This window comes from Amblyraja radiata, chromosome 2 (assembly GCF_010909765.2).
Source record: "Amblyraja radiata isolate CabotCenter1 chromosome 2, sAmbRad1.1.pri, whole genome shotgun sequence".
Classification (NCBI taxonomy): domain Eukaryota; kingdom Metazoa; phylum Chordata; class Chondrichthyes; order Rajiformes; family Rajidae; genus Amblyraja; species Amblyraja radiata.
The window spans coordinates 61,092,532-61,380,889 of NC_045957.1; the positions used below are offsets into that span (position 1 = coordinate 61,092,532).

Genomic DNA, 288,358 nt, shown 5'->3' on the forward strand with positions numbered 1-288,358 from the left:
CTTGGAGTTTGCCAAAAGACATATAATGGACTGTCAGACCATCAGAAAAAAGATTCTCTGGCTTAATGAAATCAAGATTCAACTCATTGGCCTGAAGGCCAAGCGTCATGTCTGGAGGAAACCAGGCACCGTTCATCACCTGGCCAATACCATACCTACGGCGAAGCATGGTGGTGGCAGCATTGTGCTGTGGGGATGTTTTTCAGTGGCAGTATCTGGGAGACTAGTAAGGATTGACGGAAAGATGAACGGAGCAAAGTACAGGGAGATCCTTGATGAAAACCTACTCCAGAGTGTTCTGGACCTCAGACTGGGGCGGAGGTTCACCTTCCAACAGGACATTGACCCTAAGCCCACAACCAAGACAATGCAGGAGTGGCTTTGTGACAAGTCTGTGAATGTCCTTTAGTGTTCCAGCCAGAACCCGGACTTGAACCCGATCCAACATCTCTGGAGGAACCTGAAAATAACTGCATCGACGCTCCCCATCCAATCTGAGAGGAATGCGGATGTGTGGGAGTGGGCGCCGTCTGTATATGGCTGCCTGCCCGCAGTCCGTCTCTACTTTTTTATTTTATTTTATTTTAAGTCCTGTTAAAAAATGTTAGTGGAGGTCTTTTATGTGGGGGGGGGGTGGGGGTGGGGAAGGGGGAAACTTTATCTCTTAGTCCCCTACCTGGTCGGAGAGGCAGCATTCCTCCAAGCTGCTTCTTCACCCCGTCCTCGCGGCCTACCATCGAGAATGGAGCGGCGTTTCCTGTCGGGACCGGCCGGGACTACAGCTTCGGCGGCGGTGGTGCAGCGCTGGGATACCAACAGGGAGCGGGCGATGCCTTACCGGGTCGCTGTGCGGTAAGCTCCGGAGCGCTGTGGCTGTCGATCCCAATGGGGCTGCGGGCGTCCGGCCGCGGGCGGCGTTGGATTTGGAGCGCCGCAGAGCCAGGGTTCGAGTTCGCTGGGGTCGGAGCTACAACCGGCGCGGCCTGAGGACTACGAGTGCCCCGGTCCCCAGGGAGGAGGCAGCCGCTCCAGACTTCTCCAAGCCGCTGAGGAATGTTTCACCCGACGCCGAAGTTCCATCTTCACGGCAAGAGGGCTCTGAAAATCATCGGACTGGCTGCAAGGCCACAAATGGGCCCCGACCTCAGGTGTCTCACAGAGGAAGAGGACTTAACTTTCTGGTGCCTTTCCCCACAGTGGAAAGTTTTGGTTCTGCTGTGGGGGGACGTTTGTGTTGAACTCTAAAATGTGTTGTGTCCATTTTATTCATTTAAAAAAAAAAAAAATTACCTTTTTCTATGGTTTGTAATGGAACTTATTATTTAATTTATGTAAAGCACTTTGCTGTTATGTTGTCTGTTTATGATGTCTTGTTTATTCTTCTGTACAGCACTTTGGTCAACATTGGTTGTTTTAAAGTGCTTAACAAATAAAGTTGGATTGGATTGGATTGGATCTGACAGAACTTGAGAGGATCTGCAGAGAAGATGGGAAAAATTACCCAAATACAGGTGTGCCAAGCTTGTAGCTTCATATCCAAGAAGACTTGAGGCTGTAATTGCTGCCATAGGTGCCTCAACAAAGTACTGAGTAAAGGGTCTGAATACTTATGTAAATGTGATATTTCAGTTATTTCTTTTTAATTACGTTGCAAAAAATTCTAAACACCTGTTTTCGCTTTTATGGGGTATTGTGTGCAGATTGATGATAAAAAAAAATGAAATTAATCCATTTTAGAATAAGGCTGTTACGTAACAAAATGTGGAAAAAGTGAAGGGGTCTGAATACTTTCTGAATGCACTGTACCACCTCATCTGTGAAACACGGTGTTATGGCTTGGGCATGTATGGCTGTTGAAGGTACTGCCTCACTTATCTTCATTGATGATACAACTGCTGATGGTGGTAGCATAATGAATATAAAGTGTATAGATACATCCGACTTGTTCAAGTTCAAGCAAATGCCTCAAAACACATTGGCCAGTGGTTCATTCTACAGCAAGACAATGATCCCAAACATACTGCTAAAGCAACAAAGGAGTTTTTCAAAGCTAAAAATTGGTCAAACCTTGAGTGGCCAAGTCAATTACCCGATCCGAACCCAATTGAGTATGCCTTTTATATGCTGAAGAGAAAACTGAAAGGGACTAGCCCCCAAAACAAGCATAAGTTAAAGATAGCTGCAATACAGGTCTGGCAGAGAAGACACCCAGCAACTGGTGATGTCCATGAATCACAGACTTCAAGCAGTCATTGCATGCAAAGGAAATGCAGCAAAATAATAAACATGACTACTTTTATTTACATGACATTGCTGTGTCCCAAACATTATGGAGTCCTGAAATGGGGGGACTATGTATAAACACTGCTGTAATTACAGCATGGTGAAACCAAAATTTATAAGAATGGCCTTTATTAAAATCTGACAATGTGCGCTTTAACCACGTGTGATTTTTTTCTATTACAAATCTCAAATTGGGGAGTACAGAGGCAAATAAATAAATGATGCGTCTTTCTCCCAAACATTACGGAGGGCACTGTAACTGTCCACCAATCACATATTTATATGGAATATATATGGATGGCATTTCCTTTCAGTGGAGCTTCCTGCAGGGCAGGCAGCGCATGTGTTGAAAGAAAGATTATTAATATTTCAGATCAAGGACTTGCAACGGAATGTGAGTTTCAAGATTATTTTTCACAATTCGAAATATGACAATAAAATAATTATTTTTATACAGAATAAATAATCATTCCATCGCATAAACAGTTACAAGGCACCGGTTTTATCCGAATGCTGGACCATTGATTATGAATTAGAATTGTCAAGCTTCTACGAGCTGGGAGGATGGCCCAGCCAGTGCATGCTGTTGCTGATTGGTGAGAGCGCGTTGCTGCCCTTCACTTGTACATTGGTGCTGCCGCTGTCAGTTCAGCTTCAGCACAAAGCTTCCGCTGGCTCTGTGATAGGCTGGTTCCGAAGGAGTTGCAGGAGGCAGAGGTCGTGAAGACAAGATTGAAGCATGGCGGCTCTAGTAAGGAGCTTAGTGAGCTTCCCACTTAAATACAATGGTTATGTTCGTCATCGTATTGGTAAGGAGTCCTCCTTATTGTGCTCAAATTAAACAACGAGGGTGCCGTGATAAGTCTGAAGGTTTTGCAAGAGACTAGTTGAGTAATGTTCCCTCCGGCAAGTTGGAAGGCAACGTAACCTAAAAGCAATACATATTTTGTTGCAGTTATGGATGTCAACAATCACACAAAATAACTCAATACAACACTGACTTTTCAGTCTAAATTAAAGAACCATTGGATATCCCTTAGTTGGATCATAGTTCGATATCCCTTACACTTGTTTCAGATGTATACATTGGTATGGACCAGTTGCTGTATTTTTTCAACTGTACTAATCCGACCTGAAAGTGTGTAATTTTATACAGTAGAAAGAGACATGTAGATAAATAACTCAAGCTCTCTTATATTTAATGTATCAGGGTTATTTTGGCATCTGTTTGCCCTTGATGGAATTGCATTATATGTTTGCCAAAAATAGACTCCAGCAGAAAAACGAATTCTTGTTAAACACTGCATTGTTTTGTAATGGATTTGTAGATCTTTTTTTATGACAATCTCAAAATATTTAGATTTTATCATTATTTCATTATGGAGTTATATGAATGCTGGTCATTCACCAAAATGACTGCTTGCAAATACCGTGGTGAAGGATGTGTGTGGCTGTGTTCTTGGCAAGCTTAGATTATTGTTGACTGGAGAATTGAAGGTCAAAATAAACACATTGGATAAATTGAATCTGGAGATGACAAATGCAAAGTGATGATAATTTCAGTCATTAAACATCTCAATCAGTGGAAGTATTGTGAGTGTGATTTAAGCAAACTGTGTGGGGTTTGAATGTCATATCAGGTTGAACTCCAAGTATCAATTGGTCCGCAGAAAAATGTTGGGTTTCTCTGGCGAGAGACATTGAAGTCATTTGTGTGTACTTTTATTGGTGCGCGCCTTCTACCTAGGGACCAGCTACTGTCAGAATTACCTACATTCCTTCACAGAATTCATGAAGGTCAATGCTGACATAAGATGGGGGTGACATTTTATGCTCTGCTATCAAATCCAATATATAGTGCAGATGTTTGCAGACTTCTCAGCTCCGAAGTTGAGAAATCTAACTGCTGAAGATAGACACAAAACGCTTGGTGGCAGGCAGCATCTCAGGAGAGAAGGAATGATCCAGGTGACCCACTGAAATCAGTGGAAATAAGAACTGCAGGATGACAATGAGTAGAACTTTTTAATATTATTTAGTTGTTACAAGTTAGTTTAAATGTACCTGTATTCAAGTATTTTGGGGATATTTAGCATTTTGATTGTATGATTTCAATTTTAAAATATTTTGAATGTCAAAATATTTGCAACAATTCAATTTCAGTGACAGCTTTAACAGCTGGTGAGCTGGGGTAGAGACCTAGCTGGTTGTCAAAGCCATTCTGAGAGTGCATATGGACTGGGAGAGGACCTGCAGCACACCAGAGCACGCCAATGTATTGGGATCTGGTGTCCCTGTCTCTTACACAGCACTGGAAGGAGCATCATAATCTGAGAGCAGGAGTCCAGTAATCCCAGGATCAACAGAATATCTGTAAGGGAAACACAATTGAATTTCATCAACCAACACTGAAGCTGGCTTTGCCATTGCACTAAATATCGTTAAGGATTATGTAGTATGTTAGGAAGTGGATGGGGCTGAAGGACAGATGTTGCAGGAAGGGGAGTCATTGGTGGACATTGGACATGTGGATTCAGATAAATCGCATAGGAAATACTGAAGAGTACATACACAGAGTTGGTTAAAGGTGAAGTGAAGGAGGGTTTTGTTTGCTTAACAGCATATAGCTCTGCAAAGGAACAGCAAACAAGGATAAGGTAGTGCAGGCATTGTCACCATGCGAATCAAATAGAGTCACCACTGTCAAGGCCACACTGCCGCGAGGCTTCACCACTGCCTCCGAGGCTTTACCGCTGTTGAGGCCCTACTGCCGTGTGACTTCACTGCTGCTGCTGCCGCCGCCACCACCGCCGCTTAACCATTGACGATACCCCACTGCCGGCGAGGCCCCAATGCCACCAATGTTTATCACTGCCATCGTGGCTCCATTGGGCCCAGGCAGGCTTTGCCACCTGGCTTTTCAGCAGCCTCCGGGGAGGACAGTGGGGGTGAGTCTGGCCTACCGGGCGGGTTCCGGTAGGCCTGGTTGTTCGGGGGGGGGGGGGGGGGGGTTTGGACTGTAGCAAAAGAAGAGTAATTGGAAATGGCAGCAGTTGCTTGAGACAGGCAAGATAAAGACCACAGGCACATGATGCGATTGGCCTCCAAGGATAATTTTCATCCATTAATCGGTAACACTCAAAAGTATGTAGATCACTTTAGACAAGTTCTTCAAATTTATTTGCAATATGATATCTTATAACAAAGTCAATAGACCGCAATGTACATCTTTAATGAGTTTGTTTGAGACATTAATGTATTGTAGCTATTATTTTTAACACTATAAAATCACGTGTTATTTAATGGAAAGCTCTTGAGGTTATGAATATCATTACATACATGCTAGTTGGTGCATGAAGAATAATATATATCATGTATTGGGCTTTACAGCTTGTTTGTTATCCAATGTTTTGTTTTAAAGAAATAAACCAGTTATCTGATACATTGTATTTATGACAAAGAACTAAAGTGCATAATTTAGTTTTGGCAGAGTTCAAAATTAAAGTGAACTCCAGCAGAACATCTATATTACTAAAAGTCTGATCTTGAACGCTTTTGGCCCACTGTGCTGCGATTTCCGAGAGAACACCACCACCTACGGCCATCATTTTTGGCCACCTCACTCAGAGCCCCCCTCCGCCTTCCGGGACCGGAGGATTTTTCCCATCGATGAAAAATCAGAGATATATTAATGTTTTTTTTAAATTTGCAATTCTCTCTGCTGCCCCCGCTGGTGGCAGGGGGAGGGACTATAAAACCTGGAAGTGTAGTCCCTCACTCAGTCTCTGCCAGACCCAGGAAGCGAGAGTATCACGGCTCTCTGAGCTGCGAATAACACTGAACGCACGTCTATTCCAGGGCTGCAGCCCAATTGTTTGCCTCACCTTTTTAACAAGTTTATTTTCACAAAATGAATTTTGGTTGTCAGGTGGCTGCAGCCCAATTGTTTGCCACGCCTTTTTAAAAAGTTTGTGTTCACAAAATGAATTTTGGTTGCCAGGTGGCTGCTGCCCAATTGTTTGCCTCGCCTTTTTAACAAGTTTGTGTTCACAAAATGAATTTTGGTTGTCAGGTGGCTGCAGCCCAATTGCTTGCATTGGCTTGGCTTTAATATCGTTGCAACAGTTTGATGCCAGCCCAAGAATCCATTCGGCCCACAATGTCTATACTAACCCACTGGAAACCAGTACCTTCGGCCCGCAACACCCATACTAGCGCAACAGACAGCCCCCCCACTGGCGAGCAATATTGGAATTGGTGGAGAGGTGGAATATTGCGTTGGTGACCAGCCCTCCCGTATGATGCTGGGACAAAACGGGTCCCACTTAGTCTAGTTGCATTATATATTTTATAACTTTAATACCGCTGCAATAAGGTAATCAGAAAAACATGCCACGCTCTTAAAGGTACAGGGGAAGGCATTGAATGTTTTGCATTTGGTTTTAAGCATCAGTTTGAAATAAATATTAATGTTACTGTTAAACTGAGTTATTTTGTCAATCTAAAGTCAACTTGACTCAAATGCTTGTAGCTGTTGAAATCGATTCTTTATTCAGCTGAGACTAGTCTCTGAACCTTCCAACACAGAGCTGATGCTCTGGGACGGGTCCAGAGAAGAGTAGCTTTGATACAAACTCATTGCTTTATATAGGTATTAGACATTTCAGATACAGAGGGAATGACAAACTGGTAACCAATCATCTGAGTCCTTCTGGTGATTTACAACAGCAGTCACATGATCCCCCCCATCTCTGGCCTCATTTTACAACCTGATTTAACTGTTTAGAATTATTTTATTTCAACACAGCAAAACCCCAGTAGGCTCAATTACCAAAGACCACTCCTCAAAATATAAGATACATATATAATACAATGATCACACAAGTCATACACACTTTCCATACCAAGAAGAAAGATATTTCTATAAATCTAAACACAGTTTAATGTTTACAGCCCTACTAAGACGCAATACATTTCATAACTGGTTTCACTACAATTTTACACCGTTTAAAATACTATTACCTATGTATTAAAACATTAATTATATGAGTTCGCTGAATTACACAGTTTGTAAGTTAAATTCAAACCCACACACCTCCCAACTCCAAGTATACATGGGTTGTAAATCTGTCAACAATTGATGATATGTGTTTTGTGTCAGGATACAGCTTAATTCTAATTTGCAGCCCCTTTTCCTGCTATCTGGAAGCTGGATTTCCAATCTCATCTGCAAGTCCTTTTACAAATATTACAGAACAAAGGTAGATTCACAGCTCAGACCATTACATCAGAATTACATCTGCTTCTTCGACTTTCTATAAACAGAAGGAAGGTCACAAATCCATCAATCTGATTATTTTCCTCTCCAAGCAACTACTCCCCTTCACACACATCCTATCCCTTATCTCATTATAATTTAACATAGCCAAAGCTAACTACAGAGTCTATTATAGTTCAGCCTTGAAGTCTGTCTCAAACTCAGCATAACCGGCCATAACTCTTCATCTTTATGTCACATCAGAGCTCAAAAATGTGCCATAGAGAAAGAGCAGATGACCTCTGGCCTTAGAAGAGGCCCTATTCAGTATTCCATTTTTCAACACAAAATCATATCAAATACAATTTCCTCCAGTGTTATAATTGCCTCAAAGCAATAAACTAAGCTATTGAATCACTCCGCAAAAACCCAGATTGGGTCATCAAACCAGCCGACAAGGGAGGTGCCGTGGTAGTCTGGCGCGTCGATCTCTACAAAGCTGAGGCCACGCGCCAACTCTCGGACACCTCCTCCTGCTTACCCTTGGACCATGACCCCACTGACGAGCACCAGGCCACCATTTCTAGCACCATCACCGACTTCATCAATTCCCACGCCCTGCCCGACCAAGCTTCCAACCTCATCGTTCCCCAGCCCCGCACAGCCCGTTTTTACCTTCTCCCCAAAATCCACAAACCCGGCTCTCCCGGCAGACCCATTGTCTCTGCGTGTTCGTGCCCCACCGAACTCATCTCCACATACCTTGACTACATCCTATCCCCCTTGGTCAAATCCCTTCCCACCTATGTTCTAGACACCTCAGACACTCTCCGCCGCCTCCACGCATTCCACTCTCTGGGCCCTCACCCCCTCATCTTCACCATGGATGTCCGGTCACTCTACACCTCCATCTCCCACCAGGATGGCCTCGGAGCCCTCCGGTTCTTCCTCGACCAGAGGAGCAACCTATACCCAGCCACTGACACTCTCCTCCGCTTAGCGGAGTTGGTCCTCACCCTCAACAACTTTACATTTGACTCCTCCCATTTCCTCCAAACACAAGGCGTAGCTATGGGCACACGCATGGGCCCCAGCTACGCCTGCCTCTTTGTCGGGTACGTTGAACAATCCTTGTTCAATATGTACCAGGGCCCCATCCCCGACCTCTATCTCCGTTACATTGACGACTGCTTTGGGGCCACCTCCTGCACCTACACACAACTGACTGACTTCATCCACTTCACCACCAACTTCCATCCGGCAGTCCAATACACCTGGACCATTTCCGACACTTCCCTACCATTCCTTGACCTCACCATCTCCATCGCAAGGGACAGACTCCTGACTGACATACATTACAAACCCACTGACTCACATGGCTATCTGGACTACACGTCTTCCCACCCTGCCCCCTGTAAAGACTCCATCCCCTACTCCCAATTCCTCCGCCTACGCCGCATCTGTTCCCAGGATGAGACATTCCATACTAGGGCATCGGAAATGTCCTCGTTCCTCAGGGAACGGGGATTCCCCTCCGCCACCATAGATGAAGCTCACACCAGCGTCTCATCCATACCCCGTAACACTGCTCTCTCTCCCCATTTCCGCACTCGCAACAAGGGCAGAGTCCCTCTGGTCCTCACCTTTCACCCCACCAGCCGGCAAATACAACACATAATCCTCCGCCATTTCCGCCACCTCCAACGTGACCCCAGCACTCGCCACATCTTCCCATCTCCCCCCATGCCTGCAAAGACCGCTCCCTCCGCAACTCCCTCGTCAATTCTTCCCTTCCCTCCCGTACCACCCCCTCCCCAGGCACTTTCCGTTGCAACCGCAAGAAATGCAACACCTGTCCCTTCACCTCCCCCCTCGACTCCATTCAAGGACCCAAGCAGTCGTTCCAGGTGCGACAAAGGTTCACCTGTATCTCCTCCAACCTCATCTACTGCATCCGCTGCTCTAGATGTCAGCTGATTTACATCGGTGAGACTAAGTGGAGGTTGGGCGATCGTTTCGCCGAACACCTCCGCTCAGTCCGCAATAACCTACCTGAACTCCCGGTGGCTCAGCACTTCAACTCCCCCTCCCATTCCCAATCCGACCTCTCTGTCCTGGGTCTCCTCCATTGCCAGAGTGAGCAACAGCGGAAATTGGAGGAACAGCACCTCATATTCCGTCTGGGGACCTTGCGTCCGGATGGCATTAACATTGAATTCTCCCTATTTTGCTAGCCCTTGCTGTCTCCTCCCCTTCCTTAACCCTCTAGCTGTCTCCTCCCACCCTCCCATCCGCCCGCCCTCGGGCTCCTCCTCCTCCACCTCCTCCCCTTTTCCTTTCTTCTCCCCCCCCCCCACCCCCCATCAGTCTGAAGAAGGGTTTCGGCCCGAAACGTCGCCTATTTCCTTCGCTCCATAGATGCTGCTGCACCCGCTGAGTTTCTCCAGCAATTTTGTGTACCTTCAATAAACTAAGCTATGCAGGTTCAGATTAGCGTTTCTATGTTTTGATTCATCTGTTCCCTGTATGTGTTTCCTTGTATTTTATTTCTTTAGGAGACATGTGTTTCTGAAAACCTTAAGCTTTTCTCTTGCAAATTACCTAGCTTATATAAAAGTCACTATCCGAGCGGTTCTATTATATAATATTTCCTCATTCTCTCTTCTGGTCATATCATGACCACTAATAGGATAATAACACAGCAGAAATTCATCAGCATTGGCTTATTAGTCATCGAAGTTTATTCCTAACCTCGAGATGCTTTATAGCCCCCAAAACCCGTACCACGTAGGTCGGCAGGCAGGCTTGTTGACACCAATGCTGTTCCCTACTCCTCTGCTGTGCTTTAAACCCTAGCCCTTATGGTGCTTAACTATTCTGAACTGAATAACATTCCTCCACATTATTAAGTCTATTACACTCCTCCTCCAGCATTTCCTTCTCTACCTGCTGGTTCACACGTTCTCTACTTTCATCGGACTCCAACATCGGAATGTCTTCTTCTAGGTGCTGCAATAAGATGTTCTCACCAGTTTCCAGATTACCCAAGGCTGTCATTAGTCTGCCGATAATACATTTAACAATAGCAATTCCCACGAACAAACACACGATCACTATTGCTGCATATATGGTCATGCTGATGATCCAATTATATAATCCCCCAAAACCCCAGTCTCCCCATCCAACACCCTCCTTCATTCCATCGAGCAGGGTAGTAATGTCTTCTTGATGTTTGGTGATATTACTAGTTCTATCCTGAACTCCCATCATACATTTTTCTTATACAATAGCACATGTCCCTCCCTCACGGGCCAACAAATAGTCTAAGGCATATTTATTCTGTAAAGAGAACAGACGCATTTCTGATAGTTGGGTTTTTATTGCTTCCAGGGCTCCTGTAGTGGCATTTCCCAAAATGGTTAGTCCACAAATCATATAGTTTTGATTTTTGGCAGCCAACCCTCCCCCTACACCTCCGAAAGTAAGCAGGCTTAGTACTCCCCATCCCGCAGCATCCCACCTAGTTGCTCCCATGGTAGTTGGGTTTCTCCAATTGGCACAGAATTCGGCGGATACTGCCCTGCGCAGAGTCATTTGGTTTTGTCGGGACCAACTCTGGGCAGGGAATGATGGTGGGGACAAGAGTACCGACGGCTACGTTCTTTGGAAAAGGAGGTTTTAGCACATTGGTCCCTTTGCCATTGAAAAAGAGGTAGTACCCTTCCTCAGTGTATAGGGACCCATGACAGTTCCTGCGTGTATTAATCAGTTCTCCACCCTTTGCCCAGTCCATCCAATTGCTCGAAATCCAATTGCTGTAACTTATGATAGGCAAGTGATAGATTCCTACAGTTAGATGGGTTCCATTGGCCCACTCACAAAGCAGTTGCAACCCTGCAGAGACTGGGACGCATTCTTTGGGAATGGTGCATTGGATGCCCTTAGATGTGCTGTTGCAACTAGGTTGTCGCGGGGTTCGTACTATGCACGTAATGTTGGAAGGGACGTCAACAACTATGCACCCGTATCCCTGGTAAGTGAAGCATCTTCCGTATTGTCTATTGTCGGTGTTAGGGGTAAAGTTACACGGCATTAGTGGTTCTACTCTGGTACTCGAAGAGTTGTGACAGCCTGGGTATGAATGCTTATTGTCACGAGGTAGTGGCAAACAGTTGGTGACAGTTTTGACTGGAACTGACTTTTCACCTTGACACCTTACTAACCGTTCAGTCCTCCCGCACTCTGGAGACACTGCAAATAGGCTACTAACTGATTTCATAGCAAGGTAGCACACAATTTGTCCTTCCCCAAATAGTTCATTATGGGCTTGTATAAACATGTTAGAGTCTGTTTCTTCCAATGCCCGTTTTTCCTGTGTTTCTTCTCATGTTCTTTCTCCTGTAAACAAGGGTAGACCTCTAATGCTTCTCTATAGCATAGTCCATCATACAAATGTTCCTTTGCCGAGTTGTCTTCCAAAGGATTTCGTCTGCAGAAAAAGTCAAATTTGCACTCCTGAAACCAACAGAGTAATTCCCACAGGTGTCGATTATCTAAGTCTACCTGCCGATCGGGCTGACGCAGTATCCCATTGCAATAGTCAATCTTGGTGACGTTCCAGGATCCAAAGGCATCTGGGCCATTGCACTGTACCACATCTCCTTTGCAGAGGTGAAAGTTTGTCCCAGGACACATCGTCAAATTTTTCCTTCATTTCCCTCCATCTGTGGTAGCATCAGGATGCATAGCAGGATGAATCGCCTCATTTTAATTCATATGGAATATGCAAAGGCTCACTAAAAGCTAATTTCTTACTTAATTAGCTTAAACAACTATTCACTCAATTTAAACGTCCTTCAGTCAGTCAGTCCAGTAATCAGTCGATATTCTTAACCATATAGCAAAATAAGGATTCAAAACTAAACTTATTAAGATTCAAAACTAAACTTATAAGGATACAACTCCCAAGCAAAGCAGAAATGTGTAAAAACTAAAAAACTCTGAGTTGAAAATAAAATTACTCTTCTCCCCCCTTTTGATTGGGCTCCCCAATCAATTTGCAGTGGTGCAGATGAACCCATGCAGCACGACCCTCGACCTTGGCAGCGGTCGGAGTGATGAGGATGACCTGGAAGGGACCATCCCAACGTGGGTCCAAGTGCTTACACGCCCACTTCCTGACCAGCACATAGCAACATGGCTCAATATTAGATGGAACTTTGAGCGCAGGCGCCTTGCCATATGCAGCCCTGACCTGTGAATGAGAAGTTCGCAAAGCACGGGTTAAAGTTAATACATAGGATGTAATTTCCTCAGTCGAGGAGGAGGAGCCATCTTGGGGAACGGCTGCTAACCAGCAGCCGTCCGTTTAATTCGCTTTTTAAAAAAAGTTTTGAGTAAGTCCTGTGTTTCGTCCGTTGGAGAAATTGACTTTTTAATGTGGGGGGTAGGGGGCAATTCTACTTCTAGGTCCCTGCCTGGTCGGTGAGGCAGCTTATTCTCCGGGCTGCCCGTCGACCCAGCCTCGTGGCCTACCAGCGGGCTTGGAGCGCCGTTTCCTGGCGGGGACCGCCCAGCACCTCGGCTTCGGTGGCGGCACAGCGCTGGAGCGCTTTCGTGGAGCGGAGCGGGCGATGCCTTGCCTGGGTAGCCGCGCTGGATCGACGCGCTGGAGCTCCGGTGAGCTGTGACCGCCGAGTTCAACACCTCCGGGCTGCGGGTCTGCGGAGCGGAGCGGGCGGTGCCGACTTTAACATCGTGATCCTGGGTGCTCCAAACCGGCGCGGCCTTGTCGGCTTCTGAAGCCGCGGTCTCCAGCCAGGAAGCGGCCGTTCCAGGTGGTCCAGCCACTGAGAGGACTCTCCCGACGCCGGTGAGAACGGCCAGGAACATCGGGCCTCCGTAGAGGCAATTGCGGTGGCCTCAATAGGCCTGACTTTGGGTGAACTGGGGATGGGGACTGGACATTGTGCCTTCCCTCACAGTGGTAATCCATTGTGGGGGGATGATTTTTTTGTCTGTAAGTAAACCTGTTAGTCTTTGTCCAAGATGGCTGTCGGAAGGGAGAGTGGACGCTGGCGCGCTTTAGCTGCCGCTGCTCTCTCTTCACACTGTGTTTTTGATTTTTTTGTTTTTGGACTGAATTCTGTTTTTAATTTGTGTCTCTGATGTCTTTATTATTTATTTTATTCTGATTATATGTTTTATTATTCTTGTTAATCTCTGTAAGGTGTCCTTGAGATTTCTGAAAGGCGCCCAAAAATAAAATTTATTATTATTATTATTATTATTATCTGGTGGAAAAGGACCGCTGCGGGGGCATGGTCTTTCCATGGCGTGCATAGGGGTCGACCATATATGATTTCCGCAGGCGTTATTCATGCCATACCAGAAGGAGTGGTCCGTATTCTGAAAAAGAGCTACAGGAAGCAGTTTTAACCATGTTGAGCCAGTCTATGACATTAATTTTGCTAATTTGGTTTTCAAAGTCTGATTTGACCATTCCACCAATCCGGCGGCCTGAGATCGATACGCACAATGGAGCTGTTGACGTATCTGTAATTTCTTTGTTTACAGCAGCAATAAAATGAGGACCATTATCTGAACTTAAACGTGCAGGAACACCGAATGATGTTCTGTATGATTTCGCGTGACAATATTTTTACAATGGTAGAGGCCTTATTGTCAGTGGTCCGATATGCTTCAATCCATTTACTGAAAACATCGACAATTACAAGAACATACTTATAACACTGGCATCTTTTCAACTCAATGTAGTCCATTTGCAAGGTCTCAAAGGGACCTGCTGGTAAAGGGCTCTTACCTGGTTCACAGGGCAAGCCCTTACCTGGATTATGCTGCTGGCAAATCAGACATCGGTGGCTGATACGCTGGGACAAGTCCAGAATTTTCGGATGCCACCAGGTCTCTAGAAGCATATCACTTACGGCCTTAGCCCCACAATGAGTTGCACATTCAATAACCCACAAATTCATATTGAAGTGTACACATTCAATAACCCACAACGCAAGCTTGTCAGACATGCAAGTCTGTCCGGCAGGCGTAACCCATAAGCTAGTGACAGGATTGTACACACAACCCTGGTCCTGCCACAGCTGTTTTACCTGTGTAGGAGCGTCCTCCTGTATTTGAAGCACTTCTTGGATGGTTGGCATTCCTTTTTTCAAGGGAGACTTATTTGTAGTAGAATTTTTAGTCTGCCTCATCATGTGGGGCACAACACTTTGGTAACTCCTAGAAGCTTTCTTAGCTGCCTCGTCGGCAAGGCAATTTCCTATGTCTATGGGACTTTGGCCTGTAGTATGGGCTCTAACTTTGATAACAGCATGCTGACTGGGTAACTGAATAGCCTGTAGCAAATTAGAAACCATACTACAGGCTCCTAGGGCTCGCGGGTTACATTATTTGATATGAACTGTACTAATTGTCTAGATATAAGTTTTTATTGCTGTTTGGTACAGTTATATTTGCACATTATATGTTGACAATTGTACAAAATATGTAATCGCAATTGTATGCGATTGTAATTTTGGAAGGACATTTAACTATAGTTGATTGAATATGTTGGAAAAGTTGGGGATGTGAATGCGTCACTTGGGAATGTGAATGAAGAAACAAACAAAGCAAGTTGAAAATGAGTTATTAAGTTAAATTAATTGAATTTGTCTCATGTGATAAACAAAATATCATCTCATGCCATCTGATTTGTATGACTTACAAAAAATAATACTATATAAGCAAAGCCATTATCAAACTTGTTTATATCATTATAGAATTATCTTGTATAATTTGAATGCAAACTGGGTAAATATGAACTGCATCACAATGCCATTATTAAAAAATCATTGGGCTAATAGTATCTTCCAGATCGATGGCCTCTAAAGCAACAGTGGGATTTGTTGGACTGGGTAACATGGGTAATCCAATGGCACAGAATCTCATAAAGCATGGCTACCCCATTATTGCTACTGATGTCTTCCCAGAATCGTGCAAAGCAATACAGGATTTAGGAGCACAGGTAAATTGCTTCTTAATTGTTTATTATGACAATTGGAAAGTGAATCACTTTAATCCTTTGTTTTCTGACTTGGTTCCACATGAAGAATCAATTGTTACCATTGCTGTTGTCGCAATCAGGCCAGGGTGCATTTCTGTAGGGGATACTAAGAGTTGTGCAGACAGATCTATGTGTTCCTCCTCTGTTCCCTAGCCTTATCTTAAAGGAATAAGTGCACATGCTGTTAATGCCAAAAGATTAGAAAGTAACATGAGATATTGAAGGGTATTCCTAAGAATTTAACATTCATTGTGGGTCAAATTTTAGAAATGGACTGGGATAATTGCTTCAGAGCAAGGTGAAGATTTACATGTGATTCCAGGGAGTATCTGACAGGGATTTGTATTGAATGTACTGCACAATGTGGAAAATGTTATATGTCACTTTGAATTTTGATACACTGTTTTAATCAAACAAGCGTGAGGTATATCACTTTGGGAGCTCAAATGTAAGAGAAAATTATAAATAGATGGAATAGCTATCCTAAATCTTTTTCGCAGAATGGAAATGTCAATACTAAAGGACGTAGCTTCAAGATTAGAGGGAAATGCTTCAATTAGATTTGTTGAGACTTTTTTCGCACAAGGAGTAATCGGTGCCAAAATGGGATTAGTCTAATTTGGCATTATTGCTGTCACAATCATCATGGCCCTATTCTGTACTGTTCTATGCTCTATTTTCCAAAAGAAAAAGAAAGAGGTAAGAAAGGCATGTGCTCTTATCAGATTTGGCATATTCCATAGAATATAAATTGAAACAACCTGTATTATCAAAACAAAACTGCAGATGCTTGAAATCTGAAATAAAACCAGAAAATGCTTGAAAGACTTGGTAGCCGGTCAGGTCAGATCTGTGGAAAGAGAAGCGGCTTTAATAAATATTTCAGGTTGAAGACTGGCTGTTTTCGTAATCATGCTGTTGAAAACTGTAAGGGAACATTATTATTTTTTACGTTAATATTTGAGACATTTTCTCTTTATCCACTTCCCTTGATTTCATGGATGCTAGACTTCTGTGCCCTGTTTCAGAAAAAGTACATATCAGTACTGCATCTTAGATAGGAAGGGTGACCTAACCTGATGTGACGACCATCACAGCAACGTGCTGTTTTGTAAAGAATCGTACATCATAGAGAGAACCTGTTCTTTGCGCTTGTAGTGGCTTTCAAAAAGAATTAATTCCTCTCATATCTGTTTCTCCGTCAACCCACCATAGCCAAGCAAACCTTTTCACACAGAAGGAATGGGTGATGTTTCGGGTCGAGACCCTTCTTCTGACGTCTGAAGAAGGGTCTTGACCCGAAACGTTATCCATTCCTTCTATCCAGAGATGCTGCCTGTCCCGCTGAGTTATTCCAGCATTTTGTCTACGGTGTTAACCAGCATCTGCAGTTCCTTCCTAAACCTTTTTACATCTAGTAGTTATACAATTCAGTTTTGAAACTTGCACTTGACTATACTTCACATATCCCTTCAGCCAATGTATTCCGGATCTGAATACAGTACTCAAAAGTATCCATCCTCATTTTAGTTTGATTCCTTGCAATTTTTTTAAGTCTTTTGATTGCTAGTCCTTCTTGCCAATAGAAACCTTTTTCTAACTACTGTAAAAATGCCTGCAACTTTAATAAAAGCTTTTCTTCCCTTTTCTTTTGGCATAGTTTGGCTTATTGAACATGTCACTTAGCCTTGTTCTTAGCAGCACATTGGCTGGATAAGGTAGCATAATCTGATTCTGACTGCTACATTAACAGATTTGGTCTTGCCTCTTTCAGAAATATTGCCTTTGTTCCATCCATCCCTTCTCCACCTTCTATGCTACTGAAAACAAACTGATTTCCTCTCTTTCTCAGTACTCACAATGGATCTTAGACCTGATATGTTAACTATTTCTCATTCCATGGATGCTGCCTGACCTGCTGAGTTTTTCCATTTTCTGATTTCATTTCAGATCTTTGGTATTTTTTGTGTTTTTTGATCTCCAATAACTTTATCTACTCTGAAGACAACCAAACTCCTTCTCTGTAAATGATAGCAATCCTGACATCTATTTTGAGACATCCTTCACAAAAGTGTGGTGCCTAGAAATGATCTCACTATTTCAATTGAGTTTATACTAATAATCTTGTAGACCTTAATTTTATACTCTTAGGCTTCTGCAAATAAAGCAAGGTCCCAAGTGCTTGTTGATAAAGTAATGGAGATGGTTGATGGTGTAGTCATTGTTGTTTATCAAATAGCTTCTAAAATTATTATTAAATCCCCCATAAAAGGTGGGATAAATCTCACAGTTAAAATAATTAAAAGACCAGTTAGCTTGGATTGGAAATTAAAGACTAATATGTGTATTTTAAAATTGTCACTACCTGACCTGCTATGCCCAGATGCATTATCGAATAATTTTTGTGCACTTTTATTTCATAGATCGTGGACTCTCCTGTTGAAGTGGCTGAACGAGTTGATCGAGTTATAACCATGTTACCATCAAGTCCAAATGTGATTGAAGTGTTTACTGGTGTCAATGGCATTTTGAAGTAGGTATTTGAATGTTAAAAATAATAAGGAAACTTGTTTATTTTTACATACCAAATTTTTGCAAATCATGTGCTTGGACATTCTGAGGGGAATGGTATAAAGCCAGTTGTTATTTGTTACAATAGTAATTATATAAGTTCAAAAAGATGGATGAAGTCCACAAGCTCGATGTAGGTTATTCGGAAGTTAAAATATAGGACCTCAAAGATTGTAATCTGAGCATGATCTACTAGTTCTGTGTTCGAGTAAGAGTAGTAAAAACAATTTTTTTGTCAGATAAATGTAGCCAGAGATATGGTTACAAATGAGATTCAAATTTTTTTTTGTATTTTTTTGTTTTTGTTTATTTTATTAGAAGTTAATACAATACAAAACAATACAGTGTCATACCGTAATCCATTCTATGTACAACCTCTAGTTTTATGTTATGAGTAAGCAAGACAAGAAAAAGAAAACAATAGAAAGAGTGGAAAAATAGATGGTAGAGAGTAGAAAAATGTGAAGTGTGTATATAAAAAATAAAAATAAAAAAATAAAATAAAAAAGAAAAGGTGGAAAGTAGAAATAGAAGAAAAGGCCCCTTAAAAGAGAAATTTTCAAATCTATATTCGGAGATGTAGATCTATCCACGTCATGAACTGAAATCAGCAATCCTTATGGTACCGCTGCATCACATGATTCCAAAAAGTCGATGAAAGGAGACCAACTCCTTAAGAATTGGTCATATTTATCTATTAGTCGGAGTCTCATTTCTTCAAGGCGTGCTATGTCCATCATATTCCTAATCCACATTTTAACAGTTGGTATGGTTGTATTTTTCCAAAATTTAAGTATCAATTTCTTTCCAATTATTAACCCATAATTTAAAAAAACATTTTGGTCTTTATTTAAATTGGTATCTTCTCCTATTATTCCAAATATAATCCATTCCATTTTGGGTTCTATTCTTGACTTGAAGAGCTTTGTAAATATATCAAATATATCACTCCAAAATTTATTCAACTTTGTACATCCTACAAATGAATGTGTTAAATTAGCGTTTTGAAACAAACATTTATCGCATCTGGGAGAGACGTTTGGATAAAATTTATTCAACCTCGTTTTTGAATAATATAGTCTATGTAATAATTTAAATTGAATTAAATTATGTCTTGTATTAATAGAACAGTTATGTGTATTCATCAAATACTTTTCCCATCTATCCTTCGAGATCTTTATCATTAGCTCATGTTCCCAATCTTCCCTTAGTGCTTCTGTTGAGGGTGATTCTCTATATAATATATTATTATAAAAGTATGATATTAATTTTTGTGAATCAGCCTTAATATTCATTGCTTCTTCTAAAGGGTCTAAAAATATAGTTTGAAATCTATGTATATATTTCTTCATAAAGTTACATACTTGTATATATTTAAAATATTGATTATCCTTCAATTTAAATTTTAATTTTAATTGTTGAAATGATAACAGTTTACCCAATTCATACATATCCCCTACTTTCCTAATCCCCAGTCTATCCCATTGTTGATATGTGTTGTCGATGAGAGAAGGTTTGAATGCGGGGTTGTTCAATAGTGGGGTTAGTACTGATAAATTATTTAATTTCAAGGATACTTTTATTTGTTTCCAAATTCTTATTATATTGTGAATAATTGGGTTCTTCTTATATATTATACTATTCAATTTTATCGGTGAGAGCAGGATCGTTCCTATATTGTGCGGATAGCACTCCTCTTTCTCCATTCTTATCCATTCCAACTGCTGAGTGGAACTATCCAGCCAGTACATTATGTTCTTAATATGCACTGCCCAGTAGTAATACATAAAGTTAGGTAATGATAAACCCCCAACTTCTTTAGATTTGCACAAATGCTTTCGTTGAAGTCTATGTGTTCTGTAATCCCATATAAAATTAGTGATAGTGGAATCTAGTTTTTTGAAAAAATATTTTGGAATATATATTGGGATCGCTTGAAACAAATATATTAATTGTGGTAAGAAAGTCATTTTTATAGCGTTAATTCTACCTATCAATGAGAGCGGAAGTGTTTTCCAAAATTTAATCATATCATTCAGTTTATTTAATAGTGGTATAAAATTGGCACTAAATAATGATTGAGATTCAAATTTCTAAGGCCAATTTCTAAGGCAAATTTCTAAACCAGCTCTGAGGAAATTTTGACCAGCACCAGCAGGACATGTTACACCAGGATTGATGTTCTACCAACCTTGTTCTTTTAGGGAGGGTTTAAACTGAAGTGACAGAGTGCTGGGGAGACATAGGAAAAGGAAAGAAAAATAGGGAAAAGAAAATGAAAAGTGGATATTAGAAAAATTAACGGCATAAAACAAATGGGGCAAAGTGCAAAATCATCCAACGATGTTAAGTAGACACGCCTAAAATCTTTGCATGTTTATAGCTTATGGATGAATTACTAGCACAAATTAGTGCAAATTAGTATAATATTGGAATTACAAACCATGGCTGTCATGAACTAAATATTGGAAGTGAACATTCAGGGGGAATTCAATATTTAGGAAGGACAAGTAAAGAGGAAAATGAAATAGGTTGGTATTTCTGGACAAAGAGGAGATTAACACAATAGTGAGAAAAGATATTGGCTCTGGTGTTGAATCAACATAGACAGAGCTAAGAAATATCAAAGGGCTGGAAATGCAAGTGGAACATAGACTGAGTCCAAATAATAGTGGTTATGTTGGAGATAGCAGGACATTAGAGGTATGTGTAATAAGGACATAACTCCATCCATGGTGTGGCGACAGCTCTTCCAAATACCACAAGAAATTGCAGAGATTTGTGGATGTAGCCCAGTCTATTACACAGACCAGCCCCTTTCCATCACTGTCTTGGAAAGCAGCTAACATAAGCAAGGATCATTTTCATCCCGGTCATTCCCTCTTCTGTCAGGCAGAAGATGCAAAAGCTTGAAAACAGATACCAACAGATCCAGGACCAGCTTCTTTCCCACTGCATTCAGACTATTGAATGATCCTTGCATAAACTTGGGTGTAGTCCCGATCTTCTAATATACACAGTTATTAGACAAGTTACAAAGTCCAAGGCAGACCTTGGACTTTGTAACTTTAATGCTGTAACACTATATTTTGCACTCTGGAATGTTTTTCTCTTTGCACAACGAGTTGTACTTGCATATGATTTGATCATACTCGAGTATCGTGATTTGACTGGATAGCACGCAAACAAAAACTGTTCACTCTATCTCGGTATACGTGTCAGTAATTAGCCAGTACCAATACCACCTATAATCATGGGTGACTTTAAGCTGTACAGAGATTGGGCTAACTTAATTCATAATAATAATAATATGGAGGAGAAATTCCTGAGTGCGTTCATACAGGTTTTTTGGATCAGCATATTGAGGATTCGACTGGAGAACAGGTCATACTAAAATGTGTTTTGTGTACTGACAAAGGTTAATTATCAAGTGATATCTTGCCAGATGCCTTGAGAAGGAGGGACCATGATATATTAGAATTCTTCTTTGAGATAAAATACGATATAGCTGACAATAGTCCTCATCTAATTAAAGGAAGCTATAAGGCCATTTGACTTGGATGGATTGGAAAATGTCATTTATGGGACAGTGGATTCACCATGGCAGACATTTAAGCAGTGCATGGATGTTCTTTTTGGTCTGGTGCAAAAAAACAGGAAGGTGGTTCACCTGTGGCCAGTTAAGTTCAATATTAGACCTAAGGATGAGAAATATAAATTGAGCCAAAAAGCAGCAAACCTAAGGACGAGGAATAATTTATATAGGTTTATTATTGTTATGTGCACAGAGGCACAGTGAAAATCTGCTTTGTATGCTATCCAGTCAGATCAGATAATACTGTATATAGATACAATCGTCAAACCTGTACTATAGGTAGGGACAAGGAGATACATAGTGCAGAATATCGTTCTCAGCATTGCAGCGCACCAGTGCCATAGACAAAGGCCAATGTCCGCAATGGGGTGGAGATGAATCTGACAGTACCTCAGCTTATGGTAGGACTGTTCAGAAGCCTAATAATGTAGGGGGAAAAGCTGTTCCTATATTTGGTGGTGCACATTTTTAAACCCCTGTACTTTATTTTGAACAGCATGACAGCATGATTTAGGCATTATCTATATTACTAAATCTCTGATCTTGACCGCTTTTGGCCCACTGTGCTGCGATTTCCGACAGAACGCCGCCACCTACGGCCGTCATTTTTGGCCACCTCGCTCAGAGCCCCCCTCCGCTTTACGGGTGCGGAGGATTTTTCCCATCTATGACAAATCAGAGAGATATTAATGTTTTTTTTTTAAATCACCATTCTCTCTGCTGCCCCTGCTGGAGGGAGTGGGAGGGACTATAAAACCAGGAAGTGGTGCGCCTCACTCAGTCTCTGCAAGATGGATAAAGCCAAGGGTCACGTCTCTCTTAGCTCTGAATAACACTGAACAAATGTCTACACAACTGTGAGTACCCTTAATGTGGTTTGAAAATGAAAATATGGTTTGTTTGAAGTAAAAAGGCACTGCCTGCAAATGGTTGTTTGGGTGCTTTCGCTTGAAGTTGAAAGGCACTACATACTGCAAATGGTAGCTTGGGAGCTTTGGTTTAAAGTTAAAAGGCACTACTTACTGCAAATGGAGGCTTGGGAGCTTTGGCTTGAAGTTGAAAGGCACTACTTACTGAAAATGGTGGCTTAGGTGTTTTGCTTGAAGTTGAAAGGCACTACTTACTGCAAATGGTGGCTTGTGTGTTTTGGCTTGAAGTTGAAAGGCACTGCAAATGGTGGCTTGGGTGCGTTGGCTTGCGGCTGAAAGGCACTACTTACTGCAAATGGTGGCTTGGGTGCGTTGGCTTGCGGCTGAAAGGCACTACTTACTGCTAATGGTGGCTTTGGTGTTTTGGCTTGAAGTTGAAAGACACTACTTACTGCAAATGGTGGCTTGGGTGCTTTGCTTGAAATTGAAAGGCACTACTTACTGCAAATGGTGGCTTGGGTGCTTTGGCTTGAAGTTGAAAGGCACTACTTACTGCAAATGGTAGCTTGGGTGCTTTGGCTTGAAGTTGAAAGACACTACTTACTGCAAATGGTGGCTTGGGTGCTTTGCTTGAAGTTGAAAGGCAATACTTACTGCAAATGGTGGCTTGGGTGCTTTGGCTTGAAGTTGATAGGCACTACTTACTGCAAATGATGGCTTGGTTGATTTGGCTTGAAGTTGAAAGGCACTTCTACTGCAAATGGTGGCTTGGGTGCTTTGGCTTGAAGTTGAAAGGCACTACTTACTGCAAATGGTGGCTTGGGTGCTTTGGCTTGAGGTTGAAAGGCACTACTTACTGCAAATGGTGGCTTGGGTGCTTTAGCTTGAAGTTGCACTACTTACTGCAAATGGTGGCTTGGGTGCTTTGGCTTGAAGTTGAAAGGCACTACTTACTGCTAATGGTGGCTTTGGTGCTTTGGCTTGAAGTTGAAAGACACTACACTGCAAATTGTGGCTTGGGTGCTTTGGCTTGAAGTTGAAAGGCACTACTTACTGCAAATGGTAGCTTGGGTGCTTGGGCTTGAAGTTGAAAGGCACTACTTACTGCAAATGGCGGCTTGGGTGCTTTGGCTTGAAGTTAAAAGGCACTACTGCAAATGCACTACTGCAAATGCACTTACTTCCTGTTTGCACTGTATATTGATTTTAGATAAAACGCTACCACTTACGGCTGTGATTTTTGGCCATCTTACTCAGTCCCCCCCTCCGCTGAGCAGGTGCAGAGAATTATTCCCATCAATGAAAAATAAAAGTGTTATTAGTGTTTACATTTTTTTGATAATCTCTCTCCTGTCAATCACACCCTGAAAGCCACACCTTTTCCGGTGTGAGGGGGAGGGGTTATAAAACCCAGAAGTGTGGGTGTGGCTCAGTCTCTGCATTATGGGGGAGGGAGAGGTCATGACTCTGTCTGAGCTGTGAATCAACTGAACACACTGAATGCCTACTGAACTGTGGGTTTGGTGTTTTGTGTGGTTTTATGGTGGTTTCACCCTGCATGAAATGGTATGAAGCTGCATTTGAATTTGGTGACCTTGCACCCTGCTTGAAGTGGAATGAAACTGCACTTGAATTTGGTGCCCTTGCATCCTGCTTGAAGTGGTATGAAACTGCACTGAATTTGGTGGCCTTGGATCCAGCTTGAAGTGGTATGAAACTGCACTTGAATTCGGTGGCCTTGCACCCGGCTCATAGTGGTAAGAAACTGCACTTGAATTTGGTGGCCTTGCACCCTGCTTGAAATGGAATTTCAAGGAATAGTCATGAGTCAACTGCCAGCCCACCAGCCGTGAGTAAGCTGCCAGCAGATCAGGCTTGAGGGACTGAGCTGCCACCCCAAGAACCCATACCAGCACTCCAGAAAGCCCCCCCACTGGCCACCAATATTGGAATTGTTGGAGAGGTGGAATATTGCGTTGGGGAACCAGCCTTCCCGTGTGAACATGGGACCAATTGGTCCCACTTAGTCCAGTAGAATAATACAGCACAGGACCTTGCCCATCGACCCACAATGTCTGTGCCAAGTTAAAGTAATCTCTGTCTGCACAGGATCCATTATCCCTCCATTTCCTGCATATCCATGTGTCTATCTAAAACCATCTTAAATTAAACCATATACCCACTTTAACACTCTTTTTGTATTGCCACTTTCAGGGAGCCATGACCCTCGACCCCAAGATTCCTTTTTTATCAATGCTGTTAGAGATTATTGCCATTAACTAACCCAGTTCAGAATCCAAACGACCAAGTAACCTTACATCCCATGCATTTTAATTTCAATTATTAAAGAAACACTAACGGGGCACTTGGATAAACATGACTTCATCGGACAGAACCAGCATGGTTTTGTGAAGGGGAAGTCCTGTTTAACGAATCTGCTCGAATTCTTTGAGGAAGTAACAACCCGGGTGGATAAAGGGGAACCGGTGGATGTGGTATACTTGGACTTCCAAAAGGCTTTTGACAAGGTGCCACATAAGAGACTATTGCTAAAAATAAAAAATTATGGGATTGGGGGTAATATATTAGCATGGGTAGAGGATTGGCTAACAAATAGGAAGCAGAGAGTGGGGATAAATGGTTCATACTCGGGATGGCAACCGGTAACTAGCGGGGTTCCGCAAGGGTCGGTGCTGGGACCCCAGTTGTTCACAATTTATATAAATGATTTGGAGGAGGGAACCAAGTGTAATATATCAAAATTTGCGGACGATACAAAAATGGGAGGAAAAGTAGGGGATGAGGAGGATAGGAAGAGTCTGCAAAAGGATATAGATAAGCTAGGTGAGTGGGCAACAACTTGGCAGATGAAATTTAATACTAATAAATGTGAAGTCATTCACTTTGGGAAAAAAAATGATAGGGCAAGTTATTTTCTAAATGAGGAGGAGCTGCGTTGTAATGCAACGCAAAGGGATCTAGGGGTATTAGTACATGAATCACTAAAAGTTAGTATGCAGGTGCAGCAAGCAATCAGGAAGGCCAATGGAGTTTTGGCCTTTATTGCTAGGGGGATTGAGTATAAAAACACGGAGGTCTTGCTGCAGCTGTACACAGTATTAGTGAGACCACATTTGGAATACTGTGTACAGTTCTGGGGTCCATACTTAAGAAAGGATGTACTAGCCCTGGAGGCAGTGCAGCGAAGGTTTACAAGATTAATTCCTGCAATGAGGGGATTGACATATGAGGAAAGGTTAAGTAGGCTGGAACTCTACTCTTTGGAGTTTAGAAGAATGAGAGGCGATCTCATTGAAACATATAAGATCGTGAGGGGCCTTGATCGGGTGGATGCACCGAGGATGTTCCCAATGATCGGGGAAACTAGAACTAGAGGACATAGTTGCAGAATAAGGGGGGGCTCTTTTAAAACTGAGATGAGGAAGAACTTCTTCACCCAGAGGGTGGTTAATTTATGGAATTCACTGCCCCAGGGAGCAGTGGAAGCAGAAACTTTAAATATATTTAAGACTAAAATAGATGGTTTTTTAGCTGCCAAGGGGATAAGGGGCTACGGGGAGAGGGCAGGGATATGGACCTAGGTATGGTTAGTATAGTAAGACCTGAGTGATCTCCTGGACAAGTGTCGATCGCCTGGATTGGGGTCGGAGAGGAATTTCCCGGATTTTTTTCCCGAATTGGACCTGGGTTTTTATCCGGTTTTTTGCCTCCCCCAGGAGATCACGAGGTTCTTGGGGTGGAGAGGGGTGATAGCGGTATAAAGGGGAGGGTAGTGTCTTGTGTTCTGTGTCTTGTGTCTACTGTTTGTGGGTAAGTGTGTCTGTTTAGTGTTCAGCCATGAGCGAATGGCGGTGCGGGCTCGACGGACCTGGTGGTCTACTCTCGCACCTACTTTCTATGTTTCTATGTTTCTATGTTTCTCCATCAGCTTACAATGAACAATTTTATCAAATGCCTTACTAAAATCAATGTAAACAACATCATTGTCACACCTCAAAAATCTCAATCAAGTTCTTAAAAGCTTACATGCTGCAATCAAAGCAATGCTGACTGTTCCGAAGCAGGAGTTTCCTGGACAGGACCTACAGTGAGGTAGTCACGCCGAGGATACGGGAAGAACGAAGGTGTGTGACTGAGAGAAAGGGTGGTAACCGTGGAGTGCAGGAGACCCAGGTGGCTGTGCCTAATGAAAACAGGTATGCCCTCTTGGGAACTGTCCGGGGAGACGATGTTTCCAGTCCATGGTATCAAAGTGTAGGTACCAGCATGGATAGCAGGTTGGCTGGATGGCAGAAGGCAAAGAGTAGGAATAAAGGGGGCTTTTTCTGGTTGGCTGCCAGTGACTAGCGGAGTTCCGCAGGGCTTGATGCAGGGGCCGCTCCTCACGTTGTATATTAATGATTTGGATTTGGAAGGCTTTGTGGTCAAGTTTGTGGATTATGTGAAAATAAGTGGAGGGGCAGGTAGTGTAGAGAAAGTATGGACTGCAGAAGGACTTGGACTGGTTGGGAGAGTGGGTAGAGAAGTGGCCGATGGAATATAGTGTAGCAAAGTGTGGAGTCATGCATTATGGTAGTTGGAATAAAGGCGTAGACCAGGGGCCTCCAAACTTTCTAGCATGAAGGCTACATTATGTATTTGGCACATATTTGCAGGCTGTATGAAAAAATAAAGAAAGAACTTAAGTAAAACAAATGGAAGAAATTCAAAACAAAACTTGTAGCCACTCACTCACTCACTCACTCACTCACCCACTCACTCACCCACACACTTACCCACTCACCCCTTCACCCACTCACCCCTTCACCCACTCACCCACCCACTCACCCACCCACTCACCCACCCACCCACTGACTCACCCACCCACCCACTCACTCACTCACCCACACATTCACCCAATCACACACTCACTCACTCACTCTCTCACTCTCTCACTCTCTCACTCACTCACTCACTCACTCACTCACTCACTCACCCATTCACTCACCCACACATTCACCCAATCACTTATTCACTAACTCACCCACTCACTCACAGGCCGCTGTCGCTGACCTTCACTGACTTCCCGGGGCCACCGATGCTACCTCCGCCGACCGTATTTCTACTCTAGCCCCCCACGGGCTTCCACCAGCAACTCCGCCGACCCTCGCCTCTCCTCTGGCAACAAGTGGGCCAGAGCCGTCACCTCATCAGAGTTCCAGGCTCAGCACCAGGCCCACAATCTCCATGATGCAGACAGCACGTGGTCTGACTCTGCTGGGTCCTAGTGTTCCTCCCCTCCTACAGGGAACCTCAGTAGTGATGGGTCTTCTTCCCCTTCCCCCTCTTTTAACCCAGTTACCCTGACCACACACCCGCTAGTTACAATTCCCCGCTGTTTTGGCTTTTTTATTTTACAGAGGTGCCGGAGAAGCACTGCACCCCTGGGTATTAGTCACATACAACTAATGGTAACCTGTCAGCAGCTGCATGCAAACCCTCAACTTGATAGCTTACGGCAAAATGACGTGTAAGTTCCTGCTAAATAGCCCGCCGTATGGAACGTGTTAAGAGCTTGCTGCGGGCCGGATAAATTCTCGTAGGCTAGGTTGGATATGGCCCGCGGGGCCATAGTTTGAAGACCCCTGGCGTGGACTATTCTAAATGGGGAGAGAATCCAGAAATCTGAACCACTTCATTTGGTTCATCCGTTGTACAATATTGCACAATATTTATGTTGTTTATTTTATACTACTTCAGATTGCAATAAATTCTGTGCACTATTTTTTGCCTTTGTTATGTTTACTGTGTCATGACCACGTACCCTTCAGTTTTATGTGAATAAGGAATTTCATTGTTCACAAAGCACTTCACGTGCTGCAGTAACTCAGCGTGTCAGGCAGCAGCTCTGGAGAACTTGGACAGATGACGTTTCATTGTACCTTTGGTGTATTTGACAATAAACCAATCCAATCATAGGATTTTTTTTCTCCTTGATGCCCATTAACACCATGTTTGGTTTTTTGACCCCATACTCGATCAAAAAAACTTTAATTTGGTTTCACTTAAGCAAACTCTTAATGTTCTCAATATACATAAACAAATGATAGCCGCTTGTATAATCTCCATGGTAGGAAGATAATGGCTTTAGTGCAACATGTGGCTCTATTTAATATTCCTTGTTGCTGTTGCAAATGGTGATTATTAGTTCAAGCAGCAATTGGGAAGGGAGACGGAAATGAAATGCAAAGGCTGGTATCCTGGGTACTGGGCACTTTATTATTTTTCAAGACTGCAGATCTCTGGTAATGTAGGAGAATTGGACTATGTTCATGCATTTTGCTTTGGTAAGTTAATCAATGATTGTTGTTTTTTTGGAATAGACCTTGAGTGACAACTAATTCTGGAATGAGAGAGAATCCAACTTTTATAATGGAGCATGTTCATTCCATCCCTCAGCAGCATATGCCCGGTGCCTTGGTTTGGGTTGATCTCTGCATTCTGCATCTAGTTTCATAGCCTACAGACAGAGTGAAGTCAGTGTATTTTGATGTGCTTGGATTTCACCAACGATTTTGACATATGAGATATTTTCCTTTAGCTGAGGCATAAACTATAAGAAATGCAATCACGCTAGAATTGTTAGGTCACAGCTTCAGTATTGTGTATAGTTCATGTCACTCTATTGATTGTGGTAGAGGGGATGCAAAGGAGATTTATGACTATGTTGCCAGTATTGGACAGTTTTATCCACAAGGAAAGATTGGGTGGCTTGCATTGTTTGCATCAGATCAGGTAGGTTGGGGAGCCTGATTTGAGGTTTATAAAATTGTGAGGACCTAAATAATAACAAACAGGAAGAATCTATTTCCCTTCTCTGATAGATAAAAAAAATACAAGGATATAAATTTATAATAATTGCAGAAGAATTGGAGAGAAAATTAGGATTTGTTTTTCATCTTGCGGTTGATGGGCTTCTGGAACTTGCCTAGAAGTACCGTGGAGGCAGAAACAATTAATTCTTTTTTTTAAATGATTTGCCAGATCAATGGGTCAAATGGCCACCAATGTTGCAAATTGTATGTCATTTTATTTATGATTTTTGTGGTAGCATTTTGACTGAAAAAATGTGCAAAATATTGCTTCGTTCCATCTTAAAAGCTTGGTGTAATTACTATTTTACTATTTTGACAGTAAGTAACTGTTTTAGCATTATACTGTACAACTACCTTTTTTGTTCATAACCCATTCTTCATTCAGAAAGAATGTGTAACGAAGATGTGGATCATTTGATAGCATTCATACATTTCAAAAAATGAGAGTACGATGTGAAGGGATTTGTATTTGATCACTGGGTCCAGACTGTAATCTTGTAAATCTTAAGTACTCAGTGTGAAAACAGACACAAATTAGCAATATTAACTGAATATGAATCAACAATGCAATTAAAAAAAAATAGTTTAGAGTATTAATTTTACAGCATATCAATTTTATTTGTAAGGGTTGATCTGATGTTTGGCATAATTTAATGAACTGTATTATTTGGGTTATATTACTGCCTGCTCTGATATTTCTTGAAACAGACATGTCAAGTTTTCTTAAAATCAGTAGACCGGGGATGGAGGAAGATTAAGCAGGGCCCGACTCCAAATTTCACTTCTTGACCTCACCAGAAAGTCTCAGATACCATATTCTCCACAGCTGATAAACCACATGATTTTCACAGGAAAGTTTTAGTAAATTCCTAAACCTAGTGATGCCATTGAAACTTTTTTGTTGCTTTCACTCAGTAAAATGGGATGAACGTTTTTTTAAATAATTTGTATGATTTGGCAATAATTGATTGTTTTAAAATGTCACGTGGAGTGCAGGATTTGTCTATGGAATCAATGGCCAAATATTTTAAAGGCTATGCTTCATCTTGAACTAATTTGGTATTTCTTCACAGGAAAGTCAAGAAGGGATCATTGCTCATAGATTCGAGCACTATTGACCCTGTAGTTTCTAAGGAAATAGCCAAAGCAGCAGAAAAGACTGGAGCGTTATTCATGGATGCGCCTGTATCAGGAGGTATGCTTGCTTAAGAAGTAAGACATTTTCATAAAAGAAATGCCTGCAAGAAAGCTGTCCATCATGGAGGTAGAGTGTGTTTAACTGTTCCTCCTCTTAACTGACTAGAGCAGAAATCAGTAAACAAAGTAAATTTCATGTGTGTGTATTTGGACAGAAAGTACATCCTTCTCCCAGCTCAATAAATTGGGATGAGTCACCTGATGAGCGAGATGAAATTTAATGACAGACAGGAATCTTTGCAGAAAGCATAACAATATTTCAGGGAAGAAGAGCGGCAGCTTGTAAATTCCCTTCACTCTTCAGGATTGTTGCAAGAGTTTTTTCCCCTCCAGGGCCCTGGATTCAATTCAGACCTTGTGCTACCATTGGGAGATTTGTACATTCTCCCTGTGACTGCAAGGGTCGCCCCTGGGTGCTCTGATTTCCTCTCTCATGCTAAAAGAGTGTTGATAGTTTAATTGTCCTGGTATGTATGGGTGGCAGGAAAATTGGGGCGAGATGATGATCCCGTGAAGGATAATTGGTTACAAGAAAAAAAGTGGGGAGATGGAATAAGTGGGGTTGCTCTGAGAGAGCATGGCCTTGAGTGGCCAAACAGCAGCATCTAGTTATTACTCTATGACTCCTATTTAAAGCATTCTTAACAATGACAGTAATGTAAGTTGAAGAAGAAATAGTGCTTGGGAGCTGGTCATCATGCAAGCGAACTGTTTAAGTACTTCATTGACCTAGAATTAGTGGGAAAGGCACTGGGAATAAGGGTCAATTATCGGGCAGACTGGGAATATATAGTGCAGGGTAAATTTTGTTTTTTAGTTTAGAGATACAGCACGGAAACAGACCCACGCTGACCAGCGATCCCCGCACACTAACTCTCCTATACATTATCCTATCCTAGGGACAATTTACAATTTTACCTATGTCAATTAACCTACAAACCTGTACGTCTTTGGAGTGTGGGAGGAAACCGGAGCACCCGAAGAAAACTCATGCAGGTCACTGGGAGAAAGTACAAACTTTGTACAGCCAGCACCTGTAGTCAGGATCGAACCCAGTCCTCTGGCACTGTAAGGAAGCAACTCTACCGTTGCCACCATACAAATTAATAGTTTAGAACAATTTGACCGAGTGAGATATTATGTTGCAGTTGCGTGATACAAACTGCATGCATATGCATCTGTTTTTGATATTTAATCTGCTTCTGCTTTACCATCACAAACAGATTCATAATGTCCAAAGATGTTCTGTTCTGTAATAAATATTGTATAAATGAAGGCTATAATATCAGACCCAATGATTTACAGTGACAGTGATTATATGGCTGTTGGATTTTTGTCAGAAAGCCATGATTGGAAATTTATTTTTATATTCCCATTCCCATGGATTATATTTTTAATCATAACTCCATTTTAATCCCCCAGGGATATTGATGCACCAGCATGTGCCAATTGGTGTTGGGTGTCAGGTATTTGGCGATGGAAGGACGGAATATAGCTTTGCATGAAAGTTGGGTTGGTGTGCAGAATCTGGGTACATGTTTGACTTCAAAGCAGTCATTTTTCAGTCCACCAGTAATAGGGGAGCAATGTGAAGGATTGTAAGCATTAGATGGTTTCTTGTGATTTAATGCCATTTTAGTCAGCAAACACTTTTAGATAAGCTGTAGATAGCAAGCACATTCAGGGTTGGGTGGTTTTCTTGTTGTGTTTGAGGCAGCAGAAGTTTGCAGCAGGGTGATGCCATCCGGTTAATAGGTTCCCGCCCATAAAGGGTGCACCTACGGGTTGGCGCCAAGCTGCAGCGCTGCTGCTGCGAAATGGGTGGTGAAATGCAGGTTTGGCTCTGTCATTTCTGGATACCTTGATGTGGAAGAATCTGGAATGGAGTATAGTTTAGAAGTTACCCAGTATTTAATGTTGTTGAATTCTCAAAGTAACCACATTTTCTGGAAGGTGTAAATGGACCTAGAGTATCTTAGGTGATTTTTATTTCCCAAAACCCTTGCAAGGCAAATCACTGAAAGATTTACGTTAACTTAGAGCTAATGGAAAGATATGAGCTTGTGCTTGGCCTGAAGAGTTTGATGGAGCTCTTTTATTAAAAACACTCTTTTTTGGGGGCTGGATGTGGGTGTCATTGGCAAGTTAAGCATTTATTGCCTGTCTCTAAATGTGCTTGAGCTAGTGGAATTGAAATGTTTGTGAACTGCTGATGGGTTAAGAGTTGCAGGATTTTGACCTCGTGACAATAATGATATATTTTCAAGTTTGGATGGTGCATGGTTGGAGAATCTGCAAGTGGTAGTGATCCCATATTTCTATGCCCTCGTCCATCTTGCTGCTAGTAATTGCAGTTTTACAGATGCCAGGGAAGTACTCTATGAGGAAATTGCAATGTATTTTGTAGACAGTACACACTTGAAAGTGGTGAGTGAAAGGGATGAGGTGGTAAAGAGGGCCTTTGGCATGTTTGCTTGCATTTTAAAGGGTATTGAGCACAAAAGTTAGGACATCATGATGCAACATGCACAATTCATTGGCGAGACCACACTTGGAGTACAGTGTGCAGTTTTGGTCACCCAGCTATATGAAGGATATCATTAATTTGGAAAGGGTGTGGAGGATATTCACCAGGATTTTACCTGGGTTTGCAGGCTTGAGTTATGGGGAGAGGTTCAATAGACCAGGATTTTTTTCTTTGGAGCGTAGGAAGCTAAGGGATGACTTAGTGAGGTGTCTAAGATCATGAGGGGGTTCACAGTCATCTTGTTATGGTAGAGGATTCTAAATCTACGGGGCATAGGCTGGGGTAAGAAGAGATAAATTTAAGGGGGATCTCAGGGGTAACTATTTTTCACTAAGAGGATGGTGTGTATCTGGAATGAGCTGCCAGAGGAAGCTATCTAAGCAGATACAATTACAACTTTCAAAACATATTTGGATACATATATGGATAGGAAGGGTTTAGAGGGATATAGTCCAAATGCAAGCAAATGTGACATGCCCAGAATGCCAATAGATAGAATTGGACATGCCCTTTTCCATGCGATATTGTTCTGACTATGACTGCTGCCATGAAGACCATTGGTGGAGAAGAATGAAGGTTTAGGCTGGTGATTTGAATATTGATCAAGTGGGCTGCTTTTTTCTTGCATGATTATGCAATGCTTGAATGTTATTGAAGTTGCACTCATCCAGGTATCATTCCTTCATTCTCCTCACGTGCCTTGTAAATGCTAAAAAGTTTTTAAGATGTCAGGTTGTACGCCATAAGACACAGGATACTCGGTCTCTGAGCTGATCTCGTGGCCTCCCTATTTATGTGGCTTGTCCAATTCTGTTCTGGTTGATGGTGGGGAACTTGGTGATGGCTGTGACATTGAATTTTGGGGTAGGTGTTTATGTCTCTCCTTATCTTGTTGAAAATGATAGTTTCCAAGCTTTTTGGATGGTGAGAATGTTACTGCTTATCTGTCAATGTCTGAATGTCATTCTGCATGCGATATGGGCTAATTTATTTGCTGAGGTGTTGGAAATGGAATTGGATATATGGCATTTGAAAAAAAAGTCTGCTCATTGAAAATGACTTGGTTGTTTGTAATGCTTGTCTTTAGAATAGGCCATTTATAGGACAAATTATTACTGATTCAATTATGGGATTGGGAGATAACAATGGAAATCAGTTGTGATTAACTATCTGTATGAAGAAGGGTCTCTACCCGAAACGTCACCCATTCCTCTTCTCCAGAGATGCTGCCTGTCCCGCTGATTTACTCCAGCATTTGTGACTACAATATACCACATTCTGGGATGTTTTTATTTTTGGCCATCCTTTCGCCATGGAAGGTGTTGACTCCTTTCTATGGTCTTGGATACCTGGTGGCATCTTATTCAAGTAAGAGAATGTAAATATTGATATTAGGCTGTTATACTATGAACCCATCATAACCTGAACCTTCAAAATAATTTCAGAGAGACTCCAGCATGAGTGGTCAGTGATTGAAGCAAATCTGGGATTTTTTCATTAATTTCCTTCCTATGGCATGTGGCCATAATACCTATGATAAGACCCATCACAACATCAGCTGACATAATCAACCCAATAGAGGTGGAGGACTCAGTGTTTATTCATTGATATTTACTTTGTGTAGTGCTTATCATTGTAAAGTTTTGTATCTGAAAATAATTTGTAACATTCAAAGCTAGAGAGAAAATCAGCATTTGGGATAGCAGCAGTTTTTGATGATCACCGGAATTTTGCTGCTAGCTGGCACAATTACTTGTTGAGGATCTGTATTGAAGTACCTCAGGTGGGAGAAACTATACATAATACTAGTTTTCAACATAATGTCCTGCAAAAAGAACAATATTTTGGAAGATAAATACAATGCATGATTCCATGGAGGGAAGTAAATACCCTCCCCTAATTAATCATGTTGGTATGTTAGATCTTTTACTTTCAGTTATCACATAGTGCATACAAATTAGACTTTATCGTGTATTGGGGAAGTCATCTGTCAATATAATGCATGACTAAAACCTACCTAATATATAATTGTTCAAAATTGCAAAGTATTGTCCTTCCCATGAAAACAGCATTTAACAAGGTGGCTTGCTGGCATAGTGGTAGAGCTACTGCCTTACAGTGCCAGAGAGATGAGGTGAGACCCGGGTCATAGATCCTGACCTCAAGTGCTGTCTGTACGGAGTTTGTACGTTCTTCCCATGACCTGTGAGGGTTTTCTCTGAGATCTTCGGTTTCCTCGCACACTACAAAGATGTACAGGTTTGTAGGTGAAATGGCTTAGTGTAAATGTAAACAATTATTTCTAATGTGTGTAGGGTAGTGTTAATGTGCGGGGATCGCTGGTCGGCACCTACTCGGTGGGCCGAATGGCCTGTTTCCGCCCTATATCTCTAAACTAAACTAAACTGTTTATTCATTGGATGTTTTCAAGAGAGATAGATCTATCTCTTAGGTCTAAAGGAATCAAAGGATATGGGGGAAAAGCAGGAACGGGTATTGATTTTGGCTGTACGTTAGTTGTATTTATATAGCACGTTTAAATCAACTCGTGTTGAAACCAAAGTGCTTTCCATAGAAGAAATAAAGAAATATGGCCATATTGAATGGCTCGAAGGGCCTAATGGCCTTGCTCCACCAATTTTCTATGTTTCTAAAATCCATCATTGTCTTAATTTTCCAATACTGCCCTCCATTATCAAACTGTACGGTGATTGAAGAATAATTATATATTATATATTATTAATTATATTAATAAGCCCTGTATACATGTCTTAGTAATTGACCAAATTGTTTTCTAAGAATAATTTAATTTCCGTCTCCACTCTTCTCTGCAGCTTGGGTCATAATTTATTGGCTATCAGTAGCCCGCTTGGATTTACACAGGAAGTTTTTCATGTTTTTGTGTCTCGGCTTTAAGTTACAGCTGCCCATTTCAAGTATCAAGAGTATTATGTTTAGTCAAATCTATTGTGGTCTTTTTCACATTTATTACATGATAAATTTTGATAAGCAATTCTACTCTTCTTCTGGTAGTCTGGATACCAAGACTACTTCAACCTCCTTGGACTTATCCTCGGCTGAACAGCTAACCCACAGCAAAGAAACAATTGAATCATTATCACATCAAGTAGTATATTTTTCCGCAAGCAGATCTGGGGATTAAATACAGATTTCAAAATGTAGGTCTGGGCTTCATTTTAATACATCTTTGACATGAAAGAATGGTATTCAAATCCACTGCATTGCCCCTTTGCCAGTTCTCCTGGCATTAATACAATTGTGTTTTATTAATGTAATAATAATATAATCTTCACCAGAAAGGTAAAGCCCTGGCAAGTGTTTTATCCCTGCAATAATGTTTCATTGGCACAACTGGACCCAATTATTTGCTACCGGGTGTTAACATTTATGCAGCTATTTTAATGTTTTCATGTTTTCACATCTTGTGTGATTTGATGTGTATGTTCCATACATTTTTTCCTGTGATAAATTTGTTTATTTTAAAGAAAACTAAAAATAACTGGAGTATCTTAACCAATTTGAAAGTTCATAGATATATCATTGTGGAAAGGAGCAAGTCACTCAAGACATTCTAGATCTCATGTTGGCCTCCATTTATGAAACTTTTGGCAATGTCACAAAGTATAACCTGCTTTATGTTACAATTTTTCATTGTTACTAGCCAGCTACATCTCTGTTTATGTTAACCAAGCATTGGGAGCCTTGTATGCTAATTCTGTTTTGTGTGGCAACACCAAGCTTTGTAGCAGCTAGTAATGGTTTCAAAAGGAAGGCTGGTAATGGCTTGTAAAGTTATTTATTTAAAATAATATATAAATTGGCTGCGTGATAAACTGGAATTAATTTTTTTGGCATAAGTAACTTATGGGCAGGAAGCAACTTATTTTGTCATATATAAGTAAGTTGAATTGGTTTTAAGTGGAGTTTAGGAAGTTCAAATGAAACCTATTTAATTCAGTGCTGAAATCAGTACATTCTAATTACCTTGTTTAATATGATAGGAGTTTGTGGACACACACAATCATATCAATCTGTCATTGATTTAAAGACATGTCTGGTATTGTACACATCAAATGCTGAAATTACTTTAGAGTCTTCTAACTTGAGTTAATGACAGTTTTACTCAACTCAGGACTTAGTGGAAAATGAAGCTCGGTTGTAAATTACCTCCCCAACACCATAAACTTTAGGATATGGGGATTGTGTGGTCCTTGATTTAGATTGTTTGTTTATCAGCTGGCGCCTGGTCTGGAGTTGAGATTTGTAGATGTAAATCTCTTGACAGAACTTGAAAACTCCTGCTGGCTGCTTTCTTTATGACTTGGGGTAAATTGATTTGAAAGTTCTGCTTTAATAATGATACATGTGTGTTCCTTTCCAAAGCATTTTACCAAAGTGCCCTCGTTTGGAGCATTTGAATTGTGACTCGTTGTTGACACTTGCGTCAAGAGGCAGCAATTATCATTGTGGCTGTGAATATCCCTTTTCACAATGATTTATCAGCCTATTAGATTTCATAACAGACAGGAATATTTTGCAGATTTTTCATGACCCTGACAACAAGTATTAAACTTTTACAGAAATTCAAACAATATTCAACAAAAAAATACACCAATGAAGCTTGGGTTGATCAAAAGTACTATGACTAATAATTACTCTTTTCATCCACTGTGCATCAAATGTATCATGTTTATAATAATTAAATATAATATAAAAATATTGCATTGGATTTTTAAAATATTTTTAATTATCAGTTTGATTCTAAATGATGATTATGAAAATAATTCAATTTGAAATGTTGAAGTAACTGGATGTAAGATGGTGAAATGAAATTATCGCTTCCACAGTACAATCATAACAGTGCGTTACCCACAAGAAAAAATCCATGGTTCATCCGTGGAATTCTCTGCCACAGAAGGCAGTGGAGGCCAATTCACTGGATGTTTTCAAGAGAGAGTTAGATTTAGCTTCTTTTTGCCTATGGAGTGTACAGCCTAAAGTTGGAGGACAACTTGTTCTATTTGATCTTATTTGATTGTGCACGCCGGGTTGATTGCATTAGTCGAAACAGGGCGGACCACGTGAAGGTTGCAATCTTCCACCTAAGATTTAGCTCTTCGGGCTAAAGGAATCAAAGGATATGGGGGAAAACCAGGAACGGGGTACTGATTTTAGATGATCAGCCATGTTCATATTGAATGGCTCGAAGGGCCGAATGGCCTACTACTGCACATATTTTTCTGTGTTTCTATGTTTCTTCCGAGAAGATGGTGATTTGTAATTTTTTTAAGCCACTGGATTGTTACGAATACCTTGGGTGCCACATTGGTGCTGCTAGTGGTGCCAGTTCCTCAGCGTTAGTGGCCCAGGTTCAACACTGACCTTGAGTGCTATCTGTCTCTACTTTATCTCTCTCTGACTGTCTGATGCATCCATAATAATCTTTATTACAAATGTAATATATTTTGATTTGGCAATGCAGCAGGAGGGGTATTGTATTTCCAAGTCAAGTTGTGTTTGGGGTTTTTAACCTGCTTTGAATGGATTCTGATCAAATGTTAGTTCTTCTTGGTAAGGCTGACTCTCTTTTGTAACAGAACTGCAGGAGAGAAAGCAAGAACAGTCCTACCCGAGTGTTGAGCTGATTTAGGCCTACTCATCAAGTGCATCAATATCAGATTTGTTTGTGAAAAAACTCATGACTTGTTAACAAAAGGGGAGAACTTCAATCTAGAATAAAATTCCAAGATTTTGATACAAAGGGTTTTGTTCATGCTACTCTTCTAAAGCCTCTCCAAAAGAGGGCAGGACGATTCATTCATATGTGAGATAATTATGCTATTGCTGAATTTTTAAATATTCTGTGCCTTGGACATTCTTCCAGGAGAATATAAATTGCAGGTAATAACCGAAGTTCTGCAGATTCTGGTCCCTCGTAATTTGTTTTTCCTGTATTTAATTTTCTTTTAAAATATGCAAATGAGGGCCTGCAATTGACTAGTCAATTTCATACTGCTCGCCATGACGTGCATTGAAATTGCCTGTCAAGTTTATTGAAGGCACACATTATGTGTCTGCTTTTTTTTGCTGCTGCTCATTTTGAAAATGAAACATATTAATTCCCCAGCATTAAAATCTATACAGCCTTTTGAACAGGGCTCTGTAAATGAGTTCTCAGTTTAGAGTAATCGAGCTCTACAACACAGAAACGGGCTCTTCAGCCCACCTTATCCATGCCAACCAAGTTTCTTCCGTTATCTACAGCATTGTTGCTCAGTCATGATGGGTATTTTGAAGGAAATGCAGATGCCAATAACTGCACAAACAACATTCATCCAAGTGTAAGGTGGTATTGCAGATTGGTTACGTTGTTAGTGTAGCTTTTCACATATCTGTGCTGATCTTCATAGCCCCCTAGAACTTGTAAATTGGATACAACAATTTACTATACCCTTTTGAATTAATTAATATTGCTGAACAATTCTTTTAAGTGGCATATACTGCTTTGTCTTGTTCAAGATAGTTCTTAAATTGTTAAATCAATTTGAAAGGCAAGACCCACATTAAAAGCAGTAAATGGATCGAAGTGCAGGGAGATCAAAGTTGTTCCCTGGAATGGTTAGTTGTAAAAGTCTGAAGGTTGTGCATCACAATAAACAGAGGGAGTTCTAAGGTTTTAAAGTTCTGGGAAAGGATGAGAGTATATCTTGATGTGTAGGAAAGTATCTTCACTGTCGTAAAATTGTTCAGTAAATTATTTGAATGCATTTTGTTTTTGTCTGAATGTGATGGATGTTCGGCAGCTTTGGCGGGAACAATATTTTGCAATTGTGTAAAGACTTTAAATAAGGCCATCAAAAAGGCCAAAAGGGACTGCTCCAAGCTGGAGGATGAGACGGATGTTCGGCAGCTGTGGCGGGGCCTGAATGCAATCACCTCCTACAAGGCGAAATCAGGAGGCAGCACACATGTCAGTGAAACTTCACTCCCTGACGAGCTCAATGCGTTTTACGCACGCTTTGCTAGGGAGAACACTGATGTGCATACTCGAGCCCCCATTCGCTGTGATGGTATTTCAGTCACGGTCATTGAGGTTGGCGTCAGAAAATCCTTCAGAGGGGTGTACCCTCGGAAAGCGCGTGGACCTGATGGCATACCCGGTCGTGTTCTAAAAACCTGTGCGGACCAACTGGCTTGAGATTTTACGGACATTTTCAACCTCACTTCTGAGGTTCCCACCTGCTTTAAAAGGGCATCAATTATACCGGTGCCCAAGCAGAGCAAGGTGACGTGCCTCAATGATTATCGACCAGTGGCACTAACGTCGGTGGTGATGAAGTGCTTTGAGAGGTTGATCATGGTGCAAATCAACTACTACCTCGACAAAAACCTGGACCCACTGCAGGTCGCTTACCACCACAACAAATCAATGGTGGATGCGATCTCACTGGCTCTCCACTCCGCTCTGGACCACTTGGACAACTAAAACTCATATGTCAGGCTGTTATTCCTTGACTACAACTCGGCATTTAACACAATCATCCCCTCCAAGCTGGTTACCAAACTCTCAGAACTGGGTCTCTGCGCATCCCTCTGCAATTGGATTCTCGACTTCCTCATTCACAGACCACAATCTGTTCGTATTGGTGGAAATGTGTCAGCCTCGATAACAATCAGCATGGGAGCACCTCAAGGCTGCGTGCTCAGCCGCCTGCTGTACTCACTCTATACTCATGACTGCGTAGCGGTTCATAGTGCGAACTCCATCATCCGGGGAGATGGCCAGCCCTGCCGGCAGTCTGTTCGTTTATTCACCTTTTTGTTATTTTTAGCGTCTGTTTAAAGTTTGTTTTTATGTTCTTCGGTTTGTTTTTATGTGAGGGGAGTAGGGGGGGGGGGGATCGGGGGAAACTTTTTTTTTTCAAGTTCTTACCTTCCCGGAGATGTGATCATTATTCGGATCACATTCTCCGGGCTCTACGGCCTACCATCGTTGGAGCTGGGAGCCGCCTCGGACTGTCGTGAGCCCCACCGCGGGGCGCGGACTTAACATCGGAGCGGATCCCTTGCCTGGGATCGCGACCACCGTGGACTTACCATCAAGGGCTTGCAGTCTCGGGAGCGGCCCCCGACCGAGGAAGAACAAAGGAAGAGACTTGAACTTTATTTAGCCTTCCATCACAGTGAGGAATGTGCAGGAGTCACTGTGGTGGATGTTCATGTTAAAATGTGTTTTTGAGTCTGTTGCTTTTAATTGTATGACTGACCTGGCCAGTGAAATTCCTCGTATGTTGCAAAACATACTTGGCGAGTAAAATCTGATTCTGATTCATCAAGTTCGCTGTCGCCACCATTGTTGTGGGACGTATCACTGATGTAGATGAGTCAGAGTATAGAAGTGAGCTCGACCGTTTGACCAAATGGTGCCCGCACAATAACCTGTCTCTCAACACCAGCAAAACAAAGAAACTGATTGTGGACTTTGGGAGGGGTAGGATGGGGACCCATAGTCCCGTTTATATCAACGGGTCGATGGTGGAGAGGGTCAAGAGCTTCAAATTCCTGGGCGTGCACATCTCTGAAGATCTCTGCTGGTCCGAGAACACGGATGCAATTATAAAGAAAGCACATCAGCGCCTCTACTTCCTGAGAAGATTTTCAGGAGAGTCGGTGTGTCAAGGAGGACTCTCTCGAACTTCTACAGGTGCACAGTAGAGAGCATGCTGACCGGTTGCATTGTGGCTTGGTTCGGCAACTTGAGCGCCCAGGAGCGGAAAAGACTGCAAAAAGTTGTAAACACTGCCCAGTCCATCATTGGCTCTGACCTCCCTACCATCGGGGGGATCTACCGCAGTCGCTGCCTCAAAAAGGCTGCCAGCATCATCAAGGACCCACACCATCCTGGCCACTCACTCATCTCCCCGCTGCCCTCAGGTAGAAGGTACAGGAGCCTGAAATCTGCAACATCCAGGTTCTGGAATAGCTACTTCCCCACAGCCATCAGGCTATTAAACTCAACTCATACAAACTCTGAACATTAATAGCCCATTGCACTTTATCTGTTTATTTATTTATGTGTGTGTGTATATATATATATATATATATATATATTCAATGGTATATGGACATACTGACCTGTATTTATGCTTACTATATTCTGTTGTGCTGAAGCAAAGCAAGAATTTAATTGTCCTATCTGGGACACATGACAATAAACTCTCTTGAATCTTGAATATGGGTTAACTTCTTAACCCTCATCTAACGCACCAGTAGATGGCATTATAGCCAAATCTGGGGAGCCTTTCAAAGAGGCACAATTGTAACCTGTATCTAGCTTTCGTTATTTAACTCTTATGGCAGGGAAAGAATTCAGTCCTGTGAACAAAATAAGTTGTGTAGTTGTGCCATTAATCAGGCAACAAATGTATTAATCTTCTTTCCGCCTGCAGACCTGAATTTATTACGTGTGCATGTTGTCAATTAATCATTTATTTTATTTTTTTATTTTAATTTTAATTAAAATCCCTGAGAAATTCTAATGAAATTGTGTTGCTCTTATATGAATCCCAAAGTGGGCCTAATCAGAAGTGGGTTTTGAAGAAAGGGTGAATGAAGAAGCATGTTTCATATTATATGGTGAAAATCTTTTTGCTATTTCCCTCATAATCTTGTGCACACACATGCATAAACAAATGTGAAAATGGTATGCCTTACAAAATTACTCCTGGAAATCCTTTCCGTTAATTGCTAATGTTATTTTGTTAAGGGTGTATTTGTTTCCAGTTATTAAGATCACAGTGTATTAACTGAATCAATGCAGCTCGGGGTTATTATAAATTGTTGTACATACTCCTTCAGCCTTGGAAGAAAATTGTTGGATTTTTATTGGTCTTTAGAAAATGTTGATCTGTCAGTTTCAATGCTGTTATTTGTATTTGCTTCTCTTCAAGTTGTTTACTTGTGATTGGTCTTGATGCCTTAGTTTTAGTTTTGTTTCCTGAGAGTCCATTTTCCTTTTGGTTGAGATGCTAAATCAATGTCCCGATTGTACGCTCAGGTGGTTGTTAAAGGTCTTGATGTTAACATTTCATTGTTAACTGTGCTGTAGAAGCACTTCATTGGTTGTAAAGATGTCCTGAGGTCATGGAAGGCGCCATATAAGTGCAAGTCTTTTACTTTCCTCGCAACAATGCTGTCTTTGTTGTTGTGGACTCTTGCTGTTTCTGGCTGACATGTACTTTGGCTTGTTGCCTTTCATTTTCACGCTCAGACTGATTAATTTACTTTTTCCTACCAGCTTTCAGATTTTCCTTTTGCTTATTATGTTAACATGTCATTTCAGATTTTTTTTCAGATCTGAGTTTTGTTCTTGATTCAGATGAATGACTCTTCCAATGCTCTCTTTTGTACTGTGCTTTGGGAAATCTGTCAATGCAGCCCTTCAACTGGTTCCACTGTTAATTAGATCTACTGTTAATTAGTGCCAGGGTCCAACATAATGCATTGGCTCCACGCATACCTTAATTAACCAGTCATAATCCAGTGCCTTTTTGTGTATCCATGATGTCTTTGCTTTACAGTAGGTGGATTGATTTACACTCTGCCAATTGTGGAAGAAGTGTGCAGGTACAATCAGATTCACCCAATGTTTAACATGATTGGTTTATGTGAGAGTGAAATATATTAACTGAAGTTCTCTCTCTGTTATCTCCCTGGTTTAGTTTGTAGGTATATTTCAAATCTCAGAAATAAGTTTAAAACATTATTTCATGTAACTCATAGGTGTGTGGTGTCATTGGTAGAAGATTTATGTAGAGCAATAATGTGAAGACAATATTTAGCTCTTGGGACTAAAGGAATCAAGGGATATGGGGAAAAAGCAGGAACGGGGTACTGATTTTAGATGATCAGCCATGATCATATTGAATGGCGGTGCTGGCTCAATGGGCCGAATGGCCTACTCCTGCACCTATTTTTCTATGTTTTTTATATCAACTAATAATGGCAACCGCTTGCCTTCCTGCCCGTGATGTTGTGCTTCAAGTAGTGGAAAACAGAAGGTGGCAACAGAAGCTCAGCAAATTTTTCGTATTTCAGTAAATCGTTCTTCAAAATATCAATCACTTCCCTTTTGATCGATTGTTGTGTATAGGCAGAAAGTGTATTCTGATCATGAGTACTTTCTGTATATATGTCTATTAAGAAAATTATTCTCCTCGTATTCACCTTTTATCTTTTCCCAAAACATTACATTTGTGACCACTGGTCCATGAACCAAAGCTACACCTCTGTCAAATCTCCTTTGACCTTTACTCCAAAGTGAACAACCCAAGTGTCCCCAGGGTAACCTGCAGCTAAAGCCCTTTACTTTGGAATGATTCTAATAAATATTTTCTGTATGTTCTCTATGCTCTTCATATTCTTGCCAAAGTGAGGTGACCAATAATCAATCCAGAACTCCAGTTGTGATCTAGGTTGTTTATCCAGGTTGAGTTTAGGCTTCTTTCCTTTGTGTTCACTTATAAACAGAAAAATATTTTAATTTGTGATGGTAGTTCCTAAAACATAAGTATTTATTAACTGGAAGTAGATAAAATGTTGCCCAGTTTGCATAAACCATGCTATGCTCGTATAAACATATGTACATTTTTATGGAACTTTATCCCTGAAATACAGTATTTTGTGAAAGAAGATCACTGTGATCTTCAGTAGGTTTTCAGAAGCTACTGCGGAGGCAGAGGAAACCAGTGATGGTCATAAATGCCAGAAACTGACAGCATTGGATATTGTCGGCAGCCTAGTATTCTAGCTGCAGGTGGTCTGAATGTTCACCCCCGCATATGAATGTTTTTCTCCCCCTGTAGCTTTACTTTGATGTTCTTTTATAGATCAACCTTCAACATTACGACATATCTTCAGTTTAGAACTAAATCTTGCTGCAATGCTTTTTTATGTGTAGGAGTATATAAATGATGCTTCTTCCATAGCTGCTTGACAATTGCAGTCAGTGACATAAAATCCACTCCGGCCTTCTGCAGTTTATTTAAAAATTGCATCTTAGACGATCTTGTGTGTTGCTGTTCGGCATTAATGTATGGAAAACACAACAGATCATGCTGCAAAGTGGCTGTACCATGATTATGTATTAACTAGTGTTAACTGGTTAAGGTTCATCTGGTATATGTGCGAAGCACTGATGAATTAATATACTAACACTGTTGGGATCAGCAAGTGTCTATATAATTAAGTCGTTGGCAGACCTGTGCTGCATTTGGAACACATGTTGACAAGTACGAGTATAACTATCAACAGTCAGGAATGTCCATGAGAAATGCAGGACTTTTTCTCTTGAGCTAAGCACAAGCGCTGGAGGAATTTAGCGGCTCAGGCAACATCTGTGGAGGGAATGGACAGATGACCTTTAGGGCTGGCACTCTTTAGACTGATGGTTTCTATTTTGAAAAATGAAAATGCTGATATCTGGTCCTTTTCCCACTCGCAGTTGGTAGTCATAAAAGATGGATATGACTATCCCAATTATTGTATATTATGAAAGGTGCAAGATAAATTTGAGATGACAGACACTTGTACTGTAAATTCCAGGTCATAGATGGCCTTCAGTGTTATAAAGCACACTTGTATTACGTGTATTTTGCATTGTAAAACATGGCCTGTCCAAACCAGTCCTGCTGCCCATTACTTCAGATGGGGTTTTTTTTTGTTATTTTCCGAGCAAAAATCTGCATCGCTCGGCAACAAATTTCTTATCATTTTCTCAAGCAAAGACCATTTCTGTTATGCTGGTTCTCCACCCGGTTTTGGCGTCTGCCATTACTCTCTTAATTCTAAACTATGCAAATCTGGACATATTTGAAACACATCATTAGATCTCTCTGACCAAAGCAGAGGCTATTGGATCTTCCTGTTCTCTGCAACAAAAAAAACTTACTCCTGAACTTTTTTGCAGAGGAAGATAATATCTGTCAAGTTTATCTTTATCCTTTCCTTACTCTAAATGGAAGCCTGTTCAGAATCCTTGCAAGACCCTATGACTGGTAACATTATAAATGTTTCACTGCCTTCTGTTCTGTCCCTTGTCTTTTCAAAATCGCTGTTTCGTCCTTGCTCCTCAAAACGCACACCCACGCTTTCTCGTTGTTCTTGCATACGTCATGATATAAAAATGATATCATTAAGGTCTTTAAATTACATGCTGACTTTTCCTACAACATTGTGACCAGCTATCCTTTTCAAAAATATTCTTCCTCCACCTACCTAAATGATTACAGCAAGATCATTTTTGTGACTATCCTCTTATGGCTTTAGAACCATTGCCACAAAAAAGCTCATCCCCTTGAACAAGTGGTTGTTCATCCTGGTAGATTCTGGTCCCTTCCAATAGAGGTAGAAAATAGCCACATGTAGCGACACCTGGTGGTGGCTTTGGTTAGTCAAATCCTCGGATTGGCTGCACCGATCACGTGGGCGCGGGGGGGCGAGTTTCACACGCTTTTTACCGAGTTGTATCAGCCTAGCATCACACTTGTGGAAGTAGCATCGTGTTTTTGGCTGTCTTACCGACTAGACTTAATTCGTTGTTTTACTGTTGCAAAATAAAGCAATTTAAATTCACTCACTGTCTCGACTCGCCAAACTGGTGACCCCGACGCTACCACTCTTATATTGGACGTCAAGAATGCAAGCCGCCGCCGTTCCCGACGCTCAGCAGAATGCCGTTGGCTTCAAGCTGCCCGTGTTCTTGGCTGAACAGCCACAGGTTTGGTTCGCCCATGTCGAAACGCAGTTTCATCTCCGCAACATCGTGGTCGACGACACCAAATACTTTCATGTCGTCAGCGTGCTCACACATGAGATGGCTTTGCGGCTGCTGCCGTTCCTCCAGGACCCACCGGTGCTCAGGAAATACGAAGGCCTCAAAGCCCTCCTACTTCGTACGTACGGGCTCAGCTGCAGAGATCGTGCTGCGTGCCTCTTACACATGGACGGGTTGGGCGACCGCAAGCCGTCGACGCTGATGGCTGAGATGCTCACCCTGATGCATGGCCACCCCCCGTGTCTGCTCTTCGAACAGGCATTCCTAGAGCAGATGCTTGATGACATCCGCCTCATGCTCACCGGTGCCTATTTCACTGACCCCATGCAGCTCGCCGAGAGGGCCGCCGAACTCTGGCTCGCAAAGCAGCAAGATGGTGGTTCCATCAACTGGGTCTCCGCGCAAGTGCACCAGTTACCTCGGCGGGATCGCGGCGACGCTCCGCCCACGGCTTACATCGCAGAGCCGCAGCCACGAGCTGGCGACTGGGGTAAGCGCAAATGGTGCTTGTACCATCTTTGTTGGGGTGCTGAAACTCAACGCTGCCGTCAACCCTGCTCGTTCCAGGGAAACGCCTCGGCCAATCGTCCGTAGAGGCGATCGCGATCGGCCCGAACAACCGCCTCTACGTCCGTGACCGTCACTCCGGCAGGCGTTTCCTTGGTGACTCCGGGGCTATTGTGAGCATCCTTCCGCCGACTGGACGTGACACCCATGCTGGTAAGCGGAGCCTTGTGCTCACGGCCATTAATCGTGGTACCATTCGGACCTACGGCATGCGGACCCTCTCACTGTCTTTCGACTCCCGCCTGTATGAGTGGACTTTCATCATTGCCGATGTCGCGCAATCACTTCTAGGTGCCGATTTCCTACGGGCTTTCTCTCTCCTAGTCGATGTGTGGGGTGGGCGCATGATTCCGGCGTCGGCCCTCGTCCCCGCGGCCCCCGCCTCCACCCAGCCCACAGCTCATCGCCGTCGCCGAGGTTGACAGCCCCTCTGCGCCCCTCCTCACTGATTTCCCCGAGCTCCTCACTCCCAGCTTCAGCATGGCGGCCCCCAAGCATGGGGTCTTCCATCACATCCCCACCGTGGGCCCACCTCTGCATGCCCGGGCACGCCATCTTCCACCAGACAAGCTGCGCATCGCCCGGGAGGAGTTCCAGCTCATGGTGGACTTGGGGATTGTCCGGCGCTCGGACAGCCGGTGGGCATCCCCGCTACACATGGTCCCCAAAGCATCTGGGGGGTGGAGACCATGTGGGGACTATAGGCGTCTGAACGGCATGACAACTGCGGACCGCTACCCGGTGCCCCACATCCAGGACTTTTCCGCCCACCTCGTGGGTGCCACCTACTTTTCAAAGGTCGACCTTGTCCGTGGCTATTACCAAATCCCAGTCCACACGACGTTCCCAAGACCGCGACCAAATGGCTGTGTTCAAATGGCTGCGTATGCCCTTTGGGTTGAAAAACGCAGCACAGGCGTTCCAGAGACTCATGGACAGGGTCGGGAGGAGTCTGCCTTTCGTCTTTATCTACCCCGACGACATCCTGGTCGCAAGCCGCACCCAGCACGAGCACATCGAACACCTGCGGACCCTCTTCCAGCACCTCCTCGACCACGGCCCCATTATCAACCCCGCCAAGTGCCAGTTCGGCCTCCGCTACATCTCCTTCCTGGGGCACAGTGTGACACCTCAAGGTGCCGCCCCTTTACCCTCGAAGGTGGAGGCCATTCGGCAGTTTCCCCGTCCGCACAGGGTAAAGGGGTTGCAGGAATTTGTCGGCATCGTTTCGTGCCGGCAGCGGCCAAAATCATGCGCCCCCTTTTCCAGTGCCTCCGCGGTAGCTCGAGTGGTCCTCCGAGGCGGAAGAGGCGTTTGAGGGTGCCAAAGCGGCCCAGGCCAACGCAACCATGTTGGTCCACCCGCAAGCCAAAGGCCTCAACGGCCGCACTGTGGATGCCTCTGACACGGCTGTTGGCGGCGTACTAGACCAGCTCATTGACGCCCGCTTGCAGCCGCTGGCGTTTTTCACCCATCACCTACGAGCCCCTGAGCCGAACTACAGCGCCTTCAACAGGGAGCTCCTGGCGTTGTACCTGGCCATCAGGCACTTCCGCCACTTTCTCAAGGGCTGCCCTTTCACTACCTTCACTGACCACAAACTCCTCACCTTTGCCTTGGATAAGGTGTCCGACCCGTGGTCTGCCCGCCGGCAGTGACACCTCGCTTGTATCTGCGAGTTCACCACGGAAGTGCAGCACGTTGCAGGCAAGCACAACACAGTTGCGGATGCTCTGTCCCGTCCCGACCATGGCATAGCGCGCGGATCCTGGGATGGCGGATTACCACACTGCTGTTTCTGGCCTCCGGTTGGCTGACATCCCGTGTGAATCCTCAGGCATGATGGTCCTCTGCGATGTCTCCATGGGTCGACCTCGCCCCATTGTCCTCATACGTTGGCACCGCCGGATCTTTGACTCCACACGGTCTGGTCCATACGGACGACCTCTGTGCTGGTGGCGGACAAATTTGTTTGGCACGGGCTCCGCAAGCAGGTGGCGGCCTGGGCCCATGCCTGCATTCCCTGTCTGACCTCCAAGTGGACTCTGCCCCGGCGTTGCTGGCGACCCTCCATGAACGGGTGATTGGGCTGGCTCCAGTGCCCACCTCGCAGCACAGGTTGATGGCGGTGCACGTTGGTCCAGCAAGATTGTATGTTTGTTTTACGCGTCTACGAGGGGCTGTTCCGGGTGTTGCACTCTGGAGTCGCCACTTTCACCTTGGACGTGGGGGGCCAGGAAGAGATTGTCTCCATCGCTCGACTCAAACCTGCTCATGTTGACGTTGACAGCCCGCTGGTGGTCGCGCAGCCCTGATGTAGAGGTCGTCCGCCGGCCGACCCAGCTGCACCTGTTGTGCCTGTTTCCCCAGACCCGGTTGTTCCCGTTTCTCCCCCCCCCCCCCCCGTTCCGGCCTCCTGGCCTTGTTCGGCCAGTCCCCTTTGTTACACACGCCCCGTCGCCTCTTACCACACATTCTGGTCGCTCTATCCTGGTCCCTGCTCGGTTCCGTACCTCGGGTTCTGGGGGGGGGGGGGGGGGGGGGGAGTCCTGTAGCGACACCTGGTGGTGGCTTTGGTTGGTCAAACCCTCAGATTGGCTGCACCGATCACGTTTGCGCGGGGGACGAGTTTTGCGGGCTCTTTACAGAGTTGTATCAGTCTAGCGCTACACTTGTGGAAGTTGCATCGTATTTTTGGATGTCTTGCCTACCAGAGTTAATTTGTTGTTTTACCGTTGCAAAATAAAGCAATTTAAATTCACTCACTGTCTCAACTCGCCAAACACATTTGAGGAAAAAAAATATGGATTCAGGAAATCTAATTCCTTTTTGTCATGGAAAACACAAATGTTAAGTTTCCAAATCTGTAACCAGCCTGTTGTACATTTGTTCAGGGATTAATGCTCTGTTAACAATGAACAGCCTTGAGGCATCTGGTGACTTTATCAGCAGCCATTTCATAGGCACCGTATATTACATTAGGTGATCAGCAAATCTGGAAAGCAGCTCCAAAAGCATGCTCATTTGATATCATTGTTTTAACTTTATTGCCAAAATATTTGGCAGTTTGACAGGGATTTATTACCATCAGCCTTCGCAATCCCCTTACATGATATTTCAAGTCCAGTGAATGAAGAAAAAATCCAACCTTTGATACATTTGCAGGTGAACAAAATAGTGTATTAAAGAACCGAAAGGACGTATTGCAAATTGATCCATTTTCTATTCATAAAGTGCTCTTTACTGAATCAACTTTTTTGCACTATAGGTGTAACATTTTTAGTCATAATTATTGAATTAAAAAATAATTGTCTCTTAATTCCCTTCGTGGTCTTGGTTTTCTCTTCTCTGGTGCCCTCCCCAATCTATGTCACTGGCATGAACTCTGGTCTTACGTAAATCATCCTACTTGTGAACTTTCTAGGCTTAAAACACAAGAATGTTCTCCCAACATATCAGCTTTTTTCAATCTCTTGAAGAGCATTCATATGTCATTGTTCAGAGTTTGATCATGTCACTCCCTCTACTTCAGGAATGCTCTACATAATAAAAGACACTATATAAATGCAAGTTATTTTTAAATTATATTTCTTAATAGAAACATAGAAAATAGGTGCAGGAGGAGGCCATTCGGCTCTTCGAGCCAGCACCGCCATTCATTGTGATCATGGCTGATTGTCCCCTATCAATAACCCGTGCCTGCCTTCTCCCCATATCCCTTGACTCCACTAGCCCCTAGAGCTCTATCTACCTCTCTCTTAAATCCATCCAGTGATTTGGTATCCATTGCCCTCTGTGGCAGGGAATTCCATAAATTCACAACTCTGGGAGAAATAGTTTTTTCTCACCTCAGTCTTAAATGACCTCCCCTTTATTCTAAGACTGTGGCCCCTGGTTCTGGACTCGCCCAACATAGGGAACATTTTTCCTGCATCTAGTCCAGTCCATTTATAATTTTATATGTTTCAGATTCAGATTCAACTTTAATTGTCATTGTCAGTGTACAGTACAAAGACATCAAAATGCAGTTAGCATCTCCCTGGAAGAGCGACATAGAATATGACAATAAATACATCTATTTACATGCATACAGTCATAGTGTTTTCCTGGTGGGACCGGGGGGGGGTGTGATTGGCAGTCACCGAGGTACGTTGTTGAGTAGTGTGACAGCCGCAGGGAAGAAGCTGTTCCTGGACCTGCTTGTCCGACAACGGAGAGACCTGTAGCGCCTCCCGGATGGTAGGAGGGTAAACAGTCTATGGTTGGGGTGAGAGCAATCCTTGGCGATGCTGAGCGCCCTTCGCAGACAACGCTTGCTTTGGACAGACTCAATGGAGGGGAGTGAGGAACCGGTGATGCGTTGGGCAATTTTCACCACCCTCTGCAGTGCTTTCCGGTCGGAGACAGAGCAGTTGCCATACCATACTGTGATACAGTTGGTAAGGATGCTCTCGATGGTGCAGCGGTGGAAGTTCACCAGAATCTGGGGAGACAGATGGACCTTCTTCAGCCTCCTCAGGAAGAAGAGACGCTGGTGAGCCTTCTTGACCAGAGTTGAGGGTTCCGCGAGAGGTCGCTAGGGTTCGCTAAGGGGTCTAATCCGCCCCAAGGGGTGATTTCCTCAAAGCTAGAGCGGGCTGCAGCTGTCCCCGGTGCTGAGGCAGCTGGGCTCCTCCTCAGCCGCTGCTCGTGCGTGACCCTCCTTATATGGCGTGAGAGGCCGTGGCTGCGCACTGCCAGCATTGTGACGACTCCTTGACCGACACCCGACCCGACCAATCGAACCGCAAATGCCGCTCGTGGGGGGGGGTTTCGAACGCGGCGAGAGCCAGACAAACAGGCTGGCCGCCATCCCGCGTGACTGACACCAGGCTGGCCCAATAGGAAAAGGGACTGCCCTCTGGGCAGTCAGCAGTGGCCAATGAGGAGGGCGGGTCGGGCGCTAAGTGGGGTTAGGTTGCACGGTGCAGAGCGGCTGGGTGCTGGGTTCGAAAATGCTGTGATGGAATAAAATCAACATTGCAGGTTGTGCAGTGGATACTTTTCCCTTTACACTGTGTGGAGCAGCATGGCGGAGGAGAGAGCTCAGCCGATCGCAAAGCGTCTCTGTTCTAGGCCCTTCCTAGTCTCATAATTGTCCCAGTAACCCGCACTTACCGAGAGAGGCCACAAACCGGAGTCTCTCTTGGATGCCAGCGCTAAAATGGTGGCGGAGAAGTAGACCTAACGATATAACAATTTGTTTTGTTAGCTCTACATTTGTGTCTGCTAATGTTTGATTTCAAATGGTTTATTAATGGAAAGTGTGTGGCTCCCAAAACAATCTTAGCCAAAATAGCATTGTTTTTTCTCTCTCTCATCACAACTTTCTTGTAGCCTACGACTGTAAGTTAATACTAATCATAAAAGTAATGCTTGCGAGGCAATCTTCTTCATAACAAAAGGAAACTCGTCAAGTGAAACACTTTGGAGTTACAGCAAAGACTGAGACACATGAGAGCAGGTTGAAAAAATGAAGGCAAGGAGCATGCTCACGGACACAACTGATCCGGCCCGCATGAAGTCGCATTTTGCCCAATCAGGCCCGTGACCTAAAATGAGTTTGACACCCCTGAACTAGACCAAGTGTGGACCCGTTGGGTCCCCCTCCCCCAAGGCAATATTCCCCCAGTAGCACTCACCTATACACAACGATATTAAAATGGTGATCCAGGCCCGCCAATACTCCCCCAACTGCACAGGCGCAGCTTACGGGTCCCCGTTGTGACGCTAGAGATCGTCGTTGTGACGCGAGTCAAAATGGCGATCTCAAAATGTCAGCGGGCCCAGCAACCCCCAACCCAAGGGTTCTCTGAGACATGAAAATTATTTCAAGGGTTCCGCAAGGGCAAAAAGGTTGTGAAACGCTGGAACTCAAATACTCTGTATGTACATGGAACCTTCTTCTCATGGTATAATCTTGCCTTTTCTTGCATGTTGCAGACATTCCTGCTCAGCTGAGATTGCATATTTGGGTAATCCATCTTTTCATCGTTTCAATCCCTGTATTTATTTATAATGCAGCAAATGCTTAGGCCAGATGTTTAAACTTATTCACCACTGGATGTTTTTCATTCATTCTAAATTATCCACTTATCTCTCCCTCCCTCCCCCCACCAAAATAAATCGTGAAAATATTTAATGTAGAAACAAAGAAATGATTCCCTGTGATTTTACAATGCTGGTGCTGCAATCTTTGGATATTGAAAGGTTTGGAAGTATGGGTATCAAGCAAAACACAAACTGCTGGAGGAACTCAGCGTGTCAGAAAGCCTCTGTGGAAACAGAGAGATGGTTGATGTTGTGGGCCTAGACCCTCTTTCAGGATCATAGGTGTAGCAATCATCCCATAATTGATGGGATTTATGTCGAGGACATTTGGTGTCCACGCACAGCAATTATATTTAGCTTGATGAGGCTTTAATCAAGGTGCATACATTTCTTAACAAATCAGTCATTTAATGAAAACACTAATCTAAATGCACACAAAAATGCTGGAGAAACTCAGCGGGTGCAGCAGCATCTATGGAGTGAAGGAAATAGGCGACGTTTCGGGCCAAAACCCTTCTTCAGACTGATGGGGGGCGGGGGGCAGAAGGAAGGAAAAAGGGAGGAGGAGGAGCCCGAGGGTGGGGGGATGGGAGGAGACAGCTCGAGGGTTAAGGAAGGGGAGGAGACAGCAAGGGCTAGCAAAACTGGGAGAATTCAACGTTCATGCCATCCGGACGCAAGCAACCCAGGCGGAATATGAGGTGCTGTTCCTCCAATTTCCAGTGTTGCTCACTCTGGCAATGGAGGAGACCCAGGACAGAGAGGTCGGATTGGGAATGGGAGGGGGAGTTGAAGTGCTGAGCCACCGGGAGTTCAGGTAGGTTATTGCGGACTGAGAGGAGGTGTTCGGTGAAACGATCGCCCAACCTCCGCTTAGTCTCCCCGATGTAAATCAGCTGACATCTAGAGCAGCGGATGCAGTAGATGAGGTTGGAGGAGATACAGGTGAACCTTTGTCGCACCTGGAACGACTGCTTGGGTCCTTGAATGGAGTCGAGGGGAGAGGTGAAGGGACAGGTGTTGCATTTCTTGCTGTTGCAACAGAAAGTGCCCGGGGAGGGGGTGGTACGGGAAGAATTGACAAGGGAGTTGCGGAGGGAGCGGTCTTTGCGGAAGGCAGACATGGGGGGAGATGGGAAGATGTGGCGAGTGGTTTCTAAATGTTATGTATCTCAGAAGTTGTCATCCATTTATCATCATTACAATTGCCAATTCTGACTTCTTTACTGCAGTTTTGTCGATGAAGAACAGAGGCTCCTGGAGGAGCAGTTGAGATCAGACAGCAACCTCCTAACTTATGCTGCTGCTCGCCTTTTAACTGGAACTCGAAAGAGGGAGCACATAACACCAGTTCTGGCCTCCATCCACTGGCTCCCGGTGCTCTCTCGAGTTCATTTTAAAATTCTGTTATTTGTTTTTAAATCTCTGAATGGGCTCGCCCCGCCTTACCTCTCTGAGCTGCTCCTGCCCGGTCCCTCAGGTCAGCTGATCAGCTGCTCCTGGAGGTACCGAGGTCTAAGCGGAAGCTCAGAGGGGATAGAGCCTTCTCTGTTGCTGCTCCGGCACTCTGGAACGCTCTGCCGTTGCGCGTCAGACAGGCCCCCTCACTGTCCATCTTCAAATCCAGTATTAAAACACATTTATACTCCCTGGCTTTTGACCATGCATGAGACTTTGCTCCTGCTTGTAGTGTTTTTAATATTTCTTTATTTTGAATATCTTTACTTACTCCATCTTTTAACTGTTATTATTGGTGTGTATTAACTTTTTTGTCAATGATTAGTGATGTACAGCACTTTGTTGCAACTATGTTTGTTTTTAAAGTGCTCTATAAATAAAATTATTATTATTATTATTATTATTATTATTATTATTATTATGCACTTAATGCTCCATTGTGTTAAGGGCTGAATTCACTTTTGACTGATGATGGCTTCACCTTTTATTCTTATTGTGAAATCCTACCTCTATCCTACCCCTACCTCTAAATCCTTACCTCTGAATCCTACCTCTAAATCCTTACCCTCGACAAGAACAAGGGCGAGAGAAGCGACTGCAACAACTACAGAGGCATCTCCCTCCTCAACAATGTCGGCAAGGTCTGCTCGGGTTATTTTGATCCACCTGCAGAAGCTGGCAGAACGTGTCTTCCCAGAGTCACAGTGCAGTTTCCGAGCTGGAAGGTCAACAATGGACATGGTCTTTTCCCTTCGCCAGCACCAGGAGAAGAGCAGAGAACAGCGGATGCCCCAGTATGTTGCTTTCATTGACCTCACCAAAGCGTTCGACTTCGTCAGCAGAGATGGCCTATTTAAGGCTCTGCCAAAGACCGGCTGCCCACCAAAACTGCAGAGCATGATAGAATCCTTCCACATCAACACGAAGGGGTCAGTGCAGTTCAATGGCAGCTTCTCGTAGCCGTTCGACATGCGCAGTGGCGTCAAACAAGGCTGCGTCCTCACTCCCATACTCTTTGGGATTTTCTTTGCTCTGCTCCTGAAACATGCCTTCGGCACTGCAACAGAGGGGAATCTACCTGCGTACTAGATCAGATGGCAGGCTCTTCAACCTCACCTGCCTCAGAGCAAAGACAAAAGTACGTGAAGCTCTCATCAGAGACATGTAGTTTGCCGATGACGCTGCAGTTGTGTCCCACACCCAGCAGGAACTACAGTCACTGATGAACCGCTTTTATCGGGCATGCAAGGACTTCGGGCTGACCATCAGCCTGAAGAAGATGAACATCCTGGGGCAGGATACAGAGGAGCCGCCTGACATCACCATCCACGACTACGGACTTGATGTCGTCCATCAGTTCACGTACCTCGGCTCCACCATCACCGACAACCTCTCCTTGGACACATAGATTGACAAGAGGATCGGGAAAGCAGCTACAACTCTCGCTCGCCTCACAACTCGAGTGTGGACCAACCCAAAGCTGACAGTGAAGACAGCAGTCTACAACGCCTGTGTCAACAGCACGCTGCTGTACGGCAATGAGACATGGACTTCATATGCCAGGGAGGAGAGAAGACTCAACACCTTCCACCTAGAAGCATCCGCCGTATCCTGGGCATATCCTGGCAAGACAGACTGTCCAACGCCGAGATCCTGTCTCGCTCTGGCCTTCCCAGTGTGTACACTCTATTCAGGCAGCGCAGACTGCGGTGGCTGGGCCATGTCCACCACATGGAGGATGGTCGTATTCTAAAAGACATCCTCTATGGAGAGCTGACATCTGGGAGAAGAACCATCGGCCACCCCTAGCTACATTACAAGGATGTCTGCAAGAGAGATATGAAGGCGCTTGACATCGATGTGGAGTCCTGGGAGAGCGTTGCAGCTGACCACACGAGGTGGAGAGGTACCCGGAACCAACATCTCAAAATGGTGGAAGAGAAACTGATGAACACAGCAGCAGACAAGCAGGCACGCAGAAAGGAGCGCAGCAACTTCAACAAACCAGAGACCACACACGAATGTGACCTTTGCGACAGAGACTGTCACTCCCGCATTGGTCTCTTCAGCCACAAGCGACGCTGCTCTAGCCGAGGTTTGGAGCAAGCAGTCAACAACTAGGATGCATCACCCATGGTCAGTCATAACCGAGGGGGCCTACTACTACTACCTAATGCATAATCCGGTAGGCGGCGCGACTCTCGTCAGCAGCGGCCTCTGCAGTCCGTCTGCGTTTTTATTATTTTATGTCTATGTTTTTATGTAGTTTTTGTTATTTTTTGTTGGGGTATGTGTGTGGGGGGGTGGGGGTGGTGTGGGGGGGAGGGGGTAACTTTTAAATCTCTCCCTGCACGGGAGACCCGACCTTTTCTTTGTCGGGTCTCCGTTGTCGTTGGGGCTGCCACGAGGAGCGGCCTCCAACAGGAAGATCGGGGGCTGTGGTGCCGACTACTCACCTCACCGTCGCGGAGCTGGCCGAGTCCAGGGCGGGTGGAGCTGTGGTGGACGCTGCTGCGACCCGACCCCCGGAGATTCGGTGGCTGCAACTGCGGGTTTGGCGGACGGCGGCACCGGGAGCCCGCGGGTCCCTGGAGGGAGTCCGCTTTTCGGGGCTCCCGCAACGGCGACTTCTCCCGCCCGAGTTGCGGGGTTGAAGAGCTCCTGGAGCGGGCCCTTACAGCACCGCCCCGCGCGGCTTGGAATGGCTGCGGGCTGCGAGTGCACGCCGTGGGCTCTAACATCTAGAACCCGGTGTGCGGCCTTGCATTACCCGGCGTGGCTTTAATGGCCACGGGACAATTCGCCATCGCCCGCCGGGGGCTTTGACTTTGACTCTGACATCTGGGGGGGGGGGGGGGGGGTGTGCAGTGGAGAGAAAAGTTTTTTTGGCCTTCCATCACAGCAATGTGATGGATGTTTATGTAAATTATGTTGTGTCTTGGGTCTATTTGTTTGTAATGTATGGCTGCAGAAACGGCATTTCGTTTGGACCTCAAGGGGTCCAAATGACAATAAATTGAATTGTATTGTATTGTATAAAGAACTAGAGAAAAATGTGTACCAAATACCAAATTATTAAAATGAAAGATATCAATGTCGTAAATAAAGTTTGAGAGGATTTGGGATGAGGATGAGGAAGAGGATGGGAGAAAGGATGGAGTGGGTGGAAAACCAACAGACCCCAAATGGCCAATATTCCTTACTTTGAAGCAATAATGCTTAGCAGTGGAGTGTTGAGTGGTATTGCTGGAATCAATGCACAAGAGACTGCAGATGCTGAAATCTGGTGCAATAAACAACCTGTCAGAATAACTCTGTGGTTATTCAGCATCTGTGGAGGGTTGAGGTTGTTGCATTACAGATTGAAACCTTGCATCAGGACTTTAATTTAATTTAATTTCACATTTATTGTCACATGCACCAATTAATACAGTGATATTTGAGTTACCATACAGCCATACAAATAAAAATAACACAATACATGATAAAGTTTAACATTAACATCCACCACAGCAGAATCAACTTTTCCCACTGTGATGGAAGGCAATAAAGTTCAGTCATCTTCCTCATTGTTCACCCGTGGTCGGGGCTTTTTAACCCTCTGCAATCGCAGCTACGGACGGCCCGATGTACAGGCCCTCTCGCCGGGATGATCGAAACTCCAGTGTGGAACGGATCGAAACACACTCGTGGCTTGGAGTTTCCGAATCGGCTGCTTCCTACCGGAGACAGCGGCTTCCGAAGTCCACAACCTGAGCTGTGCGGAGCTCCAACACTGGCGACTCCCAGCAAAAGATCCCAGGCCTCCGCGATGTTAAAGTGAACGTCGTGCCCACAGCTAGAAGCTCTGCAAACCACAGCTCCACGGTGTTAAAGTCAGCAGGCCCAACACTCCGGAGCTCCAACACCGGCGATCCCCGGCAAGGCATCGTCCGGCTCTGCGATGTTAATTCAGTGCTGCGCCGCTGCTGAAGCTCTGGGCCGTCTCCGGTAGGAGAATTGGTTGGGCACGAAGATGTGATACAGAGAAATCTCCTGGACGCACCTCCGTCCGGGTAAGTGACTGAGAAACGGTTTCCTCCTATTCCCCCCCTTCACCCCCCATATAAGTTATACTAAGAAACATTAAAAATATACAATTAGACACACGAAAAATAACAAAAAAGGTGAAAGGACTAACAGCTGCTGGCGAGGCAGCCATTGCTGGCACCACCCGGTGATCTCTTTTTTGTTATTTTGTTACTTAGGGAAGGTCACCATTTAAAGAGGAGAGGAGGTATGACGAGAAAGGGCACAGTCAGTGATTGGTGGACCAAGGATGGATGAAGGATGACTGGCAGATGGAGACAGGAAGGGGAGGGGGAGAGATTCATTGTGAGACAGAGGCAGGTGAATGATAAGTAAGACAAGTACAGACAAAAGGCAGATGCAGCCATGGGGCTTGGGTTTAGGGAAGGATGAATGATATATCAGCTAGGAAGGTGATAAGCGGGAACACAAAGGCTACTAATGTTGAATTCTTAAGGATCAGTAAGAAAGATGATAATGTGAAACATTTGGGGAGAGGTGAAGGGTAGTTGAAACCAGCAACTGATGGGGAGCCAATGGTCAAAATATGCGATGTCAAACAGAAAAAGCTGGAGTAACTCAGTGGGTCAGACAGCATCTCTGGAGAACGGGATTAGGTGACGTTTCGGGTCGAGATAGCAGGCGTATTTATAAATATGATTAAATATATTGACGATCATTGTGGTTTTGGAATGTTTGGTCAGAGGTCAGGGATTTTTGTCTTTGGCACAGTAATGAGATATATTAAGGTTCTCGGGAGAATAAAGGATAGAGACTCATCCATTAATTAATACTGATGAAACGTGGTACTTTAGCTTCAGAGGATTCAAATTAAATGACAGTATTATAACTGTGCAAGTTTGACCTGGTGAAGAAACAGTGATGACTCATGTCAGGAGATTATTCTTATTTGATTATCACATTGAGTTGAGCAAAAAAAAAATTGCTGGTAAAACTGATCGAGTTAAGCATCATCTGTGGAAGGAAATGGACAGATGATGTTTGGCGTTGGGACTTTTGTTTCATTGTGATGAAGTAGAGGGGAGAAATATAAGAGGGAACAGGGTGGGGTGAATGCTAGTAAGTGATAGACTGATCCCAGTGAAGAGGGATTGATTGGCAGATTGGGTTAAGTAATGGAGTTGTATTAATGTAAGAAATTGTTCAATGTTGTGTATTTATACAGTATTGGAATGCAGATACATTTTATAATTTGAATCTGATTTTGTGATAATTTGAAATTTAAAAGTAACAGAAAGTGTAAATAAGCAAATGATCTTTACTAATAATATGAACATATCAATCCTTGTGAACTCTTAAATTCTGGATGTTATGAATGGTTTGCAGATTGATGATGAAACAATATTGATAAAAAGTGTGTAAATATTGATACTAAATAGATATCCTGCCCATTGATATTTTTTAGTTATTACCATAATAAATGATCTTCCTACACCCTGTAGAATTCATTTGATTCAACAAATGTATAACAAGCATTTCTATTTATAGTATTTTTCAAGAATTTTACCTTTTCTCTCAAGAGTAAAGTTAGATCACTTCAGCTTATACACTGCTTTTCTCTTTAAGTGCATTGTGTTAAATTGTACCATGTTTTCTCTTGTTTTCCGTTACTCATATTTTAATAATTTACAAGATAAAAGAAAATATTTTTGCATACATTTCTGTATGTGAAATCGCTTTTAACCCAAGGGCAGCTAGCACCTGTTTTGCATAAATTTATGTTCAGGAATCATTGACAGAATCTATCAAGTGATCATTATTTTACGCTCATTAGCCAATGAGAAACGCTCTATATATTCTGTTTATTCACTTTAAACATATGTTTCTCATGTTATTAATAGATATATTGCCTGGTTGGAATATTTGAATGTTGTAGGCACCTTTAACAGTTAAAATACTGCATATGGAAGTCCCTGCAGTCATATCATACTGTACCAAGAGAATTACTAACCAGGAGTAAATGAGGTAGTTTTGATGAGAAAAAATGTGAATTGCTTGCCTGTTTAAGATTAGTTTGAAGAGTAGTTAGCTGGCTGTAATAGGGCACACTTGAGTAACTGCATTTGTATAACAAGCCCAGCTGAAGAGATCTGACAGGCGTAGAGATTTGTCTGCCGAGGATCTCCAGATGGACATGACCACACAGCAGCTGGGTGGCACGTTTCTCAGCATGGTTAGCAATGCCCAGAGTGTCAGCTGTTCCCTATGACCGCAGAACCTTAGTAGACCAGCTGGTGTTTGTTGACAGGCAGCAGCCCTGGTAGACTTTCTCTTCAAACTGGCTGTCAGTGAGCAAAGCCAGGAGGGATGACCAGCGCAGCATAACGAGTCACTGCTGAGAGTCATTAGGAGCGCTTTGAAACTTGCTTTTGCCAAAAACTGAAAATTTAAACCAGAAGGGTGCATTTCTTAATAATTTTGTCATTTTTTAAAAGGAAAAATGAATAATTTCTCTTTACTGTTGAGCATCTTGCAGCATCATTCAGTAAAAGTAATGGCTTTGTTTCGTACATGTTGCAACAGTTGTGGCCCCTCAGAGAAAAGTGGGGAGAAAATTGTTGAGGAAGCCTGCCTATTCGCACACTATTAGCCATTCTACTAATGGACCAATTAATGATCCAGGTCAATTTTCGATATGCAGAAAATAATATTTCTTGACAGGGGCTTCATTGACTTTGCAATAAGCTGTTCCATAGTTTACCAAGAAACTGATTGTTTCACTGAACCACAAAACCTATTTTTTCAAAAACAATAAAGCTACTTCTTTTTTAGATTTTGAATTTGAACCCTTTGCTACCTCAGCTGAGAATCATTTTAAGAATGAAGAATCTATGGCAATAAACTGCTTCTCTTATCTTGATCTTTTATACTGCTGATGAAGTGAGGCTGTCTTTTGTGAGAACAGATCCAATTCCTGAATTTTCATTTGCTAGTCTTCGTAGACCTGAAGTCACCTGAGCAGGACACTGAGAGCCTATTTCACTGATTTAGTCCAGTGCCGATATCCCAACAATGACTAAACTGTAGGTGGTCTAATGTGGAGGTACTGCCCATAAAATGCATCTTATACGGTTTGCGGTAGAACTTTCCCTACAATCAAAGCCATTGGTGAATTTAACAGTTTGAAATTGTCTCTTACCAATAAACGAAGCAATAAAATAGCATTTTAATTTATTTAAACACACATTTGGAATTAAATTATCTTCCAAAAAAAAAATATCTTGTTTCCCCTTACTACTTTCACGCAGGCCTGGAAACCACATTGAAGTCAATAGGTTTTATGTCCCAGCATGTCTTGCCAAGTTGTTGGTTTTCTTTGGGAGTTTAATGGAAGATATGGCCCCTTTTAATTGTTCAGTAAGTCTCAGACTCAGTGAATACAAATGTCTGAAAGTGTCTTGAGTTTGAGTAGCTGAATGGAACTACTTGGTACAATGGAGATGCAAGAAGTTGCAGATGCTGGAATCTTGGAGCAAAACACAAAATGCTGGAGCACGGTGGTGCAGCGGTAGAGATGCTGCCTTGCAGCGTCAGAGACCCTGGTTCGATCCCAACCATGGGTACTGTCTGTACGGAGTTTGTACGCTTTCCCCTTGAGTCCTTTCTCTGAGGACTCCGGTTTCCTCCGACACTCCAAAGACGTACAGGTTTGTAGGATAAAAATTGTAAATTGTCCCCAGGGATTGTAAGATAGTGCCAATGTAAAGGGCCAGTGTATAGTGCTAGTGTATCACTGGCTGGCACGGATTTGATGGGCCGAATGGCCTGTTTCTGCACTGTATCTCTAAACGAAACTCAACAGGTCAGGCAGCATCTGTGGAGTGGATGGGTACGCAACAACTCTACATTCTGATGCAATAGGGGGCAGGAAACGAATAGAGTAGTAGAGGTGGGTGAAAGCCAGGCAAGTGATACAGGTGAGAGGATGATTCGGACATGGGAGGTATAAGTGAAAGATGAAGCCCAGCTAAGCCTGTCTTTTTAGGAACACCAAATGCAGTAGACGAGATGAACCTCTGTCTCACCTGGAAGTGTTTTTGAGATCCCTAGATGGAATTGACACCTACCCCTTAGCTGTGACCCTATTGGACAAACACCAGTCCACTATCTTCGAACTGTCATTGATCCCCTCCCCCAACCCCAATCCAGCAAAGCTCGTTTCTATCTTCCTCCTAAAATCCACAAGCATGATTGCCTTGGTCGACCCATTGTTTCTGCCAGCTCCTCCCCCACCAACATCCTTTTGAAGGACCTTAATTCTGTCTTGTCCCCCCTTGTCCAGTCCTATTTGCCCTACATCCCATTTGCCCAACAAGGCACCTTGGACATTTCATCACTTTAACTTTCAAATTCTCGGCACCAATCACCTTGTCTTTATCATTGATGTCCAGTCGCTTTACACTTTCATTCCCCAACAGGAAGGTCTCCAATTTGTTCTTGACCAGAGACACAATCGGTTCCCTCAAGTTGCTTACTCCTCCGCCTGGAGCAAATTTCATCAACTACTGCTAACTTCCATTCTTTTCTCAAATGTACTCGGACCATCTCTTGACTCGTCTCATCCCTTTCTCGATCTCTCGGTCTCCATCATGGAGGATAGACTACGTACTGACCTCCACTACAAACCCGTTGATTCATACAGTTAAATTGAATACACCTCTTTCTACCCTCCTTCTTGCAAGAATACCATCGCTTACTCTCAATTTCACTGTCTCCACTGCATCTGCTCCCGAAATTAGACTTTGCATTCGAGGACATCTAAGTTTTCTTCTTTCTTCAGTAAAAGTGGTTTCCTCCATGCTGTTGTAGATGGAGTCCTCACCCATCTCCTCTGTGTCCCGCAGTTCTATTCTCGGTACCCCTACCTCCAAGAGTTCACCTGATTCTTGTCTTTCGCTTGATCAGCCTCCACATCCAAAACATCATTCTGCAAATTTTATTTCCCCCGCCACCTTCAACATGATCCCACCTGTCACATACTCTTATCGTTTTCCTTGAGTCCACTCCCTCCACAACTACTTGGTTAGCTCATCCCTTCCAACACAATCTTTCCCCCCAGGTACTCCACTACAGTTGCTTATCATTTTAACTCCCATACCCATACCGACCTTTCTGTCAAATAAGCAGAAACTAAATGAAGCATGGTTAATCGCTTGACAGGTTAAGTGGCGAATAAGATAGATCTGATGTTGCACTTACTTGATCAAACCTTATAAAAATGAAGAACTAAATGCAATTTGTGAAAATATTCCATGAAAGGAAAATTTACTTTATTCATATGGTGTTTGCATCACCAGCACTGCCAGTCTTCGTGCCCAAATCCTAGTTGTCTATTCCTGATTACCTTGAATTAATGTGTAGGAAGGAACTCCAGATGCTGGTTTAAACCGGAGATAGACACAAAAAGCTGGAGTAACTCAGCGGGTCAGGCAGCATCACTGGAGAAAAGGAATGCGTGATGTTTTAAGTCGAGTCCCTCCTTCAGTATGAGTTACTTCAGCTTTTTGCGTGTAGTGTACCTTGAATTCATGTATAGTTTTAGACATACAGAGTGTAAACAGGCCCTTTGATCCATTGAGTCTGCGCTGCTGAACGATCACTTGTACACTAATTATATCCTACACACTAGGGACAATTTACAGAAGCCAATTAACCTACAACCCGCACGTCTTTGGGATGTGGGAGGAAACCGAAGCGCCCGGAGAAAACCCACGCAGTTACAGGGCGAACATGCAGACTCTGTGCAGACAGCACCCGTAGTCAGGATCGTTGTGAGGCAGCAACTCTACCACTGTGCCGCCATAATGTCTTGCTGGGCTGTTTCAGAAGGCATTAATACACATTGCAGCTCATGGACGATTATAGATCCATAGCTGTGAGGTTTTGTTAAGGTTTTGCTGTAAACCTAGAAGCTTGTATGGGCCAATATAAAGAATACACAATTTTTGCCTGGAGAATCGGTGAACTGGAATGAAAAGAAAATGCTGAAAATACTCGGCAGATAAAGTAGCATCTGTGGAAAGAGATTTCAGATCTGGGACCCTTCATCAGAACATTTTCTGGTTTTATTCCAGTTTACTTATAAAACAAGTATGGTTTGGTTAGCATTTGAATTAATCCATTAATCTTAGTATGTTTGTGCAAGATTCTGTGGTATTTAAAAATGTCTTTCTGCCCTCCAATTGCGTCCACACCTTATCTATACTATTACTAAAACTCTCATCTTGACCACGTCTGCGTTGGAATTAGATTTGCACAAAAAATGATCCCCCATAGCGCTACGATTTTTCGCCACCTTACTCACCATTCTCCTCTGCTGCAAGTCAAATAAGGTTTTTCCGGTCGGTGAAATATTACAAAAGTTATGAAGGTTTAAAAATCGTAACAACCGCCCCTTACAGAACCCGCTGTCAATAACGCCGCGCGGAGAATAAAAAGCTGAAGGGCCGCAGTGTGTTGAGCAGCTCGCGCAGAGTGTGTTGAGCAGCCAGCGCAGAGTGTGTTGAGCAGCCTGCGGACTGCTTCTGTGGCGACCAGCACGACCATCCGGATGCTGCTGAGTTGAACCGGAAGCCTCTGCTGCGTGAGGCCGAAAGCTGAAGGTGCGGGGTGAGCACAGTGCAAGCTGCGTCTGCTGCGACCACCCCCACACCCCCTCCCTTGAGTGGTGGAATATTGCTTTTGGGGGAACAGGTTGTGTTGGGGGAACAGGTGAGTGGTGGAATGGTGCATTGGGGAATGGGTTGCGTTGGGAGGACCAGGCCTCCCGTGTGACTGGGACACAATGGGTCCCACAGTCTAGTCACCTATAAGACTCTTTGTTTTGCAATGAAATAAAGACATGTTTCACCAATAATATTTTGTATCCCAGGTTAATCTTAATCAGTAAGATTATGCATGATTTAAAAGTTGCATATTTTAAAAAGAATAGCAAATAGTATTCAGTGATCAAAAAGTGTACTGTCAACGTACATTTTTGGTTGTTATGCCACCCAGCAACTTCAACATGTTTTTGACTGGGGTGGGATTTTAATCTACAGATTATTTTAAGGCTCCCATGAATATTGAATAGTTGTGTCATGCTTACCTCTACTATAATTCAGTCAGGAGGGAACTGCAGATGCTGGTTTACTCTGAAGATAAACAAAATATGCTGGAGTAACTCATCGGGACAGGCAGCATCTCTGGAGAGAAGGAATGGGTTATGTTCCGGGTCAAGACCCTTCTTCAGACCAAATGTCACCTATTCCTTCTCTCCAGAGATGCTGCTTGTTCCGCTGAATAAGTCCAGCATTTTTTGTTTACGATAGTTAAGGTGATTTTGCTTTTGAGTTTCTTTTTTTTTTTAATGCATGTTTTCCAAGTTTTTGCATTTATAATTATAAAATACAGAATGAACTTGCATTATTCTAGTGCTGTTTCCAGGTGAAGTAAGCCTTTATCTGCCCTCTGCCATAGCATTTCTGTTAATTTATATCTACTTTGCCTTAAGTCTTACCTAATAGCCAATGTTGAATCATGGATTTGCAATTCGTTTGCCTTTTTACACACGGTATTCCAAGTTTGCTCTATCTTCAGAATGATCTTTAAAAGTATATGTATCACTTATAAGATAGCAGACTGCAAAAAGATGACTTCTTGAATTGAATTTGAATTGAATTGAATTGAATGCCTTTATTGTCATTCAGACCTTACGGTCTGAACGAAATTTCGTGCCTGCAGTCATACATACAATCATACAATAATAACAACAATAAACACAAATTAACATCACCACAGTGAGTCCTCCAAACACCTCCTCACTGTGGTGGAGGCAAAAATCTTAGGACTGCAGTCTCTTCCCTCCTCTTCTCCCTCTGCGCTGAGGCGATACCCCACCGGGCGATGGTACAAACAGTCCCTCGGCTCACCGAACCCCGCAAACGGGCCGGCTCAAACACCGCGGCCCGGGGTGGTCGAAGCTGCCGCCCTCCAGTCCAACGGACGCAGCCGCTGGCCCGCGGCTCAACCCCGGACTCAGATCATAGCCGCCAGAACGCCGTCCCAGCCACCGGAGCACCGTTCCAGCCCCGAGCCGGATCGCCCTCACGTGAGTGCCGTTCCTCCCTCGGGCTGGGCCACTCCGACGGGAGCGCCATTCCTCCCTCGGGCTGGGCCACTCCGACGGAAGTTCCGTTCCTCCCTCGGGCTGGGCCACTCCGACGGGAGCGCCGTTCCACCCTCGGGCTGGGCCACTCCGACGGGAGCGCCGTTCCACCCTCGGGCTGGGCCGCCCTCACGGGAGCGAGCCCAGTGCAAGTCCTGACTGGCTCTGCCTCCGGAGTCTCGAGGCCGCCAGCTCCGCCATCAGGCCTCAGCGCAGACGGAGGCAGAGAAGGGGGATACGATAAAAAAGTCGTATTCCCCCGAAGAGAGAGACAGCAAGCCCCGTTTCAACCACCCCCCCCCCCCCCCCCCCACATAAACACAACCTAAAAAACAAAAACTAACTAGACAAAACGAAAAAAAACAACATAAAAAAGTAAAGACAAACGGACTGCAGGCGATCCGCAGCCGTTTACCAGCGCCGCCACTACCTAAGTTTGAACCTATGCATAATTGGAAGACATTTAGGTAAAAATAAATCAGTAAACTATGGTGACAATTATTAGCTCTCAAAACATACAAGGGAGTGTTATGTAGAATAAAGAGCAAAATTTGTCATTAAAGTGGCACAGTTGAAAATTTAGTTTAAATTGAGTACATCGGTGATCTATATTTGTCACACAATATCAAGTGTAACATTTTACGTTGAAGCATTTTTGATGATTATGTTTTTAGGGGTACAATTTTTGTAATGGTAAAGGTTGAATAGTCATTGACTCCTATATAGAAATGGGAGCATTTGGATTAATCTTTTAGTGGTAGGATAGATTATTGTAGGTGATTGGATACAGATTGGAATATTAATATCAATGGAATATTGCAACTGAAATGTAATATATTGGGGATTTTATATTGCCATTTTAACCCAGCAGCAAATTTTATAAAGTACAGTATATTCTTAGTTAAGAAGGAAAAAGAAGAATTAGGAATTGTAGCCCACTAGAGGTCATTGTTCAGTTGTAGCCAGTTAATGAACCAGAAACATCTGAGAGGGCAATAAATTACACTGTGGATTTTTCTAATTATAAATTCATGCTTAATCATTCAATGACAAGTAGATTGTGGCAGCACGTCTATGTATTTTGCATACACAGTTATGCTAATGTGCTATTATATTTCAGTAGATGTTGGTTCTTCATCATTAGAGCAGTTCATTAAAGAAAGCTCTTTGCCAAATCATAATTGCTGATTATGGGTAATAATTAACTTTTCTTCCCCTCTTGATTCTGTCTGTTTAGTCAAAAAGACCCAGTTAAGCTTTTCCACGATTTTCTTAACTTCTGAGTTTCTGTTATCAAGCTCCTCTTGATGTCCTCCTCAGCATACCATTCTGATAGTTATCAGAATTCAAACCCAGGCTAATTAAAAGTCCTGCTGACAGATATTCTGATATGACATTGACTAGTTTCTGATGGTCATTATGAGCAAATAATGAACCAAGCCCTCAATTGCAGCAGCTGCCAGCTCTGAGCTATGTTGCATCTAAACTAGTAAAGGCCACTCAGTAATAATGAATATTTTCAGTGACTAGTACCCCACTTCCAACAAGAGAAACAAAAAACAAAACAAAATTATACCAACCCTATTATATTCTCCAGAGAGGCATTTTTCGGTAAAGCATTCAGCATTGGAGTCCATTGACTTAAATTTCAAAAACGTTCTTTCACTACTACACGGTGCATTTAATGAAAGTGGCCAAGATTTAATTTCTACCCTTGTGTATTTCAAACATTATTAATGAAATTCAGCATTAATAGCATTAACTCTGATGTATTTAAGAATTAAATGGGTTTTTAATATTTTCATGACAATATAATGCTTAAATTGCCTTTTGGATTCTGTGTTAATGCTTAAATGCTAAAATGCTTAAAGATTCACAGCTCGAGAAAGTGGTAGCAAAGGTGTAAAAGAAATGAGGAAATCTTTGAATAATGTATGTCATGATTATTTGTGTTGATTTTAAAATGTTGATCCCAGCTCCAAAACCTTTTCCAGCCCTAATACTTTTCTGAGATGTACCCAGTCTAATATTAATCTCCTGACCATCAACAATTTTAATTTCCTCACCTCTGTCACATATTCTCCGTTTTAAGTTCTGCTCCATTGACCAAGCTGTTAGTCAAACGCCATACTATCTCCATTGGAGATAATACTTAAGTGAAATGTTTAGACTTTTTAATGTGGTAACTAGACCAAGTACAGACCAGACACGTTGGGTTTGCTCCCCCAACGCAAGATTCCACCACTCACCCATTCCCCCAACGCAAGCTGTTCCCCCAACGCAATATTGCACCACTCACTTGTACGGCCGCACTTTGGGGCCTTATAGAGCCTCAGCATTACATCCCTGTTTTTGTATACAAACCATCTTGAAATAAATGCCAGCATTGTTTGCTTTCTTTACTACCGATTGGAAGGATGGAATTCCTTCCATTCTCTCCACAAATTCTGCTTGACCAACGGAGTTGCTGCAGCACTTTGTTTTTTGCTCACAATCCATTTGTCCATAGCCTCATAGCCCCATATATCTATATGGACAAAGATTTGTGAGAAATCTTTGTCTCAATGAGAAATTAACAAATTATAAAATGCTATTTCTATAAAAGAGCAATTACATACCCTTACTATAGAATTTACACTGTGGCAGATCTTTGTAGAATGAAAAAAAGTAACATGAATATTTTTTCTGTGGCAAAGTTTGTCACTTGATCTGTCGCCTTTATTTGTTTCTTGTTTTGCATACACAAGGCTGGGTGCTTAATCATGAAATGGACCAAACAATCAATGAAACATAATGATTGATACAATTATTTTTTTGTTCTCAGGGGTTTACAGCCTATAAATTGCTTTTGAAGTGGACTTAATGTTTTGCAAATGCAACAACCAACTAGGTTGCAACATTCCACAGATGTATGACCGATACTTGAAAATTAAACTGTTCACGTTTGGAGTTATTGAATCAGGATGTTGCTCCTTCTCCTCCTTTCTAAATTTGAAGGCATTCCACAAAAGCCAGTGCAATAAAAGTTTAGTTATTCAGTACTTTGCAAGTTCTAGTAATAGTCATGCTGGAGTGTAATAAAAAGAAAAGAACTACAGACAGACACAAAATGCTACAGTGGGTCAGGCAGCATCTCTGAAGAAAATTGATAGCCAACATTTCGGATCAGGTCCCTTCTTCAGACCGCTGGTGGGCGAGTTTAGGGGGGGAACTGAAAACAAAAAATCCCATAAAAGTTGGGATTGAAAACAGATGACCACAGGCAGGGAAGTTCCCTAATGGGCTGATTGTTGGCTAGGAACAGTGCGATCCCAAGAGGGATACATCATTGCTGGTTAACGCTCTTTTAGTGGAGGAAGTGGGGGAACAGAGTGTAAGTATTTGTGAAAGTTACCTAAAATTAGAGAATTTAACATTCATACCGCTACTTGCTTGGGTACTTTGTAAACTACCCAAGCAAAATATGAGGTGCTGCTCCTCCAATTTGCGGTGGGACTCACTCTGGCCATGGAGAAGGCCCAGGACAGAAAGGTTGGATTCAGAATGGGAGGGGATGTTGAAATGTTGAGCCACCGGGAGATCAGGTTGGTTAATGCGAACTGTGTGGAGGTGTTGGGCGCAGCGATCGCTAAGCCTGCTCTTGGTCTCACTGATGTAGAGCAGTTGACACCTAGAGCAGCGGATGCAATAGATGAGGATGGAGGAGGTGCAGGTGAACCTCTGCCTCACCTGGAAAGACTGCTTGGGTCCTTGGATGGAGTCGAGGGGGGAGGTAAAGACAGCATAGGTTTGTGCACGGGAAATCGGATCTCATGAATTTGAGCTCTTTGAAGAAGTGACAACGAAGATAAATGAGGGCAGATCAGTAGACACAATCTAGGTGGACCTTAGCAAAGGCTTTTGACAAGGTAGTGCATTGTAGGCTCATCTCAAAGGTTGCATCACATGGGATCTGAGGCAAGCTAGCCAATTGGATCCAAATTTGAAGGTGGGAATAGACGATGGTGGTAAAGATGGAGGCCTGTAATAAGTTGTGTATCACAGGGAGTGGTGTTCACTGTTGTTTATTATTGATATATTGTATATAATTCCATGAAGGTGACGACACAGGTGGTAGAGTGGTGAAGGAGGAGTTTGGCATACTTGCCTTCATCGGTCAGGGCATTGAGTACAGAAGTTGAACAATTGTGTTGCAGTTGTAGAAGATTTTGGTTGTCACATTTGGAGTTCTATGTACAGATCTGATTGCTCTGTAATAGGATAGACATCAATAAACTGGAAAGGGTACAAAAAATATCTACGGGGATGTTACCTGGAGGTTTGAGTTGCAAGGAGAGGCTGGAGCGTAGAAGGCTGAAGGGTGTCCTTATAGAGCTTAATAGAACTATGATGAGCTTAGATAAGGTGAATAGCCACAGTATATTGTCCAGGATCAGAGTGTCGGAGCGCATAGCAGTGCGTGGTTTAAAGTGAGAGGAGAAAGGTTTAAAATGGACCCGATGGGGCAACCTTTTCCATACAGAGGGAGTGACATGGAATGAGCTGCTAGAGAATGTGATAGAGGTGGGCACAATTACAACAATTAAAAGTCACTTGATCAAATACATGGCCAGAAACATTTTTGAGGGGATATGGGCCAAATGCAGGCAAGTGCGACAGGTGTGTTGGGCATCTTAGTCAGTGTGGATATGTGGATATGCTGGGTCGAAGAGCCTATTTACGTGCTGTTGACTCAGATTCTGCCTATCATTCTGAAATCAGTCCACCACCACTCGTGGTTCAAAACTTTTTAATTTCCAGTCTATCCTAGTTCTTATCCAGAAGAGCCATAAAACTTTGAGAGTTACAGTCACCTGCTCTGAAATGTTTTTCCACTGGCGCTCTTTCACTTCCCAAAACACTACAAAAGATCAGGTTCATTGCCCCTCCTTCCTCAGTCGGACATTTATATACTGGCTCAAAAGGAATATAAAAAATCTATGAAACAACCTTCTTAAAAATAATATGTGCAGCTGGTCAATCAGCATTTGGAAAGACAAAATACTGATTTGAAGTGGTTATCATCTCTGTAGTATTCACGTTCAGAACTCCAAACCTGAGTTTTTGTAGATGGTAACTGGCATTCTTCTGAATTTTTGGAATAAGGGATTTCTTTGGTCTAAATGGCCAGATTTCGCAATTTTTCTTCCCTTATTTACCTGGAAAGTCTATTATCTGAGGTCAGCTAAATGTGAGGGGACTTCTCCATGCTTAATAGACTCAAGGACTTTTGAAGGTTTCCTCAAAGATTCTAAGCCATTCTAACTCTATGTGATGATGCTCCCAGAAGAGTTTAACCAAACAATCTAAAAAAGGCTTCCGACCTACTATGTCATATATCCATGTTCTCCAGAGATGCTGGCTCACCCGCTGAGTTACTCCAGCACTCTGTGTCTTGTCATGTAAACCGGCATTTGCAATTTCTTGTGTCTGCATCCCTGTTCGGACTGGGTTTGAGCTAGGTCATATCACTCCAACAATCTCCTTGATTTTTCTGGCAGCAACATTGATTGCATCTTGCTTCCAAAAAGTTTTGTATTGGGTTGGAGCTAATCTGTGGGACATTTGGAAAGTCTTCAACCTTTGCCCCATTACAGAAGGTTTAAAGCTGTAGCATCATATTGTGTACAATTGTATTTTTCTTGCTGCATCACCTGCTGTCCTTGAGTGGGGCTTAATAGAATGATTTGATTGGATAGCATGCAGACACAGATATTCACTGCATCTTGGAACACGGCAATAATAAACCAATGGCAATACATCGTTTTAAAAAAAGACAGTGCTGGAGCAACACAGTGGGTCCGGCAGCATCTCTGGAGAGCATGGATAGGTGACGTTTCGGGTTGGGATCCTTCTTCACATTCCTTCTATCAGCAATATATCACGTTGTGGTACAGATTAGACGCTTGCATTAACTATGCTGAGACTGAGCTCCAAATTATTATTGACATATGCATCATTGTGTCTGAAAATATGTATCTTGCACTACTGCCACTACAGAACATTATCCCTCAACAATGGAGAATCTAAAAATGGTGAAAAGATCCAGATTTAGGAACCATCTCTCATCAAAGGCAAGCATTGTTTCCTGTGTTAAAGTGTTGTCTTTAATTTTTTTGATAGGTGATTGAAATTTGAAATCTCAAATTTAGCACTAAGCTTGTGGTCAACTGGAATGCCTTCTGCGTTCTTCGGAGGTTAGGGTTATATACAGTAGGTACTTCCATTCACTGGATGGTTTCATCAGTGCCATCTCAAAACACTTCAAAATCTATTTAGAGGACAACCAATCTTCCTTCCCCCAGGCTAACATCCTCAAAGTGAAGTTATAATGCCCTCCAGCCAGCCTCAGAGGATGGGTTGCATTATCCAATGCCAGACTCCTGAAACTTTTTTCCAAACTCCATTATTGCAACTTCTTACCAGAACAACAGAGGAATGATTCCAGGGATATTTTAAAAGCCATTTGGAAGAGTTGTAATTTTTCGCAGATGTGAGGGAAGCACTACTCTGTCACCACTCAAATTGGAGAAATCAGATCATCGGATTCAAGGGTAGCTTCTTTCCCGCTGTTATCAAACTCTTGAACCTATGGGTATTGCAGATCCCCTAAATAAAACCTCGATGTGGCCCTTGCACACGTTCTTTTATCTGCACTTTCTCTAGCTGAAACACAATATTCTGCATGGCTTGATTGTAATTGTGCACATAAGATTTACTTGGGTAACACACAAAAAATAAGGTTTTTAACTGCTAGGACGCAAAATGCTGGGGTAACTCATCAAGTCAGGCAGCATCTTTGGAGAACATGGATAGGTGATGTTTCGGGTTGAGACTCTTCCTCAGCCTGATATCTTTGGACACGTGACACTAATAAATCAATACCAAAAAGATACATGAAGCTATTGTAAACATCGTGTCTCTTTGCTCAAAGCTCACAGTGGTCTTGCAAAAATAGTCAAATGAGCATACCACCTCTGATGTTTATCCCCATTGACCAGTTTCATTAAGCATCTCCTGCCCAACCTATGGCATGGTCTTCAGATGTCACATTGGCCTCTGCCACCTTTGGTCTGGTATGGGAGCAAGTTGTTTGCAAATTTGAAAGATTGGCAATGAAAAATAGATATCAGCTCAGCTTCCTTGTTGCTCTTCAGCTGTTAACCCACGTAAAAATAATAGCTGCATTTACTGGTTGAAAACACTAAATTTCTTCATACACATTATTAATAGTTTTGAGTTTTGAAGGCAGCAGAGTAAATTGCAAGTTTTGTGATGTTAACGTCTCTTGGCGTGTTACTGACCAAGCAATGAATTCATAAAACTCTGGTTTGATCTTGCTGTAACTACAGGGACATCATAACTATTCCTTGATATTTGGGCTGGATTTAACATCTCGGTTATCTGCTGTACATTCACGCAAGATATAGATGCAGCATCACATGTGATGAATCTAATTGTATTCATGGAAAAGCAAATCCCCATTTCTTCTTCAAAGCATCCAGATTTTTCTTAGTGGTCTTGTCTTCACAACTGTTCAAAGACTGATCCGTTCTTTGTGCAAAGTACTTTCTTGACAACTGCTTTAAATCTGCCTTTTGTTATTTTGGACATTCTGCATGATCTAAAACCGTTTATTGTATAAACAGTTTACAATCCTATCTCTCAGTCCTTTAAAAAAAAATAATCGGCTTTGATTGGCTTCTTCAGGTTTCTACAAAGCTGTTTTTGTTTGTTTTGTTGATTGATTTTGTGTTGTAATTGGATATCAAGTGTAAAGTTTGTTAATACCCTCAGATTCAAATTAACCTAAACTACTTTGATGACTTTATAGATTTTGTGTTCATTATCTATTTTGTTTTCTATCAATGACTGGAGGCATATTTTTTAAGATTAAAGGCAGTTTAAAGGAGTGAGGCAAGATTTTATTATACAGAGTGATGGGTGCCTGGAATGCACTGCCATGGATGGTGGTAGAGGCACGTACCATAGTGGTATACAAGAGGCTTTCAGATAGGCACATGTATATGCTAGGAATGGAGGGGTATGAATTATGTGTAGTCAGATGAGATTAGTTTATCTTGATATTATGTTCAGCTTAGACATTTTGTGCCGACAGGCCTGTTCCTGTGCTGTACTTTTCTAAGTTCTACACATGCAATTATTTCTACTGTTCAAATTGAACATTGTTTACTTACTATAGCAGCACCATGTAACATACGGCAAACCAACCCTTCGACAGCAAAACAGGCCCTTCACTGGAATGTTTGACATTGAGATATGCGGGGATACTAAATCCACATGTCTAAAATTTTGGTGAGAAGGTTTAAAAGGAAATAGTAAAGGTGGACAGATATATAGCGATGAAGAGATTTGAGACGGAACAGATTTTGAGGCCTTGGCCATTGAAGTTAATATTGAATTCACATAACATTTAGAAAGATCAAGGGGTGAGGTTTGTAGATTTACTGACATTTTAGAGGATTGTAGGGTGAAGGAGGTTATCGAGGTGGGGAGGGACAAAGTATAGATGCTGCTTAATTAGGAATCGGTGTGGAGCAACAAGTGCAAATGATAGTTGAATGGGATATTGCAAATGTGAGCATAACAGCAAATTTAAAGATAACTTCCAATAAATGTAAGATAGAATGAGGGAGACCAGCTAAGGTTTTGGAGTTGGAAAACTAGGGATATCAAAAAAGAGTGAGGGTTTCAGTAGCAGATGACCAGATGTGAGATTCAATGGGACGATGTAACAGAAAAGGAAGTAGCAATTGATAGGGTAAGGTTGGTGATTAGGGAGCACAGTTTGTTATGAAGGGCATTGGAAAAGGCTAAGGCCTTCCCAGTACATAATGAGAGGAATTATTTTGCTTGTGGTAATGCCAAATGTTAGGCAAGCAGTATGGCAGTTTGGTGATGGCTCATGGGTGGTAGCAGCATTCTAGAAGAATACTGTGCTTTCCATGTCCTTGTTGAGGGACAGCAGGTAAATGCGGAATGTGATGAGGCAAAGGGTAAATCCTTGTTGTACCCGAAAGATTAAGGTACAGGTTTTGAAGAGAAGCCATTGCACTTGACTCTTGTCCCACGCAGCTGCACATCAGTAGGGGCTTTAGAGTACAGTGGTGTGTTGAACTGTAAAAATTACTGCAAACAGATAGAAATGAACAATTAGGGATATTGCCACATTTGGCCATGTTTATTATCATACACCAGGATGCACTGCAATTCCTTGTCCACATGAACCTCTCAGAGTAAACCATATACATGCTAATCAAATTTAAAATGAGATGTGCAGGGCAACGTTTTTACACAGTGGCTTGGAACATGCTGCCAGTGTTGGTGGTTGAGGCTGATACAATAGTGGTACTTTTGGATAGGCATATGGCGAAGGAATATAGGCTTTTGAATAGGCATATGGATATGCAAGGAATGGAGGGATATGGATTATATGCGGGTAGATGATGAGATAATCTTGACATCATGTTTGGCACAAACATCATGGTCCGAAGGGCCTGTTCTTGTACTTCACTGTTTTATGTTCTAATATTAAAGCGCAATATCAGAATAACAAAAAGAAATAGAGTTAATAGTAAGAGTATCTGGGAAAGGGCGCGGAAGAGGTAATTGATTCTGACAGTGGGGAAGAGGTTGTTCTTAAGTCTGGGCGTCTGGGCTTTCAAGCTCCTGTATCTTCTCCCAGAGGCTAGAAAAGAGAAAAGGCAATGGCCAGGGAGGAAAGCATCCTTGATGATACTTCCATCCTTCCTGATGCAATGCACCATGAAGGTGGAGTGGAAAGAAGGAAGTGACGAGCCTCTGGACTGCATTGTCTTAACCACTCTCTTCAGCTTCAATCGGTCAAGAGCAGCGGATTTGTTATACCAGGCTAAAACGCATCCCGTCAGAGTACATTCTATAGCACATCTGTAGAAGTTCAAAAACATCTTTGTTGACATGTCGAATCTTTTCAGACACCGAGTAAAGTAAATACACTGATGCACTTTCTTGATCATCGCATCAGTGTAAAGCGACCAGATTGGGTGGCTGGTGATTATGGATGTTTTGGAACTCAAAGCTGTTGGTTATTGCTAAATACTTCATCTCATCTTTGTTGTTGTTCCGGGTGATAACAGTGATACCATTGGCAAACTTAAAAGACCGAGTTGGCACCAAGCTTGGCCACACAGTCATGGGTGTACAGAGAATGAGCACACAATGCTGAAGGGCACCCAACTTCAGGGTTCAGACGGAGGAAATGTTATGACCAATTCTAACTGAATGAAGTGTGCCGGTCAGGAAGTCCACAAACCAGTTGTGCATAGAAACCCCAAGGCCAAGGGCTAGGAGATTAGGGATGGATTTCTTCATTATTATGGTGTTCAAGGCTGTGTTGTAATCAATGAACAGCATCCTGATCTTCTTTATTATCCAGCTGATCCACAGCTAAATATAGCGCAAGGGAGACGGCACCCTTCTTAAATCTATTTTTCCTGTACACAAAGGGAGAGGCTGACCACAGTGTGGTGAGCTGATTGCCGCACAATTTCAGAACCCATTCAGAAACTCTATCCAGGCCGGCCGCTTTCTGAGAGTTTATCCTTGTGACAGCAGATCAAACTTCTGCCACTGCAATGTAAGGGACAGGATGGTGGACATGCCTTGGCGGAACTTTGTTTCCCTGTTCAGAATGAGCATGAAAAGCATTGAGCTCATTGGTAGAGATGCATCGATGTCAGAGACCCCCCCCCCCCCCAAGTTGAGTTTGTAGCCTTTGATGGCATTCACACTCTGCCACAGTCACTTAGCATTTGGTTGATTGAGACTTTAGATAACTCTGGAATTCTTCCTTACATCCCCGATAGCCTTGCAGAGATCATTCTTGGCTGCTTGTACAGTCATCCTTCTTGGAAAACCTTGGATCCAGACTTCAGCAGAGAGAGAATTGCTCTATTCATCCAAGTTTTCTGGTTAGCATAGATCCTAATTTTCTATATCGGGATGTAGTTGTCAACACATTTCTTGATCAAACCGGTGATGACTAAGGTGTACTCATTCAGGCTGGATGAAGTACTCTTGAACATGTGACAGCAATTTTTTGAGTACTGCTGTAGTTATTGAACCTTGATTCGGGATGGGGTGAATTCTGACAAGGAAGTTCCAAGAAAAACTGCTATGAATTTGGGATCTTATCTGAACATAATCTGAACATTTCACCAAGCACAATAGGACTGTGAATGCTAAGGCTAGACAATGAGTCAAGTAATCAGATTTATTTGCACACATTTTATCTGTGTTATTTGTGCTTAAACGTTGCTTTGTGCGTTAGATTATGCTTGCAATCATTTTTGTTCATGCTATATATTAACAGCCTGGATGTCAATGTAGGAATAACGATTAGTGAGTTTGCTGATACCGCAAAAATTACCGAAATGTTACCTAAGGCAAGATGTAAATCAATTGGACGATTTGGCAGAGTGTTGAAAGGTAGAGTTGAATCCTAATATGTGTAAAGTGACACATTTTGGAAGTCAAATAGTCAAATAAAGACCATGTTCCCTGGAAATGGCAGCGCAGGTCATGAGATTAGATTAGTTTGTCATATAATTTGCAATGACATTCCTTGTCTAAAAGCATCTCGCAAAGCAAACAGTATGCATACAGTAATGATAAATACAACAATAAATTCGACAATGAGTGCAATTCAGATGAGGAGTGTGAAGAAGGATTGTGAAGAACGCAAGCCTTCATAAGTCGGGGCTGAATATAAGAATTGGGATATATGTTGCAACTTTCCAAAATGCTGGTAAGGCCACACTTCGAGTATTGTGTGCAGTTCTGGGTGCCACACTATAGAAAAGGATATAATTCTAATGAAGTGAGTGCAAAGGAGATTCAGGAGAATGTGACCTGGATTGGAGGTCTTCTGTTAGGGGGAATGATTGGGCAGACTGGGCTGTTTACCTGGTGTGAAGGAGACCGAAGGTGATCTGATGGAAGTATATGATTATGAGAGGCATTGGTAAGGTAAATAGGCAAAATCTTTTTAGGTTGCCAAATGACAGTTTAGGTGGTCATTTAAGACGGTTTGCATGACGCGTGTAATAATGTGCTCGGGCGAAGTGTGTAGTTACCAGTCGGAATGATGCTCAATAAAGCATTCACATATTTCAACTTCAAATAAAGTCACAAATTAAACATATTCACCAATCAATACATGATATATACCACAATGACATGCAGCAAAATTATAATCCAGTATCTCAACTCTTTTTACACGTTGCAATAAATGCAATTTCTATTATTTCTTTCCACCTCCAAACAAAAATGTGGTTGGATTATTCAGCGTATGATCAACCTCGGTGAGACCACGTGCAGGCTTGGCGATCGCTTCGCACAACACCTCCACTCAGTTCGCAACAACCAACCTGATCTCCCGGTGGCTCAGCACTTCAACTCCCCCTCCCATTCCGAATCTGACCTTTCTGTCCTGGGCCTCCTCCATGGCCAGAGTGAGGCCCACTGCAAATTGGAGGAACAGCACCTCATATTTCGCTTGGGTAGTTTACACCCCACCGGTATGAACATTGGCTTCTCCAATTTCAGGTAGTTCCTGCTTTCTCCTCCCCTTCCCAGCTCTCCCTCAGCCCACTGTCTCCGCCTCTTCCTTTCTTCTTCCCACCCCCCTCCCCCCTCACCCTCACATCAGTCTGAAGAAGGGTCTCGACCCAAAACGTCGCCTATTTCCTTCGCTCCATAGATGTTGCCTCACCAACTGAGTTTCTCCAGCATTTTTATCTACCCATTCACAAAAGTTCAGTTATCTCACTATCCTCACCCACTCCCTACACATTAGGGGCAATTTTAATTAGACAATTAACCTACAAAGTCAATGCGTCTTTGGGATGTGGGAGGAAACCCACACGCTTGCAGGGAGAATGCGCAAATTCAACACAGCCAAAGCCCAAAGACAGGATCAAACACAGATCTCTGGCTTGTGAGGCAGCAAGTCTACCAGCTGTGCCACTATATTTAGTTTTCCAACACACAAAAAATTATACGTTGATAACTTTTGGTTACTAAAAAAAGAAACTATCCATTTTCAGTCTTAATGTACTTAAAGATTTTGCACAGAGTCGAAGTGACGCTATGTCTCCCTTTACAGCTACTGTATGTTTTAATTCAGTTCAAGACTATGGGGCAGTACATTGGCTATAAAGTTGCTGCCTAAAGTGCCAGAGACCCAGAATTGATTCTGAATATGGGTGCTGTCTGTATGGAGTTTGCTCCTTTACCCTTTTATCGCATGGGTTTTCTCCGGGTCTTGTTTCCTTCCACATTCCAAAGGTGTGCACGAACCTTTTTCAGACCCAACCCAAAACGTAATATTTTCCTTTTGTCCAGAGATTCTGTCTGGCCTGTTGAGTTACTCCAGATTTTTGTGTCTATCTTCAGTTTAAACCAGCATCTGCAGTTCCTTCCTACACACACGGTACTAGATGATAGAACTTTATTAATCCCAGGTCCTTGGGGGAAAAAAGAGCTGCCTTCAATTTAGTTGCGTCAGGTTGGGTAACTATGGTAGGGTGAAGACTATTCCATGCTTTAATTGTGCGGGGGAAATTGATTGAGTGTAAGGGTATATGTAACACACACACACACACACACACACACACACACACGCACATTGTTGTGCTGCTGCAAGTAAGGATTTCATTGTTCTAACTGGGACGCAAGAGAATAGAACATTCTTGACTTACATCGCTAATGTGTGGGATAAAACTAGTGTACGGGTGATTGGTGGTCGGCGTGGACTCGTTGGGCCGAAGTGCCTGTTTCCACGCTGTATCTTTAAATTAAACTAAAAACACTACAACCAGAGGAAGTCTAAAGAAGGGTCTCTACCCGAAACGTCACCCAATTTCTTCTGTCCAGAGAAGCTGGCTGCTCCATGGAGTTCGCCCTGCACAATTAAAGCATGGAATAGTCTTCACCCTACCACAGTTACCCAACCTGACGCAACTAAATTTAAGGTAGCTCTTTTTTCCCCCAAGGACCCTTTTTTGCTTAAGGAGTCAAGTTTACTTGGGAGTCGAGAGAGTTTTATTGTCATGTGGCCCAGGTAGGTCAATGAAATTCTTGCTTGCTGCAGCACAACAGAATATGTAAACATAATACAGAACAGGAGATAAAAGTTCTGTGTGTTTATATACCATAGACCATATATATACACAATAAATTAACAGATAAACTGCAATAGGCTGTTATTGTTCAGAGTTTGGAGTTTGGTGGTGGACCCTCCACTTCCTCCAGTTTAAATTCCATTTAGAATAATTTTGGAGGACCAGGAAACCAAGAAGCAAGAGTTTCTCCAGGGAGTTACTCCAGCTCCAGGGAGTGATTCTGTGTTGGTTTTCAGTGGTCGCCGCGAGGCGGCAACCAAACTGCAATGGCGGCCAGATCTCCCACAATGCAAAGGGAGGGAGAAAGTGCCCGGCGCCGACCAGTTGCCGTGGCAGTGCGCATATGCAGTGCAGCACATGATGTCCTGGCCGTGGTTGTGCGCATGTGCAGGGGGAGGATGTGCTGGCTGTGGCAGTGCGTATGTGCAAGGCAGCCGGCCGTGCCGGCGGATAAGGAGCCGCAGAGAGCGGAGACCTGGACACGGATGGCGGGCGGAGATGGAGAGTGACAGAGAAAGAGAGATAGAGAGGGGAGGCTGCTCAGAGTTGAACGGCAGGTGCTTGCCAAGCCGGGCAAAATGACCCGACCTTTAGGTTGCCCAGCGGGACTTTAGGTGGCCATTGGCACCCGGGCAACCATTAATTTCAGGATTGTGCAAAAAAAATAATGAATTTGATTATCTTGAGAGTGGATGTTTCTGGATTGTGATAGTTCGGAATGTGGCCGCTGCCATGATTTATGCCCCGATATCGGCAGGCAAGACACAGCCGATATCGGGGCCTACATAACATATTTCGCATCATCAGATTAAAATGAAACCACACCAAAAAGCAAGATAAGATGTTAAATAAACAACATACCTTTTTCTTTGTCCTGCACTTACAATCCGTGATGCTGAAGGCGTTAGAAGTCGCGTTTAACTTCAATCCAGCTATGCAATCAACCAGCAACTTTACAAAAAACGGGAACGGGATCGCAGAACAAATTTTCTTCATCCGCTTGTAGTACGAGTAAATCGCTCTCCGACAACCAATAAAAACCTGCATTTTAATCATCTCAAAGTAGTATTCCTGTAATTGTGCATTGGGAAATTGATTTAATTACATTTTTAAATCATTCTTGTAGTTTTAGTGCAGTAAGTACGAGAGAGCTTTTGGGAGGGAGACTAATTAATTGGGTTCCAACCCTGAAACACATTCAATAATAAAAAATGATAATAGTTACAGCATACAAATAAATGCAGTGTAGTACTAATATAAAGTGACACTTGTGCAAAAGGGTAGACACTTTGCAGCTGATGAATCATACCAAAAATACTTCCTCACAAAATGTAGTAACAACATCGTGTGGAATAGGGTTACAGAATTCTGTATGCCTTGATCAGGGAATAAGCATGAAGATTTAAATCAACCACTAAATAAAGAGGTGTATTTTAAACTGATTTAGATTGACTAAGCCATTCACAGAGTTGTACATCTGTGCATTTGAAGCCTCTGGAGGACTGTCAAACACAGAAATGGGAATAACAACAGAAACTGGTTACAAATAAAACATGGCATGGTCTTAAACCAATTGTGCATGGTTATCTTTGGCAGAATAGAAGACTAATTGAACATGATAAAGTGTAAAGTTAATTAACGCACACAAGTTTCTTGATTACCTTCACAGGATTATATTGTTCTTTTGCTACCAGCTTTCCATCCCAGCTGTCTCCCTTTCAGAAAATGTCATTGGTAAACAATAGAGACACCATAACAAGTCATAAACTGCCCCAGTGACAGCAGCCCCTAGTGAAGCTACATCTGTAGAAAATGATTGTGTCTGATTACCTTTTGAAGACAGCAGCACACACATTGCATACTAAGTATGACTTTTGCATCGCCTTACTTTGCACCTGATGTATCTGTTCCCATTCTGTTTAAAATGCATTTCCCAAATACCCATTTCAATGCTATCAAATCGGTATTTGAAGGAAAATATTTTGACATGACTCTAATGTCTAGGAATTATGACCCCAATGACAATGTGTGCATCTGTCTAGCACTTGAGGAAAAAACAATGTATAAAATCCTTAAGAGCTTGTTCAAGATGCTTTATCTTCTTTAACCACAACAAAGACTTAAATAACACACGTAGGCAACACATAGTAAGCTTGAGGCTAACCAAGGCATGCTGCAATAAGAACAGTTTAAGTTGGAAAAGTGAAATGTTGGCATATGCTTTTGAAGAACTATATTACTGTGTGAGGTTTGAATGAAAAAGGAGAGGAGGACTGGACTATCTGTACTTGGAAATAAGCTGCAGTCGTATTTTTATTGGAAAGTTTTACTTGGATACAAATATTTTGTGACATTATTTGTCATCTGAATTATTTTTGCTCTTGTTAAATCATAGAAAATATGTGGATATTTTTCTGTTTAAAGATCTTTCATTTTTGATCTGCTGAGTGAATTGATGAATAGTGTATTTTTTAAGGACTTATTACTAAAGATTTATCAAGCAGTTTCCCAAATCACAATTTGGCTATATTAATGTATTATTCCTTCATCTAACATAAGTGTTTGTACAACTGAAAAACTGCAGCTGTCGAAAGATTAACCAGCTGAGGAGTGTTGTCAGCATTAGTTCAGGTCTAATAAATGAGACTATGAAGCTATTTATCAATCTCTTGTCCAGAGTGAAAACTTGGCCTATTGTAATAGTATTCTGTTTATAAGCTTTGACAATGCTAGCGTAATTGCTGTGCTCATTTTTATATAAAGCACGTTAAAGGGGTGGAGGAAGTATAACAAGATATTACAATTCTTTTAAAACCAAATGCCCATGTGCTACTTTCAGGTGTTGGTGCTGCTCGAGCTGGCAACCTCACATTCATGGTTGGCGGATTGGAAGAAGAATTTAATGCAGCTAAAGAATTGCTGAGCTGTATGGGAACCAATGTGGTTTACTGTGGAGGGGTTGGAACAGGACAGGTAACAAGAACAAATATCTAATTTAATTCTGGAACCATGTAATTTAATTAATAATTACCCACACCGGTGGGAATATTTCATGTTCCTACATTTGCAGTCTATTTTTGGAACTCTATGTACTTAGAACTAAGATTTTTTTTGTAAGTACATGAAGATAGGCTGGTAAATTAAGTTTCATTTTTGCAAATTGTAATTAGCAGTCTTGAAAAGACTTTTGTAAGTAGAATTATTTTGACTTTGCCAGTCAAGAAAACAGTTGGCAGTCACTCAAAACATCACTCCCCACCCCGTTGTAATCATTGAAATTGACAACAGCACAGGCTGGAGAAGGAACTGCTAATGTTCCTGTTGCCTCTTTTGGATTATTGTCAAAATAAAATTTCACGCAGACTGAGACATTTACTACTGTTCCTTAAACGTGTTTTTCAGCAATAAGGGCATTCAGCATATTTGAAATTTAATAATCATGTGTTATTTTAAAGATATTTAACACTTTTTCTCCCATTGTATTTTTGTTACCTCTAGGCAGCAAAGATCTGTAACAACATGCTCCTCGCCATTAGTATGATCGGAACTGCTGAAACAATGAATCTAGGAATCAGGTTTGATGGGTTTCTATTCAACATTTCCTTCCCCATTGCTTCGACAACTATCACCATTCACTTTGCACTGATGTAGATGTAGCCGCTGATATCCTTACCAAACGAACCTGTCCTTCGGTCTTGAGATTTTCAGCTGACCGAGCATCCAAAGCAGCTGCCTTTTGCGCTGAAAGTGTGTCCTGATTTTTCAGCTTGAATAAATTTAGCATTGTGCCCCGTCATTCAGTATGCACCAAAGGAAGTAGGTGAATGCTGCATCTGTCTTTTGAATTTGTAATTTTAAACATATTTGAAGTTACAAGTCCAATGAGAGGACACATATTGAGTTTCCCTTAACCATCTAGACGTAGCTTGGCTATATTAACTCTACAGTAAGATTATATTGGACATTTCCTTTTAAAATGTCTGCTCTTCTGCAGTACCTGCTATCTCTTTAAATCTATCTTTGAACAATAAAGGGGCTGTCCTACTGCGGCGACCTAATCCACGAGTTCAGAAGAGTGTCTTTGACCTTCAAGCTCGAGGGCACTCGCCAGGAAAACCTCGAGCTGGATCGCCCGTCAGCGATGAAACCGCGAGCCCGACCACAGACACACATACACACACACACACACACACACACACACACACACACACACACACACACACACACACACACACACACACACACACACACACACACACACACACACACACACACACGGAAAGCGGTGGAGTGCTGTCTGAAATTCACATCCGCGATGAAGAGGAAGGTAAAAGACGGCTGGCACAGTTATGGTAAGTCCTTTAGAGACCACTCCACTGCACTACGAGTTCAAAAGAACCATGCAGACAAATTTTTACTCACGGAAAATGTTTCAACATGCTGAAAATTTTTCCGCGACCAGCTGGACTTTATTGGATCGTGGACTTTAGGAGGGCACATCTTATCCGGAAACATTACAATCTGGTTTGGGAATTACTCTGCCCAGGACAAGAAGGCTCTGCAGAGAGTAGTGCGTTCGGCCGAACGCACTATGGGAACTTTACTCGCCCCTCTGCAGGAACTATACATCAAGAGGTGCAACTCCAGAGCCAATAAGATCATGGGAGACCCCTTCCACCCCTGCAACGGACTGTTCCAGCTGCTAAGTTCAGGCAAACGCCTCCGTTGCCATGCTGTGAGAACGGAGAGGTTGAGAAGGAGTTTCTTCCCAGAGGCCATTAGGACTGTAAACTACTATCTCACCAGGGAAACTTTAACTTTTCTATGTGGGGGAGGGGGGCAGGGTAAGGGGGAAACCGTCTCCCAGTCTCTTCCAGGCGGGGACGCGACTATTTCTCCGAGTCGCGTCCTCGCCCCCCACCTCGCGGCCTACCAGCTGGATCGGAGCGGCCTTTCCTGCCGGGGACCGGGAACCGGACCAGGGCTGCTACAGTGGCGGCGCAGCGCTGGAGTCACCGCGGAGCGGGCGATGCCTACCTGGGTCACCGTTTGGAGCTCCGGAGCGTTGGGCCGCTGCTCCAACATCGTGGAGCTCTGGTGCGGAGAGCTTCCAACGCGGGCGGCGCTGAACAACATCGTGGAGTCCTGGGGCGCCTTGCAGAGGGCCGCCAGCAGCAGTCTCCACCCGGCGCGGCCTACGGACTTTGGAAGCCACCGACTCCGGTAGGAGGGGGCCGACTCTGGTGTCCACGCCGATGAGGACGTCCCGCAGCCCCGACGTCGGACTTACAACACCCCGGCGAGCGGTCCTGGACATCGGGCCGCCCGTAGCTGCAACTGTGGAGGGCTTGGGGAGGCCCTGACCACGGGGAACAATGGAGGAAGAGACTGACTTTGGTGCCTTCCCACACAGTGGGAAACTTTGATTCTGTTGTGTGGGGATGTTTTATGTTAAATTCTATAGTGTGTGTTCTTTGTACCCTTTCTGGCTTAATCCCTCCCTTCACCACCTCCAGTTTAAATTCCAGTTGGAATATTTTGGAGGACCCAAGAACCAAGAACCAAGGGACTAACTTTACTGTACCACTCTACTGCTTTTTTTTTTTAAATTGCTGTTATTTTCCCTTTTTCCTTCTGCCCACAATATTTAATATGTAAAAGAATATGTGATTCTGTTCTGTTTGTAGTTTGTTTGGTTGTTTGTTTGGTTGCCATTTTGCACAAAGTCCGCGAACATTGCCACTTTTCATTTCACTGCACATCTCGTATGTGTATGTGACGAATAAACTTGACTTGACTTGACTGAGGCTGCGAGTATGTGGGAACTTACCTCGAGCATGAAGGAGAGTTCCAGTGACCTCATAGGACCTCCTAGGACCACGTGTCGACCATGCTGCGAGTTTGAGTCGAGGGGAAACTTCTAAACTCGCAGATTAGGTCGCCGCAGTGGGACAGCCCCTTAAATAATATGGAATCAAGAACATATTCCCAAAGATTGGAAACCAGTATTTCTCTTGCCTTTGTTGCTGTCTGAGTTCCCAGTGATTTACTGAAACTAGGACTTTTTAATCCCATTTCCTCTAATACGATCTCTAAACATCACAAGATTTACTCAAGCTCCAACTGCTGACTGTCTTTAAATTGCTATATCTTTCCTTTCTGCCTCAGTATTAGGTATTTGTTAAATAATTATGGAATGATAATGTTTAATTTGTCATTAAAATCTTTCAAGTGCAGTAATGCTCAGAGAAGAAAATCTGCAGTCTTTAACAATTTTGGCCAAAGATGGCTCCAGCTCCTAGAGTTTATAAGGGGAAACAGACAATTAAATACATACAAATCATGGAATGGATTTCTTATGTACCTTGATGACATGCAGTTAGGTTTATCCAACATTTCTGATATCTCGTTTTGGAAGAATTGTAGATTTATTTTATTAAGTTTGCTTCACCATTTCTAATGTCCTCTACCTAAATGTTCATACTTTTCACATTGGTTCCATCTCCTCTGCACCTATCATTGTAGATAGCATATTGTCTTCAATATCCAGTTGGAAATTACATTGAAAATCCTACCTGTGTTTCCTCCCTCAAAAGACCTCTTTCTTCCATCTCCGTATCATAGGTTGTTTTTGATTTGATTACTTTGCCTGTTATTTACACCCTCATCCTCGACATATTCCATTGTGAGCCTTCCAATCTCCATTATCCATTAATTTGTAACTCTTTTAAAATTCAGCCGATACGCAAACCTGCAAAATGAAACCGTTGCCCATCATCCTTGTAGATGCTGACTAATTTGGTTGCCAGTCGCAAGATACATGAGAAATTTTAAATTATTTCCTTTGAATTGTCTTTCAGTTTGTAAAACCGTTACCTCAGATCTCAAGATTAATATTCTCTCAGGAGCACCGTACTTGAGTATTTTTCAGTTTTGACATTTGCCACTACCCCTTATAACTTGAGAGATACAGGGTGGAAACAGTCCCTCCGACCAACCGTGTCTGCACTGACCAACGATCACCCTGTATACCAGCACTATTCTACACACTAGGGACAAGTTACAATTTTATGAAAGCCAATTAATCTACAAACCAGTACGTCTTTGGAGTGTGTGCGGAAACCGGAGCACCTGGAGAAAACCCACGCGATCACTGGGAGAACATACAAACTCCTTACAGGCAGCACCCATAGTCAGGATTAAACCCAGGATTAAACAGCTGCCGCTGTTGGATAGCAACTCTACCGCAACGCCACTGTGCTGCCCCAAAATGCTGGCAGAGTTTGCAACTTTTTGATTAGATTGCTACAGCAAGTATCAGCACCAGCTGCCATAAATAAGACTACTGTTTCTTCATTCCATTGTTTAAAAATGAACCTCATTACTATGCATTCCTGGTGGTCCTGGAAGGACCTGCAAAGCTGCCGAAAAGTGGGCAGAAAACTGTCTGGTTTCATTTGGGCATTATTTCATTGTTTAATACTTAAAGGATGAAATAAATAGTATTCAATAATGAATACAAAGATAAATCTCAAGAGGAAGCTCTTTTTTGTTTCATTACAGTTCCAGGCATTTTCAAAACTATTAATCATTACTATTCTGCCAAAATGCTGTTCACATTTGATTTTTGATTCACACAAAATAATATTTCATCAATAGCCCATCTACAGAAACAGTAACAAATACCCATTAGATACGATCAGATGAACCTCTTTTTTTTTAACTTTCTACTTTAAAAAATACCTTTGAAAATTTGAATAATATGCTCCATTATTTTAATTGGAATTTTTGGAAGTTAATTCCATAATTTGTTCAATGTTCAACATAGCAATGCATAAGTGAATCTCTGATATTTTGAGGCCTAATATTTTGCAATACCACATTTCGAGGATCTGGAAGGGGAAACATTATTACATGCAAAGAAGGAAGAGGCTAAAAAGTAATTGAAAGATACCATGTGCATTCTTATTCAATCTCACTATCTTTGCAGCAGTGCCTGTTAAAAGTTCAGCTGTATTTACAGGGCTGAAATATATGACCTTTCAATGTTCTAAATCACAGCATTTTTTTCATCGCAAACGAGTACTTGAATGCATGGTTTTAATAATTATTGACAGATTTTACGATGTGAGAAGTTAAAAAAAATTTAAACAGACATCATTTCACTGTATTTCTTAAGCTCAATTATGTCTCTACTAGTTCAACTTCTTCCACAATCCTTCAAATAAAGCAAATTCTAATTAGAAGTAGCAGAGCCTAGATAATTGGTTCATTAGAGTAAAAAGTTTTCATTCATTTATATTAAACTATATTTCCAATGGATAATTTGTACTAAGAAAGTAGTAATCTGTGCTTCTCGCAGTAACTTGCACAATTGTTCTTGCATTGTTTTTAATACTTTTCTCAAAGAGGGACCATTTAAAAGTCTGTTACTAAGGTTTTTTTACGTAAATCTTTTCAACTTAAGGGTGTTTGTTCTTTTTTTCCCTTCATATATTTCGGTGTCTGCTCTCCAATGTTGCTTCTCGGAGTCTGATATGCAGCTGAGGAGTTATCTCAGTCAACTGTATCCTGTCTGCGCCTAAAGTTTACAGGCCCTGCAGGCTGGTGTAATATCCAGCGGCTTCCACTGTCATTTTGTGTAAAAAAGACTGAGAGATTATGGACAGGAGATAGCCAATTGATTTGATATAAAGACTGAATACTCTGTTATCAATGAACAGGGTCAGTATTGTCGTTAGGACGTAAGGCAAGTCTATGGTTTTAATCTAAATGTCAAACTTTTTCTTAATGACATAAATCAATTTGATTTTACTTATAATGTGTGATCACCATATATCATACTTGCAGTTTTCGTGCTTGTAACTACTCCGAGTTTTCACTGTGCTACTCCAATACAGTAATATCATCATGAATTATGTAGCTGTGTCTGCATTGGGCAGCAAATTTCATTTTGCAATTGCAATTTTAATGCAACAGTATTTACTGGTCAAGCCATTTTATTATAATTTGAAGATATGCTTGTTCAGCTATCGTGGCCTTGCCTCAGATGTGAGACCATTCCTACCTATTAAGCTGTCATCATGAAACAGAGATAAAAGAGGAGTTAAGCCAGAAGAGACTAATTGGATTGTCAATATATTATGCCATTTACATTTTAAAAGCAACCCTCTGGAACAGCCAATTGTGATCTTCATTTGGTCATTGAAACTGGATTGATTGACTAAGTACTAAGTGATACTTTTGCCATGTAGCTGCTGCTTTGAGGTCAGCTTGGTGTCACAAATTATTTTGCTGCTACCTATTAAAATCCGCTTAAGACTAAGGTTACTTTACTTTTAAATGAGAAATATTGTAGCTTTGTTCTGAATATTGAATCATTTAAAGCCAGGCTGAAAAACATCTTGGAGACAGTAGACTGCAGATGCTGAAATCTTGAGCATAAACAATGTACTAGAGGTACGCAGCAGGTCAGGCAGCACCTGTGGAAGGAAATGGGCCCCTTTTCAAGGGTACTGAACTGAAACAATGCTGAGTAGTTTGTGCTTCTGTAGAAAAACATTTTTCCCCATTGGAAATGGGGAAGCGCCAGGGACTCGGGTTTGATCTTAACCACAGATGCTGTCTGTACGGAGTTTGTACATTCTCCCTCTGACCGCGTTGGTTTTCTTCAGGTGCTTTGGTTTCGTCCCACATTCCAAAGATGTGCAGGTTTGTAGGTTAATGGCATCTTATAAATTCTCCCAAGGATAGAACTAGTGTATACGTGATCATTGGTCAGCACAGCCTCGCTGGGCCAAAGAGTCTGTTTCCATGCTGTATCTCTAAACTAAACTAAACTAATAACTTTTATGTCATTCACATGTTTTATTCATAGCTCCTATGTTCACATCCAGTTAGTGTTATACAGTGCATTCAGGAAGTATTCAGACCCCTTCAATTTTCCACATTTTGTTACGTTACAGCCTTATTCTAAAATGGATCAAATTTTTTTTTTTTAATCATCAATCTACACACAATACCCCATTAAAAAAAAAAAGAAAAGGTGTTTAAGAATTTTTGCAAAGTAATTAAAAAGAAATAACTGAAATATCACATTTACATAAATATTCAGACATCTTACTCAGTACTTTGTTGAGGCACCTTTGGCAATGATTACAGCCTCAAGTCTTCTTGGGTATGACGCAACAAGCTTGGTATGACGCTACAACATGCTGCCACCATCATGCTTCACCGTAGGTATGGTCTTGGTCAGGTGATGAGCGGTGCTTGTTTTCCTCCAGACGTGATGCTTGGCATTCAGGCCAAAGAGTTCAATCTTGGTTTCATCAGACCAGAGATTCTTGTTTCTCATGCCTTTTGGCAAACTCCAAGCGGGCTGTCATGTGCCTTTTACTGAGGAGTGGATTCCGTCTGGCCACTCTACCATAAAGGCCTGATTGATGGAGTGCAGCAGATAAAGTTGTCCTTCTGGAAGGTTCTCTCATCTCCACAGAGGAACGCTGGAGCTCTGTCAGAGTGACCATCGGGTTCTTGGTCACCTCCCTGACCAAGGCCCTTCTCCCCCGATTGCTCAGTTTAGCTGGGCGGCCAGCTCTCTGAAGAGTCCTGGTGGTTCCAAAGTTCTTCCATTTAAGAATGACGGAGGCCACTGTGCTCTTCAGGACCTGCAATGCTGCAGAAATTGTTTTATACCCTTCCCCAGATCTGTGTCTCGACACAAACCTGTCTCGGAGGTCTACGGACAATTCCTTTGTCTTCATGGCTTGGTTTTTGCTCTGACATGCACTGTCAACTGTGGGACCTTATATAGACAGGTGTGTGCCTTTCCAAATCATGTCCAATCAATTTAGTTTACCACTGGTGGACTCCAATCAATTTGCAGAAACATCTCAAGGATAATCAATGGAAACAAGATGAACCTAAGCTCAATTTTGAGTATCATAGCAAAGGGTCTGAATACTTATGTAAATGTGATATTTCAGTTATTTATTTTTAATTACTTTGCAACATTTTCTTAACACCTGTTTTCGCTTCTTCATTCTGTGGTATTGTGTGTAGATTAATAATTTAAAAAATGAATTTAATCCATTTAAAAATAAGGCTGTAACGTAACAAAATGTGGAAAAAGTGAAGGGGTCTGAATACTTTCTGAATGCACTGTATCACTGTGCTATTGCACTGATAGACACAAGCAACTGAAGTTGCTGTAATCCCGAGGAACAAAAATATTTCTGGAGGTACATAATAAAGAACTGCAGATGCTTGTTTATACCAAAATATCTTGCAAAGATACTATCCCCTACTCTCAATTCCTTTGTCTCCACCGCATCTGTTCCCAAGATGAGGTTTTTCATGCAAGGTCTTCTGAGATGTCCTTATTCTTTCGTGAACTTGGTTCTCCTCTCTTCTCCTTCTCTCGCACGTGTCTCTTCTGCATCCCATAGTTCTCATCTCACTACCTCTCCCCCCAGGCGCAACAAAGGCAGTTCCCTGATCCTGACCTTTCACCCCCACATCCAACATTTCAATCACCTCCAATGTGATCCCACCACTAATCACATCTTGCCATCTATACCCCTTTCCACCTTCCGCAGAGACTATTCTTTCTGCAACTCCGTGGTTCACTCTCAACCCCTTGGTTGGCAAGGAATGTGAAGATGTTATATCACCATTTTTTTGGTTGCAGTCATTACAGGGTTGGCACAATGCATCTATGGTGACCTGCTGATGAAAGCATTGAATTTTAAGCCTTGTATGTTGCTGCTTTGTCCTGGATGGTACTGAGCCTCTTGAGTATTATTGGACGTGCATTGATCTATCCAAATATAAAGTATACATCATACTCTTGATTTGCGCTTTATAGACAATAGGAATCATTTGAGATGTAAGCTATATATGATAATTTTCACATAATACTCTTTGATCACTTCTGGCCATAGTATTTTTGTGCCAAATCTAGCTAAGCTTCTGTTTAATGGTGATAAAGCAGGTTTTAGTGACAATACAATTAAATGTCACACAGTGATGGGTAGAATTCTCTTGTTGGAGATGTTCATTGGTGGGTATCTTTGGAGCATTAATATATTATTTAATAATATGAAGCTTTTTTTTAACATAGAAAGTGGTTGATATCTGGAATTCCTTGTCAGAGGAGGAGATGAAGTTGCATACAATTACAATCAATAAGAGACAGGTACTGGTACTTAAATAAGGGCATAGGATTAGGATACAGACTAAATGTGGGCAAATAGGATTAGGGAAGATAGGCAAAAAGTTACCTTGGACCTGGTAGGCTGAAGGGCCCACTTCTGTGCTGAACAACCCTATAATCTATGAGACTTAACAAGTAAAACAAGTTTTTTTGTGTGTTACCTCTGAGTTTGTTAATATTTTTTTATTGTGTGCCCTGTCATTATAGGCTCATCACCTGTTGGAAATAATTTCTCTCTTTAATTTGTTTATGATTTTTAACAGTATAAAATTTTCTCATTACCATGTAATTTCAAACGTGCCTAGAATTTTAATCGGACTGTGTAATGATGAGACATTTTATTGCATTTACAAAATTTATTTTGTACCTCCGCCAAAGCATTTGTATCCTTTGTAATATTTGTGCCTGCAGAAATAGCTGAATTATTACTCCGACATCCTTAACTCCATACAGTTTTAACTCAATTTCCTGTTTTTCCTTCGCGTGGCTTTGTTATAAAACTAGGACTCCTATATGTTTCATTAACTGCAATGTTAACCTGACCCCATCAAAGATTTGGACACACGCCTCAGTTTCCTCGATCATTAAACAAAATGAAAAATTGCGTGAAAAAATTCTGAGGTTTGGCAGCATCTATGGAGAGAGAATCAGTTAATATTTTGGGTGGATCACCTTCCATCATTGCTGGCGAAAGTTGTAAATAAACAGATTTGAAGATGCCAAAGAGTAGGAAAGAACAACAAGGATGATCTGTGAGACTGGAAGGCCGGGAAAACTATTTAAAAAAATAGAGATAGTGCATTGCTTTTAATGGGATAATAAGGAAACAACATGCCACCCTTGTCATTGTGGAAAGCAAAGTCGTCATTTAAAATGTATTTGCAGCATTTTGCTTTGGAGAAATTTAACAATGACATGTGGTAACAAAATAAACCCTGAAATCTTATGTCATTAAAAGCATAAAACAGTGGCCTTGTTCATAAGCCCCTAAACTATCTCTAATCTGAACAAAGTCTTAAGGCTGATTTTTGTTGTTCTGTTTTTAATCATCTACTCAAATCTATTCTTTCTGCTTCCCTATCACACATCTTCTAGAAAAATACTCTCTACTCTTCCAACTCTTTCTCTCCTCATGCACCCCCATCTCTTGTTTTGTTCCTCTCCGCCAACAACCCTTATCGCCAGCTTTCTATTTCCATGAGTTTGTTTTCTCACTTCTGAATCGCCACACCACATTTTATCCTAATCTCCCTTGATCACTGACAATGACATCCACACTTGTTGGTTAAGCTAGTGTGAAGAAGGGTCTCGACCTGAAACATCACCCATTCCTTCTCTCCAGAGATGCTGCCTGTCCAGCTGAGCTACTCCAGCTTTTTGTGTCTAAGCTATTATACCTACTCTCTTGTGCTTTGCTGACCTTCATTTTCAGATTATTATCAGGTTAAGTGTGCTAATACATTCAGAGTTACTGCCAGCAGATAAGAAAGTTGACTAGTTGAGAGCAATTGTGATGCGTTACATTGGGGAATAAGATTCAATTTAGTCACATTTAATAAACAGTTACCAAATTGGGTAGTGAGGCCTAACCCTTTAAAAGAGACTATCGGAGAGAAACCACTGGACGAATTGAATTTTGTTATCGTTTTACTATTATTTCCCCCAAGGCAAATATTAGATGGCAATCTGCAATACAGAAACCTGAAACAGTTTGTATGCATTTACCAATCATCATTATTGTCTGGATCTGACAGCCAAGGATTATAAGCCTTTTGGGTATTTAATTTATTGCAGTTCTGAAGTTGCAGTTCTTCAGAAACCCATCGGCAGTTTATTTTCATTATTTTAATGTTTTGTTTGTAAGAAAAAGTCGAATGAATCGAAACGATTTTTGATTGTCTGCCAAATTAGAATTGTCTTTCTTTTCACATTCAGAGTAGCTTTTCCACTTGATTTTCTTTCTGACCATGCACACTTTGGGGTGTTATACTGTTAATCTATTCATGCTTCAATGCTCTTGCTGCCTCTTCTCAACCCAGAAAATTGGCCTGGTATATAGCAGATTTTGGGAAGATCGACAAGCCACTTAGGAAACAGTTTTTCTTACAGGAGTATCTCAGTTGATTTTCCACAGGATTATGGTAATACCCTATTATTTGTCAACGTTAAATTTCTTTCAATGAATGCAGGTGAAGTAGTGCAGAATTTAGCCTTTCAAAAATAATGAAGTATTCTGAGCAAAAAGACGTCTTTTGAATAAAATGTCCTTAAAAAGTGTACCTTTAAAATGAATTTCAATTTGACAATGGACCTTTCAATTATATTTATTTTTTCATCATAAAAACCCGTACGGTAATTGTATCCATTCACTTATTGGACACTTTTCTATTGTGTATTTGACAACAGTGGGTACTAGATCATTTTAAAATAAAAAATAATTACTCAGTGAAGTTTTTAGATGTGCATAACACCTATTTAAAAATAATAATTTTAAATTATTATTACTTGCAGAGGATGTAACTCCTTCAGTGAACATCATATGAACTTGCATTCATACTTAAGCTAAATCACAACACCGGCACTTGTAGAAACCATTAAATATTGAAAATGGTGGGTTCAGAATTAGAGAAGAAAATGGGCCAGCAACAGCAGCACTTATATATTTAATTTGTAAAAATATTTTGAAATGCATCCAGATATAAATGGATGATGAACCAAAGAAGATGATCATTGGTGACCGTCTAGGATTTGTCAACGGGGTGGAAGTGAAGGACTTTGGAATGATGTGGAGAAGTCAATTTTCAAGAGAGGGAATGTTGGACCAAAGGACCTGATAAGCTGAAGGTGCAGCTATCAATGTTGAGTGTGGTGATGATGAAATTAGAGAACCAAAAAAACATCAGAGGGCTTGTTGGCCTTGAGAAGATTCCTGAGAGGATGATATAACCATGAAGTGATTTAAACATAAATTTGACAATGAGTGGAAATTGGTGGAAGATTGGAAAAACAAGACAGGAGGGAGAGTTAAATCAACATTTTAATGTTTTAAAGATAAGAAATAGGGCAAGAGAGAGTTGAATTTGGAGATTACAAAGACACAATTGCGAGCTTTAGTGTCTGATGGAATGAGACAGTTAGATGCAAGGAATTGGTGAAGGTAAGTGGTTTTCACGAGACAGGGCATTAGGTCAGAAAAGGCTTGTGTGAAATAGGTTGCTGAGTTTGTAGACAATCTGATTTAAGCTGCGTGACTTGAAAAGACTAAGGAATTGTTAGTAAAGGTCTGCAATTTGTCGAAAATTGTGGCTTCAGTGTTTCTTATCTTTACTGGAGAAAGTTTGGGGTCAACAGGACTAATATTTGAATGAGCATTTGGCCAATGGGCAGGGAGCACTAAATACTTGAGGTGGGGAGGTACTGCTATCATTTGTGGTCTGCAGCTAACTGCTGACTCAATCCATTGGTGATGTCACGGGGGGGAGGGGGGGGGGACGACATAAATGAAGTAGAAAAGGGAAATGAGGATAAATCATCTGGGAACAGCTAATGGTGCGTATTTGTAACAGCATTGTAGGTGATTCATTGGCTATGGTTTGATGGATATAAATTTTAACAAAGCATTGGTTTTCTTGTGGAACTGGACAACAGAGTAGATGTGTGAAAGGAGTAAAGTATGGTTGACTATTTCAGAGGCTAGAGAGAGGGCAAGAAGAAACGGTGCACCAAGGCGACAATTACAAAGGGAATAATTTGTGACATTAATTAGAGCTGTTCTATGCAGTGGTGGAGACCTGATTCAATCGTGTGGCAGAATTCCAATTACAACTAAATGGAGCACACATTTGAAAATTAGCTCTGCTTAAGAATTCAGCTTATTTTGTGAAATTGTTTTCTTTTGTTATTGTTGAATTTAAGATTCCAATATGTAGTTAGTAAGAGTTATGCAGTACAAAATGTGTTAATGTTCCAGTTGAATCAGTGCAGCCTGTTCTCTATACGAGTGGTGCTTTCCAAAGAATTGTAGAATTATTATTTAATATAGGCTTTGGTTATCACCTACAGATTTATAGGTTTCTAAATGGCCAGAGAAAATTGCTATCAGCGAATATAAATTTACAAGAAAATATTACAGTGCCACAAAAGAGAAGCTACCTATGTAATCATTTGATGCTCAAAACTTCCTCACTTGGCAAATTTACAGTATAAAAAAATTGTAGCACATACATTGTTAATGGGCGTTCACATTAAGGTGAAGACCTGTTTTATTTAATAAATCGGTTTGGGATTTTCTGCACTGAGGGATGCTGGAGTGTTTGTAAGTGTGTGCTAGTGTGTTCAGTGACATGTTATTATGAAGATTGACGTGTCTGTCAAGCATTTTGATAGCCTGAGCAGTAGATCATTCAAACAGCAACAATGTTCCAATGTAGAAAATATCACACGTTCCCCCAATTTACAGGGAAACAGCAATAGCATTTTATCATGGTTGAGGGCCCAGTAGCTGCTTCCTATTAAACTTGGCCTTTTGGATACCTGTCCAGGATTAATTTGTTGATTTCAAATGAAAACTCCGTCCCCTCCACTGAAGCATGACTTGCTAGGAGCGGCACAATCTGAATGACAATTATGTTGTAGACTGGTTTTAGGCCATTACAAACATGGACCCAGTGGAAGGCAAAGATTTCAGTAGCTGATTTTAATAACATGTCCAATTTAAGCTGTCAGTTATGTGTACACTTGTGGGATGGCTCTAAGAAGGATAACATAACAAAAGTTGTAACGTGCTTTATAATGATACACTTGAAAAAATGTTTTGAATTAAAGAAGTAACGGTTTCCCCCAAAGAGATCTGTGTCATGCTAAATGGCAGCGTTTGAAAGTTGCAGATTAAATAGTGAGCTATCTCGGGAGATTTTGTTCATGACTGTAATGGCTACTTTTCATTTCTTACATTTAATAAGGATACATAAATCACGTTATGATTTTTCTTGTTGCTATAGTTATTAACTGATTCATCCCCCTCAACATCTCTTGGCTTCTGCAGGTGGAGGTGGGTGGGTGAATAAAATATAATTTGAACATTAATGTGTGTTTAATGCTTCTTTTTGTCGATAGTCGATGGTTACTTCTTAAAACGTTAAAAACTAGATTTCAAATTTTTAGAATTTTTAATATTCCAAATAGATTAGTAAAGGTTTAAAAAAGTATTAAATAAATTAGGCAGCCAGGTCCTTAAGCAGCTTAAATAACTTGGAGGATGACAATCCGCCACAGACAAAAAAAACAAAGAACGATATGTCTCCCGGCATCTTTTTGTCTACAAAAAAAATTGGTTTACTACATAAAATTGGTATGTCTTTTAAAATGTATTTAATTATTAGATATGAAGAAATCTTTCTCAAAACCAATTGCATTTTCAAAAATTGACCTATAAACATAATGGGTCACCAGAGACATTCTTTAATCTAACCTGGTGACCTCTGTTACATGCAAGTGGAATGAATGCAAAATTGAGATTGCAGTATTATTAACACGTTCATGTGTTTGAGCTTTGAACTTGTACTATGTTCCCCCAGAATTATTTAAAAAGAAACAAAAGTTTTGTCCCTGGATGTTGAAATGGGATTATGATCATTTTTATATTTTCTCCCCATTGGTCCCTTTTTTTTGTGACATGTAAGGACATTGTTTCACTTCAAAAACCCACTTAGATCAAGAGATTCAATTCATGGCATTATAAACCCATTTAGCTTTGAGCGGGTTATTTTTCCCCATAATGTTAAACAATTGAAGTTTTCAATAGGACAACTTTTTAAAAATTAATAATTTTATGGTTCCCTTGTAACAGGATTTTTAAAGTAACATTTTATTATTAACCTTGCAATGTGAACTGAGTTTTTTTTTTAATGTTTAAACACTCGTTTTTGATAATCACCATGACATGGCTTGATAAAAAGTATATTATTGAGGAACATCTTAATCATATGAATTTTTTAAGAACATCTTTGGCAAAATTTGGTTTAAATTGTAATGTTACTTCGCTGCCTCTTACATTTTCCTGGCCTAGATTGTACTGATTCTCACTGAATTAACCTGCAAAGGTTCCATTTCAACTCAAATTAAACATAATTAGTTATTCGTTATGAACTTGCCCAACTTTATCTGTCATCAGATTATTGGACAACAATGATTGTTCCAGGCAAGCTGGATTATTACTTGACATCTGTTATCCATTTTCTTCATCACTAAGCAACCATTGCCTAAGCCCCCTCAGCAGCACACAATGATAAGAATCACTTTTATATTCAGGTGGATCTTCTACTACTTATAACACACTTGGATGCAAGGACCAGTGTATAGGACGTACGTGATAAATGGTAGGGAATTGAAGAATACAGTTGAACAGAGGGATCTGGGAATAACCGTGCATAGTTCCTTGAAGGTGGAATCTCATATAGATAGGGTGGTAAAGAAAGCTTTTGGTATGCTAGCCTTTATAAATCAGAGCATTGAGTATAGAAGCTGGGATGTAATGTTAAAATTGTACAAGGCATTGGTGAGACCAAATCTGGAGTATGGTGTACAATTTTGGTCGCCCAATTATAGGAAGGATGTCAACAAAATAGAGAGAGTACAGAGGAGATTTACTAGAATGTTGCCTGGGTTTCAACAACTAAGTTACAGAGATAGGTTGAATAAGTTAGGTCTTTATTCTCTGGAGCGCAGAAGGTTAAGGGGGGGACTTGATAGAGGTCTTTAAAATGATGAGAGGGATAGACAGAGTTGATGTGATCAAGCTTTTCCCTTTGAGAATAGGGAAGATTCAAACAAGAGGACATGACTTCAGAATTAAGGGACAGAAGTTTAGGGGTAACATGAGGGGGAACTTCTTTACTCAGAGAGTGGTAGCGGTGTGGAATGAGCTTCCAGTGGAAGTGGTGGCGGCAGGTTCGTTGGTATCATTTAAAAATAAATTGGATAGGCATATGGATGAGAAGGGAATGGAGGGTTATGGTATGAGTGCAGGCAGGTGGGACTAAGGGAAAAAAGTTGTTCGGCACGGACTTGTAGGGCCGAGATGGCCTGTTTCCGTGCTGTAATTGTTATATGTTATATGTTATATGAACCAGCAATTGCAAAGCTGTTCTATATCAATTTGATAATAGATCATTTTACCTGATCAGTCATTGAGACCAAAGCAGAGCAGTAATGGACATATAGGCTACTTAGCAAGTAAAATATAATTGTGTGGTACATGCCTTCTCCGCAGTGTGTGTTTCAAATATAGAGACAATCCTAATTACATCAAAACCAGAACCAAAATAGACTGTAATTGAAGAAGGTGTCCACAGTGCACTTGGTTTTAATGTCACCGCTCTTAGTTTTAAAGTAAACTATGCCACCACCTTTATGAGAAAATAAACCAGCTCTTTATTAGTGTGGCAGTTGTCGGCCCAAATGCTTGCAGACCAAAGACAGACGCAAAATGTTGGAGCGAAGGAATGGGTGACGTTTCGGTTGAAGACCCTTCTTCAGACCCTACTTACAGATCAAAGTTGGATTCTCCCGTACCCAGAGTGTGGTTAGAATATGGAATTTATTTCCTTGTGGGATGGTTGAGGCGAACACGAAAGATAGCTTTAAGGGTAAGCTTGATAAGTTTCTGAGAACGAAATAAAAGGAACAAGGTACGAGGAGGAGGAGCCATCTTGGGGAACGGCTGCTAACCAGCAGCCGTCCGTTTAATTCACTTTTTTTTGTAGTTCTAGTGAGTCCTGTGTTTTGTTTGTGGGAGAAATAGACTTTTTAATGTGGGGGGAAGGGGGTAACTATATTTCTAGGTCTCTACCTGGTCGGTGCGGCAGCTTTTTCTCCGGGCTGCCCCGTCGACCCGTCCTCGTGGCCTACTAGCGGGCGTGGAGCGCTGTTTCCTGGCGGGGACCGCCCAGCACCTCGGCTTCGGTGGCGACACAGCGCTATCGCGGAGCGGAGCGGGCGATGCCTTGGCTGGGTCGCCGCGCTGGATCGACGCGCTGGAGCTCCGGTGAGCTGTGACCGCCGAGTTCAACACCTCCGGGCTGCGGGTCTGCGGAGCGGAGCGGGCGGCGCCGACTTCAACATCGGGAGCCTGGGAGCTCCAAACCGGCCGGCCTTGTCGGCTTCGGAAGCCGCGGTCTCCGGTAAGGAAGCGGCCGTTCCAGGTGGCCCAGCCGCTGAGTGGACTCTCCCGACGCCGGGGCAACAGCACCCGGCGAGAACGGCCAGGAACATCGGGCCTCCGTAGAGGCAATAGCGGAGGCCTCAATAGGCCTGACTTTGGGAGAATTGGGGATGGGGACTGGACATTGTGCCTTCCCCCACAGTGGTAACCATTGTGGGGGGATGTTTTTGTGTGTAAATGATTATTTTACTCTGTGTCCAAGATGGCTGTCGGAAGGGGGAGTGGACGCTGGCGCGGTTTAGCTGCCGCTGCTCTCTCTTCACATTGTGTTTTTGATTTTTTTGTCTTTGGATCGAATTCTGTCTTTAATTTGTGTACTGGTGATGTCTTTATTATTTATTTTACTCCGATTATATGTTTTTTACTCTTGTTAAATTCTGTAAGGTGTCCTTGAGACTTTTGAAAGGCGCCCATAAATAAAATTTATTATTATTATTAAGATACAGATTAGTTGAGTAGAAGGCAACTCTGTACAGCTACTTCTTTTAACAATGCATATTTTAAAATGGAACAGTCGTGGATGCATTTGTTAAGCAACATGAATGGCTTTCCTGGCCGAAAACTTTTAATTGATCTGGTCAATGCAATGGTTTAATATGAAATTGTAGAACTTTCCTAAACTGGTTTCTCCTTCCTTATCCACATTAACCCTGAAAGTAACACTGCCGTCAATCTCCTCGATGATTAGGTAGTTCTTCCAAAGCAGAATTATTTAACTAATATTATGTTGGTGTTGACTATTCCAAAATGAGGTAGAAACATGTCAACATTGTAGATATCTTTCTGAAAATTAGTGGGTCCCCAATGGTGAGTACATTTCTGGGAATAAGGAGGTTGGGATTATCCATTGTTCATCTAAAACTACTCGCAATCAGCAGTAAAGACTAAAAAAATCAAATTCATCTGCAGTCAGTGAACGAATCGTCTCTGTTCTAAATGGCTTACTCTTTATTCTTAAACTGTGGCCCCTGGTTCTGGACTCATCAGCATTTGGTTCATTAAAGCTTAATGCCCTGTCCCACTTAGGAAACCTGAATGGAAACCTCTGGAGACTTTGCGCCCCACCCAAGGTTTCCGTGCGGTTTCCGGAGGTTCCCGTCAGTCTCCCTACCTGCTTCCACTACCTGCAACCTCCGGCAACCACCTGCAACCTCCGGGAACCGCATGGAAACGTTGGGTGGGGCGCAAAGTCTCCAGAGGTTTCCGTTCAGGTTTCCTAAGTGGGACAGGGGCATTAGAGAGATTGGTAAAACAAATGTCCTCCTACTAACCTGTCGCTGCTATATAACATTGACTTCTGAAATTATAGGCACGTAATGAGACCCTGAAAAAAGTAGAAATCTTCCCATATTTTAGGAAGTACCTCTCAATGTAGGCAGCCATCGATGAGTTAAGTTTAGGTTTATTACTGTACCGATGTACAGTGAACATCTTCAAGTTCAAGTGAGTTTATTGTCATGTGTCCTTGATAGGACAATGAAATTCTTGCTTTGCTTCAGCTCAACAGAACATAGTAGGCTACAAAACACATGAGTAAATAAACTGATAAAGTGCAAATAACTGAAAATGGGTTATTAATGTTCAGAGTTTTGTCCGAGCCAAGTTTAATAGCCTGATGGCTGTGGGGAAGTAGCTATTTCTGAACCTGGTCGTTGCAGTCTTCAGGCTCCTGTACCTTCTACCTGAACATAGAAACATAGAAAATAGGTGCAGGAGTAGGCCATTCGGCCCTTCGAGCCTGCACCGCCATTCGATATGATCATGGCTGATCATCCAACTCAGTATCCCATCCCTGCCTTCTTTCCATACCCCCTGATCCCTTTAGCCACAAGGGCCACATCTAACTCCCTCTTAAATATAGCCAATGAACTGGCCTCAACTACCTTCTGTGGCAGAGAATTCCACAGATTCACCACTCGCTGTGTAAAAAATGATTTTCTCATCTCGGTCCTAAAAGACTTCCCTCTTATCCTTAAACTGTGACCCCTAGTTCTGGACTTCCCTAACATCGGGAATAATCTTCCTGCATCTAGCCTGTCCAACCCCTTAAGAATTTTGTAAGTTTCTATAAGATCCCCCCTCAATCTTCTGAATTCCAGCGTGTACAAGCCGAGTCTATCCAGTCTTTCTTCACATGAAAGTCCTGCCATCCCAGGAATCAGTCTGGTGAACCTTTTCTGTACTCCCTCTATGGCAAGAATGTCTTTCCTCAGATTAGGAGACCAAAACTGTACGCAATACTCCAGGTGTGGTCTCACCAAGACCCTGTACAACTGCAGTAGAACCTCCCTGCTCTTATACTCAAATCCTTTTGCTATGAATGCTAACATACCATTTGCTTTCTTCATTGCCTGCTGCACCTGCATTCCTACTTTCAATGACTGGTGTACCATGACACCCAGGTCTCGTTGCATCTCCCCTTTTCCTAATCGGCCACCATTCAGATAATAAGGTAGCAGGGAGATGAGTGTGTGGCCAGGATGATCTTTTGTTGCATGTTACCCATTCAAGGTAGATAATATACATAAATACAATCAAACCAAACAGTAAATGGAGCAAAAGGACAGCACAATATAGTTCTCAGCATTGTCATGCACCAGTTCCAGAACCAAAGTCCAATGTCCGCAATTGGGTGGCGGTGAATCACTCAGTACCCTGGCTTACAGAAGGACCGTTCAGAAACCTGATAACAAAGGGGAAGAAATTGTTCCTGTCTGACGACGCGCACTTTCAAGCTTCTGGTGAAATTCACCATCGTGTTCCAGATGCCAGCACATCTTTTTGAGAATGAACGAGCTTGAATTTGACACAAAACTCCTGATAGGCCCTTTTGTACGCTTCTAACACCAGACTCCAAGAACAGATACTCTTACCGTGATTGAGCTCCACCATGGGAGAGGTCAGAGAACACAATTCAAGTGAATTCTCGGTTTCCTTGGAAAAAGTATTAGCCCTTCCACCTAGTGAAAATCCTTAGCCCTTGACAGCTCAAAATACATAAGAAGCATTTGGGTGAAGAACATAGAGTCCATTTGTCTGGAGCGTATTGAAGCCCAGTGTAAACAACAAAAGGTACATGACGGCTGATTGAAATGTTGACAAAAAAGCACTCCTGCTGTTAATTACAGTGTAAATCATTTTGCATGGGAATGTCCAATTGAACTGATACACATTCAACTTTTGTGCCTCTGCTAAGTAAAGTCAAGTTTTGTGAGAAAGAAAGTCATTATTGATTGCACACCAAAGGAGACTTTCAAAACATAAACAAAAGCTTGCCAGGCTGAAATTTCAACAGCAGCTGATTCTGCGTGATCTGTACTTAACAATTTGGATGATTCTTTGTCATTATTTATGTACTCTGGTTAAAGTGCATATACAGTTCTATAGAACTTTTACAGGACCTAGATTTCCAAGTACTTGTCTGTAATCGGCTATGTCACTTGCTCATTCTTCTCTGATTCAATCACATGATACAGTTTGCTCTGATCTCTACCTCGCCCTGTTAAGCATGTGTTCATAACTGTCAGATGGGTAATTAGGCTAAGACAATGATCAAGGAAGAGGTGAATTATGTTTTTATTTGTCATATTGGTAATTCTCACATAACTCTTGTCTCCACAACACAAATTAGATATGACATGAATTAGGGAACTCCATTTCTATTACACAGGCCTAATTGATTACAATGCAAATTTAAGCGGGATCTGGAGATTCACTTAAAGGGAACTTGGCAAACAGGAAAAAAAAGTTGAGTTGGATTTAAGCAGTATAGGGTGATTTCACGAAAGGTCACTGGAGAGTAAATCCCCACTCACGTGACCGAAAATATTAACTGGGGGACAAGCGTCACTTCCGGTACATGTTAGTGGATGGGAAAACACGCACTTTCACACCCGTTAAAAACATCGAAAACGGCCCGTTTTTGAGCTGCAATTAAGTGAGCCAGTCGGGGTGACCGTGAGGAACAGCTACCTAAATTTACAGTCCAAAAAAAAGATAGAAACTAAGGTAAATACAAGAGGGAGCTGAAGGGGCCAAAAAGGCGGAAGTTGATTGCGGACATTTTTCGTGGAGATTTAAAGATCCAAAATATCGGGAATTATCGCGTTTGCTCGCTGCATTTCATCAAAAGTGGCATTATTGACTTTGTTATCTTTATTCATTTGTTAGATGAAAAGTATTAAAAGTTAGAAACCCGTCAGTAAAATTGCAAAATCGCCCATTGTTCACGGGTGGGTTTTAACATGAAAAATGAACACGCTTCTGAAGCTCCATTTACCATTTAAATAATCGTAAACTCTCAATGCGTTTGGAAATCAATTTTACTCAGATGCAAGCTTACGATTATTTAAATGGTAAATGGAGCTTCAGAAGCGTGTTCATTTTGCATGTTAAAACCCACCTGAGAACCATGGGCGATTTTGCAATTTTACTGATGGGTTTCTAACTTTTAATACTGTTCATATAACAAATGAATAAAGATAACAAAGTCAATAATGCCACTTTTGATGAAATGCAGTGAGCAAACGCGATAATTCCCGATATTTTGGATCTTTAAATCTCCACGAAAAATGTCCGCAATCAACTTCCGCCTTTTTGGCCCCTTCAGCTCCCTCTTGTATTTACCTTAGTTTCTATCTTTTTTTTGGACTGTAAATTTAGGTAGCTGTGCCTCACGGTCACCCCGACTGGCTCCGTAAATTGCAGCTCAAAAACGGGCCGTTTTCGATGTTTTTAACGGGTGTGAAAGTGCGTGTTTTCCCATCCACTAACATGTACCGGAAGTGACGCTTGTCCCCCAGTTAAAATTTTCGATCACGTGAGTGGGGATTTACGCTCCAGTGACCTTTCGTGAAATCACCCTATAGGAGCGATGAAACCTATTTCCATGTAACCTCCCTTGCAAGCACACAACATTGATACTGTAACAACGCATGGCCAATCAAATTGACGAGAAATCCCTTCTATTAACAATTTAGTTTTATTATTGTCACATTTACCAAGGTACAGTGAAAAGCTTTTGTTCACATGCTAACCAGTCAAAGAAATTACTATATGTGATTAGAATCAATTCAGTGATGGTGTCACTTTAAATTGGTGAATTCAATGTTCATACCATTGAGATGCAAGCTAAGATAACAATTGGAATATGAGGTGCTTTTCTTCCAGTTTGCCTGTGGCCTTACACTGGCAATAGGGAAGGCCAAGGACAGAAAGGTTGGGATGGGAAAAGGAGTTTAAATAGTTAGTAATCAGGAGCTGCAGTAGGTCTTTGCGGACTGAGAGCAAGTATTTGGCAAAATGATCACCGAGTTTATGTTTGGTCTCACTGATGTAAGGGGGTCACGCTGCGTTTTCCTACTCCTTTTTCTGCTCATCTCAAATCCCCAAGTCCCATATTTTGCTTTTACCACCCGTCAGTCTTTGCCCTCCCCCTTATCCCTTCAACCAACATCCCACCCTCTGGCTTTATATCACACTCCTTTTTTCCTTATCTGACACCTTTTGGTCTCATTTTCTAGCCTTTGTCACTTCACCCAGCAGTCAACCATCTCTGTTTACCTCTCACTTGTTGGGGCTTGCCACGCTCCACCTCTCTTTTCCAGGTTACTCCCTCTTACTCTACTCTGTCTATAGAAGGGTCCCAACCTGAAATGTCATCTGTCCATTCCCTCCACAGATGCTGCTTGACCCACTGAATTACTCCTGCACTTGGTTTTGAGATGTATATGAAGGCTGTTTTAGGGAGTTTCAAAACATGACTATTTAAGGGTTGAAACTCCTTTGTGAGATTTGCTAAATTACTGCACTTCATGCCATACATTTATGTCTAATAATTGACCTTCCATGTAATAAACCTAGGTTTGGTCCTTACAATAGACTTTAATACTATTATGAGTAAGGTTAGTTATAGTCCAGGTTAGTATTTGCACTTGAAAAAAAAAACTGGATGCTGGAAATCTGAAATAAAAACAGAAATTGTTTGAAATACTCAGCAGGTCAGGCTGCATCTATGGGAAGGGAAACACAGCTTCAGTTTCAGATCATAGACCTTTCGTTAGAACGGGATAAGAGCCAAAAGGAGCTTATACATCAATGATTTAGATGAAGGGATTCAAAGTAACGAACAAATTTGCAGAAGATACAAAGCTGGGTGGCAGTGGTGGACTGCAGGAGTGGGGCGCCGTTGTGTATGGCTGCTCTGCCTGCAGTCCGTCCTTTCACCCCTTTTTTATTTTTATTTTTAGTCTGGTTAAACCAAAATGTTTGTTGGAGGTCTTCTTTTATGTAGTGGGGGGAGGGGAAGGGGGAAACTTTATTTCCTAGTCCCTATCTGGTCGGAGAGGCGGCTTCCCTCCGAGTTGCTTCTTCCCCCCTTCCTCGCGGCCTACCATCGGACTGGAGCGGCGTTTCCTGTCGGGATCGGCCGGAACCCCAGCTTCGGTGGCGGCACAGCGCTGGGAAACCACGGAGCGGGCAATGCCTTACAGGGTGGCCGTGCGGTAAGTTCTGGAGTGCTATGACCGCCGACACCAACATCTGAGGAGCTGTGGCTGCGGGCGTCCAGCATCTAAATCCAGCGCTGGATTTAAAACACCGCAGAGTCTGGGATCCGAGATCGCCAGAGTCGGAGCTCCAGCCAGCGCGACCTGAGGACTTCGGGTGCCGCGGTCTCCGGGGAGGAAGCGGCCGCTCCAGACATTCCAAGCCGCTGAGAAGTGTTCACCCGATGCCGGAGTTCCATCTTCACGGCAAGAGGGCCTGAAAACATCAGACTGGCTGCGGAGGCCACAAATAGGCCCCGACCTCGGGTGATCACAGAGGAAGAGGACTGAACTTTCTGATGCCTTTCCCCACAGTGGAGAATTTTGATGTACGGATAAAAAAAAATTCTATGGATGTACGGAAACTTAATTATTCCTTCTATGTAAAGCACTTTGGTTTCAACGCGAGTTGATTTAAACGTACTATATAAATACAATTTACTTACTTACTTACAGTGTGAACTGTGATGAGGATGCTATGAGAATGCAGGATGACTTGGACAGGTTGGGTGAGTGGGCAGATGCATGACCAGTGCAGTTTAATGTGGATAAATGTGAGGTTAACCACTTTGGTAGTAAAAACCGGGAGGCAGATTATTATCCGCGGACTCGGGAGCTGCGGACTCCGGTGGGAGGTGGCTGATCGGGAGGTCTGGGCCGCTGAGGAGGATTTTCACCGTCGGGGTTCGGCGTCGGCGTTCCATCAGCCCGGCGAGAGGGCCTGAGCATCGGGCCGCCCGGGGTGGCGACTGCGGGTGCTCGGAAGGCCCCGACCACGGGTGAACATCTGGGAAGATCGGAGGGGAGGCTGGCTGGACTATGGTGCCTTCCTCACCTTGGTGCCATTGTGTTATGTTGTGTCGTGGACTTTCTGTGTTTGTGCTTTTTTTTTAAATTCTATTTTATTTTTAATATGTTTCATTATTTATTATTTATTTATTTTTATGATACTGAGTGTAAAGGGAAATTCATTTCGTTGTCTCTAATTGAGACAATGACAATAAATTTGAATACAATACAATACAATACAATCTAAATGGTGTCAAGTTGGGAAAAGGGTAAGTACAATGGGATCTGGGGGTCCTTGTTCATCAGTCAATGAAAGTAAGCATGCAGGGACATCAGGCAGTGAAGAAAGCGAATGGCATGTTGGCCTTCATAACAAGAGGTGCAAAGAGGTCCTTCTGCAGTTGTACAGGGCCCTCGTGAGACCACACCTGGAGTATTGTGTGCCGTTTTGGTCCCCTAATTTGAGGAAGGACATTCTTGCTATTGAGGGAGTGCAGCGTAGGTTTACAAGGTTAATTCCCAGGATGGCGATACTATTATATGCTGAGAGAATGGAGTGGTTAGGTTTGTAAACTCTGTAATTTAGAAGGATGAGAGGAGATCTTATTGAAACATATAAGATTATTAAGGGTTTGGACACGCTGGAGGCAGGAAACATAGTCCTGATGTTGGGGGAGTCCAGAACCAGGGGCCACAGTTTAAGAATAAGGGCTAAGCCATTTAGAATGGACATGAGGAAACACTTTTTCACACAGAGAGTTGTGAGTCTGTGGAATTTTCTGCCTCAGAGGGCGGTGGAGGCCGGTTCTCTGGATACTTTCAAGAGAGAGCTAAACAGGGCTCTTAAAGATAGCGGAGTCAGGGGATATGGGGAGAAGGCAGGTTATGATTGGGGATGATCAGCCATGATCATATTGAATGGCGATGCTGGCTCGAAAGGCCGAATGGCCTACTCCCGTACCTATTGTCTATTGTCTACTGTCTATTGTCTTATTAAGGTGCAGGGAGAATAGGAGTACCTCTGATAGGGTAAAACCTCGGTCACCGTCGGGAAAAGCTGTAAATAAAGTAATTTGACCAATGGGTGAAAGAGATCGAGAGAACAGAGATAGCAGTTGAAGATATTACCACCCTGACTTGCCTGAAATGTTTTCCTGCTTTGTGTTTCGCAACTCCTAAATTATTTTGCCTTAGTTCCCATTCACTCATTGATGAGATAACATTGATAACAGTTTATGTTCATGGTCGCCCTGGTTTTACTCTATAAGAAACACAAGTCAGTGATCTACAAGATGGCGCCTGCCTGCGGCGACTTTTGCGGATCACCAGAGCATAAAAGGCTTAAATACAACTTCCATCAACTCACCTGAATCAGGAAAACGGCAGAAAACGGTGCCTATTGGACAAGCTGCTTGAGCACCTCAAGGCTCTCGCAATTTTGCGATCGCCCGCAGCTGCGGGAGTCCCGGACTTTAAACTTTCCCACACTCGCTGGAAATCACCCGACCCGACGGAGGAACGCAGATACTGTACCTGGAGACCCCGGGATGACCTCCAGAGCCGACGAGCTGGATCTTCCAGGAACATCGGAGCTGGAGCTGCCGATTTTGAGGGAACCCCCGTTCGTTACGGAGCTGGAGCTGCCGTCTGTGAAGGAATCCCCATTCCAGCGCAGGCTCGCAGAAACAGCAGGTACATCAAGCACAGTACCTGGAAACAAAGGGGAGGCCTCCATTTTGTCCGGAAACGTGGCCGACGGGCAGGACTTCAGGTCAGACTGAAACGCAGGGGACTTCGGCCCCCTCTCCCTACTATCTTACTGGCCAATGTACAGTCCCTTTTAAACAAATTGGAGGACTTAAGGGCAAGGCTGCTTTACCAAAGGGAGCTGAGGGAATGCTCCGAGTTCTGTTTCACAGAGACATGGCTCACCCCCAGCTCCCCAGACTCAGCGATCCAGCCTGATGGTTTCTCCATCCATCGTATGGATCGTACGCAGGCATCTGGGAAAGGGAGAGGAGGGGGCGTCTGCCTCATGGTCAACTTTGCGTGGTGCTCAGACGTGGCAGTCCTGTCCAACTCCTGCTCTCCACACCTCGAACATCTGGCGGTGAAGTGCCGCTCCTTCTACCTCCCAAGGGAATTCACCTCCATTATCCTGACCGCGGTCTACATCCCACCCCAGGCAGACGTCCGTCTGGCACTGGAGGAGCTGCACGCCGTGGTCAACAAACACCAGACGTCTTACCCTGAGGCATTTACCACCATTGCTGGGGACTTCAATAAGGTAAACCTAAAGAAATCACTACCAAAATTCCATCAACATGTCTTTTGCTGCACCAGAGGACCTAACACCCTCGACCACTGCTACACCACCATCAAGAATGCCTATCTCTCAATCCCTCGCCCTCACTTCGGTAAATCCGACCATACCGCGGTGCTGCTTTTTCCTGCCTACAGGCAGCAATTGAAGAGTGCACCCCCAGAGGTGAGGACAGTACAGAGCTGGTCGGGGGGGGGGGGGTCTTCTCTTCTGAAGACCAGACACCGGGCATTCATGTCTGATGATACAGTGGTCTACAAGAAGTCCAGATACAACCTTGGTAAGTCCATCAAAAAGGCCAAAAGGGACTTCAGCTCCAAACTGGAGGATGAGACAGATGTTTGGCAGCTGTGGCGGGGCCTGAATGCAATCACCTCCTACAAGGCGAAACCAGAGGGCATGACGAATGTCGGCTAAACATCACTCCCTGATGAGCTCAATGTGTTTTACGCATGCTTTGATAGGGAGAACACCGACGTGCCTTCCCGAGCCCCCATTCGCTGTGATGGTATTTCAGTCTCAGTCACAGAGGCCGACGTCAGGAAATCCTTCAGAGGGGTGAACCCTCGAAAAGCGCCTGGACCTGATGGTATACCTGGTCGTGTTCTAAAAACCTGTGAGGACCAACTGGCTGGAGTTTTTACGGACATTTTCAACCTCTCACCTCTGAGGTCTGAGGTTCCCACCTGCTTCAAAAGGGCATCAATTATACCAGTGCCCAAGAAGAGTAAGGTGACGTGCCTCAATGACTATCGACCAGTGGCACTAACGCTTGTGGTGATGAAGTGCTTTGAGAGGTGAGCATGGCGCAAATCAACTCCTACCTCGACAAAAACCTGGACCCACTGCAGTTCGCATACCGCCACAACAGATCAACGGTGGATGGTATCTCGCTGGCCCTTCACTCCGCTCTGGACCACTTTGACAACAAAACTCATATGTCAGGCTGTTATTCATTGATTACAGCTCGGCATTTAATATAATCATCCCCTCCAAACTGGTTACCAAACTCGCAGAACAGGGTCTCTGCACATCCCTCTGCAATTAGATCCTCGATTTCCTCATTCACAGACCACAGTCTGTTCGTATTGGTGGAAATGTGTCAGAATCGATAACAATCAGCACGGGAGCACCTCAAGGCTGCGTGCTCAGCCCCCTGCTGTACTCACTCTATACTCATGACTGCGTAGCCGGTCAAAGTGCGAACTCCATCATCAAGTTCGCTGACGACACCACTGTTGTGGGACGTATCACTGACGGGGATGAGTCAGAGTATAGAAGAGAGATCGTGCGACTGTCCATATGGTGCCAGCGCAATAACCAGGCCTTCAACACCAGCAAAACCAAGGAACTGATTGTGGACTTTGGAAGGAGTAGGATGGGGACCCACAGTCCCGTTTATATCAACGGGTCGATGGTTGAAAGGGTCAAGAGCTTCAAATTCCTGGGCGTGCACATCTCCGAAGATCTTTCCTGGTCCGAGAACACTGATGCAATTATTAAGAAAGCACATCAGCGCCTCTACTTCCTGAGAAGATTACGGAGAGTTGGTTTGTCAAGGAGAACTCTCTCTAACTTCTACAGGTGCACAGTAGAGAGCATGCTGACTGGTTGCATCGTGGCTTGGTTCGGCAACTTGAGCGCCCTGGAGAGGAAAAGACTAAAAAAAGTAGTAAACACTGCCCAGTCCATCATCGGCTCTGACCTTCCTTCCATCGAGGGGATTTATCGCAGTCGCCGCCTCAAAAAGGCTGGCAGTATCATCAAGGACCCACACCATCCTGGCCACACACTCATCTCCCTGCTACCTTCAGGTAGAAGGGACAGGAGCCTGAAGACTGCAACAACCAGGTTCAGGAATAGCTACTTCCCCACAGCCATCAGGCTATTAATCTTGGCTTGGACAAAACTCTGAACATTAATAGCCCATTATCTGTTATTTGCACTTCATCAGTTTATTTATTCATGTGTGTATATATTTATATAATGGTATATGGACACACTGATCTGTTTTGTAGTCAATGCCTACTATGTTCTGTTGTGCTGAAGCAAAGCAAGAATTTCATTGTCCTATCAGGGACACATGGCAATAAACTCTCTTGAATCTTGAATCTTGAATCTCCTCCTGCACATCTCTGCAGCTTCGCAAATTCATTTTGTCTCCTTACCAGTACTGACGAAGAGTTTCTGACCTGAATGTTTGCTGTGTTATGTATCCCACTGATGTGGCCTGACCTATTGAGCATTTCCAGCATATTCTGTTTTTAATATTCGATCATAAGACATAGGGGCAGAATTAGGCCATTCAGCCCATTAAGTTTGTTTTGCCATTCGATCATGGCTGATCTATTTTTCTTCCCATAACCTATGCCGCCTTTACTAATCAAGAACCTATCAATTTCCTCTTTAAAACAACCAATGACTTGGCCTCCACTGCCGTCTGTGGCAATGATTCACCATCCTCCTAATCCCCTTTCTAAAGGTGCGTCCTTTTATTCTGAGGCTGTGCCCTCTGGTCCTAGACTCTCCCACTAATGGAAACATCCTTGCCACAACCTTCTCTTATCAATTGCATCGATCAAGTTGCAATTAATTTTGAGTTGGAAGCATATTTTACCTTCATCCAGAAAATAACTGTATATTTTATAATTATATTTTTTATTCTTATTTTACTTTATTTTGCCTCTCAAAATATTCCAGTCTTTTCTCCTAACTAGTTTTTGCTGAACCATCCAACGCCTCATGGTAGAACTCTATTGGATGTCCAAACTTGCAATTTAAAAAAATTAGTTACCTGCACAACTGTGGTGGCAGTGGTTTTAATTTGAATAAGTTTTTATGTATATAACACCAACTTTTTAGACATATGTGAAAAAAGTGACATATCTTTGCTTCCCTGCATGGACAAACTGCTTCCCCTATTATAACATTTTTTTTTTTTTAATTGTATGGCACGTGGACCACTCATTTAAATTTAGGTAACGACTTTGATAGAGTTAGGCAATAAAGATGTGTATGGGAATTTGTGTGTGTCATATATAGAAATTGCAAAAGGAAGAATTATTGCCATTAGATATAGGGTTCTACATGTTATAAAGTACAAAATTAGTAAAACAAAAATGGAATGTTATGTTCATGTTTTGTTTTAAACTACATATATATATACAGCCTGTGCAAGCCATTGAAAATACTTCCTCTTTAAAATTTATGGACCATGTATTTAATAGCTTGGTTCAATTTGTATATGCTGGGCTGAGTTAGAATCACTTTAATGTCATGTCATAAATCCAAAATATAAGCAATATCATTTTAGAAGACGCTTACCAGAATGAGACAAATGGCTTTATGGGGTCAAACAGCAGATAACTGGTCAACCCTGCTTGAATCTTGACCTTAAAACTGTTCAACTGCAACCTTTGACAGGATGGGGCTTGACCCGAAGCTTCTGGCGAAAATTCTGAATATGAGCTCGGGTCGTTGCTGGTCAAGTGATACCTACAACCCGGTACCAGGAGTGATGGATGGTGTGCCTTCTGCTAATGATTACCAAGGTGGATTTGCTACAGCCTTAATGGCAAAGGTACAGTTGTTTTAAAAAAAATAAAGAAGCGATTAGCATCCATTTTTTTCCTGTCATGTTTAGATCATCAAATATCACATTGTAATCAGTCTGTTTAGTGAAGGCAGGAAAACTACACTCAGTTTCCAGATAATCTCATCCTTAACCATCTTATTTTGGGGTGCCCTCAAAATACCATTAAAGCTAATTGTTGACAATCAAATCCTGTCCACAATAAGATTATGTGACTTGCTTCCCTCCAATCACTGTTATTTATAATTATTTATCTAGTCAAGGTGTTGACAACAAGCATCTGAAAAACAACAAAGTAACTTTAAGAATGTAATAATCTTATGTTCACCTCATTTGACATCTAGTGTACAATTGTTCTTTATTCAGCAGGGATCGTTCTTAAAGAAACATAATTCCTCAGGTGTCAACTCTTCTATTTTTGATTCTTTCTGATTTGCTCCATACCACATAACATAGTGGTGACCAGAACTGCACTCCGTATTCAGTCTTTGACCTACCAATTTTTTATGGAGTTATACTGAGACCTCCCCCATCCTGTACTCTACCTGGGCTAATGAAGGCAAACGTCTCGTATATTTCGCTCCTCTAAACAACCATGCTGCCATTTTCAGTTATGTTTGCACCTAGACACGGCATTCCCTTTCCTCGATATTCCCAAAGGCTTTACCATTCGTGGTATATGTCCCACTCTTATTAGACCATCCTCCAAAATGCATCACGAAGATTAAATTCTGTCTGCCATTCCCCTGCTAATTTACCAGGTGATCAACATCAATCTGTGCCCTAAGACTACCCTCCTCAATGTCAGCAACATCTGCAATTTTTGTATCATCTATAAACTTCCTATATTCACATGAAAGTCGCTCGTGTTAAAACAAACATCAAGTATCCTAGAACTGATCTCTGTGATACACCACTAGTTTTGGCTTCCAATGACAAAAGCAATCTTCCATCTTTATTAAGCCGAGGGTATTTAATTGTCTCATATGTACCAACGCAGAACTTTTGACAATTTTCTGACATCAGCCTCGGTGACAGAGATTCAGGTCGCTGGGGAAATGAGGGCCCAAGAAGGTACATTGATGTTCTCCTTTTTCAAGCAAGTGTAGAAAGCATTATGCTTGTCTGGGAGTTATCCCTTGCTGTTGCTTGAGTAACCACTTGGTTTTGTCTTGTTGGAAGTGATGGTGTACAAGTCCTGCCGCAGCCAGTTTGGACCAAAAGTGTCTGTTTGCTTTTCTGATGGCCTAATCAAGGTCGTTCCTGGACATTTTATGACCCTGTAGTACACGTGTATGGTGTTGTTGGGAATACACTCCTCCACATATTTCCTTATGCAATAGGTAACAATCGTGGCAGATTTGTTCAGGTCCATTGCCAACTCCTTGAACATACCCCAGTCTACTGATATCAAGAAGTCACAGAATCATTCCCCTGCAGCCACTCACCAGCTCGGTGCAATACTCACCACTGGAACTATGTTCTTCTGTCACTGCCTATGCATCCTATGGTCAGTGATGACTATTCCAATGTCCTATGTTTTTTGACATTGAATAATCTTCAATTCACACCAGTATATATTACCCCCAGTAATGTGAGCTTTAATCTCGTTTCATAATCTCTGAATGGCACTAGTCAAAGCCCATCTGAAAATCCAAATGTGCTGTAAATTGGAGGAACAGCACCTCTTATTTTGCTTGGGCAACTTACTATCCAGTGGTAAGAATATTGATTTTTCTAATTTCAAGTAACCCTTGCATTCCCTCTATCTCTGTCCCCCCCCAACCTAATTGTCCTACTAGATTCACTGTTCATATCCCTTCATTATCACCTATTTCGCAGCCAACCGTGGACCATTGTGGGCTCCTTAGGGTGCCAAGTCTGATTTATTCAGTATCTTTTCATATCTCTAGCTTCCCTTTCCCCTGACTCTCAGTCTGAAGAATGGTCTCGGCCAAAAACGTCACATATTCCTTTACTCCAGAGATGCTGCCTGACCCACTGAGTTACTCCAGTATTTTGTGTCTATCTTCAATGTAAACTAGCATCTGCAGTTCCTTCCTACATACAAAACTAATCTGATCTTTTCAGAAGCTTGGTTTGTGATTTTTAAATGTAATTTTCTCCAGACAGCTTATTGAGAAATGAAATGCTGGAACTTTAATTTATTATAATAATTGTATAGCTAAGTATGATCTGAATAGCCATAATAAAGTTCAAATTCAGAGCTAATAAGTGGTTTTTAACGGTCATTTTCTTCTGTTTAGGATCTAGGATTGGCACAAAACTCTGCCACAAACACTAAAACCCCTGCACTATTGGGATCATTGTCTCATCAGGTTTACAGGATGATGTGTGCACGAGGTTACACACAGAAAGATTTCTCATCAGTGTTTCAGTTCCTGCGTGAAGAAGAAAACTTATAAACCAGTCCCGCTTCAAAATGCATCTTGGAAAATGTAGTCTTGAGAGTTTGTCAATGAATGGTCAACTAACTTCAGTTATCTAACGTAACAAAGACAGTAATAGCCTCAAATCATGATCCCAATGTTACTGGCAAGTTTCCTAAAGAATGTGCACCCAGAAGTCGCTATATTAACTGTGGGATTAGATAATAAAAACATTTTGAAACTGGATTGCAAACTAGATGATCAGGAAGATTTAAGGTATGAGCCTGTTACATATTATGTAGTCTGTTGATTTGTTACAGAGGGGAAGGTAAGGAATTAACTTTTTGTTTTAAACTTTGAGTTTCAATGCCATGTCAAGTATTGATATGTAATGAATTTTCATTTTACCTTTGAATTTTGTTTCCCTGGATCATAAATTGATCAGAGTCAATTACATATTATAAATGTAATATAACTACTATTTTTTCTTTAAATATTAAATTAAAATGTAATGATAAATTGAAATAAAATTATATTAATCATGTGCAGGATTCAATCAATGGTGTTTTTGTTGGGAGCAATTCAGGAACCTTGATCTATTTAATTTGTGCTTTCATGTTAGTTTTGTGTTCAGATCCAAGTGGACACTAGTTTAGTGTTTAGCTTAGAGACATAGCGTGCAAATAGGTCCTTTGGTCCACTGTGTCCACACCAACCATCGTCACCCGTTCACGCTAGTTCTATGTTATCCCACTTTCTCATCCGCTCCCTACACATTAGGGTCAGTTAACCTGCAAGCCCGCGCACCTTTGGGATGCACAAGGAAACCGGAGCACCAAGAGTAAATCCACCCACTCACAGGGAGAACGTGCAAACTCCACACAAGCAACACCCAAGGTTAGGATCAAACCCGGGTATCTTGCACCCAGTGAAGCAGCAGCTCTACCAACTTTGCCCACGTTGAGGCAGCCCAATGTTTAGTTCAGATATTTGAGACTCAAAAAAGGAAAATTAAAAGTCATTTGGGGATATAGATAGCTCTAGTTTGAGATTAAAATGTCTTCTACATGTTTCAGATTCTCCTTTGTTATCACATCTACCAGTTTGTATGTTGCTCAACTCAATTTAGCACTTGAACTGCCAAACCAAAATAAGCCTTTAACTGCTGGAAAATTGTATTAGTATGGATTGATATATAATGGTTAGCATACACATGGTGGGTCGAGAGTCTGTTTCTGTGTTCTATAATTCTGTACTTTTTTTACTATATACTCTATTTGGCAAATTATTACAAAATTAATAAGCCCTACCGTTGGGTTCTCGGAAACCAATTCTTTAGATTTCAGTATATCTTTCTTTCAGAGACACTACAGTTATCTGAACATAAATCTGGTAACAATAGCATACATCTCATGGTTACATTATTTCACCAGTTATCATATTCCCTTCATCTGAAATTGTTAACTTCTTTTTGGTATGCCCTTCCGTATGTCTGTTGCATTGGATACTTTGACAGCAGGATGTTATCCACATGAGAGTCTGATACTGAGCACCTTCTTGCTCGTTCACTGCAAGAGCATCATTGCAGTGTTATTCTTATCTTAACATTTCCACACACATGCAGTGGTAAGTTGTTAAGTGGAAGCAGTGCCTTAGTGTTCTTCCATCATCCTGATATTTCTCTTGCCTGCTAAAAATTACATAGGGAGATATGTTATTCTTATCATCCAAACCAGTTGATCACCATCCCCAACCATAAAATAAAATTGCTTTCCTTCCTGTGCAAGCATTCGGGAATTTTGATGGGCAACTATTTTGGAGATTCTTAGAATCGGAAAGCAAATAAAATTCAAAAGTTGTTTGGGAGAGACCCCTATTATGTTTTTGATTTTATTTTAAAGAAAGGCTCTATTTGGTTAATGATGTGGATACATTGCTGAATAATTGTTTCTTTTAGGATTAATTGACTATTCTAGCAAAAAACTTTCTTGAACAGCCAGTGCTTAATCATGAAGTAACCATCTGTTTCTCCTTATTCAGAAAGTGCTTAAACACGGATACCAGTTGTTCTGTTGACTGAGCAAGATTCAAATTAATATTAAAATAATCCCATAAAATACATGATGTTTCAGAATGGCAAACACCATTTGAGGAAGCAAACACGTTAAGGATTATTGTAAGATAACTATTAATGTGAATAATGTGCAACAATTTGCAGAGCACCATTTGATTTGACTGAATGGATGATTGCAGTGTTAGAGTATTAAATTGTGATTGGATTCACACTTTGACAAACACAAGCCAAATATGAACGGGTAGTACAGTGCCCTCCATAATATTTGGGACAAAGACCCATCATTTAATTATTTGCCTCTGTACTCCACAATTTGAGATTTGTAATAGAAAAAAATCACATCTGGTTAAAGTGCACATTGTCAGATTTTAATAAAGGCCATTTTAATAAATGTTGGTTTCCCAATGTAGAAATGACAGCAGTGTTTATACATAGCCCCCCCCCCCCCCCCCCATTTCAGGGCACCATAATGTAACAAATCTCAAATTGTGGAGTACAGAGGCAAATAAATAAATGATGGGTCTCTGTCCCAAACATTATGGAGGGCACTGTATGTACATTTGAGGCATATTCAAAACTAACTTGCAACTTCTTCCAGATGTTACTGTACAAGCTTATTAACTACCAACCTAATGGCATGGATATTGCATTCTGAATGCCAACTGCGCTGACCAGCACTCATATCATGGAAAAAATTGAAGAACAGCTTCCTGAATCTGCGAATACGGAGTTAAATGCAGAAATTCGAACAGTACTTTCTGAACTCGTACACAGACTCATTAAAGCAGTACCTTGTTAATCGATGGAGCAACTTTCCTTTCTCACAGCAATGCTGTGCTTACATATACCGACCGGTTACCCAATGAACATGTCAGAAATAGTTAGTTCTTGTGCTTTCAAGTATTACTGAATTTGTAACAGTGCGTTAAATTGTAATTATTGCCAAGCACACCTCCTCACACTGAAGATGTAATTTTACAACTATGGGAGTTCTTCAGAATACAATGTTGCGGATTTTCTTTAAATTTACTGTTTTTTTTAACGTTCTCTCCTCTAATCTCTGAAACTAATCCTTCAATTCAATTTAATTTTTATTCCTGGTTTAGACTGTGTGTGTCTCAGTGAGAATTATTCTGTCTGATTGAAGAACCTTGCTGTCTTGTTCCTGTTTAATAGTTTGTCAGAAGTCTGTAGGCAGATACATCCACATCTGAGTGGATGTGGATGTAGGGCAGAGTGGATAGTAAGTACCGATCTATGATTGCAACATTAGGGCTCTATGTTTAAACAGATTTGCTGCAAAGTGTCATTTTCAAACCATATTAATTCAAAATAAAAGTTTATGTTGCCATCCTTCTATTTATTTACATTACACAATTGCCTTATCAGCTCGAAGGTACACAAAAATGCTGGAGAAACTCAGCGGGTGCAGCAGCATCTATGGAGCGAAGGAAATAGGCGACGTTTCGGGCCGAAACCCTTCTTCAGACTGCATCAGCTCTATTGTCTATAGCTGGCCCAGCAGTAGATATGTAGAAGAAAATACATTTACTGTTCAAAATTCTCCCCCTTTTACCCTAAAATTCACTTTGTCACCAAGACCAGAAAATGTCACATACTGGCCCAACGCATGCAAGCATCCCTATATGCACACTCATGCATATCCATATACACATACATAGTTGCATATGCACATTTTTGCATGTCTATAGGCATATCCCGACACGGACACATTTAGGTTTAGGTTTATTATCGTCACTTGTTTCAAGGTACAGTGAACCTTTGTGTGTTATCCATTCAAATCAAGTCATATAATAACATGGACACTATCAAGCCAAACTCGAGTACAAATAACTAGAGCAAAGAGAAAGATACAGACTGCAGTATATAGTTCTCAGCATTGTTGCGTAACAGTTTCAGAGCAAAAGTACAATGTCCGTAATGAGTTAGGTTAGAGAAATGGGACTATATCCTAGTTTATGAGTGAACTGTTCAGAAGTCTCAATTATAGAGAGATGGACAGGACAGGTTTGGAGGGATATGAACCAAACACGGATAAGTGGGACTAGCATAACTGGGACATGTTGGCCGGTGTGGGCAAGTTGGGCTGAAGGGCCTGTTTCCACACTATCAATTTGTGACTATGATTATCACATCATTTAGTGGGTTGCACGCAGTAGCAGAATTATTGGCTGCATCCACTCCTGCTGAGAACAAATGTAGCATCTCAACTCTGATCAATTAACTCTGTGGATCGTTGCTTGGATTTAGGATTTGTCCATTCTGTGCTCACAGCGTCATTAGTGGTTCCAGTGTGTTTTCTGTGGGGAAAAATCTCACTCATTTTCTTGATGCAAGTTAACATGAAGGAAAAAGGTCACAAGGCATAATGGAGTGTGATTTGTTTTGCTTAAACTAAGTTGTATGCTTACATTATGTCATCTTAGAGTTACAGATATAGCACAGGAAAAGGCCTTCTGGGTCCATGCCGACCATCTAATGTATTTCTCTGTATTTCTGTTCATGAAGTCTCTGCGGACAGTGGTCATTGACAAATCCACACCTGACACCTGAAGAGTGTTTCTGATCTGTTGGACAGGTGTTTGGGGATTTTTCTTTAATATTGAGAGAATACTTCTGTCATCAGCTGTGGAGGTCTTCCTTGGCCTGCCAGTCCCTTTGTGATTAATAAGCTCACCAGTGCTCTCTTTCTTCTTAATGATGTTCCAAACAGTTGATTTTGGTAAGCCTAAGGTTTGGTTGATGTCTCTAACAGTTTTACTCTTGTTTCTCAGTCTCATAATGGCTTCTTTGACTTTCATTGGCACAACTTTGGTCCTCATGTTAATAAACAGCAATAAAAGTTTCCAAACGTGATGGAAAGACTGGAGGAAAGACTAGGTGCTGACAGCTCTCTTATACCTGCATTAAGGAGGCAATTAAACACACATGAGCAATTACAAACACCTGTGAAGCCATGTGTCCCAAACATTATGGTGCCCTGAAATGGGGGAACTATGTATAAATACTACTGTAATTTCTACATGGTGAAACCAAAATGTATAAAAATGGCCTTTATTAAAATCTGACAATATGCACTTTAACCATGTGTGATTTTTTTCTATTACAAATCTCAAATTGTGGAGTACAGAGGCAAATAAATAAATGATGGGTCTTTGTCCCAAATATTATGGAGGGTATTGTACATCAGGGCCCAATGAAATTAAAAATTCACATGAAACGTACAGAGTAAACAGCATACATAAATAATGATAAATATTATAATAAATAATATGATGAATGCAAAGCAATAGTCTAGTGCACGGTTGCAATGCAATCAGAAATAGTGCAGAAAATATTCAATACAATAATGGAATAACTGAATGAGGTAGAGTTAAGAGTAGGAATATGTAGCAGCACTTCCAGCAAGGGGATGTTAAAAAGGAGATTGTTTCAGGGCAACGGTGGGGGGGAAAAGCTTTTCTTGCGTCTAGATGTCCAAACTTTCAAACTGCTGTATCTTCTCCCGGAGGCTAGAAGAGAGAAAAGGAAATGGCCAGGATAGCAGGCATCTTTGGTGATAATTCCAGCCCTCCTGATGCAACGCATGTGAAGATGGACTGGATGGAAGGAAGTGATGAACAAGCCTGTGGTGGATCGGACTGTAATGCACTTTCTGCAGGTTTCAACGGTCAAGAGGAGAGCAGTTGTAATACCAGTCTGAGATGCATCCCATCAGAATACTTTTCATAGCGCATCTGTAGAAATTTTAAGAGAATGTTTGTGACATGCCAAATTTTCTCAGACAGATAAGAAAGTAAATACATTTTGTTGATCATCAAATTAGTGTGAGACCGGGTTTGGTTACTGGTGATGTTTGCGTAGAAACTTGAAGCTGTTGATTATCTCTACAGCAGACCCATCGGTGATGACAGGGTTGTGTTCACCCCTTCGCTTCGTTCGATCAACAACTAACTCTTTTGCCCTGATGACATTAGGGGCTAGGTTGTTGTCCTGGTGCCCTAGTTCTCAACCCTTTTCTCATTGTTGATCCGGCTAACAATAGTGCTATCATCTGCAAACTGAAAAATTAAATAGACACTTAATCTGATCACACATATGTGTGTACAAGAGTAGAGCAAGGGGCTGAGCATTCAACCTTGTGAGGCACCAGTGTTGAAGGTCAGGGTGAGGGAAATGTCATGACAAATTATAACCGCCTCATGTCTGCCAGTTAAGAAGTCCCAAAGTCAGTTGCAGATGGAGGCTCCAAGACCAATGTCCAGAATTTAGGGGATGAGCTTATTCAGTATTATGGTGTTGAAGGCAGAAATGTAGTCAATAGAATCCTGACATAGGTATTCTTACTGCAAGGTGATCCAGAGCTTATTGTAGTAAAAAGGAGCTGGCATCCTCTATAGATGTCTTTTTCATGTTGCAAATTGCAAGGGGACTAGATTGTCCGGAGGATTGGCACAGACATGGGTGTTAACCAATCTTACAAATCACTTAATCGTGGTCGATCTCAGAGCTACTGAGCAGTAGTCACTGGCATAGGGCACTTTACCTATCTTGGGGACTGGGCTGATGGAAGTTTCTTCGAATTCAGATAGGAACAGGAGAGATAGGCTGCTGAAGTAAAAGGTTGAAGATGTTGTCAAACTCCCTAGCCTGTGGATAGAATATGATTTCAGAATGCATCCAGGGACTCCATCCAGACCGGTCACTGAGTATATCATTGTAAAAGCAGATTTGCCACGGAGATTAATGGATGGAGCCAGCAGGAGATGCACCCAAGTGAAACTCTGTTCAAAACGGACGTATAAAGCAAGTTACTGACGGGGCAGGAAGGTGAGCTAAGCTCAGGTAGCTCCTTTTTGACTGGCATGGGCCCGATGGGCGAAATGATCTTCCTCTGTGTTATAAACTTTAATTGATTCTATGTTTCTGAATCAATCTCAAAACAGAAAGGAAATGGAATAAATACATCCACAGCAGAGTGGCAGGCACTATGCAACAAATCATACTTTTGTATTCAGACGATGTATTTAGTTGCCTAGAGTGAATAATCCTTATTAATGCTAGGTTGGAAGAATGGTGCATTTCTCCAGCAAAAGACCAGATTCTGGGCATTCAGGTCTGGAGGTACAGAGGTCTACAAGAAGTCCAGATACGACCTTGGTAAGGTCATCAAAAAGCCCAAAAGGGACTTCTGCTCCAAGCTGGAGGATGAGACGGATGTTCGGCAACTGTGGTGGGGCTTGAATGCAATCACCTCCTACAAGGCAAAATCAGGAGGCAGCTCAAATGTCAGCGAAGCATCACTCCCTGACGAGCTCAATGCGTTTTACGCACGCTTTGATAGGGAGAACACTGATGTGCCTTCTCGAGCCCCCATTCGCCATGATGGTATTTCGGTCACATTCACAGAGGCCGATGTCAGAAGATCCTTCAGAGGGGTAAACCCTCGGAAAGAGCTTGGACCTGATGGTATACCCGGTCGTGTTTTAAAAACCTGTGGCGGACCAACTGATTGGAGTTTTTACAGACATTTTCAACTTCTCACTTCTGAGGTCTGAGGTTCCCACCTGCTTTAAAAGAGTAAGGTGACGTGCCTCAATGACTATCAACCAATGGCACTAGTGTCTGTGGTGACAGTGCTTTAAGAGGCTGATCATGGCGCAAATCAACTCATACCTCGACAAAAGCCTGGACCCACTGCAGTTCGCTTACCGCCACATCAGATCAACGGTGGATGTGATCTCACTGGCTCTCCACTACGCTCTGGACCACTTGGACAACAAGAACTCATATGTCAGGCATTTAATACCATCATCCCCTCCAAGCTGGTTACCAAGCTCTCAGATCTGGGTCTCTGCACATCCCACTACGATTGGATCCTCGACTTCCTCATTCACAGACCACAGTCTGTCCGTATTGGTGGAAATGTGTCATCCTCGATAACAATCAATACGGGAGCACCTCAAAGCTGATCAACACAGTTAATTTCCATATAGATAGCCAATACAGGTTCAAAGAGCAAAGGAAAATAAAATAACTTTGTCCCATGCTCACCGCCCATACAGCTGCAACTTCTTAAAGAGACACTACCTTTTAAAACACATGAGACTCTACAAAGATTTATCATGTAAATGAGCAAGCTCATTCAATAACATCCTATTTCATCTTAATTATATGATTAATTCAACATTCACCCAGAACTGGTTCCACAAACAAGTAACAGTCTTTAAACTCACTCACTCTACACCCTCTTTTCTGTGCCATTCACTCACAAATTTCCACACCTCATGTAATGTGCTAAATCTCAGATATTCACACACGTTAAAGCAATAACATTCTCACTCAAGAAGTTATATACTCCTCAAGGAAATCATGCAAAACTCTTGATACACCAAACTTTGATACACCAAAAAATGAGTAATTTACATTTTGATAGATGATATTATCGGGCAAAGGCACTATGTCTTGTGCTGTTGTGTTGCTAACCTTGAACAAGCTAACTTTGGAGAATTATAAAACAGAAGCCATATACTTCTTAAATATAATTTAAGAAAAACAATAAGATAGCAGTCCTGCAGACAAGATTCATACATAGGCTGCATCAGAGGAAAATGTTATTTGTCAGCCAGCCATTTTACATAACCTTGAGTTTATACCACTGGAGATACAGGATTTCATTTCCTCGCGTAATTACAAAATGTATTCAAACACAGCTAGAAAGTTGCTTGGCTAGCCAAGGTCAGTGCTCCACTAACTTTATTGACCAAGACATTTAAACAAATCATTCACCAAAAATGTTCATACTTTGTTCATAAGTACAACACATACTGAAGAACGGTTTCAACCCAAAACACACTTTGGACTCTCTCTGTTAGACAAAGGCAATTTCATTAAAAGCTTCAAAGTGTAAGCTACTTTCCACATTCTCTTCCCTCCTTATCGACATCGTAAGTAAGTCTATATAGTGTAATAGAAAAAAGAAATTACAGGTACAAATTTAATATGAAAGTTGGAGGAAGGCATAATTATGTAATAAAATTCTCAGCCTCTCCTGCATCCCCCTTTATTATCCCTGCTAAAATAAATGTCAATTGTCGCAAATGCATTTGTCGTGATTTACATTTTACACAGAAACCAATTGAAGCACATTGTGCACATTGATTCTCAATAATCCTCACAATATAATTAATTAACTTTACATTCCCTTGTCTGAAAGAGCCGTTATGTCTACTAGAATCTTTGGTTCTGTGGGGACCAATGAGCAGAATTCGTAATCTACTGTTTGGGCAATAATGTCAGCTGGGGCATTCCCCCGGGAGACTTTGTTGTGGCCACTTGTATTGGGCATTGCACTTAATAATGGCCGGTTGGACTGGGAGGGTTAAGGCATGCAGTAGCTGGTGCAGTAGCAAGCGCTGTTTTTAAGTTGCAAAAGTCTTCTTGTTGGAGTGAGAGAGTTAGAGAGAGAGTTGCTGTTGTGCCCTGGCGGAGGACACCAGCAATGTATCCACTGCCGGTAGAAATTAGCTAAGCCCAGTAATGGGATTGGTCCGATTCCCTGTCATTCAGGGTCTTGCCACACCTCACACTTGCACGAATACTCAGACTTTCCCCTCTCTCTCCACCAGGGAGACGAGCTCTATTTTTCAAACAGGTCAGAATCTTTCTCGTTCTCTGGTGCTCTGTGTTGTTTAACTCTCTCACTGCTCTTCCTCTTCTGCCTTAAGCCCTCTCCCTTCTTCTTGCTCATCTTCCTTATCAGTTCTTCATTCTTCTGGGGGTGCCCTTCCCTGTAGGCGTACTGGAGTCCCTTCCGCTTCACGGGATCTTAGTGTCGTAGCTCCTGCTGTTAGTGACTGGTGTCCAGGGCAAAGGGGAGGTGGTCTACACTATTTCCAATTATTTCTCTCCCTGAATTTGTTCCTCATCCCCCTCTCTCTGTAAACAAGGTCGCCATGTCAGACAAGGGGACCCCACGGATATTTGGCTTAGGTTTCCATTTTTCATACCAATTGTTTAATATTTTGTTGGCCAACCATATTCTCTCTTTTTGTTAAAATCTAATCATTATGTAATCTTTACGTTTTCCTGGATCCAAATAACACATATGCTGTATCGAAGCTCCAACGTACCGGAACTCCCACATTACTCTTATCCTGAGCCTATCCCATCACTCTGCTCAATATCGGCTTAATACTTCAGACAGCCTACTTAGTCTGAGTCAACAATCCCAAAAATTGTCTTACCTTGCGTTGTCTATTTTGAAAGATCTTGGCAGGGAACCAGATCATTTTGGACGAAGGACCACAGTGTTCCCGGGTACTCTCAGGAATTCATACTCAAGGGGTCCGATAGTGCACTTTCTTTCCCCCTTCGAGACCCCGGCCAAACTGTAGCCTCTTACTCAGTCTTCAGTGATTGTTTCCAGCAAGACCTGCTCGACTACACCAATGTTGTGGTTCAGTTTATCTTAAACAGACAAAAACGCAAATAAAAATCAGTACTCAAGCAGTAAAATCTTTATTTCGTCAGGTGGGTGTGGTAAAGACTCTTACAGTAAGTAAATACAGACTATACAGAGTAATCCCCACACATAGGGGCAATGATTAAGTACATATATTTATACTCCAATAATCAGCGATTCAGCAATACCTTATTTACAGAGCATTGTACAGCCTCTTGCTTCTTAAGATTGACAGCTTCTTAAGATTGACAGGTTCTTCCGAGAGAGGAAGGGTCAGCCATATATGGTTATGATGAGAAGGCTATTTTTCTGCAGAACAAGCATTTTGTTTTTTTTACTTAATGACAAACATTATAATCTCATAGATCAAGGGTAGGAGCAGAGTGTATGAACATTCTCTTAATGTTTATATTATAGAGGAAACATTCATGAAGTTGTGCTTGTTATCTCGCTTGTTATGGGAAAAGGAGCATAAACATCTTTGTTAGCCTTGTTTAATAGGAGCAAGGGTAAGCGTTTTCTGCTGGCTTTGCAATTAATAGGAGAAAGGTAACAGCCTGTCTTTCTTCCAGTTTCAGCTGAATCCATTTTTGTAACTTTTAAATCTTTTAACCTTCCTCACCTCAGTCACTCAGTTATGGCACACCACCCAGGGCCCAACGATTATCTATGTAACTTGTTTGTTATACCAAAATGGAACACCTCGCATTTATCTGAATTAAACTCTGGTATCTGCCATTCCTCTGCCTATTTTATCAAGATCCCATTATAATTGTAGATAACCATCAGGGTGGCATGGTAGAGTTGCTTCCTTGCAACCCCAGAGACCCAGGTTCGAGCCTGACCTTGGGTACTGTCTGTACAGAGTTTGTATGCTCTCCCTGTGACCTTATGGGTTTTCTTTGGATGCTCCGGTTTCTTAGATTAGTTTTGTTTAGAGATACAGCGTGGAAACATGCCCTTGGGCCCACACACACTCGGGACAATTTACATTTTCCCAAATATACAAACCTAAGCCAATCAACCTACAAACCTGTACGTCTTTGTAGTGTGGAAGGAAACCGAGGATCTCGGAGAAAACCCATGCAGTCACTGGGAGAACGTACAAACTCTTGACAGATAGCACCCATAGTCAGGATCGAACCCGGGTCTCCAGTGCTACAAGCGCTGTAAGGCAGCAACTCTACCGCTGCGCCACCGTGACGCCCTAAATTGAATTCGTCATAGATTTCAAAGACGTGCAGGTTTGTAGGTTAATTGGCTTCTGTAAATTGCCCATAGTGTGTAGATGTGAAACTGGGATAACATGGAACTAGTGTAGGGTTGGTTGGCGCGGACTCTGTGCGCTGAAGGGCTTGTTTCCATACTATCTCTAAATCAGACTAAACTAAACTAAACTCATCACTATCCACCATACAATCAATATTAATGTCATCTGCAAACTTGCTAACCCGACCACCTACATTCACATTCAAATTATTAATCACTAATATAAATAACGAACAACCAAGCAGCAAGTATCCTCGTGGTATACCACTTGTTACAGTCTGAAATATAACCTTCTACCACCATTCTGATTCGTATCTGCAACCCAATTTTGTATCCAATTAGCTAGTTCGCCCAATGTGTTCTAACCGTTCCAGACCAGAAGAAGTGATAGAGGCAGGTACCATTACAACTTTTAAAAACCATTTGGATAGGAAAGGTTTAGAGGAGTATACCAAATACAAGCAATTAAGATTGCATTAGATAGGCATTTTGTCAGTATGAATGAGTTGGGCCGAAGGTCCTGTTTCCATACTGTATAACTATGAATCTATGAATCTCAACGATAAATATATGAAAATGTTTCTTTAATTATAAATAGATTATTTGACTTTTCATGTCTCATACTCCTGCACAAATAAAAGGACATGTAGCTTGTCCAGATTATAGATATGCACATCTCGCCAGTGGAAATCCCTTCTAGGGCAATGTCTAGAAAATTTCTCCTTATAATTTTGAGCCATTTTTGAGCCTCTATAATCAAATTCATTTTGCTACCATAAAGACATCATGCAGCTTCAAAATGTGTTCACACAAATCATTCTCTTTGGAGCACATTAGGATAAAATGAGCCAAGTAAATATGACTAATTTGTGCTAATATATATTTAATGTGATGAATTATGAGTTGCTTTAAACAGTTGAGCATGCATTTTTAAAATAGCGTGATGCACTCTCCAGCTTTTCTGTAATGAATAACGAACAAAGTTTGTTAAGTAATCTTAATATTTTGAATGCACAATAACTGGATATCTGGTTTACAAATCAGAAATGTTCAATTGTGTAGATATTTAATTCTGGGATATAAAATAGCTGAATGAATGCCAGATTGCTGTAATTTTCACTTTAAGGATATACTCTGTTTACTGTGGAACTCATGCAGAGATAAGATAACGGATGATGGTAGGTACAATAAAAGTTTTTAAAATACTGTATAAAAGAGAAACCTTTTTAACTGCCATAAATTTTAATTCCTCAGAGCTTAGGGACTTTGAATGTTACAATTCTTTTGTTTAGTAGGAGCATTAATGACTGCTGCTTGAAATTGGTTGAATGGCAATTGTGGGCCTTGAAAGTACAATTTGCACGTCTAAATATGTGAATGGCCCAGGCAGGGACAGAAACTGCTCATACCCTTCCAGGTCCACCTGCCATATTGCTTCAGGAGGATCTTGGATGCCTCATCTAATACTGGCACTCCTAATGAGAAAAATTTAGCAATAAGAACCAATCTCTCCGTATTTGGATGGTGAGGCCAATTGTGATTGGACTGATTCCATCTTTGGACTGATTCAAATTGATTTCAGACCAGACTTTGTGGGGAGGGGTGATGAAAGCTGGAAGAGAGGAGCGCCAGGATAAAGTCTGGTAGATAATAGGCAAACACTGGCTTCCTCGCCAACAGTCAATCTGTCCTATCCTTCTTTGTTGCTTTAATAGTACGTGTTAAATGTATGTTTTTAGAGTTCTTTAGCTTGTTTTATGTGGGGGGGGTTGGGGGAATATTTTTTTAATCTCTTTCCTCAACGGTGATGCGATTAATTTTTTTTCCGAATCGTATCTCCGTCTGCACTGCGGCCTAACATCGAGGAATTGGCGGCCTTTGATGGAGACCGACTTCGGGAGCTCCAACCGCAGGTCCTGTGGACACCATCATGGAGCTTGCTCAGTGCCTTTGCCAGGGATCGACCTCGGAGCTCCAACCGCGGGAGCCTGCGGACTTTAACATCATGGAGCCCGCACTCTGGTTAGAGACCGACTTCAGGTGCTCGAAGCCGCAGGAGCTTCGACCGCCCCGACGCGGGTGCTTTGATCGCCCTGATGCTGAGCTTCGACCGCCCCGACGCGCGTGCTTCGATCGCCGGCTGCGGGAGCTTCGATCGTTCTGACAGATGGTTCGACTGCCCCGACTGTGGGAGAATAAAGAGGAAGAAGATTGGGCTTTATTGCCTTCCATCACAGTGAGGAATGTAGGGAATCTGCTGTGGTGGATGTTTATGGTAACTTTTATGTAGTTGTGTATCTTGTTGCTTTTTTTTGGTATGGCTGCATGGTAAATCGCATATCACTGTACCTTAATTGGTACACGTGACAATAAAAGACCTTTGAAACAGAGGTGAAGAGGGTTATTTGATAGGTAGATGGTTGAACAAAATCCAGAGATGAAAAGGTGTCAGGCAAACCCTTCAAGAATTGCAAATTGTGAGAAGAAGGTGAGGCAGATGGAAGGGGAGTAATAGGTGTGTTCAGGTGGGGCAAGCGGGAGGGGGGAGGTCATATGGGGGGAAAAGGAGGGGAGGGGTTAAGTAGTTACCTAAAATTGGCAAATTCACTTTTGAGAACATTGGGTTGTAAGCTACCCAAAAGGAATATGAGGTGCTGTTTCTCCAGTGTGCCTGTAGCCTCACTCTGGCAATGGAGGAACCCCAAGACAGAAATATTTTTAAACTTTAGAAGTACAGCATGGAAACAGGCCCTTCAGCCCACATAGCCTATGCCGACCAGCGATTACCCTTACACTAGCACTATACTACACGCTAGGGACAATTTACAGAAGCCAATTAAACTACAAACCATGTTTTTGAAGTGTTGGAGGAAACCGGAGCACCTGGAGAAAACCCACGCGGTCACACGGAGAACGTACAAACTCCACACAGACAGCACCCATAGTCAGGATCGAACCCTGGTCTCTGGACCTCAACCGCCGCTCCACTGTGCGTCAGTATGGGAATGGGAAGAGGAGTTAAAATGAATGGCAGCCAGGAGATCCTGCAGGCCTTGATGGACCGAGTTCCCAGAGGAGGTAATTGAGGCAGGTACTATAAAAACATTTAAAAGGCATTTAGGCAGGTATGTGGATTGGAAAGGTTTAGAGGAATATGGGCCAAATGCAGGCAGGTGGCACTAAAGTAGATGAGGCATCTGTTGCAGTAAACCTTATTCACGTTATTTCCTTTATCCTGTATGTACACTGTGGATGGTTCGATTGTAATGTATAGTCTTTTCTCTTACACAGCAGAACTGGGGAACAATGACAATGACAATGACACCTTCACTCAGAGCTGCAGTAATAATGGGGAACAAAGAAATAAACATGTATGCAAACGCATCTTTGAAAGTATGTTGGAAGGAACTGCAGATGCTGGTTTACATCGAAGATAGACACAAAATGCTGGAGTAACTCAGCTGGACAAGCAGCATCCCTGGATAGAAGGAATGGGTGATGTTTCAGGTCGTGACCCGTCTTCAGACTGAGAGTCAGGGGAGAGAGACACACAAAGATAAGGAAGGGTAAGGTGTGAAAAGGAGACATCATTGGGGATGAGGCACTGGAAAATTTTGAATAGATCATTGTTAGGAGAACGTGCCAATGAAGCAAACTGAGATAAAATTTAATCGGGGCAGTCAGACTTGTCGGAGAACTCGGAAGGGGGAGGGATGAAGAGAGAAGGAAAGCAAGGGTTATTTGAAGTCAGAGAAGTCAATATTCATCCCACTGGGGTGTAAGCTGCCCAAGCGAACTGAGATGCTGTTCCTCCAATTTGCGCTGGGCTTCACTCTCACAGTGGATGAGGCCCAGGACAAAGGTCAGTATGGGAATGGGAGTGGGAATTAAAATGTTTAGCAACCGGGAGATCAGGTATGTTTAGGTGGATTGAGTGGAGGTGTTCAACAAAATAAGTATTATCTGTTTAGTAATGGTCTAAAATGTTTGTTTTTTTAATTCCTATAGGGATTATGGACAAGTTTTACAATTATGTTTATTGTACATCCCTAAGTTCCCCTTGAACCTTGCTTGTTAGGCCATTTCAGAGGGGATCTCATTGATATGTCTAGAGTCTCATGCAGGCCAGATCGGGTAAGGGCAGCATTTTGACTTCAAGAGAAGAGTTATTAATATCACAGGAGTACAACTGCCTATTTAGAGAAAGCGCTAATAGAGATTAGTGTAGCAGATGGTAATTTACAAAAATCTGCTGGATTCATGGTCTCCATGATTGATGCTAGCTGTTTAACTCCTGATTCATTTAATTACTTTAATTTCAATTGCCCAGCTGTTGTAATGGGGGTTGAACTTTGATCAAAACTCCAGGCCTTTGGTGCTGGTCTAATAATTTAACCATTTCCTTGCTGCGCCCATCTGCCTTTATTGCTATAACCGGTAAATTTATTTTCTCCATATTTGAGAAGAATCAAAAAAGCAACGGCAGCTGATGGAGGAATTATTGGGATGATCTCATTCAGAACTCATAAATTCATTTGATCCTTGATTTCTGCTAAACTATGGTGTGTGCCCATAGCTACGCCTTGTGTTTGGAGGAAATGGGAGGAGTCAAACGTAAAGTTGTTGAGGGTGAGGACCTATAGCCAGCCACTGACACTCTCCTCCACCTAGCGGAGTTGGTCCTCACCCTCAACATCTTTACGTTTGACTCCTCCCATTTCCTCCAAACACAAGGCGTAGCTATGGGCACACACATGGGCCCCAGCTACGCCTGCCTCTTTGTCGGTTACGTTGAACAATCCTTGTTCAATACGTACCAGGGCCCCATCCCCGACCTCTACCTCCATTACATTGACGACTGCTTTGGGGCCACCTCCTGCACCCACACACAACTGACTGACTTCATCCACTTCACCACCAACTTCCATCCGGCACTCCAATACACCTGGACCATTTCCGACACTTCCCTACCATTCCTTGACCTCACCATCTCCATCGCAGGGGACAGACTTCTGACCGACATACACTACAAACCAACTGACTCACATGGCTATCTGGACTTCACGTCTTCCCACCCTGCCCCCTGTAAAGACTCCATCCCCTACTCCCAATTCCTCCGCCTACGCCGCATCTGTTCCCAGGATGAGACGTTCCACACCAGGGCATCGGAAATGTCCTCGTTCTTCAGGGAACGGGGATTCCCCTCCGCCTCCATAGATGAGGCTCGCACCAGGGTCTCATCCATGCCCCGCAACACTGCTCTCTCTCCCCATCCCCGCACTCGCAACAAGGGCAGAGTCCCCCTAGTCCTCATCTTTCACCCCACCAGCCGGCAAATACAACACATAATCCTCCGCCATTTCCGCCACCTCCTACGTGACCCCACCACTCGCCACATCTTCCCATCTCCCCCTATTTCTGCCTTCCGCAAAGACCGCTCCCTCCACAACTCCCTTGTCAATTCTTCCCTTCCCTCCCGTACCACCCCCTCCCCGGGCACTTTCCGTTGCAACCGCAAGAAATGCAACACCTGTCCCTTCACCTCCCCCCTCGACTCCACTCAAGGACCCAAGCAGTCGTTCCAGATGCGACAAAGGTTCACCTGTATCTCCTCCAACCTCATCTACTGCATCCGCTGCTCTAGATGTCAGCTGATTTACATCGGGGAGACTAAGCGGAGGTTGGGCGATCGTTTCGCCGAACACCTCCGCTCAGTCCGCAATAACCTAGCTGAACTCCCGGTGATTCAGCACTTCAACTCCCCCTCCCATTCCCAATCCCACCTCTCTGTCCTGGGTCTCCTCCATTGCCAGAGTGAGCAACACCGGAAATTGGAGGAACAGCACCTCATATTCCGTCTGGGTTGCTTGCGTCCGGATGGCATGAACGTTGAATTCTCCCAATTTTGCTAGCCCTTGCTGTCTCCTCCCCTTCCTTAACCCTCGAGCTGTCTCCTCCCATCCCCCAGCCCTCGGGCTCCTCCTCCTCCCTTTTTCCTTCTTTCTCCCCCCCACCCCCCATCAGTCTGAAGAAGGGTATCGGCCCGAAACGTCGCCTATTTCCTTCGCTCCATAGATGCTGCTGCACCCGCTGAGTTTCTCCAGCATTTTTCTGTACCTGCTGTGTCTTCCTTTGTTTGGGCCGTCGGGTTCTCTGGGCGTGTTCTGGCAGCGCATTTCTTTATTTAAGAAAAGAAGTAGAGAGGATCCAGGGAATAATATGCCAGTGATCCTCACGTCAGTGGTAGGGAAACTATTGGAGGGCATACTGCGAGATAGGATTTACTCCCATTTGGAAGAGAATGGGCAAATTAGCCCGCATGGCTTTGTACGCGGCAGGTTGTGTCTCACTAACTTGATTGAATTTTTCGAGGTTATGACCAAGGAGACTGATGAAGGTAGGACGGTGGATGTTGTATACATGGATTTTAGTAAGGATTTTAATAAGGTAGGCTTATCCAGAAGATTAAAATGTACGGGATTCACGATGAACTGGTCGTATGGATTCAGAACTGACATTCATAGAAGACAGTGGATTGCGATAGAAGGTAGATATTCCTGTCTGTAATCAGTGGAGTTACACTGATCTGTGCTGGGACTTCTGCTGTTTGTGATATATATATATATATATATATATATATATATATATATATATATAAATGATCTGGATGTAAATGTAGTGTGAGTGGTGTGGTGAGTAACCGATGGGTACGTTTGCTGATCATACCAAAATTGAAAGATTTGAAGAGAGTGAGGAATGCTACCAGAGATACAGCGGGTTATAGATCAGCTGTAGAAATGGGCAGATAAATGGCCTGAATGTTGCTTGGAATAGAAGGAGTCACCTACGAGGAGAGGTTGGACACACTTGCATTGTTTTCTCTGGAACATCGGAGATTGAGCGATTGATACTAGACTAAGTGGGACCCGTTGGGTCCCAGCATCAAGCGGGAGGGCTGGTCCCCCAACGCAATATTCCACCTCTCCACCAATTCCAATATTGGTGGGCAGTGGTGGGGGGGGGGGGGGGGGGGGATTTGTGGAGCGTTAGTATGGGTGTTATGGGCTGATGGGACTGGTTTCCAGAGGGCTAGTATGGACATTGTAGGCTGAATGGATTCTTGGGCTGGTGGCTCAGTCACTCAAGCCTGTTGTGCTGGCAGCTCACTCACTCACGGCTGGTGGGCTGGCAGTTGACTCACGGCTATTCATTGAAATTCCATTTCAAGCAGGGTGCAAGGGCACCAAATTCAAGTGCAGTTTCTTACCACTTCAAGCAGGGTGCAAGGCCATCAAATTGAAGTGCAGTTTCATACCATTACAAGCAGGGTGCAAGGCCACTAAAGACAGCGATTCGTGACCTCTCACTCCTCCATCTTGCAGAGACTGAGCCATGCACACACATCTGGATTTTATAGTCCCTCCCCCTCCCACCAGAAGGGGTGTGGCCTTCATGGCGTGATTGACAGGAGAGAGAATCTCACCATTTTTTAAACACTAATAACTCTTTTATTTTTAATCGATGGAAAAAATCTTCGGCACCTGATGAGCGGAGGTGGACTGAGTAAGATGGTCAAAAATCACAGCCGTATGTGGTAGCGTTTTTTCAAAAATCAATTTGAAGCGCAAACAGGAAGTGGTCAAGATTATATAGAAGGCAAGGCAACTATAATTCGGCAATGCAACTTTAATTAGGCAAGGCAACTTTAATTAGACAAGGCTACTTTAATTAGGCAAGGCAACTTTAATTAGGCAACACAGCTTCAGCATTTCCAAACAAAGGCAACACAGCTTTAGCATTTCCAAACCAAAGGCAACACAGCTTTAGCATCTCCAAACCAAAGGCAACACAGCTTTAGCATTTCCAAACCAAAGGCAACACAGCTTTAGCATTTCCAAACCAAAGGCAACACAGCTTAACATTTCCAATCCATAGGCAACACAGCTTTAGCATTTCCGAACCAAAGGCAACACAATTTTAGCATTTCCAAACCAAAGGCAACACAGCTTTAACGTTTCCAAACCAAAGGCAACACAGCTTTAACATTGCCAAACTAAAGGCAACACAGCTTTAGCATTTCCAAGCTATATTTTCAAACCACATTAAGGGCACTGACAGGTCAGTAAAACCACTCACAGTTTAGTAGACATGTGTTCAGTGTTATTCATAGCTCAGACTGAGAGACGTGACCCTCTCGCTCCCCCATCTTGCAGAGACAGACTGAGGCATTCAACACTTCTGGGTTTTATAGTCCCTCCGGAAGGGGCGTAGCCTTCAGGAGAGAGAATCTCAACATTTTTTAAACACTAATAACTTTTATTTTTAATCGATGGGAAAAATCCTCTTCTGCACAGCGGAGGGGGACTCTGAGTAAGATGGCCAAAAATCACAGCCGTAAGTGGCAGCATTATTAAAAAAATCAATATACAGAACAACAGGAAGTGGTCAAGATCAGACTTTTAGTAATATAGATGATAGGTATAGATGGGGTAGACAGTCAGAAACTTTTTCCCAGGTTGGAAATGTCCAACACAAGAGAGCATAGTTATAAGGTGAGAGGGGGAAAGTTTAATGGAGATGAGTGGGACAAGTTTTTTACACAGAGGCCTGGAACGCATTGCCAGGGGTGGTGGTGGAGACATATACCATACTTGCATTTATGAAACTTTTAGATAGGCACATGATGTGCACGGAATAGATGGATATGGATTATGAGTAGGCAAATGAGATCAGTTTAACTAGGCATCATGTTCAGCACGAACATTGTGGTTCCTGTGCGTACCGTTCTGTGTGATATGTAAATCTTTCAGTCAAGCTAACATGCCCCAGACTGAGTTGGCCGATGGCAGTTTGGTGAGAGTAGCCCATGATGAGGTACTGTAAGTGTGGTCCTGAGCCTCATTAGCCGTGGTCAACAAGACAATGTTGCTGAAACAACTGATCTTAACTGTGATGTCAGCTCAGCAGAGCAACCTGCCTATTCTGCTAGGATTCACAAAGAAGAAATGGCATTAGGGTGCTCATGGTCTATGGAATCACATACATTAGAAGTGGTGGCATAATTTTGTTCCCCCCAAAAATGGGCAGTTCTGCTGCTGTAACATCCAAGGCATCTTTCAAGAAGTATTGTTGAAAGCTGATTTTGGGCTGTCTCATGTTTGAATTTTAGATTCTGGGAATACAGGGTCACCCTATATCTTTTACACCTGTTCACCGTCAATTTTTAATTAATGCTCACCATATTCGTGGAGAGTCAAATTCTTGGAACACTCTGTCTTCCCGGCATCTGGTGATAAATTAGAAAACTCATGTTATTCCTCTTTATATAATCAAAAGTGTCCTCTGAAATACAGTCACTGCAGTAAAACATGTAGATGCAGCAGTCAATGTCATAGAATTATACAGTGGTGACAGAACAAAGGAGATGATTCAATTCCTCGCTGTCCTAGGAGCATCTCTCCAGTTCCATCTCTCTGCCTCCACACTCAAAATCTCACAAAAATAAAAAAATGATTGGAAACTTGTTTTGATGGTGACTAAGAGCGCAACATTGCCGAAACACCAAGAAAATCTCCACTATGCTGCTTTGTATAATCACCGTATGATCTCAAATGCCTGGCTTATTGTGCTAACAAGCCTGAATTCGGTGACTGGTCAGAAGGACATCACATCTGACTGTGCAATTTGCTCAGTATTGGCCTGTGCTACCAACACAGCTGATGTGGCCATTTGCAGGCAATGCTTGAAACCCTATTCTTGACTTAGGCAAGGGAGCTTTTGTTGGACCACAACTGTCACTTCTATTTCTATTTAAATTATGATTGATCTCTAACTACAGAATAAATATTTCCATAAACATTGAAACATAATATCTTTATCCTAACATTCTTAACATTCCTGAGATCAACGCAAATTGGGGAGAAGGGAATTGTTAACTTGATGACTTTCTCCCTGGATTACACCTGTACGATACCAACACAACGTAAGTACCCAGCTAAAGAGGTAACTATCAATTGCCCTTATGATTGCAAATTGTTCATCAATAAATACAAATAGCATCCGTAAGTTTATGGGAGTAAAACATCTCAGGATCTCAGGAAAAAAGTATCAAAGTCTGGCAATAAACCATATCAGGAATGTTCAGGACAGGTGTCCAAAAACCTGCCAGGGGTAGGTTTAGAGTAGGTAAAGAGGTGAGAACAATAGCACGATGGAGAGGTTTATGGAGGAAATTCTTGAACTTGCGATTTAGACAACTGATACTTCTCAATCATGGAATGATTTTAAAGTGAGGAAATGAAAGAGATCAGAATGGGTTGCATATGTAATTAGTAAGGGAATGGAATTGCTATGTGAACAGCCATAGACTCGCTGGGCTGATTGGTTCCTTCTACATTGTATGAGAATACAGGAAATCTGGCCAGGATGTTTACAATAGAGGCTCATAACCTCTCTGATGTGTTTTAATGATTCTTGTTTCTTGAGATTGATTTGAGTACAGGTTGGAAGTTTTTAACAGATAAATTCCTATTGCCTTAACTTTCAAGAGTCAAAGCAACAACATTCTTCCCATTATTTAGTTGGATATTACTAATTTATCCAGGCATAAAATTTGGATGAACAATATCACAAATCAGAGATTGTTAAGCATTTGAGATTGTTGCTGAGTGTATCTGAAACCTGATGTAGTTTCATATGTTGTCGCTTAAAAATGAGAAATAGGAAGAGGTCCAAGGGGTATGAGGGATGTGTAACTGTTCCGGGCATGTACTAGGCTCGAGGTTAGAAGGATGGTGTGGGAGGGGGGTAATTCATAGAAACATTTCGAATAAAGAAAGGTTGTGGTTGTGGTTGTGTAGAGGATGTTTCCAAGAGCGGGAGAGCCTAGGACCAAAGTCACAGCCTCAGTATAAAATGATGTACTTTTAGAATGATGAGGAAGAATTTCTTTAGCCAGCGGGTGGCAAATCTGTGGAATTCATTGCTACGGATGGTGGTGGGGCCGTCGTTGGGTATTTTAATAGTGGAGATTGATAGATTCTTGATAAGTACGAGTGTCAAAGGTTATGGAGAGAAGGGAGGAGAATGGGTTCAGAGGGAAAAATAGATCAGCCATGATTGAATAGCAGAGCAGACGCAAAGGGGAAAATAGCCTAATTCTGCTACAATGTCTGAGGTATTTATGAACATATAAGGTTAACTTCTAGGACATCTCCAAAGGAAGTAGACTGGGAAGTAGACTGGGAAGTAGAATTCATTGCCATTGTAATTATCCCATTACAATTGGATGGATAAGCAGAACCTGGAGACACCACTCTGTTCATGGCAGAGCATTTAATGTTATTCATTGCTCCTCTAATACCATACATGGAAGTATAGTAAGGATCTCACAACAAAGACATATGTTGTGAACAAGCAATCTTAATAAATGTGTGTGCAGATCATACCTTAGTTATTTAATTTCTTGATTTTTTTTAAATCTGGAAAACTAAAAATAAATGGTCAGCAGATACTGCCTATGAAGTTTTAAATCCTAACCGGTTCTTTAAGGAAGTTAATCTGCTATTATTCACAGTCCCACGTCACGTGGTTGACTTTACCAATCAGATAGTTGTTCAGATTTAGCACTGAGGAAGCAATCTCTCTGCATGAACTGTTGAAGAATATCTATTAATCTCCCAGGGAAACGAGATATGAATAATACGTGCCACACTTGCTAGCACTAGACAGATCCCTAAAATAAGTATAAGCAGAATAAGTAGAAGTGATACCTTTTCTATACCACAGAAAAATGCTGTCTTGCACAGTTATATGTACAGTGCATTGAGAAAGTATTCAGACCCGTTCACTTTTTCCACATTTTGTTACATTACAGCCTTATTCTAAAATTGGTTACAGTCATTTTTTTTTATCATCAATCTACGCACAATACCTCATAATATAAAAGCGAAAACAGGTGTTTAGTAATTATTGCAAAATAATTAAAAATAAATAACTGAAATATCACATTTACGTAAGTATTCAGACCCTTTGCTGTGACTCTCAAAATTGAGCTTTGGTGCATCGTGTTTCCATTGATTATCCTTGAGATGTTTCTACAACTTGATAGGAGTCTACAAGTGGTAAATTAAATTGATTGTACATGATTTGGAAAAGCACACACTTGTCTATATAAGGTCCCACCGTTGACAGTGCATGTCAGAGCAAAAAACAAGCCATGAAGACGAAGGAATTGTCTGTAGACCTCCGAGACAGGATTGTGTTGAGACACAGATCTGGGGAAAACATTTTTTGGAGCATTGCAGGTCCCGAAGAGCACAGTGGCCTCTGTCATTCTTAAATAGAACTTTGAAACCACCAGGACTCTTCATAGAGCCTGGCCAAATTGAGCAATTGGGGGAGAAGGGCCTTAGGATAGAGACTTACTAACATATTCAGGGAGGTGACTAAGAACCAGATGGGCACTCTGACAGAGCTCCAGAGTTCCTCTGTGGAGATGGGAGAAACTTCCAGAAGGACAACTATATCTGCAGCACTCCACCAATCAGGCCTTTATTGTAGAGTGGCCAGACAGAAGCCACTCCTCAGTTAAAGGCACATGACAGCCCGCTTGGAGTTTGCCAAAAGGCACCTAAACAAGATTCCCTGGCCTGATGAAACCAAGATTGAATTCTTTGGCCTGAATGCCAAGTGTCACGTCTGGAGGAAACCAGGCACCACTCATCACCTGGCCAATACCATATCTACGGTGAAGCATGGTGGTGGCAGCATCATGCTGTAGGGTTGTTTTTCAGCGACAGGAACTGGGAGACCAGTCAGGATCGAGGTAAAGATGAACGGAGCAAAGTATAGAGAGATCCTTGATGAAAACCTGCTCCAGAGCGTTCAGGACCTCGGACTGGGGCAGACGTTCACCTTCCAACAGGACAACGACCTAAAGCTCACGTCCAAGCCAACGCAAGAGTGGCTTTGTGACAAGTCTGTGAATGTCCGTAAGTGGCCCGGCCAGAGCCCGGACTTGAACCCGATCGAACATCTCTGGAGGGATCTGAAAATAGCTGTGCATCGACACTCCCCATCCAATCTGACAGAGCTTGAGAGGATCTGCAGAGAAGAATGGGATAAATTACCCAAATACAGGTGTGCCAAGCTTGTAGTGTGATACCCAAGAAGACTTGAAGTTGTAATCACTGCCAAAGGTGCCTCAATAAAGTACTGAGTAAAGGGTCTGAATACTTATGTAAATGTGATATTTCAGTTATTTATTTTTACTTATTTTGCATAAATTTCTAAACACCTGTTTTCACTTTTTTATTGTGTGTAGATTGCTGATTAAAAAAAAAGAATTTAATCCATTTTAGAATAAGGCTGTAACGTAACAAAATGTGGAAAAAGTGAAGGGGTCTGAATACTTTCTGAATGCACTGTATGTATGCGACTTGCAATGCTATCACAATATACTTATTATTTTACCTCAATAACTGTCAGAAAACTTTTCATCCTTGTGTAGGAAGGAACTGCAGATGCTGGTTTCTGAAGAAGGGTCTCATCCTGAAAGTCACCTATTCCTTTTCTCCAGAGATGCTGTCTGACCCACTGAGCTACTCCAGCTTTTTTTGTCTATCTTTAGTTTTTTTCGTCCTTGTTCACTGTTGACGCTGATCTGGTCCTTGACTAGTGAAAATGCAACCTATGGCTGATTGTTTCTGAATCAGAAAATTACTGATGAGAGATGTTATACATCTACAAATTAATTCCTGGCGAGAATGACAAATCTGAAAAACTGCATTTAACATAGCCTTCCACAAGGTCATTCCCTATTCTTACCAATGCAAACCAAAGCTCTCTGGGCTTTGGTCTGTGAGCATTCTTTAACCAAGAGCAAATTCTGTCTCAGTGGATCTTCTCAGAGACTTGCTTTGGAAATTCTTAAATGTAAACATTGATTTTGCTCTTACTTGAAAATACACTGACAAAAAAACACTATAATCCTAACTTATCAGCTCAGCAATAGAAACCTAACTTTAAATGTGAAGTAACATGGTTGATTTTAAATATTTTTCTCGAAATGTTTGAGTGGAGAAAGGAGGGAATGGAATTCTCATTTCCTAAGCTAGCCATGAACCTGCTAGACGTGGAGGCTACTCATTACCAATGACTGTGAAAGATAGTAATGATCTAATATTTCTGCCTCTCTTTCGTCCAGGACATACCTTGAGACATAATGGGCGTGCCTTAAATATCTATTCATAAATTAGTAAACATTTTTTGTTGGGGTTGGGGTTTGAGTAAATTTACCCCTTTCAAGATCATATCAGAATGAAGAAACACGCAGCTACCTGCCTTTGAATGGTTCCTCAAAGGCACAAGGAGCCAATAATTGTACCGACAAATCAGAGGTGCTCTCAATTAACCAGGATCTTTCATCAATATTTGGTTTGTCAACAAGCACAAGATTTGTGTAGGACATTGCAAGATTCCCAAGGAAACACCATTGTGTTTTAACGAGGTGATGCTCATGTAGGGTATACTTGGAAATACCCTTAAATCTGTTCTAAATATATCGGAATATATCCATTTCTATCTGGCTGATGACACCAATGAACTGAAAGAGTATTAAAATGAGTCATTGAACTGTCAGATGTGATACAGCAAGCAATTAATATTTACAAGGCACGATCAGCTCTGCAGATGTTGTGCTAGCTAAGGTTCAGTTAGAATTCTTTGTAAGAGAAGAATCTGGAACTAAGTCCCACTCTAGAGTCTTCAACAGCTCAAAATCTAGGCTGCTGTTTCAGGGTATTCGTAATGTAGGTACTGTCTTTCAGGTGAAATGTTAAACTGAGATCCCATCTGTTTTCTTAGACGAAAGTAAAATGTCCTTTCAATCTATTTTGAAAAAGTGCAATGGATTTTCCAGGTCTCCTGGATAATTTTATTCTTCATCCTATAGTTTATTAGGTCATTATTAAATTGTGGTTTACGGAGGCCTCCTGTTTGTAAGTTGGCTTGTCCAACATTACAACAGTGGCACCACTTGAAAAATACTTCATTGGCAATACCACCTCCTTCTTGATCTCCAACTGCCCTTGCATATTAGTATTCTCCACATTGATCTCACTGTCTTCCATGTCCTTCTCCGTTAATACAGATGAAAAGTACTCAGACAAGGGTCCTCGCCTATCTATGTTCTCCAGGGATTTGTGATTTTTTTTACATGTAACTAAATGTGACCATTGAACATTGATCATTGACCAAAGCTAATTGACCATTGTTACATATAAGGGATTATGTGCATGCACAAGCTGGCACACAAACTGGCATATGTACATTAACTACAGATTATTCAAACTGCAATTAACAAAATTGAATGAAATATTGCAGGACATCCCAGGATTGACCAATGTCACATCCCTATTTGGTAGGGTACAATACGTGTCAGGAGACAGAGCAAATGTACATTGGTGCTGGCCAAAAGTATGCATACAAGTTGGCATCCATGATCAACATTTTAATTTTGCATATTTAAAGGCTATTATGGATAGATATACGATTGATCAAGAAATCTAGGACTCCATGCTGAATTCTACAACTTCAGGTAACTCAATTTCTCTATTGTCTGTCCTCCATCTGTGGCGTTGGCTCAGCTTGTTTGCTTTTTAACATATTTTGTGTGGAGGACATGCCCAGCCCGACTGCCGGGCAAGTCTGTCTACTCTGTATTTTGCGACTCCTACATTCTTTTGTCTGCGGTCACTCTCTAACTGCCCCCATCCCACCCACTGATCTGGGAATCGTGTTATAGCTTAACCCCTTGATCACCTCCGGTCGGGACCCTTGGTCAAGACCCTTTATCATTCTGAAGAAGGGTCATGACCTGAAGTGTCGTCTGTCCATTCCCTCCTCAGATGCTCCCTGACCCATTGAGTTCCTCCAGTACTTTGTTTACAGCTTGAGTAGAGTTCTGCTCGGTGTGGCAGGATTGCAAAACTGCCTGCCACTCTGCTCCAAACACGGAGAAGATCAGCTCATCCCTTCCAACACATCACACATGCATATTGAAATGGAACATTTTCCTTTACTGGTGGACAACCACTCAAAATCGATAAAAGTATTAGATCATGAAGCTCTGCAGAATGAACGATTGAAGCACTGAGGTCAGTTTTCACACCAGCCCGACTCTTAAAGAAACTGGTTTCTAACAATGTTTAACTTAACACACTTAGTCACATTCCTCTGCTCTATTGGAACTTGACACGTGTTAATGTGCCCAGATCATCCAACAATGAGTGGGCAGTTGAATGCTTTGATTGCACATCGCAAGAAATGTGATATGATAGCCATTTTTTAATGATCAAAGTAGTTCTTGAGTCATCAATGACATTGTTTCTGATGATGTGTAGGACTATCCCCATTATCAACACAAGATATTCCCCAGCAGAGTAGAATCTTGTAAATGTTCCTGAGCTCGGTGTAGGCTAACTTTGAAGGATGATGGAGGAAAGAAGAGGTCAGAAAAGGTCTGAAGAAGGGTTTCGGCCCGAAACGTCGCCTATTTCCTTCGCTCCATAGATGCTGCTGCACTCACTGAGTTTCCCCAGCAATTTTGTGTACCTTCGATATTCCAGCATCTGCAGTTCCCTTTTGAACAAGGTGGCACAGCCCGCAGGTTTGGGAGAGTTGCTTTCAAGTGGAGATGCTGTGAAAATAAGCCAACCTTCCGGCTATCAACAATTGTCAAGCTGGAGAGCTGGTAGTCAGGAACTTATGGTAAAAATGAATAGCAGATGCTGAAAAGAGTACATCGATCAAGAGGTGCAGCATTTGAAAGTGATTGAAAACATGAGCCTGAGTTGAGTTGCAGCATTGGTTCTTTGATAATCTGGACATTGATCCCAAGGCAAATCGGAGAGCCAATTTGGAGAGCCAAAATGAAGTGAATGTCACACAGGAGAGGATTAATTATCACATCTCAGAAGTCACGAAAGTGTGCTTGCAGTTGAGAAAATCAGATGTTAAGTCAGGGGAACAATCAAATAGCCTGAAGAAACATCCTGACCAGAAATACCATCTGTCCACTCCCTTCACTGATGCTGCTTTACTGACTGAGTTCCTCCAGTATTTATTTTAAATAGTGCAGTTTCTTGTGTCAGCAATTAAATTTGTATCTTTTGACTGAATATATATGTATACAAATTTCTGACTGCAAATTGTTAAGTAGTACAGGTAGATGCATATTGTTCACCTAGGTTTGTTTGTAGGTTGTATATATCCTTTGAGGACAGTATGCACCATGTGTCATATCCTTGGATACACTGTTGTAACAGTCACTGCTGTTAGCTGGAGTTTGTATTACCATCAATAAAGACACCTGGTCAGAAACCTTGCCTTTATTATCTGCTTTACTAAATGGCATTATAGAAATGAAGCTGCAGTTGCTACATTTTACAGGATTCAGTGGACAACAGGGGAGAAATTAAAACACATGAATGGAATTTCCTCTTCCACTATATCTTTTGCCATCACTCCTCTTATCAGCTAGCAAATTGGACCTCACTTTTCAGCCGGACAGCAGGTTGGAACAAATCGGTGACCTTTCATAAGCCCCTTGAATGTGTATCTGTCATTTTAGAGTCAAGCATCAGCAGTTCTTTTACTTTTCGGTTAAGTACCTCTCATTCTTTTTAAAGTGGTAGAAAATGGTATTGAAAGTCTGTAAAACTGTGATGGTCTACATGCAGTTACTTGAATGCCATGGGTAAGTTCTGCAATGTCATGTGACATCAATCCATTTGATGAAAAGTAGTTAAGCCTGTTTCTATCTCCACATATGTTGCCTGACCAGCTAAATATCTCTAGCATAATGGAAATGCTGGGATGCTGTTTTTAATTCAGATTTAGACCATTTGCAGGGCTTTTGTTTTCTGCGTTCTTAAGCAGGACCCCCTCATTCATTAAGCTACTTTGCACAGTTGTCCATCGTTACAGTTTAGCATTTGTCTTCAGTTGGACTTCAGGAGTGGAATTTTGTTTAAATTTCCCCCCTCTACCCATTTTTCAGCAGGGCTTAGCCAGACTGGATTTTCGCTGACCCAAAAGGAGAAGGGGACATTGGTTATGGTGAGGGAGAGGGACTAGATAGAAGAATGTGCTTAATGTAGATGAGAGGAGGTTGTTGGACAGTAAAAAATGGGATGTTAGGGGGAAAATCAGGCATGATGATTCTGTCACCTTCAGCCTCATTGCCTCTGTAATGAGTACGGCAACAATAATGATCAACCTTTGTTCCATGGATCTTTTCATGCAATCACATTTGCCTCCATCACCTGCTGGCTGGTGCTGCTGCTTCTGTTAATGAGAGATTTGCAGCAGTACTTTGTGTGGAAGTAAATGATGGAGCACATGAATGTGAGGCTTGTTTGGATAGCAATAACAGGATCGGTCCGAGTCAGCATGGATTTACGAAGGGGAAATCATGCTTGACTAATCTTCTGGAATTTTTTGAAGATGTAACTAGGAAAATGGACAAGGGAGAGCCAGTGGATGTAGTGTACCTGGACGTTCAGAAAGCATTTGATAAGGTCCCACATAGGAGATTAGTGGGCAAAATTAGGGCACATGGTATTGGGGGTAGAGTGCTGACATGGATAGACAAGTGGTTGGCAGACAGGAAACAAAGAGTAGGGATTAACGGGTCCCTTTCAGAATGGCAGGCAGTGACTAGTGGGGTACCACAAGGCTCGGTGCTGGGACCGCAGCTATTTACAATATACATCAATGATTTGGATGACGGGATTCAAAGTAACATTAGCAAATTTGCAGATGACACAAAGCTGGGTGGCAGTGTGAACTGTGAGGAGGATGCTATGAGAATGCAGGGTGACTTGGACAGGTTGGGGGAGTGGGCAGATGCATGGCAGATGATGTTTAATGCAGATAAATGTGAGGTCATCCACTTTGGTAGCAAAAACAGGAAGGCAGATAACTATCTAAATGGCATCAAGTTGGGAAATGGGGAAATACAACGGGATCTGGGGGTCCTTGTACATCAGTATATGAATGTAAGCAAGCAGGACAGCAGGCAGTGAAGAAAGCGAATGGCATGTTGGCCTTTATAACAAGAGGAATCGAATATAGGAGCAAAGAGGTCCTTCTGCAGTAGTACAGATCCCTAGTGAGCCCACACCTGGAGTATTGTGTGCAGTTTGGGTCCCCTAATTTGAGGAAGGACATTCTTGCTATTGAGGGAGTGCAGCGTAGGTTTACAAGGTTAATTCCCGGGATGGCGGGACTGTCATATGCTGAGAGTATGGAGCAGCTGGGCTTGTACACTCTGGAGTTTAGAAGGATGAGAGGGTATCTCATTGAAACATATAAGATTGTTAAGGGCTTGGACACGCTAGATGCAGGAAACATGTTCCCGATGTTGGGGGAGTCCACAACCAGGTGCCACAGTTTAAGAATACGGAGTAAGCCATTTAGAAGGGAGACGACGAAACACTTTTTCTCACAGAGAGTGGTGAGTCTGTGGAATTCTCTGCCTCAGAGGGCGGTGGAGGCAGGTTCTCTGGATGCTTTCAAGAGAGAGCTAGATAGGGCTCTTAAAAATAGCAGAGTCAGGGGATATGGAAGGCAGGAATGGGGTACTGATTTGGGATGATCAGCCATGATCACATTGAATGGCGGTGCTGGCTCGAAGGGCCAAATGGCCTACTCCTGCACCTATTGTCTATTGTCTATTGTTTAATAGTTGAATAACAGTAGTGATAAGCTAATACTAGAAATAGTGGGTGTTATATTTGAAGTTACATTAATCAGCCATGATAATACTGTCATGAATACATCTTTGTTGTGGCATTGCATAGAATCTTGAATCCTGCCTAATCCATCTCCTCCCACTTCCTGTGTAGGAGGGAACTGCAGATGCTGGTTTAGCGGGACAGGCAGCATCTCTTGAGAAAAAGAATAGGTGACGTTTTGGGTCGAGACCCTCCTTCAGACTGACAAGAGTCTCGACCTAAAACGCCACCTATTCCTTTTCTCCAGAGATGCTGTCTGACCTGCTGAGTTACTCCAGCTTTTTGTGTCTATCCACCCACTTCCTGATGGTTGTGCAATTTGGTATACAGCGCATCAGGCCAGCGATAGACACAAAATGCTGGAGTAACTCAGCGGGACAGGCAGCATCTCTGGAGAGAAGGAATGGGTGATGTTTCATGTCAAGACACTTCTTTAGACTCCATCTGACCAGCTCTCTCTACTATGGTCTCCAAAGCAATGTTGAAATGTTGTGAATGATACAGTGTCTCCTATTGAACCATTGGGTATTTTTAGAAGAACTCAATATTAGTGGACTTAATATTGAACTCCACCACTTGCAGCAGACACAATATACCTCTGCTTTAAGAAATATATATGAGGACCTCAAGCAATACAGGCTGGTTGTAACCACTGTTAGTCAAAATGTGTAGAAGGAACAGCAGATGCTGGTTTATACTGAAGATAAACACAAATTGCTGGAGCAACTCAGCAGGTCAGGCAGCATCTTTTTTTTAAATAAAATAGGTGCGAGAGGAGAGCATTCGGCCCTTCGAGCCAGCACCGCCATTCATTGTGATCATGGCTAATCGTCCCCAATCAATAACCCGTGCCTGTTGGCGTCCCTGAGGGAGGAGGTATAGGGACAGATGTTGCACCTCCTGCGGTTGCAGGGGAAAGTTCCTGGCGAGAGGATGGTTTGGGTGAGAACCAGGGAGTTGCGGAGGGAATGGTCTCTGCAGGAAATTGAGAACACGGGAGCCCTGCAGAGGCAATAATCAATGAACAATGCAATTATCATTGATTGCAAACTGTAATCTTTACATTGAACAGGTAATATAATTTGGCACATTGCCTAGTTTTGGTTAAAGAGATGGATTAATCATATGTGGTAATTCCTAAGCCCGTTCTTGAAGAATGTCCAATTTATCTCCCATTGGCTCTTGTGATAACCTACAAATTCCATTTTAGAATGGTCCCATTAAAGAGTTTAAGTGGGATACTGTAACGTAGAAGCACAATATTCACACAATGTGGTGTGCGTGGGAGACCCAGAACTAAAAGGCACAATGGAGACACATGAGGCTGAAGATGCTTGTGCAGGGGTTCAACCTGAAAAGCTGGCAATTACTGACCCCCCGCCCCAATTGATGCTGCTCGACTCCAGCAGACTGTTTCCTGCATCTGAATGGTTAAATATCTTTGCTGAGACTAGTCAAAAAGTCCAGATGAAGTGCATCGACATAAAACGTCGACTATCCATTCCTCTCCGCAGATGTTGCTCGACCCGCTGAGTTGTGACAGCAGATTGTTCATCGCTCCAGATTCCAGCAGCACCTGCAGTCTCTTGTGACTCCAAAACTTCTTCCTGGTTTTGTGCATCAAATGCACTTGCCCCTTTCCCGCCGCCCCCACCCCCACCGACCCCTATCTCCACTGCCAATACTTTCTCCAATCTTCCACTAAAAGATTGTCTCCGTGTTATCGCCAGACCTCTAATCTCACTGTAGCATCATTTGCCTTCAGCATTCCCTCCAAACTAGTGATACTGCACCTAATTTTCCAGGCTGCTTCTAAGTCACCTTTCTGCTGCCTAGACTCAAATTTACTAAATATCTGGAAAAAACCTTCCCATATTTAATGTTGTTAATGACATCTCCCTCTCTTCATTTAGGTGTTGCTGCAGCGTCATCAGCCATTCAGAACCCGCATTGACATTCCCTTCCTATTCCCTTCACATTCTCGTCATTGTCTTGACTTGGTTAAAATAAATTCTACCCTTATAAAATGCGATGGGGCATTGTTCTATGTAAATCATGTTCTACAAACGCAAGCTGGTGGGTTATCAAAGCAAAGAATTCTGCATCATCAACTCAGAAGTCGCCACTGGCAGACAGCTGCAAATTCACAAATGCAAATGCTGCTGTTGTAATTTAAATGAAGGCAAAGCTACTACTGAGGAAAACAGGGATTTACACACTCTGCCAAGTGGAACCCTGCTGACAGCTAACTACAAGATCGAAGGATTTTTAAGCACCATACCGTCAGTGGGAAAAAAACAAACCAAGCAGTTTGCAAAACCCTTAAATCTTCACACTGTAATTGCAGACATTAGAGGGACAGTCTCGCCGCTTTGCCATGTTGGTGTGGAAACCTTAATCTCGGAGAAGGAGACGCGCGTCTACCTGGAGAGCCTGGAGGCGATGTTTACCATCCACTCGGGAATGAACAAAGTGACTGAAATCACACTCGCAGAAGAGGGGTAATTGTCCTTAATTACCCAGACAAAAACAGAATTTTGAGATAAAGGTTTACTTCCTCACTGGATGACCTATTGATTCAGTTGCAGGCCTTTGAACAAAGATTTGAAGGAGCAGCAAACGCAAAGAAGAGTTAATGGAAGCACTATATAACAGGTATGGGGTGCATATAGCACTCCAGGTCATGAAATTGTGTTCAGTATCATTGTTCAGGAATGAAATATTTCAAGTCAAGTATCTATTGTCATGTGTACAAGTCTGGAGAGGTTCAGGCACAATGAAAAACTTGCTTGCAGCTACATCACAGGCACATAGATTTAGATGACATACACAGCATACATTATACATAAATTCTGCAAGACAGTCAAAATAAACTGCAAAAACACGACATTTGTGAAAAAATACAATTAGAAAACAAGTCCTTTATAGTGCAAAAGGTGGTCTCAGTTCCATTGCTGAGCTAAGAATAGGGCAGGTGATGATTGTCGGAGAGTAGCTGTTCAGAGCCTGGTGGTGTGGGCATTAGGTTTCTGTACTTCTTGCCTGATAATAACAGGAAGAAGTGGGCATGACATGGATGGGAGGGATTGGGGTGGAAGGGGAGGGGGTTTGTGGAATCATTGGTGAAAGATGCTGCCTTCTTGAGGCAACACCTAATGTAGATGCTTTCTACGGAGGGAAGGGCTCAGCCTCTGGCCACCATTCGCTGCTGCCTCTTACATTCATGTTCCTTGGAATTACTATGCCCGGCTATGGTGCGGTGAGCATACTCTCTACAATGCATCCGTGGAAGTTTTTTAGAGTATTAGGTGTCATGCTGAATCTTTTTAAACATCTAAGGTAATAGAGGTGCTGACATGCTGTCATTGTGAGTCAAAAGCTTCACATTCCTGGGCGTTGAGAAGATTCAATCAACAAATACTCTGTTGAACCTCTACAGGTATACAGTAGGGAGCATATTGTCTGATTTCAACACGGCCTGATTCGGCAACTTGATCACAATAAAGATTGCAATATATGGTGTACACTTCTCAGTCAAACATGGGTACTGACCTCACCACCATCGAAGGGATCTACGGGTCACTGCCGCAAAGAGGCAGCCAGCTTCATCAGAGACACACACTACTCCCTGGCCTCATTCTCATTTCACTCCTGCCATCGGGAAGAAGGTATACAAGCCTGAAAACTAACATCCAGGTTCAGGAGAGCTGAGCTTCTTCTCTACAACCATCAGGTTATTCAACACTACAAACTCCAAATATGCTCCGAACTACATAGACTTGGGGGCATTGTTTTTGTCTTTGCACTATTATTATTTGTTATTTGTTTAAAAATATATATATTTACTGATTTTTTTGTCATTGTTCTGTACTGGGACATATGACAATAAAACACTCTTGACACTTGACTATGTACTAGGGCCAATGATGATGCAGGAAAAGGGTGCATCTTTAAATCTTTGCAATCTTTAAAGGAACCAGGATAGTTTGAGAAAGTAATTTAAAAAAGCCTGGAGTTTATGCTGGACACAAGCAAAGGGTTTATGTTGAACTTCACTAAAATATTTGTTCAGCCACAAGTAGAAAATCACATTCAAGAAAGATGATATATTTCACAACTGAGCTACAAACGGCCATAGAAATCAGTACTTTACTTTTAAAGAGTGTTCAAGTTCAGGACAAGAGCAGCAAGCTTCTCTCATTTTTTTGTAAAAAGGTTATGAAAGCGCCGGAGAAGTTGCAAAAATGATCCAGCAGAATTATCCTGGTGTCACAATGCTTCAATTACATGAGCGAACTGGAGGATCTAGGGTTATTCTCTGCAGAGCTAAGCAGTGATTTGGGGAGGTTTTAACATTTCTAGACATGTGAATAAGAGAATCAGTTCAAAATTGATGAAATTCTCAAGCATCAGGGAACACAGATTTAACAGGATTGGCAACGCAAAGTAAGTGATGTGAGATAAAATATTCTCTCATAGTGAGTGGTCATTCTGATGGAATTGAAGGATGATGACATTTGTGCAATTTCAATGTCAAATGCTCTTTTTCTCTGCTGTAATTGTTCCATCATTCTATAGTCGTATTATTTTATTTCCTCAGTAAGCATGAATGAATGAAAGTGTAAATATTGCAAAAGTTTAAACTGCAATTTTCTGACTCTTTATGATCAACTCTATTCAACCTGGCAATGCAAAGATTAGAATGTTCAGAACCTGTATGACAGACTGTAACAGCACGGTGGCACAGCGGTGCACTCTTGCAGTGCCAGAGACCCAGATTCGATCCTGACTGTGGGTGCTGCCCGTACGGAGTTTGTATGTTCTCCCCGTGACCGCGTGCGTTTTCTCCGAGATCTTCTCTGGTTTCCTCCCACACTCCAAAGACGTTGGCTTGGTTTATGTGTAAATTGTCCCTAGTGTGTGTAGGATAGTGTTAATGTGCGGGGATCGCTGGTCACTGCAGACTCAGTGGGCCGAGGGGCCCCTCTAAACTAAACTAAACTAAACTTGGTAATTGGCATTTGAGCTGAGTGAGTATGTTGTACTTAGCTGAACAATAATTTATCAGCCAACTTTATTAATGGAATCAGAAAGAACTAGTGGTTAATATTCTTACAACTGCACCACAAATAACCCTAGAAATAATTGCTTTACCTTTGAAGAGAAATTCAGATCTGGAGAAGAACAGCAAACTTCTCAGTAATTCATACTAATAATTAGTGTTTTGTTTGTAGTCAAAGAGCTGCCGGTACGCATTTCAATTAAAAATTAAACTACACTAATCACAATTTTTTTCCATCAATATATATACTCTGTCTTCTGTTTTGATTTTGTGACCAATCAACTGATTTAATAAACTAATACTAAAAAGTAAACAATCAACACATGTTAAAAGTTAACATTATTAAAAAGATGTATCCTCAAAAAATCACCAAACATATGTGTTATGTTGTCAGAAAACAAAATGATGATGTTGATACTCAGCCTTCAACATAGCAGTTTTAAATGTTTTTTTAGAGATACAGGTCCTTCAGCCCACCGGGTCCACGCCAACCAGCGATCTCCGCACATTAACACTATCCTACACCCACCAGGGACAATTTTTACATTTACCAAGCCAATTAACCTACAAACCTGTACGTCTTTGGAGTGTGGGAGGAAACCGAAGATCTCGGGTGAAAACCCACGCAGCTCACGGGGAGAACGTACAAACTCCGTACAGACTGCACTCAGTGTCGGGATCGAACCCGGGTTTCCAGTGCAGCATATGCTGTAAGGCAGCAACTCTACTGCTGCGCCACCGTGACAGTTCACGTGATACTATTGCTGTTGTACATCACATAATTATGTCCCAGCTGCTGTTATGACCATCCTTAAGCTGTTTAAGGGCCTGATCACCTAATTTAAATAATACATATTTACGGCCCTGACGGCTTCACTGTAGAATGTTACAAAGCTTTCTCTGCTCTCCTCGCACCAGTCCTGAGAGATATGTACAATGAGGCGTTTTTACATCGTCGCCTACCGCCCACCTTGTCGTGGGCTACTATCTCCCTAATTCTTAAAAAGGAGAAAGATCCCCTGCTTTGTAGTAGCTATAGACCAATTTCACTCCTGAATGTGGACCTCAAAATCCTCTCTAAAGCCCTTGCGCTCCGTCTTCAATGAGTGATGCCCTCTATTATCTCGTTAGACCAAACAGGGTTCATACCAGGCCGACAGTCTTCCCACAATACTAGGTGTCTCCTTAACATCATCCATTCACCGAGTAGTGAGACCCCGGAGATAGTGGTCTCCCTCGACACCGAAAAAGCTTTCGACAGGGTCGAGTGGAGGTACCTATATGAGGCGATGGACAGGTTTGGCCTCGGTAACAGTTTTATTCTTTGGGTCAGTCTATTATACTCGTCCCCGATGGCCTCAGTACAAACAAACGGCACACTGTCGCCCCACTTCCCCCTTCAGAGAGGTACCTGACAGGGTTGCCCGTTATCACCACTTCTGTTTGCTGTCGCGATAGAACCCTTGGCGGTCTGGTTACGCTCAGAGAAGGGCTTTAAAGGTATTACACGGTTCGACACAACTTATAAAGTCTCATTGTATGCGGATGACCTGCTCCTGTACATCTCGAACCCAGTCAGCTCTCTCCCTGTGATTACGAATATTTTAGAACGGTTTGGCGCGTATACTGGTTATAAACTTAACTACCAAAAGAGTGAGCTATTACCGATTAACTCATTGGCTAAGCAGCTCCCTCGCTCTTTAACCTCATTCAAATGGGCGGAGGACGGGTTTCGCTAGCTCGGCGTCTTTATCACAACACCCTTATCTGATATGTTCCGCACAAACTTGCGGAACCTGCTCCCTTATACATCAAAGGAGACATGGTGGAGAGAGTCACTGGCTTTAAGTTCCTGGGAATAAACATCTCCCAGGACCTCAAATGGCAAATGAACACCGTCACTCTCGTGAAGAAGTCACATCAGCGGCTGTATTTCCTGAGGTCTCTGCGGAGAGCAAACGTCTCACAGCCGCTGCTGTTGTCCTTCTACCGATGCGCCGTGGAGAGTATCCTCTCCTATGGAATCCTGGTGTGGTTTGCCAGCTGTACTGTGGCTGAGAGGAGGGCGTTGCAGGGAATTATAAAAACTGCGCAGAACATTACAAACGCCCAACTGCCCTCCTTGGATGACATATATAGGGCCCGATGCTTGCGCCGGGCCACAAATATCAAGCAGGACACATCCCACCCTGCCAACCACCTTTTTACTCTGCTACCCTCTGGGAGGCGATTCAGGACTCTGAAGGCTCGCACCGGTAGACTAAAGAATAGTTTCTACCCATGTGCAATAAAAGAGCTAAATTCCAACAGAGAATGCTGGGGAAGCAAAATGTAATTCCAAGAAATGCCGCCAAATTCTTTTAAATTCTTTTAAATTCTTTTAAAATACCTATTTATTTTTTACTAATAAGTGTACATATGTGTTAATGGTTGTCGTGTTTGTATTTTTTTAACCGGAGGAGATGTAATGGAATTTCGTTGCACAGTATTGTGCAATGACAATAAACGTATTCATTCATTCATTATTCATTCAACTTCCTGCCTCTGGTTGAGAAAGCTGAAAGAAATTTTGACCGCTGGTCAGTTTTACCGCTATCCCTCGTGGGCCGGATAAATCTGGTCAAGATGGTCGTCCTACCCAAATTCCTGTATCTTTTCCAGCACGTCCCTATACTTATCACTAAATCTTTTTTTGATAAATTAGAAAGGACAATATCTAAATTTTTATGGGGTAGCAAACCGGCTAGAATCCGAAAGGCGATACTGCAGTCTCCTAAGAGTGACGGCGGTTTGGCACTTCCTGACTTTAGGCGATACTATTGGGCAGCTAACTTGCAAAAACTCCTGTATTGGATGAATGATGATTGCGACCACCTACCGACCTGGGTACACATGGAAAAGGCGAGTTCACATCTCCCGTTGCGGTCTGTCCTATGCTCCCAACTTCCCCTTCCTATAACATCTGTGGGTGCAGGCCCAATTGCGTCCCTCTCGCTCAAGATATGGAGTCAACTCAGGAAAAACTTCAGTTTACAAGGCCCTTCCATCTTGACCCCACTGCTTAAAAACCACATCTTTAAACCTTCAAGTACAGACCACGCATTCAAAACCTGGCATAGCAACGGTATCAGTAGTAACAAAAACCTATACAAGGATGGCATCTTTTCGTCTTTTGCGGAGCTCTCGTCCAACTATAGCCTCCCAAACTCCCACCTTTTTCGTTTTTTCCAGATTAGGGATTTTGTGAAGAAGACATTCCCCCATTTCCCAAATCGCCCCCCTGAAACCCTGACCGATACCATCTTAGCTCTAGATCCTAACCGGAAGAAATGCATCTCTGTTTTGTATAACTTGTTAGGGTCGGTTATATTGAAACCTCATACCTCATTAAAAGCTGCGTGGGAGGGTGAGCTGAATACGAAACTAACAGACCAGCAATGGGACTCTGCCTTGGATTTGATCCATTCTTCCTCCATATGTGCCCGTCATGGCCTAATCCAATGCAAAGTCCTTCACAAAGTCCACTACACAAATGCAAGATTATCTAGAATTTACCCCGCTGTTAGGGACACCTGCAACAGATGTAATCAATCTCCTGCCAACCATAGCCATTTGTTTTGGTCTTGCCCTAAGCTAGCAGCCTTTTGGAGGAGTGCTTTCGACTTGATAAGCCGAGCCTACGGCCAGACTATTCCTCCAAACCCAATGTCAGCCATTTTCGGTACCTCTCCCAACACCAACCTCTCTGTTGCGGTGAAACGGGTCCTAGCTTTTACAACCTTGTTAGCCCGGAGACTGATCTTGCTTAACTGGAGGCTCACCTGTCCCCCGACACACGCCCGCTGGATTAAGGAGGTGCTTTACAATTTAAAGCTTGAAAAACTTAGGTTCTCTCTCAAAGGCTCTACCGAGACATTCCTAGATACATGAAACCCTTTCTTGCAACTTGTTAACTCTCTCAACTTGTCCCCGGACTCGGAAGAGGACTGAGTGCTCTCCACCATTGTTCTGCTCTACTGCAGCTGCTCTCCCCTTAACCCCCGCCCCCTCCCCACACTTATTTATTTAATTACGTACTTATTTACTGTTATTAATGACTTTTTTTTTTTTTTTTTTTAGTACTTTTTGTTTCATTTATCTTACCATATTTGTGTGGATGTGTACGTATGTGAGTGTTGTTTGTCCCCGTTTGATTCCGACCTGATTCGGGTGGGTTGAAGGTGGGTAAGGGTAAGGGCTTTGAGGGTCGCTTACATACTGTTGCACAATTATGCCTTGACTGTCACTGTCTGTTATCATTGTATGTATGCAAATTGCTGTGAAATTCAAATAAAAAGATTTAAATCAATAATACATTTTTTTGTAATAAAACAGACAATTTAAAATTGAAGAGCATAAAACTTAAAATGCTAAAAATGTGAAAATCTAGTTTTTAGTTTTTTAGAGGTGCCAATGTGCTATACCATCACAAAATAAACACTGCTGGTAATATTTTCCTTTGTTAACTAACATTACATGATGCGATCCCTCAAGTTCTCAACCAGTTCTTTGGGCATGGATATTTTCTTGGCAGAAAATGTTCATTTTGTATATATTTAGATTCCTTAATAGCTTGATTGAGATTATATTTAAAGTTAATAATGATTCAAGTCGATTCACAGGATATTTAGAGAGAAAAAAACTTGTTTTGCAATGCCTTTTGGGATCACAGCCTAAATTGATTGTGATTTGTTCACCCTTCTAGCAGAGAAACATTTCTTCATTTGTGGTACCAACCCCCACCGAAACAAAGTTGTTATAACACACGCAGGATCATGTTAGAACTTGCATTATAATGCAAAATCATTTATATAATTTGACCACAACTGAATGTTAAACATGTAGACACAATGAACTGCAGATGTAGATGGAGAAATTTGATATGTGTCGTTTCATGGCGAGACTCAAAATGCCAACTATCCATGTTCGCCAGAAGTGTTGCGTGACCCACTGAGTTAATCGAGCACTTTGTGTCTATTTTTGGATATTAAACATGCTCTGTTTTGGAAATATCTCTCATACAATGATATTATTGTATACAGGTACAGTTTATTTTAAAATCACTCCACTTTCATAAGTGCAGTATAATTGAGGCATCTGCAGTAATTCCCTGCTTGGGAAATGAACTGGCTGTGAGTGAAAGTCTATGTTTATGCCGAGAAGACTCAGTTTCATTCAATTCATGTCTATTGTCAATTCCAGATGAAAGTAGAGGACACACATTCTAACCAATAAATCTTAATGTTTATCTATAATAATGAACCTCAGATTTAATTTTTGCCTCAATGTAAAAGCAGTTTCTGCTTATTTAGAAGTTACATTTGTCAGAAGCTGTAATGGAAGAAAGGTGACACCAGTCCATTGAGATTTTACGTACACAGACTGGCTTTAATTAGCATGCTAATAATTATTACATTTTAAATATTTGTTTATTTTTCAATATATGGGCATTGCTGGCATTACTTCAGGAAATCTACAGCAAACCAAAATTTAATTAAGGATAAATTAAGGATTCTTTATAAATGGAATTTCCTGCAATTTCAAAGAGAAGTTTAATACGACAAGGGAAGTGCTGTGGTAGTCTGGCGCGCTGACCTCTACCAGTTTGAGGCCAGGCGCCAACTCTCAGACACCTCCTCCTACTTATCCTTGGACCATGACTCCACAGACGAGCACCAGGCCATTATTCCAAACACCGTCACTGGCTTCATCGCTTCCGGCTCCCTGCCCCTCAAGCCTCAAACCTTATCGATCCCCAGCCCCGCAAGGCCCAATTTTACCTTCTCCCCAAAATCCTCAAACCTGACTGTCCTGGCAGACCCATTGTTTGCTTGTTCTTGTCCCACCAAACTGATTTCCACATACCTCGAATCCATCCTATCCCCTCTAGCCAAATTCCTCCCTACCGATGTCCAAGACACCTCACATGCTTTTAGTCTCCTCCATGACTTCCGTTTTCCAGGCACCCACTCTGTCATCTTCACTATGGATGTCCAGTCACTCTACACCTCCATCCCCCACCAGGAGGGTCTTAAAGCCCCCCGTTTCTTCCTTGACCGCAGAACCAACTAATCCCCATCTACTAATGCCCTCATCCACTTAGGCGGAGCTGGTCCTTACCAACTTTTCCTTTGACTCCTCCAATTTCCTCCAAATCCAAGGCGTAGCTATGGGCACACGCATGGGCCCTAGCTATGCCTGCCTCTTTGTAGGGTACGTCAACCAATCCTTGTTCGAGGCGTACCGTGGCCCTATCCCCGAACTCTACCTCCGCTACATTGACGACTGCATTGGTGCCACCTCCTGCACCCATGCAGAACTCACTGACTTCATCCATTTCACCACTAACTTCCATCCGGCACTCAAATTCACCTGAACCATTTCCAACATCTCCCTATCGTTTCTAAACCTCACTATCTCCATCGCAGGTAACATACTACTGACCGACATCTATGACAAACCCACTAACTCCATGGCTATCTGGACTACACTTCTTCCCATCCTGCTTCCTGTAAGGACTCTATCCCCTACTCCCAATTCCTCCGTCTATGCCGCATCTGCAACCAGGATGAGGTGTTCCAAACCAGGGCATCGGAGATGACATAATTCTTTAGAGAATAGGGGTTCCCCTCTTTGACTATAGATGAGGTTCTCAACAGCGTCTCCTCTATATCCCGTAGCTCCCCACCCCCCCCACTTGTAACAAGGACAGAGTCCCCCTTGTCCTCACGTTCCACCCTACCAGCTGTCACATACAACAAATAATCCTCTGTCATTTTCGCCTCCTCCAATGGGATTTATACAGCGTTTTGTCTACCTTTAATACTACTAATGTGTAGAAAGGAAATGCAGATGCTGGCTTAAACCGAAGAGAGACACAAAATGCTGGAATAACTCAGGGACAGGCAGCATGTCTGGAGAGGAGGAATGGGTGACGTTTTGGGTCAAGACCCATTTTTCAGACTAGTGAGGTGGTAGAGGTGGATGGAGGGAGGTGGGGATGCAACTTTAAACTAACTGACTAATCAGGAAGCCAGTGAGGTTGGATGCATTGCAGGTTTTACACGTAGTCTGATATTACTTTTCTTTGAAGTTTCAGAATGGTATAAAATTCGCATTCTACGCAATCCCATGGTTTTTCACCCAGTGAGATGAATTGTTTTTCCCATGGCCGAATAATAATGCGTATTGTCCTGGAAGAAGTTTCAAACAAGAAGCCAGAGCAGGTGGAACAAAAAGAGGCTTTGTTCACACATATCTTTAGTTATTTGGCAACATTTTTGACAAGGTAAAATTGAATTTCTTTATTCCATCAGCTGCAAGTACCAAGCAGAAGGCATCTGCCCAATGTTTTCCCCTTTTCTGTTTCCACTATGGCCCACCATTCTCTGACTCAAAATGCCCTTCGCCCTCTCCCCCACATAGCTCCATGAGCACATGAGCACACCCCCACCTCACCTGGTTCCACATATCACCGACTAGCTCCTTTGACACCTCTCCTCACCTCTTTATACTGACTCTCTTCCCTATCCACTCACATTTTGGTGTTTGATCCTCCATCCAAAATGCCGACTGTCCTCTGCCTCCAAGATGCAGCTTCTGAAGGGGCTCGATCCAAAACGTCACCAGTTCCTTCCTTCCAGAGATATTGCCTGTCCCACTGAGTTACTCCAGCATTTTGTGTCTACCTTTGCTGCTTGACTTGTTGTGTTCCTACGGTAGTTTATTTCAAGGTTTCAAGGTCAAGATCAGTTTATTGTCACATGTACCAGTTAAGGTACAGTGAAATTCAAATGTTATGGCAAGATAGAAAGATCACAATGAGTCCATTGATAAAAGGAAGTCAGTGCTTACTCAATATTCAAACATGACACAGCAGTACCGCATGTCCGATCAGTACAGAATCACAAAAAGCTGGAGTAACTCAGCGGGTCAGACAGCATCTCTGGAGAAAAGGAATAGGTGACGTTTCGGGTCAAGTCCCTTCTTCAGACTCCCGAAGAAGGGTCTCAACACAAAATGTTACCTATTCCTTCTCTCCAGAGATGCTGTCTGGCCCGCTGAGCTTTTGTGTCAGCACAGAATCACAACCTGTTGTGCAGTTGGTAGCATTCTTCTCTCTGTGTTTGTAGTTCTCAAACTCAAATACCACTTCAAGAGGTGAAAGCACAAACATCCAAGGGTTCACTCTAGGGGATGGAATAACTGAATTTTCGCATTGCATGTTTCTCTACCAATTTGTACCTAATGTGATAAGATTTTGTGTTGAGATTTGTCTGGCTGCAATTCAAATTACATTCACATTGATACCAATTCCTGTACATTTCTCCCTTTCACAATTTCCAAATTTTTTTTTGGGGTGCTATTATCTTTCTTCTCCACTGTGAAGATGAGGCCACAATAGGCCCCGACCACGGCTGAACAGAAGAAGAGGGCTGGACTTTGGTGCCTTCCCTCACAGTGGGAAACGTTGATTCCGCTGTGGAGGGATGTTTTTTTATGTTTTATGTTAAATTCTAAAGTGTTATGTTTATCTTATTTGTGTGCTGCATGGTAACTCAAATTTCACTGCACCAATTGATGTATGTGACAATAAATGTTCTTTGTCCTTTGTCCTTTGAAAGTAAAATATTCTGTACTTGTATTATTGTTGAATCTATATTTTCTGTACATCTATTATCTATAATGCTTGATATCAGCTTCCAATATTTTTTTTATTTTTCTTGCATTTATTTTAATTTCCTTGTGTTGCTCCATCGAAGCTTTACTATTCTTATTATTGTCATAATCCTTTAACCTTAAACAATTCCACTTTTCTTTTGAGAATTTTTTCCCTCCTAAAACAACTGATTGTTTAAATTCAATTTTTGTAACACTCTTCTAAGACCCAAATTCAATTCCAGCTGTAAATTATTTGATAAAATTCATCCTTTAAATCTGATTGTGAATTTAATTACATGGTTGTCATTGTTCAGAATTGCTTCTTTACTACAACATCACTGACGACTATGGTTCATTACTCATGCCTAAATTAAATGCTTCTTGTTTCCTTTCAATGTTTCAATAGGCAGTAATTTATACCCTCAAAAACAAACTGTCAAACATTTTTATAATCCTTAATTACAGGCATAATAAAATGTATGGATTTGTTCCAATAAACATTTTCATAACTATTGAATAATTAACACAAATTACTTTAAAACACATACCCAATCACTTTAAATGTGAAAAATGAAGGAAACCTTTTTACATTGTAATTATACAAAAGCATTTCATGACGGCAGTGTTTTTTGCTGAGTTTGTGAAATAGAGTTAATTTGTTTGGGAACATTGAGCAGGCTACTGCATTAAGATTCAAAACAAGTCAATGTTGCAGGGAAGGAATTGTTCAAGTAATTGAAAGTATTACTTGGGGTCGTACAAGGGGTGATACACTGCTTGGAGACATTTTCACCATTGTGTTGCCAGTGAGATACAAAACTCAACAACTGAACGTTAAGCACAATTATGAAGCTGATCACTGAAGCGATAATCTGCTACTGCATCCCTAAGTTTTCAATTGCAATCTTTTTTTTTAAATTGTAGAGGAATTAAATCAGTTGCTGAGATAATAAAACTGGCTACAATTATATCCTGAATGATTTAATAAGTGCTATACATCTATAAAATTGCATAAAAGCTCTAAAGCGCTCTGTAATGAGAAGGTAATGTAAGCCTCATTTGCATGGTGCCTTTAATTATGTTTAAGATGCAGTTGAGCTAAATTGAGTCTCAATTTATACCATGTAAGGAATTTACTGAATGTATTGAACCTATCTATGGGTTTGCATGATGAATGGTGCTTGCATTTAGGCTGTATACATATGTCAGAAAAAACAGAAAAATAATGAAAAGCTAATTCTTCAGTCTGAAGAAGGGTTTCGGCCCGAAACGTTACCTATTTCCTTCGCTCCATAGATGCTGCTGCACCCGCTGAGTTTCTCCAGCATTTTTGTGTACCAAAAGCTAATAATGGTTTGGTTCAGAGTTTTTTGGAGGTATCTAATAGAATAGCTCTGAAGGGTCTGTTTAGTCTTTCAAAATTGGCTGGGTCATTGCATAAGTGAGACATGCTGTGCCTTGATATCTTCCAACTTTTATTCTGTTCTGTGGATACTCTTGCCAAAACTTTGAAAAGTTGATCCCAAATGGAGACACAAGAGACTGCAGATGCTGGTATCTTGCTTCAAAAACAAAGTACTGGAGGAACTCAGCGGGTCAAGAAGCAGCTACAGTCTGAAAAAGGGTTCTGACCCGAAATATCATCTGTTCATTCCCTCCACAGATGCTGCATAACCAGTGAGGTCCTCTGGTTCTTTGTAATCATTTTTCTTCTGGATTTAGGCAAATTTTCTTGTTGCAGTAACTGAGATAAAAAATGGTGTAGAAAGATTCTTGTCATGTGGTATGGTTGCTATTTATAGCTATCATATGATTCAGAGCAAATTATAAAAGATGTGCAGCTTCATCTTTGTTGTTAGGAACCATGTGCTCGGACATTTATGTAGACAAGATCAATTATCATTAAGTTCACCCTGGAGTGGAAATCTTGCGCCTAGTGCAAATTCATGAAATCTGTGAAAATGAACTAAATAATTACCAAGGGAAAAATATATTCCTGGATTTTTTGGATATTTTAAACTCTGGAGAAGCACAGTGGCACAGCAGTAGAGTTGCTGCCTTACTGTGCCAGAAACCCGTGTTCGATCCTCTCTAGGGGTGCAGTCTCTGCAGAGTTGGTATGATCTCCCTGTGACCGCATGGGTTTTCTCTGGGTTCTCCGGTTTTCTCCCACATTACAAAGATGTGCAGCTTTGTAAGTTAATTGGCTTCTGTGAATTGTCCCTAGTGTGTAGGATAGATCGTTCGTCAGTGCGGACTCAATGGGCCGAAGGGCCTGTTTCCACACTGTATCTCGAAACTAAACTAATCCATGCTAAAACTCATCAAAATTAGATTTAGGTTTATTATTGTGACGGTATTGAGGTACAGTGAAAAGCTTTGTTTTGCACGCTATCCAAACAAATCAGATACTGTATACCATACATAAATACAATCAAGCCAACCTCAAGCACAATAGATAGAGATAGATAGATAGATAGATAGAAAGGGGAAGATACAGAGTGCAGAATATACAGTAGTTCCCAGTATTATAACATATCAGTTCCATAGACCAGGTCCAATGTCCACAATGGGGTAAAAATGAATGGGATACAACCCTAGCTTATGGAAGGACCGTTCAAAGCCAGATGATTAAGGGGAATATGTGTCTGGCAGTGTGCACTTTTCTGCTTCTGTTCCTTCTGCCGGATGGAAGCAGCAAGAAGAAGGAATGACCGGGGCACCCAGGCATGAGTGAGATGTCATGTGGCATATTAGGAACTGCAGATGCTGGTTTACTGGAATGCACAAAGTGCTGGAGTAAGTTGGCAGGTCAGGCAGCATCTCTGGAGATCATGGATAGGTGATGTTTTGGGTTACAGGACATTAGTGAGACCGCACCTGGAATAAGCGTCCAAAGGAGAAACAGCTAGGTCCAATTAGCAGTTATTGGATCAACTCATCTGCACATCGTCAGTCCTACCTCCCTCCAGGGAGGCAGCAGGAGAGGAAAGCAGCAGAAAAGGAAAAAAGGGGGAGAAAGTTAAAAAAGTGAGCTGTCAGGACAAGCCTGAGACTGCCAACATAGAAGGCAAGACTGAGCTGCTGGGGACAAACCTGAGATTGCCGGTGCCTCCTCACAGACGACGAGGGACTGCGAGCCCGCTTGGACCTGGACTCCTTGTCACAACTGACCTTCACTATAAATAAAGTATATCACGTGATTTCAGCCTACTCTGAGTGTGTCAGTGTAGTCACTAACAACCTGCCATCATTCCTGATGCTGCTAGGGATAGAGGCCAAATGGAGGCACACAGGACTAGCTCAGGACAGCATGGTACGTCAGATCAAAGGGACTGTTTTCCATGCTATATAACTCTGTGTCTATGAGAAATGCTCCTTATAGCTCGTTTTGGACTTACAATTTGACAAGCCTTACAAATAATGAGGAAGAAAAATATTTGCCTTTATATTTCTTTCCTCCCTCAAGATTAAGGATGATTTGTTTCTTCCATGTGTTCTGAAGTGCCTGATGAGACCAATGTGGGATTTGTCAACTCTCCCAGAAGTGGGCTAGGAATTGCTTGACAGGGTGCATAAGTGGAGAGTTTGGAAAGTAGTACATTCATTCCACTCATCATGCTGTGCTTCAATGTGCATTGGAAGAAGTAATTAAATTCTCTGTGCTATTCTGAATGTCCTTTCTTCATTTTGAGCGGCAACAACCTCCCCACCAGGCGCGTGGACGCTGAGCGGGCGGGACGGTCAAAAGCAGCGGAGGGCTGACCAAGCATGGCTTCTGCGAGGGGAAGCCCACCCACCCACGTGACAGACGATCGGGCGAGGGAGATGGAGAGGAGGTCGTCCCCCGTGATGGCCAGAGATCGCCAGGGATCTGGATCACCAGTGAGGAAACGGCATCACTATTCCCCGAGTCCCAGCGATCGACGGAGGAATCGCAGGTCTCCATAGACGGCCTCTCCCAGAGGGAGTAATGGCCGCCATAGCCACCTTCCCACCGCTCTGCATCGCGCCCGCGTGGCGATAACGACCGCTGCTGCCATGAACTTCAAGGAGCCCAGCGGAGCGCACAGCACGACCTGAGCAGCAGTTTAAAAACGCTAAGTGAAAAATTTAAAGAAGTGAAAGTCAAGATGCCAAGAAGTACAGAAGACATAACAGGGGTGACGTCACTCACAGCACGAGCAGGCAGATCAATTGTGACATCATCAGGGAGACCATCTCGTTTATTTTCTAAGTTATTTGAGATTTGTGAACATTTTCATAAATAACTCGAGAAATAATGCATGAAATTTTCAGATAACGCAATTTTTGACATTACGGTGTAAATCTCCATCGGATTATGTAAACATTTCATTGGTAGCACGTCGTGTTTTCAAGGAGATGTGAAACGCACATGAACATCACACACACAAATAAATACACATCCAAGATCAGAGTTTTATAGTTATAAGGATGTCTGCTGCCTCTGAGCAGATATAGTTACAGGGACAATGGTCCTCAATTTGCAACGTGCCAGCACAGGCCTTTATTATTGGTGCAGTATGGGGAATTACACACGGCGCAGCTAATGAACCAGCATTGCATGAAATCAAAACTGGATGGCTAAGGCAACAATCCTCAATGGTAACTGATGCACGAATCATTGAATGGTTTGGCCTGAACTGTCTAGAAGAGTGACTCCTCTGCAATAGTAATGTGGAAATTATGGCGGAAGAGGTGAGGGGCTGGAGAAAAATTGGCATGTTGCGGACTATCTAAGAATAACACAAACCTAGGGTGGCACAGTGGCGCAGCGTTAGAGTTGCTGCCTTACAGCACTTGCAGCACCAGAGACCCGGGTTTGATCCTGACTATGGGTGCTGTCTATACAGAGTTTGGATGTTCTCTCCGTGACTAAACTAAACTCAACTAAACTATGTCAGCAAATTAATGAAACAAGTTCCATCATTGCAAAAGATGACCCTATCCTCAAAAAATAAATGCTTGAGTTGCATGTGCACAGATCGATAGAACTGCAGACATGCATTACACCACATTTGCATAGCCTATGTAATTTGGGCCTGTTCCTTGGTTTCCTGGTCTGGATAACTAGAAATGACATTTTGTAAAGTGATGATTACAAATTGTAGTGAAATTTCTGCACTCTTAAAAAAATATCTATTGTTTAGTTGAACATCTCATCATGTAGTCTTCATTTCGAAGCAGACTCTGCTGGATCTGATTTATGTTGTTAATGAGGAACTTTCAACATGGCGACTCTTTGCAATGTTGTTTCTGCTGCTGCCACTCAGAGTCTCCAGCTCAGCGTTCCTTATTGGCACTAAGTCACATTGTACGTGGATCAATGGGATAACCAACATTAGTTTACAGCTGTTCCCCAGAGAAGCATCATATTGATTTTTTTTTTCCTATATTTTTCAATGAAGTAATCATTTTAATAACTAAACCAACAATTTATGTTTGGATAATTTCACAAAATTTCTCTCCCAGCATTTTAACCACTGGGAATGTAATTTGTGTATGGAAATCATCAATTAGATGGAAATTCTTGTTTGTTCCGTGTGTTCAATGTGTCGGGTTCCAGGAGATCAAATTTATGAGGTCTTCCCATTCATTTATTTTAGTCACAACAACATTAACTGAGTTTGTTATTTCACTTTTCATAGTCACCCAGCATGGAAACATGCTGCACCATGTCTCTGCTGGCATTCATGCACCCATTTCAGTTATGCTGATGTTATTCTTCCCACATTCCACTCAACCCCACCTCCTGAGATTCTACCACTCATTATGCACTGAAAGCAATTTGCAGTAGGCAATTATCATATCAATCTGCAAGTCTTTGGATTATTGGAGGGCACCCACATGATCCTGGAGAGAATCTGTAATCTCCACACATATAGCATCAGAGCTCTGGATTGAGCTTCAAGGTGAGAAGGGAAAGATTTAATCGGAACCTCATGGGAAACTTTTTTACTCAGATGGTGGTGAGTATATGGAATGAGTTGTTCGAGGAAGGTAGTTAAGGCAGGTTACAATAATTTGGGCGGCACAATGGCACAACGGTAGAGTTGTTGCCTTACAGCGCAAGAGACCTGGGTTTAATCCTGACTACGGGTGCTGTCTGTACTAAGTTTGTACATTCTACCTGTGACAGTGTGAGTTTTCTCCGACTGCTCCAGTTTCCTCCCACAGTCCAAAGACGTACAGGTTTGTAGGTTATTTGTTGTAAAATTGGTCCTGGGGTGTGTAGGCGTTAGTTCACAGGGTGATTGCTGGTCGGCGTGGCTCTGTGGGCCTGTTTCCGTGCTGTATTTCTAAAGTCTAAAGTCTAAAGAACATTTAAAAGACACTTGCACAGGTACATTGGATGGAAAGGTTTGGAGGAATATGGACCAAATGCAGGCATATGGAACTAGTTTAGACGAGGCAGTCAAAATGTAGAAACAAGGAACTGCAGTTGCTAGTATACAAAAAAAAAGACACAAAGTGATGTAGTAACTCAGCGGGTCAGGCAGCATCTCTGCAAAATATGGATTGGTATCGTTTTGGGTCAGGACTTCTTCAGACTGATTGTAGGCGGTGGGGAAGAAAGATAGAAGAAAGGAGGGGCAGAACAAAGCATGGCAGGTAATAGGTAAACCAGATGGGGCATCCTGGTTGGCATGAATGGGTTGGGCTGAAGGGCCTGTTTCCATGATCAATGGCGATGACAATTTCACTAGAGCTGTGAAGACAGCAGCACTACCAGCTGCACCACTGTCATTGAGGCATTGAAGTTTAGGTGTTTTATTCACTTAGATACTTGAGTTGCAGACATTTGGTGAAATTATAAACTGTGTGTTTAACCAATTCGTTAGCTGTACATTAAGGTAAGCAAATTAGTAAATGTTTTCTGGTCATCTACTGTATGTATATGATTGCTGAATGTGGATAGTTTGATTTTCTTAAGTCAAATGAAAATAGTTAAATTGAAATGTATCTATTGATTTTTTTTCGAATAGCATGAAACTGTTTGCTGATATACATATTTGCATTACATATTTAGTTTTTATGTTAAAATATCAAATTAAAAGAAAAATTGAAGCTTTCATTTCCTCTTTTCCAATATAAATTCATCATTGTCATTCATTTCTGAATAAATATCTTCTAATACAAAGCCTAGGGATAAATATGTAGATAACAATTATAGAGTCACAGCCATAGAATCGTACAGGATGGAAATAGAGCCTTCAGCCCAACTCATTCATTCTGACCAAGATGTCCGTCAAAGCCAATCCCATTTGCCAGCATTTGGCCCATATTCCTCCAAACCTTTCCTATACATGCACCTGTCCAAGTGTCCTTTAAATATTGTTATAGTACCTCTCTCAACTACCTTCTCTGGCAGCTTATTACATCTACCCATCCCCGTCTGAGTGAAAAAGTTGCCCCACGGGTTCCTATTAAATCTTCCCCCCCTCACCTTAAACCAATGTCCTTTGATTCTTGATTCCCATACTCTGGGTAAAAGACTCTGCATTCACCCTCTCAATTCATTATCTCAACTCCCATAGCCCTGTTAAGCTGGAAATAGTACAGCAAACATTTACGAGGATGCCAGGGTGAGGGCGAGAGCTATAGGGGGAAGTTGGGCAGGTCAGGACCTTATTCCTAAAGCCCCTGTCCCACATAGGAGACCTAAACAGCAACCTCTGGTGACCTTGCCCGCCACCCAAGGTTTCCATGAGGTCACCAGAGGTTTTGGTCACTCTCCCTAATGGTCGAAAGTGGTTTCTATCTGGTCGAGGCTTCATCTAGGTTGCAGGTGATGAAAACCGGCCTTGACTAAAAATAGGTTACCGTTTTAAAAATCGATAATTTTTTAGTCGAAGCCGGTTTTCTTCATAGTCGAGGAAGGTTTCAATATGCATGGGAGGTGGTAGGAGGTTGCAGGTCACCTCGACCTTGATTTTTTTTTGGGTGGCGGGCAAGGTCAACACAGGTTGCTGTTTAGGTCTCCTAAGTGGGACAGGGGCTTTAGAGTGCAGGAGGATGAGGGGTGATCTTATGGTGGTGGATAAGATAATGAGGGGATTAGATAGGGTGAATCCACAGAATCTTTTACCTGTAGTGGGAGAATCAAGAACCAGAGGACATAGGTTTAAGGTGAGAGGGGAAAGATTTAATAAGAACCTAAAGGGGCAACTTTTTCACACAGAAGGTGGTGATTATATGTGTTGAGCTGCCATAGGTGGTATTTCAGGAAGGTACTATAACAATATTTAAAATATATTTGGACAGGTACATAGAAAAGAATTAGAGGGATATGAGCCAAACTAGGTGAGACTAGTGTAAATAGGGCATTTTGGTCAGCATGGGCAAGTTGGGTCGAAGGGCCTGTTTCTGTGCTGAATGACAGATTATAGCTAAGTAAGTTTAAATGTTTAACACAATATTTCCAATAAATTGTACACAGTGGGTTAAATATTCATTTAACAGTTTATTTTTGTATACATTGCTACACAACAGCAGTACATTCCATCTGCCTTTGAGACCTATTTAATTTTTTTTACTTCAAGTTTATTTTCAGATTAGAGGCCATGTTTTATCCAGAGATTCATAGAATGTAGCGCATCAAGAGGATCATAAGCTATTGTGCTCATAGAGTCATAAAGTTTTAGAGTAATAGAGTATGGAAACAGGCCCTTTGGCCCAACTTGCCCACACAGGCCAACATGTCCCAGCTACACTAGTCCCACCATCCAGCATTTGGTCCATATCACTCCAAACTTGTCCTATCCATGTACCAAACCTGTCCTATCCATGCACACACTCCTTCTTCCATGTTCAACATCATTTGGAAGAACCACTGAAAATAGCAAATGCAAAGATTGTTCTCTGGGAGAGAAACTTCAAAGCCTATCCTCAAGAGTGACTTAGACACAAAATGCTGGAGTAACTCAGTGGGACATGTGCTCTAATTTTAGTCATCAGTCTCCCGTGTGGGACCTTATCAAAGGCTTTCTGAAAGTCTAGACACACTACATCCACTGGCATCCCTTCATCCATTTTACTTGTCACATCCTCAAAAAATTCAAGCATGATTTCCCTTTCATAAATCCATGTTGACTTGGACTAATGCTTTTATTGCTATCCAAATACCCCATTATTACCTCTTTAATAATTGACTCCAGCATCTTTCCCACCACCGAAGTCAGGCTAATTGGTCTGTAATTCCCGTTTTCTCTCTCGCTCCCTTCTTGAAAAGTGGGATAACCTTAGCTATCCTCCAATCCACAGGAACTGATCCTGAATCTATTGAACATTGGAAAATGATCACCAATGCGTCCACTATTTCTTGAGCCACCTCCCTGAGGACCCTGGGATGCAGACCATCAGGCCCAGGGGATTTATCATCCTTCAGTCCCATTAGCCTACCCAATATTATTTCCCGCCTAATGAAAATTTCTTTCAGTTCCTCTACCCCCATAGATCCTCTGTCCTCCAGTACATCTGGGAGATTGTTTGTGTCTTCCTTAGTGAAGACAGATCCGAAGTACCTATTCAACTCTTCTGTCATTTCCTTGTTGCCCATAATAATTTCACCCGTGTCTGCCTTCAAGGGACCCACATTTGACTTTGCTACTCTTTTTCCCTTAACATATCTAAATAAGCTTTTACTGCCCTTCTTTATATTCCTGGCCAGCTTCCCTTCGTACTTCTTCTTTTCAGCCCGTATTGCCCGTTTTGTTTCCTTCTGTTGTCCATGAAAGTTTCCCAATCCTCTGGCTTCTGGCTACTCTTTGCTGTGTTATACATCTTTTCTTTTAGAAACATAGAAAATAGGTGCAGGAGTAGACCATTCGGCACTTCGAGCCTGCACCGCCATTCAATATGATCATGGCTGATCATCCAACTCAATATCCTGTACCTGCCTTCTCTCCATACCCCCTGATCCCTTTAGCCACAAGGGCCACATTTAACTCCCTCTTAAATATAGCCAATGAACTGGCCTCAACTACTTTCTGTGGCAGAGAATTCCACAGATTCACTACTCTCTGTGTGAAAAAACATTTTCTCATCTCGGTCCTAAAAGATTTCCCTCTTATCCTTAATGCTGAGATGGTGTCTCTGGTCCTTGGCTCTCTTTTTGCAGGTGTTTCCAGGCAATCTCTTCAGTGACACCATAGGTGCATCCTGTCCTCCAGTTCTCCATTAGGTGGTGTGATGTTGCCTGTCTGGTTGTCCACTCGTCCACTCGTTCATGGCTGTTGTCGTTGCACTTCTGGTATGGATTACGTTGTGTAAGACACATGCCGCGTAGACAATGGTCTGCACATTCTTGGGCTCCTGCTCCATCGTAGTCAGCAAGCATCTGAATCTGCTGGCAAGGATGCCAAAGGTGTTTTCCACGACCCTCCTAACCCTGGACCACCTGTAATTGAAGATTCTCTGCTCCCTTGACATCTGCCTGTGAGGGTATGGCTTCATCATCCATGACCTTAGTGGGAAGCAGTCACATGCCGTCAGGGTAGGCAAGGTACCTACTGCGCATGTGCAGCGCTAGTTTCTTGGCGGGTTATTTCAAATATGGATAGCCATTATCTTAAGCGTATTTTAAGAAACAAAGAGATAAGAATGGAGTTTGTGTAACGATAATGTGGTAAGTACATTTCTTGGTGCTCTATGTTTTTAAATACCGTATTTCCCGGTGTGGGATTCCTTTCGCAGCGTATAGGGAATCTGGCCCGGGGTAAAGCTGCGGGGAGGGCATGGGCGTTGTGAAGAAGGGGATCGGGGATCACGCCAGCAACCCATTTGCGACACTACTTGCACGGAGCCACCGCATTGAGGCCATGGGGGGGGGGGGGGGGGGGGGGGAGAGAAGCAGCTCGGGCGGCTGCGAGCGGCTTTTAGATTTATTCTATCCCTAACTTCTCTTGTCAGCCATGGTTGCCTCCTACTCCCCTTAGAAGTCTGTAATTGGTCTGTAACTGGTCTGTAATTCCTCGTTTTCTCTCTCGCTCCTTTCTTGAAAATTGGGATAACATTAGCTATCCTCCAATCCACAGGAACTGATCCTGAATCTATTGAACATTGGAAAATGATCACCAATGCGTCCACTATTTCCAGAGCCACCTCCCTGAGGACCCTGGGATACAGACCATCAGACCCAGTGGAATTATCATCCTTCAGTCCCATTAGCCTATCCAATACTATTTCTCGCCTAATGAAAATTTATTTCAGTTCCTCTACCCCCTTAGATCCTCTGTCCTCCAGTACATCTGGGAGATTGTTTGTGTCTTCCTTAGTGAAGACAGATCCGAAGTACCTATTCAGCTCTTCTGCCATTTCCTTGTTGCCCATAATAATTTCAACCGTGTCTGCCTTCAAGGGACCCACATTTGACTTTCTACTCTTTTTCCCTTAACATATCTATAGAAGCTTTTACTGCCCTTCTTTATATTCCTGGCCAGCTTCCCTTCGTACTTCATGTTTTCAGCCCGTATTGCCTGTTTTGTTTCCTTCTGTTGACCTATGAAAGTTTCCCATTCCTCTGGCTTCCGGCTACTCTTTGCTGTGTTATACATCGTTTCTTTTAGTTTTATTCTATCCCTAACTTCTCTTGTCAGCCACGGTTGCCTCCAACTCCCCTTAGAATCTTTCTTCCTTTTTGGAATGAAATGATCCTGCGTCTTCCGGATTATGCCCAGAAATTCCTGCCATTGCTGTTCCACTGTCATTCCTGCTAGGATACCTTTCCAGTCTACCTTGGCCAGCTCCCCTCTCATGCCTTCATAGTCCCCTTTGTTCAACTGCATCACTGCCACTTCCGATTTAACCTTCTCCTTCTCAAATTGCAGATTAAAACTAATCATATTATGATCACTACCTCCAAGCGGTTCCTTTGCCTCGAGTTCTCTTATCATATCTGGTTCATTGGACAACACTAAATCGAGAATTGCCTTTTCTCTGGTCGGCTCCATTACAAGCTGCTCTAAGAATCCATCTCGGAGGCATTCTACAAACTCTCTTTCTTGGGGTCCTGAACCAACCTGATTTTCCCAGTCTTCCTGCGTATAGAAATTCCCCATCACCACAGTGGCATTACCTTTGTTACATGCCAGTTTTAACTCCTGCTGCAACTTACACCCTATATCCGGGCTACTATTTGGGGGTCTGTAGATAACACCAATTAGTGTCTTCTTGCCTTTACAATTCCTCAACAATCCACAGTGACTCTACCTCATCAGTCCCTATGTCTTCCCTCGCAAGGGACTGAATTCCATCCCTCACCAGCAGAGCTACCCCCCTCCTCTGCCCACCTGCCTGTCCTTTCTATAGGATGTATAACCTTGAATATTAAGTTCCCAGGCCCGATCCTCCTGCAGCCACGTCTCAGTAATCCCCACAATGTCATATCTACCATCCTCTAACTGAACTTTACTTCTTATACTTCGCGCATTCATATACAATACTTTTAATTACTTACGCATCTCACCTTTCACATCGATCCCTATTACACTTGGCCATACTCTCCTATCCCTTTGTGAGCTTCCTTTCCCGTTAATTCTGGGGTAATTAACCATCCCTTTACTCTCTTTCCCTTTAACTCCATCCCCGACTATCCCATTTGACACCCCACCCCCCTTATTCAGTTTAAAACCACCCTTGTAGCAATGGCAAACCTGCCTGCCAGAATGCTGGTCCCCCACCTGTTAGGATGCAATCCGTCCCTTTTGTACAGTTCCCCCTTACTCCAAAACAGATCCCAGTGATCTAAGAATCTAAATCCCTGCCCTCTGCACCAGTTCCTCAGCCACACATTCAGGTCCCATATCTCCCTGTTCCTGCTCTCGCCAGCACGAGGAACTGGAAGCAAACCGGATATAACCACCCTGGAGGCCCTGCTTTTCAGCATTTTTCCGAGCTCTCTAAAGTCACGCTGCAGAATATTCTTCCCCTTCTTTCCGACATAGTTTGTGCCGACATGCACTACCATTTCCGGATGATCACCTTCGCCCTTGAGGATTTTCTGCACTCTTTCCATGACATCCTGGATCCTGGCACCAGGGAGGCAGCACACCATCCTCGAATCCCGTCTGTTGCCGCAGAAACCCCTGTCAGTACCTCTCACAATGGAGTCTCCAACTACAATGGCGTTGCCTGACGTTGGTCTCTTTTTTTGGTTTTGGCTCAACAGCCCTATTCGCATCGCAAGCCAGTCCGCCGCCCAGTGTGATAACGTCTTCTGTCCCGACAGCTTCTAAGTGGGTGAACCTGTTCACAAGAGGTACAACACCCGGGGACCTTTGCATTCCATGTTTCCCTCCCTTTCTCACTGTCTCCTACCTTCTCTCTTCCAGTACCTTAGGTGTAACAATCTTACTGTATGACTTGTCGAGGAACGACTCAGTTTCTCGGACGAACCTGAGATCATCCACTTGCCTCTCCAGTTCCCCAACACGGTCCTTCAGGAGCTGTACCTGGATGCACTTCTCACATTTGTAGCAGCCAGAGGCACCAGCAGTGTCCTTGACCTCCCACATACTGCAAGCATCACACTGAATCAGCTTGCTTGACATCTCCTTCTTTCGTCTCTCCCTCTCCAGCATTTTGCATAGCCTCCTCTCCTCAGCCTCCTCGCCGAAGACTCTCGAGCCAAAGACTCGCACTTTTCTCACAGGGCACTCCCTCACAAGGCCGCTCCCTCAGAGCCCCCTCTGACTCACTTCTAACTCTCCTCCCACTCGGGCTAGAGCCAATCAGTGCTTTCTCCTGCTTCTCTTTGTTGCTGTTTCTTCAAAATCTACGGGAGACCTGGTGTATTGTCGTACAAATGGATCTACGTGTCTAATAAAAGCTTTGGAACAATTCAGAAAATACTGCAGGTTGCAGGTGATGGAAATATTGGTTATATGGCTGACAGTGAGTAGAGTTGCTTTAGACTACAAGATAATATTGGTAATTCAGTCAGTATTTCTCATGACATTGAAGGAGGCAAAACAACCCATTCAGTCACTGCTGGCTCTCTGAGCAATCACATCAATGTAATTTCCCAATTTACAGTAGTTCCCTGTAACCTTTTCTCTCTAATGCCCATAACTCCATCTTCAAAATCAAAAAATCTGCAGATGCTGGAGGTCTGAATGAATGAATGAAAGTGTTAGAAACACTCAGCAGGTCAGGGGAAAGGGAATTAGAATTAAGTTTGTCCAATGAAGGGTGGCAGACTTGCAACAATAACGCTGTTTCTCTTGAAGCCTATGCTGTTTTGACCTGTTGAGGGTTTCCAGCATATTCAGTTTTCCCCCCTGAATCATCTGCAGTATGGGTGATTTATTTATAGGAACAGCGCAACTAGAACACCTTTCGGATATGGGATGAAACCAGGGCAGCTGGGGATAATCTAAGGGGTCATAGGAAGAATAAGCAAACTTCATAATCATAATCATAATCATAATAGTACTTTATTAGCCAAGTATATTTTGCAACATACGAGAAATTTGATTTGCTGCACAGTCACACCAATAAAGAGCAACAAGACACCCAAATAAACGTTTAACATGAACATCCACCACAGTGACTCCCCCACTGTGATGGAAGGCAAAAAAAGTTCAATCTTCTTCCCTTCTTTGTTCTCTCGCGGTCAGGGGTCTCGAACCTTCCTCAACTACCTTCTGTGGCAGAGAATTCCAGAGATTCACCACTCTCTGTGTGAAAAATGTTTTTCTCATCTCGGTCCTAAAGAGGTCCATAGGTGAGAAGTAACCCCAGGTAACTGAAGCTGAGTGGTAGCTGTATTACCTGCTGCACCACTTTGCTGCCCACAATTTAATGGAAAAATGACAAATGCATTTTAATCTAGAGACGTGTAAGGTAATGCATCTAGGATGGTGCAATGCATAATAAATAGAAGGATACTGAGTGGTGTGCTGGGACAGAGAAATCTTGGTTTGCACTTCCCCATATTCTTACAGGTAGCAGCACATGTCAATAAGGTAGTTGGGGAAATGTTCATGGAATGCTTTCATTAGCAGGAGCATAAAATATATGAGCAGAGAAGTTATGGTAGAACACTATATAACATTTGTTCTATATCTCTCTACATCACCATCTATACCTATCGTTTCCCTTTCCCTTGACTCTGATCTGATGAAGGGTCTTGACCTGAAACGTCACCCATCCCTTCGCTGCAGAGGTGCTGCCGGTCCTGCTGAGTTATTCCAGCATTTTGTGTCTATCTTTGGTTTAAATTAGGGTCTGCAGTTCCTTCCTACACTGTATAACATTAATTTACTGGCAAGTTATGAGTTTATCTTATTGCAGCTGATGAAGATATATAACAACAGCTTGTGTATTGCTGCCAGTTTTGGACAGCATGTCATAGGAAAGATATGATTGTACTGGAAACTGAACATAGATTTCTAAAGCTGTTGCCAAGATTGGAAATGTTGTAGCTGTGAGGAAAGATGGAATAAGCTACAGTAATATTGTTTTGAGGCTAAGGGAACACTTAGATGAGGTATATAAAGTTATGAGGAGCCTTGATGAATAGATTTCTCTTAGATCTAGGGTCACAAACTAGGAAGCATAAATTTATAATAATTGGTTGAAGTATTAGAGGGAGGGTGAAGAAAAAGCTTCTCATCCCAAGGAAAGGAATGGTCTGAAATTCACTGCCTGAAATGTAGGTATAGGCAGAGAATTTCAACACATTTAAGCAGTACTTTGATGTGTGCTTGAGGTGTTGTGACCTGTACGGTTAGGTCACAGCACATCGCACGATAATGTTGGAAGGTTAGGGCGCTCATTTTTCTGACCAGCACAGGCAAGATGGAGTAAATAGTTGCCTTCCGTGTCGTAAATATTCAATGATTCTGTGCTCCACTTTTTTGCCTTTATTTGCTACATGTCACTTGAGAAATATTATTAAAGACAGCTGTGAAAAGTATTTTGATGGAATCATCAGCTGCAATAGATAACCTCATAACTTGCCAGTAAGATAAACATGACATCTTAAATAAAATGAAAATGAAATCCTAAATGAAAATGACAAAGAATGAATCCATAATCTTTTTGAAAATACCATTAGTTTTAGCTGAGATTTTTACAAGATATTTACCAGATATTTATCTCTGCATTTATGCACTGTACAACATATACCGTGGATCTGAATCAGTGCCAGTGAAATATCCCAGCACAGTACCTGTGTTGTGACCAGCCTTCTGGGTGGCTTAGTCGGAGACACAGTGCATCTGTGTGAAAGCTAGCCTTGTGCTTGTAGAAAGAAAAATGAGCTGACATTAGCACCCAACAGATGGGCCATGTAGCTCAGGCTACCTGGAATGAGAAAGGCCAAGACTGGCTCCCTTCACTGCAGACATCAGGCCCTTTATAACCTTTGACTGAGGGTTAGCAACAATGGGAAAGCAGGTTTGAATTCAGCTGTCAGCACAGGGTGGCTACTGTCTTGCATAAACCTGACAGAGTTTCCCAGAAACCACAATGCATTTTAAGAATAATCCCTTTCCTGTTTGTTTTTGCAATCATCCTGCATTTTCAATGGCCATATTTGTTTCAACAACAATTAGGAAATAACACACACATAACCAACAATAGCTCCACAGCTGTGTCATGTTTGAAATATGAGTGCATTGCACATTGGTGACTTCCTTGTGCCTCTTATACATTATCCTGCCTATGCAACAACTAAATTGGGTGCAACAGTACTTCATTATTTTAATTAAGCTTATTGCAAGAGTAATCATCATTGCCATCAGTATCAATCATTGGCAATTTTTTAGATGATCAGTGTAAGTGATGAAGCCCTCTGCTGACAATAAATGATGGCATTGCTGGCTTTATCTGACACTTCATTGGACTTTGCAGGGTTGTTCTAAATACTCTTGGGTTCACCACAGAAAGAACTATTTATCTATGACAAAAGCTGGGTCTACAGCATATTTGTTTTTGCTTCCCAAATGGATAGACACTTAATATCAGCAAAGTCCATCCTTTAGTCGTTGACAGCAAAGCTATCTGCTGCTGTTCTGTAGTCATTCACTAGACTGAATAGGATCCTCATAGCGGCTGTTTAGGCTGCTGTCTAAAGACTGAATGCAATTGTCTTATGTTATTTTGGTTGTGGTTTCCAAAATCCTGCTGTAATCAGTTGGAAATATACTACACAATTATAAATGTATTTAGTATTAAATGGAGATACAGTAATTGCTATGCGTACAAAATATGAATATCTAAAATAATTCAGCCATTCAGATTTCAGACATGGTTTAAATTGTGGTAAGTGAACTAAAGTTATTTCAAATATATTTCAGAAAATAAATGAATTACTATGTAAATATCTTGCAATGCTTATTCTTCAGCCTTGAAATATTTTCGGTCCACAAATTTAATTCAGACAGGGTTAGCTGAAAAATATTCTCATGGACCAATATTCACAAAAAGTTTACATTTGATAAAGTGCATTGATAATTTTTTTTTTCAGCAGAATTTAGCATAAATAAGAAAAACTGCATAAGCTGCAGTTAACACTCATACCTTGTGTTGCAGCAGAAGAGTCCCGTCTGATTTTGTAGGTGAGTATGGATTTAATTTAGTCATGTCAATATAACCTATTGCTATACATTTTAATACAATCCAGTATAAAGTAGATTCGACTGAGGTATATCGAGAAAGACAGAATCAGCATTTCTAAATACATTTAACACCCAATATTCCAAAGTACATTGCCGCCAATGAAATAGTTTTGAAGTGCCGTCTTTGTTGCAGCTAATTATTTAACCATTTGACACAGATATGTGCATTAACTCCTCTCACACAAATCATTGAAAATATCTTGACAATATTTTCTTCAAAGAACATACAGAATGCATTGTTATAAAACTATATAATAATGTTTCAGATGTCATAGCACCAAAACAATAATCATGTTCGGTCAGTTTTGCAAGAACTCTTGTAATAATCCAAATCCATGTATTATAAAATATACAGGGTTTCACTTCTGATTGAACAGATAGACACATCTCAAGGGGAAGTTTCATCTCTGAAGGCAATATTTGGATTTGGGAGATGTAACAATTTAAAAGTCACATCCCTGACCACAGCCTTTGTCAAACATGCTCACTGGATAACAATCAGCAAACATCTAGGTTGAGGTCAATCATTTTAATAAAATATTGATGCTCTACACCATAGATTTTTTTCTCCATGTTATTGTTAATTTTGGTTAGCTGGGTTTACCAGACCTTGCTGATCTTGGAGGCAACAAGAAGTCAGGAACTACTGCACCCAGCAGGTGAGTTTCTTTGCATTCAACTGTTAGGTCAGGCTTTCATCCAGCCAAGGTTAGTGGGCAGTTCTTGGCATATGACTCGAAAGGTCCCAGCCAAATTGTCTGTATAAATTCTGGCAATGCTGGCATGCACCAGCTGTGGTGGTTACTCAATTGGTGAATTATCGGACTAGTAATTTGGAGGCCTTAGCTAAGAATCCAGCAACCATGGTTTCATGCAGCTGTGGAATTTAAATTCTGGGGTTGTAGGTCTGACCTCTGTAAACTGCCTCTAGTGAGCAGTGTAGGGATGAGAATGTGGGATAACATAGAGCTAGTGTGAACAGGTGATTGATGATTGGCGTGGACTTGGTGGGCCAAAAGACCTGTTTCCATGCTGTATCTCTAAACTAAGAAGCTTTACTGTTACCAACTACAGGAGGGACTTTGCTCATATTGTGTCTACCTGCTTAGAAAAGAGAAATTTTGCTCTGGTAATTTATTTAATTCACATGTTTACTCAATAATGTTTTGTTATTAACTTTTAATGTTTTATGTGTCATTCCTGTTACTGTATGTCATGTTGTCACTTGTGGGTGGCACACCAAGGCAAATTCCTTGCATGTGAATACTTGGCCAATATAATGTGTCAACATTACCACCACAGTGCAGCAGCTAGTAAAGCTGCTACCCTCTCTTTCCCGATTTCAATCCTGATTTCTGGTGCTGTCTGCATGGAGTTTGTGCATTCTCCCTGTGACCCCATGGGTTTACCCTGGGTTCCCCCGGTTACTCCCACATTCCAAAGATGGGGAGGTTGATATTTAAATGGACCATTGTAAATTACCATGGATGAGTGTAGATGAAATGGGAGCACTGATGGGAATATGGGGAGAAATTGTTACAGGAATAATTAGTGGGGTGAATGGGATTGGTCTGTGAGTTAGTATGGACATGATGGACCAAATGACCTACTCCTCTGTTGTCAAGAAACGAGAAAACGTTGGAAAACCAGTTGCCAAAGGCTGACCTGCCAATCCGGAAGGCAGCTCCCCAAGCTGGTTTGTCGCAGCAGGTAGCAGAAACAATGAAACGTTGGTCAGATGCCGCTGTTCGGTAAGCCTGTACTTCTCTGTTTCCCGATTGCAAAGCAGCCTGGCCCTCAATTGTCTCTTTGCCTTCAAACTACAATTGGCGTCACTGCTTTTTAAAAATGATTTAAATAAAATGAGCAGGAATTGCACTGATGATTCATTCAAATAAATAGAAGATCATGCGCCAAAAATAAATGAGTCTCAGGATAAAAATAACTGACAGCTAAAAGCAGAGGTTTCAACAATATAGGATTGCCTGCTTATCACAATTAATTATCCATTCTTTCTGACAGGTATATATTCTATTTGTGTGTAATTTTGGTTGTCTGTAATATTACTAACAGCTCATTAAATCTTTGTTACTGCTAAGTTAGGGAAAGTTAATCCCTCTGTGGTTGTGCACTACCTTTATTTGCAGGCAATGTTTTAATAACATATCAGTACAACAGCATTGAAGGCTATTGAACTGCACTGCCCCAGGAGAGCTCTTTAATCTTATGTTCTGAGGATTAATAGCATCACTGTCTCATTAGAAGTATTGAAGACTATTACATTGTGGTAGTAGCCCAGCGTTCTTTTTAAATTAACAATTACTTTTTTTTTCATTACGAACATTTTATCACAGCAAATTAAACATAGCAGGCAAATTTAATGAAAGAGTAAAAATCATTTTGCAGAAATATTCTACTCCCGGAGGATTACATCTATCTACACATAACTAAAACTCTGATCTTGTTATCTTCCGGTTTGGCGGTCTTTCTATTTGTGCAAAAACGGTTTGCGATAGCGCTACGGTTTTTCGCCAGTTCACTCACCATTCTCCTGTGCTATGAGTGCGGCAAGTTTCGTTGCGATCGGTTGAATGTCGTAAAAGTTAGCGTGGTTTAAAAATCTTAAAAACTGCGTATGCACAGATCGATCTCTTCTGCCAGTCGGTGTCGCGCGGATTAGTCTCTTCCCCTGTCACTCCCCGGGATGGTCCACCGCTTCCTGAGCCATTGCGTCTTTACTGGAGCTGAGGGTAGCCGGCGGAGGTATCCAATCGGACTTTCAAAGGGACCCGAAGCAGCCCAGCCCCGCCCCGAGTAGCCCAGCCCCACCCCGAGTAGCCCAGCCCCGCCCCGAGCAGCAGACCCGCCCCGAGCAGCAGCCCAGTTCCGAGCAGCAGCCCAGCCCCAAGCAGCAGCCTAGCCCCAAGCAGCAGCCTAGCCCCAAGCAGCAGCCCACCCCCCCACCCCCCACCCACACATCCCTGCCCACACACCCACCCACACATCCCTGCCCCACAAGCCCCCCTACTCCCACATACCCACTCGCCCCCACACCCCCCCGCACGCACCCCCCCCACATACCCACCCTCAACCCCCCACGCAAACCCCCACACAACCCTCCCCTACATCCCGCCGCCCACACACCCCCCAGCCCACACATTCCCCCCGCCACACACCCCTCCCCAGAACCCCTCCTCCCCCAGAACCCCCCCCATCCCCCTCATCCCCCACAACCCTCCTCCCCCACAACACCCCCCACAACAACCCCCCCCCCTCCCACAACCCCCCCGACCCCTACAACATGCCCCCACAATCCCCCCGCCCTCACAACCCCCACAAGGCCTCCCGTGTGACTGGGTCCCACTTAGTCTAGTTACTATATAAGGCCATGATAAATGAAAATGAAAAAAGCTATCTACATAGAAACATCTAAAATACATCCCTTCCACTAGCCCCATTTCAACAATCAGGTGGGTGAAGTTTGTCATGGGAGGGAACATGAAACAGGCAAACGTGAAACAATTTACAACTGCCTATTTTTTAAATTTTAATTGGTTGAATCCTTTCATGAATAATTTCCATTTCCCCTGCCCCATTCATATTGCAAACACCAATAATTTCCATTGGACTCCAGAAGGCACATAAGGGTAGATGATTGAATGACTGACCAAAAAAACGATGTAAAACGACGGAGAGCTTTGGGAGAGAATTCCGAATTTCAGCACCTTGGTGGCTAAAGGTATTCCCAAAAGATGGATGATTACATTTCGGGATGAGTATGTCAGAACCTCCTGGAAGGTTTTATAGCTTAGAGATAGGGAGAATTGAAATTAAAAACAAATGTGGAAAATATTAAACACCTAAGTGTTTGTTTTATTTGCAGGAAATGCAGGTCAGCAAGCACAGAGTAGAATGGGTGCATGGGGCTTGGCATGGATTAGAATATGTGTAACAGAGTCCAGGATTCATTTAAATTTACAAGGATAAAAAGGAGGCCATCCACGTGTGTGTTGGAATCATCAGGCAGGTTGAGAGAATGAAAAATAATTTCACTCAGCAACCAACCATTGGAAGTACATTGGATGTTTTTTTGAGAAGAATTTCCTGACAATAGAATTTTTCTAAAAAAAATTTATCTGACCAGATGGAGTTTGAACCTTGTGCCAGTTTTGGTATTATATTTACATTTACCGTTTATTGCTTCATTTCTTAAATAATTAATGTGTTTATAATGGAATCATCTTTTTCAGTATGAAAAGGTTGGGCTTCTCCATCGCTTCCTCAAAACATAATTGAAATATGGGTTTATGGTTGTAGCCTTTCTCACGTCTGTCATTGTTCATTACCAGATCACTTGACATTTTGGCCACAACCTACAGAGATGCGGCAACATTTTGTCGGCTCTGTTAATCATGGTTCAGTTAGTAACAGATGTTGCACTGTTGCATCCACCATGTTCTTTGTCCATAAGACTTTCCAATCAGAGATGAATGTGTTAGAAACATAGAAACATAGAAATTAGGTGCAGGAGTAGGCCATTCGGCCCTTCGAGCCTGCACCGCCATTCAATATGATCAGCCATGATCATATTGAATGGCGGTGCAGGCTCGAAGGGCCGAATGGCCTACTCCTGCACCTAATTTCTATGTTTCTATGTTTCTATGTTTCTAACACATTCATCTCTGATTGGAAAGTCTTATGGACAAAGAACATGGTGGATGCAACAGTGCAACATCCTTACTCTCCAGGCTTATAATGGGATTCTGTTACTGGAAACTGTTCCTAAGTCAGAAATGTGACTGCATGGCAATACTGTATGGCTAAATAAAAACATGGGGATACCAAGGGCAATGCATTGTTAAACCAGGGCGTATAACATAACATTGGCACAAACTGTTCCCACACAGAGAAGATGTCTGCAGCCCAGCAGCAGCCAACAAATCCATCCCTCCAATCTCCCAGACACATCTTTGTGTCATACAGTGTATTCAGAACGTATTCAGAACCCTTCACTTTTTCTATATTTTAATATAGCCTTATTTTAAAATGGAATAAATTAAAAAAAAATTAACATCAATTTACACACAATACCACAGAATGAAGAAGCAAAAATAGGTGTTTAGAAATTTTTGCAAAGTCATTAACAGGAAATAACTGAAATATCATATTTACATAAGTATTCAGACCCTTTGCTATGAAACTCAAAATTGAGCATAGCTTCATCCCGTTTCCATTGATTATCCTTGAGATGTTTCTACAACTTGATTGGAGTCCACCAGTGGTAAATTAAATTTATTGGACATGATTTGGAAAGGCACACACCTGTCTATATAAGGTCCCACAGTTGACAGTGCATGTCAGAGCAAAAACCAAGCCATGAAGATGAAGGAATTGTCTGTAGACATACGAGACCGGATCGTGTTGAGACACAGATCTGGGGAAGGGTATAAAACAATTTCTCCTGAAGAGCACAGTGGCCTCCATCATTCTTAAATGGAAGAACTTTGGAGCCACCAGGACTCTTCATAGAGCTGGCCACCCGGCCAAACTGAACAATCGGGGGAGAAGGGCCTTGGTCAGGCAGGTGACCAAGAACCCGATGGTCACTCTGACAGAGCTCCAGAGTTCCTCTGTAGAGATGGGAGAACCTTCCAGAAGGACAACTATATCTGCAGCACTCCACCAATCAGGTCTTTATGGTGTTTAAGAAGGAACTGCAGATGCTGGAAAAATCGAAGGTAGATCAAAATGCTGGAGAAACTCAGCGGGTGAGGCAGCATCTATGGAGTGAAGGAAAAGGTGATGTTTCGGGTTGAGACCTTTCTTCGACTGATGTGATGGGGGTGTGAAGAAGAAAGGAAGAGGTGGAGACAGTGGGCTGTGGGAGGGCTGGTAGGGGAGGGGAAAGAGGGAGAAAGCAAGGACTACCTGAAATTGGAGAAGTCCATGTTCATACCACTGGGGTGTAAACTACCCAAGCGAAATATGAGGAGCTGCCCCTCCAATTTAAGGTGGGTCTCACTCTGGCCATGGAGGAGGCCCAGGACAGAAAGGTCGGATTTGGAATGGGAGGGGGAAGTTGAAGTGCTGAGCCACCGGGAGATCAGTTTGGTTATTGCGAACTGAGCGAAGGTGTTGGGTGAAGCGATCGCCCAGCCTACGCTTGGTCTCACCGATGTAGAGCAGCTGACACCTAGAGCCGTGGGCATTTATGGTAGTGGCCAGACGGAAGCAAAATGCACATGACAACCCGCTTGGAGTTTGCCAAAAGACATCCAAAGGGCTCTCAGATGTTGGGAAACAAGATTCTCTGGTCTGATGAAACCAAGATTGAACTCTTTGGCCTGAATGCCAAGCGTCACATCTGGAGGAAACCAGGCACTGCTCATCACCTGGCCAATACCATACCTACGGTGAAGCACAATGGTGGCGGCATCATGCTGTGGGGATGTTTTTCAGTGGCAGGATCTGGGAGACTAGTCAGATCGAGGGAAATATGAACGGTCAAAGTACAGAGAGATCCTTGATGAAAACCTGCTCGGAGCGTTCTGGACCTCAGACTGGGGTGGAGGTTCACCTTCCAACAGGACAATGACCCTAAGCATACAGCCAGGACAATGAAGGAGTGGCTTTGTGACAAGTCTGTGAATGTCCTTGAGTGGCCCAGCCAGAGCCCGGACTTGAACCCGATCGAACATCTCTGGAGTGACCTGAAAATAGCTGTGCATCGATGCTCCCCATCCAATCTGACAGAGCTTGAGACGAACTGCAGAGAGGAATGGGAGAAAATACCCAAATACAGGTGTGCCAAGCTTGTAGTGTCATACCCAAGAAGACTTGGGGCTGTAATCGCTGCCAAAGGTGCCTCAACAAAGTACTGAGTAAAGGGTCTGAATACTTATGTAAATATGATATTTCAGTTATTTATTTTTAGTTACTTTGCAAAAATTTCTAAACATCTGTTTTCATTTTTATTATTATGGGGTATTGTGTGTAGATTGATGATAAAATGAATTTAATCTATTTTAGAATAAGGCTGTAACGTAACAAAATGTGAATAGGGTCTGAATACTTTCTGAATGCACTGCACCTCAGTCGGGTGTATATAACCTGGAGAGGTCCTTTGTTGAGAGTGTGCAGTATTGTTGGAAGTTGTGTTTTTTAACCTGTGATGTAAATGAAGGCTCTGTCTATTCTTGAGTTCTGAAGAAGGATAATCAAATGACTTAAAATGAAAATGATCTTTTTTTGGATGCACAAGAGACTGCGGATGCTTGAATCTGGAGCAAAACAAAGAGAGTTGCCGGTCAAATGCAGCGTTTGTGGAGGGAAATGGACTGTTGACATTTCATCTGTGTTTCTTTCTCCACACATGCTAGCAGGAACACATAATTATTCAGGCAGTTACTTAACCTTCAACCTGGTTCTTATTACAATGCTTTATTTGGGAATTCGCTGTGTGCAGCATTACAACCGTACTTGATAAAAATAATTAGACTTTAAAAATCTTAGAAAGCACTGAAATATTCTGCAACGGTTGTGAAAAGTACATAAGTGCAAGTTTTTGTTACTTGTTGTTTGCCATTATATATTTAACATATGGTCTGCAAAGGCGCCTAGATCTCTTTCGGTTGCACACTTCATTTTCTATGGAATGCTTATGTCATTCTGTTCCTTTCTATTTGCAGAAGTTACATAGGTTTGGATTAAATGTTATCTGTTTTTAGATTAACTTGCATATTTTAATTAGCTGAGGAGGTTCTATGCTGCATCTTCTAATCATTGTGTGATTTTTGCATAGTTTAGAATTTAAAGTTATATTGGTTTATAACATATACTGTGATAATTTAAACTTTTATACTGTTGGCAGGCATATGGTGTGGTAAGGAGGGAAATAAGTACGTGGACTATTGTCCGGTGGGGATTTGGGTCGGGTTCATTGGTTTAGCAGTTAGGTCAATGGCTGTGGGCAGCACATTCAGAAAGGAGCTGTCTATGTGACTTTTTCCTCCTTTTTCTCTTGCCGCTCCATGGCTATTTGTTATTCAGCTGATAGTAGGGTCAGGCACCTCGTTATAATGAGGTTTGGCAATGCAGAGAGTATCATGACAAATGTTTACAGCAGCCCTGGGGAGCACTGCAGAACTCTGCTAGAACAAGCCAGGCAACAGAATCAGTCTGTTACATCACATTGCCGGCTAACACCCCAGCGGTATGACCATTGGCTTCTCTAACTTTAAATAGCCTTTGCTTTCCCTCTCCCCCCATCCCCTCCCCATTCCCAGTTCTCCCACCACTTACTGTCTCTGGCTACATTCAATCTGTGGCTCACCCACTCCCCTGATATCAGTCTGAAGAAGGGTCTCGACCCGAAACGTCACCCATCCTTCTCTCCAGAGATGCTCTCTGTCCTGCTGAGTTACTCCAGCATTTTGTGTCTTCCTACGATTTAACCCAGCATCTGCAGTTCTTTCCTACACAGTATAGATTTTCTTCCAAGTAAACTTCCCATGTGTGCACTAGCAACAGAACCCATACGATCAAGCGATAGGTTTTGGTACCCATAGAGGTTCAAATATGGAAGAAACAGTTGATTTCAGCAAAATAAAATGTATCATGACTGAAGTCAGGACATGCACCTCCATGGCATCTTTTTTATTCTTTATCTATTTATTTATTTATTTATTTAAAAATATTTTTATTAGAAGTACAATAAAGTACAGTAATACACATCACATATATCTTATTACATTTGTTGTACCACTTCATTTTTTGAGCTTTAAGAAAGATAGAAATAAAGGAAGTAAGGAAAGTGAAAAAGAGTCGTGAAGGTGCAGGAAAGTGTTGGGAAAAGAAAGCCCCTTAGAAAAGAAGTTAGAGAAGGAAGTAAAGAAAGGAAATAGACCCTAGAAAAGAAAGAAAAAACAAAAAGAGAGACAATCGCTCTATTATAACACAAAACTCTGCAAAAAGGGATATACCAACCGTATTTTTTTTACCCCCCGTTACCGGATCCTGGCACCATTTATATTTTAAATTACTATTGCACCTTATGCTTGTAGTAGTTCCATAAATGCAGACCACGTCTTTTGGAAGTGGTCTGCTTTGCCTGCTAGGAGGAGTCTCATCTCTTCCAGGTGTAATGTTTCGAACATGTTTGAAATCCACATTTTTATTGTTGGTATAGGAGCATTTTTCCAGAATTTGAGTATAAGCTTTTTTCCCATTATTAGCCCGTAATTAAGTAGGTTCTTTTGAAACACGTTTAGTTCGGGGCTACCTTCCGTTATTCCAAAAATAATCCATTCTGCTTTTGGTACAAGTTTTATTTTAAATAATTTTGTGAAGATTTCAAATATTTCGTTCCAGAATTTTTGGATTTTTATACAAAAAACAAAAGAGTGCGCTATGGTAGCTTCTTGAGACTGACATTTATCACAAATGGGTGAGACATTAGGGAAAAGTTTATTTATTTTGGTTTTTGAATAGTATAGTCTATGTAATGTTTTGAATTGAATTAGAGTATGTCGTACGTTGATCGAGCATTTATGCACATATAGTAAGTGTTTATCCCAGCTCTCTTTTGAAATTTTTATAGATAATTCTTGTTCCCAGTCTCTTCTAATACCATCAGTTGTAGGTATTTCTATATTTAAAATAGTGTTGTATAAGTATGATATTAGGTTTGCTGATTCAGCCTTTGTCTTCATTGCTTCCTCCAGTAAGTCTGGAGGCATGTTATGATAGTCTTTTGTGTATTTTTTCAGATAGTCATGGATTTGAAGATATTTAAAATATTGATTATTTCTCAAATTATATTTCAGTTGGAATTGTTGAAATTATAATAATTTTCCAAATTCATACAAGTTTTGATTCCCATTCTTTCCCATTGTGTAAATGATTTATCTATAATTGAAGGTTTAAACGACGGATTGTTGACTATTGGCATTAAAAGAGATAGATTTCTTAATTTTAGATTCTGTTTTATTTGCTTCCAAGTTCTAATTGTGCTATGTATAATTGGATTTTAATTGTAATTTTTGTTATTTAGATTCATTGGTGAGAGGAGAGTCGCTCCTGTATTACACGGAGAGCAGTCCTCTCTCTCCATTACAATCCAGTCCACCTGCTGGGCAGAGTTGTCCAGCAGGTGAATCATATTTTTAATATTTACTGCCCAATTATAGTACATAAAGTTAGGGAGCGCTAGACCACCCATCTCTTTTGGTTTACTAAGGTGTGTTCTTTGTATTCTATGGGATTTATAATCCCATACAAAATTTGTAATGTCTGAGTCCAATTTTTTGAAAAACTTTTTTGGAAGATATATAGGTATTGATTGGAATAAATATAGGATTTGTGGTAAAAAGATCATTTTTATAGCATTTATTCAGCCTATTAAAGACATCGGGAGCGTTTTCCAGAATTTGATTAGATTATTTAGTTTCTTAAGTAAGCGTCTTGCATGGCCACACATCACTTGCATATTCTTATACTAAACATCCTTCCCCTAATATTACACAAAGTGACAAAGTGGTTAGTGGTGCACTGCAATATTGGGAAGCCAGCTATCCTGATAAAGCCATCTTCTCACTGTCTTCTTGCAAGGGAGAATTCAGCACCTGCTATGATCTCCCATAAATATAGGACATAGATCTGAGGCAAGAGGAGAAAGATTTGAAGAGTGGAGAGTATTTCACACAGAAACATAGAAACATAGAAAATAGGTGCAGGAGTAGGCCATTCGGCCCTTCGAGCCTGCATCGCCATTCAATATGATCATGGCTGATCATCCAACTCAGTATCCTGTACCTGCCTTCTCTCCATACCCACTGATCCCTTTAGCCACAAGGGCCACATCTAACTCCCTCTTAAATATAGCCAATGAACTGGCCTCAACTACCTTCTGCGGGAGAGAATTCCACAGATTCACCACACTCTGTGTGAAAAAAGTTTTCCTCATCTCGGTCCTAAAAGATTTCCCCTTTATCCTTAAACTGTGACCCCTTGTTCTGGATTTCCCCAACATCGGGAACAATCTTCCTGCATCTAGCCTGTCCAATCCCTTAAGAATTTTGTACGTTTCTATAAGATCCCCCCTCAATCTTCTAAATTCTAGCGAGTACAAACCGAGTCTATCCAGTCTTTCTTCATATGAAAGTCCTGACATCCCAGGAATCAGTCTGGTGAACCTTCTCTGTACTCCCTCTATGGCAAGAATGTCTTTCCTCAGATTAGGTGGTGGGTGTATGGAACGAGCTGCCAGAGGAGATAGTTGAGGCAGGTATGATAACACCATTCAAAAGATATTTGGGCAGATACATGGATAGGAAAGGTTTAGTGTGGTGTGGGCCATAGGGTGGCAGGTGGGACTGTAAATTGCTGGTTCTAAGCTTCCCCCCAGTCTCATTTCAGTCAAAAATCACTGAGTCAAGCACTTGTGCATCTAAACTTTATTTTGACAAAACACAATTACAGTTCCCACTACTGTACCTAACCACCGCGGGTTCGATCCTCGTATCTGCCTGATAAAGCCCTCTTGGCCTCGCTCAAACAGAGGCACTCCAGAAGTTCACGCAGTCCCAAGCGTTCTCCCAGAAGATCGACACAGGACCTCTTGGTAGCGGATTTTTATAGGTCCACAGACCTCGAGGGGCCAAACCACATGGGGGTGGTCTCCTTACAATCCAATTACAGATATCGATTAACCCCATACATGACAGACATTTCCCTAACCCAATAATACAGTGGCTAATACATTGTATTCAAACAGTGTTTCTCAGAGGAAACGAACATTGCAACATTTGCCCTGATATGCAAGAAAACCAGACAAGGCTCAATACCTAATCCAATCAACATTCAGCAAAGTAAAGCTTTGCAACATTATTTATAATGTGTATGTCTGGTTTGCATTAATCCAATCCATTCTATGCATTTTGCACCAAATTGTCAGGGTCTGCAGATGTTCCCATTCTCTTCCTGCAGTTCTGATCTAGGCTTTAGACAAATTGCACCATTCTGCAGCTTGTCCTATTTCTACAGAAAGCACTTTTAAATTGACCAAATGGCCAAGCAGCTCAGAAGCCTTTACTCAATTTTAGGGTCCTGGCCTCCCCAATTTGACCAGGATTAACATTCCTTCCTTTTTATCATATATGATAACCCATCATTTATGGTAACCAAATAGTCAAATAATCAGCTAACCAGATATACATATGTGTGTCCATTACATTTCCCATCTATCAGCAACACAAGATGATGATGTTTCTTCCCAGAAGCTTGTCAAGTTTCCCGGGTTTTCGTGGGCGTAACTTCACAATTTCCGTCTGATGAGTCTTCACCTCCCGAGTTTTGATGGGAGTGAAATCCATCCATGTTGTTGCCCATTCTTCCATCCCTTTCCATAGTTGAACCTATAACCTATAATTCCTGAAAAACGTGGGACAAAGCAAGTTACCATTCATGCACCAATGCTTTCCCATACATTCACTGTAATTCTGCAATACTATCCCTTTTCCATTTCACTATTACTATCCTATTATATTCTACTCTATCACTGTATTCCTATTTCTATTCTGTTCTATAATGTACTCTTTACTATGCTAGGATCAACACTAATCAGCTCTCTCCATATCCACACAATGTTATAATATGTATATCTGATGATGGTGTCTCATATAAATTTCAGCTGGGTTCAGTCCAGATTTCCCTACAGGCGTGACTCTTTTTTTAAAGCAAACCATGATAAATGTTCCAATTTAACCAAATTCAGTCTCAGCCTTCAATTTACTATTTTAAGTTTCAGTGTCCATCTCATCCTTCTCATTCCACAGCCTTGTGGCCAATAACACAATCCCATTCCAATTCCTGTGGAATTCCCAGCTGTTCAAATTTAATCAATCAATTTCTATATGCTGTCAATTGCATCATAAATTCAATTAAGAATGCCAATTCCAGGGACAATCTCTTTCCACCTTGATAGTAGAAGCCGCTTTACCATCAAGAGTTCAACAATTTAGATCCATCGGTCAAATACATCGACTCTGATATCTCCACACCCATTTATGTTTCTCCTTCTAATTCAATACATTTCTCCGCCAGTACTTCTTCCTTAGTATGTTGACTCCGCTCTCAGTCTAGGGGTTCTTGCTTATGCTAGTTACCTTTTATCTCCAAATAACTCTTTCTGGATGGTTAGTATTGACTTTCCGAGGGGAACTCATAAATTTTCATCCTACCTCATCATTTTATACTACCACCTTACATTTCCAGGGTATGTCTTAATTCCTGATATCCGCTACGGTCTGTCCCTTTCTTGATAGTAACTAAATAGTCCCATCCCATCTTAGATTATCCTCCTATGGGTGAGACAAGAGAAGAATGCCAAGTCAACAATCAATTCTCTAACAATTTTTAAGACTATATCCCATAAGCCCTCTTTAAATTAATTTTTTAATGACTTAATTTTGACGCAAAGTGAGTATTTTGCCCCGAACCACAGAGGAATGTCTTTTTCAAATACAAATTCGGTTCTTTAACGTGGAGCTTGCTCTAACAGTCGTCATGGGTTGTTGGTGTTGCTTCTTTAGGAAAGATTAGATAGTGTTACTCTCCTTCCTTCGCTGGCATTAATAGCTAGATGATGTTAAAGTTGGGCACTAGGGTAGGTCTTCTTCTTCTTCTCTGATGTCAGTTTCAAGGGAGTAGGGATACTGAGGAGCAACTTTCTCTATCGGTTGGCCTTCCCAGATTTGTCTTAAAGGGACAGGACAGTTACATTTCCTCCTGGTTGTTGATTCCTGTTTCTGGGGAGCTACATTACCTTTGCTGTCTTCTGCCCGTTCTCAAGGGGTCTGTGTATTCTTTACCTCACTCCCCAGATAGTATGTTGTCGATTATACTGTCCTCTAGGCACAAACTCAGTAACAAGTTAGTATAATAGCTTCTTTCCCCACTCCCATACCTCCTGCGCAATAAGTTTGTTTCTTCTCTCCTTAGTGCCATTCTTTCTCACACCAGCTACTATGTTCCTTTGCTTACTTTCTTTATTGCCCCTTGATTTTTATTCCGTCCTGCTATATTTTGTCTTCTCGCTGGGCCCTCCTTGCTCCAATGACCTACTTGTATACAGTTGTAACAAGCTCCTTGATTTACGATGTTCTTTGCTCTTAGGGGTTTCCTGGGGCAGTCATAAGATTGTTCCCAATTTTCTTTTATATGATCTTCAGTTTTTACTACAATAGTACATTCAATTCGTTCAGTCTGGTAAATTATTTGAGGGGGTTCTAGAGTAGGGGTCCTATCTCCAGGTCCACAATTCCTGGAGGGGTTGGTAAGTCTGGACTGAGAAAATGGGTTAGCTTGAATGAATGGTGTGTGGCTTCTTGGTTCCTGACATTCAGGCCATCTCTCTCTCTCTGTTCTCTTGGGTCCCAGTAGTCTCTTGACTTAAAGGAGCCCCCATAATTCCTGGGATCTCGAATGTTTCTATATTCTCTAGGATCTCTAATTTCTTTGTAATCCTGGAAATCCCTTCTTTGACTCCTCTCTCTCATTCGCTCCCTTGTTGGACAGGCTCGACTCCAATGTCCCATCCCCCCACGAATGTAGCATTGATTAGGCAACATTGGTGGCTTTATTCTACCCATTGGTTCCATTGGAATGGGTTCTAAATTGGGAGAGTAGTTGTGATAATAATCTGAGAAGTCTGGAACCCTAATTTCTCCCAATCCGTAATTTGCTGGTACTCTGGGAATCCATGGTTCAGAGTTAGATCTTGGCAATTCTTTCTTGGCTATACATTCACTTTCTGGTTACAGGATAATTTTCCTGGTTCCTACCCTCCTTCCAATAGTGCCTAGACAGCTCTGGCCATTTCACTGGCTCGGTTCTCAGACCAGTTCCTGTTATCTGTCTTAATTAAATCTGCTACTTTGGTGGGGAGACAATTCATTAGGATAGCACAAAACTGTGGGGAACTTGCTCCATTCTGATAGTCTAAGTCACCTGATTGGTCCATATATGATTTTGAAAAACGGTCTAGAAATTTGTCTGCTCCTTCACCCTTTTCTGGTTTTATTTCCAGAATTAGTTTTAAATCACTTGGTTTCTGAAACGTGTTTGCAAGGGCCGTTAAAACGGCCTCTTCTCTTGCACTGTCATCAATTACTACGTTTGCCATGGTTTCATAAGTTGTGTGTCCTAGGGCTACTAGAAATTTGGTATTTTCAACTGGAGTAATTATCTGTCGTATGGTCTCCCACAAATCCCGGTAATTTGCATGACATACATGCAACGTGGTTCTTAAATCTATATTACTAAAAGTCTGATCTTGACCACTTCCTGTTGTTCTGTATATTGATTTTAGAAAAAATACTGCCACTTGCGGCTGTGAATTTTGGCTATCTTACTCAGTCCCCCTCCGCTGCGCAGGACAAGAGGATTTATCCCATCGATGAAAAATAAAAGAGTTAATGTTTAAAAAATGTTGAGATTCTCTCTCCTGAAGGCCACGCCCCTTCCGGAGGGACTATAAAACCCGGAAGTGTTGAGTGCTTCAGACAGTCTCTGCAAGATGGGGGAGTGAGAGGGTCATGTCTCTCAGTCTGAGCTGTGAATAACACTGAACACATATCTACTAAACTGTGAATGGTTTTACTGACCTGTCAGTGCCCTTAATGTGGTTTGAAAATATTGTTTGGAAATGCTAAAACTGTGTTGCCTTTGGTTTGGAAATGCTAAAGTTGTGTTGCCTTTGGTTTGGAAATGCTAAAGGTGTGTTGCCTTTGGTTTGGAAATGCTAAAATTGTGTTGCCCTTGGTTTGGAAATGCTAAAGCTGTGTTGCCTTTGGTTTGGAAATGCTAAAGCTGTATTGCCTTTGGTTTGGAAATGCTAAAGCTGTGTTCCCTTTGGTTTGGAAATGTTAAAGCTGTGTTGCCTTTGGTTTGGAAATGCTAAAGCTGTGTTACCTAATTAAAGTTGCCTTGCCTTATTAAAGTTACCTTGCCTAATTAATGTCACCTTGCCTAATTAAAGTTGCCTTGCCTTCTATATAATTAAATTTAATCTTGACCCTGTTTGCGCTTTATATTGATTTTAGAAAAAATGCTGCCACGTACGGCTGTGATTTTTGGCCATCTTACTCAGAATCTCCCTCCGCTCATCAGGTGCCAAGGATTTTTCCCAGAACTTAAATGTGAAATTCTGTATTTGGAAATTTGATTCTGCAAATCTAGACTCGTCCTCGTACTCATAGTTTTGGTGCGTACCACTTCACATATGCGGGGTCGCTAATTCAAACTAAATTGCCCAATGAAATCTTGAATGGACTAGAGGATTCTCAGCTAATCTATACTCTATCCACCGAGCCCAGTACCTCTACGAGATTCCTCGTCTATCACTCCAGGGAGGGACTCGGATATCTTCACGCAGTCACCCCTCTCTACTGGGCACTGAGGGTTCAGCGCCTAGCATCTTCGCGCTGGCAGTCGTCGATGCCGAATTTCGGAACTCACCTTTCCAATCAGCGCTCCCAGCAACGATAGAGCAATGCGTAGGCCAGACCTGTGTTTCAATACCCCATCAATTGGATACCAAATCTGAACCTTGGGCCACCCCTCGCCCAATGAAGTGCGTCAGGCACTCGTTAAAGCAGCTGCAGTCTGCCAACTACGACCAAGTGTTGGGCCACTCTACGCCTGGTTTTATGGGCCCCTAACCCAAAGGAGTGCTAACCAGTGCTTGCTAGCTTCTGTTTTAATGATCTCGATTGGACCCTTTCCCAAGCCAATGATCGATCCGCTCCGACTAGCGAAGTGCCGAAAATCAATTCGAAAACTGCATAGTGGGCCCGATTTCTGCACTAGCGATCGAAATAGCTCAACACCCTTGATCGCAAACTTGTGTTTGGGGGTCTGTTGAGATCCCAGACGAACCCCCAATGTAAATTGCCAGTTCTAAGCTTCCCCTCAGTCTAGTTTCAGTCAAAAATCACTGTTACATAGAAACATAGAGACACAGAAAATAGGTGCAGGAGGAGGCCATTCGGCCCTTCGAGCCAGCACCGCCATTCATTGTGATCATGGCTGATTGTCCCCTATCAATAACTCGTGACTGCCTTCTCCCCATATCCCTTGACTCCACTAGCCCCTAGAGCTCTATCTAACTCTCTCTTAAATCCATCCAGTGACTTGGCCTCCACTGCCCTCTGTGGCAGGGAATTACATAAATTCACAACTCTCTGGGTGAAAAAGTTTTTTCTCACCTCAGTCTTAAATGACCTCCCCTTTATTCTAAGACTGTGATCCCTGGTTCTGGACTCGCCCAACATTGGGAACATTTTTCCTGCATCTAGCTTGTCCAGTCCTTTTATAATTCTATATGTTTCTATAAGATTTCCCCTCATCCTTCTAAACTCCAGTCAAGTCAAGTCAAGTCACTTGTATTTATATAGCACATTAAAAAAACAACTCTCGTTGGCCAAAGTGCTTTAAATTTGTTATAAGAATAGTATAAACAAACAAACTACATACATATATACATATAGCCCTCGCTCAGTGGACGTCAGGAAAGACTTGGGAGTATAGATACGTTTTTAGTCTTGACTTTAAGGAGTCGATGGAGGGGGCAGTTCTGATGGGAAGGGGGATGCTGTTCCACAGTCTAGGAGCTGCAACCGCAAAGGCGCGGTCGCCCCTAAGCTTATGCCTAGACCGGGGGATATTCAGCAGCCCCAAGTCGGCCGATCTGAGGGACCTGGATGTGGAGTGGTGGGTGAGAAGACTTTTAATGTAGGAGGGGGCAAGCCCATTGAGGGTTTTGTAGACATAGAGGAGGGTCGTGAAATGTATACGGAACCGCACAGGGAGCCAGTGGAGAGAGGCCAGGATCGGGGTGATGTGGTCCCTTTTTCGGGTGCCCGTCAGGAGTCTCGCTGCGGCGTTTTGGACCAGTTGCAGGTGGGACAGGGAAGATTGGCTGATGCCAGTGTAAAGAGAGTTGCAGTAATCTAGGCGGGAGGAGATAAATGTGTGTACAAGCCTAGTCTTTTCAATCTTTCCTCATATGGCAGTCCCGCCATCCCAGGGATCAATCTCATGAACCTACGCTGCACTGCCTCAATCACAAGGATGTCCTTCCTCAAATTAGGAGGCCAAAACTGTACACAATACTCTAGATGCGGTCTCACCAGAGCCCTATACAACTGCAGAAGAACCTCTTTACTCCTATACTGAAATCCCCTTGTTATGAAGCACTTGCGCATCTAAACTTTATTTTGACACAACACAATTACAGTTCCCACTACTGTAATTAACCACCGTGGGTTCGATCCTCGTATCAGCCTGATCAAAATTATGCAACTGGGACCCTAAAGCCCCTGTCCCACTTGGGCGACCTCCACCGCGACCTCAGGCGACCTTGCCCGTGACCCATAGTCGCGGGAAGGTCGCCACGTGCCACAAGGTTTTCCTGTGCCACGAGGTTTTCGTCACTCTCCTTCATGGTCGAAAGTGGTCTCCGCGTAGTCGAGGCTTCAGCTAGGTCACGGCGTATTTTTCAAGATGTTAAAAATTGACCGTGGGAAAAATCGATATTTTTTAAGTCGTAGGTCTAGTCGAGGTCAGTCGTAGTAGGTCGTGTTGCTAGTCGTAGGTAGTCGAAGGTGGTCAAAGGTAGTCGAAGGTAATAGCCTTGGAAAATAGGTTGGAAAAAAAGGTCAGTAGAAAAAAAAGGTGATTTAAACAGCAGCACATCACCTCTGTCACTCCAGGGCATGTTCATTCATAGCTGGAGAGTTTTTTGGAGAGGAGACGTGTTTTAGAGATGGCACCAAAAAGGCAGCAATGCAGGGGGAGGGCACATCCCTAAAAAAAACCTGCCTTGCAGATGTTGCCCACCCAGGAAGAATAGTGGCAGGAGGCGATGCCACAGGAGGTGATAGTGCAGGAGGAGGTAGCCCTGCATGAGAGACCCCTGGAGGAGGAGACCAGGGTGATTGTATATGACCCCACCACCACCCCATCCTTCACTGCCTCATTTGAAGGCAGCAAAGCAGCCCTTTCTCCTGTGTCTGACACAGCATCAGAGGCAGATGCCCCATTGGTGGTGAGGGAGGGTTGGAGGAAGGTAATGCCCTACACCTTCACCAGGCAGCAGGAGGGGGACCTTGAGGAATGGTTCCAGCAGAATGCCATCCTGTACAATAAGTAAAATGAGGGGCACAGGGACAGGGACAAGAAAGGCATGCTTGCCATCCACTGCCCCACATGTGTGCTGAAAGTTCCATCTTTTGTCGAAGCCCAGCCCCACTCTCTTCCAGTCATCTGGTGTACTGGGACAGTCCATCACATCATCTCCATTCACCCATTGAGACCTCTTCTTGCGCTTCCTCTTCACCCTTGCTCTTCCCCTGCTGGTTTTCTTAAAAGGCTGCTGAAGCAAAAAGGCTATTGTAAACAGCAGTAGTTGTATTTTTACTAACATCCTCCAAACTAATTCCTTCCTTGCTTGCATGGTTCACAATGATTTGCCAGAGACCAGGGTCGGCCTTAAGCCGATTGGACCAATTGCTCCCAATTGGGCCCTGCGCCTAAGGGGGGCCCCCGCGCTGGAGTAATCCAAAGCTCCGCTCTAGGATCTCTGGAGCAATCTACTCTCAGCTCGGGTAGATCTACCCCAGGTGGAGGGGGGAGACAGGGGTGGAGAGAGAGTGGGGGGGGGAAGAAAGGGGTAGACGAGGAGGGGGGTGTGATGGGGAATGGAGAAGGGTGAGAGGGGTCTTCCATCACGGTCCCGGGGCAGCACTCCCGCCCCTCCAGTCGCCGTGCTTCATGCACGCAGCCCCGGTTCTACCCCCTCTCCCCGGGGAGACGCGGTGAACAATACAGGGACGGCCGGGCCGGGGGTTGGAGCAACGTTTACAAACCTCAGCCTCAGCTCACACATGTGCGCCAGGATCCAGGTATCCGCTCCTGCCGACGGCCCTCTCCCTCCCTTCTCTCCCTCCCTCCTTTCTCTCCTTCCTCTCTCTCATTTCCCTTCTCTCCTTCCCTCCCTCCCTCCCTTCTTTCTCTCCTTCCTCTCTCTCTTTTCCCTTCTCTCCTTCTTTCCCTCCCTCCCTTCTTTCTCTCCTTCCTCTCTCCCCTCCCTTCCTCCCTCCTCTCCTTCCCTCCCTCCTTCCTCTCTCTCTCTTCCCTTCTCTCCTTCCCTCCCTCCTTTCTTTCTCTCTTTCCCCTTCTCTCCTTCCCTCCCTCCCTCCCTTCTTTCTCTACATCCCTCACTCCCTTCTCTCCCTCCCTTCCTTCCCTCCCACACACACACACATCATGCACAGACCACACACACACACACACACACACATCACGCACAGACAACTCACACACACACACACACACACACACACACACACACACACACACACACACACACACACACACACACACACACACAACTAAGTTAGGATGGGGTAGAAGCCCAAAGGGTAGGATGGGGCTGAAGTCCAAAATGTAATGCCTGGACTGGTTTTCTATGATTCTACAGACCTTGGCTGGGAACCTGGGGCTCACCAAAATTGTTCCCAATTGGGCCCCGCACCTCCTAAGGCCGGCCCTGCCAGAGACCATCCTCGAGAAAAACGTACATGGTCGAAGCCCGTCTTCAACATAGTCGAAGGAGGTTGAAGGAGGTCTTCTTCATAGTCGAGGGATGTCTTCAACATAGTCGTAGGAGGTCGTACACATAATCGTGGAAGGTCGTAAGAGGTCGTAGGTCACGGCGACCTTGATTTTTTAAGTCGCTTAAGGTCGCCAGAGGTCGCAGTGGAGGTTTCCTAAGTGGGACAGGCCTTTTACAACATTGATTTTGGTCCTGCTAGTGTGGTTATGTTTGAGGGTAAAGCAAGTTATGGTTCATTGAGATCCAGCTTGTTCTTCACTGAGATGGACAGGAATGAAAACAGCCCTGGACAACATTTCATGGATAAAACCCTTTCCTAAGGACCATCTTTCACCTCCTCTTCTCTCAGTTCTAAAAAAATTGTTGCCTTTGTGTAACATCTGTGTTGCTCCTCTGCATTTGAATAGGGATAGTTTAGTGCCCTTATCGAGTGCAGTTTGGTAATGGAGAAGACTTAAAGTCAATACAAATTCTTAAATTTCTTGACATCCACTTCATATAAACTTCATCAATTCCTAAGATGTCACGACAAACCAAATACAATAATTAAATGGAATCATAGATATAAATCAATAATCAATCTAAATTTAGACATGTGGTTCCTTTGGTAATTTTTTAACTTATTTTTTGGTTCTGAATTATTATGCTGCTCAACAAAATTATAACCTGTAATCCTTGTTAAAGTTGATGTCTCCATACTGTGTTGAGGTAATTATACATGACATTAGCTAATGATCCCTTTTATTAGTGCTGGAGGGTGAACCTCCCTGCAGCTGAACTCGTGTCCAACTGTGCGAGCTTGGCACACACCATTAACTGTGTTGTTCAGATCTAGCTGGGTAGTGCTGGCATTAAACCATTTGCAAGCTGGTGCTGGAGAGAGGCAGCGTTTTGCTTCTGCGTGTTCTCACAAGCAGGAGGACTCTTGTACACCTACATTTTGACCTTTTAAAGCTGAAATCTAGATCCCATACTCTGCAGACCCAAACTCCCCCTCCTCTCTGGGACGTATGCACAGCCCCTGTATTCAAAATAGTGGTCAGAGCCAGTTAGAAGACGTAAGAGCAAGACTACTGTATCAGAGGAATATGAGGGATTGCTGTTCACTGTTTCAGAGAAACGTGGCTCACCCATGAATCTCTTACCACAACACTCCAGCTCGAGGCTCTTCCATCCACTGTATGGACCTGACGACGGCATCAGGAAATGGAAGAGACATTGCTGCAGGTAAGATTTTCTTTGTATTTGTACCTCACCGTATTTGTGCACATGGCAAATCTTCATTTCTTCATGGAGCAAAGACCCAACCACTCTACTAATGCTCTCCTCCGCTTAAGGAAACTTCTCTTTTGACTCAACGACTTCTCTTTTGACTCCTCTCACTTTCTCCAAGTTAAAGGTGTAGCCATGGGTACTTGCATGGTCCCCATCAATGCCTGACTTTTTGTTGGTTACATTGAACAATCCTTGTCCCAGGCATATACTGTGCTGGCCCTATCCCCAAACTCTTTCTATGCTACAGCAACCTCCAGCAGCCATGCAAAACTCATGGACTCATTAACTTCACCACTAACTTCTAACCTGCCCTCTAACACCTCTTTCCCCTTTCTTGATCTCTCTATCTCCATCACAGAAGACAGATATCGAGTGACATCTACTACAAACCTACTGACTCCCATAGTTATCTGGATTATACTTCTTCCCAACTGGCCTCTTGCAAAGATTCTATCCCCAAATCTCAATTCCTCCGTCTCTGCCGCATTTGATCACAAGATGCGGTTTTCCATACAAGGATATTCGAGATGTCCTCATTCTTTAATGAACATGGTTTCTGTCAAAGATGGGTCCCTCACATGTATCTCCTCTGTGTCGCGTAGTTCTGCTCTTACTCCCCCTTGACCCAGACACAACAAAGACAGCATTCCCCTGGTCCCCACTTTTACCCCACCAGCCTCTGCATTCAACCCATCAACCTCCGACATTTCCGTCACCTCTAACGTGATCCCACCACTAATCACATCTTCCCATTTCCAGCCCTTTCCACCTTCAGCAGGGACTGCTCTCTCTGCCATTCCTTGCTTCACTCATCCCTTCCTACTCAAACCACCGCCTCCCCAGGTACATTCCCCTGCAACTGCAGGAGATGCAACACCTGCCCTTATACCTCCTCTCTCAATGCCATCCAGGGACCCTGACACTCCTTTCAGGTGAGACAGAGGCTCACAGGCATCTCCTCGAACCTCATCGACTGCACCCGGTGTTCCCGATGTGGGTTCCTGTACATCGGCGAGACCAACCATAGACTCGTGAACACTGAACACTAATGTTCGGTCCTACAAGGCCTACTGGATCTCTCGGTTGAAAAAAATTAAACTGCTGTAACTCACTTTCCTCTCTTCCATTCATTAACTATGGTTACTTGAACATTACTGATAAAGTTACTCATTTATTCATCTGAGCACAGATCCTATGGCAATGGGTATATAGTATGATCTATAAGTTATACTCAGATAAATATACCGATAATTATTTCAGTACTGTTCATGTGGTATGAAATATAACTTTAAAGAATGCAGCCACTGAATCACCAATGCATTGTTATCACTAAGTATGTTCTTCACATTGTTTGAATATTTGTAAAAGTGTAGAAAAAATCACACAATAAATTAGCCTTTAACATTGTTATATATTTTAGTTTATCACTTAAGATTCAATAGACAATAGGTGCAGGAGTAGGCCATTCGGCCCTTCGAGCCAGCACCACCATTCAATATGATCATGGCTGATCATCCACAATCAGTACCCCTGCCTTCTCGCCATATCCCCTGAGAGCTTTGAGAGCTCTATCATCGTAACTCTCTCTTGAAAGCATCCAGAGAATTGGCCTCCACTGCATTCTGAGGCAGAGAATTCCACGGATTCACACCCCTCTGTTTGAAAATGTTTTTCCTCATCTCCGTTCTAAATGGCTTACCCATTATTCCTAAACTGTAGCCCCTGGTTCTGGACTCCCTCAACATCGGGAACATCGCACCCACCATGATCAATGATGGAACTCTCCAGAGCCAAGAGAGTTTAATTCTCATTTGCACTAGGACTGATTTGCACTAGGACTGATACATTAGCACAACAAAACAAATAAATATACAATAATCAATTATCAGCGATCAATAATACAATAAATTAAGTTTTACTAGAAATCAGTTATTCTGTAACCATCAGCAACTTTACCCCATATGGTCACATGTTCAAAATAGCCTCTTCAAACACAATGTGCATTTGGTACGGCAAATCTACATTGTGACACTGCAGCAAAATGCCATGGGTATTGGCAATCATGGAAAAAAACACTTTTCACAAGTCAAGAAACATCTGTGAAGTGAAACTTTTCAGGTCAATGGCACATGAAAACAAGTAAATTCTTTGAGGGTGCAGTGGGACAGAAGCCTTTTGATGAACTTAAATGATGAGCATCAAAATAAGTTCAGAAATGTTTATTATGTAGTGCTAAATGTTAAATTATGGTATCTCTGAACGTGACTGTGGAGTCTGCTATTGGTTTAAAAAATTGGAAGATTACAATGATTAAAAACAACTATAATAACATTGAAAGTTTGTGAAGATGTGTTTACAAAGCTTATAGCTCACTAGGATTTATATGTGGGACCACAGTAAATGTTTAAATATTTGCAAAATAATTTAGAATCTCTACCTTGCGACTGCTCATTTAATCAGAGTGCAGAAGGAACAGAAACCTGGAACTGAATCCTGCTGATGCTATGCAAAGGGTGCTGCACATATAGTTATAACTTCTCCAGAGCCTTTCCAATTAAATTAGACTGGAACTTGGTTGGATCATACTTGGAACACCGTGTACTTTTCTGATGATCATATTGTAAAAATGATTTTAAAAATTAATGTGGAAGTGCTACTCTAAGAGTGGTTCTACACACATGAGACTTTATTAATCAGCAAAGTGTGTACAGGCAGTGGCGGACTGGCCAGGGTGTCAGCTTGCCCGATGGCAAGTGGGCCCCTGATGAAGTGGGCCCCCTTTGTCTCCTGGCAACCGATATTTTTAGACCCAGTCCGCCATTGTGTACAGGCATGTGTTTTTCTGTATTGAGGAGGGAAGGTTCAAGGCTTGCCCTAATGGATGTCTTTAGAGTTATGAAAGGTGTTGATCAACTGAACACAACATGAATGCTTCTAATTGCAATGAGGAAGAAAATTAGTCCATCAATATAACAAGTGACCGAGAGATGAAGTCGAGAATTCTGCCCAGAGAATGGGGTATAATTAAACAATCTTTTAAAGGAGAGATGAGATAAGCCTAAAGAAAGAGGAATGGAGGAGGGCTATTCTGATGCAATTAGACAAGGAAGCATAGCTGGAGGTGCAAATTAAATGTAAGTATCTGTATAGAAGATAGATGCTGGAGTAACTCAGTGGGCCAGGCAGCATCTCTGGAGAGAAGAAATGCGTGGCGTTTCGGGTTGAGATCCTTCTTCATTTTGTGTCTACCTTCGATTTAAACCAGCATCTGCAGTTCTTTCCTCAGTATTTGTATAAATTGGTTGGGCTGAATGGCTGTTTCTATGTTGTATACTTTATATCATAATTCTGAAATAATGACACAAAGCAAATCACCAGACGGAAGAACGGACACTGAGTCTTGTCATGTGGTTTTGGGCCAGGTCAGCATCTTCCATCCCTGGCTTGTGCTTTTCGTGGCTTAAAGCAAGAACAGACAGTCTGGTGTACTTTCTGCTGTTTAAAAGCCTATCCGATAACTGAGCTTTGAGGGAAGAGCCTTTTTACTCTCAGCTAAGGAATGGGTGGTGAATGATTAAAAATCAATAATGGAAAAATTAAGAATGTGAAAATGATGGCTTTTCATCAATAATTAATACCCCAACAGCAACAACTTAAGAAAAGCACACATTTTTATTGAAAGTAATTACTATAATCCATATGATTAATCTACATCTAAATAAAAGACAGACTAGCACATATTCAAAATCATTTTGCATAAAGCTTCAAGAGTAAGAGAAGTCTAGGCAATTTAAATGAAACAGATGGTGCCTACGTTGTATTTCACTGTGACTGTCATTTAAATATTTGTTAATCCAAGTAAAGAATCAAATGCTTCATAATTTTTTCTGCCAGCCCATTGCACTGTAACATTTCTCAGCTTTATTGTTTTGTGGCCCACTATCACAGAATCATACTGAGCCTAAATTTGAATTGTAAAAAAAAAGGGAAAATCTTAACATGAGGTAGAGCCCAATTAGCTATTGAGAGCTACATTCCACTGGGTCCTGTTAACACCCCCATGTCAAAATACCAGATTATATGGTCTACAATTAACAAAAACAAAAATCGATTAAATATGCAATAAAACTAAAGAAGAGTAACATGTAAAGCATGCTGTACAAATACAGTAAATTGCTTAGCTTCTTTTATTGCTCAGTTAATGAGTATGCAACCTGGAGGAAATGTCATAGATTTGATCTGCGTTATTTGATGAAATAATTGATTGTAAATGCCAATAATGCTGCATTTTGGGCTAAGCTAATGTTTATGTTCTGATTTTTATCTTGTGATCAATGTAAAAAAATCCATATCTGAGGACATTGACTTATGCCGTCTCTGATTCTACCTCTCCAAGGTGGAACAGCAGCTCAAAATACATTCACTACTCTCATAGAAGAGGACTGACCACTCAGTCAGTGTCGTGGCTTCAATTAGGGTCATCTTCCCTTTGAGCGAACAATCTCGAGTGCTGAGTGGAGGAAAGTGGCTATAAGAAAGGAAAACTGTGTAGTCCAGAGTATTTATGAAATTCTGCTTTAAATTCTTCCTCTTTCAAACAAAATGTAAAATAATTCATTTCAGACTGTTATCCTCATTGTTATGAAGTGATACAAGTTTACAACGCAGCAGTGCTGCATCACAAAAATAATTGGGCTTACTTTTGAAACTGAAAATTCCTTGGAGTACTCAAAGGATTACATTAAGAGGGTTAAACCACTGAACCATAAAGGTTATTGCACAGAAGGTGGTTATTTGTGTCACAAAGAAGATTCTCCAGAAAGGAAAGGAGGGAAAAGGGGAAATTTTGCCGAAGGAAGTTCTGAGCAGAGAAGACTTGAGATGCCTTTGTCCAGGCCTGCAAAAACACATGCTAATGCAGCAGTTTGCATGCACAGAGTAACTTTAACAAGTTAAAGTGGAGAGTGTCACCACTCAAGATATATGAGTGATGGACAGCGCTTAGTCTATCATGGGTACTGACCTCCCCACCATCAAAGGAGCTATAAGAGGTGCTTCATTATCTTCAAAGATCCACAACACCCTGACTATGCTTACATTTCACTCTTGCCATTGAGAAGAAGGTATAAGTGTTTGAAAACCATCCAGGTTCAGGAACAGCTTCGTCCCAGCAACCATCAGACTATTGAACTCTACAAACACTAACTAAAGTTCAAAATACAAACTGTCTTAATTGCACTAGGGACTGTTGGCCTTTGTTTTGATTTGCACAAATGTTGTTCTTTTAATATGTATTGAACCTTTTTTTTGTTCTTATTTATTTATCTATTGAGTACTGTGTTTACAGATTAGTTATGCTGCTGCAAGAACAAATTTCATGGTCTCGTTTCGGTACATATGACAATTAAACACCCTTGACTTGACTCTTGACTGTTGACTCTTGAATTCATTTTGTCACATCATCTCATCAGCATGCTTCCCCTCAGAGGTACCAGCTGAAAAAATAATATTGGAATCCACTCATGCACAGATAATATCCAATGCCAACTCACTGAACTCCAGTTTCTTTAAATTGTCAATTTCTTTGTCCAGTGTTAGATGAATAACAATTTCCACCAGCTAATATTGGGGAAATTATAATTGTGCTCTGTGGTTTTCAAGACATCAAATCAATCCGTCTGATGAAAGATCATTAGCCTGTCATCTTTTGTTCGCTTCACAGACGCTGCCTGACCTGCTGATTATTTGCAATGTTCTCAGTTTTTATTTATTAATCCCTCATCTCATAATTTTATTTTGATCTCTGGGTGAACTATGAACCGTTTATTTGCACCAATGTTAAAACATCCTCATTCTCGTTGCTCCTCTGCTGCCAACCTGCTACTGAATCTCTTGTCCATATCACTGTTACCTCTGGAAGTACGATTCCAGTGTAGCCTACCCACCTTTCGCACTTCATAAATCTACGAAGATCTAAAACTCTGCTATTGATATCCTTGCCTACAGAATCACATTTGCCGATCATCCTTTTGCTTGCTGACCTATGTAGGCTCCCAGTTATCATCTTGATTTAAAAATTCTCTTCTCATTTTTAAATTCTTCCATGCCTCCCTACCTCTAATCTGCTGGAGCCAACAATTTTCAAGATATCTGCCAAATGCGTTTCCTAGATTTTAATTAACCCATTATACCTTCATCCACCAGGACTATTTACTGTAAGTCCCTCACTACATCTCTCTCCTACTCATTCCTTTCTCCTTTAAGACCTGTTTTCCCAGACTTTGAATTAAGTGGCTAACTGTGACATTTTCTTTGAAACTCACATTTGAAGAGCTTTGGACTTTGCTTATGTGCATAGGAAATTGGCAAAATAGGGCCTTTATATTTATGCAACTTCAATCATTATGATTGTTGCTTGGATAAAGCTTGCAAAAAAAACCCATGAGAAGAATGTAATTCCTACCTGATACATTTTCCGCCATAACTACGCCATTTACTACGCCATTTACTAGAATGTTGCCTGGGTTTCAGCAACTAAGTTACAGAGAAAGGTTGAACAAGTTAGGGCTTTATTCTTTGGAGCGCAGAAGGTTAAGGGGGGACTTGATAGAGGTTTTTAAAATGATGAGAGGGATAGACAGAGTTGACGTGGAAAAGCTTTTCCCACTGAGAGTAGGGAAGATTCAAACAAGGGGACATGACTTGAGAATTAAGGGACTGAAGTTTAGGGGTAACATGAGGGGGAACTTCTTTACTCAGAGAGTGGTAGCTGTGTGGAATGAGATTCCAGTGAAGGTGGTGGAGGCAGGTTCGTTTTTATCATTTAAAAATAAATTGGATAGTTATATGGATGGGAAAGGAATGGAGGGTTATGGTCTGAGCGCAGGTATATGGGACTAGGGGAGACTATGTGTTCGGCACGGACTAGAGGGGTCGAGATGGCCTGTTTCCGTGCTGTAATTGTTATATGGTTATATGGTTATTATATGGTTAACTACAGAATTACGGTTCTATCTGTGGCATACATTGAAGTTTGTCACAAAAGTAAACTTAATCATACAGTTTACACTGTTGTAGTGGCCATTTGGCTTTATCTTGTGTGTCATTAATTATGGCATTTGCCTTTAAATTTTAATCTGCCCGTAAATATGTGGGTGGGATTTATTATGTAGTCGGGGGCGTGTTTGCTGCTGGGTTCTCTTGTGCAGAAGTTTAGTTTGTTAGTTTAGTTTTAGAGCTCGACATGGCCAGAAGGAACACCCTTCGACCATGTGGAGTTTTGCTGAGACATGAGGAGTTTTCTAACGTTTAAAAGCGATATGCTGGTGTTTGACGAAGATTAAAGAGTACGAGTAAAGGAAGAAGGTTGGATGAATATCTTACTGTTTTTCTTCAACAATAAAGAAACAATTAATCAAAAGACTGTGTTATGAAGATTTATCTTTTGTGAAGCTCTGAAAGTCTCATGGAAAGCTCACATGAGTAATATGACATTCTCCTTATCCCATGATGTCTCTTAAGTGGCTAGAGGGAGTTATGTCTTGAACGATATAATAATTTGCCGCGACAACTGTTATAATTTCATTCTTATTGCAGTGCGTTGAATACTTCTCCTTATGCTCCTGTCCCACTTAGCATTTTTTAGGTGACTGCCGGCGACTGTCATGGTCTTGTCAGTTCGCTGAAAAACCAGTGACTGGACCCCCGCCCCCCCTCCCCCCCACGACAATGTCTATGTCATTTTCACCTCGAAAGGAATGGAATCATCCATTTTTCATGAAAAAGGGATTGTTTTATTGATCAAAATATATGAAAATAATTTGTTTTTCAATGCAGTGCAATGTTTGTGTTTGTTTTATTGATCAAAATATATGAAATTTAAATATTTGAAAGTGATGCCATGAGACACTACTTTGAAAAATAATATATTCGTACATGAATTTGCCGTCAAATGTCAAGCATTTCCTTTACTGATATTGAAACATACAAAAGTAACATACAATAAAATGTTGATCAGAACATGCAACAGTGTGTACAAAAATATCATAACCACATAAATATTGAAATTATCTATCATAAATCTGTAAAGAATCATCACTTTAACAAAAGAAAAGTTTGATTTATTATCTGTACTATTATTAAAACTCTCATCTTGACCACTTCCGGTTTGTGTTGTTTTTAAATTTGCGCAAAAATGGGACCCTATATCGCTAGGATTTTTTTCACCACCGTCCTCATTGTTCTCCTCTGCTCCAAGCGCACTAAGTTTTGTTCCGATCGGTGGAATATTTGAAAAGTTATGAAGGTTTAACAAACCGTGAGATCAGCAGATTGGTCTTCTCACCTGTCAGTCACCATGATGGTAATGACCCTTCCGGGGGCGAGGAGAATAAAGCACTGGAGGCCGGGCGGAGTCAGTCAGCCCGGAAGCCATGAGTGCGAGTTGAGTCCAGAACTGTGAGTCCACAAGCCGTGAATGAGTGAACTGTGAGTCTACAAGCCATGAGTGACTGAACTATGAGTCCACCAGCCATGGTTAACTGAACTGTGAGTCCACCAGCCATGAGTGCCTGAACTGTGAGTCCATCAGCCGTGAGTGACTGAACTGTGAATCCACCAGCCGTGAGTGACTGAACTATGAGTTCACATAGAAACATAGAAAATAGGTGCAGGAGTAGGCCATCCGGCCCTTCGAGCCTGCACCGCCATTCAATATGATCATGGCTGATCATCCAACTCAGTATCCTGTACCTGCCTTCTCTCCATACCCCCTGATCCCTTTAGCCACAAGGGCCACATCTAACTCCCTCTTAAATACAGCCAATGAACTGGCCTCAACTACCTTCTGTAGCAGAGAATTCCAGAGATTCACCACTCTCTGTGTGAAAAATGTTTTCCTCATCTCGGTCCTAAAAGATTTCCCCCTTATCCTTAAACTGTGACCCTTTGTTCTGGACTTCTCCAACATTGGGAACAATCTTCCTGCATCTAGCCTGTCCAACCCCTTCACAAGCCATGCTGAGTCCGGAAGTCACGCTGGAGTCCAGAAGTCGCGCTTGAGTCCGGAAGTCGTGATTGAGTCCGGAAGTCGCGCTTGAGTCCGAAAGTTGAGCCTGAGTCCAGAGGTCCACAAGCAGTGAGTGAGTGAACTGTGAGTCCAATAATCCATTCGGCCCACAACGTCCATACTAGCCCTCTGGAAACAAGTCCCTTTGGCCCACAACACCCATACTAGCCCACCAGAAAGCCCCCTGCACTGGCCACTGCCTGAAGCCCTCCCCCAGCTGCAGGACAATCCCTCCTTCCCCACCGGCCCCCAACAGCCCCGCCTGAAGCTGTGCCCCTCACCAGGTTACAGGACACTCCCCCCATCGGCCCCCGACAGCTCCCGGCTGAAGCCAACTCCCTCCCCCGACTGCAGAATGCAACAAGAGAAGCCACAAGAAAGAATGGACTGAATACATCTCCTCTTTAACGTTTAAATTGCCGTTATATTTTAAGAGTTATTCACATTTTAAGCTTTAATAAATCTCATTTCCATTTGCCGTGCCTGTCAGTTGCACCTGCGTAGTAATACCTGCGTGTTCTATGTCACAATGGGAACCCAATGGCATGTGCCGCCTGAGTACTGCAAAGAATGGATGGGGGGGTGGGGGTTGAGGGGTGGATGGAGTGAGTGCATGGGGGAGGAGGGACAAGGGGTGGAGTGGGGAGGGGGGGGGTGAGGTGAGGTGAGGAGGGGGATCAGGATCATCACAACGGGAACCTGTCAGATGCGCCTGTGCAGTAGCAGGCTATGCGTGAGTGGTGGAATATTGGAATTGGTGGAGAGGTGGAATATTGCATTGGGGGACCAGGCCTCCCATGTGAGAATTGGACCCAATGGGTCCCGCTTAGTCTAGTTAGATTATAAAGAGCACATAACAGTGCTTAAAAAATAATCGCATAGAAACATAGAAAATAGGTGCAGGAGGAAGCCATTCGGCCCTGATCGTCCCCTATCAATAACCCGTGCCTGCCTTCTCCCCATATCCCTTGACTCCACTAGAGCTCTATCTAACTCCCTCTTAAATCCATCCAGTGACTTGGCCTCCACTGCCCTCTGTGGCAGGGAATTCCATAAATTCACAACTCTCTGGGTGAAAAAGTTTTTTCTCACAGTCTTAAATGACCTCTCCTTTATATTCAGACTATGCCCCCTGGACTCACCCAACATTGGGCTAATTTTTCCTGCATCTAGTTTGTCCAGTCCTTTTAAATTTTTATATGTTTCTATGAGAACCCCCTCATCCTTCTAAACTCCAGTGAATACAAACCTAGTCTTTGCAATCTTTCCTCATATGACAGTCCCGCCGTCCCAGGGATCAATCTCATGAACCTACGCTGCACTGCCTCAATCACAAGGATGTCCTTCCTCAAATTAGGAGACCAAAACTGTACACAATACTCCAGATGTGGTCTCACCAGAGCCCTATACAACTGCAGAAGAACCTCTCTACTCCTATACTGAAATCCTCTTGTTATGAAGGCCAACATTCCATTAACTTTCTTCACTGCCTGTTGTACCTGCACGCCAACTTTCAGTGACCGGTGTACAAGGACACCCAGGTCTCACTGTACTTCCCCCTTACCTAACCTAACCCCATTGAGATAATAATCTGCCCCCTTGTTTTTGCCGCCAAAATGGATAACCTCACATTTATCTATATTATACCGCATCTGCCATGCATATGCCCACTCACTCAACCTGTCCAGGTCACCCTGCAACCTCCTAACATTCTCTTCACAGTTCACACTGCCACCCAGCTTTGGGTCATCCGCAAACTTGCTAGTGTTGCTCCTAATTCCCTCTTCCAAATCATTAATATATATGGTAAACAGTTGCGGCCCCAACACCGAGCCTTGCGGCACTCCACTCGCCACTGCCTGCCATTCTGAAAAGCACCCGTTCACTCCTACTCTTTGTTTCCGGTCTGCCAACCAATTTTTTATTCATGTCAACACCCTACCCCCAAAACCATGTGCTCTAATTTTAGTCACCAGTCTCCCGTGCGGGATCTTATCAAAAGGCTTTCTGAAAGTCTAGATACACTACAACCACTGGCACCCCTTCATCCATTTTACTTGTCACATCCTCACAAAATTCCAGAGGATTAGTCAAGCATGATTTCCCTTTCATAAATCCATGTTGACTTGGACAAATCCTTTTATTGCTATCCAGATGCCCCATTATTACCTCTTTTATAATTGACTCCAGCATCTTTCCCACCACCGAAGTCTGCAATTGGTCTGTAACTGGTCTGTGATTCCTCGTTTTCTCTCTCGCTCCTTTCTTGAAAATTGGGATAACATTAGCTATCCTCCAATCCACAATATTGAACATTGGAAAATAATCACAAATGCGTCCACTATTTCCAGAGCCACCTCCATGAGGACCCTGGGATGCAAACAATCAGACCAAGGGGATTTATCATCCTTCAGTCCCATTAGCCTACCCAATACTATTTCTCGCCTAATGAAAATTTATTTCAGTTCCTCTACCCCCTTAGATTCTCTGTCCTCCAGTACATCTGGGAGATTGTTTGTGTCTTACTTAGTGAAGACAGATCCGAAGTACCTATTCAACTCTTCTGCCATTTCCTTGTTGCCCATAATAATTTCAACCGTGTCTGCCTTCAAGGGACCCACATTTGACTTTGCTACTCTTTTTCCCTTAACATATCTATAGAAGCTTTTACTGTCCTTCTTTATATTCCTGGCCAGCTTCCCTTCGTACTTCATGTTTTCAGCCCATATTGTCTGTTTTGTTTCCTTCTGTTGACCTATGAAAGTTTCCCAATCCTCTGGCTTCCGGCTACTCTTTGCTGTGTTATACATCTTTTCTTTTAGTTTTATTCTATCCCTAACTTCTCTTGTCAGCCACGGTTGCCTCCAACTCCCCTTGGAATCTTTCTTCCTTTTTGGAATGAAATGATCCTGCGTCTTCCGGATTATGCCCAGAAATTTCTGCCATTGCTGTTCCACCATCATTCCGGCTAGGATCCCTTTCCAGTCTACCTTGGCCAGCTCCCCTCTCATGCCTTCATAGTCCCCTTTGTTCAACTGACACTTCAGATTTAACGTTCTCCTTCTCAAATTGCAGATTAAAACTAATCATATTATGACCACTACCTCCAAGCGGTTCCTTTACCTCGAGTTCTCTTATCATATCTGGTTCATTGGACAACACTAAATCCAGAATTGCCTTTCCTCTGGTCGGCTCCATTACAAGCTGCTCTAAGAATCCATCTCGGAGGCATTCTACAAACTCTCTTTCTTGGGGTCCTGAACCAACCTGATTTTCCCAGTCTACCTGCATATTGAAATCTCCCATCACCATAGTGGCATTACCTTTGTTACATGCCAGTTTTAACTCCTACTGCAATTTATACCCTACATCCGGGCTACTATTTGGGGGTCTGTAGATAACACCAATTAGTGTCTTCTTGCCTTTACAATTCCTCAACTCAATCCGCAGTGACTCTACCTCGTCAGTCCCTATGTCTTCCCTCGCAAGGGACTGAATTCCATCCCTCACCAGCAGAGCTACCCCGCCCCCCCCCCCCCTCCCCCCCCTCCTCTGCCCACCTGCCTGTCCTTTCTATAGGATGTATAACCCTGAATATTAAGTTCCCAGGCCCAATCCTCCTGCAGCCACGTCTCAGTAATCCCCACAATGACATATCTATCTCAATCTCATCTACTTTACTTCTTATATTTTGCGCATTCATATACAATACTTTTAATTCCTTACGCATCTCACCTTTCACATCGATCCCTATTACACTTGGCCATACTCTCCTATCCCTTTGTGAGATTCCTTCCTGGTTAATTCTGGGGTCATTAACCATCCCTTTACTCTCTTTCCCTTTAACTGTCCTTGACTATCCCATTTGACACCCCACCCCCCTTATTCAGTTTAAACCACCCGTGTAGCAGTGGCAAACCTGCCTGCAAGAATGCTGGTCCCCCACCTGTTAAGATGCAATCCGTCCCTTTCGTACATAAAATGTGAAATTGCCTATGGTAAATCTATAAAGAAAAATCAATAAAACAAGTTTGAATTATTATTACATTAGAAAGAACATACAACAGTGCATACAAAAATACATTTATTATAATCATATAAAATAGTAAGATTAAACGAGAACTTACCAGTTCGAAGTTTGATCATTATTTTATGAGGAGTATGTTGAGGGAATACGTGAAGAACCCCGCCAGGACGCATGCGTGTCATTCTTCAAAGCAGCGGCGTGAAATCACAGATAACTGTAATGACTGAACATAGTAAGATTAGAGAAGAAAATACCAGTTGAGTATATGATCAAGGGTGGGAGCGGAGGGCACGTATTCCCTCAACGTACTCCTCATAAAATAATGATCAAACTTCGAACTGGTAAGTTCTCGTTTAATCTTACTATTTTACGTGAGTGACTACGTGAAGATTTCAAAGCTCTGTGATTTCATGCCGTGGAAACGAGTCCATGCATCACATCTGCCTTAATTGACTGTGGGAGGAATTGTGTTAACATGTTTAGACATGAATCCAACATTGAAATCCATGATAAATTGTTAACAACAAATTATAGCCCCTATTTATGGGGTGAAATTATATTACAGAACTTAAAATTGACTCTGCAAAGTTCCAGTTTAACTACTGGTTTGTGGTAGAATAGTTGGAACATTTTCCCCTGATCCATCCTGCTGTCTCGAGGATTTGGTTCATTGGTACATCCAACTCCATAGCTGCCGATGTAGCTGCAGCCCTGGTGGAATAAGATTTGAATATGTTAGTATCCACCCCAGCTGTTGTTAAAACCTGTTTCAGCCATCTGGAAATAGTTTGAACCGACACTTTTTTGTGGGTTGTTTGTGGCTGATAAGTAGTGCCATCTCATAGCCTCAGATGTTTTTGGTGTTCTCCATATATAACAATAATTGTCTTATTATACACAGACGATATCTGTAGGGTAATCCCTAAATTCTATTTTGAGGCCTGATGATCCTGGTCTGTTCTGTTTGACTAATTCGTAATATGAAATGTTATATTCCTGTTGAAGAAGTCATATAGTCCAGCCTTAACTTATGTACGACTGTACCCTTAGTGCCGTGACTAAAGCCATCAGCATGACTGTTTTGTGCGTCAGTCTTTGCAGGGACAGAGCTGTTGCTGGAGACCAATTCCTTAGCAACGTTAGGGCAATACTCATATCCCATTTTAGAGAGTACCTGGTTCTTGGGGGATTGATATTAAAAATTCCCCTCATAAGTTTGGTTACCAGGGGTGAGTCCCAACAGAATGACGCTCTGATCCTCGCCATAGATATGTTGAAAGGACACTTCTGGCGCAGTTAATGGCACTGTAACTGAGCCCCTCATCATAATGGAGGCCTGCCAGGAATTCCAGAACAGACGTTATGTTCATCGAACTGTAGGTGATGTTGTTTCTATGACAATATATCTCCCATATCTCCCATTTCCTGATGTATACCAGATATAGTTTTTTGGTGGACTGTCTGTGGCCCGCTGAGATAATGTTCAATTTTCGGTCCGCTAGTCCCAGTTGCAGTAGAGGTTTCTTAGACTCTACAAATTGATAGGTCTGTTGTATTTGACATGGATGGGTTCCCCTGTTACGGGATGAACCAATAATCTGGTTGTTTCAGGATGGTGATACATGGTTAAAACCCATGTCGAGTATCACAGGGAACCATGGTTAAGTAGGCCAATCGGCACTACCAATTAACAGACGCTGAGTCTTGATGTATTTTTCGTAATACCCGACTGATGATGCAGAAAAGGAGGGAATGCATAGATAAACAATTGCCCCCTCAATGCAGTGAAAAGCATCTGTCCCTGCTGTCCCAGGGTCTGGTTCCCAAGATTAAGTCTTATTTTATTGAATTTGCGTGACCTGATGGCTGTCACTGAATTTTGGGTTACCTGGTAGGTAAGTAGCTGATATTCAAATATTTCTCTGGATACACCATTACCAAATTGTATGTCAGATTGTCACTCTGTAGTCTAACATGCTGGTGATTTATCCCAGAGCAGTATGACTTTAGGCCATAGAACGCACCCCACATTTCCAGGTAGTTTATGCCCAGTGTCTGTGATAATGATGCCTTTCATCTACCTCCACAGATGGAGATGGAAATTGGTAGTACCCCAACCAAGCGCACTGGCATCAGTTTGTAGCACCACTAAGGGTTTGCTGATAACGATAGGGTTGGAACAATGCTGAATGTCATCCCTCCACCATTTTAATTCCATAAGCTTTGATTGGTGGCTTATTGGTCTGTCGAAATGACCAGTATTAACTTTGAGTGTTTGTATTTTTGCCCTTTGTAGATTTTTGGTAATACAAAGGTCCAAATTGTGTGGCTGGAAAGGCAGACACTATATGCCAATTACCCTTGCTACCAATCTGATAGACGGTTCACTGATGTCAGTGGGGTTGTTGCAGGCCTCAGTTAAGACTGTAGCCTTGTCCTTTGGTAAAGTCACCGACATGTGAGCTGTCAATAGTGAACCCCAAATAAACCATTATGTTGGTAGGCGTTAGTTTAGATTTAACTGGATGGATGATAACCCCAGTTTTCACCCAATTGTATGGTGGCTGTTACAGCTAGTTAGGCCAACTCCAAAGTTATGCCCACAATTAGTATGATCATATGATTATGTATTTGGTAGAGCTCTATACTGCCAGAGCTGCCCCATCCAGTTGAATTTTTTAAAATAACGTTTGTGATCAGTCCGTGTAGGCACTGAATAGTAAGCATCTTTTAGGTCGATGCTAGCCATGGAGTAGCCTTTGGAAATCAGTCCTTTAGCAGTTACCAGTTCCCATTTTGTACTGAATATATAGTACAATGTATTCAATTTGGTCAATTCGATGATGATGCGACTGTCACCATCTATTTTGTTTTTGGTAAAGATATAAGACACAAATTCCAGCCAATCGTGTTGGGTTTACTCATTACCCCTTTTGCACAATTCAATGGTATATCCCTGGATACTGCTTAGGATATAAGTGTCTGTAGTTGATATACACCATGTATCCAAAAGAGTGTAATCTCCCACCAATGTGTGTATTATCCACTCTTCCTATAATTTGTAAGGGACCAGACCCACCTACCTCCATTGTTACCAGTGGAAGTTTGTTTCTTCTGTGTGGTCTTCGTGGAGGTTGAGGCGCCGGTGTCTGGGTTTGTTTTTGGGTTGGGGGTTTGCGCATCTTCCAGGAAGGCCGGTCTGGGCTATGGTCTAAAAGACCGCTGTCCTGTATGCCCGACCTTTGAGCTTTCACCAGCTTCTCTTGTTCTGCTGGTGGGTGCATAAGGGTGCTGTCTTTGGCTGTAGGAGGTCCTTAATGTTGTCGCCTTTATGAGCCCCAGGGCTTTCCTAAGTCCTGCTCCAACATGTTTCCAGATGCTATTTCCACGACTGGAACATTCAGGGATACGCAGTTTCCTGGTCCCAAGTATTTTTGCAGTGGTGTCCATCGTGGTCTGGCTGTATGTATTTGGACACCATGACCAGTAGATTTTGCCTTCCTGCACCCCCTGCACACTTGTAGTTTTGTTCATCAAAACCCCTCTTCAGGGTCAGCCCAGAATTGACCCCCCAGTACTCCCCTCTGACGAGGGAGATGCACTGTGCAGCCCTACGTAAGGTGCTGCTGTGGGTGTTTTTTATATCCCCATGGTGACTAGACTCCATCTCCCGGAGTCTGTCATGTTGGAGCTCTGCTCCATAAGCCGCTCCAACCGGCTCCAGCGCTCACAGTCGCTGGCCGCTCGCGGCTGCTCAAAGTCGGACTCATCAGTCAACGACTCTTTTGGTTTTCTTCTTGCCTTCCCGCCCAGACGCAGTGTTTAATCTGGCCGGTGCGGGGGCGAAGTCGGGCACAGCTGTTCCCTTACGGGTGATTCCTGTGCCGCCGGCCGCTGCTGGCGTCCGCAACTCCGCGGTCTTCCCCCGCCAGCTTTGTCGCAGCTCTGGTCGACTTCTTTGCCTTGTACATGTTTCCCCCACCTGTAGAACAGTATGGGAACAATAAAGACCGCAGTATCACTTACCTGCAGGTCCAGGCTTAAAACTTGCCGTTATGGGGGAACGTCCTTCCACCCCTCCTCCTGCCGTCCTGCCCTGTGTAAATACAGCGCGGGGACAAAAAACTACCGCAGAGTAAGTCACTTACCTGCAGGTCGCGGTTTCAAACTTACCGCTGCGGGGGAACGCTCCACCCCGCCTGTCGTTTCGCAAGCGTGAAAGCGAAATGGCACGCATGCGTCCTGGCGGGGTTCTTCACGTAGTCACTCACGTAACTCCGAAGTAAAATTGTACTCCCATACCCCAAGGAGGTTCTTTGAGTTTAAATAAACTCCAAATTTCCGATGTCCCCGAAACAAAATGCGCAATGTCCACGCACTATATTCGTCTGACCATGTGGAGCTGTGGTCCTGGGTTTTTCCTATGAGCCAATGAAATTCACCGGTCAGCACCGGCGAGAACCTACGTCACCTGGCGAAAACCTAGGTCAAACTGGCGACGACCTGCCATAGCACCTACGTCAGGAGGTCAAGATACACTCATGTACGTCAAACCGACTGTCGCCGAAAAATGTTTAACATGTTGAAAATTTTGCGGCAACCAGAAAGACGCTACATCTCTTTGCGCGGCTGAGAAGTCTACTCACGACCATACAGGCGACACCCCGGTGACCACCGGCGAAAATGTGGCGACAGCCAAGTCGCATGTAGTTGCCTAAAAAATCGCCTAAGTAAGACAGGCCCATTAGGTTCATATTGATTCATGGCAGTATCCAATGCTGAATCGAAGCAGGACATTTCAGTTGTAAAATATCTGAAGATTGGAAGTAAGTAGCTGAACAAACTTGATTTTCAGTTGAATGGTTTTCTTAGACCCCTGGATATGCAGATACAAGGCAAGAACAATTCTTCAACATTCTAAATGCATGTGAAAGTTCTCATGTAAGAAATATTCATAACTCTTTTAATCAAACATCTACTAATGGTTTATCAACATTATCATGCTATTTGATCTAAACAACATTGATCAGTTGAAAATACTTTGAGCAAATTCTGCCAATATATATGTCTGATAAATTTTCACCTTTAAATAATAACATTATTCAATTTCTTTGAAGTACATTACAATTCAGTTAAATGATTACATAAACTTAAAGTGAGCTTAACTGACTGCTTATTAATATTTGCACAGTCATATTTCAAAGCTAACATTTCTAAGCAATTGTAAGCTGGCATGGTGCAATTGCTACTAAATTCTAACCCCCAATGTCAGCTGTAGGTGCAGAAACGTGAAAGGGCACAAATGTTTTCCCAGCAACATGTTTGCAATAATTGTTTCGTCTGTATCTCTGCAAAATCATTTTATGTGAAATTTTTCATCACCACGATAAATTATTTAAAAAATAACATAATTTAATGGGTTGTTCAAAATAATCCACTCATCTTGCCAAATAGCATTTGGTCATTTGCCTTGATTTATTAAGGGTAATCTAAAAGAATTATATTTCAGCCAGTCGGACAACCTACTAGGAACACAGATCAGAATTCAAATGCAATAACTCTATTTTATTTTCTTCAAAGGATTAATTCCTCCTTTTCATGTTTTATATTCTTTAGCAGTAAATAACCAGAAAATAGTGTCTCTGCTTCTAGGTTGTACTACGTTCCACTCTAATTAGGAATGAAAAACAGTTGTCCCCAAGGAAAATTAATGTGGTTGACTTCATGGAACTATTTAAGGTACAAGTATATGTTGCTGAATTGATATTCTGAGCAAAATTATTTGTAGGTACTCCTTCATCTAAGCCTGTTTATTGATTTTATTTCAGTCTGCTACTTGAGACAGTTAAGATCGTTTGAGAAAAGTAGAATTACAGAGACAATATATTTTCAAATGAAACTAGGTGCTTACAGGGTGATTCAAATTACATTAGCATTAAACAGTGCAATCACCGTTACAATTGTATTAAAATATTTCTTCTTAAGATGTGGAAAGTATTAAAAGGCTGCATTTTTCAATTGTATCCTTTAATATATTGCCACTCATTTTCTCTTCCTACCAAAAGCCTATCACTTTGCAAACATTGCTGTGCCTCACAGCGCCTGAGACTGAGTTGTAACCAGACCTCATCTTTCTGTGCGGAGTTTGCACGTTGCCCCTGTGACAATGCGGGTTTCCTCCAGCTGCTCTGATTTCCTCCCACATCTCAAAGACGTGCGAGTTTGCAGGATAATTTGCTGTTGTAAATTGCCCCTCGTGCACAGGGAGTGGATGAGAAAGTGGGATAGCATAGAACTGGTATGAAAGGGTGATTAATGGTTCGACTGGAGTGTTCTTGTTTCTTTGCTGTTTCTCTAAACTAAACTCATTCTTTAAATTACATTTCATCTCTGCTGTGTCCATTTATTTCACCAGTCTCTCTGCATTTGTTGGGTTTAGCACTCTCCCAAAATACAAATCAGGGTTATGGATATTCTTCTTTTGCCAGGATATATAGTTTATGTTCGCTGTATGTTTTGAAATAGTTTGTCTTTGCTCATCACCAGCTCATTAGTGCATATCAAGAAAACTAGTGGTCCCGGTATAGACCCTGGGGAGCACCACCGCACTCCTCTGCAAGGCTGAATACATGTTGCTACCTGTACTGCAAATTTTATCCCACAGTCTTCAATTTTGTTGATTATATTATAATATAGCATTTATCAACCACCTTTTGACAATCCATATACACACCAGTGTCAAAAGGTGGATCGGAAAATTATGTCCAGTCCTTCCAAATTTTCCCTCAGCAATCTATTATGCATTCTACATGCAATTCTAATGCAGGGTCTTGAACTGAAACGTGCCTCCACAAACGCTGCCTGATCCACTGTTTTTCCAGCAGCTTGTTTTTTGTTCCCGATCTAAACACCTGTGTCTCTATGATATATTCTGCCTGGATTGCTTAGGTGTCCTCCCACATCCCAATCATGTGTGTGATGGTAGGTTAATTGGTCACTGTAAATTGCCACTAGTGTGTAAGTGACAGGTAGAATCAGGGTCGTTGGTGGAAATCAGTGATGGAAATGGGTTTTAGGAACTAGGAGTACTCTATGGTCCGTGAGGCTGAGGTTGGGAAGGAATGGGGGGGATGAAGTTTATTAATGTGCGATCATACCCATGTAAGAGTACAATAATGCATCACTTGTTTATTATAGAAACATAGAAACATAGAAATTAGGTGCAGGAGTAGGCCATTCGGCCCTTCGAGCCTGCACCGCCATTCAATATGATCATGGCTGATCATCCAACTCAGTATCCCGTACCTGCCTTCTCTCCATACCCTCTGATCCCCTTAGCCACAAGGGCCACATCTAACTCCCTCTTAAATATAGCCAATGAACTGGCCTCGACTACCCTCTGTCGCAGGGAGTTCCAGAGATTCACCACTCTCTGTGTGAAAAAAGTTCTTCTCATCTCGGTTTTAAAGGATTTCCCCCTTATCCTTAAGCTGTGACCCCTTGTCCTGGACTTCCCCAACATCGGGAGCAATCTTCCTGCATCTAGCCTGTCCAACCCCTTAAGAATTTTGTAAGTTTCTATAAGATCCCCTCTCAATCTCCTAAATTCTAGAGAGTATAAACCAAGTCTATCCAGTCTTTCTTCATAAGACAGTCCTGACATCCCAGGAATCAGTCTGGTGAACCTTCTCTGCACTCCCTCTATGGCAATAATGTCCTTCCTCAGATTTGGAGACCAAAACTGTACGCAATACTCCAGGTGTGGTCTCACCAAGACCCTGTACAACTGCAGTAGAACCTCCCTGCTCCTATACTCAAATCCTTTTGCTATGAAAGCTAACATAGCTAACATACATAAATAAATGTATTGTTTATTGTGTATTATATGTAATAGCTGCTTTCTTGCCTCTCTCTCTCTCCCTCTCCCCTCCCCCTCTCTCCCCCCCTCTCTCTCCCTCTCTCCCTAGCATCGTCTGCTTCGGTGAGGGAAGCAGGTCGGTGATTGATCAAACGGCCCCTAGGAGACTGTGATTGGATACAATGCCCTTGGAGACAGCGGCTGATTGGATCGGGAGGAGACCGATTTGTTGATTTGACGGGAATTTTAAGGGAAGCTGGTCGATGATTGGATGCAACCCCGTTAGAGACAGCGGCTGATTGGCCGCCAAATAATCGGGCACAAAGAATTGAAAATAGGAAAACAATAAAATCGGAATTACAATTTAAATCGGAAGAATATCATGCCTGATCTGCAGCTAAGATACTAGTATCCGCTCTAGTATCTTTGATCTGCAGTTCCTTCCTATTGAAAAAGAACCCTGGCCCGAAACAACTCCTAATCCATTCCCTCCACAGATGCCGCCTACCCACTGAGTTCCTCCAGCACTCTGTGTTTTTTATTTAACTCTTGAAATTGAAGTTAGACATAAAGCTGGAGTAACTCAGTGGGACAGGCAGCGACTCTGGAGAGAAGACCCTTCTTCAGACTGAACTGAACTCTCGTCGGTGAGAGTACGTGTGATTGCCTGCAGAAGGGTCTCGACCTGAAATGTCACCCACTCCCCAGAGCCGCTGCCCATCCCGCTGAGCCACCCAAGTCCCACGTGTCCACCTTCAACTCCAGAGCCACGGGCCAGGTTTCTCCCCCCCCCCCCCCCAACAGGAAGGAACCGCAGATGCTGCCGTCCCCGCAAAATGCCAAATGATTCCGGGACAAGAGGGTGAGAAAGAGGGAGTAAGAGAGCGAGAGAGATCCAAAGGACGGATTTGGATCCCAACAACGCCTCGCTGAGACCTCGGCAGAAGTTTCAAACCTACGCCCCCCTCAAGTTCGAGCCACGTGGACCAAGATACCACGTTGTAAACAACCACATTCGCTACTTTGACTGGGAGTTCGCGTTCCGCCCTAGTCCCGCCAGCGGTTTACAGCTGTTTGATATCCGCTTCAGGAAGGAGCTGGTGGTCTACGAGTTGAGTGGCCAGGAGGTAAACTCCGTTTACGCCGGGGAGACACCAGGTCTGATGAATGAGCTGGTGAAAGACGTCGACTGCCACTTTCCTCCACACTCTCCATCTCATGGAAACCAAAGATCCTATAGCGGATCGAGATAGTCCACTCGACGAAAAAGCCACAGTAGGGTCATGGGTAATGTTCAGCACCATTTCCGTAACCGGCTTCCGTCTCCGCTCTAGTATCTTTGCTTTGGTCATGGCTTCTTCATGCACAAATCATCTTTTTTTTCTCAGCTGCAGATGATCATTTTGATATTCCTGCCTAGTCCTCCTTTTTAACTTTGAACATACAAAATATTGCCATTTGGAAGGAGCTCCAGAAAATCCTGCACCCACTCAAGCCATCCCCCTCACCCCCCAACATCCCCAGGGCCAGCCTTAAGAGGTGCGGGCCCAATTGGGAACAATTTTGATGAACCCCAGGTTCCCAGCCAAGGTCAGTAGAATCATAGAAATACAAATAGTCTTTTATAGACTTTATATCTCTATGGAATGGAAAGTAATCAAAATGTGTGCCTGCGAGTTAATGAACCAAACAGATCTAAGCTACATTTTAATGTAAAATTGCATACATGTAAGCCTACAAGTAACAAACAAAATATGTACACCTCTGAAAATAGTTACAATACCACTTGTTTTAATGACTGTGAAATGAAAAAAATAATGAACTAGATCCTGGAAAACCAATATCCCTCCCTGTCTACCCCTTTCTTCCCCCTCTACTCTCTCTCCACCCCTCTCTTCCCCCTCCACCCGGGGTAGACCTACCTGAGCTGAGAGTAGATTACTCTGGCGCGAGAACCCCTTAGGTGCTTAAGGCCAGCCCTGCTCCCCCCCCCCCCCTCCCCCTCCCTCCAACACGGACAAGGAGTGATTGCAGCCTCCATTTTCTTTTGTTAAACATCTATTTCCTTTGGGTGTTTTTATAAAATTCCCCCTTACCATTTCCATACTTTTTCGATAGCTGCCATGACCCGTTACCCGTTTGATGTCATCCTTCGCCCTGCTCCTGGTCTCGGCCCGCACCGATCTGCCGGACATGCTGTGTGTGTGTGTGTGTGTGTATTTGTTTGGCGGAGTCTGTGGGGAGAAGCGCTGGCACCCAGAGCGAGCGAACGCGTGGACAGACGGACGAGAGCAACGATCATGTCGTCTGTGAGTGAGCTATCTCAATTTGGACAGCTGTTACAAGGTGCAGAAAACACTGCAAAGTCAGCTGAACCTGGAACTTTAAAACTTGGTCCCAATATGATATCTGCGATATTGTCCCAAGTCTGATATACAATGCTTTAGTAATGTATTAATCGTGAATTTCAACCTGGTCGTTAGTAAAGCCACTTTAGAATTTATTAACAGTTAACTACAATCTCAGCGCTTCACCATGTTGATTAGAGATATAATATAATCTCTTGAGTTCCCAAAGGATTTGGGAAATCTATATAACTAAACGTCTCATCTTGACCACTTCCTGACTGCGCTGTATATTGATTTTAGAAAAAATGCTACCCTATATCACTATGATTTTTTAGCCATCTTACTCACAGTCCTCCTCCGCTGCGACAGCCCCAAGGATTTTTCTGATCGATGAAAAATAAAAAAGTTATGAGTGTTTAAAAAATCTTGAGATCAGCTATTGTGTTCAGTTTTGGTCACCATCTTATAGGAAATATATTGCTAAGCTGGAAAATGTGCAGAGAAAATGTCTAGGAAGGAACTGCAGATGCTAGTTTTAACCGAAGATAGACACAAAAAGCTGGAGTAACGCAGCGGGACAGGCAGCATCTCTGGAGAGAAGGAATAGATGATGTTTTGGGTCGAGACCCTTCTTTAGACTGCTGCAGAGAAGATTTACAAGGATGTTGCCAGCAGCCGAGGGCTTGAGCTACAGGGAGAGGTTGAGCAGGCTAGGACTTTATTCCTTGGAGCACAGGAGGATTACGGGTGATCTTATAGAGGTGTACAAAATCAGGAGGAATTGATAGGGTAAATGCATATTTATTCGCATGAGTCTTTTGCCCATGGTATGGGAATTAAGAACCAGAGGACTTGGGTTTAAGGTGAGGGGGGAAATATTTAATAGGAACCTGAGGGATAACTTTTTTACACAAAAGGGTGTTGGATGTATGGACCGAGCTGCTAGAGGAGGTATTGCAACATTTAAGAAACCTTTAGACAGGTACATTGATAAGTTAGGTTTAGAGATATGGACCAAATGCGGGCAGGCTGGACTAGTGTAGATGGGATTTGTTGGTCGGCATGGGCAAGTTGGGCCAAAGGCCTGTTTCCACATTGTATCACTATGACTATATGACTCTATGACTCTATGTCTCTCTGACTCGTATTATGTGAATTTCCAGTATTGTTATTAATAATTTCCAGGACTTGGATTTAATCCCTGATCAATGATAGTTTTACAATTAGGCTGGAACACGTAGGATATTCTGAAATCTCTATCAAAAGCAAGTACAATCTCATGAGTAGTTTAAGAGCACATGTCACGAGAAACAAGTCACATGCCTTTCTTTTCACATGGGCATTGTCCCAAACAAGCAATTATTTTTTTTACTGACAGGGAGCCATCTGTTAAGATAATGTACTTCCCCTGGGTTCTTAGAGAGAGAATGTGAGAGAGAGAAATAGAGAGAGAGAGAGAGGGAGAGGGCGAGGGGGAAGGGGAGAGAGAGAGAGGGAGGGTGAGGGAGGGAGAGGGAAAGGGAGGGAGGGAGTAGACACTAGGTTTGAGTACTCAATATGTCCAATTCATTGAAGCTATTCAATGAATTATGTAGAATTGCATTTCTTTCTTTGAAGTATATTGATCTTGTAAGTGCAAGAGTACACAGCTGGCTTTGACCACTATCAATATTCTATTTCATTGCCTTTTCATAATATATAACGAGTTGTAATGCTTCCTACATCAACAGTAAATAATCTTCAGTACTTTCTTATAGCGAAGTATGATTTTGGAAGCAGCATTGTAGAATGTAATGTAGAATGTCTTCCACAGTTACTGCTCAACAATGCATATGCCCTGTCTAATCTTTAGCCTTCATTTACCCAATGTTGTTTAAAAATGTCAGGCATTATTAATTTGCGATTGATTATATGATATTGCTGTCCTCCTCCTCTCACCCCCCTCCCCCACTCCCCCCACCCGATCCATTCCAAAAAAATCAAAAGCTTGGAGTTGGCTTGATGAAATAAAGAAGCAGCCACAATTTTCCATTTACTTCTATCTAATGGGGTTCGGGCTGATGTTAAATCCTACTTCTAGTGATGCTTCGTCTGAGTTTTGCTTCTTCTCAGTTACTGCTTCATTTGTTGTAAATAAGACAAGAAGCCCGCTACGTATAGTTGTTGGGCCAAATTAAGTGGAATTCACCCCAACATTCAGACTCCCTTCTTACAGTTCCTCCCTGCCATACTTACCAGAGACAGTATGGCGGGCCAATTGATTTGACTGTTGAACTTTTATTTTGTATTTATAAATCTTCATTGTTAGACACATACAGATAACTCTGGGTATAGTTGCTTTCCAAACAGATTCCATGGCTACAACCAACTGAATTATGACCGATGAAATGGTGAAGTATTGCCTACGGTTGAGAGCTTACACTTTAGAATGATGTTGGCTGGAAGTCATTGTCTGTACACATCCAAAATTAACACTCAACAGTTTGTATGGAGGCAGTGTGTTATTTACGTCAGCGTCACTGATAAATCTGGTATTTTGTGCTGAGAAACAATTCTAACAGAGTAAGAAGCCTTATTTTATGGATGCAACTTTCTTAATTATTTTGTCTCATTGATATGCTGCTCAACCCCAAAGAAGATTGCAGAATATCAAGTCATTTCTATAGTGAGTACTGATTATGACTCAGAATGTACAATTACACAGCAAAGAGTGGACCCTGCAACATTAGATAAGGAATTGTGATCTAGAATTTCCCAACACACGCAACCTGAAGAAGGATCCCGATTTGAAACGTCACCCATCCCTTCGCTCCAGAGATGCTGCCTGTCCCACTGAGTTACTCCAGTATTTTGTGTCTATCTTTGATGGAATATTATGAATGACATGAACCACTCCAATAGTCGGAGGTCTCACACACAATACTATACCACCTGGTCTGGTGAAGAAGATTCCGTGGAATTTTTCATCCAGGATCAACAGCAGCTCAGAAATTAGTATCTCTTTAAATTGTGATCAATCGGTGCTTCTTCCTCCCCTTAGGTCCTGCTTTTCCATTGGAAAAATATGTGGTTTCTTCAGCACTATTGCACGTTTGCATGTTGCCGGTGATTTCGAGAATTGCCAGCATGGTTGCATTTGTGTTATAAGCAAAGATGACCATGCACACTTTCATAATGCTTGCATTTAGCCATTGATTTTGCATTTCAAATCTAAGTTGCAGCACACCGAAAATATATGTGTATGTATAAAACTTCTAAATTCCTGTTTTTTCAAATGAGACTTGTTATGTGGTATTATACTTTGTTCAAAGCAGAGATAGAGAGGATAACATTTGACCCAACAGATCAATGCTGGCATTTAATTATCCCAAAATCTTCCTCTTACCTTTCTTCACCTAAACATCTCCCAACAAATCTGCCTATTCTTTTGCTCAGAAAAATATTGAGCCTATCCTTCAATTCAGTCATCCGACAGCAAATTTAACATTCTAACCATTCTATAGATGAGTTTGATTATAGCTGTCAGGTTAATGGGTGACTACCTAGTCAAAGACAACTGCAGATGCTGATTTTGATGAAGAGTCCTGGATCTAAAGCTTTAAATGTTTCTTTTTCCTCAGATACTACTTGATACTACTAGGCCTGGTGGTCTGGTGGTCTGCATCCCAGGGTACTTAAGGAAGTAGCTCTAGAAATCATGGACGCATTGATGACCACTTTCCAATGTTTTATAGATTCAGGATCAGTTCCTGAGAATTGGAGGGTTGCTAATGTTATCCCACTTTTTAAGAAAGGCAGGAGAGAGAAAACAGGGAATTATAAACCAGTTAGCCTGACATCGGTGGTGGGGTAGATGCTGGAGTCAATTATAAAAGATGAAATAGCCGCATATTTGGATAGCAGTAACAGGATTGGTCTGATTCGGCATGAATTTATGAAGGGGAAAGCTTGACTAATCTTCTGGAATTATTTGAGGATGTAACTAGGAAAATTGACACGGGAGAGGCAGTGGATGTAGTGTACCTGGACTTCCAGTAAGCCTTTGATAAGGTCCCACATAGGAGATTAGTGGGTAAAATTAGAGCACATGGTATTGGGGGTAGGGTGCTGACATGGATAGAAAATTGATTGGCAGACCGGAAACAAAGAGTAGGCATTAACGTGTCCCTTTCAGAATGGCAGGCAGTGACCAGTGGAGTACCGCAAGGCTCGGTGCTGGGACCGCAGCTATTTACAATATACATTAATGAATTAGATGAAGGGATTCAAAGTAACATTAGCAAATTTGCAGATGACACAAAGCTGGGTGGCAGTGTTAACTGCGAGGAGGATGCTATGAGGATGCAGGGTGACTTGGACAGGTTGGGTGAGTGGGCAGATGCATGGCAGATGCAATTTAATATGGATAAATGTGAGGTTATCCACTTTGGTGGCAAAAACAGGAAGGCAGATTATTATCTGAATGGTGTCAAGTTGGGAAAAGGGGAAGTACAACGAGATCTGGGGGTCCTGGTTCATCAGTCACTAAAAGGAAGCATGCAGGTACAGCAGGCAGTGACGAAAGCTTATGGCATGTTGGGCTTCATAACAAGAGGAGTTGAGTATAGGAGCAAAGACAGGGCTGCCAACATTGGGTGAGAGTTGAGAGTGAGAAATTGGGAGGGAGGGTGTGGGAGGGGGTGTTCCCCCTCCCATAGTAGGCTCCGGAGGCGGCACCAACCCGGTCCGCTCCTGGCTAAAATGGGGGCAATTTTGCTTAAATGGTCATTCTAAGCCCATTCAGATCTTCATAGAGTCAGAGTTATACAACATGTACGTGGCTGGCCAAATTTGTCCATAATGATCAAGTTGGCATTCTGCGTGCCCAGGGACTGGCTGCCGTTCCCAGATCAGCTCACGTCTCAGGGTCTGGCTGCAGTTCTCAGGTCGGCTCGCCTGCCCTGACCCTGCGAAAACGAATTGAAAAAAAACGTGGTTTTTCGGGTTATGGGCCGGATTCAGCCCGTGTCCCGTAGGTTGCCGAACCCTGTCCTAGATGTTTGGCCTCATTGTGGTCCTCCCCATGTTTTACAACCGATTCACCTGGTTAGTTTTATCTCCGGCTGCTTCATGTTGTCGGCGGCTGCAGATCCAACCAAGAAGGAAGAGAAGAGAAGAGATGCAACGTCACAGCCGCCAACTGACGCGCTTCCCCAGACTGCACAGACCGTTGTGATATGGCGCAAAAAGACAAACTGTGCAGGGACTGAAGACAGCATGAGAATTCTGTCATCAGCGTGAGAATTGGCTGAAACAGACTCATAGGAAGACACATACACAAAGGAAGACACACACACAGGGAGACACACACACAGGGAGACACACACACACACACACACACACACACACACACACACACACAGACAGACAAACACACACAGGGATGCACACACACACGCACACACACAGGGAGACACAGACATACACACAGGGACTTCACACACACACACACAGGGGTACACACACACACACACACACACAGGGAGACACAGACACTCAGACACAGGGAGACACACAGAGACACGCACACACACACAGGGAGACACACACAGGGAGGCACACACACACACACACAGGGAAACAGACACATACACACCTTTCCTTCCCCCCCTCCATCCTCCCCCTCCCTCACTCTTTCCTCCCCTTCCTCCTCCCTCTTTCCTCCCCCCCATCCCTCCCGCTTTCCTCCCCCTCCCTCTCTTTCCTCCCCTCCCTCTCTTTCCTCACGCTTCCTCTTTCTCCCCTTTCTCCTTCCCTTCCTTCAATCCCTTACTCCATTCCCTCCCCCTGTCTCTCTTTGCCTGCATCCCTCCCTTTTTTTCTTTCTCTCTCTCTCTTTCTCCCCTCCCTCTCTTTCCCCGGCCGCCCAATGGGGAGTCTGGCGGGCACGGTGTAGCGTGGATTGGCGGGCACGGTGTAGCGTGGATTGGCGGTGCTGGCGCTGCCGTGTGAGTTGAAGGGCAGGAGGGAGGGAGGGAGTGAGGTTGCCGTGACAGCCGGCAGCGCAGCGCTCGCAGACACCGCACAAAAGCGCTGACACCCGCTGCCCGGGACCGACGCGCTTCCCCAATCCATGCAGACCGCTGTCATGTGGCGCAAAGAGACAAACTGTGCAGCAAAGATCCTATAGCTCCGCACAGCATGAGAAATCTGTCTTCAGCGTGAGGCCGTGAGAATTGGCTGAAATGCGTGAGTGTCACGCTCAAAGCGTGAGAGTTGGCAGCCCTGGCAAAGAGGTCCTGCATTTGTACAGGGCCCTAGTGAGACCACACCTGGAGTATTGTGTGCAGTTTTGGTCTCCAAATTTGAGAAAGGACATCCTTGCTATTGAGGGAGTGCAGCATAGGTTCACGAGATTAATTCCTGGGATGGTGGGGCCGTCATATGTTGATGGAATGAAACGAGTGGGCTTGTATACACTGGAATTTAGAAGGATGAGACGGGATCTTATTGAAACATACAAAATTATTAAGGGTTTGGAAATGCTAGAGGCAGGGAACATGTTCCCAATATTGGAGGAGTTCAGAACCAGGAACCACAGTTTAAGAATAAGGGGTAGGCCATTTAGAACGGAGATGAGGAAACACTTTTTTATCCAGAGAGTTGTGAATCTGTGGAATTCCCTGCCTCAGAAGGCAGTGGAGGCAAATTCTCTGGATGCTTTCAAGAGAGAGTTAGATAGAGGTCTTAAAAATAGCGGAGTCAAGGCATATGGGGAGAAGGCAGGAACGGAGTTCTGATTGTGGATGATCAGTCAGTGAATGGCAGTGCTGGCGGGAAAGGCCGAATGGCCTACTGCATGTATTGCCTATTTTCTATTGATCTGCTATGTTTTGCCAGCATTTTCTGTTTTTAACACACTTCAAATATGGTCCAATTAATATTCTCCAAAACATTATCAAGTAGGTTGTTCATTGCATTAGGGTGAAATTAGAAGATAATTAGGAAATTTGATCAACTCTTCCACATGTGATTGCAATAGTTTGCCTAGCATTTTCCTAGTATCAGGTGAGTTCCTAGTGATATCACAATTAAGAAGCACTGACCAATTCCACTTATATTGGCAGAAACTGGAGCTCAGAGCTCTCTACAATGACTGGTGTGGAGCCGTCTCTGGCGAACTGCGAGGTGTACTTTTTGTTTTTTTCTCAATTTTCATGCTCCTGAAAAGATTACGGAGAGCTGATTGGGCATCCTCAGAACTTATTGCAGATTGCTCAAACAGGTTCCAAAATTCATTGATTTTCACATTTTATCTACATTTTGTTTGCAGTTTCTCATTGGTGGCAGCTGACAATGCTCCATCAATCCACTGGGATCCACTGGATGACATGTCAGTAAGAGTAAGAGACCTAAGCTGGAAATAAAACAAAAACACAAATGCAAAAGACAGAAAATGCTGGAAAGGCTCGGCAGGTTTGAATGAAGTGGAAATTTAGTTTAGTTTAGAGATACAAAGCGGAAACAGGCCCTTCGGCCCACTGAATCCACGCCGACCAGCGATCTCCACATTTTAACACTACCCTACACACACTAGGGAGATTTTACAATGATACCAAGCCAATTAACATACAAACCTCTACATCTTTGAAGTGTGGGAGGAAACCAGAGATCCCAGAGAAAAGCCATGGAGATCACAGGGAGAACGTAGAAACTCCAAACAGACAAGCACCTGTAGTCATGATTGAACCCGGGTCTCTGGCCCTGTAAGGCAGCAACTCTACCACTGCGCCACCATGCCACCCTTTGTTGACTCTGATTCTCTTTCCAATGTTTTCTGCTTTGATTTCAGAGCCCTCAGGGCTGCAGGCAAAGACATGCCCATCTGTGAGGATGCATTTTCTAGAGACTTCGGAGACACCACCTCATTCCTGACTATCAAAGGCAGTAATTGCAGAGATCTGTGACAACCTTCAGGGCAAACTTCGGCCATTGTTTCATGCCTCGACTCCTTGCTCCAAGGTGAACAATAACTCGGCTTCCTGTCGGCCTGTCATTCCAGCAGTAACAGCTAACCTCAATCATATTTTTCAAATTTCCATTCACTGCAGCAGTAGAGCAGTCATTCTCATTGAATGAAAATCTCATTCAATTTCATTGAGATGAAATGTATCAGGATTTCCCACCATTGTCAAACATTGGTGCAGGCAAGTTATTCACAATTCCTTTGCCTATAGGAATTGCCATTGATAACTCTGACTTTCCAATCAATAGAAAATATTTTTGATCACTAAATGTGCAATTAATTCTCGTTAAGGCCACTATTGAAATATTGTGTACAGTTTTGGGCTCCATATCTGAGGAAGGATGCGCTGGTTTTGGAGAGGGTTCGGAGAAGGTTTATTAGAGTGTATCCTGGAATGATAAGGTTAACATATGAAGAACGTTTGAAGGCTTAGCGCCTGGACTCGCTGGAGTTTAGAAGAATGGGGGAGGATCTTATTGAAATCTACCAGATAATAAAAGGCCTATATGGACTGGATGTGGAAGGGATGTTCCCAGTAATGTGAGAGTCTAGGACTGGAGAGCACAAACTCAGAATAAAAGGAAGTACCGTTAGAATGGAGAAAGAAAGGAATTTATTTCGGCAGAAGCTGGTGAATCTGCGGAATTTACAGATGGCTGTGGAGGCCAAGGTATTGTGTATTTTTAAAGCGTAGACTGATAGGCTGTTGATTAGGAAGGATATTACAAGGTTCCGGGGAGACGTCAGGAGAAAGGGATTGAGAGAATAAAATAGATCAGCTAAGATTGCATGGCCGAGTTGGCACAATAGGCTGAATGGCCTAATTTTGCACCTATGTATTATGGTCTATTATTGTCTTCCATCCATCGAAAGGATCTGCAGGAGGTGCTGCCTCAAAAGTGGGAGGACATACCATCAAAGACCCCACCATCCTGGCCATGCTCTCATTTCGCTAGTACCATTGGGAAGAAGATACTGGAGCCTGAAAACTGTTATCACCAGATTCAAGAACAGCTTTTTTCCCAGCAACCATCAAGCTCTTAAACACTATGCAACAATAACATCCACAACTATGATCTCCTATGGACTGTGACTTTGGTTGTTACACGGACTTTGGCTTTTGTACTATTTTATTACCTAGTATTACATTTATTAATTTATTGTAATATTGATTGTTTATATTTATCTGTGTGTTATTGTGTTTGTGGGCCTTTAAGCTTTTCCAAATAAGATTTTTTTTCGTTCCATTGTCGGTACAAATGATAATTGAACACTCTTGACTCTTGATATTGTTACTTGCTCACTTAATCTGTCAAGATCTCTTTTTCGTCTCTTTGTGTCTTCCTCCTAATTTACTTTTCCAACTTGCTTTCTATTATCAGTTGTATCGATGGTAAATAGCTGAGGACAGAACACTAAACCTTGGAGTTTCCCTGCTTGTTACCGCTGCTATTCAGAAATTTAGTTTTGTTTTTCAGTTTAGAGATACAGTGTGGAAACAGGCCCTTCGGCCCACTGAGTCTGCACCGACCAACGATCCCTGCACATTAGCACTATCCTACACACACTAGGGACAATTTACATGTATACCAAGCCAATTAACTTTCAAACCTGTATGTCTTTGGAGTGTAAGAGGGAAACCAAATATTTTGCCAGTCACAGGGAGAACGTACAAACTCTGTATAGACAGCACCTGTAGTCAGGATCAAACCCAGGTCTCTGGCACTGTAAGGCAGAAACTCTACCACTCTGCCACCATGCCACCATGCCACCCCAGTGACCTGTTTTAATTCATTTAATCTGTTTCTGACCTTTTAATCAATCCTCAATCAATATATCACCCAATTCCTTGAGTACTAATTTCATCTAAAAAGCAATGGATTCCATTTTACTGAATACTTTTAGAAAACCCAAAATTTTAATTTCTATTGTTTTTCCCTTATCTACCCTGCTGATTACATTCTCAAAAAACACTTTTCAGAATCAGATTATATTCACCAAGTATGTTTTAGAACATACGAGGAATTTCACTGGCCAGGTCAGTCATACAATTAAAAGCAACAGACTCAAAAACACATTTTAACACGAACATCCACCTCAGTGACTCCTACGCATTCCTCATTGTGATGGAAGGCGAAATAAAGTTCAAGTCCTTCCTTTTGTTCTTCCTCGGTTGGGGGCCTCGAGCCCTCTGTTGACGGGACGGTCTTGACTCCCGTAGCCGGCGGCGTTCAGGGCCTTCCTCGTCGAGGCGTTCAGCTCATGCATCGGGGGGATGTCAGCTCCCCCGCGCCGGGTGATCGAACCTCGCGTCGGGGTTGTTCAAACCTTCTGCGGCGTTGGAGCTCCCGACTAGCCTCTCCCAAAACTGTGAGCCCTTGTTGTTAAAGTCCATGGTGGTCGCGGTCAAGGGATCAGCTCCAATGCTAAGTCCGCGCCCCGTGGTGGGGCTCCAGCTCCAGCGAGGCCTCCAGCTCCAGCGATGGTAGGCCGCAGAGCCCGGAGAATGTGATTCGAAAATTGATCACATCACCGGGAAGGTAGGAACTTGAAAAACCAATAGAATTCTCTTTCTTTTTTTCTCCCTTGAGTTGTGCGATTATCTTTCAAACTGTAGAGGCGATGGAGAATTCTGGAAGATGTGTGGAATGTGACCTCCTGTTCTCACTGCCGAATGATATTACCTCACCCTTCACTTGATAATGACTCCACAATGTTGCAAGCCTGTTAATGTTTTGCGATACTTCAAGAAAGTCCTCATCTGCATTAATTACCCTTTCTTTCTCACCAGTTTGTATTACGAGAAAATGTTTCAATTGTAACATATTTGATTCTTGACTGTAATTCATTTTTTGGTGGCTATAGTATTTGGTGACTCTCTCATTAGATCAAACAGTTACTGTGTTCAAGTCTAGGCTACCACATTAGCACATTGGTTAGGAAATGTTTCACTGCCAGATATACCATTTATTACAGCAATATGTTAATAGACTGCCCTCTCATTTGGATGTAGAATAATCTCATGGTATTACCCTGGAGTTCTGGTCCATATTTATGCCAAAAACAATATTACTAAATTATCTGTCAAGTTGGAAGCACTGAGATTTGAACCATTATCCATGGATTCTGCTCATTTATCATCCGGTTCCCCTTTCCAATCTTGACCTGAAAGATGTGCATTCAGAGTAAAACAAAATTCTCAAGTCCAATGCCCACCCTTGTCTTTGGATCTATGGACCAGGGCATTGAGAATTGGTATCATATTCATTTTCAATTGAATTAGACAATTTCTGTTCGCAAAGTCACATGTAAATTTCCAACAAAGCTAGACACAGAATGCTGGAATAACTCAGCTGATCAGGCAGCATCTGTGGAGGAATGGAATAGGAGACAATTCAGGTCAAGATCCTTCTTTAGACTTCCTTTCCTGTGCATTTCTGATGCTGATTATAAACAGAAACTCTATCTATGCTTTTTTCCCACTCTCCCAATCTAAAGAGCATGAAATCTAGTTGTTGTAGATCCACCTGCACTTGACTGAGATCGGTTAATTTCTAGCTAAGAATTAACCAAACCAGGGACAATGCTGTTCTAATGGTCATCAACCATCAAAGATACTGGCAAGGAATTGGAGAAAAAATGTATTTCCTGCTTAGAAAAGTGTAATGTATTTTCTTCAGAATCAGATGGCTATTCCTCTCTTTGAAAGTCTACATGGCTGTTATATTAATACGTGAATCATAGGCAATCATGATTAATGACAGCTCCAACGGAAAGTGCATCATTATAGTAAATATGCTTTGTGCAGATTCTTGTGCTAGCACAGAATTCAAATTGTCAGATCATGCTGTACATGGGATTTTATACTGAGGATAGCTGAAATATGAGAAATAAGTTGGTTTAGTCTGCTCCATTGTGAGCTTATCATATTTGCTGGTATCACTGTGTACTGTGCACTCAGCACCATGCTAGCAAGTTAAAGGAGTACACATTAGTTGAATATTAAATATTAATGGAATTCTTCTCCCCCTGTCAACGCTGTGGTAAACAAGGATTCCAATAAAGTGAGGGATAACTAATGAATTAGTTTATTAATAGTGAGTGTGAGTATCTCTTTCAATGTCCCTCCAGTATTGTGGTTAATGTACTTGCCACACTTCCTGCTTCTGCTGCTGTTGGCCTGAATCCCAGTGTAAACTCTCGCCAACAGACCATTTATAGGTAATGAGTTTTCTCAGTAGTCAGACATTGGTTATGTATAAGCAAAGACAAATGAGCACACTGCTCCTCTGTCCCTGCTACCATCTGAGCCAGGGAGAATGTAAATGTTTGAGGACTCAGCTGAGACCATATGTTAGACTCACTACCCTTTAGGACAATTGGTAGTAAAGAAAGTAGATTCAATACTTTGATCCAGTTCTAATCCCAGTAGAATGGAATAACTTATTCTTAGCTGAATTTCTGCCTTTATAGAAACATAGAAACATAGAAATTAGGTGCAGGAGTAGGCCATTCGGCCCTTCGAGCCTGCACCGCCATTCAATATGATCATGGCTGATCATCCAACTCAGTATCCTGTACCTGCCTTCTCTCCATACCGTCTGATCCCCTTAGCCACAAGGGCCACATCTAACTCCCTCTTAAATATAGCCAATGAACTGGCCTCGACTACCCTCTGTGGCAGAGAGTTCCAGAGATTCACCACTCTCTGTGTGAAAAAAGTTCTTCTCATCTCGGTTTTAAAGGATTTCCCCCTTATCCTTAAGCTGTGACCCCTTGTCCTGGACTTCCCCAACATCGGGAGCAATCTTCCTGCATCTAGCCTGTCCAACCCCTTAAGAATTTTGTAAGTTTCTATAAGAGTTCTAACACCTTGGATTTCTCATCATTGTTTGAATCAGATCTTTCTCCAGTTTACTTATTTAAATTTGCCGTATTGTGATAATTTCAAGATTTTAACGAGCCGTTGCAGTTATTTATTGGCAAGAGTAATGGTAGAAATACATAAAATATTTAATAAATAAAAACCCATAATTTACTTATGCAATGTCTCCAAATAAATGTTTACAGTTCCACACATTTTAATAATAGCTTTTGTATTGCATCTACAGTGCATTCAGAAAGTATTCAGACCCCTTCACTTTTTCCACATTTTGTTACATTACAGCCTTGTTCTAAAATGGATTAACATTTTTTTAATCATCAATCTATAAACAATACCCTACAATAAAAAAGCGAAAACATAGAAACATAGAAAATAGATGCAGGAGGAGGCCATTCGGCCCTTCGAGCCAGCACGGCCATTCATTGTGATCATGGCTGATCGTCCCCTATCAATTACCCGTGCCTGCCTTCTCCCCATATCATATAATATAATCATACAACAATTACAGCACGGAAACAGGCCATCTCGGCCCCACAAGTCCGTGCCGAACACTTATTTTCCCCTAGTCCCATCTACCTGCACTCAGACCATAACCCTCCATTCCTTTCCCATCCATATACCTATCCAATTCATTTTTAAATGATAAAATCGAACCTGCCTCCACCACTTCCACTGGAAGCTCATTCCATACAGCTACCACTCTCTGAGTAAAGAAGTTCCCCCTCATGTTATCCCTAAACTTCTGTCCTTAAATCTGAAGTCATGTCCTCTTGTTTGAATCTTCCCTACTCTCAATGGGAAAAGCTTGTCCACGTCGACTCTGTTTATCCCTCTCATCATTTTAAAGACCTCTATCAAGTCCCCCCTTAACCTTCTGCGCTCCAGAGAATAAAGACTTAACTTATTCAACCTTTCTCTGTAACTTAGTTGCTGAAACCCAGGCAACATTCTAGTAAATCTCCTCTGCACTCTCTCTATTATGTTGATATCATTCCTATAATTGGGCGACCAAAATTGTACACCATACTCCAGAATTGGTCTCACCAATGCCTTGTACAATTTTAACATTACATCCCAACTTCTATACTCAATGCTCTGATTTATAAAGGCTAGCATACCAAAAGCTTTCTTTACCACCCTATCTACATGAGATTCCACCTTCAGGGAACTATGCACAGTTATTCCTAGATCCCTCTGTTCAACTGCATTCCTCAATTCGCTACCATTTACCATGTACGTCCTATTTTGATTTGTCCTGCCAAGATGTAGCACCTCACACTTATCAGCATTAAACTCCATCTGCCATCTTGCAGCCCATTCTTCCAAATAGCCTAAATCTCTCTGTAGACTTTGGAAATCTACTTCATTATCCACAACACCACCTATCTTAGTATCATCTGCATACTTACTAATCCAATTTACCACGCCTTCATCCAGATCATTGATGTACATGACAAATAACAATGGACCCAACACAGATCCCTGACGCACCCCACTAGTCACCTGCCTCCAAACTGACAAACAGCCATCCACCATTACTCTCTGCCATCTCCCATTCAGCCACTGTTGAATCCATCTTGCTACTCCTGCATTTATACCCAACAATTGAACCTTCTTAACCAACCTTCGATGAGGAACCTTGTCAAAGGCCTTACTAAAGTCCATATAGACAACATCCACTGCTTTACCCTCATCAATTTCCCTAGTAACCTCTTCAAAAAATTCAAGAAGATTAGTCAAACATGACTTTCCAGGCACAAATCCATGTTGACTGTTCCTAATCAGACCCTGTTTATCCAGATGCTTATATATATTATCTCTAAGTATCTTTTCCATTAATTTGCCCACCACTGAAGTCAAACTAACAGGTCTATAATTGCTAGGTTTACTCTTAGAACCCTTTTTAAACAATGGAACAACATGCGCAGTACGCCAATCCTCGGGCACTATTCCCGTTTCTAATGACATTTGAAATATTTCTGTCATAGCCCCTGCTATTTCTACACTAACTTCCCTCAATGTCCTAGGGAATATCCTGTCAGGTCCTGGAGACTTATCCACTTTTATATTTTTCAAAAGTGTCAGTACTTCTTTTTCTTTGAATCTCATAGTATCCATAGCTACTCTACTTGTTTCCCTTACCACACATAATTCAATATCCTTCTCCTTGGTGAATACCGAAGAAAAGAAATTGTTCAATATCTCCCCCATCTCTTTTGACTCTGCAGATAGCTGTCCACTCTGTCTCTCTGATGGACCAATTTTATCCCTTGTTATCCTTTTGCTATTAATATAGCTGTAGAAACCCTTTGCATTTACTTTCACCTTACTTGCCAAAGCAACCTCATATCTTCTTTTAGCTTTTCTAATTTCTTTCTTAAGATTCTTTTTACATTCTTTATACTCCTCAAGCACCTCATTCACTCCATGCTGCCTATAATTATTGTAGATCTCTCTCTTTTTCCGAACCAAGTGTCCAATTTCCCTTGAAAACCATGGCTCTTTCCAATTTTTACTATTTCCTTTCAACCGAACAGGGACATAAAGATTCTGTACTCTTAAAATGTCCCCTTTAAATGTCCTCCATTTCTCTTCTACATCCTTCCCATAAAACAAAATGTCCCAATTCACTCCTTTTAAATCCTTTCGCATCTCATGAAAGTTAGCCTTTCTCCAATCAAAAATCTCAACCCTAGGTCCAGTTCTGACCCTCTCCATAATTATATTGAAACTAATGGTATTGTGATCACTGGACCTGAAGTGCTCCCCAACGCATACCTCCGCCACCTGTCCCGTCTCATTTCCTAACAGGAGGTCCAGCACTGCCCCTTCTCTAGTAGGTACCTCTATGTATTGCTGCAAAAAACTATCCTGCACACATTTTACAAACTCCAAACCATCCAGCCCATTTACAGAATGTGTTTCCCAGTCTATGTGTGGAAAATTGAAATCTCCCACAATCACTACCTTGTGCTTACTACTAATATCTGCTATCTCCTTATGGGGCTTTTTCACGGGGCGAGTTGATGCAAGATGTCACCAGAGTGAAGTGGTCGTGGTCCAGCACGAGTCTCGCACGATATAACGGGGGGTAGATAAAGAGTTCCCACGGTACTCGGCATTTCTGTTATTTGTGCGAGTGACTTGTCCGTCTCCCGAGCTTTCGCATTAAATCTTGAATGAATATCGTGAACTACACGTGACACAAATTATGTAACTTTTTTTTTCACACACTATAAATATCCTCCCTTGGTTGAATTGGCTCATTTGGAGACATGTTTTACTGTGTATGTGGGAGACACAGATGGACTGAGCACAGTACCTCGGTCTTACTGTGTGTGGGAGAGGGGGAGAAAGAGACGTACACTCACAGAGGCAGAGTCTCTCAGCCTGTGTAAGAGGGAGGGAGAGAGAGAGAGAGGCACACACAAGGTGGATGTGAAATCTCACCTGCCTGTTTCAGTGACAGACACCCGCCGCCAGTAAATGAAGACACCCCCATCTGTCTCCCCCTCCTCTCCCTCGACTCCCCCACCTTTCCCTCCCAACTCCAGTCCCGTCCCGACCCCCTGGGAAACTGAATAGAGCAACAATATAGATATAGAAACTGAAACAATATAGAAACTGAATTGAGCAACATGGCAAGAACATCTCTGACACGCTTTACCCCCTTTCTTTGAGATTTTCTGGGAGCCATCTCTGCAAGTGTTCCTGTTAAAAAGATTATCCAACAATGACAATTAGGTGGGACGTCCTCGAAGGACACATGTTCCCTTGTCGATATTGAGACCACCTTTTTTACTCACCTTCTGTCCCCTCTGTCCAGCTTCCGGGTTTACCGTTCGCAGGAGTTCCCACGCGCTATATCTCTAAAATCTGAAGTTAGGTAATGTCTAAAGGAACTGCAGACGCTGGTTAATGCTGGTTAATACGCACAGAAGGACACAAAATGTTGGTGTAACTCAGCAGGTAAGTCAGATCTGGGAAGAAAAACATAAAAAGCTGGAGTAAGTCAGCGGGTCAGGCAGCATCTCTGGAGAAAAAGAATAGGTGACGATTCGAATCGGAGCCCTTCTTCAGACAGCCTAATCGGAATTGAGTCTGAAGATGTGTCTCGTCCTGAAACATCAGCTATTTTTCTCCAGAGATGCTGCTTGACTCGCTGAGTTACTCCAGCTTTTTGTGTCTGTCTTCGGTTTAAACCAGCATGTGCAGTTCATTCCTTACACGGGTCTCTGTACAACATTGATTGGTAGCGTTCCGGACCCTGCTTCGGAAAGGCATCGATCGCTGTATCTCTCAAAGAAGTACATGTGAAAAAGTACATGTGAAAAATTTGTCACGGACCATAAAAATGCGTAACCTTTCAGTAAAGTCCCTTTTAAAGTCCCTTTTAAAGATTATAGTTATTTTCTTGAATCTCATTAACATAACTCATGAATGTTGATGTCCATATGCGGATGCAAATCTTTATTTTTATTTATTTTTTTAATTCAATCCCACAGAAGACAATTTTTACTCACCTTCTGTCCCCTCTGTCCAGCTTCCCGGTTCACCGTTCGCAGGAGTTCCCACGGTACCCGCAAGAGTTATTACGGATATCGCACTGGCCACTACGTCCATATAATGTTGCAATGCTCAACCACAAGTGTACAAGTCACTCTTGGAGAAATTCAAACTTTCTTGAATTTTCTCCCGAGTGACCAAGATACACGATTACCTACCGTTAGCGCTACGGTGGTCCACGGTGGTCCACGAATGCCGTACTGTTATCGCACGAGGTTCCCACGATGTTAAACTCTGGTTAACTCTTGCGTCAAGTCGCCCCGTGAAAAGGCCGCTTTACATATTTGCTCTTCCAATTCTTGCTCCCCATTTGGCGGTCTATAATACACCCCTATAAGTGTTGCTACACCTTTCCCACTTCTCAGTTCCACCCAAATAGCCTCCCTTGACGATCCCTCCAATCTATCCTGCCAAAGCACTGCTGTAATATCTTCCCTGACAAGCAATGCAACTCCTCCACCTCTTGCCCCTCCAATTCTGTCACACCTGAAGCAACGAAACCTCGAATATTTAGTTTCCAATCACAGCCCTCCTGCAACCATGTTTCACTGATCGCCACAACATCATACTTCCAGGTATCAATCCAGGCTCTAAGCTCATCCACCTTTTTTACAATGCTCCTAGCATTAAAATATGCACATTTAAGAAACCCACCGCCTCTTATTCTCTGTTTATTTTATTTTTCTTCTTTCCCCCCTAGATTTTGGGTCCGAGTGCTTCCCTTCTCTGCCTCCTGCCTCACACTCTGTCTACTAGCTTTCTCTATTTGAGTCCTTCCTCCCCCCCAATTCTAGTTTAATGTCTCCCCAGTAGCCTTTGCAAATCTCCCCGCCAGGATATTGGTCCCCCTCGGGTTCAAGTGCAGCCCGTCCTTTTTGAACAGGTCACACCTTCCCCAAAAGAAGTCCCAATGATCCAGAAACTTGAATCCCTGCCCACTGCACCAGTCTTTCAGCCACGCATTTATCCTCCACCTAGCTCCATTCCTACTCTCAGTGTCGCGTGGCACAGGCTGTAATCCTGAGATGGTTACTTTTTTGGTCCTTTTCCTTAACTCCCCTCCCAACTCCCTAAATTCTCCCTTCAGGACCTCTTCCCTTTTTTTACCTATGTCATTGGTACCTATATGTACCACGACCTCAGGCTCCTCTCCCTCTGATTTCAGGATATCTTGGACGCGTTGAGACACATCCGTGACCCTGGCACCAGGGAGGCAGACCACCATCCGGGTCTCCTGACTGCGTCCACAGAATCGCATATCCGACCCCCTAACTATAGAGTCCCCAATCACTATTGCCCTCTTTTTTTCCCTACCTTTCGGAGCAACAGGGCCGGTCTCTGTGCCGGAGGACCGGCCGCTGTCGCTACCCCCGGGCAGGCTGTCCGCCCCAACCGTACTCAAACATGAGTACTTATTTTCAAGGTGTACAGACACTGGGGTACTCACTCGTCCCTGCCTCTGCCCCTTGCCCTTCCTAAGCGTGACCCACATGTCTGTCTCCCGTGGTTTTGGAGTGACCACCTCCCTATAACTCCTGTCTATGACCTCCTCACTTTCCTTGACCAGACAGAGGTCATCGAGCTGCTGCTCCAGGTTCCTAATACGGTCCCTTAGGAGCCCCATCTCAATGCACCTGGTGCAGATATCCCTTGACTCCACTAGCCCCTAGAGCTCTATCTAACTCTCTCTTAAATCCATCCAGTGATTTGGCCTCCACTGCCCTCTGTGGCAGGGAATTCCATAAATTCACAACTCTCTGAGTGAAAAAGTTTTTTCTCACCTCAGTCTTAAATGACCTCCCCTTTAATTCTAAGATTGTGGCCCCTGGTTCTGGACTCGTCCAACATTGGGAACATTTTTCCTGCATCTAGCTTGTCCAGTCCTTTTATAATTTTATATGTTTCTATAAGATCCCACCTCATCCTTCTAAACTCCAGTGAATACAAGCCTAGTCTTTTTAATCTTTCCTCCTATGACAGTCCCGCCATCCCAGGGATCAATCTCGTGAACCTACGCTGTACTGCTTCAATCACAAGGATGTCCTTCCTCAGATTAGGAGATCAAAACTATACACAATACTCGAGATGTGATCTCACCCAAGCCCTATACAACTGCAGAAGAACCTCTTTACTCCTATACTGAAATCCTCTTGTTATGAAAGCCAACATTCCATTAGCTTTCTTCACTGCCTGCTGTACCTGTAAGCCAACTTTCAGTGACCGGTGTACAAGGACGCCCAGGTCTCGCTGTACCTCCTTCTTACCTAACCTAACCCCATTGAGATAATAATCTGCCCCCTTTGTTTTTGCCGCCAAAGTGGATAACCTCACATTTATCTATATTATACTGCATCTGCCACGCATCTGCCCACTCACTCAACCTGTCCAGGTCACCCTGCAACCTCTCAACATCCTCTTCACAGCTCACACTGCCACCCAGCTTTGTGTCATCCGCAAACTTGCTAGTGTTGCTCCTAATTCCCTCTTCCAAATCATTAATATATATGGTAAACAGTTGCGGCCCCAGCACTGAGCCTTGCGGCACTCCACTCGCCACTGCCTGCCATTCTGAAAAGCACCCGTTCACTCCTACTCTTTGCTTCCGGTCTGCCAACCAATTTTCTATCCATGTCAACACCCTACCCCTAATACCATGTGCTCTAATTTTAGTCATCAGTTTCCCGTGCGGGACCTTATCAAAGGCTTTCTGAAAGTCTAGATACACTATATCCACTGGCACCCCTTCATCCATTTTACTTGTCACATCCTCATAAAATTCCAGAAGATTAGTCAAGCATGATTTCCCTTTCATAAATCCATGTTGACTTGGACTAATCCTTTTACTGTTATCCAAATGCCCCATTATTACCTCTTTAATAATTGACTCCAGCATCTTTCCCACCACCGAAGTCAGGCTAACTGGTCTGTAATTCCCCGTTTTCTCTCGCGCTCCTTTCTTGAAAAGTGGGATAACATTAGCTATCCTCCAATCCACAGGAACTGATCCTGAATCTATTGAACATTGGAAAATGATCACCAATACGTCCACTATTTCTAGAGCCACCTCCCCGAGGACTCTGGGATGCAGACCAACAGGTCCAGGGGATTTATCATCCTTCAGTCCCATTACCCTACCCAATACTATTTCTCGCCTAATGGAAATTTCTTTCAGTTCCTCTACCCTCTTAGATCCTCTGTCCTCCAGTACATCTGGGAGATTGTTTGCGTCTTCCTTAGTGAAGACAGATCCAAAGTACCTATTCAACTCTTCTGCCATTTCCTTGTTGCCATAATAATTTCACCCGTGTCTGCCTTCAAGGGTCCCACATTTGACTTTGCTACTCTTTTTCCCTTAACATATCTAAAGAAGCTTTTACTGTCGTTCTTTATATTTCTAGCCAGCTTCCCATCGTACTTCATCTTTTGAGCCTGTATTGCCCGTTTTGTTTCCTTCTGTTGTCCTATGAAAGTTTCCCAATCCTCTGGCTTCCGGCTACTCTTTGCTGTGTTATACATCTTTTCTTTTAGTTTTATTCTATCCCTAACTTCTCTTGTCAGCCACGGTTGCCTCCTACTCCCCTTGGAATCTTTCTTCCTCTTTAGAATGAAATGATCCTGCGTCTTCCGGATTATGCCCTGAAATATCTGCCATTGCTGTTCCACCATCATTCCGGCTAGGATCCCTTTCCAGTCTACCTTGGCCAGCTCCCCTCTCATGCCTTCATAGTCCCCTTTGTTCAACTGCATCACTGACACTTCTGATTTAACGTTCTCCTTCTCAAATTTTCAGTTCTAGAGTCTGGAAAACATGGATCATTTTCCATATTCATTATGGCAGCATAATCTTCAGAAGGCTGAGAAAAAGAGTATTCACTCAAAAAGTCACTAGGCTCATGGTCTACTGAATGGCCTTCACTCTTCTGTAGGATTGGGCGTTATAGTCAACCTTTAGTACATGGAAAAGTACCAATTATACTGCTTTATCAAAAATCCTCCAGATTTATTGGTCAATATTAGCATTCTCTCGCAGGCCAATGTCCCAATATCTAGACTCAGACCACATTCAACCAGCCCTGGTGGTTGAATCACATTATTCTCATGCCTGATACAAGAATCCCAAAACAAACAAACTACTGCAAATTGGGTCGCTGCGATGGATTTACACCTGAACAGAGAAAACCTTTCTAGGATATTCTCAAATCTCCGTGAAAAGTTCTTACATCTTCATTGACTAGTGGGAATCTCTGGCCCATGTCCCTGACTGCACCAAATGGGGAAGAATAATTTCGGAGGCACTGAGCACCTTGAGACTCTACAAAGGTGACCATTCTCAACCAGCGAAAGGAATACAGTACATGGCATACAATCCATCAAACCATTCATCTGTCAAGGATCACGTGTTCTACCTGTGGCAAAATGTATGTATATTCCAGGGGATTCTTTGCCTACCTCAACAGGATTGGTACCAAGTCATTCTTGACCCTAGAGAAGTGCCCAAGATAAAGAGGGCATCCCTACTGATTGATAAGACCCTGCATAAGGATTTCACACAGTAAAATAGCCATCCTTACAATTTATCCTGAACAGTGCAAAAAATAATCGACATACCTGCAATGTTTCACCAGAGTGGTAGCGTATCATAGTTCCTCAATAGTTTAGCTATCTTTAAAATGCAAAGAAAATCGCATCATTAAAATTAGGTACCAATATCTCAAATAACACATTTCTTTACAAATAGCCACCTATTATTCATTTGCTTAAAAGATTGATAAAGAATAGAATGAGGCAGAGGGGAAAACTGAGGAAAGAGTGGGTGTCATGATAATTGTGAATTAGGAGGTTTGGGGAATACTTGCAATAATGAGACCTAGGTAGATGGGCGGCGCGACTTTCGTCAGCAGCGGCCTCTGCAGTCCGTCTGCGTTTTTATTATTTTATGTCTATGTTTTTATGTAGTTTTTGTTATTTTTTGTTGGGGTATGTGTGTGGGGGGGTGGGGGTGGTGTGGGGGTGAGGGGGTAACTTTTAAATCTCTCCCTGCACGGGAGACCCGACCTTTTCTTTGTCGGGTCTCCGTTGTCATTGGGGCTGCAACGAGGAGCGGCCTCCAACAGGAAGACCGGGGGCTGTGGTGCTGACTACTCACCTCACCGTCGCGGAGCTGGCCGAGTCCAGAGCGGGTGGAGCTGTGGTGGACGCTGCTGCGACCCGACCCCTGGAGATTCGGTGGCTGCAACTGCGGGTCTGGCGGACGGCGGCACCGGGAGCCCGCGGGTCCCTGGAGGGAGACCGCTTTTCGGGGCTTCCACAACGGCGACTTCTCCCGCCCGAGTTGCGGGGTTGAAGAGCTCCTGGAGCGGGGCCTACATCACCGCCCCGCGCGGCCTGGAATGGCTGCGGGCCTCTGCGAGCGCACGCCGGGGGCTCCAACATCAAGAACCCGGTGTGCGACCTTGCATCACCCGGCGTGGCTTTAATGGCCGCGGGACAATTCGCCATCGCCCACCGGGGGCTTTGACTTTGACTCTGACATCGGGAGGGAGAGTGCAGTGGAGAGATAAGTTTTTTTGGCCTTCCATCACAGCAATGTGATGGATGTTTATGTAAATTATGTTGTGTCTTGGGTCTATTTGTTTGTAATGTATGGCTGCAGAAACGACATTTCGTTTGGACCTCAAGGGGTCCAAATGACAATAAATTGAATTGTATTGTATTGTATTGTATTGTATTGTATTGCTGTGATTGACAGGGCTGAGGAGATTAGCCAAATGTGGGCATTGATGAAGAAAATGAGTTGAATGGATTAGGAATCTATATCATTTTGCTTGAACATATCAAGTCATTTATGTATCTCCCACTGAGCATTGCAAGTACGTCGATTATTTTTGGCACTGCTAGGATCAACAGCAATAAGGGTGGCCAATGACCAATGGCCAGGATATTCCACTGGTCCACTGAACAGAATGTTACAGAGCAAGGGTGAGGGAATGATGGGGTCAGCATTGCAATGAAATTTTCAGATGAATGGCACAGAGAAAGGAAGATGATCAGCAGATTGCCTTATCTGTTAGCTTTCCTATAACTTCTGAATAGAAACATCTGTTATTATTGGCAGTTACATCATCAATTTCTAATCGGCCTTCAGAATTTCTAGTGCTTTATTTTACTCCAATGCAGAACAAAGGTTTCAAGTCTTTTATTCCCCCAAGTTATTAATACGTTATTTCAAATTATTAGTTATACTTTGGTTGAAGATTTGATTTGCTCTTGAACCTAAAATTATGTGGTGTAGGGATTCGGTATTGATGAGAAGTTAATTGTGGGTTCTAAGCGATTTCCACCTTCCAGAAGCACATCTGCCCATCCAGCATAGAGCAGCAACTCTCAACAATAAAGGGCATCAATGAATTTCAGGCATGTATTTTCCTTTGAAAGTCTCAGAAATACATAATCAATTTCCAATAGGGAGTTACTGAGTCCCCCATTCGTCACTCCAACAATCTATTCTCGGAATAATGAACTAATTTATAACCTCAACTGAAATCAGCTTCCTTCACATAAAGGATTGGACATGCATGTATAAATGTATCCCTTATCACTAAATATGTTATATTTTCACTTCAGTGCTTTTGAATTTGGCTTCAAAATGCATTCCTTTGACATAATTGAAGTGCATTTTGAGGTGGATTAGAATGTGCTTATAATGCTATAAAACATATTGAGAGCCAATGACCAGGGTGGAAGTCTAGGCAAATATATTCACAAAATTTAGAAATGTTGATAAGTTCATAACTTCAAAGTGATAAGAGCAGTATTAGGCTATTCGGCCCATCAAGTCTGCTCCACTTTTCAATCATGGCTGATCTATCTTTCCCTCCTAACCCTATTCACCTGCCTTCTCCCCATAACCTCTGGCACCCACACTAATCAGGAATCTTCCTTAATAATGATCTCAGTGAAGTGGGAAAAAATGGGGTGCCTTATGTTAGACAGAGAAGAAAATGAGGTTGAAAATGTCATGGGTGATATAAGTATGATAAATGCCCCAAACTATGATTAAGGCAATGAGTTGCTGTGCCTTGAGAGTGTAGATCAAGGGCCAGGCTTGAATGTGGCCCAGGGATTTAACATACAAGGAATAATTAAGTAAGCATAAGAAGGCAGGACAGTGAACTCAGTGGAATGAAAGTATGGTAAATTTCAATGCATTTCACCTACATTACTCACCTTCTCAACATAATATTCAATCATGTAATTTCTTTAAAAATGCATTCATTTTTCTGTTGAATTGTTCCTTTCATTGTCTTCATCAAAGTTACAGTAAATGTTTTGGAGGGGAGGGAGCAGGTGGTCTTTTACTTATACACAGTGCCTTTCTTATTTTTGAAGCCTGAAGTTTTCCCATTTTATGCAAGGATGTAACTGATTATATGCTGAAGTCTTACTTCTCAAATCAGCTATGAATGGTGCTGAAACACAAGAATACTTAAAACCGCAGTATTTCTTCCATCTATTGCTATAGCCCCAGTGAGACATTAAGGAAAGAGTGTGAATATCCACTTACACCATTTCTCAGGGGGTTGCTCCGGTCTTCCAACAGATTTATAGTGGATAACTGGAGGAATCCCTACAGAATTTCAGCATCAGTTTGTAAGATTTTGATCTCAGCAACATATTCTCGACATGCTTTTTCCACGGTAGAGAAATTTGCAATTTTTTAATTCAGTTTTGAAGGTCTTGTCTTCCTATTATATTCCATGCATAATTTGGACATATATAATCTCTATTTTGTGACATTATATCCTCCCCTTTATGAAAATTAATAAGGTATTGTCACCTCCTAATAAATGGATAATGATGAATAGTTCGTGGACCACTGAAGGGATTTTTTCTCACCAATCATTCAAATCTGGGAACTAATTAATGCTTCAGGTACTTAGCTTTCAAAGGCAAAGCTTGTATTTAACATTATTTCACTCATAGCTTTTGAGAATTATGCAGCGAGTTAATTGATTCAGTTTTAATTTAACCCCAGTTTTTAATGCTACATATTAATGAAGGATCAGAAAAATAACTGCCGTGAAAGGTTCAAGTACTTGAACACACAAATTTTATATGGATTAACAGCTCTAAAAAAATGGACAGATGGATGATCTAAGTCTCAACAATGTGAATGTTTCAGTGGTACAGTAGGCAGTACTTTATCCGATGTTGACTCTCAAAACTTGCGTCAATAATTAAATTAAAAACCACTACATTTTTGTTCTAAAGAGTAAAAAGAAAAACAAATTGCTGCACACATGAGTGTGAATGAACTTAAAAATATATGTGTAGCGTTTGGTACAACCGTATTAAACTTTTCAACATAATACCACAGTTTAGTTTGGCAAAGGCTGCTTTCAATAACAATGTTCTTATATCACCTCTGTCCAGTCTGAATACTTGTACTTGCAGAAACATGGACACCACACCAATATTGTCTATCTAGTCACATAATGATTCACAGGAAGCTGAAAACCTTGTGGCTCAAAATTGCCTCTGCATTTTGCAATGATTAACTCATTGCTTACCTTCTCAAAATGGCACTCACTTACTTTTTCTTCGAAAGTACAGTTGATTCCCCATGAATTGTTTAATTTGTCACCTTTTTCATTGCTGTAAGAGATGTCGATGGGTATGGAGAATGTGGGGCGAGTCTCTCTATATTTGTTTACAATTTGGAGTGGCACAAGCTAATTAAGAACAGGCAGCTTGGATTTGTTAAGGCAAAATCATATCTTTGAAGCAACTAAATGTTTTGAGAGAGTACAATGTGTAGATGGGAAGTAGCAATTAAGCAATGCTCTTAAACTTGGGAAGCCTCATGTTGTGATTGTGATTTCATTAGCTCTTCACTTGGGAAATCTAAAGAAGATTTAAGCTTGACAAGCACAAGATGCCAAATGATGCAGAAGATGTGATGGTAACATTTATCATATGATCACTATTTTAAAGATCAGTGGCCGCAGTGTGGTCAAGAGCAAATTCTCAAATAACTTTATTATTTCTGATTCAATTTGAAATCAATTTCAGAAAATGACTGCAGATGGTCATTGTATGAATGCTTAACGCATGCTGTGAAAATCATCTATCTAATGATAGATGGGCAGCGCAATGGCGTAGCGAAAGAGCTACTGCCTTACCAGAGACCCGGGTTCGATCCTAACTATGGGCGCTGTCTGTGCAGAGTTTGTACGTTCTCCCCGTAACTTGCATGGGATTTCTCTGAGATCTTTGGTTTCTTCCCACATTCCAAAAAGGCACAGGTTTGTAGGTTAATTGGCTTGGTATATATGTAAATTGTTCCTAGAGTGTGTAGCATAGTGTTAGTGTGTGGAGATCGCTGGTAGGTGCATACTCGCTGGGCTGTAGGGCTTGTTTCCGTGCTGTATCTCTAAACTAAACTGAACTAAACTAATGTTTATCTATTTAAAATGTGTACGCTCTGCTAATTGAACTCTTCATAACTGTGATGAATGTTGCTTCTTTAATCATTTCAATTACCATCATGAGCAATAAAACCTCAATCACTTCAAACTTTGCAAGTAAAGAAAATGGTTTGAAATTGGCAGTCAACAATGTCAATGGCAAAGATATTTTGCCATCTAGTAAAATGTGCTGCTGAAGCACTCTTCGCCATTCCATGTTTCTGACAAGGAACAGTATTATGCTCTAAGTTCAACTTCCATTAACCTCTGCTCATAATATTCTTTTCCATTTCAAAGAATCATCTTGACACTAAAAGGAAATCTTATTGCAACGTGCAATTGTATCAAAGGCACTGAGAAAGTAAATCAGAAAACATGTTTAGTGCCTTGTAAGCAGCATTTTAACTGAAGTAAAAGGAGAAAGCTTTGCTTGTAATTCCCTGATTTCTTGAAAGTGGCATTATGATTTGAGTTTCTGTCCAAATCTAATTACATCACCGCATAAATAAATTAATCCACAAACTAGAACAACATAACAAGGTGAAACAACATAGTTGATTATTTTATATATCTAGAAAGGGTAATTGGTATATCACAAAAATGTAAATAATTTTACCTAGACCATTTGCTTCTTGAGTAACCGTAAGCTGGAGGAACAGCACCTCATACGCCCAAACGTGGAGGACACACATGTTTCCCACCATTTTGCACCCCTCCCCAATCTCCCTGCAGTTTTTCTCTTATTGGTACGCTAATCTCCCATCCCAAAGTCGCTCATTTCTCTGCTGAGGGAGGAGTCTTTCTGCCCCCTCAGCAGCCAGAAGCAGCGAGAGCTAGTATTGGCTAGAAGTAGGTGAGTCAGAGGGAAAGAAGATTTAAAAAGAGCACCAAGGGCCCAGGTCGAGTAATTTACGAATCAGCCCAAAAGTAATTGATTAATGGATAAAGAAGTGCAGCTGTAGAGGAGCGGCCTTGTTGAGGTGAAGTGCCTTGGTGAGTAAAGCATGAGTCTTTGGCTTGAGAGAAACTACACCTGCAGAAATTGTGTCCAGGTGCAGCTCCTGAATGAACTTGTTGGGGAACTGGAGAAACAGCTGGATGACCTCAGGGCCATCTGGAAAAATGAGAGTTTCCAGGAAAGGACCTTGCGAGGAGTGACATAGATTCAGGAGTCGTCACGCCAAGGATACAGGAAGAGCGAAGGTGGATGACTGTGAGAAAGGGGAGTAAACATGGAGTGCAGGAGACCCCGGTGACTGTGCCTAATGAAAACAGGTACACCCTCTTGGGAGCTGTTGGGGCAGATGACGCTTCCAGTCCGAGCGGCGGACACGTCGGTGGCTCCAATCCTAGCGATGAGACTCGACCGGCGAGACCGATGTCGGGCAGAGCAATAGTGGTGGGTGACTTAATTGTCCGAGGTTCGGCTGGAGATTCTGTGGCGGGAGGCAAGACTCAAAGATGGTCTGTTACCTCCCTGGTGCCAGGGTTCAAGATATCACGGACCGACTTCAGAACATCCTCGAGAGGGAAGGTGAACAGCTGGAAGTTGTTGTGCACGTGGGCACAAACGACGTCGGGAAGAAGAGGAAGGAGCTTCTGCAACGTGAGTTTAGAGAGTTGGGAAGAAGACTGAAAAGCAGGACTTCTAGGGTGGCTATCTCTGGATTGCTTCCTGTACCCCATGCTGGTGAGGGCAGGAACAGGGAGATAGGGGACCTGAATGTGTAGCTGGGGGGCTGGTGCAGGGAGCAGGGATTTAGATTTATGGGATCTCTTCTGGGGTAGGGGTGACCTGTACAAAAGGGATGGGTTCCACCTTAACTGGAGGGGGACTAACGTTCTGGCAAGCAGGTTTGCTAGGGCTACACGTGTGGGTTTAAACTAAATAGTGGGGGGGGGAGGGGTAGTTCGAGAAGGGATAAGAGAGTAAGGTCAGGGACAACAGTGACCGGTGTGAGAGGGGAGGTGAATAACGAAGTTAAAGTGTTGTATATGAAAGCGCAAAGTATAAGAAATAAAATGGATGAGGCTCAGTTAGAAATTCCAAGTATGATGTTGTGGGAATTACAGAGACATGGCTGCAAGAGGGCATGGGCTGGGAACTGAATAATCAGGGGTATACTTCCTATTGAAAAGACAGACAGATGGGCAGAGGGGGTGGGGTAGCTCTGTTGGTAAGGAATTAAATTCAGTCCCTTGCGAGGGGTGACATAGATTCAGGAGATGTAGAGTCAGTATGGATAGAACTGAGGATAAATTATCTACAGGCCCCCAAACAGTAGCCTGGATATAGGGTGCAAGTTGAATCAAGAGTTAAAATTGGCATGTCGCAAATGTAATACTACGGTGGTTATGGGAGATTTTAACATGCAGGTAGACAGGGAAAATCAGGTTGGTACTGGACCCCAAGAAAGGAAATTTGTGGAGTGCCTCCGAGATGGATTCTTAGAGCAGCTTTTACTGGAGCCTACCAGGGAGCAGGCAATTCTGGGTTTAGTGTTGTGTAATGAACCAGATTTGATAAGGGAACTCAAGGTAATGGAGCCATTAGGAGGTAGTGATCATAATATGATGTTTTAATCTACATTTTGAGAGGGAGAAGGGAAAATCGGAAGTGTCAGTATGACAGGTGCAAAGGGGCTATGGAGGCATGAGGAAGGAGTTAGCCAAAGTTGACTGGAAAGTGACCCTAGCAGGGATAACAGTGGAACAACAATGGCAGGTACAGCAGGCAGTGATGGAAGCTAATGGCATGTTGGCCTTTATAACAAGAGGAAATGAGTATAGGAGAAAAATGAGGTCCATCTACAGTTCGACAGGGCCCGAGTGATATCACTCCTGGAGTATTGTGTGCAGTTTTGGTCTCCAAATTTGAGGAAGGACATTCTTGCTATTGAGGGAGTACAGCATAGGTTCATGAGATTAATTTGCAGGATGGCGGGACTGTCATATGTTGAAAGAATGGAGTGACTGGGTTTGTATACACTGGCATTTAGAAGGATGAGAGGGCATCTTACTGAAACATATAAAATTATTCATCTTATATAGACACGCTAGAGGCAGGAAACATGTTCCTGATGTTGGGGGAGTCCAGAACCAGGGGCCACAGTTTAGAATAAAGGGTAGGCTATTTAGAATGGAGATGAGGAAAAATGTTTTCACCCAGGGAGTTGTTAAATTTTCTGCCTCAGAAGGCAGTGGAGCCCAATTCTCTGGTTGCTTTCAAGAGAGAGTTGGCTCTTAAAGATAGTGGAGTCAAGGGATATGGGGAGAAGGCAGGAACGGGGTACTGATTGTAGCTGATCAGCCATGATCACAGTGAATGGCGGTGCTGGCTCGAAGGGCCGAATGGCCTACTCCTGCACCTATTGTCTATTGTCTATTGTCTCCCCCCTACCCTTCCATCTCTATCAGGCACGTTAGGGTAGGCAAGGTATGCACTGCCTACCCTGACTAAAATTATAAAATGATAATTTATATTACTAAAAGTCTCATCTTGACCACTTCCTGTTGTTCTTTATATTGATTTTAGAAAAAATGCTGCCACTTATGGCTGTGATTTTTGGCCGTCTTACTCAGAGTCCCTCTTCGCTGCGCAGGACAAGAGGATTTTTCCCATCGATGAAAAATAAAAGAGTTATTAATGTTTTAAAAATGTTGAGATTCTCTCTCCTGAAGGTCACGCCCCATCCGGAGGGACTATAAAACCCGGAAGGGTTGAGTGCCTCAGTCACTCTCTGCAAGATGGGGGAGCGAGAGGGTCACGTCTCTCAGTCTGAGCTGTGAATAACACTGAACTCATGTCTACTAAACTGTGAGTGGTTTTACTGACCTGTCAGTGCCCTTAATGTGGTTTGAAAATATAGTTTGGAAATGCTAAAGCTGTGTTGCCTTTGGTTTGGAAATGCTAAAGCTGTGTTGCCTTTGGTTTGGAAATGCTTAAGCTGTGTTGCCTAATTAAAGTTGCCTTGCCTAATTAAAGTTGCCTTGCCTAATTAAAGTCGCCTTGCCTAATTAAAGTTACTTTGCCTTCTATATATAATTAAAAGTCTAATCTTGACCACTTCCTGTTTGCGCTTTATAATCATTTTAGAAAAAACGCTACCACGTTTTAAAAATAAAAGAGTTATTAGTGTTTAAAAAATGTTGAACAGCACAACAGGCTTGAGTGACTGCCGCCAGCCCAAGAATCCAGTCGGCCCACAATGTCCATAGAAACATAGAAACATAGAAAATAGGTGCAGGAGTAGGCCATTCGGCCCTTCGAGCCTGCACCGCCATTCAATATGATCATGGCTGATCATCCAACTCAGTATCCCGTACCTGCCTTCTCTCCTTACTCCCTGATCCCCTTAGCCACAAGATCCACATCTAACTACCTCTTAAATATAGCCATTGAACTGGCCTCAACTACATTCTGTGGCAGAGAACTCCACAGATTCACCACTCTCTGTGTAAAAAAATGATTTTCTCATCTCAGTCCTAAAAGATTTCCCCTTTATCCTTAAACTGTGACCTCTTGTTCTGGACTTCCCCAACATCGGGAACAATCTTCCTGCATCTAGCCTGTCCAACCCCTTAAGAATTTTGTAATTTTCTATAAGATCCCCCCTCAATCTTCAAAAATGTTTTCTAGCGAGTACAAGCCGAGTCTATCCAGTCTTTCTTCATATGAAAGTCCTGACATCCCAGGAATCAGTCTGGTGAACCTTCTCTGTACTCCCTCTATGGCAAGAATGTCTTTCCATACTAGCCCTCTGCAAACCAGTCCCTTCTGCCCACAACACCCATACTAGCGCTCCAAAGAGCACCCCCCCCCCCCCACTGGCCACCAATGAGATCGATCTCTTAGGTAGGCACTATTCTCCCATGCATTTACTATTTAAATTTAATAACTAGACTAAGTGGGACCCGTTGGGTCCCAGCATCACACAGGAGGGCTGGTTCGCCAATGCAATATTCCACCTGTCCACCATTTCCAGATCGATCTCTTAGGTAAGCATAATTCTCCGTGCCTTTCATCCGCAGTGCATGTAACAAGTCAAGGTCTGTGCAGCTGACGTGCCGTCGACGATGCTTCAAGTCGTCAATTTCCAGGCGGCTGAAATTCTGTCTTTGCAGTACTGCGCATGCGCAGCAGCATACTGCGCATGCTCAGCGCATGTTTCTTGGTGGGTTTTTCAAACATGGATTGCCATTATCTTAAGAGTATCTTAAGAAACAAAGGGAGAAGAATGGAGTTTGCGTACAAATGATGTGGTAAGTAAATTTCTTGGTGCTATATGTTTTTAAATATCGTATTTCCCAGCAATGAAAACGCTATTTTTTACCCAAAAATAAGGCACGTAAATTTACATGTGTCTTGGAAGCCGAAGTTGGAAGGTTGTTAGCCAAGAAAGATAGACTTGACTATCCCTCAGTACAGCAACATCAAGAACGATGTTGTTGTTTTTCTGAGGGATAGCCAAGTCTATCCCTCATTGCTGGCTGCTGATGGGAAGCGGCTGTAAAAGGACAACGCGGCTGGGGAGGGGAGAGTTCCTTTCACATCGTGTGAGCAGTCTGGCCCGTGGTAAAGTTGCGGGGAGAGCAGGAGCGTTGAGAAGGAGGGGGTCGGGGATCATGCCAGCAACTCATTTGCCGCGACCCTCCGGGTGCTGAGACATTGTATTGTGGCTGGGGGGAGAAGTAGCTCAAGTGGCTGCGAGCAGCTGCTGGGACTGGACAGCTTGGGTGGCTGTGAGCGGCCATCACCTCAGCTCCTTCTGCCGGCCCCCGCTCACCTCTGGCAGTGCTCTCCGTCTGAAAACCTCTCTCCTGCCCCTTCGCCGGCCTCACTCATTTCAGCCACTTCCCGCAAATCCTTAAATTCCGATAGCGCGATCAAGGGACCAATTGAGGTTACTCAGCTGTGGGAATTTAAGGATTTGCGGGAAGCGGCTGACATTAGCGAAGCCGGCGAGCGGCAGGTGAGAGATGTTCAGCCAGAGAGCACTGCCAGAGGTGAGCGGGCCGGCAGAAGGCGCTGAGGTGGCGTCCGCTGTCTAGACCCAGCAGCCGCTCGCAGCCACCCGAGCTACTTCCCTTCCCGGCCACAATGCGGTGGCTCCGCGCCTGGAGCGCCGCGGCAGTGGTGAGTGAGTGAGTTACTGGCATGATCCCAGACCCCCTCCTTCTCAATGCTCCTGCCGTCCCCGCAACTTTGCCCCTGGCACAGACTCCCACACGCTGTGAAAGGAACTCTCCCCCCAATTGGTCCCTTGAACAAGTATTGTCATTCAATAAGATCACAACTGATTCAACTTGTCCCGGTGTGCTCCTGTTTTTCCCACCATCTCTCCACCTGCCGTCACCCTCCACCCCCCACCCATTCAGTAATTCAGAATGAAGGAGATTTGGAAGACTTGGGCAAATTGCTTTCTTTATTTTTATTTTTTTGAGCATGGGAAATTCTATGTCCCACCAGCCTTCTTTCAAAATTATAAAATGCGACTGACTGCCTACCCTGAGTAATTACTCACGGCATGTGCCTGACCTCTATTCTTCCCTCTGGCTTTGCATTTCATTCCTCTTTTCTCTTTATCTGACACCTTTGGCTCCTTGTGTAGGAACGAACTGCAGATGCTGGTTTACACCAAAGATCGACATAAAATGTTGGAGTAATTCAGCGGGTCAGGCAACATCTCTGGAGAAAAGGAATAGATGACATTTCAGGTCGAGACCTTTCTTCAGATTGAAAGTCAGGAGAGAGGGAAACTAGAGATATGAATAGGTACAAAGAACAAATGATGAAAGGTATGCAAAAGGACAAATCAAAAGCCAGTAAAGATGGTCAAGTAAAAGTGGAGTTCACAATGGTCTATTGTCGGCTGTGGAGAAGGTGATAACTAGAGCCAGGATGTTCAGGCGTTAAAAATCTCTGAAATAGGCAGGCCAAAATGCATAATAAAATTACAAAAAAGGCATGAAAAAGGCATTTATTTCTACCTCCAAAATATGGTTAAAAATGATAATTATAAAGGTATACTACTTTAAATGACCAAAGTTGCCTGGTTGCACATAATTACTAGCATTTTTTTCAAATTATCTGGTGTTAAACTATGCCGTCTGTCAGACAGAATATGCTTCAGATGTGAAAAGCGTATTTCTAGCCCAGCTGAGGTCACTGGTGCATACCCAAAACAAGCTACAAACTCTATATTCATGTTGATATCTTGTGCATAACAACAACCTTTGAGAAGTTTAGCAATGTTTTGTATTTGTTCAAGATCTTTGTTAGCAAAAATCACTCTCTCACATTTCCCTTGTATGTCTTTACCAACATCGCCAGGAACTTTACGAATATCGTCAGTTACTTTGTTGAAAACCTGCAAGTTATTCACTAATGTTTGACCACGTTTCTCAAGAGAAGTAATAGCTTGTGGGAAGTTTGCAAAATTGGAAGCAATAAACACAAGATCGCGGTGGAGGGACTTTTTATATATGATTTCTGTATGATTTCACTGACGATCCTGACTGCAGCAGATTCTTCTTCTTCAAAACAGTGGACGATTTTTTTAATCTTTTCAAAATTTGCTGCATAGTAGAGTACAGCAGAGAGGCATGTACCCCACCTAGTCAAAACAGGCTGAGGAGGTAGCGGAATCTCAGGTGCCATTTCCTTGAAAAACTGCACATGTGACGGTGCTTTGAGGAAGATTTTCTTGACATTGGAAACTAGGTGATCGACATTTGGAAACAAGCTACATATGTGCTAGGCAATTCTATTGAGTCCATGAGCTAAGCATGTCAAATGCAACATTTTGGGGAGTAAAACTTTAAGTGCACAAGCAGTTTTTTTCATGTACGGAGGTGCGTCAGTCCCAAACAGAAGAACATTCTTGTGTTTTATACCTTCTGGCCAAAGTACAGCAAGTGAAGATGTAAACAACTGAGCAGTAGTTGAGCTGTTTGACTTCTCCAATACTTCCAATGTCAACAAATACTCCTTGGTGGTTGACCTGTCTCCAGTGTACCGATGACCACATTGGCAACATATCTCCCCACAGCATCGGTTGTCTCGTCTATTGAGATCCATATTTTGTTGCATGCAACTTCATCTCTAATTTTCTGCACAACTATGTTGAAGTTGCTCTCAACATAATTTTTCCGTAATGTATTTCTTAAATAACCTCTGAGAGATTTGTTTTCCAATTTCCACAGTGGAAATCCAGCATCAATGAATGCTTTGCACATATCACTCAAAAACTCAGATTTGGTGACTGGAGCCAGCAGTAAATGTTGTGAGGAGACAAGCTTGCATATTTCCCGCCTTCAGTTTCTCTGCCACCGACGTGTTTAGCTGTCTGTAAATGCTGGGAGACGAAATATTTCTTCTCATGATTCACTGCTTTCTCACATGTTTTGCAAAACAGCACACAGTTGGCTGTAGAGAATATATAATTCCCGTACACACTGACCAAATCGTTCAGTTTTTTACAAGGCATTGACTTGACTTTAGGCATTTTGCCATTTGCAGGGGTAGATCCCACAGGAACGGGGATGCAGACCTCTACAGGCAGGCCAAGTACAAGCTGAGAAGAGGAATCAGAGCGGCCAAGGAAAGGTACCCTGGAAGTGTAAATTTTCTTGTAAGTTACGTTAAAATGGCTAAAAAAGGCTGATTTCGGCACTCAATCGTGAAAAGGCATTTTCTTCCTGAAATCATCAAAAAAGGCATGAAAAGGCACATGGCATTTATGGCAAAATCCTGGCTCTAGTGCTAACGAGTGAATACAAACAGTAAAACTAAGCAGGATGACTAGGCTGGGGGTGGGATGGTTATAACCCTGCTGTTAAAAGAAATCTCATACTACTATTTATGTGGCCACATACTATTTATGTGGCCACATAAATAGTGTAATCAAGATAGACATGTGGGTAGGGGGTGGATCTCCCTGACTTTGCTTCATGAAGGAAAAAAAGGAACATACTGTAGATGCCAAAATAAAAATGCAATGAACATGTTCTGGTTTGAATTTGTTTTCACTAAATTCTCCCATTGCTTTTATTTCATGCTGTACAAAAACAACTTTAATGATTATGGAGGCACAAGGAAATGCAAATGCTAAAGAGTCCCAACCATGTTGCTTATCCATGTCCTCCACAGATGCTGCCTGACCCACTGAGTTTCTCCCTCATTCTATATTTTAAACTTTAATGATTGTCATTTGATATGAATTGAGACATATCTGAACTATTTTCTCATTAGATGCTGTATTAGGTCGCCCAGTCGGTGCTTGGTGTTGCTGATATATAGGAGTCCACACCCCGCTGTTCTAGGTTGAGTGTCGACTCTGCGGTACGATTTTACCACTGGGTGACCCAGTTAGCTCACATAAGAGGCCAAAATCTGAAATATGGTCGAAAAGAACAAGAAATTAGGGGGAAATGTTGTTGCCAACTGGAGCTGTAATACCATAACACACAATGTTCAAAGAGTAAAATCCAACGGTAGCCTTGACCCCATTAACTCCTGAGTCGCTTGTTAGTTTGCAGCTAATAGTTTATTTTAAACTTGTAGTTTTGATAAAGTGGCTGTTTTGGATAATGAACAAGATAAGTTGGAAAAGTGAGAAATACCTCAACATCAGACAATTGGATCAAACACCGTCATCAACTATAATTAGTGCTCAACATCAACAGATCTGATTTGGATTTAAATCAAATATTTATTTTCACATTAGACACATAGTTTGCCAAAAAAAAACACACAGACACCGAGATTATGTCTGGTATTTATAAAACCTTTATTACATTCCGAGACAAAGTGACTGTAGTGTTGCAGGCATTGAGACTTTGAGTCATTGAGAAGTGGGAGTAGATATGGACCACAGTACATTATGTCTCCATCTGTAGTTACAAGAATTAATTAACATGTGTATCTGGGGTATTTTGTACACCCCAAAGGTTTCACAAAATGGATTCATCAAGTTTTTCCACATTCCATGGCAGGAAGGTGCCCAATTAATTTTTTTTTGGACAACGTCCAATATGAAATCTTTCTGGTGAGAGGTGTTGACTCATATCCTGCAGGTCCTCCTAATGTTTTAAACTTCAGAAAATTTGCTATGTTTCCTCCACAAACCTTTACTGTATAAATAATGAAAATTCGATTAATGTGCAAAAACAAGCCATAACCACAAACGGCTCTACCCAAGACTGTGAGAAGTTGCAAAGAGTTGTGAACACAACTCCAGTCCATTACACTAACAAGCTTTCCCAGATCCACACTTCTCACCACATCGGGAAAGCAGCCAGCATTATCAAAGTTTCCACATCCCGGTCATTTTCTCATCTCCCCTCTCCCATCGGGCAAATGTTTGATATCACATACCACCAGATTCAAGAACAATTTCTTCCCCGCTGTTACGAAATCTTTAAATGCACCTATCAAGTTCCAAGGATTAATTCTTAATCTCCCAATCTACATCATTACAGCCCTCGTGTGTTTTTACAGTCTGTATTTAGGCATTTGAGCTTAACAAAAGTCTAGAGTTAGTGTAGTTGAAGCACTTGGTATCCATGGTTCTTGCCAACAGGGTGCCCACAAGGTGAACTTTATGAGTGGTGCCAGTACATTGGCAATGGCTGTAAAGGGGTGATTAGAATTAACAATTATAAACTTGATCAAGGATGAATCAACACGCTGGCTCCACGTTTTTTCTTGAACTGAAAAGACAATTTTAAAAGTTTTATTGGAAACTTTGCTAAGTATTGTATGTACCAGTTTAGTTGATCCAAGATTCCACTTAGAATAAACATGGAACATGGAGAGGTAGAGTACTTCAACAGGCCCTTCGGCCAACAATGTCTGTGCTGACCAATGGTGCCAATCTAAACTAATAGCATATGCCTGCAAATGTCTGTATCCCTCTGCATTCTGCATGCAAGAGGTTATCCAGTTTGGTGGCAAAAACAGGAAAGTAGACTATTACCTGAATGGTGGCCGATTAGGAAAAGGGGAGATGCAACGAGACCTGGGTGTCATGGTACACCAGTCATTGAAAGTAGGCATGCAGGTGCAGCAGGCAGTAAAGAAAGCAAATGGTATGTTAGCATTCATAGCAAAAGGATTTGAGTATAGGAGCAGGGAGGTTCTACTGCAGTTGTACAGGGTCTTGGTGAGACCACACCTGGAGTATTGCGTACAGTTTTGGTCTCCTAATCTGAGGATGGACATTCTTGCCATAGAGGGAGTACAGAGAAGGTTCACCAGACTGATTCCTGGGATGTCAGGACTTTCATATGAATAAAGACTGGATAGACTCGGCTTGTACTCGCTAGGTAGGCGGTAGGATCCGGTAGGCGGCGCGACTCTCGTCTGCAGCGGCCTCTGCAGTCCGTCTGCGTTTTTATTATTTTATGTCTATGTTTTAATGTAGTTTTTGTTATTTTTGTTGGGGTATGTGTGTGGGGGGGTGGGGGTGGTGTGGGGGGGTTGGGGGTAACTTTTAAATCTCTCCCTGCACGGGAGACCCGACCTTTTCTTTGTCGGGTCTCCGTTGTCGTTGGGGCTGCAACGAGGAGCGGCCTCCAACAGGAAGACCGGGGGCTCGAGTGCCGACTACTCACCTCACCGTCGCGGAGCTGGCCGAGTCCAGAGCGGGTGGAGCTGTGGTGGACGCATCTGCGGCCCGACCCCCGGAGATTCGGTGGCTGCAACTGCGGGTTTGGCGGGCGGCACCGGGAGCCCGCGGGTCCCTGGAGGGAGACCGCTTTTCAGGGCTCCCGCAACGGCGACTTCTCCCGCCCGAGTTGCGGGGTTGAAGAGCTCCTGGAGCGGGGCCTTACAGCACCGCCCCGCGCGGCTTGGAATGGCCGCGGGAGTTTGCGAGCGCGCGCCGGGGGCTCTAACATCAAGAACCCGGTGTGCGGCCTTGCATCACCCGGCGTGGCTTAAATGGCCACGGGACAATCGCCATCGCCCGCCGGGGGCTTTGACTTTGACTTTGACTCTGACATCGGGGGGGGGAGTGCAGTGGAGAGAAAAGGTTTTTTGGCCTTCCATCACAGCAATGTGATGGATGTTTATGTAAAATATGTTGTGTCTTGGGTCTATTTGTTTGTAATGTATGAGTGCAGAAACGGCATTTCGTTTGGACCTCAAGGGGTCCAAATGACAATAAATTGAATTGTATTGTATTGTATTGTATTGTATAGAATTTAGAAGATTGAGGGGGGATCTTATAGAAACTTACAAAATTCTTGAAGGATTGGACAGGCTAGATGCAGGAAGATTGTTCCCGATGTTGGGGAAGTCCAGAACAAGGGGTCACAGTTTAAGGATAAAGAGGAAATCTTTTAGGACTGAGATGAGAAAATCATTTTTTACACAGAGAGTGGTGAATCTGTGCAATCCTCCGCCACAGAATGTAGTTGAGGCCAGTTCATTGGCTATATTTAAGAGGGAGTTAGATGTGGCCCTTGTGGCTAAAGGGATCAGGGGGTATGGAGAGAAAGCAGGTACAGGATACTGAGTTGGATGATCAGCCATGATCATATTGAATGGCGGTGCAGGCTCCTGCACCTATTTTCTATGTTTCTATGTTTCAATGCATTCCTCTCATCTATAGCCCAATGGTTTAAACAATTCATCATATTCTGCCTGGGTAGTCGATAACCAAATGGTAAGTACTTCCCTGATGTCTTCATATCCCTCTATTCCCTGCATATTTATGTGTCTGTTTCAATCCTTCCTAAGCGTTGCTATCATATCTGCTTCTACCAGATTCCTGGCAACATGGTCAGGCACCAATAGTACCCCTTTGTGTAAAAATAACACCCCATAAATCTCGATTAAAATTTCCCCCTCACATTCACACTACCTTCTATCTATCTTCTCTCTATACTGTTACTAAAACTCTCATCTTGACCACTTCCGGTCTGCGTTTTAATTAAATTTGCGCAAAAACGCTACCCGACATCGCTCGGATTTTTTTGCCACCTTACTCACAGTTCTCCTCTGCTCCAAGCCACCAAGTTTTGTTTCGATTGGTGAAATATGAGAAAAGTTATGAAGGTTTAAAAAATCGTGAGTTCAGCTGATTGGTCTTCTCGCCTGACAGTCACCATGAAGGTAATGCCCCTTGCCGCACCCGCTGGAGAATAAATCACCGGAGGCGGGGCTGTGTAAACAAGCCGTGCTGATTGAGTCCGTAAGAGTGGAGTCGGGAAAGCCACTGTGTGGAGTCGGGATAGTGGCTGAGTGGAGTCGGGAAAGCCGCTGTGTGGAGTCCGGAGGTTCTGTGTGGCCACAGAGTAGAGTTCTCCCACCACCACCCCCCCCCCCACCACCAGCAAAGCCCGGGGGGGACCCCGGAACCAAAAACACACCCCCCCCCCCCCAGAGCACCCCCCAAAACACAACCACACCAAAACACCACACCACCCCGACCCAACACACCCACAGGACAACAAACAACCCCCCAAACATCAAAAAACCCCTCCCCCCAAAAACCCCGCCCGACACCCACCCCACACCAAACATCAACCACGCCCGCAAACAACGCCCACCACACCACCCCCCCCCACACCACCACCCTCCCCACACACACCACCCCACACCCAACCCCACCCAACCACTCCCCCCACACACTCCCTCCCCCACACCACCCCTCCCCCCACACACCACACCACACCCCACACCCCCTCCCCTCCCCCACACCACCCCCTCCCCCACACCACCCCTCTTCCACACACCACCGCTCTTCCACACCACCCCCTCAGCAGGATATTTTGTTAAGATTTCAACGACACGCTTCATAATTTCCCCTGGCCCTATAGTAGAAGCGGAGCTGTAAATAGGAAGTATCCTGAGCTAATTCCGCTACCACCATCATCGATTGCAACCAGTGATGTCTTCCACTGATTGTTGCCGGAAGCTTGCGTCCTTTTCAGGACAGACGATGACTGCGAGGTCAACATATGTAACAAGATGGACACGAAAAGAAGAAGTTAATTATCCCCAGATATTCTCAAGGTGTTAAGTGAACAGTGTGCCGCTGTATATAATTGGGCACATTGAGGGGCTCACCTGGAGGAAGGAAGTGCTTGGACTGGGCATCCTGCTACAGGCATGCCTTACTCTAAATATGGAATTGAAGAAGTCCAACAAAGAAGGCCAATGACTGCAGGAGAGGTAGGTATAGGAGAAAGAACAGTGTGCAAAGCAGATCTTTCCTACCCAGTTTTCCAACATTCACATGACCCAAGACCAGGTTTGGCGAAGTTGCTCTTCATCTGGGTCTTTGCCTTTGGGGACAAGCCATGACTTCAGTTTCTAGCAAACAGGTCATAGCTGGACTCAAGCCATAAGAGAAGGAACACCAGGTGGTTCCAGGTAGACACTTGCACCTGAAAAACAACCTTTCTTAGCTTCTAATTCAAGAACAGTTATTGAAGAATCCTCTGCATTCATTTTTCCAATGAATGATCAAATGTTGGACAAAAATGTGGCCCTGGCTTTGGTATTAGTGGAGTTTTCTGGAAGTGTGTTTGTGGGCAGGGATATTATCCTGACCAAGTCTTTACACTATTGCTACACTAATGCTGTTCCCTGACACCAGGGCTCTTGTCATTGACCACTTGGCAATCTCTATCCTGATCTTATTTGGTTCTTTCACAGATGTAGGAATTGCTGGCAAGCTCAGCATTTCTTACCTATTCCTAATTGCCCTCAGATGGATACAAATTCTGGAGTAACTCAGCGGGATCAGGCAGCATCTCTGGAGAGAAGGAATGGGTGACGTTTTGGGTCGAGACCCTTCTTCAGGCCTCCTTGCTCAGAGAGCCTTACCAGATCATTTCAGAAGGTCACACACATGGCAAAAGCCTGAGTGCAAGCCAGGCCAGCTGAGAATGACAGATTTCCCAACCTAAAGAAAATTATTATTGATAATCTCAGCAGTTTCATTTTTGTCATTATCAATGCTAATTTTTACACCAGAAATATTTGGTTGACTGAATTTAAATTTCCCATCTGATATGGTTCTGATATGGTTTCAATTACTGAATCATTGGTCCATGCCTCTTTATTACTAACATAGTAGTAGAACTGTTGCATGTCTTGTAACTGCTTAAAGAAGGGTCCTGGCCCGATCCACACCATTGTCTGGCCATTTCTCTCCAGTGATGCTGGGTGTCCTATTGAGTTCCTCCAGCACTTTGTCTTTTGCTTAAGATTTCAGCATTGGCAGTCTCTTCCGTCAGCAAGATTTTCATTGCAACTCACTTTACTTGTACATATGACAATAAACTCGATCTGACATGACTAAACAATACAAAAATCACACCTAATTATTGCTTGATTGCTAATCCAACATTTGCTGATTTCAGCACTTGCACACACGTTCAAATCATGATAATCAGTAATTAGCCTGAAAGTTTCATGCTTATTCAAAACATTCAAGTACTCAACCTTTATTTGTCTGACATCCATTCAACACAAAAGCCAAGAAACAGGAGTTGACTGTTGAATTTAATAGTAAGATTAAACGAGAATTTACCAGTTTGAAGTTTGATCTGTATTTTATGAGGAGTTACGATGAGGGATTACGTGAAGAACCCCGCCACGACGCATGAGTGTCATTCTTCAAAGCAGCGGTGTGAAATCACAGATAACTGTAATGACTAAACATAGTAAGATTAGAGAAGAGATACCAGTTAAGTATATGATCAAGGGTGGGAGCGGAGGGCACGTAATCCCTCATCGTAACTCCTCATAAAATACAGATCAAACTTCAAACTGGTAAGTTCTCGTTTAATCTTACTATTTTACTTCGGAGTCACGTGAGTGACTACGTGAAGATTTTAAAGCTCTGTGATTTCATGCCGTGGAAACGAGTCCATGCATCACGTCTGCCTTGATGACTGTAGGAGGGATTGTGTTAACATAATTTGGACATGAATTCGACATTGAAATCATAAAATTTATTAACACAAATTTATAACCCCTTTTTATGGGTTTAAATTAATTTACAGAACTTAAAATTGTTTCTGCAAACGTTCCAGGTTTCATTACTGGTTTATTGTAAAATAATTGGAATGTTTTTTCCCCCCCAGACCATCCTGCTGCCTTGAGGATTTGGTCCATTGGGACATCCAACTGTATCGCTGCCGATGTAGCTGCAGCCCTGGTGGAATGAGATTTAAAATATTAGTATCCACCCCAGCCTGTGTTAGCACCTATTTCAGCCATCTTGAGACGGTCTGGACCATCACTCTTTTGTGTGGTTGCTAGTGGCTGACCAAAAAGTGCCTTCTCATTGCCTCTTAGGATTTCCGTTTTCTCCATGTATAACGACAGATGTCTTACTATACACAGATGGTCATCTGTTGGGTATGACCTAAATTGTATATTGAGGCCTGCTGATCCCTGTCTGTTCTGCTTACTAACTCATAGATATGAAACGTAATATTTTCTGTTGAGGAAGTCATGTTGTCCAGTCTTAGTTTATGCAGTGACTGTACCCTCTGTGCCGTGACCAATGCCATTAGCAAGACTGTTTTTAATGTCAGTCTGTGTAGGGACAGAGCTGTTGCTGGAGACCAATTCCTGAGCATCTTCAGGATAATAATTACATCCCATATTTGGGAGTACCTGGTTCTTGGGGGATTAGTATTAAAAATTCCCCTCATAAGTTTTGTTACCAGTGGGTGAGTCCCAACAGAGTAACGCTCTGTCCCCTGCCATAGGTAAGTTGACAGGGCACTTCTGGCGCAGTTGATGGCACTGTAACTGAGCCCCTCATCATAGTGGAGGCCTGCCAGATATTCCAGAACAGACGGGATGTTCATGTCTCTGTAGGTGATGTTGTTTTTATGGCAGTACATCTCCCACTTCCTGATATAGACCAGATACTGTTTTTTGGTTGACTGTCTTTGGGCCGCCGAGATCATGTTCACTGTTCGGTCCGTCAGTCCCAGTTGTAGTAGAGGTGTTTTTATAACTCTACAAATTAATAAGTTCAAATGTTTATGGCATGGGTGGCTATCCCTTGTTATGGGATGTAGCAATAAATCTGGTCTATGTGGGATGGTGATACATGGTTCTAATACCATGTTTAATACCACTGAGAACCATGGTTGAGTAGGCCAATCGGGTACTACCAATACCAGATGCAGAGACTTGTATTTTCCTTAATACCCGACTGATGAGGCAGAAAGGAGGGAATGCGTAAATAAACAATCCCCCCCCCAATGCAGCGAAAATGCATCTGTCGCCGCTGCCCCAGGGTCTGGTTCGCATGAAACATAATTTGATAACTGGTGGTTAAGTCTGGATGCGAATAGATCGATATCTGGTGTTCCATATTTTGCTGTAATATCAGCAAATACTTTTTTATTCAACATCCATTCGGTGTTTTCATTAAATTTGCGTGACCTGGTGTCTGCCACTAAATTTAGTCTTCCTGGTAGGTAAGTGGCTGATATCCAAATATCTCTATGGATACACCATTGCCAAATTGTATTAGCCAGATTGTCACATGATGTTGATTTGTTTCCACCCATGTGGTTAATGTATGCTACCACGGTGGTATTGTCTATCTGTAGTCTAATATGCTGGTGATATGACCCAGTACAATATGACTTTAGGCCATGTAATGCACCCAACATTTCCAGGTAGTTTATGCCCAGTGTGAGTAATAATGATGCCTCCTGAGCAGTCCATCTACCTCCACAGCTGGTGATGGTATTGGTGGCTCCCCACCCAAGTGCACTAGCATCAGTTTGTAGTACCATGGAAGGGTTACTGACAATGATTGGATTGGAACAAAGCCAGATGTTATCTATCCACCATTTTAGTTCCATTTTAGCTTGATTGGTAGTTTCATAGGTCTGTCAAAGTGACCTGCATTCATTTAGAGTGCTTGTATTTTTGCTCTCTGTAAGTTTAGGTAATGTAGAGGTCCAAATTGTGTGTACTTTTGCTACCAATCTGATGGATGGTTTGCTGATGTCAATGAGCTATTGCAAGCCTCTATTAAATCTCTAGCCTTTCCCTTAGGCAGAGTCACCGACATGTGAACTGAGTCAATGGTGAAACCCCAAATAGTCCATAGTAGTGGAAGGCGTTAGTTTAGATTTAACTGGATGGATAATAAATCCCAGTTTTTCAAATAACTGTTTTGTGGCTGTTACAGTTTGTTTGGCCAATTCCAAAGTTTTGCCCACAATGACTATGTCATCTAAATATGCCATGACCATGTGTTTACGTTTCCGTAGAAACGGTAGGGCTGGTTTCAAAATTTTTGTGAACAGTCTGGGGCTGATGATAAGCCATTTGGCAGTGCTTTATACTGCCAGATTTGCCCATCCAGTTGAATTTTAAGTAACATCTGTGGTCACCTCGTATAGGCACTGAATAGTAAGCATCTTTTAAATCGATGCTGGCCATGAACTAACCTTTGGAAATTAATTGTTTAGCAGTAACAAAGGTATCCATTTTGTCAGATCTATGATGATGCGACAACCACCATCTTTTTTGTTTTTGATAAATATATTGGACACGAATTCTAATGGTTCGCGTTGAGTTTTCTCAATTACACCTTTTATGTAAAGCCGCTCCAGTTCAGCTTGCGCTTTTGATTTTTCTTTATCAGAAGGCACGAACATTAGGTTCAGTATGTTGAACTGGAGGGCTGTACTTGTGTATAAACTCTATTGTATATCCCTGGATACTGCTTAAGATGTAAGTATCGGTTGTTAACATGCTCCATGCCTTCAGAAAAGAGTGTAATCTCCACCCAACCTCCATGCTCCCTGTATTTTGTAGGGAACCAGACCCACCTACCTCCATAGTTACCAGTGGCAGGTTTACTTCATTTTGTAGGTTCTTCGCTGCTGTTGTTGCGCTGGTGTCTGGATTTTCGGTTTGGTTGGCGTTGGAGGTCCCCGCATCTTCCAAGAAGGCCGGCCTGGGCCATGGCCTAAAAAAGACTCATGTTTTGAGTACCGGTCCTTCGAGCTTTCACCAGTTCTGCTGGTGGGTGCGTAGGGTGCAGTCTTTGGCTGTAGTGGGTTCCAGTAGGTTCTCTTGTTCCTGCACCCCTTGCACACTTGTCTTTCCTTCTGCGGACCCCTCTTCCAGGTCAGCCCAGAACTGACCCGCAGTGATCCCCTCTGATGAGGTAGAAGCACTGTACAGCCCTTCAAGAGGTACTGCTGTGGGTTTATCATAGGGCCCACAGTGACCCGACTCCATCTCCCGGAGTCTGTCACATTGGAGCAAATGCTCCACACACCGCTCCATCCGGCTCCAGCGCTCTCGGGCGCTGGCCGCCCGCTGTTGTTCAAAGTCGAACTCCTCTGAGTCCACGACCTTGTTTGTTTTTGTGTCTAGCCTTACCGCCCGGCCGCGTGGATCTGGCCGGTGCGGCGGCGACATCGGGCACAGCTGATCCCACTATCGGTGCTCCGAGTGCCGCTGGCTGCTGCTGGCTGCCCGCTGCTCCGCGGTCCTCCCTCACCAGCTTTGTCCTTACTGCCCTTCCGTGGAATGGATCTGGCCGGTGCGGAGGCGACATCGGGCACAGCTGATCCCATCTAGCCCACCAGCTTTGTCGCAGCCCGTTGGTTTCTCCACCTGCAATCAGCATGGTAAAAACACAAAAAGACCGCAGCTCTTACCTGCAGGTCCAGGTTAAAATTGTCGCTACGGGGGAACGTCGTTCCACCCCGTCTCCTGCCGTTTTTGACGTCCAAAAAGTCGACGGCCCCATTTGAATAGTCTCCCGCCCGGCCGTGGTGTTCTGGCCGGCGCGGGACCAAAAGTCGGCACAGCTGATCCCTTACGGGGCTTGTGCCTTCAGCTGCTGCTGGCTCCCGCAACTTCGCGGTCCTCCCCAGCCAGCTTCACTCGCAGCACTTGTGGACACTATTTTGTCCAGCTTCCCCCCCCATGAAAAAACAGCGCGAGGAACAAAACTACCGCAGAGTAAATTTCTTACCTGCAGGTCGCGGTTTCAAACTTACCGCTGCGGGGGAACGCTCCCCCTCGCCTGTCGTTTCGCAAGCGTGAAAGCGATTTGACACGCATGCATCATGGCGGGGTTCTTCACGTAGTCACTCACGTGACTCCGAAGTAAAATTCACTATTCATAATGGCAGTACTTAAGAGGATATCCTGGAGGTATTAGTCAATGAAGCAACATGGCTTCATTTAGGAATAAGAGAAGTGCGATCACTTTGTTGTCTGTCATAGAACCTCTAATAAACAGTAAAAATTAGAGAAACAAACATGTAAACAAATCACAGAAAATTATAAAAGCAAGATAGGGTTGGAATACTGGGGGATTTTAAATTTGCTGATATTGACTAGGATTCCCATTGTGCATAAGGCTTAGGTGGGAGGAATTTTGTTAGTGCGTCCATTTTAGTTGTTTGAGACAATATATAGAGAATCCCACTAGAAATGGGGCAGAACCTCATTGTTGTACCATGTCCTGTATAACCACACTCTTCCTATAATGTAATGACCAGAACATCAAGAGTTCAAGAGTTCAAGAGTTCAAGAGAGTTCAAGAGACATTTATTATCAACATTTCCCACTGTGAGGGAAGGCAATAAAGTTCAGTCCTCTTCCTCTTTTTTAACCCGTGGTCAGGGCCTTCAGGCCTTCTCGCCAGGATGATCAGAGCTCCGGCGTCGGAACGGAACACATTCTCAACGGCTTTGGGTTTCTGAATCGGCCACTTCCTACCAGAGACCGCGGCTCCCGAACTCCACAGGCCGAGCTGGGCGGAGATCCAACACCGGCGACCTGAGAGGTCCCAGGACTCCGCGATGTTAAAGTCAGCGCCGCCTGTGGCTGGAAACTCCGCAAACCACAGCTCCATGATGTTAAACAGCAGTCCAAACACTCCGGAGTTCCACACGGTGATCCCCAGTAAAGCATCGTTCCGCTCCGCGATGGAATTCAGTACTGTGCTGCTGCTGAAGCTCTGGCCGGTCTCCGCAGGAAAGGCAGCGCCAATCCAGATAGTAGGCCTCGAGGAGGGGGCGAAGATGTGGCTCGGAGAAAAGACGCATCCTCGACCAGGAAGTGACTGAGAAAACGGTTTCCCCCTCACCCACCCACCCCCCCCCCCCCCTCCACCCCCCACATAAAAAAGACTAAAAGACCTCCAAAAACAAACAGTCTAAAAATAACAAAAAGGATGAAAGGACGGACAGCTGCTGGCGAGGCTGCGCATGCAGCTCCACCCAATGACATCATAGATATCATTCCAGCTTTGGACCACCAAGGTTTTGCAAAACTGTACCATAATCTATCTACTCTTATATTCCATGCCCACTTACCTGTCAGTGGCCACTCTCAATCTCCCTTTGTAATGCTCTGCCTTTTATAATCACCCTTTTCCCAATTCATAAGTTCAGAAGTCCATAAATTATAGCAGCATAATAAGGCCATTTGGCCCATCAGGTCTACTCCACCATTCCATCATGGCTGAACTATTTTTCTCTCTCAACCCCATTCTTTTGCCTTCTCCCCATAAGCCGTGCCACCCACACTAATCAAGAATCTATTGATCTCTGCCTTAAAAATATCCGTCGACTTGGTCTCCACAGCGTCTGTGGCAATGAATTCCACCGATTCACCACCATCTGACTAAAGAAATGCCCCTCATCTCCTTTCTAAAGGTACACCCTTTTATTCTGAGGCTCTCATCCTAGACTCTCCCACCAGTGAAAATATCCTCTCCACAGCTACTCTATTCAGGCCTTTCAGTATTTGGAAAATTTTAATCAGGTCCCCCCTCGTTCTTTTAAACTCCAGTGGCTACAAGCTCAGTGCCATCAAACGCTTATCATATGTTAACCCAATCTTTCCTGGGATCAGGACTTAATTTTCAGACCATCCTTATCCCTCTCTGTAACCACGTTGGAATTTACAATGTTGACTACTTTCTCAAAATGCTCCCATTCTGACATTTTCAACCACAAGGCTGGGTACATTTCTCTCTGGTTAGGTACAGTACTTCCTTTTATCTAGTCAGTCTATCTATAAACTGATTCAAAAAGCTTTCCTAGAAGCACTTTATAAATTCCACCCCCTCAAGGTCTTTCACACAAAGGCAATCCCTGGTAATATTATGGAAATTGAAATCCTCTGCGGCTATAAACTTGTCACACCTGTCTGTGACTTGACCACATATCTGCCTCTCTCTTTTTGACCAAAGCTTCCAGTACTTTATTGGGAAAGCGGCATAATCCATTCTATCCTATTTTCATATGATTACTTCTAACGATACAATCATCTTAAAATTGACTTCCACCATTTGCTACAATGGATTTTTCCTTTAAGGGAGTGGCTGTCTTTAAGCAGAATTAGCACGATTGAATTGGTGCCAGTCAAACACTGGACTTGGCTCAGCCTGGATCCTAAAAGTACGAGAGTGAATATTGCCCATTCTGGAAAATGTCTAACTACACATTGCAGTCCATCCACCCATTTTCCAGTGATAATCTATTTAACTCAAATGACTTTAATATTCCAATAAAATGCAGACTGCAAATTGTTCTGTAGCAACATTAAATATTATGCCTCGTTAGACTGTATTTCAAATAATGTCATTGGCTGTATATAATTTTATTCATCATCTCTTCTCTGTTAATATACTTTTGCAGTACGAGTGGTAGCCATTCAGCCACTTGGCTGTACGCCAGGTACCTCTGCTTTCCACTTATCTTCATTCCCTTGCGCTTTCCCCCAAGACCTTTTGTTCATTTTTAAATATTTATCGTTATCTCTATTAAAAAGTATTATAGATGTTGCTTCTAACATATAACTTGTCATGCCATTCCAGGTCGTAGCAACCTTCTAAATGAAAAGTAATGTGCTGGCGTCTTTGTTTGTTCCTTTGGTACTGATTTTGAATTCACGCTCTCCTGTTATTAATTTACAAGAAATAGGGCATCCTATTTATTTTATTAAAAATGTTGAATGGTTTTGTCAGGCCATCTTAATTCTTATGGCAACAGGCCTAGTTTCTTAATTCTTCTGGAAACAGCAACAGCCTCATGACTGCATGGCTGCACATAGTGCGAGCTCCATCATCAATTTCGCTGACGACACCACTGTTATTGGACCAATCACTGATGGTGATGAGTCAGAGAATGGAAGTGAGATCGTCCGATTGACCAAATGGTGCCAGCACAACAACCTGGCTCTCAACACCAGCAAAACCAAGGAACTGATTGTGGACTTTGAAAGGGGTAGGATAGGTAGGATGGTGGAAAGGGTCAAGAACTTCAAATTCCTGGGCGTGCATATTTCCGAAGATCTTTCCTGGTCCCAGCACACTGATGCAATTATAAAGAAGGCACATCAGCGCCTCTACTTCCTGAGAAGATTACGGACACTTAGTATGTCAAGGAGGACTCTCTCAAACAGGTGCACAATAGAGAGCATACTGACTGGTTGCATCGTGGCTTGGTTCGGCACCTTGAACATCCAGAGCGGAAAAGAATGCAGAAAGTTGTGACCACTGCCCAGTCCATCATCGGCTCTGTCCTCCCCACCATCGAAGGGATCTATCGCAGTCGCTGCCTCAAAAAGGCTGCCAACATCATCAAAGACCCACACCAACCTGGCCACACATTCATCTCTCCGTTCCCATCGGGAAGAAGGTATAGGAGCTTGAAATCTGGAACATCCAGGTTCAGGAACAGCTGCTTCCCCACAGCCATCAGGCTATTAAACACGACATCAAACAAACTCTGAGCAATAACAGCCTATTGCACTTTATCTGTTTATTTATTGTGTATATATATGGTCTATGGTATATAGACACACTGAACTTTTATGTCCTGTTCTGTATTATGTTTACATATTCTGTTGTGCTGCAGCAAGCAAGAATTTCATTGTCCTATCTGGGACACATGACAATAAAACTCTCTTGGCCTGTCCTGTCTTGTCTTGTCTTGTCTTGTCTTGTCTTTCACTCATCCTGTCTCATCAATGGCATCAATCATAATTAAGCATTCTGAATGTTCATAAGTTCATAAGTCATAGGAGCAGAAGCAGGCCATTCAGACCATCTAGTCTGCTCCACCATTCAATCATGGCTGATCCAATCTTTCCCTCAACTCCAGTCTCCTGCTTACACCCCATAACTTTTGACACTCTTACTAATCAAGAACCTGTCAATCTCCACTTTAAAAATACCTAATAACTTGGCCCCCACAGCTGTCTGTGGCAATGAATTCCACCACTTCATCACCCTCTGACTAAAAAAAAAACCCTTCTCATCTTTCTAAAGGTACATCCTTTTATTCTGAATCTTTGCACTCTGGTTCCCAACTCTCCCACTCGTGGAAACATCCTCTCAATATCCACTCTATCTAGGCCATTCACTAGAAAGTTTCAACTACATACCCCCTCATCCTTCTAAACTCCAGCAAGTACAAGTTCAGAGCCGTCAAACGCTCCGGCTTCCTTCCACATCCCAAAGACGTGCAGGTTTGTAGGTTAATTGGCTTCTGTAAATTGCAGATTTCTGTGAATTAGCTTCCGTGTAGGGTAGAACTAGTAATTGTTGGTCGGCGCTGATCTCGGTGGGCCGAAGGGCCTGTTTCCATATTGTATGTCTAAGCTAGCTAAGTATTGTGACTAGTAATAATATTTCTACAACACTTCTTTGTTTTGGTTGTAGCTAATACCATTTTCCTTTAATACCTGTGTCATTAGTATGAATGACAGAGGAGGATGGACGAAAGATATTGACCCAGGAAAGCAGAAGCTGTCTCATTAAGGAACAATTGATCAAAAGTCAAATTATGCAGAATAAACTGAAGGATCTAGATTAGCCTCTGCTAAGTAGCTCTGCAGCAACCCAGAAGAACCATTTAGCAGACTTGTTAGAGGCAAAGATGACTTAATAATGACATCTAACTTCACAAATGCATGCAAACGTTTACTGCAAGTTATTGCAACAATGATCAACGCTTTGTGAGATCTCCTTAATTACTTTAAATGCAGCCACAGGAAATGGCACACAGCTGTGAGAGAGCCTTGTCCCAGAGAAATCCTCACATTTTATCAGCATTTGTCATTTCAAGTTAAGCTTTGGGATCCTTAGTCAAATTCTCCAGTGGGAGCAATAAACTAGCAATTAGATATGACAAAGGTATTGACCAGAAACAATTAGTTATTAGCATAGTAAAGGGAGAAAGGACTAGCCCCCCTCAAAGCACCACCCCCCCTCCCACAGCAAGCCACTGCACATAGCTTGACCCTAACAAAAAAAAAAAATCACAAATATTTGCCGAAGATTTTGTCTGTCCTGCTGCCAAGCCACTATAATGTTTTATATCATGTATCACAAGAATTTACTGCCTCTAATTTCTATAGTAATTTGATTGCTTCGATCGGATAGTGCGACACAGCCATTATTTATTTGCCTTTATTACTCATCCTTTAATTCATCACTGTCTGATGGAAGTTTCATATATTACAAATCCAGGAAGTATGTTTAACCAAAACCAAGGCATTTTCAAATAGGTCTTTGTCTTATCAATTTGTAAGAATTGTTTCACATTCAATCCTTCTTCATTATAAAGTGTGAACATTACATTTCATATTTGTCTTTATTGTCATTATTAAAATAGTATTCTCAGCATTAAATAACTCAAAATCTATATACCGATAGAAGACATATTTGTACTTGTAAACTACTTACGTATATCTTTAGTGAGATAGACTGCATTTAATAATGTGGACAGAATCTAATATTTAAAGAAATTTACCATTAATTTAGGAAAGACAATGATCTTTCATATCTAATGAAAAGGAGTTTTACGTACTCTACTCAACATTTATTTTCCATTTTTATTTCATCATTCCCAGTGCTTTTTCCTACATTATTTACAAAATTACATCCCAGTATTTTCCCTCTCACTTGTTTTTCTTTATTCTACATTTAGACACTACGTGTTCTATCTTCAACACTCATTTTTGTTTTTGCTTTTTGTCCCATCTATTAAAGCTCATTGCTCTTTCTACCATCACTTGGGGAAGTTAATTCTGCAGAATCTTTGAGATATTAGTGACCGGGGGTTACCCGGCTCTGGAAACAACAAAGGCAGCTCTGTAATTTAACAAAAATATTAATTTGGAGTCTTCTGCAAAGCTCAGCTTTTGATGATAAAGTCACATCTACCTTATACAGAATTCACTGTTCTCATCTTTCCAAATTGGTGCTCTCAATATCTTGTCATATACAGACCTTTCAATCACTTGAATGTAATAAGGCTATAATCATCATTGACACTATAATGATTAAAATGAATAAAATCCATTAGGAAAAGTCATGTTGAGTTATTAAAAGTTTCGCTCAGTGTGATATGTAATCTTTCATAACATTTTTACGACGAAACCTGTAGCCATTAATTCACTAAAGATCATTAATTTACTGCTCAGTGGATGCTACTTTTCCCTTTATCCTAACAGCTTACCATTGATTTTAGAAATTATATCTGTGGACTGATGTACGTAGGGGAAGGATCTGAATGCCACTGTAAATATAGTTCTGACACAATGATCAAAGTTTTGTGGTCTGGCCTGAGGGGGGGGCTGGGAAAAGTTCTTTTTGAACCTCTTGGATTTTCCTGCTGTGGTAAAGCCTGAGGTAATTGCGCTTTTACATGTTATCAGGACTCATGAATCCTTGTAAAAAGGTCATGTGCACTGTAGGGAAAAACCATAAAATTTCCATTAACTGGAGCCTAGCTAAAAGGCTTATTGGCATCTATTAGGAACAAATTACAAACAAAACAGACCATGTCATAAACTCTCCATCACTGAGTAAATTTAGTTTTTTGTAACCACTTCTCAGACCTCCATTAGTGTGCCATGGAAGAACAGCATACAAGGTGAAATGCTAATTCATCTGTATACAGTATTTGGTTTCAGTGGGGCAAATTAAAAACCTGCTTTGTTCTTCAGAATTTGGTACTAAGGAAATAATGCAACCTGCTTGATACTGCAAGAGGCTGATGGGATATCAAGACTTTGAACAACACAGCAGGCCAAGGCAAAGCAAAGTCAGCAACGTCCATCCCATAGCCTTTTAACTACAGATTTACCAGGGTTTTCTGAATAGGCAAACACCAATAAAGCAATCGGTATGGAACAATGAGCACATCTAGTGTCACACAAAAGGAGGTTTAGCTGCAGTGAGTATTTTCTCATCATAAAATTTGACTCATTATCTTTACAAGTCATCAAACCCTTTCCTGGCCTCATTTACAGTAGGAGACTGAAGTCGAGTTCCGGCGCCTAAATTAAGCCATAAGAGGAAGAGTCACATTGTTGGCTTTGTAACTGTTTATTCTATTAAGAAAGAAAGCCTGGTTTAGTGTCTTGCTGGTTAGCATTTATGAACATACAACATACTAATGTGAAATTCCATTGATTGTTTGTTCTTTGTAAGTGCAATGCTTAAACCGTTGGGATCCATTTGATTACAGCTTAGGGCATCACCCATCATGTATCCAATTTCTCATTAGTGAACTAGCATTTTACGTTCAATTAATTACTGAAACGCAATAGTGCATTTGTAAGTATCTTTTAAATGTGTACAATCCTTTAATGACCCATTCTCTTGTCATATGAGATGATGTACATTGTTTCCTATAAATCTCCCTGGTCTTTCATTGTAATTTTGTATTTTGCCGTTTCTGTTTCGCGATCTTCCAATGTCATCTACAGTTTGCATTCCTAAGGCATATGCCGGACATGATTTTTTTCAAGCTTTATTTTTGGTTTAACTTACGGATCTTTCCCAGAACCTGATAATTTTTGTGTTTAAAACATATCAGTCAAGAAATGTATCAACGTTCACCTTTTTTTCAGCATCTATGCACACAATAAATTTATTAGGAACTTTGTCAGACAATCTGTACAAGAGAGGAAATTATATAATTATAGATTCCAAATCCACCACTACATTATCTGTCCAATTGTCCTTCACGTTTCTGGAACTTTATACTTTGCAGATAGTTTATTATGCATGCATGCTTGGGTTGTCTTGATTCTCAAGTTGTCCCTCTAGGTAATGACTGTATTTGTATTACTCAACATGTTTGCAAATCATTGTAAATCATTTCCAAAGACTCCGGCAAATACCCCTTTTCTTGCTGCGGCACGATTCTTGTGCCAAGGGTATATTGTGTCCCATTTGCTTAATTCAGTGTGGGCACCAATTACTGTATTGCCTCAATTAGTTTCATGAGTGATATCTGCCTCTTATGATTTTGTTTTCAGATTGCTTGCAGATCTTGTTCATGGCACCTGTACTCTCCAGACATTGCGATTGGAATTTTTGAATTGTTTGAGAAAGAACTGCAGATGCTGCCTTTTGTCTACATTAGAACTTTTGCATTAATCATATCTGCGATGCATATCATTGGACTCTGAAATCAGACAGGTACATTTTCCAGTAACAACAGAGATAACAGGGCCATACAGAGGCACAGCGGTAGAGTTGCTGTCTTACAGTGCCAGCGACCCGGCTTTGATCCTGACTATGGGTGCTGTCCGTACAGAGTTTGTACATTCTCCCACTGACCATGTGGGTTTTCTCCTGGTGCTCCGGTTTCCAAAGACGTGCAGGTTTGTAGGTTAATTGGCCTCTGTAAATTGTCCCTAATGTGTAGGACAGAAGTGGTGCATGAGCGATCGTTGGTTGGCATGGACTCAGTGGGCCGAAGGACATTTTCCCAAGATATATCTCTAAATGAAACTGAACCCTTCAGTTTGTTACGGAATTAGTTTTCTACGATATCGTACATTCCTTTTCTTTTTTTTCAGCCAATTCAATCCATGCTTTTGCTCTTTCAATTCTTCCAACACCATGAGGCCTTTAGCTGCAATTCAACAGACAAATTGGATTGGCTAGTAGTTTGTATGCATATTTTGAGACCCATATTCAGCATTTTGAAAGCAGAATTTCAAATTGTGCAGCATTGGCATCTACTGGTGATGTGGAATTTTGAAATTAAAGAAACAAATACTGATTATTCTAAATAGGCCTTCGGGGGCGTGTTTTGTTCATTATTGGCTAAGGGATATGAATGTCACAAAGTAACATTTTCAATATATTATTTCATGAGATATGGGTACCACAAACAAGGCCAATGTTTATAATCATAGCTAAATGTTCTAAGTTGTATTTTGGTACTACAAAGCAGAATTATTAACTATATATTTATAGACAATAGACAATAGGTGTCGGAGTAGGCCAATTCGGCCCTTTGAGCCAGCATCGTCATTCACAGTGATCATGGCTGATCATCCACAATCAGCACCCCGTTGGACCTTTATGAATATTAAGCCTGTAGAGGTGAATACAATGCTTAACTAAGAATTGCTTCCAATGGAGAAAAGTAAACACAACCTCAAATCCTTTTCAAACTTAACGTTTTTAACAGAAATAAAGATTGAACCCAGGTAACATAGTGTTTCACATGTGCCATGGGAATTTTATAAATGTTAGTCAAAGACAGTAGTGTTATCTCACAGTTGGAATGAAATTAGTTTGAGAAGCACTATCCCGCACTATCCCACACTTCACTGGAATGATCAAAGACCTGAAAATTGCAGCTTTCCCTGAGACAGATCTGAGCCAATAAATTAGCACTCAGATGCCTGTTACTTCCATTGGCTTTCAACAAGGAAAATGTTCCTGCAGTCAGTAAATATAAATCTCAAAGTAACATAGTCACTTGGCAGTTGTTCTTAAATGCAAATTACTTTTGAGGCAAATTTAGCTAAAGGGGAACCCAAAGGGACAGATAAGATAATAGTAAAATAGCTCTCAGTTTATGCATCAAGTTTTAATGGGAAGACTTAAATTTGTATGTTGCTTTCTTCACAGCATGCAGCATCATGCTTTCACACACCATTACTAGCTTACATTATCCATGTTGATGTGAGGTTTTAATTGATTATCACCTTTTTGATAACACGCACCTTGTTATAGGGAAGACTACACAGTGATGATCATAAAGAAAAGAGAATGAGCAAAAAATGATCAACAAATTGTGGAATGTTGATTCCATGAGAATGTAATTACAGGTAGAGAACGGTTAAAAAAAAATGCTGAGCTTTCTGCTCTCTTATAGTAAAACAAATGATCCAGGCTGGCTGGAAGCGGATCATTATCTGCACATCATCCTTTACCTGACAAAACCAAAATAACTGCAGTAAAAAGTTGTGCCTATCAATGTAACTTAGCATAAATCTGAGGGTTACAGGCAAATTCACAATCTCCCTCAGTCTCTGTTAAGTACTTCCATAAATTCTTATTAGCCAAAAAAATAATGTAGCAGCTACAGATTTGCAAGGCATTTATAACTTTGCATCTATATTTATTATGAACACAAAGCCTTTCGTAAATGTACATTGCAAGCATTAATCATGCCCTTCGGGGAAAAAACTTTGAGACGATCGATTTTTTTAATTATATAATTATACACAATAGTTAAAAGTCATAATTATGCATTCTCATATATTGGTTTATTGCTCATTCTCTGAACTTTAGTTTATTTCCAGTTTATTTGGCGATTCTACCCGCCTTTGATTATTTTCTTTCCTTGAAGGTTCTTCACAAAGACTTTAAATAAGGCATATGATAATTGTTTCACTGCCCTGGTTACATAAAAGGATATCAATAAATCCTGTGACAAGACCAGTTCTTATGTGACTCTGCTTATCTGTGTTATTGATATTTGAGTTGTATAATCAATTTGCCACTTACATATAAAATTGGTAAATTTGTTTTCAGCATTGTGGTACAGTTTGACATGAAAGATTGTTTTTATTTATTTTGCAAACAATAGTCAGCAGCATTTCATTCTGAAACACTTGAGTCATCTCTAACATCAGGGGATTTCATCAAGAAATGACTGTTAAAAGGTATATAAAGTTCCCCTGACCAGCAATAATACACTCAACAAGTCATTGATGCCTTGTAATGTGTGGTCACTGCCAGTGGTTAAGAAAATTCTTATTCTATTTGCTTGATCCAGTTGATGTTCATGTACATGTAAATGAAGAAGGGTCACGACCCAAAGCATCACCCATTCATTCTCTCCAGAGATGCTACCTGTCCCACTGAGTTACTCCGGCATTTTGTGTCTATCTACATGTTTGTATATCCTGACAGAGGAATGGCTGGACAGCGAATGGCAACAAGTGTGAGAGACCGACAGTATATGGCCTGATGTGCTTGACAGAATAGGCTGCACACATTAGCAGGCACAGGTTCTGATAGGACGCACGGCCAATGGTACTAATATGTGGCTAAACTGAATGCATGAGCAAACAATGAGCCTGGTCCAATAATCTGCCTAATCTCTCCAAACAGGTCAAGTGATCAATGGTACATGGCCAAACAGCGTGAATGACCAAATTGGTGCATAGAAGCAATGTGCAGATTCTTGTGACTCCCATATGCAGGGGCATCCGCTGATTCTGCAGCAAAACAGTTGTGGGCAACAGTGGGTTTCAATAATACAGCTACTGACCAATATCTCCCGGGATCTGGGTTCAATCCCATGCTATGGTGTTCTTTGTGTGCATGTTTTCCTTGTGGCTGTGTGAGTTTCTTCTTGGTGCTCCAATATTCTAAAAGTGTGCAGATTAGTAATTAATTGGTCACTGTAAATTGACATTAGTGTGTAGATGAACAGTAAGAATCCCAGGAAAAATGTTAGCTGAATATGAAGAATTTGATAGTCTGGAAACTGCAAAGTGCTCAGATAGAAAATGAGTTGTCATTCCTCAAGCTTGTCCTGGGCTGTATTATACATAGCAGGAAGTCACAGGCAGTTTGCTCAGAATGGGATATCCATTTTCCTATCCATTTTCTCCAGAGATGCTGCCTGACCTGCTGAGTTACTCCAGAATTTTGTGTCTATCATTGTTCGGAATAGGACAGGGGTGGAGAATTAAATTGGTAGTTAACAGAATTGATCACAGGTGCTCTGAAAAGTACTCACACAAACTGAAGAAGTTCCCAACTCAAAATGTTGTCTATCCATTCCCTTCAAAGATGCTGCTTGATTCGTTGTTACTCCAGCTCCATGTGTTTTGCTCAAGGCTCCAGCATCTTCATTTCCTTGTGTAACCAATATGTATTTGGTTTCTCCAACATGGAGGAGAACACACAGTGAACACTGAAATCAAATACACAAGATTGGATTGCTGTTTCACTTGGTCAGACTATTTACGTTGTTACCCAGTGGCAAGGGTAAAGATAAATGAACAGGATTTCCATGTGCTGTTCTATGGGAGGATGTGCCAAAAAGGAGCAGTTGACAGTGATTGAAGAGCAATCCTGGTTTGTGAAGGGAATAGTTTATCCAAAATGCTGAAAGGGAAGGTGCAGTAGGAATGGCAAAAAGTGTCCTGAAATGGAGTCTTATTAAATGTGGTGGACATTGCAAAGAATGATCCAGTGAAGGTGAGGACCAGGGGAACTCTAAATTGCTCTATCCAAAAAGAGAGGCAATGGATAACCTCACATTTATCCACATTAAACTGCATCTGCCATGCATCTGCCCACTCACCCAACCTGTCCAAGTCAATCTGTATTCTCATAGCATCCTCCTCACAGTTACACTGCCACCCAGCTTTATGTCATCTGCAAATTTGCTAATGTTACTTTGAATCCCTTCATCTAAATCATTGCTGTATATTGTAAATAGCTGCGGTTCCAGCACCGATCCTTGCGGTACTGCACCAGTGACTGCTTGCCATTCTGAAAGGGACCTGTTAAACCCTACTCTTTGTTTCCTGTCTGCCAACCAATGTTCTTTCCATGTCAGCACTCTACCCCCAATACCATGTGCCCTAATTTTGCCCACTTACCTCCTATGTGGGACTTTATCAAATGCTTTCTGAAAGAGCAGGTACACTACATCCACTGGCTCTCCCTTGTCCATTTTCCTAGTTACATCCTCAAAAAATTTCAGGAGATTAGTCAAGCATGATTTTCCCTTCGTAAATCCATGCTGACTCGGACCGATCCTGTTACTGCTATCGAGATGTGCCGCTATTTCATCTTTTATGATTGACTCCAGCATCTTCCTCACCACTGACATCAGGCTAACTGGTCTATAATTCCCTGTTTTCTCTCCCCCGCCTTTCTTAAAAAGTGGGATAACATTAGCTACCCTCCAATCGACAGGAACTGATCCTGAATCTATAGAACATTGGAAAATTATCACCAATGCTTCCCCGATTTCTAGAGCCACTTCCTTCATTGGAGCAAATGTGACAAAGAGGGAGGAATTGTGAGAATAGAATGGTGTCTTCAAAGGAGGTAGGTTCTGTTGTGAAAATAGTTGTGGGGCATCGGTAGGTTACCTGGGCTGATGGAAGGGTAGGTGAGGTCTTCCATTCCCAAGTAAAGACCTTGGGTGATTTTACTTCAATACTTTAGGGATACAACACAGAAACAGGTCCCACAGCCCACTGGGTCTGCGCTTATACACTAGCACTATCCTACACACTAGGGACAATTTACAATTTTGCCAAAGGCAATTAACCTCCAAGCCTGTACATTTTTGGAGTGTGGGATGAAACAGGAGCACCTGGAGAAAACCCATACGTTCAGAGGGAGAAAGTACAAATTCTGTACAGACAGCGCCTGTAGTCTGGATCGGACCCGGGTCTCTGGCAATGTGCCACGGAATGACTTCCCAAATGCTGCCATGAACGGCAAACCATGAGAGGTGGAAGAGATCAACAACAGCAGCCTGGAATGAATCTGAAGCTAGGAAGCCAAGGAGAAACTGTGAGCATGATCTCCAAGGGAAAAGCAGTCAAACGTATGTACGAGGTTGTATTTCAAGTTGTAAGAGGTCACAGTCTTTACCTAAGGACAAAGAATGCATCTTGAGTGCTGGCCCTTTGAATATCATGGTTTCAGTGCAAGTAGGGAAGCAAAACCTGGTCATTCTCCGAATATATAAGAACTGTTATTTTCTTTACTGCAGCAAAAAAAGATGTTGAACCACCGTTGATATTACATGGTGGAGTTTTATACTGGGTAAGAGAATGCAAAAGAGAACAAAGGTCCTGCTGAAAAGGAGGTGAATTTGCCGACAGGCATTAAAACACCTAGTAAATGTGTGCAAAAATGCTTTATTCCACGTTTTTCAGTATTATGCAAACAATTTTCCAGTCTACAATCTCACATTTCCTAATAAAAAGTATTTATTTTTTCAATCACACATTTTAGATGCTGCTAGCGGAATGGGGGAAAGTTGTTTATAACACAATTTTCAGGTAATGTCATATGAAACATAGTAGATTAGCTTTCACCTAACAATAAATATTTGATAGAGATCTGAAAGTATAATTTCAACTGGTCAGAAAATATATGCAAATCCAACAAATCCAAACCTCAGAGTGGCAGTTTTAGAGCCTAGGCATTTAAACTCACAGCATGAAAATAAAGTTGCCTACTTAAATAACATGTTTCAGGACTTCAGTGCTGACAGCTTTTGCTTCTTAAAATAGGTTTGCTTTTGCTTCTAAATTTTACTTTTGTTGCACCTTGTGTGTTTGGTTTAAGATCTGCAGTTTATAGGTCCCTGAGTGGTACCATGACCTCACTGAAACAGGCAGCATAAGTCCTTCCTTCTAAGGAGCTTTTGTTTTATTGTCCTTATCAGAGCCCAAATCTTTAGAGAACTTTGTGATCCTCTTGATTTTACGGGCTGTATGACTTTAAAAGAAACTCTCTATAACAAATGACAGATATTTTTACCCATCTCTGTCAACTTTCATTTCCTTGCACTGAAGTTCACAAAGTAAATACAACAAATCCCTAACTATCATAAGAAATCCAATTGATAAATAATTATTTTCATTAAGTATTAAATTCTGCTCTTTAATCTCCAGTCTTTGTTTGTGCTCTACAATTTTATAAGACTTAAGACATATAACTTTTATACTACCTGTTTGCTCCCCTCCAGTATCATTGATTCATGAAATTATGTTCATTAAATGTTGCAAACAACCTGTTTTTGATTGGTTGTATGAAGCAAAGCATGGGTATTTAGTACAATGACTATCATCTATTGCAAAGTTTACTAAAACACAGGGATTTCCACACTGTTTCCAATTAAAGGTGTCTATTCGTGGTGAAAGAATGCAGATGCCTCTTGCTGCTCTGAAACATTGCCTTGATCTGAGGGTGATCCTGAGGTTCCCTTTGGTGAACTGAAGATCTGTTTTATTTTATATGGCCATATCCAATTCCCATAATTCTGACTGCAGTGAAAGCTGATACAAACTTGAATGTCTTGTACAGAATCAAATTCTACGTATTGTTGCCAAGA

The 288,358-nt window shown here is 42.5% G+C and overlaps 1 protein-coding gene and 2 long non-coding RNA genes across 3 annotated transcripts; 2 read left to right on the forward strand and 1 right to left on the reverse strand.

Moving 5' to 3' along the window:
• The first annotated feature begins 2,949 nt into the window (after window positions 1-2,949).
• Window positions 2,950-118,297, forward strand: hibadh (3-hydroxyisobutyrate dehydrogenase). Its single transcript, XM_033047518.1, has 8 exons — window positions 2,950-3,092; window positions 15,418-15,578; window positions 18,041-18,150; window positions 30,601-30,722; window positions 84,521-84,654; window positions 85,180-85,256; window positions 115,197-115,353; window positions 117,633-118,297. Exons 1-8 carry the CDS (start codon window positions 3,023-3,025, stop codon window positions 117,789-117,791), a joined length of 990 nt encoding a protein of 329 aa, XP_032903409.1. The 5' UTR covers window positions 2,950-3,022; the 3' UTR covers window positions 117,792-118,297.
• Window positions 92,836-103,827, forward strand: LOC116989970. The gene is made up of 3 exons (XR_004416370.1): window positions 92,836-96,158; window positions 99,963-99,965; window positions 103,817-103,827. It is a non-coding gene; the product is annotated as an uncharacterized LOC116989970 (long non-coding RNA).
• A 9,222-nt stretch (window positions 118,298-127,519) lies between the features above and the next one.
• On the reverse strand, window positions 127,520-143,067 carry LOC116984306. Its single transcript, XR_004414962.1, has 3 exons — window positions 143,057-143,067; window positions 129,859-129,861; window positions 127,520-127,553 (listed from the first exon to the last, which is right to left on the reverse strand). It is a non-coding gene; the product is annotated as an uncharacterized LOC116984306 (long non-coding RNA).
• Between the last annotated feature and the right edge of the window lie 145,291 nt (window positions 143,068-288,358).

Bases quoted from the DNA above. Each gene is read 5' to 3' on its own strand.
- hibadh (XM_033047518.1), top strand. From the start codon at position 3,023: ATGGCGGCTCTAGTAAGGAGCTTAGTGAGCTTCCCACTTAAATACAAT. The intron at 85,257-115,196 runs GTTTGATGGGTT...AACCTTTGACAG, and splicing joins ACAATGAATCTAGGAATCAG to GATGGGGCTTGACCCGAAGC. The intron at 115,354-117,632 runs GTACAGTTGTTT...TCTTCTGTTTAG, and splicing joins CTACAGCCTTAATGGCAAAG to GATCTAGGATTGGCACAAAA.